General features: G+C 41.3%; 5 protein-coding genes, 2 non-coding genes and 1 pseudogene across 11 annotated transcripts in view; 5 read left to right on the forward strand and 3 right to left on the reverse strand.

Annotated features, from left to right (window-relative positions):
- The first annotated feature begins 28,420 nt into the window (after nt 1–28,420).
- Nucleotides 28,421–43,408, forward strand: PROK2 (prokineticin 2). The gene is made up of 3 exons (XM_053599947.1): nt 28,421–28,674; nt 32,037–32,162; nt 42,831–43,408. Exons 1-3 carry the CDS (start codon nt 28,579–28,581, stop codon nt 42,933–42,935), a joined length of 327 nt encoding a protein of 108 aa, XP_053455922.1. The 5' UTR covers nt 28,421–28,578; the 3' UTR covers nt 42,936–43,408.
- A 21,909-nt stretch (nt 43,409–65,317) lies between these two features.
- On the reverse strand, nt 65,318–68,084 carry GPR27 (G protein-coupled receptor 27). Its single transcript, XM_053600072.1, has one exon. The coding sequence runs from the start codon at nt 67,769–67,771 to the stop codon at nt 66,632–66,634; it is 1,140 nt and encodes a 379-aa protein (XP_053456047.1). The 5' UTR covers nt 67,772–68,084; the 3' UTR covers nt 65,318–66,631.
- EIF4E3 (eukaryotic translation initiation factor 4E family member 3) lies at nt 68,083–169,023 on the forward strand. Of its 2 annotated transcripts, none has more exons than XM_053600074.1 (7): nt 68,083–68,353; nt 140,241–140,313; nt 151,550–151,644; nt 152,822–152,882; nt 155,655–155,721; nt 159,002–159,157; nt 163,571–169,023. In XM_053600074.1, the coding sequence occupies exons 3-7, from the start codon at nt 151,619–151,621 to the stop codon at nt 163,615–163,617; spliced, it is 357 nt and encodes a 118-aa protein (XP_053456049.1). In that variant the 5' UTR covers nt 68,083–68,353; nt 140,241–140,313; nt 151,550–151,618; the 3' UTR covers nt 163,618–169,023. The 2 variants fall into 2 exon arrangements, with proteins under 2 accessions (XP_053456049.1, XP_053456048.1); XM_053600073.1 differs by lacking the exon at nt 68,083–68,353 and adding an exon at nt 124,455–124,668.
- A 3,756-nt stretch (nt 169,024–172,779) lies between these two features.
- LOC128592982 (U7 small nuclear RNA) lies at nt 172,780–172,841 on the reverse strand. Its single transcript, XR_008382178.1, has one exon. It is a non-coding gene; the product is annotated as a U7 small nuclear RNA (small nuclear RNA).
- Nucleotides 172,842–196,781: 23,940 nt separating this feature from the next.
- Nucleotides 196,782–196,922, forward strand: LOC128592779 (U4 spliceosomal RNA). Its single transcript, XR_008382001.1, has one exon. It is a non-coding gene; the product is annotated as a U4 spliceosomal RNA (small nuclear RNA).
- A 54,625-nt stretch (nt 196,923–251,547) lies between these two features.
- LOC128592721 (28S ribosomal protein S14, mitochondrial-like) lies at nt 251,548–252,067 on the reverse strand (annotated as a pseudogene).
- An 8,030-nt stretch (nt 252,068–260,097) lies between these two features.
- Nucleotides 260,098–288,319, forward strand: LOC128592719 (uncharacterized). 2 transcript variants are annotated; one of them, XM_053600819.1, is made up of 4 exons: nt 260,098–260,618; nt 261,705–261,935; nt 262,493–262,622; nt 285,734–288,319. In XM_053600819.1, the coding sequence occupies exons 1-4, from the start codon at nt 260,444–260,446 to the stop codon at nt 285,741–285,743; spliced, it is 546 nt and encodes a 181-aa protein (XP_053456794.1). In that variant the 5' UTR covers nt 260,098–260,443; the 3' UTR covers nt 285,744–288,319. The 2 variants fall into 2 exon arrangements, 1 of the variants encoding a protein (XP_053456794.1); XR_008381987.1 differs by lacking the exons at nt 261,705–261,935; nt 285,734–288,319 and having other exon boundaries at nt 260,493–260,618; nt 262,493–262,597.
- FOXP1 (forkhead box P1) overlaps nt 262,659–288,358 on the forward strand; it is a 616,360-nt gene continuing 590,660 nt past the window's right edge. The window contains exon 1 of one of the 3 annotated variants that reach the window (XM_053600815.1): nt 262,659–262,797. The gene's annotated coding sequence lies outside the window, so the exon portion shown is untranslated. The remainder of the gene's footprint in view (nt 262,798–288,358) is intronic. The other 2 variants (XM_053600814.1, XM_053600806.1) reach the window with 2 other exon arrangements.

Here is a 288,358-nt window from a genome sequence, read left to right on the forward strand (position 1 = left end):
GTGTCCTTAATTAGCTTCTCATCTTGACTGTTATTGGTGTACACAAAGGCTACTGACTTGTGGACATTGATTTTATATCCTGAAACATTACTGTATTTTTTGATGACTTCTAGGAGTCTTGTGGTTGAGTCTTTGGGGTTCTCTAAGTATAAGATCATGTCGTCAACAAAGAGGGAGAGTTTGACCTCCTCTGCTCCCATTTGGATTCCCTTTATGTCCTTGTCTTGCCTAATTGTATTGGCTAGAACTTCTAGCACTAGGTTGAATAGTATAGGTGACAGAGGACAAACTTGTCTGGTTCCAGTTATAAGAGGAAAAGCTTTCAGTTTTACTCAATTCAGTAAAATATTGGCTGTGGGTTTGTCATAGATAGCTTCAATCCGTTTTAGAAATGTGCCACCTATGCCTATACTCTTCAGTGTTCTAATAAGAAAAGGATGCTGGATTTTATCAAATGCTTTTTCTGCATCTATTGAGAGGATCATGTGATCTTTATTTTTGCCTCTGTTAATATGGTAGATAACATTTATAGACTTGCGTATGTTAAACCAGCCTTGCATCCCTGGGATGAAGCCTACTTGATCATGATGAATGACTTTTTTGATGATAAGCTGTAATCTACTGGCTAGGATTTTGTTCAGAATTTTTGCATCTATATTCATGAGTGAGATTGGTCTGAAATTCTCCTTTTTGTTTGGGTCTTTTCCTCATTTTGGTATCAGGGTGATGTTTGCTTCATAGAATGTGTTGGGGAACATTCCTTCTTCCTCAGTTTTTTGGAATAATTTCTGCAGTACAGGAATAAGCTCTTCCTTGAAGGTTTGATAGAATTCTGGAGTGAAGCCATCAGGACCAGGGCATTTTTTGGTTGGAAGATTTTTTATTGTTTCTTTGATCTCAGTGCTTGAAATTGGTCTGTTCAGGAGCTCTATTTCTTCCTGGCTGAGTCTAGGGAGAGGGTTTAATTCCAAATATTGATCCATTTCTTTCACATTGTCAAATTTCTGGGCATAGAGTTTCTGGTAGTATGCAGAGATGATCTCTTGTATCTCTGTGGGATCAGTTGTTATTTCCCCTTTATCATTTCTGATTGAGGTTACTAGAGATTTTACTTTTCTATTCCTCGTTAGTCTGGCCAATGGTTTATCTATTTTATTTATTTTTTCAAAAAACCAACTCCTTGTTTCATTAATTTTCTGAATGATTCTTTTGTTTTCAATTTCATTGATCTCTGATTTGATATTTTGGATATTTCTTTTCTTCTACTGAGTTTAGGCTTAGATTGTTCTTCTTTTTCCAATTCCATAAGATCTCTTGTGAGATTGTTGATGTGCTCTCTTTCTGTTTTTCGAATGTAGGCATCTAAAGCGATGAATTTTCCTCTCAACACTGCTTTTGCAGTATCCCACAGGTTTTGGTAGCTTGTGTCTTCATTTTTGTTATGCTCAAGGAAGTTAATGATTTCCTGTTTTATTTCTTCCTGCACCCATCTGTTATTCAACAGAAGATTGTTTAATTTCCATGCCTTTGGGTGGGGTCGAGCATTTTTGTAGAGTTGAGTTCCACCTTTCGTGCCTTATGGTCTGAGAAGATACAAGCTAACATTTCAATTCTTTTGATTCTGTTGATATTTGTTTTGTGTCCCAGGATATGATCAATTTTGGAGAATGTTCCATGGGTGATGAGAAGAATGTATATTCTTTATCTTTGGGATGGAGTGTTCTATATGCGTCTATCAAGCACAGTTGTTCTAGGATCTCATTTAAGTCCTTATATCCTTGTTTAATTTCTGTTTAGAGGATCTGTCCAGCTCTGTAAGAGGAGTGTTAAGGTCCCCTGTTGTTATGGTATTATCAGATATCATATTGCTCAGACTGAGTAAGGTCTGTTTCAAGAATCTGGGAGCATTTAAATTGGGTGCATAGATATTTAGAATCGAAATGTCTTCTTGTTGTAGTTTTCCCTTGACCAATATAAAGTGACCATCTTTGTCTTTTTTGACTTTAGTTGCTTTAAATCCACATGTATCTGAAAATAAGATTGCAACTCCTCTTTTCTTCTGAATTCCATTTGCCTGAAAAATTGTCTTCCAACCCTTGACTCGGAGCTTTAAATTGTCTTTTGAAGCCAGGTATGTTTCTTGCAGACAGCAAATGGATGGCTTGTGTTTTTTAAGCCAGTCAACCAATCTATGTCTCTTCAGTGGGGAATTCAAGCCATTAACATTTATTGAGATAATTGATAAGTGTGGTAGTATTCTATTCGTCTTATTTTGTGAGAGTCCATTGCTTAGTTTTATCTTTTGCATCAGTGTGGAGGTTAGGTTCTTTCCTTTAATTTCTGAGTTCTTACTTTGATGCTGATCCATTGTGGTGGTCAGTGTGCAGAACAGGTTGAAGTATTTCCTGTAGAGCTGGTCTTGTTGTGGCGAATTTCCTCAATGTTTGTATATCCGTAAATGATTTGATTTCTCTGTCAATTTTGAAGCTTAGCTTAGCAGGATACAAGATTCTGGGCTGGAAATTGTTCTGTTTAAGTAGATTAAAGGTAGATGACCATTGTCTTCTTGCTTGGAAAGTTTCATTAGAGAAGTCTGCGGTCACTCTGATGGATTTGCCCCTGTAGGTCAACTGGCGTTTACTCCTGGCAGCTTGCAGAATCTTTTCTTTTGTCTTGACTTTGGACAGGTTCATCACAATGTGTCTTGGAGAAGCTCGGTTAGAGTTGAGGCGACCTGGGGTCCGATAGCCCTCTGAAAGCAGTGTGTCAGAATCTTTGGTGATATTTGGGAAATTTTCTTTTATAATATTCTCTAGTATGGCTTCCATTCCTCTGGGGCATTCTTCTTCCCCTTCTGGAATTCCTATAACTCGTATGTTGGAACACTTCATAAAGTCCCATAATTCTGACAGTGAACGTTCTGCTTTCTCTCTCTTCTTTTCTGCCTCTTTTACTATCTGAGTTATCTCAAGAACTTTGTCTTCTACCTCTGAAATTCTTTCTTCTGCATGGTCTAACCTGTTGCTGATACTTTCCATTGCGTCTTTAAGTTCCCTGATTGACTGTTTCATTTCCTTCAGCTCTGCTATATCCTTTTTTCATTCTTCATATCGTTCATTTCTTATTTGATTCTGTTTTTGAATTTCCTTTTGGTTAATTTCCACTTTATTAGCAGTTTCCTTCATTGTTTCCATCATTTCTTTCATTGTTTTCAACATGTGTATTCTAAATTCCCTTTCTTTCATTCCTAACATTTCTGTATAGGTGGAATCCTCTGCAGTAGCTACCTCATGGTCCCTTGGCAGGGTTGTTCTGGACTGTTTCTTCATGTTGCCTGGAGTTTTCTGCTGATTCTTCCTCATGAGTGATTTCTTTTATCTGTTTCCTTGCCCTAATTTTCCTTTCACTTCCTCTTGCTCTTTAAGTTCTCATGCCTGTGGACTGGATGGAGTTGAAATACATTCTTCTTAGTGAAGTATCCCAAGAATGGAAAGATGAATATCCAATGTACTCCGTACTAAGGTGCATATTGTCAGGGATATGTATATAACAAGCCTCCTGGATGAGGGGCTCTTCTACAAATGGAACTTTACCTGTTGGTTGAAGTTCCCTGAATTTGCATTCCCATTTGTTGCACTTCTCCACTGTTTGTCCTCCTCCTGGGGTCCAGAAGTCTCTTGCTGTCTCTGGGCAGAGCCCACAAGCCAGAGATTCCTGGAGTCTTCTCTCCCAAATCTCACTACTCCCAGTTGCAAAGTAGCTGTTACTTGGCCGCCATCTTGCTCCACCCAGATTGTGGGCGCTAACAAGTGTGAAACCTTCAGGGCAGGCACTTCAGCTGGAAATTCTAAGAGTTGATGCTGCAGTTTTTGAAAGACATTCTTGACTGCATGCTTTCCTGTTCCATCCTTATCACTGAAGCCATAGGTTTGGAGATCAGGATGCACAACCGTCTAAACCGAATGCACATCTAGTATACTGAGTTACTGACAGAGCTGGTCTTGGCAAAATTATGAAATATTTCATTTAAAAATATATGATTAATCAACTTCTACTAAAACATGATGCCATGAAGAAGCTGTAAGCTGGAGATAAAACAAATTAGGCAAAGAGAAGCATTATTCTTGAGATTGTGAGTTCATGTTCACTTCCCCTGCTGGTGTAAATGCCATGCCGCACAAGTCAGCATTTTTAATGACCCAGGTCCCTTAAGCCTCTATAAGAATAGCAAGCCATTTTAAACTCACACTGGGTTCACTTTGTATGCTTGATGTAGGATATGTTTATTTCTAAATATTATCCTAGATCCCCTAAAAATGACTCGGTAGAAAGCATGCCAATTTTCATGCAATAAAACCAAACAGGTCTTTGGCATAGATGTTGCACATTATGATAGTGCCTTTAATAAAATGCAAGATTTTGAATATGGGAGCTTTGCAATTAGAGTAAAAGCTCTATGTCTCTCTCTTAGTTGATTAAAATCATGAAAAAGAAATATACTCACACACACTTATATCTATATAATTTTTTCTAAGTTGATTACTTTGCATTCTGGGATCTAATTGATAATAAAATCTCTTCGCAAAAGTCTATAGGATAGTTTTAGATTAGAAAAGCTTTCTGTGGCCAAGTGTGCTGGCTCACGCCTGTAATGCCAGCACTTTGGCAGGCCGATGCAGCCAGATCACCTGAGCTCACGAGTTCAAGACCAGCTTGAGCTATAGCGAGACCCCCATCTCTAAAAATAGCTGGGCATTGTGACAGGCACCTGTATTCCCAGCTACTTGGGAGGCTGAGGCAAGAGAATCACTTAAGCCTAAGAGTTTGAGGTTGCTGTAGGCTGTGATGCCAGGGCACTCCACTGGGGGTGAGAAAGTAAGACTGCCAAGAGAGAAAGAGAGAGAGGGAGGAAGGAAGGAAAGAAGGAAGGAAGGAAGGAAAAGAAAGAAAAGCTTTCTGAAATGCATCATAGTCTTTCAATATTATCAGTTCCCCCTTAAATTATAAGTCAGTCCAGGAAGCTGACCAGAGATGTCCTACCATCATCTTCACGACTGGCTTTTTTTTATTTGAACACTCATCTGTAAATACTTTTGAAAATGATCTGGACATACATGAATACAACTTAAGTTATTATTTCTTTTTTTTCTTTATTTTCATCAGATTATTTCTCTCATTTAGTCAACAAACATTTATTGAGAGGCCACTTTGTGCCAAGCACTGAGAATACAGGAATGAATGAGGCATAGTCCTTCCCCATACAGGGGAGACCAGAGACACTATCATTTCAAGTTGTCAAATACACTCTGCAGAAACAGAAAGCAGACTAAGGGGCTAAACCTACTGGAACACTCATTTGCTCTGTCACTTTCTTTACTTTAGCATCAGTCCTAATGCAGCGACTGCTTTGAATTATAGGTAATCCCTGCACAAAAGATCGATGGTTTTTCTACATTTTGCTTCTACCCACCCCGAATCCAACCACTCCATGGATGCCGCTCTTCCTGAGGACCCCGAAGGCCTCCTGGTCTCTGAATCCATTGAGCATTTCTCACTCTTTTCCTGAGTTAAGTCTTCTATAACACGTCACACTGTCACTCACTCCCCGGAGGGTGCTCCTGTCCTCTCTGGCACAGCACTCACCACCTTGGCTTGGCCGAGTCTGGGAGAGCTCGGTCCTCTACCCTCTCTCCTCTCTTCTTATACTTTCCCTGTTATATGATTGACCCACCCCTGCACCTGCCTCATTACCCACATACGCTCCAGCTGAGATATTGCTCCCAAACTCGGAACTAGTGTCTCGCCAACTGCCTTAGGACATTTAATTTGGATGTGCCTCTGGCTTCTGCCATTCAGTATATTCAAAACTGAGCTCACCATCCTGCTCCTCCTCAGTGCATCCCACTGTCCATCCTTCACTTCAGGAAGCTGCACCATCATCTGGTTCTCAGCCTGCCTGAGCCGGAAGGCACTGTGCCATCCCCCTCCCCTGCCCTCCTCATCTACCTGGGTACAGAGTACGATCGCAGCCACTCCCCGGTGTTGCTCAGGTCCATCCTCCGGCTTCATGTTCTCTCCCACTCCTAAAGCCCAGGCTGCAGGGTGACAGACGCACTCTTGGAACTGCTCATTTCAGCCCACCCTTGACACTGCAGCCAAGACAAACTTTCTAAGCTCTCAACTTGATTGCGGCTGTCCTAGGCTTGAGGCTCCTTATAGCTTCTCTCAGGAAAAAAGACCGAATTGGACAGAAACCTGAACTGTCACAGGTCTTTCAACTTTCTCCTTTCTGAAGAAACTTAGCTCAGCCTTTGATGAGCACCCCAGGCTGGCAGGGCCCAAGCTGGAGCTGTGAGCCTGCATGGCCTTCAAGCCTCACAACAACGTCTGTTTTGAGTCATTCCTCTACTTCCAGAATTGGTTGAAACACCACATGATGGAACACGAAATCTGACTTCCCGGGTAGCCCCCAAGTGCTGAATGCCACCACCCACAGTGCGGACAGGCCAACTCCCCAGGGATGCTCCTTGAATAGGGAGGTAGAATGGATCTGGGCAGATTAACTTCCCCTTCTCTCTACTTTCACAGACTACTGCAAGACAGTTTCCTCTTACAGCTGTTCAGAGAAGTTACCTGCTGAGTTAACTGCTGTGCCTCTTTTTTCTCTTGAAACATGATGACCACCCCAGAGATGTATTACAGTTTCCTCACAATGCATTGCTTCTTTATTTGTCCTACTTCAATTTTGTTCTTTTTTTTCTGAGACAGAGTCTTACTCTGACACCTGAGCTAGAGTGCAGTGGCATCATCATAGCTCACAGCAACTTCAAACTCCTGGGCTCAAGCGATCCTCCTACTTTGGCCTCCCACGTAGCTAGGACTATAGGAACACACCATACATCCTGCCAATTTTCTGTTTGTTTGTTTTTAGATAAGGTCTCATTCTTGCATAGGCTGGTCTTGAACTCCTGACCTCAAGCTTATCCTGCATCTGCCTCCCAAAGTGCTAGGGTTATAGACATGAGCACCTGGCCTGTCTTACTCTTCTTCCCAACTTACCCTTTAAACACTGGACTTGTGTCTCCCAATTGGTCAGCCCTTCCATTCTTATCTCAGGCTCCACTTTCTAGAGGACCTGGGCTTACACAAGAAGCACACTGGGCCACTGCCTGCCTCACTAGCCTCATCTCCCTTTCCACCTATCAGAACACCTTCCTAGCTGCCACCCTCTGCAGTGTGTAAACATGCGGTGTGTTCTTGCTTCCCTCCTTCTGGGCATGCCTCCTCTGGGCATGCCTTTCATCTCTCTCCTTAGGGAAGGAGAGTGCTCATTTAAGAAGCATCCTTTTCTGCAACTGTTGCACCAAACTGGTTCAGGCACCAAGATGAGGTGCTCCGTGGTGTACTGTGCTTTCCCTTGTGAAAGTGCTTATCTCTTAGCACGTTTTCTTACTTGTCTTTCCCACTAGGCAAGAGGTTGTTCAGTGCTGTACCTCTAGCACCTGGTTCAGTGCCTGATACACAGGGCCCAATAGATATTTAATGAACAAATGAATAAATGAATGCATGTTTTTAAAAGGAGACAATTCCTGGAAAAAGCATATACCAGCAAGAAAAGTATACTAGTGCTCAATTATTTTCTATGAAAGATTTAATATGTTTTTAAAAACACAAAGCATATTACATTCTGGATTTTTCTCATTATGAATCTTCATGGAATTGAATACTATATAGTTTAATGGTTAGGTTTAATGCCTAGGTATAAGTCCAGCTTCAAAACCAAACTGCCTGTGTGTGTAACCTTGAACTACACCTGGTTTCCTCATCTGAAAAATGAAGTAAACAATCTCATAGGGCTGTTGAGAAGAGTAAATGAGGAATGCAACTTGGCACACGGGTTGACACAGTGAAAAGTAAACAGTCGGTATCATCGCTGTCATTATTTAAGGAGGCACTTTTAGTGTCACCTCCTGAATAATTTTAAAGTCCACTAGGTAGGATATTTCTGGGTGCAAGGGACGGAAAAGCCCATCCCAAATGATGTAAAGAATGAGGATATGTATTATCTTATATAACCAGAAGAAATAAAACCATCAATTGCTCAAAGATGGCATCAGACACCTGGCTCTCACCATCTCTCTGCTCCATCCTTTTCATCAAGGTTTGAGCCTAATTCCAGAATGTCTCATGACTGCAAGATGGTTGTCAGTGGCAACAGAAGCTATGTGCTGCTTTGTTCTCAACTACCTGGTGAAAAAGGGAGAAAACACCCTCTTGGGCCTGACACCCAGCATAAGATCTTTCCTTGAGTCTGATTGGACCAACCTCAGTTAGAGGACCAAGGAGTCACTGGGGGGCGGGGAGGTGATTGGCTCAGTCTCCTTAGGATTTACTCCTAAAGCCCAATCTTGTGTCACATCCCCCTGAGTCATGGGACATGTGGCACGGTGAATATTTGACTAGAGTCTGAGTTCTGTTAGGAAGAAAAACAGGATGAGTGGAGACTGGGTAACCAATAATGTATACCACATGTACAACAGCTATCAGAAAATACAGGAAAAAACCAAAAGTGCTTCTATGCTGTGAATCTACAGGATAAATTCTAATGCATTGTGTTGTGGTTAGAAACCATGCTAGGAGATGTAAAAATGAAATTACATACTCATATGTATATTTTATATATTTATAGTTAATATTTATCAAGCAATTGCTTTATGCCAGACACTATGCTAAGTCCTTTACATCCATTATTTCCTTCAAACTTCACAAATACCCTCATTCATTTAACTGGCAAACGCTTATTAAGCACCTATCATAGTTCAGGCACTTTCTGGTCACTGGGAATACAGCAATGGCCAGAAAAAGACCCAGAGCCTTCGCCCTCATGGAAACTATATTCAACAGTTAGGAAGCTGTGGCTGAGGGAGAATGAGTGAGTTGTCCAAAATTACAGACCTTGAATGTGGCAGAGCTGAGATTTGAACTTGGGGAGTTTGACTCCAAAGCCAGCAGTGAGCTATGACAGGAAAATGTTCACTTGGCTCCTAGGAAATAACATGAATGTGAGGTAAGATAGTAACCGAAATTCAGTCACATACTCAGCCATTCACTGGCTTCCATCTTCCAAGCTTCTGCTTTTCAGGGGAGGGCTCTCTGTGGCCTGGCACCATGTAGTCACCTGCCATGTAGTCACCGCTTGAGAGCTCCAGCACAGTGAGCAAGCCAGGGGGAGCGTCCACTCACACCAGGGTGTGCTAAGCAAACTGCATGAACCCTGAGGCCCCTGCAGAGATTTGCACAGAAGATAGGAGCTCCCAGAACAAGTTAATCCTTCCTTCTTCCCATACCTCCAGCTATCACTTATAGGAACTTAAGTTAACATTACCTATGGCTTTGCTTCTGTGACACCACCCTGGCCAGCCTACTTAGCAAAAAGAAGGTTTTGCAGCATGTAGTAGGGTGACACTTTCACTTCTGAGAAGGAACCTAAGCTAATTAAAAAATGATACACCTTGAAAATGCCTAGTCTGTCTTCTATTGCAATAACTTCAAATAGATGTAAAGATTTATTACGCAACTTTGATCAGGTTATTCTGAATTTGAGTTCCAAGTTAGACTCAAACCTAAAATAAGAATTAGTTACTAATTGTACTAAATCATGTGAATTTGATTAAATCAAAGGTGTCTCTCCAATAGAACTGCTTGTTTGAGTTTAATATTATATATATTTTTAACCAATTTTAAAGAAGTTTTCAAGGACCTACTATGTGCCAGGCACTATGCTAGACACTGGGTGAATAAAAAACACCTAGTCTGAGGACTCTCCACGCTTCTTTCCAGAGAGGGTGACCTCTACACTGCAGTCCCACCAGCAGTGAAAGAACATTCCCTTCTCTCCACACCTACAGCAGGTTTGGGACCTTGTGATACAGGCCATTCTCAGCGGGGTACAGCCGTATCTCAGAGTGGTTTTGATTTGCATTTCCCTGATGATTAGGGACAATAAGCATTTTTTTCACGTGTTTGTTGGCCGTATGTCTGTCCTCATGAGAAAAGTTTTTGTTCATATCTCTTGCCCAGTTTTTAATGGGGGTGGTTTGCTCTTTCTTATTGATTTTCTTAAGTTCTTTATAGAATAAAGAACAAAGGGTTGTTAGTCCTTTATCAGATTCCTATCATGCAAATATATTTTCCCGTTCTGACAGTTGTCTCTTTGCTTTGCTGATTATGTCCTTAGTAGAGCAGCAACTCTTTAACTTGATTAGGTCCTATTGATTTATTTTAGTTGTTGCTGTGATTGCCAATGGGCTTTTCTTCATGAATTCTTTCCATAGGATGATAAAATCAGGAGTTTTCCCAACACTTTATTCTAGGGTTTTTATAGTTTCATTTCTTGGATTTAAAATTTTTTTTAATTTAAATTTTTTATCCATTGTGAGTTAATCTTTTTAAGTGATCAGAGTAGAATTCCCATTTGATCCTGCAATCCCATTACTAGGTATCTGCCCAAAACAAGAAAAGATAATTTACCACAAAGACATTTGCATTCTGATGTTTATAGCAGCACAATTCACAATAGCAAAGATGTAGAAACAACATAAGTACCCTTCAATACATGAATGGATTAATAAATTGTGGTCTATGTATACCAAGGAATACTATTCAGCTATTTAAAAAAATGGAGATTTTGTATCCTTTGTAACAACTGGGATAGCTTTGGAGAATATTCTTATCAGAAAAGTATCATAAGAATGGAAAAATAAGCATCACATGTACTCAGTTCCAATTTGAAACTAGAAGATTAACAAATATAATCTGTGAGAGAAAAACTAAATTAAATTCAAATGGAGAGATAGGTAAGTTCCTACACAATAGGTATATTGCATGGATATAGGACACAGCTGTGGGGAAGGACATGCCTACACTGTAGACTTTAACCTTATAATAACAGTTTATCTAATTGAATCACATGTTCCCTCATATTAACCTGAAAAAGAAAAAAAAAAGACATTATCTGGTACCCAGAAGCAGACTCTGAAACAAAGATTTTTGTGAAAATAATTTATTCAGGCAGCATTCCCACCAGACACAGCTAGGAAGGGGAGCTGTTGTGGGACAGGGCAGAGCAAGAGGAGGAATCCGGGGAGGTGGTCATCTCAGGCCACATACCAGACCCTGCTCAATCTTGCAAGGAGCTCCAGTGTGTAAACTACATCTTGGAGGTTGTCCTGGACTCAAGATAGGGGACGTGGGCTTTTGACACTGCTGTGTTAGCAGGTCATTGGCAATAGGCTGCTCTTAGGAGACTAAAGCACTCAGATGTTTTTGTCTGCCTGCCCAAGGACAGTGAGCCTCTACAGGAGCCGCAGAGCAGTTCACTTGCAGTTTCCACTGTCTGCAACAAAAGTGTACAGCAGCCAAGGAGGGGAGCACCGAAGTGAGAAGGATGAGAAGACATCTGAGTGTAACAAAAGTTCTTTACAAAGATGGCAATAGTGGGGGTGGACAGACACCGGAAAAGAGAGAAGAGATGAGTCAGAAAGTCAGAACCAATGGGGGAGAGAGAGAGACATATAGAAAGAGATTTATCATGAAGGATAGGTTTGTGTGATTATCAAGGCTGAGAAGTCCCTTGACCTGACATCTCCAAGCTGGAGATGTAGTTCTATCCCAAACCCACAGGCATGAGGACCACAGGAGCTAATAGTCCAGGAGTGCTGATGTCCAAGGGCAGGAGAAGATGAAGTCCCAACTGAAGCAAAGAGAGCAAACACTCTCTTCTGTCAAGGTATGCTGCTCATCCACAGTGAGGATGGTGATCTTTACTTACTCTACTGATTCAAATGCTGATCTTCCACAAACACCCACACCCACAACCACACAGTTACAAATAATGTATTGCTAGTGATCTGGGCAACTCTTAGCCCAATCAAGTTGATATATAAAATTAACCATCACACATGCCACTATCAAATGCAATAAATGCTGCATAGGAAATGAAAAAAAGTACAGTTTCAGAGACTAGCAGGTCAGTACCTAGTTGGGACAGTCACCAGAGGCAGACATTCTCACCTGCAGGTACCTTTGCCCTCTCCCTACCTCCCCAACTAGACAAAGGCCCAGTGCTGGTGATTGAACAGCCATCACACCACTGTAAAGGGACATAGAGGAGGAACAAGGTTCGCAGGAGGGGTGGATGGAAAGATGGAAGAAGCCCCGGTCTCTGACAGCATCATGGAGCCAGTGCAGCATCCCTGGAAAGCTGCCTCCAGAACTGATTTTATGTGAGGAAAACAAAACTCTTGTTTAAAATCCAGAGGAAGTTAGATGTTTCCGTTACATGAAGCAGAATTTAATCCTAACTGGCTCCCTAGTGTTAGAGGAAGGTTAGGCTTAGAGAGAAAACAGCACTCCTTCAATTTCACAAGAAGGAAGACGCACAGGGTAAATGTATAAGGGAGCAGTCTTGCCAAACTAGCTTCTTTATGGAGATGCAGATTATTATGGTGCTCTAGTAAAGAGGCACTCAACAGAGTAAATAAAAGACACAAGTTCATTACCTTTATTTACAGGAATCTTTACTTGCAGAAAGTCAGGTCCCTTTAACTCAGGGCTTCTCATCCTCGCCACTACTGACATTTAGGTCCGCTGACTTTGTCAGTGGGAGCTGAAGGGACTGTCCTGTGGGATATGAAATGTTCAGCAGCATTCTGGGCTCTATTCACTAAAGACCAATAGCACCGCAAGGCGATGTAGCTCACGCCTGTGATCCTAGCATTCTGGGAAGCCGAGGTGGGTGGATTGCTTGAGCTCACAAGTTGGAGACCAGCCTGAGCAAGAGGGAAATCCCATCTCTATTATAGAAAAACTTAGACAAGAGGATCACTTGAACCCAAGAGGCTGAGGTTGCTGTGAGCAATGATGCCACAGTACTCTACCCAGGGGGACAGCCTGAGACTCTGTCTCAAAACAAACAAACAAACAAGACTAATAGCACCTCCCCCAGCTGCCACAAGCAAAAATGTCTTTAGACATTGCCAAATGTCCCCTGGGCAGGGGGTGGGGTGGGGGTGCAACATCACACCCAGTTGTAAACCAACCACTGATTTAATCTTTGATCTTTTTCTCTCAAAAAACTCTTTGTAACCTACCAGGTTTTATGAGGAGGAGGACTTGGGGAGATGTTGGGCAAAGGATACAAATTTTCAATTAAATAGGAGAATTAAGCTCAAGAGATCTATTATATAACTTGGTGACTATAGTTGATAACAATGTATTGTATTCTTGAAAATTGCAGAGTAGATTTTATATGTTTTCACCACACACAAAAATTTAGTATGTGAGGTAATGCATATGTTAATTAGTTCAATTTAGCCATTTCACAATGTATACATATTTCAAAAAAATATGAAAAAAAAATACGTAGGGCGGCACCTGTGACTCAAAGGAGTAGGGCGCCAGCCCCATATGCCAGAGGTGGTGGGTTTAAACCTGGCCCAGGTCAAAAACTGCAAAAAAAAAAAAAAACAGAATATGTATATATATTTCGTGTTGTACATGATAAACATACACAAATTATTTTATTTGTCTGTTAATTTTTTAATTGACATGAAATGGACAGCAAGCTCTGTTGCTCCTGTATTTGTGGTTTAGTTATTTTTTTAAATACATTACATTGACTAACCAAGAAAAAAAATAAGTGTTATCTTAATTATTTACAAACTTAACAATTATTGATTCATTATATCTAAACTATAAGAAAGCTATGAAAAAATAATCTTTCTTTGGTCCTATAGGTCTTTAAGTAAACATTAAAAACAAAATTTGCAATTACAAAAAAAAGACTATTAATATCACACAAATCACAGAGCAAACTATCTGTAACAGCATCTTAGGTAAGACATTTCTAACTATACATCCACAGAGTTTCCACATCTGTAAATGAAGACATCTGTATAAAAGAGGTCAGAAGTTTCTCTCTCCTTTAAAATTAAAATTGTTTCATGATGCACTGTAAAATTTTTGAGTTATACTAGACCTTAAGTGGAGACTCAGTTCATAAAAATGTGACTTCCATGCAAATTTGAGGAGAAGAGGTCTGTAGAATGAGGCATATTATGTTTTGCCTTCCAGAAGTCTTGTTGAAGAATATGGTTTTTTTAAGATAGGCGAATTATGTATGTGTATAGATATGTATACATTCTACAATATGTGTGTGTGTGTGTATTCTACAAAGTAATTGTGCTAACTTTTTTAATTTCAAAATATTAAGGGGGTACAAATATTCTTGGTTACATGGATGGCTTTTGTAATGCTTGAGTGTTGGCCATAGGTGTGCCTTTCACTGTTCTTTGCACCCATTGGGTGGGTATCCTCTCCCTCAGCTGGATTTCCACTGAGTTTTATTTCTCTCTGTGCACAGGTGTGCTCACTGGTTCCAACTTCATAATGAGCACAATGTTACCTCTGAAAGCATTCATTACCAGGTCCTTTGCATTCCTTTACATTTGACATGACCCACAGTCAAAGAGAATATGCCAAGAAAAGGTCAGTAAATGCTGAGGTGAACAATTTGCATGAGAAATAAAAAAAGCGAGGGAGTTGTTTCCACAGCTTCTAATAGACACATAAAGAGAAATGTGAAAAATGAAAACTAGTTTGCAGAAGCAAACAAAATAAACTGATCTATAAATATTTCATAATTTCAGCCCCATAAAGTCTCCTTGTCTGGTGGTTATCTTTATTATGAGTAATCATGGGTTGCTTTTGTTTGTTTCGGGCTTTTCCTGCTCATCTCTGTACCATACATCTCTGAAATAACACCCACTAATTTCTTTTCCATTTACCTCTTTCTGGCATATAGAGAATATATGTAGTCATCAAGTAGGAAGTTAGAAACATAACTGTCCAATCTAAACATACAAAGTACATTTTTAGAGTCAAAGAGGATGGTATATAAAAGTGAAAACCCAACCCAAACATTAAGCCCTTGGTAATGTTTTCTTTGTGAAAGTGAATAGCTCTTGTTTAAGATACCATCTGCTTTTCTATGGGGTTGAGAAGTCCCTTCAGTGGGGAGGTAGGTTGTTTCTTGAGTCTTATGAGGATTTAAAGGGTTCATCAGTCACTGATAAGTGTATTCAGAGTACATCTGCTTGGCTCAGAAGTGGGGCACACAGCTCTTGCCTTTGTCTGCAGTGTCCATACCCCCTTCTTTCGTTAACAGCACCTTCATTTTCCTTAGGAGAACCACCCCACTCACCCCTAATTTGGGTGGTCTGAATGGGGCTACCCTTACATGCATAGCAGCATCACACACTTCCACATCACAAGCCTGCCCGGTCAGCATATTCCTTCCCTGTGGCCATAGTGACAGGTTCAGAGATGCACACCTAACCCAGAATGGTGCACAGGGACTCAATCCTGGGATTTCTGCTGAATTTATGGGTGAAGGGGAAAGGAGTTAGAGCCCCACTTCCACTCAATGAGAAAGAGAGAGGGCATCAGCCTGAGGCTGCTAACCCCTGGGGGGTGAGACTCCACAGAGCAGGAGACCAACCAAACACCTACATGATGGAAGACCTGTCCACACCCGCCACATTCGCTTTGGCTTCTAGGCTACATAAATTCCTTCCCTTTGCTTAAGCCAGTTTGAGTTAGGATTCATGATTTGCATGAAAGACTCATGAGGAAGTCAGAAAGTCAAATATGAGTTCTGCAGAACCGAGAGAAGAGTAAGGGCTCCGAGGTGCTTGCAATGGAGCCAAGAATCCATGTCTTCTCAGGAATCTGTACATAGCTGACCAAACTACAAGAAACAAGTTAGAAAATGGCTAAAACACACACACCCCTCAGGAAAGTGCTTAGCTCTGGGGTGAAGAGAGACACATGGGCTTCTGAAGATCTGTCAGGAGACAAATGCTAGAGCTGGGTGTGGGCCACAAGGCACTTACTCTGTTATTTTTTTTAATGTACAATTGACCCTTGAACAACATGGACTTGAACTGTGTGGGTCCACTTATATGAAGATTTTTTTCAACCATACTCATATGAAAAATACAGTGTGTGTGGGATATGAAATCCAAATACAAAGAAAGTTGATTTTTTTTTTTGTTTGTTTTGAGACAGAGTCTCACTGTGTGAGCCCTTGGTAGAGTGCTGTGGCATCACAGCTCACAGCAACCTCAAACTCTTGGGTTTAAGCGATTCTCTTGCCTCAGCCTCCCAAATTAGCTGGGACTACAGGTGCCTGCCACAACAGCCAGCTATTTTTTGTTGTTGTTGTCACTGTTGTTTGGCGGACCCGGGCTGGGTTTGAACCCGCCAGCCCCGGTTTGTGTGGCTGGCACCCTAGCCCCTGACCTACAGGCACCGCGCCAGGGCTGATTTTTCATATATGCTGGTTCCATAGGGCCGACTGTGGGACTTAAATATGTGTGGATTTAGGGATACTCTGAGGGTCCTGGAACTAATCCTGTAATCCCCTATGTATACTAAGGGATGGCTGTACATACACATTTTACATCTTACGCTTTTATGTACAGATGGTATATTTCCATTTTCTGAGATTAAGAAACTTGCATAAAATCACAGAGCTTATAAATGGTGCACTATGAGCACTTATCTCACCAGGTTGTGAGGATTAAATGAGGCAAAGCGTGTAAGGACTTTGCATCATGCCTGACACAGGGCCCAAGCTCCATAAATGGCTGATGTTGTTATAATAATAATTGTTTGGGGATGTCAAGAGGATTATATAAGATAATGCATATTAAACACTTAGTACAATTTCTGGCATCTCTGAAGTGCTTACTTTAATGTTTGCTATTATCACTTTTATCGGTACTGGTTCATATGTTTTCCGGGCCAACATATCATCTATGAAAGTAGGTTATCCACAGTATTTCTGAGTGAAGCTTTTTTCTGGCATACAGACTCTTTCACAGCCCTATGTTTCAAGCATCTTCACAGTGGTATTAGCAAATTTTTAATTTGTACTTGTACTGTACAATATAGTAATTTAAATTAATAAAGATTAAATTAAATTTAAAATTTCATTCCTCATTTGCACTAGCTACATTTCAGGTGCTCCCCAGCCACATGTGGCTAGTTGTCATATTATGGACCTCAGAAATGTAAAATATTTTCCTTGGCGTGAAAAGTTTTGTTGGACTACACCATGTTTCCCTTTCAACTCCTTATTTTGAAGTAATTTTAGACTCACAAGACATTGAAAAAAGAATACAGAGGGTTTCCAAGTAGCTTTCCCCCAACTTCTACCAACAGTAGCATCTTACAGAACCAAACTACATCTTCAAAACCAGGACATTGACATTGGCACAAAACCCTTTTCTTTCTATCATAGCCAATGTGCAACTGGATTCTCATTCTGTTAGGCACACTGTCATTTAATTCTCACAACAATCCTGTCCTGCAGGTCTAATTATTATTAGATCCGTTTTACCGATAAGCTGTGGGAAACAGAATATCTTTCCTAAAGCTAGAAAGGCCATAAATGGCAGGGCTGGGAATGGATTCCACCAAATCTGACTCCAGACTTTGAAGGCCACACCTAAAAGCCTTTCTGCCTGTTCACATTTGCATCTTATATCCCTGGGTGGATTCAGTGTGCGCTCAACTTGCACATGGCCTGGTAGGTGAAAAGGGAGTTGTTGACTATAATTCCCAAATTCTGACAACACATTGCTAAATCCCAAATTTGCTCAAATACAATAAAACACCTGTCAGCTAACCCCAAGGGATTGTAACAAATTGCTCAACCAGGGAGGGGACCAACATAAGGAACTCCCATGTGGTGCACGTCTGGTCTATGAAAATTAGGTCAAACGAAGGAGGTGGTCAACATAGGGAGGTGGTCAACTGTGGAGGTTCTCCTGCATTTAGTAAGTCGATCTTAATGTTTGACAAAGATAAATAATGGCATTCAAAATATCAAGGGTACTATAGGTAGTCATATATTTCATACTTCAAGAGCTCACTTGATGTCATGGCTCTTTAAAATTGGGGCAAACCTTTAATAATCCATACTTACAGAGACCTATAATATGAATACGTTTCAGAGGGATTGTAGAACTAATGAGATGAGCTGCCAGTTTAGAGAATCAGGTTAAGACTTTGAACATGGTAATGATGAAATTTTTGCTCTGAAAAGAATGACCGGTAGCAACATGCAGTGTCTGGTGGTTCTCAGGGCACCTGACAGCACAGTGCCGATAAGCACATACCAGTGACGCGATGTCTCTCTGGTGAATTAAATTGTCTGTGTTTCTCCTTTACATCGCTTCCTCTCTTCCCTGCACAGGAAAGAACCAGAAAAGAAAGCAAATCAGGAAAAGTTGTTCTGGATAGGACTCTTGTCAAAACTTGTACATTCCATCAAAAAACTAAAAATAAAAGGTTTGAAATCTACTGGTTTACCCACACTGGATGTACAAGTGATCGATTTACAAATCAGACTGGCAACTGATTAATTATAAAATAACTGAAATCAGTTGATGCTGAAATAGGATATGGGGGTTTCATCAGCTTTCAGAAAGACTGTGAGCCCTACAGTCAAGGCTGCATTCTGTAGCCCCACCACTCAGCAAGGGAAACAGCTCTGTGTGAAGCATCCCAGTAAAATCTCTCCTCACTTTCTCTCTGCTCCTCCATCTCCAGCTATTATGATGGGGGGTGGGGGGTGTTTATTAAACAGACAAACACGCAAGAAAGTGGAGGAGAGAGTGCTGCAGTAAGATCACAAAACCACAATTACTATGGATCATCGAATAGGGCTTGGAAATACTTTCATTATGGCGAATTGCATCTATCAGATTGAAAACATTTGGAAAGTAAACAAATGAGAAGAGTTAGTCATTTGCCATTCAGGATTCTCAAAGTGGGAGTTTAGATCACCAAAGGCAACTTTCCAGGGCCCTGCCACTCAAATCTACACTATTCTTTTTGATAATTCATGGGCCAAAAATTGATAATACTTATGCATACATTTAGCAAACCCAAACTCTGTTAAATTTTGTGAAAAACAAATGACGTCAGTGGACAGAGATCCAGGACGCTGTAACACTGCACAGCGTGAACAGCAGGACACTTGCTGTCATGATTTAATGTATGCGGCAGGCTCCTGTTTTTGGAAAACGTGGTTTTAACTGTTTTATAGATGGGTACTTATACCTCAAAGATGTGCCGGTATGATCAGAAAAACTTGAACTAGGAGGTGGGAGACCCATAGCCTATTCCCAATATGTCTCCTAGTCCTTAGGAGAGCAAATCTTTTGGTGTCTCAGTTTCTTTATCTGCAAACCAAGTTAGATGAATTAGATTATCTAAATTTTCTTTGTATTTCATTGAGGAGCTCATCTAAGACAATCTACATATTCAAAACATTTATTTAGTGGGGGTTTTGTTAAGGCTTGGATGTGGTCAAGATTAGGGATTGAGATTAGCCTACAACTTTTTTCTTCACACATGCAAAAAAGTGCTCTGTGACAAAATATTTTAGAAATGTTGGGTTGTACCAAGTTTGTCTGTTTCTTTTTGCAGGACTTCTCGGGGGCCTTTAATATGTTAATACCTTGTGGCTCCTAAGTGGTCTCTCTCTGATCATAAATTCAATATTTTTCCAAAGAGAAACACTCACTGGTAGATGCTGTGCAAAAGTCCTTAGCCTCCAGCATTAGGCTCACTCTACTGACCCTTTTGCCAAAGAAAGCAAGCAGAATGACTTTGATAGGGTGCGCCCCTTACGAGAGCAAAGGTGCCAAGCTCCCTTTAGAACTCTGACAAACGAAACTGCAGAGGAGAGGCATGGGTGGTCCACTTCCTTCCCCCTCAAAAGGGCTTCTGTATCTGCTGCTCAGAAGATCCCTCTGGGGGGAAGAATTCCCCCAAATAGCCATATGTACAAAATTGACCTCCCAGAATGCTAGGATTACAGGTGTGAGCCACTGCACCCAGCCTGCCATTTTGTTTTTAAGTTTTGATCTCTGAGTTGGAGAGAGAGAACAGAGAAAGAGAGAGACAGGTTTTAAGATAAGTGAATAAAATTCACATCTAGTTTCCTCCTTCTGGTTATTGGCTACCTAATTTTTTATGACAATATTTAAGTAGAACATATAGATTTAGGAAGAAATTGTAACAATTAAGTATTCTCCATAAGACCAACCTGAGTTGAAACCTAGCTCCACTACTTAGAAGTTACTATAATTTACTCTGAGAGGCCAAGGCAAGTAGATTGCCTGAGCACACAAGTTCAACACCAGCCTAAGCCAGAGCAAGATTCCATCTCTAAAAATAACCAGGCACAGGCTCCGCACCTGTAGCTCAAGTGGCTAGGGCACTAGCCACATAAACTGAGGCTGGGAGGTTCAAACCCAGCCCGGGCCAGCTAAAACAACACAGGGCAGGTATCTGTAGTCCCAGCTACTTGGGAGGCTGAGGCAAGAGAATCGTTTAAGCCCAATAGTTTGAGGTTGCTGTGAGTTGAGGTGCTGTGGGACACCACCACACTCTAGCCAGGGCGACAGCTTGAAACTCTGTCTCAAAAAACAAAAACAAACAAACAAAAAAAACCAGGCACTATGGCAGGCACCCATAGTCCCAGCTACTTGGGAGGCTGAGGCAAGACGATCACCCAGCCCAAGAGTTTGATGTTGCTGTGAGCTATGATGTCATCGCACTCTACCAAAGATAACAAAGTGAGACTCTATCTCAAAAAAAAAAAATTTACTATGATTTTGTATAACAGTTAATTTCTTTGAATCATACTTTCTTCATCTGTAGAACAGGAACTGTGATAGTAGCTACCACATAGGATAACTGGGGGTATTACTTAAGATATATTGAGTTTATTGAGTACTTAACTATGTGCAAAGCCCAAAAAGAGGCAGCCTTTACATTTACATTTGGAAATGAAGGTTTTGTAATTGGTTTGTGCCTATAAATTCCCATACCCGATGTCTTATTATTTCTTCCAAGTCCTTTCACTCAGTAAAAAAATAAGTATAGGCCAGGTGCCTGTAATCCTAGCACTCTGAGAGGCCGAGACGGGTGGATTGCTTGAGCTCACGGGTTTGAGACCAGCCTGAGCGAAAAGTGAGACCCTCATCTCTACTAAAAATAGAAAAAACTGAGGCAAGAGGATCACTTGAGCCCAAGAATTGGAGGTTGCTGTGAGCTATGATGCCATGGCTTCTATCCAGGGCAACAATGTGAAACTCTGTCTCAAAAAAAAAAAAAAAGTATAGTTCAAATTTAGGGGAGAAAAACAAACGTTAAATGAAATTTATTTGTATGGATTATTAGCTAATAAATGTTGACCTAAAATAATAAAAATGTAATTGCCTACCCCTGATTCTTATCTTAAGAATTTTTTTTTCTTTTCTATATGAGACTTTTCTCTCTGAAAAGTTACCAAATATGCTACAGATTTGCATAACAATCTCTTCCTTTTACTGAAGTTCATGATACATAAGCCATAGTCTTAAGGCCCATGTTCAATGCTAAAAATAAACATTAAATATAGTCAGCATTCTAATGAATAAAACCTAAATCTTTTAGAACTAAATGTTCATCCTGACCCATCATATTATTTCAAATGCACTTTATACTATTTTCTTAAAAACTCTTTTTCTTGAATTAATATTTCAACTATTTAAAAATAGGTAAACTTTATTGTACATTATCACTTGAATAGACTAATTTTTAGCACTTCATAGACAATTAGCTTTCAAATTGAATCTTGGTGATTTATTTTTAAATATAAAGAGAAAGCATCAGCATTGAAATAGATTAAAATAGATGTCTTATTTAGAATTATAAAAGCAATTCATCTTTCATATGTCACATTTAAAGTATGGTTATTATTTTAAAGAGATACTTCAGACTGATATTATAGGTTTGTTAACAAAAAAAGCCACTATGTAATAATACAGTGATAAAAGATTAAGGGTGGAAAAAAAAGGAGAATATTTTACTTTTTTTGAACCTGTCTAAATGAAAAATCATTTATACAAAGACAAATGGGACCCAGCTACGAAATTACTGGGCCCACCTATTATGCTAGAATAATTAGAAGCCCCGGAAGAAGACACATACAAAAGTAAATCTTAAACAAGCTGGCGTCACTTTTAAAACTAGAGCTTCATGTGAAAGAGTAACTAAAGTTCTCTCCCTTTATAGTTGAGAAAATGTTACAGGCTTTTGATTCAAGATGGCAGACCCAACACATATTTACTGACTTCCTCCTCAAATTCCACCAACAAATGTTTATTGAGCACCTAAATTAAAATGAAAGCGCACATAACAAGGTGAACGTGCAAAGGATCTATCAGCAAGCTGGAACTTCGGACAAATCCCCCAAATCCAGAAGCAGATGGATTACATTGGTAAACCAAAGACAGCCTCAAAGGGACAGCCCATGACAGTCCCAGGAAAAGGAAGTGGTAACAAATTGGCCCCAAGGAGCAGTAAAGAAACTTCAGGCTCCTGTTGATTACCTAAAGCAGGAGGTTTCTGACTTTCTGTTAAGGGCCAGATAGTAAACATCTTCAGCTTTGCAGGTCAACCGGCCTCTCTTACAAATACTCAACTCTTCTCTTTAGTGGGAAGGAAGCTGTGGACATTATATAAACAAGTATGACTGTGCTCTACTTAAGTTTGATTTACAAAAACAGGCAGTGGATCAGTTTGCCAGCCCCTGATCTAAATGTTTACCACTGTGGCTACATTACATGAGATGAGCAAATTAAAGAATTTTAAGGGAACTAGCCAGTTTTCTCTCTAGCCCAGTATCTTCTTTACCCCAGGTCTGCCTGCCTCTCCCCACACCCAGCAGCATCTGTACCGTCAATCAGTGATACAAGGTCAATCTTAACATTTCCTTCCCCATCCTTTAACTTAACCAGTGGTAAATTCCATGAGTTGTACTTCTTAAGTGAATCAGTTTCCTTCTCTGCCTCCTTACTGCCATCAAGGATAACAGCAGCCACCTGGACCACTGCAGGACCTCCCGTCAGGTCTGCTTTCAGCCACCCTTTAATCTCTTCTCTGTATTTTTTATGCAATTTGTTCAGTCAATATTTATTGAGTGCCTATTATGTGTCAGGCACTCTTCCAGGTATTGGAGATAAATCAGTGAACAGAACAAATAGTTTGAAAATCCCTGAGCTTAGACTCTGGTGTATATGTGGATAGGTGCAGCAAGGCAATAAACCACAAACATGTAATAGAAAATGCTAGAAGGTCTTCAGTGCATGGGAAAAAGCAAAATACAAAAGGAGTAGAATAAAGGGCATCTGAAGTCCTGGGGCCATTGCAAATTTAGTTAGGATGGTCAGGATAAGCCTCCTTGCAAAGGAGAGATTTAAACACTCAAACAGTCTGGCTGCAGCAGAGTGGGCAGCGAGAGAAAGGGTAATGGAGTAACAGATGAAGCCGAGGAGCTGAGAAACCACTGCAGAGCTTTGAGCAAAGAGTGTGACTTTTACTATAAAAAATCATTGCAGCAGCTGGGTTGATGATAGGATATAGAGGGCAAGGGTGAGCCTGGGGGCATGTCCCAAAGCACTGATGGTGACCATGATCCAGACTGGAGATGAAAGGGGCTCAGAGGAGGAAGAATGGCCATGACAGAAGGCAAAGTGGTCAGATATATTTTAGTATAATCTATTTTATTTTATTTTGTGTGTACTTACGTTTTATTATTATACACTATAGTATTACTATCGCTATTATAATAATATGTTATATTTTACGTATATCTTTTAAAGGTAAAGTCAACAAGATTTCCAGACACAGGGTTCTTAGGTGTGAAAGAAACAGAGGGTCAAGGATGACTCCAAGGTCATCCTCAGAAGGTTAGAGTTGCCTGCAACCAAAGAAACCTCTGGAAGGAGTTTGCATTTGGACTTGCGGCGTCACACTGCAGTGAGACTTCTTTGTCAAAGGTCTTCTTTGTGAAAGCTGCTCTTATCATACTTGCCAATTCATTTGTTTTCCTTGGAACTTCTCTGACTGACCGTGATAATGACCGAGATCTTTAGCATGGCCCCTCGAAGGCCCTGCATTGGGTCCCTGCCACTGCTGTCACTCTGGCGACAGGCCCCCTTTGGGCGCATTTCTTGGGCCCCATTGGCTGCCCTCCATCTTCTACCTGGAATTCCCACCATCCTCTGCTTGTTCATTCTTCATGTCAATTAAATCTTGAATAAGCTTCGACTCTCATCTCAGATCCACTACTTTAAGAAAACCTTCAGGGGCACCGGTCCCATATGCCGGAGGTGGCAGGTTCAAACCCAGCCCCGGCCAAAAACCACAAAAGAAAAAAGAAAACCTTCAGGATTGCTCATAGGCCCTCTTGTAGTACCCTAAATTTGTCTCCTATAATTATATAGTTGCATGATTATTTGGTTCATGTTCTTCCAAAAGACTGTAACCTCCTGTGTTGGGCATACACTAAGTGCTTACTTAATATGTATTGAAATGGATGATGGTTTATTACCCACCTAAAAGAGAACAACAGCTTAAAAATTGACTCTTTTTCAGAGTCTTTGTATAATTCTAGTATAAAGAATAGTGAACTAGAAAAAAAATACCAAGGAAAAATGTATCATCATTTATAATAACAATTACTAATATCATTCAAAGCTTATCAAGGAGTCCAAACCATGCATGATTCCTTTCCTGTAGAATATGACACTCCTCACCTGATTCCTGGTTCTCTTCAGAAACCATAGTGAATTGCAGACTTGCATTGTCCATCTTCTTGAAGAGGGGCTGTCATGTGACTTGTTTGGTCACTAAAATATCAGCAAAAGCATAAGATATCAATTCCAGGCAGCAGCATTTGGAAACTAGCATGCAACCCTCTGGCTCTAACCACCTGTATTAGTTTTCTGTGGCTTCCATCTGAAATTACCAAACTGAGTGGCTTAAAACAAAAGAAATATATTCTCTCATGATTCTGGAGGCTGGAAGTCCAAAACCAAGATGTCAACAAGGCTCTGCTTCCTGTGAAGGCTTAAGGGAAGAATTCTCCCTTGCTTCTTTCAGATTCTGATGGTTGCTGGCAATCTGTGATGGTCTTTGGCTTGTAGATCACCCTGGCTCCATCTTCATATGACATTCTCCTCTCTGTGTGTGTGTGTCCAAATCTCCCTCTCCTTTCTCTTATAAAGACACTTGCCATTGAATTGAAGCCACTCTAATCCAGTATGATCACCTCATCTTCAGTTGGTTATGTACAAAGACCCTGATTCCAAACAATGTCACATTTATGAGTATGAGGGGTTAAGACTTGAAAATAGACTGTTTATGGCAGCTCAATTTACCATTGCCAAAATGTGGAAACAGCCTAAATGCCCACCAACCCAGGAATGGATTAACAAGCTGTGGTATATGTATACCATGGAATACTATTCAGCTATTAAAAAAAATGGAGACTTTACATCCTTCGTATTAACCTGGATGGAAGTGGAAGACATTATTCTTAGTAAAGCATCACAAAAATGGAGAAGCATGAATCCTATGTACTCAATCTTGATATGAGGACAATTAATGACAATTAAGTTTATGGGGGGGGAAGCAGAAAGAGGGATGGAGGGAGGAGGGTGGGGCCTTAGTGTGTGTCACACTTTATGGGGGCAAGACATGATTGCAAGAGGGACTTTACCTAACAATTGCAATCAGTGTAACTGGCTTATTGTACCCTCAATGAATCCCCAACAATAAAAAAAAAAAAAAGATAAAAAAAAAAAAAAAAAGACTTGAAAATAGCTTTCTGGGGGATGCAGTTTAACCTGCTACATCATCCTACATGGGCAATATTGATCGTCAATTATTTACTAAGGGCCTGTCATTGTGCTGTACGCCAAGAAGAAGTACAGAAAATGAGACAGGATCCTAACCACAAGGAGTATACAATGTAATCTGGTGGGCCAGACCGAAAAGACCTATATTGTGTTGGCTGAAACTGTCAGGGAGACCAAATAGTAAGACCTAATAAGAGGTAACTCTACCAGTGCTAATAGTCTATTACAGTCACTGCACTGAGCACTTTGGAGGTATTACTCCCTTTAAATCTCAGGGAGGTTGTACCCCAAGAACTTGGTATTTTATATGCATTTTATAGGACAGGAAACAGAGAATTAAAAAGGTTGAGTAATTTGCCCAACAGTCACATGTTCAGTCTGACTCACAAACATGAGGTTCTGTGGACTCTACTGTATGGCACCTTCAAGTAACCTGAGCCTTGATAGTCTGCTAGAAGTACAGGAGTCTACACTCTGAAACACAAGATTTGGTTCATCTCATGCAGTTACACCTGGGCTGAACTGATCACAATGTGGCAATAGCAATTATCTATAAAATTGCATAAACTATACCATTTCTATTTCATTGCTGGTAGGTTGGCCTTCCTATCTAACTTATTCTTATGAACTAATCCAACCCCATTCTTTCATCTCTCCCTTTATAACAATTGAAGTCAGACTTTAATTTTCTAACTTGGCCCCAGATGCAAAGACGGCATATCAATAGTCTTCATTTCTGGTCTAAAGCATTAAAACAATTAAAGTTCCCAAAAGAAACAACATGAAACCAAACCAAACCCTATTTTCAAGTGCTTCCAACTTGTTTCAAAACAGACTTATGAGGACTGTTTTCCAAATAGCGGTGTGTGAAGCCAGCCACTTTTGAAATCTGACTTTTCCTATGTAGACATATCACATTTTCTGTGCTTGGATAAGCAGGGAATACCCAAGCTGGCATGCCATAGTAGTGAAAACGAAATAGACCATTAAAAAAAAAAAGAAGTCCTAGGAATGTTAGAATCCATGTTGACTGGTTTTTGCATTTACCCGGCAGCATTCCCGTGCTAGCGTTGGCATGGAGACTGGAAAAGGAAACTTTCCACAAGTCTGTCACTTGCTACTGTTTCCACTTATTCTACTGTGAGCCCAATTTTAACAAATTTTTAAAAGTTAAAAATGAGTCTGATTTCTTTTGTGTTTTCTTTCTCAGGACATTTCTCAAACATGAGAATACTTGTGAAAAGGGTTTAAGAAACTAGCCAAAGATTTGGGTTTCCAAATATTCAGCTGTTTAACATTCAGATAATTGGCTGGCTTTCTCCCCCATATTTTGTCTGAATGCTTTGGCATGGGGGAGCCCCACAGTCTGAGAGTAACTTGGTCTCAGCTCTCCTTACTGCATTTATTAAGGAGGCTGGAAGACACATCTGCTTTTCAACAGCTTGTGGTTCTTAAAGAACCAGGAAGCTAGAGGTTCAGGCTATTCAGGAAGAAATTTGGGCTTCCCAAAACATCAGTGCAAGCAAGTTTGATGTGGCCACATGTAGGTATTCTTGAAATCACTTCTGTAGAGGAAAACAAGCTAAGATTCTTGGAACCACACTAGGGTGAGGGATGGAGGGTAAATTTGTCCCTTGTCCTTTCGTGGGGTGCCTGGAACCCAGGAGACACCCAATTCGTGCTTACATCAATGAACAGATCACAGCTGCACTCTATTGCGTCTCTAAGACAGAATGGTGATTTTCTCTGGGCTGGAAAGTTACAGAGCGAGCTGTCCATGTAAGCTTCAGGGGACGCAGGCTGGCATACGCTGGCGTTCTCATTTCCCTCTGGCTTCGTCCTGGGCTGCTCTGCCTGAAGCTGGGATGCTGCTGACGAGGGGAGGAGATACATGTGAGGAAAATCAGAGGGAGAGGATCGGGAACAGACATGAGCTTACAGAGAAGGCATTGGAAAGGAAAGAAACAAACAGGACTCCCACAGCTGGGAGGACAGCACGCGCACGTCGTCAGGGGTGCGGATTAGGGATGATTTTGCCGTCCCTTTGTTCTTTTCCCCTGCCTTCCACGTTCCCAGTGTACATCTGATGTCTGTCTTTTCTGCTGAGTTATTCGACCATGAGAACAGAGCCTATGGCAGTACCTGGCACAGAGCGGGCGCTGGGTATACACTTGCGGAACCAACCAACCAACGCAGGGGCCCTGGCATGGCCCCCCTCGCCCCCTATTTGTCCGCGGCTCCGGGCACGTAGCAGGCGCCCCCTAAACATCTGTAGAGCAAATGATCAGGAAGTTTTCGGCGCCGAGCACGTGAAGCTCTGGAAACCAGGACAGCAAATGAGTGTCTCTGAGACCACAAAAGCGATTCAGGCGCGTGCGAGAGGCCGCGCCGGGCGACCGCGGGGGGAATGGCACCGAGAGGGGCGCCCCGCGGGGGAAGCTGCCCGCGTGGCTCGCGAGGCCGGGGCGCAGGGAGCCGCGCGCCGGCACGTGCTCGTCTCGGAGCCGGCCGGGCCGGGGCGGGCGCGCGTGTGCGCGTGGGGCGTGCGGTGTGAGCCCGCGCCCTGCCCCCCGCGCGTGCCGCCGGGCGGGCGCGGTGTGAGTCACGGCGGGGCTCGCCTTTATAACGGCCGCGAGGCTCGCGGGAGCTGCCGCGCCGCCCATCCGCCCGCCCGCTGCTCCGCGCTCCAGCGAGCGCTCCGGGTCCCCGCGCCCCCAGCCGGCCCCAACGGCCGCCCAGTCCCGCGGGCGCCATGAGGAGCCCGCGCCGCGCCCCGCTCCTGCTGCTGCTGCTGCTGCCACCGCTGCTGCTCGCGCCCCGCGCCGGCGAGGCCGCCGTGATCACGGGGGTAAGCTGCCCGAGCGCACCTGTCCGCCGGGGATGCGCGCCCGGGATGCGCCCGGGAGGCCTGGGGACCCGGACAGGGAAGGGGCGGAAAGGGGCACGGTAGGGTCGCCCTGGGCCAGGACACTTGCCTGGGTCGCCTTTGGCGCACTCGGGAAAGTGCCCTGCTCCACAAACAGCAGACACTGGGGACGTCCTGGAAGAAAAAGTGGCAAGAGTGTCACCTCGCCACCTTTATCACCATCTTCTCTCGCTTACTTTCTTCTCATCACTCCACAACCTCGCTTCTCCTGTTTACTCTGTTTTTCTGTTACACTTAGGGAAGTTTCAGAGTCTTCTCTAGTGCTTTTGGAGGCATGCCAGCCTCGAACCTTGACGTTTGATGGCCCCTTCCAGAAACGCACTGGAGCAAGGCGAATACCCTCCACGTCCTGCGGGGCTTAATCCTGCATTCAAGGAGTCCGCTCCCCAGGAGTCCTACGGAAACCCTTTGAAAAACTTGGTCGGGGCCAAGTGTGCTTTGAAAAGCAATTGGACACTTCCTTCTGGTTGGGACTTTTCCCCCCCTTAGCCTCCTGAGGTTCTCCTTGTAAAAGTTTTTAATTTCTGATCGCCGAATAAAGCACCTTCAGTGCTCTGCATAATTATGAAGTAGGTTGCCATGTAGATGGTGTTTAAACTTAGAGAAGACGTGTTCATCATTCTTGTAAGTAGGAGCTAGTTCATTTCTCTCCTACTCCCAAAAGGTTTCTTTGTGTGGATATGAAGAATGAGTTTACAATACAAAATTTAAAAATCTAGCGTAGTTTCCATCAACAATGCAAAACCACTACCATTTCCGAGTCATTCAACTACTTTACTCTTTTTTTATAGTGCAGAATTATTTTACACTTTATTACTTCAAATATCTAAGTCTGCAGTATAGGATTTAAATAAAATGCCTATATTTGAAATTATGATACATAGTGAAATTAAATTTAACTTTAAAGGAAATGTCATTCTCTTGAACAAATAAAGCTCTACTGTCTTTATACTAATTAATAGGTTTATAGCATTTTGGAAGTCCTTGTGCTATGGCGGCATTTGGTTACGTACAATAGATATTTAATTATAAACTTTATGGTATTTATTAGAGAGTATTTTTAAAAATTGCTTGCATGCTTTGTCAGTAGCTAGTCCTGAGTGGTTGGGGAAAAAGTTTTTACAGGTTTTTCTAGTGCAAGAGAATTGAAACATGATTGCATTTTTTCCCTTCTTCCCCTGCCGGTTCATTTTAGATTTCTCCTAATCCTCTCAGCCCAAGATTCTTTTGCAATATAAGTATCTTTTTGTTCCATTCACATGGCAACACTATTTGAATAGCTCTACAAAGGGCTAAAGATGAAAGCTATTAGGAAACAACTGTCTAATTAAAAATACATAAAGCTATACAATTCTTTGTAAATTTTCCAAGAACTGAAGCTTTTTGTTACAAAATGAAATTTTATCACATTATGTTTATCTGTTACAGAGGTTTAGACTGGGTTTATTATACATGTATAGTTATGTGTGCTACTTTCGTTGTGTTAACTCAGTGTTACAAAATGAGAATTTAAAAATGTCCTCTAAAGCAACACGTAATAAAACATAGCTACATCTCATGACAAGAACCACCTGAATTCAAATGCAAAACTTAGCAATGTATCTAGATATATTGTGTATACAATATTAAAAATCCAGGTGATTGAATTTTAAAAGATTTTGGCTGTATTTTTGATGTCTTATTAAAAGAGTTAGTAGGGCCTTAGAATTCAGGGTATTGATCATCTGTTGAAATAAAATACTGGCTAAAACTTCCACATTATATATGTAACATATGAAGATATTTTGAAATCGATTTATATATCCATATAGATTTGTTAAAACCATTAGAAAAGATCATAAACTAGAGATCTCATTTATGGAATATAATGGCCACATCATATACTTGATTTCTGGCATACCAGTAGAAATTGGAAAATGGAAATGTTTAGATATTATTCTATAAAATCCCCAAACCCCAAAGTAAAAATTATAATTTTTATCCAGATATTTATTTTAACTAGACTACAAAAACAAAACAAAACAAAACCTAGTGGAGGAAGTAGATGAAACTCTAAAGCAAGATAGTCAGTCATCTTTAATGAAAAATAATGATTAAAAATGTGCCATATATTTCTGCTTTGAAAGTTATGGCTGTTTCCCAAACTGAGAAATGAAAGACTGTTTTAATTGTTTCTAATAAGTGTACATTTAAATTTGTGCCTAAATGACAAACTTTTTAGCTTTTTACATACATATTATGGGATGTTTTTACCTTATCACTAGCAAAACATACTATGCATACTGTTAACAATGCATACTGTTAAAGCATTCTACTTTTTGTTGGTTCTAGGAAAGAGTAATTAATTCTTCAGACCTATTTGCGTGCAAATAAATTTAGACTTATTATTTATTTCCATTTAGTAGAGTGCAGAAATTCCTCCGTAGTTGATTCTTTGATTATATGCATTTACAAATTTTATATTGGAAGCAGGTACTTTGATAATTGCATCTGTCACATTTCTCAATCTGACAGATTTTACAGGAAAGTTCACTTGATTTTGTAATGTCCACATTTCTATATCCTAAGCCAATAATATCCTTTTGTGGGTTAGTTACCTGAAAAAAAGAGGAACATAAGGCAAAAGTCTTCATCCGTCCATTCTCAACCTGTAAGATTTCTTTTTGATTAAAAAAAAAGAAGAAGAAGAAGAAGAAGAAGAAAAGAAGAAAAAGAAAGGAAATGGTGAAAATCAAATCAGAGGTGTGAGAAACATCAAGTCTCATGAACCAAAATGCAAATATTAGAAAGGGAAAATGAATACTTCTAAAACTTACATCAGTGCCTTTATGGGTCTGGAGTGTTTCATGCCAGATTTAGAGACCATTTAAATATCTTTTTAAAATTGTGTCCAGTGTATTCTGCAGCTAATAGTCATAAAATCTTGTGATTCGATTTATGTAGTTCCTAATAGCTATGTATAAGACAAATATTCTTTATGTTCAAAGCCAATGCAACCACAAAGGACTAGAAAACAAGAGCTGATTTTTTTTAATCTTTTGTTTGAGATTTTCCTAATCCAAGGGATATTTATTATTTTGTTTGAAAAACTGGAAAAATCTGATCAGATTTTATTGTAGATTTGTGCAAACAATTGAAGAGTCTAATTCTTTTTTTGTATGTATGTGATTATTAAAGTCATAGTGTTTGGATATTTGAAGAGCATTTTCACTGCTAATTTTAGATTTCCTTAGCCTGAGTCTTTCCCTCTATCTATATTTATCTGTTTGTTTATTACATTGCAGGCCTGCGACAAGGACCCCCAGTGTGGTGGAGGCATGTGCTGTGCTGTTAGTATCTGGGTTAAGAGCATAAGAATTTGCACACCTATGGGCAAACTGGGAGACAGCTGCCATCCGCTGACTCGTAAAGTTAGTATATATATATATTTGTATTCATGGTGGTTCTCTCATGCTGCAATAATTTAACTCCAAGCAAGGTCTATATGACATGAAGGCCAGGGTAATGTGCTTGGAATTGAAAGTTGGAAGAAAAACAGTGGAGAAACTACCCCCTGCCTTCTTTTCCCTTCCATTTCAAAGAATCCTATTCTTTACAATCCTTATTCAAATGATAATTTTCATATCATTGTTCTCACAGCATTAGAAACATTATGGAAATAATTTCTTCTAACATACAAATTCACTTAAAAATTATTTAGGACAAAAATACGTGTTATGTTTGAGTATGCTCCCTTTTTGCAGAGAGTAGAGTATAGAAGTCTGTTTTTGTTTTGGGTGTTTTTTTTTTTAGCAGTTTTTGGCTGGGGCTGGGTTTGAACCTGCTGCCTCCGGTATATGGAGCCGGTGCCCTACTCCTTTCAGCCACAGACACCGCAAGAGTATAGAAGTTTTTGGAAAGACTTTTGATATTACATTTACGTAAGCTTTAGCTTTGTTTTTCACTTTTGTTTTACCTTTGTGTTTTTTCAGAAAATCATCTATAGCATAGTCACATTTGTATCTTAATTTGAAAGTTCTCTATTTTGACTCTATCCCTACAGAATACCTGGTTCACATTTTAGAAATTAATGATATTTAATTTTCCAATTTGCTTTATTACCTGGCAGCTCGATATCACAATGACCTGAAGAACACTTTTGAGAAGTTATTGACAATAAGTGGTGTCACAGGGTGGCAGGATTGGACAGGGCTTCGGAGGTTGTGTTTCCAAGGGTTGCAGACTGACCTGTCACAGGGATGAGGCAGGCTTATGTTTCATCAGGAAGGGGCTGCATGGGAGACAGAAGGGAGCAGAGAAGTGTGTGGAGCTGGAGAGTCTTTGCTCTTCAGACTGAAAACTTTTGGAAGGCAGCTATGCCGATCACTGTCCCACCAATGCATCTATCAGACTGAAAAGTTTTATTTTTTTATTTATTTTATTTATTTATTTTTTTTGCGGTTTTTGGCCAGGGCTGGGTTTGAACCCGCCACCTCCAACATATGGGGCCGGTGCCCTACTCCTTTATGCCACAGGCGCTGCCCAGACTAAAAACTTTTGAAACACAGGAGAGGCTCACAAAATCCCCTGGGAATGCATTGTCTTCCTCTAGCCCCACCTTTTCATTTCACCCGTGAGTAAGGTGTAGTCCAGAGGCATTGCGGCGCCTGTGGCTCAGTGAGTAGGGTGCTGGCCCCATATGCCGAGGGTGGCGGGTTCAAACCCAGCCCCAGCCAAACTGCAACAAAAAAATAGCCGGGCATTGTGGTGGGCACCTGTAGTCCCAGCTGCTCAGGAGGCTGAGGCAAGAGAATCACTTAAGCCCTAGAATTAGAGGTTGCTGTGAGCCGTGTGACGCCACGGCACTCTACCCGAGGGCGGTACAGTGAGACTCTGTCTCTACAAAAAAAAAAAAGAGAGACAAGTCCTAGCCCCGGTTGTCAGAGGCAGGTTCTATACGTTATATACTCTCATTTTAAAGTGGGTTGAAAATTTTCAAAGCACTCTGAATTCTATTTTCTACCTTATTCTTTCCCATGTGATTTTAGGTTTAAAACTGTAATAGAGCCAAACAGCTTTCCTATATTCCACAGTCCCAGATAACAGTCAATATTTTGACCTTCTCGGAGTGAACATAATAAAATAAATTATAGCCTGTTGGCTTAGGGTTAGCTCTGTGAGCTATAATATGGGGTCCAGTTGTTTGGGCCTCTCTAAAGACTGAATTTGCTTCTGGCTTTCCTGTGGTTACCTTGTGAAATACTTCCTGTTATGTTTAAACCATTCTTCCCCATTGTTTTACCACGCAAGACTATACTATATTTTTATTTTCTTTTGTTTTGTTTTATCTTATTTTGTTTTATTTTATTTTTTGAGATAGAGCCTCTATTGCAGCATCACAGCTCACTGCAACCTGAAACTCCCGGGCTCAAGTGAACCTCCTACCTCAGCCTCCCAAATAGCTGAGATTACAGACATGCACCTATATGTCCAGATCATTTTTTAAATTATTATTTTTTTGTAGAGACAGGGTCTTACTATGTTGCCCAAGCTGGTCTCAAACTCCTGGCCTCACACAAAGTGCTTCGGTCTTCCAAAGTGCTGGGATTACAGGTGTGAGTCACCACCCCAAGTCTTGTACTGTCATTTTAAAACATGATATGCACCATTTATTCGTCGACATTTTAAGACAAAAAAGGTCTTAAACTGTTAGTCATGTGTCTCAGTGCCAAACTTCCAGGAGGAAATGGCACTGGCTCAGCCACCTTTGTCATTGATCTCAGATTTATTATCGCCTTATTGAATTGTGAGTCATCCTTTGTACATTTAAGTCATTGTCTCTGAAAAGTTTACTTCTAACCTTGTCCTTTAAGAATGATGTTATTTGTATACTGTGTTAATATGACTCCACATACCCTAGAATCAATCATGTAGCCTGTTTGCTAAAACAGCAAAGGAAAAGTGACACATTCCGGGGGACTACTTTTGTGTTAGTGATAGTTGTCACTTGTTAAATGGCATTCTGCATTTAAATGTCGTGCATATATTTCTTATTTAATACTTATAACAAGCCTATGAGGTAGGTTTGTTTTGTCATTGAAGCAGTGCTAGTTGAAGCAGCACAGGCCTTAAGAGAGGAGACATTGAATTTCCCTTCCTTCTCATACCCCATTGTCTGTGTGCTCTTAATCACTACCCTTTTCTACCTTCATGAAAGCAGTCATTGTGCTTAATTTGACCCCCTCCCCATTTTTTTTAGTCCAATTAACCAAAACTGTTTCAAGTAGGTAACAGAGACAAACTGGTCACTGAGTGAGTAATAAGAGTTCACATTGGGAATTTGTGTCATACAATAATTTTAATGGGTTTTCTAAATTTGAGATGTTTAAAAGGGAACCAAATTCCATTTCCTCAGTTCCTAGATAATTTGAAGTTCAGGTTTAATGCAACATCGATTCTAAATGTAAGTAAACTCAATCTTCTCTCATAAATACAGATATGTCTCCATGATTTTATTTTTATCATGGGTCTAATAATGAGGTCTTTAAATAATCGATTATGGTTTTCAATGTAAAATTAAGTTATAAAATAGTAGAAGTATCTTTTTTATAAGGTTTTATGTCAAATTTTAGCTTTCTTCCATTTAGACGTCCACTTGAAATATATTTCTGGAACTTGATTTTGTAACTTTTCATATTGGCTGCTTTTCTGTCATAAAATAACGTTTTCAAAGATTATTTGATAACCTATTTTAAGAGTAGATCCCAGAGTTGTTACTTGTTTCAGATGAAATTAATGTATCCTGGAAAACATTTAGTTTCTTCTGGAATACCTCTCAGCTACTATATATTCTCTTCAAAACAACTCAAGAAAAAACCTTTCACAAATATATTCTTGTGAACATTATGGGCAGTATTCAGTTCTGCTTTTAAGTTTTAATAGCTCATTAGTAGATGGTAAAAATACAGACATTATGGAGAAAATTCTTTTTCCATTTTGTTTTGGCTTAGTCATTATTAGCCACCAAAATCTGTTTATGTGGGTAAAATAAACAGTCACTGTTGAAGGAAACTGAGAACTACAGATAGGAAGTGGTAGTGAGTTTGATTTAGTGTTTTATTTCAGATGCCTCGATTAAGTTGGAGAATTTATAGTCACTGGTGGGCTGTTGTTGTATAATTGTGTCATTTTTAACTTTATATTTGATAATTTTTTAATATAATGAAATATATAAGCTCAGCTAGCGAGAATAGGATGTACATTTTCTGAACACATTTTAAAGCAAATAATAGTTTTAACAGATATTCATTTTTAATAATTAATTTTTAACACTTAATGAAGAATGACTTACTGAATCATGTCTATAGGAAAAACTTTCTGCTTAAAAAGGCCAATATTTGGCAAGAGGGACTTTACCTAACAAATGCAATCAGTGTAACCTGGCTTATTGTACCCTCAATGAATCCCCAACAATAAAAAAAAAAAGAATTCCAAAAAAAAAAAAAAAGCCAATATTTTAATATCTACTGATACTTCTTAAAGTTTAAGTATTATAAGATTACCAATTTGCATCTCATTTCGATTAATGTTTGGCTTTGGAAGCTTATCCTCGTGCGATTAATACTTTAATGTTTGTTGCCTATTATTTTGTGAACCTTCTTTCTTTTCATGTTTTTTTGTATGTTTTGTTTTTTTCTGAAGGCGTGGTCTCCATCTGTTGCCCATGCTGGAGTGCAGAGTGCAGCATCATCATCATAGCTCACTGCAACCTTTAACTGCTGAACTCAAGCGATCCTCCTGCCTCAGCCTTCTAAGTAGCTGGAACAATAGGCACACGCCACCATGCCCAGCTAATTTTTCTATTTTTTTTAGAGATGGGGTTTTACTGTGTTGTCCAGGCCAGTCTCAAACTGCTAGTCTCAAGCAGTTCTCTTGCGGCAGCCTCCCAAAGTGCTAGGATTATAAGTATATGCCACCATGCCCAACTCTAAATGTTTTCCATTTAAACAACTGTGTTTCTTCCAAAAAAATCTTGTTTTTAAATTTTGCTGTACTTTTTATATAAATAATTTTAATACCGGTTTTCTTTTTTCTTTTTTTAACTTGATAACTTGACCAATACATTTTCCTTATCTGAAGGAAAAAACTTTAAATAAAGCCTGGGTCACAGCCGGGCATGGTGGCTCATGCTTATAATTTTAGCACTTTGGGAAGCCAAGGCAAGGGCATTTGAAGCCAGGAGTTTGAGACCAGCCTAGGCAACTCAGTGAGACCCTACTTCTACAAAAAAATAAAAAAATTAGGTGGGCATAGTGGTGTGCACCTGTAGTCCCAGCTGCTAAGGAGGTTGAAGCAGGAGGATAATTTAAGCCCAAGAGTTAAAGACTGTAATAAGCTATGATTGTGCCACTGTACTCCAGCCTGGGCAACAGACCTGCTCTCTTACAGAAAACCTGGGTCTGGTTTGGTTAATAAAAATTGAAGATTATCGGTGGTTCTGAGATTTTACAACAAACCTATGATAAAACATTTTAAAAATACAGCAGAGGCCCTGTAAGTTTACCACCAAGGGACTGTGACAAACTAGTCAACATAAGGAACTAGGCCAGCTGTACTAATACGTACATGTGGTGCATGCTCCATCTGTGAAAATTAGGGCACCTTAAGGAGGTAGTCAGGGTAGGGAAGTGGTCAACTATGGAGGCTCTACTATAATCATTATTTCAGATTATAAAATTATTAGAATTTTAACATAAAAGTTTTAAATGTTAAAAAGTTAATTTTTTAATTAAAAATATTTCTTGGTCAGGTGCAGTGGCTCACACCTGCAGTTCTGGCACTTTGAGAGGCCGAGGTAGGTGGATAGATCACCTGAGCTCAAGGTTTTGAGACCAGCCTGAGCAAGAGTGAGACTCCATCTCTACTAAAAATAGGACAGGAATTGTGGTGGGAGCCTATAATCCCAGCTACTTGGGAAGTTGAGGTAGGAAGATCTCTTGAGCCCAAGAGTTTGAGCTTGATGTGAGCTATGATGTCATGGCACTCTACCAGGGTGACAGAGTGAGATTCTGTTTCAGAAAAACAACCAAAAGAATTTTTTTTCTTTTTTTTTAAATTGTTGGGGATTCATTGAGGGTACAAGAAACCAGGTTGCACTGATTGCATTTGTTAGGTAAAGTCCCTCTTACAATGGTGTCTTGGCCCCAAAAGGTGTGACACACACCAAGACCCCACCTTCCTCCCTCCTTCCCTCTCTCTGCTCTTCCTTTCCCCACCCCTCCCTCCTTCTTTCTCTCTCTGCTCTCCCCTTCCCCCACCCCCACTGTGTCATTAATTGTCATTAATTGTCCTCATTTCAAAATTGAGTACATAGGATTCATGCTTCTCCATTCTTGTGATGCTTTACTAAGAATAATATCTTCCATTTCCATCCAAGTTAATACAAAAGATGTAAAGTCTCCATTTTTTTTAATGGCTGAATAGTATTCCATGGTGTACATTTACAACAGCTTGTTAATCCATTCCTGGGTTGTTGGGCATTTAGGCTGTTTCCACATTTTGGTGATTGTAAATTAAGCTGCAGTAAACAGTCTAGTGCAAGTATCCTTATGATAAAAGGGTTTTTTCCTTCTGGGTAGATGCCCAGTAATGGGATTGCAGGATCAAATGGGAGGTCTAGCTTGAGTTCTTTGAGGGTTCGCCATACTTCCCTCCAAAAAGGTTGTACTAGTTTGCAGTCCCACCAGCAGTGTAAAAGTGCTCCCTTCTCTCCACATTCACGCCAGCATCTGCAGTTTTGAGATTTTGTGATATAGGCTATTCTTACTGAGGTTAGATAGTATCTCAGGATAGTTTTAATTTGCATTTCTCTAATAATTAGGGATGATGATCATTTTTCATATGTTTGTTAGCCATTCGTCCGTCTTCTTTAGAGAAGGTTCTATTCATGTCTCTTGCCCATTGACCAAAAGAATTTCTTAAATAGTAAAATATGACTGGTATAACTAAAAAAATTAGTAAAAGAAGGATAAAAGAAAGCAAAGTATGCTAATTCCCTCATCTCTCCTATCACAATGTCAGGGGCCACTATCTACCTTGATTTCTTGGGATAGCACCATAGCTGTGGTTACAGGTTCAAATCAGCAAAGACACTCACAAAGCATAAACATGCTTTAGTCTAATGCAAGTTTTCTCAACTTTAGCACTGTATGTCCTTTACCGAGTTTTTCTCAATGATAACATCTTGCAAAACTATTGTACAATACTACAGCCAGCATGCCCACATCAATGCAGACAAGATACAAAACATTTCCATCATTATAACTGTCCTGCACATAGCCCTTTTATAAGAGCTATTTTATTTTTAAAAGCGACTACAAGTGAATAAGAGCTATGCTTTTTCAAAAGTGCTGGATATTCTGCCTTGGTAACATCTAGAATTTGCTGTTTGGAATTCTAGGCTATTAGAGACTTTGGATTGAGTGGTATTTGGTTGATTGAAGTTTGGACTAAATGGTTCCAGTCTGCATCTTCTGTGAGCACTTCCTTAGGAGTCAGTGGGCTAGTCAAGGAATTGGCAAGCATATACTGAGTGTATAGTATCAGAAATTGCAGTTCTCATTAGGTGCTCACAGGGGAGAAAGGGATATTCTCATAGAGCTTGGGGCATTTACAGTCTCTAGGGAGGGAGGGAGAAATCAACTGAGTTTGAATGAGAAAAAGGAAATCCAGGTATTAGGGGCCTGCAGTGCAGTCTGATCATCATGTAAAGTTGGTCGAGGCAGATCTAGATTGGTGCCTATACCATCTTGGTGCCTTTGATAAGAAAAGGAATACAAGGAGATCTTCGAAAAGTTTCACAAAAGTATCTAACCTTGGCAACACATTGCCAGGCCCCTCCTAGGTCCTAGAGGGGCCTGTGCAAGTGAGGGCCTTTGGCTTCTTTGGCTTCATGGTAGATCCATCTGTAATCCATCTCTGAGTTCGATGGTATGAATCACACTGGGCACCCTTCAGTGCCAGGCATGTATAGGGTGGTGAGGAGGCTGCAGGACCTGTGATGTTCATCCGGTCCTCCACTGGCCTTCAGGGACTTGTGGTCTATGCAAGAGTGAGGAGTGCAGGCAGGTGGTGGTAGGCATTTACCTAATATCTTTCTGAGCATCTTCTATGTGTTATAACAGCCTATGAGCCATGTTCTCATTAATAGAATAGATACAGGCCCCTTCAAAGAGCCTGGAGTCTGGGCATCGTGGTTTTTAAGAAGAAGCAAAATCTAGAAGAAATCAGGGCCAGTTTGACCACCAACACTAATTCTTTCTAGCTGAGTGACCTCACTTGGATGCATCACTTCTCTGTAAGAAGAAGGCACTCAGGGTAGGGTGCCATATACCGAGGGTGGCAGGTTCAAACCCGGCCCCAACCAAATCACAACAAAAGAAAATAGCCAGGCGTTGTGGCAGGTGGCAGGCACCTGTAGTCCCAGCTACTTGGGAGGCTGAGGCAGGAGAATTGCCTAAGCCCAGGAGTTGGAGGTTGCTGTGAGCTGTGACGCTACAGCACTCTACCGTGGGTGATAAAGTGAGGCTCTGTCTCTAAAAAATAAACAAATAAATAAACCTTAAAAAAAAGAAGAAGAAGAAGCCACTCAGCTTGTCTTGAAACAGGATGGACAATCTGGCAGGCAGAGTTGGGGTGACATCCACACGTGATACCCTCGGAGGCCCAATTCATGGCATCACTCTGGGTTCTTTTTCTCTCTTGCTGTTTTCAGGGTGCCAGCAGCCCCGGGTGACAAGCCAGAGAGTGATCACAGTGTCGTGATGCATAAAGCACAAAACCCCAGGCACTGTGAGGCGCTCGTGTGCAGCTGGCACTGTCTCACTGGGTATCTATCTGTCTTTCACTGCTGACGTGTAAGATCTGTGATGATGAGGGGCCTTTCCTGTTTTGTTCATTGCAGTGGAAATAGGTGGCACTTGACAGATAATCTATTGAATGAGTGAATGGAAGAAACATACTTGGTGGTTTCCATTTATAGCAGTTTGACATGTTTATTATAGGCACATATTATTTATTTTAGCGTCATTTTGGGGGGGTAATTGGTGCCTGTGACTGTTTTTCTTAACCTTAGCACTACTGGCATTTTGAGCTGGATAATTCTTTGTTATGAGGGGCTGTCCTTTACATTGTGGGGTGTTTAGCAACATGCTCAGCCTCAACCCGTTACATGGGACTAGACACCTCCTGCCCCAGTTTGACAAACAGAAACTGTCTCCAGACACTGCCAAATGCCCCCCAGGGGCAGGGTCACCCTGGGTGAGAGCCCACTAGCCTGTGCAAGTGGTTTTAGGCCTGGTGAAAGGAACCTCTCCAAACCTCTGGGTCAGCATGGATTATAAAGGTCGTTGATCATGACTTTTGATGCTATCCAGTTACAATTGTCTGAGCCCTTCTGGCAGCACCCATCTCCTCTGATGTGTTCTTGGTGGCAGCAGAGGAGCCAGCCCTTAGTGTTCTCCTCCAACTCACACAGTGACAGAACCATTCTGAGCACAGGTCTACGTTAAGCTAATGGCCAACAGGCCTGTGCATAGACACTGCCATCAGGACCCAGGAAGTGACAACGTGTCGAGGGCCAGAGGAGGGGGTGGCTCGGCTGTCCCTGGCGCTGCCTGTTCATCACATACATACCCTGCCCTCCTGTTGCTTCTCCTTCTTCCTTTTGTCCTTATTGATCTCGGTCATTTCCCTGGCCCTTCCAGAACCAATTTGGAAAGGGAAGGCAGGAAAGAAGAAAGAGGAAGAGAAGAAAAAGGAAAAAGGAGGTAAGAAGAATGTGAGCATGATACCACCGAAAGATACACCTGGGATAATTGGTCTTTACGTTGTTGGACTGTTGTAGAATTGGGTGTGTCTTACCAGTTCCACCCTAAAAATAGCGTTAGAATGGTTCTGCCACTGTCTACACACAGGCTTTTAAAAATATATACCTAGTGAAATCTATCTGAGGGCATCTGGAAGAGGACCCTCTGATTTTCTCATAAGGATAGGTCGTTGGTGTGGGGTGGCTTCTATCGGTACAGTCAAATAGGAAATGCACTAGAATGCTGTCAAATAAAGCATGTGAGTTTGGAAGCAGGAAGAAAGTATTTTCTGCCATGTATAAACCATAGAAGGATCTCTGAGGCATGAGTCTATAGCAGCTAGCCGGTCCCACAGGAGCCTGCACCATGGTCCTTTACCATCCCATTTCACTGGCTATAGTACATATGAGGGGTTAAACTTGCTCTGCATAGCTGGGAAGACAGGCAGATTCTCAAGAAGGCACCATTCCCAGGGGACGGAAAACAATTTTTTGCTTTCTTTGTTTTTTGTGTACTCCTCCTACGGCTGGCACAGAGAGCCACCACGCTAGCGGCTGGTCAACCCTCCTCAGCCCAGCTTCCTGGCGACGTGGGGTGGGTTCTTAGCGTGCCTCTGAGAATGAAGCAGACCTTTCGCTGCTGAGTCTACATAGGCCAGGGTCTGGTTTGTTCCATCTATGCAAATTGAGCTTGCCTCCGTCCCTAATTCCCCACTGCTCCTTTTTTAATTTTTTCCCAGCATTTTGACTCCTGACATCTGTGCAAATGTATGAATTGTTGTACATTGCTTATTGATTGCGAGTTGATATTTGCTCATTACATAGATGTGTTTGTGCCTGTGAGACCATGTTTTTAAGGAGCTTCAATAGCAAAACACTATAAAAAGAAATAAAATGAGAAAATGTAAAAGGTAGAATAGCTCAATGACTAAAAATGTGGTCCCTCTGGTCCAGCAGCGAGCCAGACCTCAAGCTTTAGATCCGTGACCTTGGGCACTTTGCTTCTCTCTGTGCCTCCTCTCATCTGTGAAACGAGTGCGAAGTATTTGCCACCTCTCCAAGGAGACTGTAAGGTTGGGAAAGGGTAATGTACAAAAAGTGCTGAGTGTATTGTCTAATGGGTCGTTAACTCTCAATAAACTTTAGTTATTGTTACTCAAAGATGTATGTCAAGAATGGTTTGGTTCAGTTTTCAAACATTTCCTGCTCTGACTCGGTTTTCTTTTTTATTTAGGTTCCGTTTTTCGGGCGGAGAATGCATCACACATGTCCATGCCTGCCAGGCTTGGCCTGTTTACGGACTTCATTTAACCGATATATTTGTTTAGCCCGAAAGTAATGACGTTAGGGTAGAAACTTTAAATGTGAATAGCCATATTGATGTCTGTAAAATCTCACTTGTGATTGTGCCAAACAAATATTTAATAATATGCCAGAAAGAAATGCTCTTGCTTTCTCAACTTTCTAAGTAACCTTTTTATCTTTGATTTTAAAATGATGGTTGGTTTGTTGTTTTCCTTTTTTTTTTTTCTTTCCTGAAAGGGAATTTTAATTTTGGATAGAAATATAAAGTATAAGCCATTATGGAACTGGTTCTCATTTCCCTGTTTGCGTTTTGGTTTGGTTTGGCTTTTTTTATGTTAACAACTTACCCATTTTCACAAAAATGAGGAACATAAGAATTTGATATTTTGTTACAGAAATATTTTTTCTCCCCCTCCCAACCCCACCCCTACCCGTGCTCTAAGACACATCCACACACATTTGGTCTCTTCCCTAATATTCCTCGAAGACTTACAAAGCTCTCACTTTATTCTTTCCATTTCCCTTCTCTCCTCTCTGGCATTTAAAAGCCGAGGGTTGCTGGCAGAATCACTGACAAGAATCCAGCTTTTCACCTGATCCTTAGACAGTGAACAGGGTGGAGAGTTGAACTAGGTATGCCAGGTTCCTCTCCAGGGGTGGAGACTGGGTGTACTTCTGGGACTTTCCTAAACTCGTCCACCCAGTGGACTCCTGCTCTGCCCTTTGGTGTGAGGACATAAGGAATGGAAAGCCAGATTAACTGAGTCCAGATTTCTAGATTGGGGTGGAGGGCTCTAAATAAAAGACTTTTTTCCCAATACAATATTTATTCCTTTTTTCTTTTTATAAAGTTTGTTTTTCAAAAAAACAAAAAAACCCCTCCTATTTGGAGATGTTCTAGGAAGTGTCACTTGAAGAGGAAGTATTGATTTTAATCTGGCATACCACTAGTTAACCATTTTTAAATCAGTATTAAATTGTAATTTATACTTTATCTGTAACCGAAAGGTCAACGATAATATAATGGAATGTCTGACATCCTGCCGTTTGTACTTGTATCAGTATTGCTGTGTAAAAATTCTGTATCAGAATAATGACAGTACTGTATATCATTTGATTTATTTTAATATTATATCCTTATTTTTGTCACGCTTGTTGTCATTTTTTTATTACAAGCAGATTTGTACATAGGCCACATCCTAACATGGATAAAGATTGCAAAGTTGGTAAAACAGCCCTAACAATATGTGCATTTTCATTTCACATACAGGAAAGTTCTGTTTGCATGGATTTTAAGGTTGTACCAGAAGTAAACAATTCCCCCCAGAGCATGACGGGAAATCATGACATATGAAACTGACTGTAATCAGGGATGAACTTGTGAGATTTCACTGTATTGAGTCAGCAAATGGTGAGGGAGTGTGTACCCTCCGTGAGAAAGCAGGGTGCTAGCCTGTTAGGTGCTAGCCCTACAGTGACGCCAATGTAGATTGGCCTTGAAAAACCTACCGATTGTTGTAAATGGATTCAATATCACAAATAAACAACTTAAGAAATGTGTTTAACTGACTAAACTTGTTGATGCCAACCCACCAACCATTTAAAAATAATAGTCCATTTTGTACTTATTTACCCAGACAGGGTTTATAATTGCACACTGTGTGTAATTTTACCTCTTGAGCTAACATGTCCCAAAAATGTATGAGATTTTGCTGTACTAATTACTGTACTTGGTTAGAGTTATTGTTTTTGGGTCAGTTTAGCTGAAACAGACCTCAATGAGTTTGTTGAAAAAAAATTAGACTTCAACAAGTGGAATTATGAGTAAAGAAGCAGACACTAGGAGATTTTGCTAAATTTGTTTGTTTGTTTGTTTTTGAGACAGAGTCTCAAGGTGTCACCCTGGGTAGGGTGCCATGGCTCACAGGTCACAGCAACCTCAAACTCTTGGGCTTAAGCAATTCTCTTGCCTCAGCTTCCCAAGTAGCTGGGACTACAGGCGCCTGCCACAATGCCCAGCTATTTTTTGTTGTTGTTGCAGTTGTCATTGTTGTTTTAGCTGGCCCAGATTGGATTCGAACTGCCAGCTTCAGTGTATGTGGCCAGCACCCTACCCACCAAGCTACAGGTGCTGCCCTAAATTTGTTTTTGTATGACATTCAAGACATTCTTTTCCATACGTGGTAAAAACTTAATTAGGTCAATCATTCATTTTCACCAATGTTAAAAAACATAACCAATTTTTATACAATTTTGCTTTTATATATACCAAACAAGTTTTTTAAAAATTGCTACCTAAAAAGGTGGACTACATGCACACAGCCAAGAAAACAAATAGGAAGTTTGTGTAATTAAGAACTGTACCCATTTGGCTGGCTGCTATCCAAAAAAAAAAGCGAACTTAGTTGTTTGCTACCTTTTCTCTTGTTTGTATTTTAGTATATAGTTCTATTTGGTGATTACTTTTTAACTTATTGCCAAGATTAACACCTTTTAAATAAATGTTTCAAAAAACTTGTAATCATGCTTTTTGGAGATTACTTAAAGCCATTTTGTGCAAAGCATACAAAGTCTTGCACTATAAAGGCCACAGCTGCTGTTTCTTCCAGCTCCTAGAATGGTCTCACACAAATGTTGAGACTTCATAGACCAAAATTTTTGCAAGGTGAAAGCAAGGTGGTAATTTACACAAGAAAAAATAAGTCAATAGTGTACGTTGATGAGTGACAGTATGATGAATGAATTCTGTGCATTCTAAGGTAGAAGTAGATCTTATGCCAAAAGATCATGGCCCACCCCACTAAAGTGGACTGTTGGACTTCTTTGCAAACATTGAGTTCCATGAAAAGTGTCATTTCTGACTTTGTTTATCCTTTATCAAAAGCAACATTATTTTTCGTTTTACCATAGAAAAATTTATGCCCAAACTACTTCCTTGCAAACCTTCCTGCCTCACTGAGGACCTTCATTCACCCTTCTCAACACAGTTCTTCTTCTGTTAAAGCCTTACAAAGCCAGCCGCCAATTCTCCTCGTTGGTTTTAATATCGGAAATCTCTTCCCACTCTTTCTAGATCACTTTTTAGAAAATTAAAGTTGGGGGCCGTTTTAATTTTAAAAAGAGAACCTTTTTGGTATTCAATGAGAGTCACTGCGAAATTCCTTGAGCACCTTTTGTGTGATCTTTGCCTTTGCATTGCTGTTAATTCTCAGTGCTCCCTTCTGCATTAAAGAGAACTGTATTTCTTTCAGTATTCTCAATTTTTAACTGACAAAAGTTGTGTATATTTATAGTATATAACATGATGTTCTGAAGGATGTATACCTTGTGGAATGGCTAAGTTGAGCTGATTAACATACATATTTCTCACATACTTAAAATTTTTTGTAGTAAGGATGCTTAAAACTCTCTTAGTGATTTTCAAGTACATAGTATTAACTATAGCCACCACATTGTAGGGTAGATCTCCAGAAATTTTCAATGGATTCTAAAGATGACAGTTTTTAACAATATGATCTTCAAATAAACTTCATGTATATATTATGTATCTATAGAGATAGATAGGTGGGGGAATAAAGATCCATACGGCAGGTATGTGTATGTGTATATGTGTGTATGTATATGTATGGCATATACATATTTCAGAGTACTTTCAGAGTACACCTAAAATTAGAGGTACAATTATTATGCTGTTCCATTTTTCTTCATTACCCATCAGAGGTTCTGATTTGATTTGTCTGGAACAAGGCCCAGGTATTCAGGTGTTGGGATTTATTTTTAAGCTCCCTGATTAATTCTGAGGTTCATCCATGATTGAGAGCCACTGAGACCACATGAAGGACTATACTTCTATGGAAACGTTACTGCTACACTGTGACACTATTTGAGGAGCATATTTCTAGTTGAATTAGAAGTGAGAAGATGACTATGCATCTTTGTCTTTTCTTGCTACCCTAAAAAGTTTCCATGGTCTGCAGCAGAAATGATTCCATTTCCTTTCATTCTAGAGGGAAACAGAAGTGTCCCAGTTGAGAATTTCTGACTGTTACATAGCCCATTTGAAGAAGTCATCCACTGTTTCCTGGAAGTAGGGCAGGAAGCAGGCCTGCTCCAGCCTCGCTGGCTCCACAGCTCCCCTGGTTTTAAGAGCTTTTGCATCCTCAAGTGCATCCTCCAGGTGACCTTGCTTTTGACCTCCCCAGCAGGTACTCCGTGCTCCCAGCCCCTTCCCTGTACAGTCTTAAGGTTTCATTCTATTTTATTGGATCCATAGATCATCATAATGCTTTAAAATGTTCAAGGTTGCACAATATTGTAGTTGAATAAATCAGACTAGTAATCATTTCAATAAAGCATTTCATTATATAATGTGACAAAAGATTAAAAGCAAGATAATGGGGAAAATGTGGGCAACATGATAACGTGATTACTGGCAACCAAATGCACAGGGTGATTATATCACATGCCCACCAGGAGATCCCCTTGTCATGGAGCCTGACCCACTCATGCAATTGTGGCAGCCTGGCAAAATAACAGCCTGCCCCATGGAGTGACAACTGTGGTGCATGGTTGCAGGCACTGTCCCATGTTAGTCCAGGGTTTCTCAACCTTGACACTAGTGACTTTCTGGGCCATATAATTTTTTGTTGTGGAGGGCGCCCCGTGCATTGTGGGCTATTTAGCAGCATCTTTTATTTAACAGACAGATACATCTATGTAGCACAGTGTTAATTACATACCAGTAACACTCTCTCATTGTGACAACCAAAAATGTTGCTAGACATTGCCAAACATCCTCTGGGGATTGCAGATGGGATAAAGTTTTTTGGTGTCTGACATTGTTTAACAAAATTTTATGGCAGTATCAAAAATTGAAAAGACAATATTTTAAAAATTACCCCCCCATGGGACTTTGCAAAATCAATATCCTAAAAAAAATATTGTATCCAAAGTACTAGAGAAGTAAATATTTGATACAGTTTATATATTCAGTCAAAGAAATACCAGTTACCTGTTTACTCTAGAGTTTACTATGTTTCAAGGAAGGGATGTTTAGTCACTCTTTAAATTTTAAGGCTCAGATAAAATGCATTTAATCACAGATAAATGATTTACCATCTGAAGAGTGTACCTCTAAGCACATTTCCACATTGCTTAAATCTAAATTTACCTTATCTTGAATAAAATGTGATATGATATATGAAAAACATTTTAATGCAGAAACTCAAAAGCTTTAGAAGCAAAATTGGGGAAAATTGTACTTTGTTAGGTTCAACAGTTGAAAAATTATTGACAAGTTTCACAAGTTCAGTTTCCCTAAAGACAAAATTGAGGGAGATGAAGGGGGCCTGATCTTCAGTCCTGGAAACAGCTGCCTCAGTTCTGCTGCTGGAAAGCGTCTCAGTCCTCGGGGAGACATGCTAAATACAACTTTGAGTGAGTGAAGCAGCTTTTCTTCAACCAGCAAGTGGCCGATGCAGTTTAAAAGCTGTCTGTGGGGAAGAGGTGGAGCATGATGGTGGATGGGAAGGAGGTTTAGCTCAGCTCTTCTGGAGCAACAGCCCATGGAACATCCTCCAAAATTGATCACACCAGGGAGGAGACAAGAAGGCTGACTGAAGCCAGCTTTCCACAGAGGCTCCCGTCCAGTAGGAGACTTAAAGGACAAAAATTCAGCAAGTAACCTGGTGCATTTGAGCTGCACTAAGAAAGAAGGTTGAAGAATGCACGTCAACCCCGCTGAGGTGAGCTGCGACCACAAGAATACAAACAAAAGATACAAAATCCATCACCAAGCAGACGGGAGTCCCCTCCCGCATGAGAACGGCTCAGAGTGCCCCACAAACAACCGGGCAGAGTTCAAAGGTCCTCCCACTACACTCCACGTGAGAGACCCTCTAAAAACTGGACCTACCTCCCCTACTAGGGTGCCACGGCGTCCTTCTGCCAGGCATAAAACTGTATAAACTGTATATAGTCTCTACCTGGAATTCTGAGCTCCCAGCGCTCCCCTTCACTCACACTGAGGTCTGGAGGCCAGTCCCGGTTGGCAGAGAGGGGACCGCACCAGAGTGGCAGTTCCCTGAGGCACAGTGTGACAGCCGTCTTTTGGTGACAATACGGCCAGGCATAAAACTCTGTAAAGCTGTGTGTGTTCTCTGCCCACAACCCTAGGCTCCCAGCGCTCCCCGTGCTCCCCTCTGCTCTCCCTCCAAAGTCTGGAGGCCTGTCCCCCAGGGGTCCAGACTCTTGGACAATTGCTTGAGGGGTGTAGACAGTGCTAGGCTGCAGCTGGTCGGTTCAGATGCTGGGGTATGGGAACGGAGAGAGGACAGTTGGCCTGAAGGGAGCTACACCGGAGCAGCAGTTGCCTGAGCCATAAAACAGCGGCCCTCTTTTGCTAGCAATACGGCTCACTACGAATATTCTGAAGCCACACCCCCGTCTCCCTGGGCAACCAGAGACTCTGAGTATAGGATTTGCCTGAGGCAACTCCAACTTGCAAACTGGGGGAACTCCCAGGGCGGGGCTGACCCAGAGGTCTGCTTAACTAAACCTAAGACGCACCTGGCCCTCAGGGGATCGTCAGCCTATAGACAATACAAGAGCAAAGACAAGCTGATTTGGAACTCAATTCAGCTTCTCTTCTGCAGGGGAACTGCAGAGTTGTTCTGTTCTGTTCTGTCAGTAACATTAATCAGGGGGCGAGACTGGAACTAAGTGAAAACCCCCCAACCTTCATCAAGCACCCGAGGTTGTCAGGCCTCACCTCCTCCTGCTAGAGAGAGGCAGAGCGCAGCGGCCTGGCAGACTTCCTTTTGATTCAGGCAGGTGCAAACTCCTGGAGTACCGATTCACTACAGGCAACTGGGTCAGCCAAATGCAGGACTATCAGTGACTGGGTGTGACAGTGGTGCAAGGTGGGGAAGGAGGCAGCAACCTTCCCAGACTGATCTATTGGCTGGGTGGCTCCTCCTGACTCCATGCAGCACTGGAGCAAGCCACACCAGAGTAGTCACCAAACCCCTGTGATCCAGTTCCCAGAGATCTCTTAAAATCTCTCACCCAAGACAGGTGCAGACTGAGACAATTGATTTGGACATTTTTGAACTGAACCAATCCCCTGAGGACAAATCAGGTGGTGCCCTGGGCGCACGGTGGTAGGAAGGTTTGATTTTTCTTTTCCAATTGTTTGCCGGTGGGGGGTGGGGTGACATAATTGCTGATATTTCTCCACAGCTGAGACTTCAATCTAGCGTATTTGTTTCACTAGGGTGGAACAGAAACCAGCTGAAAACAAGACAGAACCACTTAGCCCCACCACACCAGACAGGGCCCCAGTTTCTCAGGCCAGAACACTGTACGGGCCCTCGACAAAGCCCCAGGGGAAAAAATCAAAGGCAGTAAAACAAATATGGGGCGGAATCAGTGGAAAAACTCTGGTAACATGAATAACCAGAATAGATCGACTCCCCCAAGGAAAGATATGGCAGATGTAATTGAAGATCCTATTCATAAACAACTGGCTCAGATGTCAGAAATAGAATTCAGAATTTGCATTGCAGACAAGATTAACAAAGTGGAATTAGGAATTCGAGGAGAAATTCAAAAGTTGTCTCAAGAATTTAACGAATTTAAAGACAAAACCACCAAAGACTTAGACACACTGAAGCAAGAATTTGCAGCCCTCAAAGATATGAAAAATACAGTAGAATCCCTCAGCAACAGAATGGAGCAAGCAGAAGAAAGGATTTCTGACATTGAAGATAAAGCCTTTGAACACTCCCAAACACTCAAAGAGGAAGAGAAATGGAGAGCAAAAATGGATCATTCTGTCTGAAAGCTCTGGGATAATTCGAAGAAGACAAATATCCGAATCATAGGAGTTCCAGAAACAGATGAAGTGGCCTCGCTGGGCACAGAGGCCCTTCTGCATGAAATTATGAAAGAGAATTTTCCAGACATGCCTAGAGATTCTGAAATTCAGATAGCGGACAGCTTCAGAACCCCAGCACGACTCAACCCCAATAAAACATCCCCAAGGCATATCATAATTAACTTCACTAAAGTTAATATGAAGGAGAAAATCCTCAAAGCTGCCAGGAGAAAGAAAACCATTACCTTCAAAGGCAAGAATATTAGAATGACTGCAGATCTCTCTGCTGAAACTTTTCAAGCCAGAAGAGGGTGGTCACTGACTTTTAATCTCCTAAAGAAAAATAACTTTCAACCCCGGATCTTGTATCCAGCTAAACTGAGTTTCATTTATGATGGAGAAATTAAATACTTTAATGACATTCATATGTTGAAGAAATTTGCCATAACCAAACCAGCTCTTCAGGATATTCTCAGACCTATCCTCCATAATGACCAATCCAATCCTATACCACAAAAGTAAACTCACTCTGAAACTTCGGATCAAACTCCAATTTCCACACTGGCAAAAGGATTAAAAATGCCCACTGGACTTTTGAAAAACTCGATACCCAAAACTTCACCAGACGTATCGATATTTTCCATTAATGTGAACGGCTTCAACTGTCCTCTAAAGAGGCATAGGTTAGCTGACTGGATACAAAAACTCAGGCCAGATATTTGTTGCATACAAGAGTCACATCTTAACTTAAAAGACAAAGACAGATTCAGGGTGAAAGGATGGTCTTCCATATTTCAGGCAAATGGTAATCAGAAAAAAGCAGGTGTTGCAATTTTATTTGCAGATACAATAGGCTTTAAACCAACAAAAGTAAGGAAGGACAAGAATGGTCACTTCATATTTGTTAAGGGTAATACTCAATATGATGAGATCTCAATTATTAATATCTATGCACCCAACCAGAATGCACCTCAATTTATAAGAGAAAATCTAACAGACATGAGCAACTTGATTTCCTCCAGCTCCATAATAGTCAGAGAATTCAACACTCCTTTGGCAGTATTGGATTGATCCTCCAACAAGAAGCTGAGCAAAGAAATCTTAGATTTAAACCTAACCATCCAACATTTGGATTTAGCAGACATCTACAGAACATTTCATCCCAACAAAACTGAATACACCTACTTCTCATCAGCCCACGGAACTTACTCCAAAATTGATCACATCTTAGGTCACAAGTCTAACCTCAGTAAATTTAAAGGAATAGAAATTATTCCATGCATCTTCTCGGACCACCATGGAATAAAACTAGAGCTGAGTAACATCAGGAATCTGCATACTCATACAAAAACATGGAAGTTAAATAACCTTATGCTGAATGATAGCTGGGTCAGAGATGAGATTAAGAAAGAAATCACCAATTTTTTGGAACAAAACAACAATGAAGACACGAACTATCAGAACCTCTGGGACACTGCAAAGGCAGTTCTAAGAGGGAAATTTATAGCACTGCAAGCCTTCCTCAAGAGAACGGAAAGAGAGGAAGTTAACAACTTAATGGGACATCTCAAGCAACTGGAAAAGGAAGAACATTCCAAACCCAAACCCAGTAGAAGAAAAGAAATAACGAAAATTAGAGCAGAATTAAATAAAATTGAAAACAAAAGAATAATACAACAGATCAATAAATCAAAAAGCTGGTTTTTTGAAAAGGTCAATAAAATAGGTAAACCTTTGGCCAAACTAATCAGTAAAAAAAGAGTAAAATCTCTAATCTCATCAATCAGAGACAACAAAGATGAAATAACAACAGACTCCTCAGAAATCAAAAAAATCCTTAATGAATATTACAAGAAACTTTATTCTCAGAAATATGAAAATCTGAAGGAAATTGACCAATACTTGGAAGCACATCACCTTCCAAGACTTAGCCAGAATCAAGTTAAAATGTTGAACAGGCCCATATCAAGTTCGGAAATAGCATCAACCATACAAAACCTCCCTAAAAAGAAAAGCCCAGGCCCAGATGGTTTCACATCAGAATTCTACCAAACGTTTAAAGAGGAATTAGTACCTATATTACTCAACTCGTTCCAAACGGTAGAAAAAGAAGGAAGACTACCTAACACGTTCTATGAAGCAAACATCACCCTGATCCCCAAACCAGGAAAAGACCCAACAAGAAAAGAAAATTATAGACCGATATCACTAATGAATATAGATGCAAAAATATTCAACAAGATCCTAACAAACAGAATCCAGCAACACATCAAACAAATTATACATCATGACCAAGTCGGTTTTATCCCCGGGTCTCAAGGCTGGTTCAATATACGTAAATATATAAATGTAATCCAGCAGATAAACAAATTAAAAAACAAAGACCATATGATTCTCTCAATCGATGCAGAAAAAGCTTTTGATAATATCCAGCATCCCTTCATGACCAGAACACTTAAGAAAATCGGTATAGAAGGAACATTTCTTAAACTGATAGAGACCATCTACAGCAAACCCACAGCCAATATCATATTGAATGCAGTTAAATTGGAATCATTTCCACTCAGATCGGGAACCAGACAAGGCTGCCCATTGTCTCCATTGCTTTTTAACATTGTAATGGAAGTTTTAGCCACCGCAATTAGGGAAGAAAAGGCGATCAAGGGTATCCATATAGGGTCAGAAGAGATCAAACTTTCGCTCTTCGCAGATGATATGATAGTATATCTGGAAAACACTAGGGACTCTACTACAAAACTCTTAGAAGTGATCAAGGAATACAGCAGAGTCTCAGGTTACAAAATCAACAAAATTCATAAATCGGTAGCCTTTATATATACCAACAATAGTCAAGTTGAAAAAACAGTTAAGGACTCTATCCCATCCACAGTAGTGCCAAAGAAGATGAAATATTTGCGAATTTATCTAACAAAGGACGTGAAAGATCTCTATAAAGAGAACTATGAAAGTCTAAGAAAAGAAATAGCTGAAAATATTAACAAATGGAAAAACATACCATGCTCATGGCTGGGAAGAATCAACATTGTTAAAATGTCCATACTACCCAAAGCAATATATAATTTCAATGCAATCCCTATTAAAGCTCCACTGTTATACTTTAAAGATTTTGAAAAAACAATACTTCGTTTTATATGGAATCAGAAAAAACCTCGAATAGTCAAGACATTACTCAGAAATAAAAACAAAGCAGGAGGAATTACGCTACCAGACCTCAGACCATACTACAAATTGATAGTGATCAAAACAGCATGGTATTGGTACAAAAACAGAGAAGTAGATGTCTGGAACAGAATAGAGAACCAAGAGATGAATCCATCTACTTACCATTATTTAATCTTTGACAAGCCAATTAAAAACATTCAGTGGGGAAAAGATTCCCTATTTAACAAATGGTGCTGGGTGAACTGGCTGGCAACTTGTAGAAGACTGAAACTGGACCCACACTTTTCACCATTAACTAAGACAGACTCTCATTGGATCAAAGATTTAAACTTAAGACATGAAACTATAAAAATACTAGAGGAGAGTGCAGGGAAAACCCTTGAAGAAATTGGGATGGGCGAGTATTTTATGAGGAGGACCCACCCGGGCAATTGAAGCAGCTTCAAAAATACACTGCTGGGACCTGATCAAACTAAAAAGCTTCTGCACAGCCAAGAACACAGTAAGTAAAGCAAGCAAACAGCCCTCAGAATGGGAGAAGATATTTGCAGGTTATGTCTCCGACAAAGGTTTAATAACCAGAATCCACAGAGAACTCAAACACATTAGCAAGAATAGACAAGGGATCCCATCTCAGTCTGGGCATGGGATTTGAAGAGAAACTTCTCTGAAGAAGACAGGCGTGCGGCCTTCAGACATATGAAAAAATGCTCATCATCTTTAATCATCAGAGAAATGCAAATCAAAACTACTTTGAGATACTATCTAACTCCAGTGAGACTAGCCTATATCACAAAATCCCAAGACCAGAGATGTTGGCACAGATGTGGAGAAAAGGGAAAACTTGTACACTGCTGGTGGGAATGCAAATTAATACACTCCTTTTGGAAAGACGTTTGGAGAACACTTAGAGATCTAAAAATAGATCTGCCATTCAAACCTGTAATCCCTCTACTGGGCATATACCCAGAAGACCAAAAATCACATCATAACAAAGATATTTGTACCAGAATGTTTATTGCAGCCCAATTCATAATTGCTAAGTCATGGAAGAAGCCCAAGTGCCCATTGATTCACGAATGGATTAATAAATTGTGGTATATGTACACCGTGGAATACTATGCAGCCTTAAAGAAAGATGGAGACTTTACCTCTTTCATGTTTGCATAGATAGAGCTGGAACATATTCTTCTTGGTAAAGTATCTCAAGAATGGAAGAAAAAGTACCCAATGTACTCAGCCCTACTATGAAACTAATTTAGGGTTTTCACATGAAAGGTATAACCCAGTTACAACTTAAGAATAGGGGGAAGGGGGAAAGGGAGGGGAGGGAGGGGGGAGGCAGGTAGAGGGAAGGGGATTGGTGGGATTACACCAGCGGTGCATCTTACAAGGGTATATGTGAAACTTGGTAAACGGTCTGTGAAGCTAGTGAATGATGCCCCATGATTATATCAATGTACACAGCTATGATTTAATTAAAAAAAAAAAAAGTTGAAAAAAATTGAGGCTGGCCTGGGTATATTTAGCTCATTGTTAAACAAATCAGGCTGAGCTCAGTGGCTCATGCCCGTAATCCCAGCACTTGGGAGCTCAAGGTGGGTGGATTGCCTGAGCTTATGAGTTTAAGATCGGCCAAAGCCAGAGCGAGAATCTGTCTCTAAAAAATAGCCAGGCGTTGTGGGAAGCACCAAGCAACAGAATGGCCTAAGCCCAAGAGTTTGAGGTTGCTGTGAGCTGTGACACCATGGCATTCTACTGAGAGGGACAAAGTGAGACTCTGTTTCTCAAAAACTAAAAACCAAAAACCAAATCATCCAAAACTTTTCATTGTGAAAATTTTTAAACATGAAAGTAAAAAGAAATGCATGCATCATCCAGTACTTATCAACATTTACCATCTTAATGCCAACTTCCCCCACCTGCCTCCACCCCTTCTGTATTATTCTGAAGAAAATCAATTTGACCCCTTCTTGACAGAATCCTCTAGTCACTATTACATATGTGAGAGACAGTTACATTTTTTGTGTTATTGATAACATCAGTCCTTTTTTCTTAATGGTGGTGCTTAAGTTTCCAGACATGGCCAAGACCCTTTCACTGATTAGCATGTACTCCTAAATATTTACTCTTGAGACAATGTTTGAAATTCCAACTTGGAGTTTGAAATGGAGGAGCAAAATATTTCAGGCCCAGATCATGTGCGTATTTGCTCCTGTGTAAAATTTTTAAAGATAATATTTTGCTGCCCAAAGTATAAGAAGCTTATAGAAGAATATTGCTAATTATGGTGCTGGGCTTGGCTTACAGGGAATTGAATTATGTCTGAAATTATTATGCTATATTAATGTTTTTTTTAATTTGGTTGGGAAGGGGAAAGTCCCTGAATGGAAGATAAAGCCGGTAGATACTAGTTGTATTCCACAATCCATTCATGTTACTTCACTACTCACCTTTTCTCTCTTTCTCCTTTCCCACTCTTGGTCACTCTCTTTTAGCTGTGTACGTGGTCACCCATCTAGACCTCCAGAGACTACATTTACCAGCTGCTAAAGTGTGGCCATGTTACTTAAATTCTTAGGGATGGAATATGAACAGAAGTGATCTGCCTCGCTTAAAATTTTTCTTCATTTCCTCTCCGATGTCTACTTTGGACCCAGAGACTGAAGGCATTTGGGGAAGATGATAGATCTGACCTATCAGCCTGCATATGTGGGTGACCGCCCTTGAAGTCATCACCTTAAACCAGGGAGAAACAACTAAGCCACTCTTATTTTGTCTGTCATTATCGAAGCACCCCCACCTCTACCGTAGTCAATAAGAGGAATCATTCTTTTCAAAAGTGCATCATTCCTTATAATTTATGCTTCATTTAGTTTATCTTTAAAAAATTGTTTTTGCATTTTGTGTAGTGGTTGCTTGGCAGATGGTGGAATCAAAAGCCCACGACCCTCCCAAAATTGGCTGGAGTGTTGGGACTGATGACAGGAATATGTGACCAGATTTATTATTCACATAATGGAATTTTTTGGTGAAAGCAGAGAAGGCACGAGTTGACTCAGGTGGCAATAGTAAGTGAGTTTAATTTTAGCTTGTGTTGTAAGGTTCGTGTTAGGGTTGGCTAGAGAGAGTTAGATGGGGTTTGAGAGCTGTCAGTGTTCTGGTGTCACAAAGGGGTTTTCCTCTTTATTGTAGTCCTGATGTGATATCTTAATGAGAACCTGCTAATTCATACATGACTAAAATGTGAGAAGTAATGAATGAACATTAATTGAAGGAAGAATCTTTAAATTAGACATGGTTGAACTTACTCATATATTTTGGTCATAAGAGTATTCATATCCCAAACCCTAAGAAACATGTAAATCTATCTTCATGTAGCCAATGTTCCAAACTCTTGAAAGATGTCACCTACCCAGGGACTAAGAAATTTTAGGGAATGCTGGGCATGGTGGCTCACACCTGTGATCCTAGCACTTCGGGAGGCCAAGACCAGTGGATTGCCTGAGCTCAGGAGTTCAAGACGAGCCTGAGCAAGAGCAACACCCCATCTCTAAAATTAGCCAGGCATTGTGGTGGGCACTGGTAGTCCCAGCTACTCAGGAGGCTGAGTCAAAGCGGATTGCTTGAACTCAAGAGACTAAAGTTGCTGTGAGCTGTAATACCATAGCACTCTACCCAGGGTGACAAAGTGAGACTCTGTCCTTTGTAAGGACCAAAAAAATCACTGAGGCCCATCACAACTGAAAATTTTCTTACAATATAGTTAAACACATTTTAATCTTGCCCATAGGTGCTAGCAAAAAAAGAAAAGAAAAAAGAACAAACTTTAAATCATAGATTTTCAGTGAGCAAAGCAGTTTTTCAAAGTAGCAAAAGTAAAGTAATATGCAATTAGCAAAAGTCAAAATCATGTCTTTGTATAATTGTGTTCCTGTCAATAGAGACAAATTATTAAATATATATGTATATAAAGGTATTTAATATCTTTATAAAACTTACTAGGTAACTTAAAATTTTAAAAAATCCTTTGTTACACCACATGTCACCATACCCTACAAAGGATTAGAAAATTATGCAAATAAAATTCTAGAAATAGCTCTGGGTATCCCATAATTCCTCAAGACAGATATGCAAATTAAACTGATCGTGACTATGAGTTAAAAGAATTACACACTGTATAGTTACACTGTTCATATCACTTTGCAGAATCAATATCTGGGTGAGTTCTTTCCTATCTCTTCTCTGTCTTTTCTGCCTGGCACCTTGGTCAATATATTAGAAATGTGTAGGGAATTTAAAGGGAAAAAAGGAGGAAAATGAAAAAGACAAGGAAGAAAAATTTCATCTCCTTGTGCATTTTAAGTTTAATGATTCTATAGAATTTTTAAATAGGACATGGATTAGATTTGTATTGAAACATAAATAATTTTCCAAATCTCTCTGAAATTATAACACATATGTACCCTCAAGAAAATGAAACCATTTATTGCTGTCTGCAGGTTCCAACCAAAAAGCAATGTGTACTTATCAGATATCATTTCCTGGCTGAAAATAAGATATCCATCCTAGAGAGCTATGCAGACTGGCATAATTTGGGTAGTATAAATGTATCAGGAAATGTTTAACTATATACATGCTTTTCCAACAACTTTCATGTTCTCCTTCTAGACTAGGTTGGCCACTTAAAACTTAATTCATACATGACTAAATTATTTCTCCTGAAAGCTGAGTAGTAGTAGCTTTAAATTATCTGTCTCCTTAATGTTGCTGAGAATAGGAATGTTGCGTTTATGCCTTGACACTGCAACTTAAAATGTTTTTTGCATGATTTCTCTGTGTAATTTGAACTGACTTCAAACCTTCAGGCTTTGAGATACAAATTTCAAGCTGTTTATTTTATTTTATTTTTTTCGTGTGAGGGAACTGAAGTTTATTTATTTTGTTAATTTTTATTATTAAATCATAACTGTACATTAATGCATTTATGGGGTACAATGTGCTGATTTGACATACAATGTGGAAAGCTTACATCAAACTTGTTTGTTTATTTTAAATGCCCAAGACCACATACAGGATTGATTGGGTACTTGTTAACCTCCCACCCCTTTCTCTTAAACAAAAAGCACAAAATAACCTTGTGTGCAGTGTAAACCTGCTATTGCTCCTTTGCGTGTGTGTGGTGGTGGGGTCCTTCTGAGACCTGTCATGGTCTCTAACCATTCTGACATCACTCATCAACAGAACCTTTGCTGGCCTTCCTCACAGCAAAGCTTTGTGGAACAAGCTGCCTCCATTAAATTGACCACATTCTTTACTGGCTCTTGAACACTTTTGTAAAATTGGAACAGAAAACTTTGAAGAGAGAACCGTGTGGTTTTATTTCACTTAGAGAAATGCATCTTAAAAATGGATTCCAGAGTGAGAATAGTGAAGAAGGAGTTAGAAAGAAATAGTATGTTAAATAAGAAGCTGGCGGGAGGGGGAGGATGGAGACTGGACAATTTTTGTTCCAATATTCCTGTGTTTCCTTCTTTCCTCAACTGGGTAATCAGACATAACACCCAGGACCCTTTCTAGACAATCTGTTGTGATGCCTGGTCTCCTCAGTATCTCTGAACTCTTTATCTAGCTCCTTCTTTTGGCCATCTATTATGTTCTGCCTAGCTCTATATCTGCCAAGTTTCCCCAGTCAGCTTGCTAACCCATTAGCAAGGGAACTGTGCCTTCCTTATCCCTCTGTCTGTGCTGCCCAACACAGAAACTGTCTTCTAATTGCCTTCCAATATCTATTTGTTAGATGGACACATTGGGGTGGTTTTCTAGATTCAACTAATTAGTTCTATGATATTTAAAAAGTTTAGACATACACTGATCAAAAGGATACTAGTAAGTGCAATTAAACAGAACTTAAACAGAACTGCCCTAATAATACGTATCTTTTTAATCTTCTGGATTTATTTCAATACAAGAAGTTATTTCAAATATATATCGTTATTTTTCTAGAGCCAGGTTAATTTAATGGTAAGCAGCTGTAGAATAATTTGATAGTTGGAAAAAATGAATTTAATAAGTCTAATTTTTACAAATTTGTAGGGACACTTCCAGGATATCAAGCATACTTATTCAAGAAGTAGAAGGGTTAGAGTGGTTCTAGGTATTGTTGCAGTTACCTGTTGCTTCAATTAACAGACTTCTGCATATTAATGGCTGAAACAGTAGTAGTTTGTATTTCAAAACTGTAAGTCTAAAAGTATGAGTTTGCTTCTCTATTTAAACAGCTCGGTAATAGTAAAACAGGGGCCTGTACTTTTTTATCTTTCTTTTCTGATATCTTAACAGTGTTGACAGTGTCTCTCCTCATGGTTGCAAAATAGCTGTTGTGGCTCCAAACATCACATCCTCACCAAAATCATAAAAAGAATGAAAAGGGAGGGGAAGAGGGCTCCCTTTATGGGGTGAGTTAGGCTCAGAAGTCTTTTCCAAGTTGGAAGAAGAGCTTAGAGAACCTCTTGTTTACTTTTACTTCTGTTTATTCCTGAAGCAGGAGCTAAGAAGCAGTGCAAAGGATAGTGATATAGGATGAGGATGTGGGTGGTGGAGATGTTTCCCATTGCCTCCCTTGTCCCCTGGGAGAGGATACTGAAGCTCAGTAGTCTTGGCAGCCCACACAGAGTGAGACACCTGTCAGGTGACTAGAAAACTATATTTTGGATCAGCTGCATTTATAATCCCAACCACCTCAGTGTGCACAGACAACTTAAAATGCTGGTAAAACAGTAAGTCTGCTACCTAGCCAGCCATGGTACTTGGATCTAATGATTAAGTTTAGACCAGGCATCCTCAAACTGCGGCCTGCGGGCCACATGAAGTGGTGTGAATTGTATTTGTTCCCGTTTTGTTTTTTACTTCAAAATAAGATACGTGCAGTGTGCATCGGAATTTGTTCATAGTTTTTTTTCTTTTTTTAAAACTATAGTCCAGCCCTTCAACCGTCTGAGGGACAGTGAATTGGCCCCCTGTTTAAAAAGTTTGAAGACTCCTGGTTTAGAGCCTTGAAAATCTTGCGTCCTACACTGGGACAATTTCCCCTTCACTGTAGCAGCTAGGAGTTAACTGCACTGGGACCATACACCACTCCCTCGTTGTAGAGGCTAGGAGTTCACCCTCTATGTCAAGTTTACTCTTTATGTCCGGAAGCTTAGCAGGTACAGGAACTTGGGGAAGGGGAGGAAAGGGGGAACAAGGGTGCTGGACATAAGGAACAGTACAAAGCCATGAGGGTATGACACAGTGTGGTCTGTCTATTCAGGGCACTGCCAATGACTCAGAGTTACTGAAGCCACAAGGCCTAAGAGGTGGGAGGATATAAGATTGCAGAGGGAACCAGGAACCAGCAGTGTGGACCAGGTGCCCAAGTACAGACTTCATACCCTGGGGCCCCGGAGGAGGCATGACTGGACCAAGAATGGCTTGTAAAAAGCCTTGGGTCCAGCAAAGACTTGATGTTCAGCCAGAATCCCGGGAGGGAGTTGTATAGGTAAGTTATGCCCGTGCCATCCAGGTAGTTCAATACAGTAGAACCTCTTCCAGTTGACCATCCAAGGGACTGTAACACACTGGCCAACATACTTAGGTGGTCAACCTGAGGAGCAAGGCCTACTACTCTGATTCCCGCATGTGGGGCATGTCCAGTCTATGCAAATTAGGTCAGGGTAAGGAGATGGTGAGTGTAGGGCAGCGGCCAACAATAGAGGCTCTACTGTATTGGGACTATTACTTCAGCTCCGAGGGGTTGATGAAGACTTCCCAGGCAGAAATGGTGGATTGTGCTTTCTAGGAAACATGGAGAGCTGGTATGAAGGTAATCTGAGAAGGGAGAGGTGAGAATACAGGGGAGGATGATCTAAGGGTGGTGAAGAGACCAGAGAGTGAAAGGTCTTTTAAGGCAGACAAATCCTGTAGTCCTTAGGAAAATAGGGTGGACCCCATCCCACCAACCCAATGATACACCCGCAGAATTAAATGTCAGAACTAGGACCTGGGATCCCATCACCTCTTAGAAGGGTGGGGCATTCAAGAATGAAGAGGCCTGCTGGTGAGATCAGAGACTTGGCAGAAATATTTGGGTCATGTTTACTTCTTTAAAAAAAGAAGAGAGAGAAATAAAAGGAAAGGAGGGAGAGAAAGAGGAGGGAGGGATGGAGTAAGGAATGAAGCAAGGGAGGGAGGAGGGAGGAAGGGAGGCAGCAAGGAAGGCAGGAGGGAGGAAGGGAGGGAACAAGGAAGGGAGGAGGGAGGAAGGGAGGGAACAAGGGAGGGAGGAGGGAGGAAGGGAGGGAACAAGGGAGGGAGGGAGCAAGGGAGGGAGGAGGGAGGAAGGGAGGGAACAAGGGAGGGAGGGAGCAAGGGAGGGAGGAGGGAGGAAGGGAGGGAGCAAGGGAGGGAGGAGGGAGGAAGGGAGGGAACAAGGGAGGGAGGAGGGAGGAAGGGAGGGAACAAGGGAGGGAGGGAACAAGGGAGGGAGGAGGGAGGAAGGGAGGGAACAAGGGAGGGAGGGAGCAAGGGAGGGAAGAGGGAGGAAGGGAGGGAACAAGGGAGGGAGGAGGGAGGAAGGGAGGGAGCGAGGGAGGGAGGAGGGAGGAATGGAGGGAACGAGGGAGGGAGGAGGGGAGGGAACGAGGGAGGGAGGAGGGAGGAGGGGAGGGAGGGAGGGAGGGAGGAGGGAGGAGGGGAGGGAACGAGGGAGGGAGGAGGGAGGAGGGGAGGGAACGAGGGAGGGAGGAGGGGAGGGAACGAGGGAGGGAGGAGGGAGGAGGGGAGGGAACGAGGGAGGGAGGAGGGAGGAAGGGAGGGAACGAGGGAGGGAGGAGGCAGGAAGGGAGGGAGCGAGGGAGGGAGGAGGGAGGAAGGGAGGGAGCGAGGGAGGGAGGAGGGAGGAAGGGAGGGAGCAAGGGAGGGAGGAGGGAGGAAGGGAGAGAGCAAGGGAGGGAGGAGGGAGGGAGTAAGGGAGGGAGGAGGGAGGAAGGGAGGGAGCAAGGGAGGGAGGAGGGAGGAAGGGAGGGAGCAAGGGAGGGAGGAGGGAGGAAGGGAGGGAGCAAGGGAGGGAGGAGGGAGGAAGGGAGGGAACAAGGGAGGGAGGAGGAAGGAAGGGAGGGAACAAGGGAGGGAGGAGGAAGGAAGGGAGGGAGGAGGGAGGAAGGGAGGGAACAAGGGAGGGAGGAGGGAGGAAGGGAGGGAGGAGGGAGGAAGGTAGGGAGGAGGGAGGAATGGAGAGAACAAGGAAGGGAGGAGGGAGGAAGGGAGGGAACAAGGGAGGGAGGAGGGAGGAAGGGAGGGAACAAGGGAGGGAGGAGGGAGGAAGGGAGGGAACAACGGAGGGAGGAGGGAGGAAGGGAGGGAACAAGGGAGGGAGGAGGGAGGGAGGAGGGAGGAGGGAGGAAGGTAGGGAGGAGGGAGGGAGGAGGGAGGAAGGGAGGGAGCAAGGGAGGGAGAGGTGGAAAGAGAAAAGAAGGAAAAATAGAGAAAGAAAGTGGAAAGAAGAAAAGTAGAAACCAATGTGGCAATACTGGCAAGATTTGGCAGGGTTGAACAGTGGAAATTGATTATCATTACGGTTATTGATTTGTTATATGGCTTCCCACTTTGCATGAAATATTACATTTTTAAAATAATGAACATGTCAGGTATAAATTTAAATGTGTGTGTGATCTCTCTGCAAAGTTATTTAACACCCCAAAAGGCCTAAAAATGCTTGGTTTTAAAAACTCAATAATTTGATGCCAGAACATGCAAAGAAGAATGTAGAAAAAATCTATTTTCTATTGTTTCAAATAGTTCATTTCGTTGTGCTAAATTAATTTCCCAAATAAAATGAATGATGCTAATGAGCAATTTGGGCATAACTAATCTTTTCTTGATGGTTTTTGATTAATTAACAATGTACATGTTAATGGAGTCATTGATCTGTTGAGCTTGAAAAGGTTTTTTGCCCCTACACACTACTTCCTCCCAGACAGCTTGTATCTCTTTTTCCTTTGTGGTTGGCTGTTATTTCTTGCCACTCTCACTAGAAATCTTGCATCCTTCTATCTAATCAGAATTTAAAAACATAAATACAAAACATCCAGGAGTTTGTATTCCTTGCATCTGAAGTAAATTATGTCCAAAGGAAGGCCTGCAGGTATGCCTCCCATCATCTGAGAGCTTCTTAAAAATGCTTTTTCTCAGGTCTCATTCAACACATCCTAGTAAAACTCTCTGGACCACACAAGCATTTAAGGTAATTTTTATGAAATGTTTAAATTAAAGAACTTCTGGCTTATCACTTCTCCTATGAAAAACATTCCTGAATTCAAGGCTATGTAGGGCCAACAGGTAATCTCTGGTGCAGCCGAGCTGCGGTCTAAGGCTGGAATGGCTCACAAGTTGACCAGTGGCAAGTTCTGGAGCCATGCTAGGTGCACAATTCTTAAAAGCCCATGGACTTGGTGATGTCTGTGTTTTGAACTTGGATCTTTTGGAGGGTTAGATATTTACTTCCTGAGCCTCTGTGTCTTTGGATTGGCTGAGGTTTCTGAGGAGTAGTCCATAGAATATTGAAGTCTACTTGGATGTAAGACATGGGAAAGAATGGGGTAATTGTTAGTCATACTTTCCAAACATGTGACTGATTACCTTTCACAAACAAAATAATGCTTCCCATTTACAGAGATAAGTTGATTATACCTTATTATTACTTAGGCCTCTTGGACTGAACATTTAACAGTTTATAACTCACGGGTGTTCAACCCATGGCCGTCAGCCACATGCTGATTTTGTAAGGACTTTTTTGTGTGTGTATCTGTGATGTCGGATATCAGAAAAAGTATTCACACTTTTTTTTTTTTTTTTGGTAATCAACTGTTATTAGTGTTTGTGTGTTTCATGTATGGTCAAGATTACTCTCATTCTTCCCATGTGTGGCAGAAAAAAAAAAAAAAGGTTAGACACCCCTGGTTTGCATTATACTTAAATAAATCCAGTAGTTACTACACCACTTTTTACTTATTTTTATCAAAATGGTTACTTTGCTTATATTCATGTTTATATGTTTAAAAAAGTTTATGCCATTTAATATATAGAATTGCAACTCTGTCATACAAATAAAAAACAATTTTAGAGTGGTCTATCGCTTCTCTTTAAAGAGAAGATTTGCCAATTAAATTTTTAAAAATCCTCCAATGTCTTAGATATAATGATGGTCAAACTACAAAACCTGAAACTAAATAACATGCACTAAAATGTGAAAAGAACATGAGTTACATACTCAAACATGCATTGGTGTCAGTCGCAGCTTCAAACAACAATACGCCCACTCCAGAATGAAAATACGGGTATATTTGTGTAATGCAAAGAGAAATACAGATATAAATCCTCAAAACGGAAGGTACATTGATAAAAATGTAGCATTATAAGCAAAAAATATTATATAGTACTTGCAGAATTTAGTCTTTCAGTTTAGGATTACAATGTCTAACAAAGAAATATTATTTAGAGTTCTCATTAATTTAAAACAACCATCAGTAGAACAGCACAGTTTATCTTAGCAAACATTTTAAGGAAATGCTTTGTCTCCTAGAAGTAGGGTATAATTGTATTCCATTCATTAATACCCAAAACGACGGAACAATTTTCAAAGTGGAAATAAAGGTTCGTAAGACAGAATAAAATTGAGCTTCTCAAAGCACAAGCCGTTTCCATAAAATTGTTTTAATTGGCAAAAAGTACCTAAACAATTTTGATCGAGTTCTCTGCTTCTCAGAGACCTCCCAGTCCTCGAACCACAATCAGTACATACAAACACATGCAATACTGTAATTTCTCCACACCATTACTAACCAAAACACTTTTTACTCTTTTAAAGATTACAACTTTACAGAAATGTTTCCATTCAAGATTCATATAATACAGAGAGCAGCTGTCACTGTGTATTTTTTAGTAATATAAACTAGGAACCAAACCGTACGTGTTACTGCTTAAAAAGTGACTGCCTTACTACTGACTTCCATTTCTGCTCTTTAAAGTTCAATGTCAACACTGAAAGAAGTTCTCAACACACTTCCAAAGAACCAGCGCGGCACAGCTGACCTTGCAGCTTGCAATCCAGAGGGAATTGAAGACAACTCCTGTCCCCACCCTTCTTTCCCCTGCTTCCAACAGAAGACCCTCAAGAATCTAACATGTGAAGTCCCCTAGGTTCCTCTACTTCACTGCAAAATGTAATGCCACTTGAGGTTGTCAAAAATAGCTTCTGTAGAAAACTGGCCATGGTCTTTAGGAAACGCTGCATGAAGAAAATTAGTTTAACCTTTATAGAAAAAGAAAAAAGTAATCACACATGGAATAAAAGACGTTAGTACCAATACAAAAAGACAGCAGGGCCTATTGTCAGGAAAAAAGTGTATGTAGGAGGACCAATGTGCGGAGCAGGAGCTGGCTGCACCCCTACTCCTCCCTCCACCCTAGCCCCAAAGGAGTCTCTACATCCGAGTGTTCGTCCACGTGGAGAGTCATTTTGAAGGCAGCTTAGAAAACTTAACAGGGGACAGAAGGGAAAGAAACGACTCGCTGTCCAAGCCAAGGGAAAGGCTGGGTGTGGGGCTAGGGGCGGGGGGAGGCGAGGGAGTCCCTCATAGACCGATGCCTTTCAAGTCGCAGGGGTGGGTGGCCTGGGTGGTCCGAGGGCTCTGGCAGCAGGGAAACTGGGCCCTGAAGCAGTCCCTCAGCTCCCTGTTGAAGAGGAAGCACACCACGGGATTGATGCCGGCCTGAGCGAAGGTCAGCCACACGGAGGCCGTCAGGTAGGCCTGGGAGACGGCGCCGGGCCGCACCAAGACCCGCAGGTAACTGGCCACGACGTAGGGCCCCCAGAGAAGCAGGAAGAGCAGCGTGACGGCATAGAACATCTTGCACAGCCTTTTCTCCGTCTTGAACTCTTCCAGCACGAGGAGGCGGCGCGCGCCGCGGCCCGGCCCCGCCGGCCGGATGCCCACTAGCGCGGGCGGCGTGGGCCCGCGGCCGAAGCCCGCCGTCCAGTTGGCGGCCGCCTGGCCGGTGGCGCCGGGGCCGTGGAAGGTCCAGTCGTGGCTGACGGCGGGCACGAGGCGCGCGGGCCGCATCTTGCGGCGGTCGTGGATGAAGAAGAGCAAGCGGAGGTAGACGAGGTGCGTGGCGCCGACCACCACGGCCAGCAGCAGCAGGAAGCCTAGCGCGCCCGGGGCGCCGTCGGGCCGCTGCTCCAGGGCGCAGGGCGCATCCTCGTCGTCGCCGCCGCCGCCGTCCAGCACGGGCGGGAAGGCCGCGGCCAGCGCCAGAGCCCAGGCGGCGCACACCAGCATGGCGGCGCACGGCCAGCCGGCCAGGCGCTCGGCGTAGAAGCGGTGGTGAGCTATGGCCAGGTAGCGGGTGACGCCCACGCCGAGCAGCAGGAAGGCGGCGTGGAAGCAGAAGAGCGCGGCCAGGAAGGCGAGCAGCTTGCAGCCGAGCGCGCCCGGCGGCGCCCCCGCGGCGGCCGCGGCCCTCCGCGCGGCCAGCATGACGGCCGGGAGGCAGGCGAGCGCGCGCAGCCCGTCGGCCAGGCACAGGTCAAGCAGCAGGTAGTACGGGGCGCGGTGCAGGCTGCGCTCCCGCACGATCAGCAGCGCGAACAGCACGTTGCCCGCCAGGCTCACGCACAGCAGCAGGCTGAGCGTGGCCAGTTTGAGGCCCAGGGCGGCCGCCTCGCCGCCGCCGCCGCCGCCGCCGCCGCCCGGCTCGCTGACGTTCGCCATCGCGGCCTCCCCGGGCCGTGCGCTCCGCCCCGGGGCCCCGCCGCTCCCGCAAGCCGCCCGGCCCGCGCTCCGCAGCCGCGTGGACGCCGGGCGGGCTCCCAGGCTGGCCGGATTCAGCCCGCGCCCCGCCGGCCCTTTCTCGGTTCCCCGAGCCGCTGCCGCGCCATCGCCGCCGCCATCTCAGGAATGGTGCGCGCAGGAGGCGACGGCCACTCCCTGTGCCCTGGGTGCCGCGGGCTTCACTGCAGACAGGACCGCGCCGCCGCCCGCAGCCCCCCGCATCCTCCTCTTTCTCCTCTTCCTCCTCCGCTGCCGCCGCCGCGCCTCTTGGCTCTGCCCCCCGCCGGGCCCGCCGCCGCCGCCGCCGCCGCCTCTGCCTCCGCCGCCGCCGCCGCCGCGGAGCCCCCTCCCCTCCGCCGGAGCGCGCAGCGCGGCCGCCGCCGCAAGCCCCGCCGAGGCATCCCGCACCGACCGGGCCCGCCGGGCTGGGGGCGCCGCCGCGCCAGCTGCGGCTTCGGAGGCAACCGAGAGGGAGGCTGGGCCCCAGGACGCACGGTGGCGACAAGTCGCGTTTGGCCCCAGGTAACGGGGGTCCGGCGGTGGCGCCCGCTCTGAGGTCACGGTGGCGGGGCACAGGGGAGCTTGCCTGGGATGGCAGGGTCGGGAGGCCTCGGGGGGGGGGAGCAGGAATATCAGGGATGCGCCTTCTGCCGATAATAATTAATGGTAATAATTATCGTCGTCATAATAATAAAACCGCTAATACTCAGGTGAGCGCTGATGTGATGGCAGTGTGCTGGGGAGGTTTACAACATAATCTCCCTAACGGTAAGGTCAAAGTTGGTGCTGTTCTTAACCCTACTTTATACCTGAGGAAGTACAGGCTTGGAGGCCAAGGGAGTTGATTGAGAGCTGGCAAGTGTGGGAGCTGCGTTCGGATTTGCTTGGTCTGATTTCCAAGGCTGGATGGACAGCGACTCTGCAGCATGCCCTACTCTGTACCTCATCGGTGATCCCAGGGAGTCTTCAGGGACTGGAAGGTGTACCCTGTGCCACCTTCCTCCCTGAATATCTATTTTCTGGGAAGAGCTGCTCTTGTTCTGATTCTCAAACTCATTGAAGGGCCTTCTTTGCACCTGCTGGTCCGTCTGCTTGGACCAGCTCCCTATCCTTAGAGCATCCTTCCAGAGTAAGACCTGTCTCACTCTGGATGATACAGTCTTCTGTCTTACTCTGTGTCTCTGCTCTCTGTTCATTTCTTTCTCAGCACTTGTAATTTGTCATTAAATTTTCTAAATTTCTATTTAAAATCCTGTTGTTCTAATTGGTCACTAAGTTCTTTGAAAACAAGGTACCATGCTTGTTTTTTGGTACCACTGTACCCCCCAGTGTTTACAGTGGTAAAGTGGGAATTGAGGAAGGTTTTGTTTCTCAGGTAAGCTCATTTTGTGTGTGTGTGTTCAGAAAATTATTTATTGCCTACTTATTACTTTCAAGGCTGACACCTTGATGGACATTTCCAGGACATCACAAGATCACAGAAGGCCTTGATTGTCAGGGGAAAGAATCTAAACTTTGGTCTGCAGGCAATCAGGAGCCCTTGAAGAGTGGTATGATTAGCTGTGCTTCAGTAAGATTATTCTGACAGCAGTGTTGAAGAGGATGGCAGAGCAGAACCTGGAGGTCTAGTCCAAAGCCTCAAACATTGTTATGTACAGAAACCACTGTGAATCCGAGGAAAATGCAGGCTCTGATTTAGTAGGTCTGGAATAAGGCTGGAGACTATATGTTAATAACAAGCACATAGGTGATATTAATGCCGGCCTGTGGGCCACTGACCACACTTTCAGTAGGAAGGCCTTTGAGGACAGTTTGGACATTTTTGAAAAATCTAAGTGACTGCTAATAAGCACCTAACTTAGAAACCCTAACTGGCCAGGGGCAAAGTGGCTAACCAAGAATATCTGCAAATGTATGTTGATCGAAAAGTGCAATCAATTTTGAAGGGAATGCAGGTTAGGAATTGAATTTTGATGATAGTGTACATGAGTTTATTTTCCTTATGAAACAAGAAGCCCGTGGTCATTGATATAATTGCTGAGGGCCGAGTCTCTGGAAGTATTTTATCCCCTTCCCTCATGATCACGGTAGGCTGCTGACACCTCAGCCATTGCTTCTGCATTCCAGGAAAAAAGAAGGACAAGAAGGAAACAGCAAACATATTCCTGCCATTTCATCTAAGTAGGCTCCCCCACCAAGAGCTTTTTGGAGGCCCTACATTATGACAAACATTTAAATGTATCATTGGCTGTCACTGTCAGCAAGGGAGGGTAGAAATTTATTTTTAATTTCTTTGTTTAAAATCAGACTCATAACTATAGAGAATTCCATCCTGCCTTCATGTGGGATTTAGCAATTGGGCTGCATCTGCTTGGAGCAAAGAATGCCTTATAACCCACTTGAAGACACCAACTCTGGTTCCTTTATGGTAATACTAATGACGGCCTTTATTTACTGTGCACCTGCTATGTGCCAATCACTGTGTCAAATACTCGGCATATGTTATTTAGTGCAATCATTATGAAGGCCATATGTAGTGCATAGGTTCCAGTCTTCACCTTGCCGATGAGGCAGAGGGGCTAATTTGTTCAGGTTTTCACCAGGAGGGACTGCAAGAGCTGGAAGTTTTACTTTAGAACCCATATTTGTAACCACCACACACACCACTCTTCATTATAACTGCAAAGAAAGAGATTGAGTTTATAAAAACAACAAACTGACAAACTACCCATGCTCGTGTGCACAGAATTATGGCCCCTTCAGAGAGGGAAGGATCTTTCAAAACCGTCTAACCACAAGCAAAAAGGCTCATTAATGGCTGAGTAGGAGGTAGAATCCAAATCCCCCCCACTCCTAGGTCAGTACCTTCCCACTTACTAGAAATCTTAATGTTACTTGTTCTAATGAGCAAATGACATTCAACAAGTCACTTAACCTCTTGGAATCTTAAATGCTCCCATTTACAAGGGATTCTTAACTCTAAAATTAAGTTTGTATTTGAGAAAATGGAAGTTAAATGCTTATATACCTCAAATGAGGAGAGATTTATTCTTCACAAAAGCACGAGAAATAAGAGACGTCCGTCTCCTATAATTTAAATATCTATGTGTTTTCTGTTTCTATCTATGCTTCAATATGATTCTCTGTGGGACTTGAGATTTGGTTAAATCATTTGCTAAAGCTCAAATATCAGAAGCAGCAGTAGAAAATATATAAATCGTGCCTCTTTTATAGCATTTATGTGTGTACTTCTTTCATTTTCAACATTTGTTCAGTAGATTCATACTTAAAGAGAAACTATTAACATTTCATTGGCCACAACCAACTTATTTTCCTTTTACTGTTTCTAGGTAGCTTCAGGCAAGAATTTTAAATACTTTCTTAGGCACCAAATTGTGTGACTGAATCTCAAAGCAAAAGAGCTCTATGAGATTTTTCCCTATGAGAAACATTTTCATTTTACTTATAACCAAATTATTTCTTTTGCACATAGATAGACATGTTGGTATTTCCTGCCCACCTCCAATCAGTTATGTCATATATTTGATGCACAGACACACAGTGTGAGTGGTACTGGAAATTCCGACTATTTAGAGGAAATGGTTGGCACACCCTGACAGATGCAGTCAAAGCCCTGGGTCCCAGAAACTTGGGAGCCAATTTGGCCACTGTATCCTTTTCATCTTCAGGCTTCTACCAGCAGGTACATTAAATTAGTGAAAGCTGGTTTCACTTGATTCCATCCCAGATGTAAAAATGGGCCAAACTCTAAGCCCAGCATATATTATATTATCAAAGGACAGTACTCACATTGACCACTTCATGTGTGGGAGTCATAACTTTGGCAATGAAAATGGGCTTTGGAGTTAGGTATACTCTGGTTCATATCCAAGTCACAACAGATACTAGCTATACATCTCGTTGGGGGAAGTCTCTTGCCAACTCGGAACCTCTGAATATCAAAAGCCCATTATAAGGAAGAAGATACCATGAGAGAGGAGTCTCAACTAAATAAGAGACATTTGCAAAAAGTGTAGCACAAGGCATACACACAGGTGCATATTTGCTCTTACCTGGCTAGGTTCTCAGTATTTGTGTGGCCGGTATGAATGTCAGTCCCTAAAATCAAGGGTACAAGGAATGCAACTCTTTTCTAGAAACCTGCTGGTGGGAAGAAAATGTAATCTTGGTGCTTCTAGAGTTTCCTAATGGCTCCTGGCTCTTCAGGATCTGATGCAGTTCTAGGCATGTGCCCAGGTTGCACAGTACGTGGTGATTCAGGATAGGGTATGCACGTGTGTGTGTAGAGGGTGGGTAATCCTTTCAGATCTAAACCACTGTGCTTTAGAGACTCTATACTGCCTCCTGCCAGACTTGGGGTGTGAGAATCTGGTCTGAGAATGCATGTGATATCAGATACAGCCACAGCCATTCCTCTCAGCAGTACCTCAGACTCCCTATTTAATCTGAAAGAGGGTGAAAGCCGGTTTTCCCTTGTTCTTCTGGACAGTGTAATTAGTCAACTGCCTTGAGAATCTGTGGTCCTAGAATTTGGGTGTTTGGGAAAACAAAAGCCAGAGAACCACTTGGCTATGAATCTTTCCTAGACAAGGAAGCCCAGAGCCTGTACCTGCTTGAATGTTGAGAAGGAGAGGGGAAAATAGAGAAAGAAAAAATGATCACTTGGTGTCTCCAAACATTATTCTTGCCGCCTGTTTGTTGAATGAATGAATAACTTTATGTGTATGTGCATGGCATATTGTCACACTTCATTAAGCAAAATACAATTTAGTGAAAATTATTTAATATATCTTTAACATGTGGTTTTTTCCATGCAGAAGATGAAATTGGACCCCTTCCTCACACCATATATATATAGAGAGAAAATATTCAAAATGGATCATAGACCTAAAAATAAGGGCTAAAACTCTTACAAACTTTCCAAAGAAAATATAGGAGTAAATCTTTATGACTTCAGATTAGGATTCTTAGATATGATGCCAAAAGGACAGGTGACAAAAAAATACATAAATTAGATTTCATTAAAATTTTAAAAGTTTTGACTTCAATGAACACCATCAAAAAAATGAAAAGACCATGTACAGAACAGGAGAAAACTGTTTTTTGCATGTCTGGTGAGAGACTTGTATTCAGAATATATAAAGAACTCTTACAACTCAATAATAAAAAGAACGCTTTTTTGAAAAAAATGGTTAAAGGGTTTAAATAGGCATCTCTCCAAAAAAAGATACACAAGTGGAAAAGAAGCACATAGAAAAATGCTTTACATCATTAGTCAGTGAGGTAACGTAAATCAAATCCATCTGAGATACCATTTCATGTTTACTAGGGTGGCTATTATCAATAAGACAGACAATAACAAGTGTTGGTGATGATAGGGAGGAATTGGAGCCCTTGGATGCTGGTGGCAATGTAAAATGATACAGCTGCTTTGGAAAATAGTTTAGAAGCTCCTAAAAAAGTTGAGCATAGAGTTTACCTTATAACACTGAAGTTCCATTCCTAGGTATATACCCAAGAGAAATGAAACCATGCCCACATCAAAACCTGTGCACAAATGTTCACAGCTGCATTATTCATAATAACCAAAAGGAGGAAACAGTACAAACTTCTGTTAATCAATGAATGGATAAATAAAATACCATATCCAAACAGTGGAATATTATACATTCTCAAAAATGAGTATTGGTATGAGTACTAGCATGGACGAACCTTGAAAACACTATGCTAAAGGAAAGAAGCCAAACACAAAATGCCATGTATTATACATATAAACTTATATAAAGTGCCCCAGTAGGCAAATCTGCAGTTACTGAAAGTAGAATAGCAGTTGTTAGGGGTTGGAGAAGGGACTGGAGAATGACTGCTAATGGGGATATGGATTTTTGCGGGGGCTTATTAAAATTCAGCTAGTGCTGGCTTGGTGCCTGTACCTCAGCAGCTAGGGCGCCAGCCACATATATTGGAGCTGGCGGGTTCGAATCCAGTCCAGGCCTGCCAAATAACAATGACAACTACAACCAAAAAATAACCAAGCTTTGTGGTAGGCACCTGTAGTCCCAGCTACTTGGGAGGCTGAGGCAAGAGAATCACTTAAGCCCAAGAGTTTGAGGTTGCTGTGAGCTGTGACAACACAGCACTCCACCCAGGGTGACATAGTGAGACTCTGTCTCAAAAAGAAAACAAAAACTCAGCTACTGCTGACAGTTACAGAACTCCGGAGATATCCTGGGAAATCAGAATTAAAAAAAAAAAAGAAAATTCATATTGAAGTGAGGTCCCCTCTGTGACATCTGGAAATATATTAAGAGGTAGAGAGGAGCCTGAAAGATACCTGGACTCATGGTTATCATTTTCTGAGTAAATGCAGCTCCTTGAACTTTGGCTTCTTGTGCCCTTTTCTGGGGCTGGTTGCAGAAATAAGTCATTCCTTGCCATATGGTCATGTGCACAAGGGGTGCCTCTGTTATGGGCTTCAGCATTTCCCTGCTTTAGGACTTTGATGCTGAGATGAATATGGGAAGAGGGATTCAGAAGTTCTTATTCAGTCAGAAGTTATCATATTTTCTCAATGCACTGAGATTTAAAAAAATGTTTTTTATTAAATCCATAGCTGTGTACATTAATGCAATCATGGGGCACCATACACTGGTTTTATAGACCGTTTGACACATTTTCATCACACTGGTTAACATAACCTTCCTGGCATTTTCTTTTCCTTGTTTTTTTTTCTTTCTTTTTTTTTTTTTTTTTTTTTTGTGGTTTTTTGGCCAGGGCTGGGTTTGAACCCGCCACCTCCAGCATATGGGACCGGCGCCCTACTCCTTGAGCCACAGGCGCCGCCCCTTCCTGGCATTTTCTTAGATATTGTGTTAAGACATTTACATTCTACATTTACTAAGTTTCACATGTACCCTTGTAAGATGCACCACAGGTGCAATCCCACCAGTCATCCTCCCTCCACCCACCTCCCCCTCCCTCTCCTCCCTTTTCCCCTTTCCCCTATTCTTAGGTTATAACTGGGTTATAGCTTTCATGTGAAAGCCATAAATTAGTTTCATAGTAGGGCTGAGTACATTGGATACTTCTTCTTCCATTCTTGAGATACTTCACTAAGCAGAATATGTTCCAGCTCCATCCATGTAAACATGAAAGAGGTAAATTCTCCATCTTTCTTTAAGGCTGCATAATATTCCATGGTGTACATATATCACAATTTATTAATCCATTCGCGGCTCGATGGGCACTTGGGCTTTTTCCATGACTTACCAATTATGAATTGGGCTGCAATAAACATTCTGGTACAAATATCTTTGTGATAGTGTGATTTTTAGTCTTTTGGGTATATACCTTGTAGAGGAATTATAGGATTGAATGGTAGATCTATTTTTAGATCTCTAAGTGTTCTCCAAACATCTTTCCAAATGGAATGTATTAATTTGCATTCCCACCAGCTGTGTAGAAGTGTTCCCTTTTCTCCACATCCACGCCAACATCTCTGGTCTTTGGATTTTGTGATATGGTCTAATCTTACTGGAGTTAGATGATATCTCAGAGTAGTTTTGATTTGCATTTCTCTGATGATTAAGGATGATGAGCATTTTTTCATATGTCTGTAGGCCGTGCACCTGTCTTCTTCAGAGAAGTTTCTCTTCAAATCCCTTGCCCAGCCTGCGATGGGATCACTTGTTCTTTTCTTGCTGTACATTTGAGTTCTCTGTGGATTCTGGTTATTAAACCTTTGTCGGAGACATAACCTGCAAATATCTTCTCCCATTCTGAGGGCTGTCTGCTTGCTTTAATTACTGTGTTCTTGGCTGTGCAAAAGCTTTAGTTTGATCAAGTCCCAGTAGTGTATTTTTAAAGCTGCTTCAATTGCCTGCGGGGTCCTCCTCATAAAATACTCGCCCAGACTGATTTCTTAAAGGATTTTCCCTGCACTCTCTTCTAGTATTTTTATAGTTTCATGTCTTAAGTTTAAATCTTTAATCCAGTGAGAGTCTATCTTAGTTAATGGTGAAAGGTGTAGGTCCAGTTTCAGTCTTATACAGGTTGCCAGCCAGTTCACCCAGCACCATTTGTTAAATAGGGAATCTTCCCCCACTGAATGTTTTTAATTGGTTTGTCAAAGATCAAATAACGGTAAGTAGCTGGGCTCATGGCCTGGTTCTCTATTCTGTTCCATACATCTTTCTCTCTCTTTTTGTGCCAGTACCATGCTGTTTTGATCACTATCGATTTATAGGATAGTCTGAGGTCTGGTAGCATGATTCCTCCTGCTTTGTTTTTATTTAGTCAAGACATTACTCTTGACTATTCAAGGTTTTTTCTGATTCCATATAAAACGAAGTATTATTTTTTCAAGACCTTGAAAGTATGACAGTGGAGCTTTAATAGGGATTGCATTAAAATTTTATATTGTTTGGATAGTATGGACATTTTAACAATGTTGATTCTTCCCAGCCATGAGCATGGTGTGTTTTTCCATTTGTTAATATTTTCAGCTATTTATTTTCTTAGAGTTTCATAGTTCTCTTTATAGAGATCTTTCACATCCTTTGTTAGATAAACTCCCAAATATTTCATCTTCTTTGGCACCACTGTGAATGGAATAGAGTCCTTAACTGTTTTTTCAGCTTGACTATTGTTGGTATATATAAAGGCTACCAATTTATGAATGTTGATTTTGTAATCTGAGACGCTGCTGTATTCCTTGATCACTTCTAAGAGTTTTGTAGTAGAATCCCTGGTGTTTTCCAGATACACAATCATATCATCCGCGAAGAGCGAAGGTTTGATCTCTTCTGACCCTATATGGATACCCTTGATCGCCTTTTCTTCCGTAATTGCAATGGCTCATACTTCCATTACAATGTTAAAGAGCAGTGGAGACGATGGGCAGCCTTGTCTAGTTCCTGATCTGAGTGGAAATGATTTCAATTTAACTCCATTCAATACGATATTAGCTGTGGGTTTGCTGTAGATGGCCTCTATCAGTTTATGAAATGTCCCTTCTATACCAATTTTCTTAAGTGTTCTGATCATGAAGGGATGCTGGATATTATCAAAAGTTTTTTCTGCATCAATTGAGAGAATCATATGGTCTTTGTTTTTTAATTGGCTTATGTGCTGAATTATAATTATAGATTTACATATATTGAACCAACCTTGAGACCCTGGGATAAAACCGACTTGGTCATGATGTATAATTTGTTTGATGTGTTGCTGGATTCTGTTTGTTAGGATCTTGTTGAATATTTTTGCATCTATATTCATTAGTGATATTGGTCTATAATTTTCTTTTCTTGTTGGGTCTTTTCCTGGTTTGGGGATCAAGGTGATGTTTGCTTCATAGAACATATTGGGTAGTCTTCATTCTTTTTCTTTATTTTGGAACAGGATGAGTAATATAGGTACTAGTTCCTCTTTAAAGGTTTGGTAGAATTCTGACATGAAGCCATCTGGTCCCGGACTTTTCTTTTTAGGGATCCCGGTTTTGTATGGTTGATGCTATTTCAGAACTTGATATTGGCCTGTTCAACATTCCCACTTAATTCTGGCTAACTCTTGGAAGGTGACGTGCTTCCAAGTATTGGTCAATTTCCTTCAGATTTTCATATTTCTGAGAATAAAGTTTTTTGTAATATTCATTAAGGATTTTTTGAATTTCTGAGGAGTCTGTCGTTATTTCGTCTTTGTCGTTTCTGATTGATGAAATTAGAGATTTTACTCTTTTTTTCTGGTTAAGTTAACCAAAGGGTTATCTATTTTATTGACCTTTTAAAAAAACCAACTTTTTGATTTATTGATCTGTTGTATAATTCTTTTGTTTTCAATTTCATTTAATTCTGCTCTAATTTTGGTTATTTCTTTACTTCTACTGGTTTTGGGGTTGGAATTTTCTTCCTTTTTCCCGTTGCTTGAGATGTCCCATTAAGTTGTTAACTTCCTCTCTTTCCGTTCTCTTGAAGAAGGCTTGCAGTGCTATAAGTTTCCGTCTTAGGACTGCCTTTGTGGTATCTCAGAGATTCGGATAATTTGTGTCTTCATTGTCGTTTTGTTCCAAAAATTTGGCAATTTCCTTCTTAATCTAATCTCTGACGCAGCTATCATTCAGCATAAGGTTATTTAACTTCCACGTTTTTGTATGAGTATGCAGATTCCTGTTGTTACTGAGTTCACCTTTTATTCCATGGTGGTCCGAGAAGATGCAAGGAATAATTTCTTTTTTTTTTTTTTTTTTTTGCCATTACAACTTCTTGATAGGTTTTGGAAATGCCTGATGTTTCTTTTTATTGGCAATGGTTCATACCCAGTGTCAACAGCAAGTGCAAGGAATAATTTCTATTCCTTTCAATTTTCTGAGGTTAGACTTGTGACCTAAGAGGTGATTGATTTTGGAGTATGTTCCATGGGCTGATGAGAAGTATGTGTATTCACTTTTGTTGGGATGAAATGTTCAGTAGATGTCCACTAAATCCAAATGTTGGATGGTTAGGTTTAAATCTAAAATTTCTTTGTTCAGCTTTTTATTGGAGGATCTATCCAACACTGCCAAAGGAGTGTTGAAATCTCTGACTATTATGGAGCTGGAGGAAATCAAGTTGCTCATGTCTGTTAGAGTTTCTCTTATAAATTGAGGCGTATTCTGGTTGGGTACATAAATATTAATAATTGAAATCTCATCATATTGAGTATTACCCTTAACAAATATGAAGTGACCATTCTTTATTTTGTTGTTGTTAAATCATAGCTGTGTACATTGATATGATCATGGGGCATCATTCACTAGCTTCACAGACCGTTTACCAAGTTTCACATATACCCTTGTAAGATGCACCGCTGGTGTAATCCCACCAATCCCCTTCACTCTACCCACCTCCCCTCTCCCTCTCCTCCCTTTCCCCCTTCCCCCTATTCTTAGGTTGTAACTGGGTTATAGCTTTCATGTGAAAACCCTAAATTAGTCTCATAGTAGGGCTCAGTACATTGGGTACTTTCTCTTCTATTCTTGAGATACTTTACTAAGAAGAATATCTTCCAGCTCCATCCATGTAAACATGAAAGAGGTAAAGTCTCCATCTTTCTTTAAGGCTGCATGATATTCCATGGTGTACATATACCACAATTTATTAATCCATTCGTGGATTGATGGGCACCTGGGCTTCTTCCATGACTTAGCAATTATGAATTGGGCTGCAATAAACATTCTGGTACAAATATCTTTGTTATGACGTGACTTTTGGTCTTCTGGGTGTATGCCCAGTAGAGGAATTACAGGATTGACTGGCAGATCTATTTTTAGATCTCTAAGTGTTCTCCATATCTCTTTCCAAAAGGAATGTATTAATTTGTATTCCCACCAGCAGTGCAAAAGTGTTCCCTTTTCTCCACATCCGTGCCAACATCTCTGGTCTTGGGATTTTGTGATATAGGCTAGTCTCACTGGAGTTAGATGGTATCTCAGAGTAGTTTTGATTTGCATTTCTCTGATGATTAAGGATGATGAGCATTTTTTCATATGTCTGAAGGCCGCACGCCTGTCTTCTTCAGAGAAGTTCCTCTTCAAATCCCTTGCCCAGCCTGTGATGGGATCCCTTGTTCTATTCTTGCTAATGTGTTTGAGTTCTCTGTGGATTCTGGTTATTAAACCTTTGTCAGAGACATAACCTGCAGATATCTTCTCCCATTCTGAGGGTCGTTTGCTTGCTTTACTTACTGTGTTCTTGGCTGTGCAGAAGCTTTTTAGTTTGATCAAGTCCCAGTAGTGTATTTTTGAAGCTGCTTCAATTGCCCGGGGGGTCCTCCTCATAAAATACTCGCCCATCCCGATTTCTTCAAGGGTTTTCCCTGCACTCTCCTCTAGTATTTTTATAGTTTCATGTCTTAAGTTTAAATCTTTGATCCAGTGAGAGTCTATCTTAGTTAATGGTGAAAGGTGTGGGTCCACTTTCAGTCTTTTACAGGCTGCCAGCCAGTTCACCCAGCACCATTTGTTAAATAGGGAATCTTTTCCCCACTGAATGTTTTTAATTGGCTTGTCAAAGATTAAATAATGGTAAGTAGCTGGATTCATCTCTTGATTCTCTATTCTATTCCAGACATCTACCTCTCTGTTTTTGTGCCAATACCATGCTGCTTTGATCACTATTGATTTGTAGTATAGTCTGAGGTCTGGTAGCGTAATTCCTCCTGCTTTGTTTTTATTTCTGAGTAATGTGTTGGCTATTCGACGTTTTTTCTGATTCCATATAAAACGAAGTATTGTTTTTTCCAGATCTTTAAAGTATGACAGTGGAGCTTTAATAGGGATTGCATTGAAATTATATATTGCTTTGGGTAGTATAGACATTTTAACAATGTTGATTCTTCCCAGCCATGAGCATGGTATGTTTTTCCATTTGTTAATATTTTCAGCTATTTCTTTTCTTAGAGTTTCATAGTTCTCTTTATAGAGATCTTTCACGTCCTTGGTTAGATAAATTCACAAATATTTCATCTTCTTTGGCACTACTGTGAATGGGATAGAGTCCTTAACTGTTTTTTCAACTTGACTGTTGTTGGTATATATAAAGGCTACCGATTTATGAATGTTGATTTTGTAATCTGAGATGGTGCTGTATTCCTTGATCACTTCTAAGAGTTTTGTGGTAGAGTCCCTAGTGTTTTCCAGATATACTATCATATCTTCCACGAAGAGTGAAAGTTTGATCTCTTCTGACCCTATATGGATACCCTTGATCACCTTTTCTTCCCTAATTGCAGTGGCTAAAACTTCCATTACAATGTTAAAAAGCAATGGAGACAATGGGCAGCCTTGTCTGGTTCCTGATCTGAGTGGAAATGATTCCAATTTAACTCCATTCAATATGATATTGGCTGTGGATTTGCTGTAGATGGTCTCTATCAGTTTAAGAAATGTCCCTTCTATACCGATTTTCTTAAGTGTTCTGATCATGAAGGGATGCTGGATATTATCAAAAGCTTTTTCTGCATCGATTAAGAGAATCATATGGTCTTTGTTTTTTAATTTGTTTATCTGCTGGATTACATTTATAGATTTACGTATATTGAACCAGCCTTGAGATCCTGGGATAAAACCAACTTGGTCATGATGTATAATTTGTTTGATGTGTTGCTGGATTCTGTTTGTTAGGATCTTGTTGAATATTTTTGCATCTATATTCATTAGTGATATCGGTCTATAATTTTCTTTTCTTGTTGGGTCTTTCCCTGGTTTGGGGATCAGGGTGAAGTTTGCTTCATGGAAGGTGTTGGGTAGTCTTCCTTCTTTTTCTACCTTTTGGAACAGGTTAAGTAATATAGGTACTAATTCCTCTTTAAAGGTTTGGTAGAATTCAGACGTGAAACCATCTGGGCCTGGGCTTTTCTTTTTAGAAAGAAAAGGGAGGTTTAGGGAGGTTTTGTATGGTTGACGCTATTTCCGAACTTGATATGGGCCTGTTCAACATTTCCACTTGATTCTGGCTAAGTCTTGGAAGGTGACGTGCTTCCCAGCATTGGTCAATTTCCTTCAGATTTTCATATTTCTGAGAATAAAGTTTCTTGTAATATTCATTAAGGATTTTTTGGATTTCTGAGGAGTCTGTTGTTATTTCGTCTTTGTTGTTTCTGATTGATGAGATTAGAGATTTTACTCTTTTTTTCCTGATTAGGTTGGCCAAAAGTTTATATATTTTATTGACCTTTTCGAAAAACCAGCTTTTTGATTTATTGATCTGTTGTATTATTCTTTTGTTTTCAATTTCATTTAATTCTGCTCTAATTTTCGTTATTTCTTTTCTTCTACTGGGTTTGGGGTTGGAATGTTCTTCCTTTTCCAGTTGCTTGAGATGTCCCATTAAGTTGTTAACTTCCTCTCTTTCCGTTCTCTTGAGGAAGGCTTGCAGTGCTATAAATTTCCCTCTTAGAACTGCCTTTGCGGTGTCCCAGAGGTTCTGATAGTTCGTGTCTTCATTGTTGTTTTGTTCCAAAAAATTGGTGATTTCTTTCTTAATCTCATCTCTGACCCAGCTATCATTCAGCATAAGGTTATTTAACTTCCATGTTTTTGTATGAGTATGCAGATTCCTGTTGTTACTCAGCTCAAGTTATTCCATGGTGGTCCGAGAAGATGCATGGAATAATTTCTATTCCTTTAAATTTACTGAGGTTAGACTTATGACCTAAGATGTGATCGATTTTGGAGTAAGTTCCGTGGGCTGATGAGAAGTATGTGTATTCAGTTTTGTTGGGATGAAATGTTCTGTAGATGTCTGCTAAATCCAAATGTTGGATGGTTAGGTTTAAATCTAAGATTTCTTTGCTCAGCTTCTTGTTGGAGGATCCATCCAACACTGGCAAAGGAGTGTTGAAATCTCCGACGATTATGGAGCTGCAGGAAATCAAGTTGCTCATGTCTGTTAGAGTTTCTCTTATAAATTGAGGTGCATTCTGGTTGGGTGCATAGATATTAATAATTGAGATCTCATCATATTGAGTATTACCCTTAACAAATATGAAGTGACCATTCTTGTCCTTCCTTCCTTTTGTTGGTTTAAAGCCTATTGTATCTGCAAATAAAATTGCAACACCTGTTTTTTTCTGATTACCATTTGCCTGAAATATGGATGACCATCCTTTCACCCTGAGTCTGTATTTGTCTTTTAGGGTAAGATGTGACTCTTGTATGCAACAGATATCTGGCCTTAGTTTTTGTATCCAGTCAGCTAACCTATGACTCTTTAGAGGACAGTTTAAGCCATTCACATTAATGGAGAATATCGATAAGTCTGGTGAAGTTTTGGGTATCGAGTTTTTCAAAAGTCCAGTGGGCATTTTTAATCCTTTTGCCAGTGTGGAAATTGGAGTTTGATTCGAAGTTTCTGAGTGAGTTTACTTTTGTGGTATAGGATTGGATTGGTCATTATGGAGGATAGTTCTGAGAATATCCTGAAGAGCTGGTTTGGTTATGGCAAATTTCTTCAACATATGAATGTCATTAAAGTATTTAATTTCTAAATCATAAATGAGACTCAGTTTAGCTGGATACAAGATCCGGGGTTGAAAGTTATTTTTCTTTAGGAGATTAAAAGTCAGTGACCACCCTCTTCTGGCTTGAAAAGTTTCAGCAGAGAGATCTGCAGTCATTCTAATATTCTTCCCTTTGAAGGTAATGGTTTTCTTTCTCCTGGCAGCTTTGAGGATTTTCTCCTTCATATTAACTTTAGTGAAGTTAATTATGCTATGCCTTGGGGATGTTTTATTGGGGTTGAGTCGTGCTGGGGTTCTGAAGCTGTCCGCTATCTGAATTTCAGAATCTCTAGGCATGTCTGGAAAATTCTCTTTCATAATTTCATGCAGAAGGGCCTCTGTGCCCAGCGAGGCTACTTCATCTGTTTCTGGAACTCCTATGATTCGGATATTCGCCTTCTTCGAATTATCCCAGAGCTCTGAGTGAGTGATCCGTTTTTGCTCTCCATTTCTCTTCCTCTTTGAGAGTTTGGGAGCGTTCAAAGGCTTTATCTTTGATGTCAGAAATCCTTTCTTCTGCTTGCTCCATTCTGTTACTGAGGGATTCTACTGTATTTTTCATATCTTTGAGGGCTGCAAATTCTTGCTTCAGTGTGTCTAAGTCTTTGGTGGTTTTGTCTTTAAATTCGTTAAATTCTTGACACAACTTTTGAATTTCTCCTCGAATTCCTAATTCCACTTTGTTAATCTTGTCTGCAATCCAAATTCTGAATTCGATTTCTGACATCTCAGCCAGTTGTTTATGAATGGGATCTTCAATTGCATCAGCCATATCTTTCCTTGGGGGGGTCGATCTATTCTGGTTATTCATGTTACCAGAGTTTTTCCACTGATTCCGCCCCATGGTTGTTTTACTCCCTCTGATTTTTTCCACTGGGGCTTTGTTGAGGGCCCGTACAGTGTTGTGGCCTGAGAAACTGGGGCCCTGTCTGGTATGGTGGGGCTAAATGGTTCTGCCTTGTTTTCAGCTGGTTTCTGTTCCATCCTAGTGAAACAGACACTTTGGATTGAAGTCTCAGCTGTGGAGTAATATCAGCAATTAAGTCACCCCGCCCCCCACCGGCAAACAATTGGAAAAGAAAAATCAAACCTTCCTACCACCATGCACCTAGGGCACCACCTGATTTGTCCTCAGGTGATTGGTTCAGTTCAAAAATGTCCAAATCAATTCTTTCAGTCTGCACCTGTCTCGGGTGAGAGAGTTTAAGAGGTCTCAGGGAACTGGATCACAGGGGTCTGGTGACTACTCTGGCGTGGCTTGCTCCAGTGCTGCGTGGAGTCAGGAGAAGCCACCCAGCCTATAAATCAGTCTGGGAAGTTTGCTGCCTCCTTCCCCACCTTGCACCACTTCACACCCAGTCACTGATAGCCCTGCAGTTGGCGGACCCAGTTGCCTGTAGTGAATCGGTACTCCAGGAGTTTGCACCTGCCTGAATCACAAGGAAGTCTGCCAGGCCGCTGCGCTCTGCCTCTCTCCAGCAGGAGGAGGTGAGGCCCGACAACCTCGGGCACTAGATGAAGGTTGGGGGGTTTTCACTCAGGTCCAGTCTCACCCCTGATTAATGTTACTGACAGAACAGAGCAGAACAACTCTGTGTTTCCCCTGCAGAAGAGAAGCTGAATTGAGTTCCAAATCAGCTTGTCTTTGCTCTTGTATTGTCTATAGGCTGACGATCCCCTGAGGGCCAGGTGCGTCTTAGGTTTAGTAAAGTGGACCTCTGGGTCAGCCCTGCCCTGGGAGTTTCCCTGGTTTGCAAGTTTATGTTGCCTCAGGCAAACTCAGAGTCTCTGGTTGCCCAGGGAGACAGGGGGTGTGGCTTCAGAATATTCTGTAGTGAGCCATATTGGTAGCAAAAGAGGGCTGCTGCCTTATGGCTCAGGCAACCATTGCTCCAGTGTAGCTCCCCTCCGGCCAATCATCCTCTCTCCGCTCCGTACCCCAGAGTCTGCACCAACAGCTTGCAGCCCAGCACTGTCTACACCCCTCGAGCAATCGCCCAAGAGTCTGGACCCATGGGGGACAGGCCTCCAGACCTTGGAGCGAGAACAGAGGGGAGTGTGGGGAGTGCTGGAAGCCTGGGGTTGCAGGCAGAGAACACACACAGCTTTACAGTTTTATGCCTGGCCGTATTATCACCAAAAGACGGCTGTCGCACTGTGCCTCAGGGAACGGCCACTCTGGTGCAGTCTCCTCTCCGCCGACCGACCAGGACTGGCCTCCAGACCCCAGTGTGAGCTAAGGAGAGTGGTGGGAGCTCAGAATTCCAGGTAGAGACCATATACAGTTTATACAGTTTTATGCCTGGCAGGAGGATGCCGTAGCACCCCAGTAGGGGAGGTAGGTCCAGTTTTTAGAGGGTCTCTCACGTGCAGTGTAGTGGGAGGACCTTTGAACTCTGCCCGGTTGTTTGTGGGGCACTCTGAGCCATTCTCATGCGGGAGGGGACTCCCGTCCGCTTGGTGATGGATTTTGTACCTTTTGTTTGTATCCTTGTGGTCGCAGCTCGCCTCAGCGGGGTTGACGTGCGTTCTACAACCTTATCTCTTAGAGCAGCTCAAATCCACCAGGTTACTTGCTGAATTTTTGTCCTTTAAGTCTCCTACTGGACGGGAGCCTCTGTGGAAAGCTGGCTTCAGTCAGCCTTCTTGTCCCCTCTCCCTGAAGTGACCATTCTTATCTTTCCTTACTTTTGTTGGATTAAAGCCTATTGTGTCTGCAAATAGAATTGCAACACCTGCTTTTTTCTGATTACCATTTGCCTGAAATATGGATGACCATTCTTTCACCCTGAGTCTATATTTATCTTTTAATGTAAGATCTGATTCTCGTATGCAGCAAATATCTGGTCTGAGCTTTTGTATCCAGTCAGCCAACCTGTGCCTCTTTAGAGGACAGTTTAAGCCATTCACATTCATGGAGAATATTGATAAGTCTGGTAAAATTTTGGGTATCAAGTTTTTCGAAAGTCCATTGAACATTTTTAATCCTTTCGCCACTGTGGAAGATGGAGTTTGAGCAAAAGTTTCTGAGTAAGTTTACTTTTGTGGTAGAAGATTGGGCTGGTCGTTATGGAGGATAGGTCTGAGAATATCCTGAAGATCTGGTTTGGTTATGACAAATTTCTTCAACATATGAGTGTCATTAAAGTATTTAATTTCTCCATGATAAATGAAACTCAGTTTAGCTGGTCCAGAATTGAAAGTTATTTTGTTTTAGGAGATTAAAAGTCCATGACCACCCTCTTCTGGCTTAAAAAGTTTCAGCAGAGAGATCTGCAGTCATTCTAATATTCTTCCCTTTTTAGATAATGGATTTCTTACATCTGGCTTCTTTCAGAATATTCTCCTTCATATTAACTTTAGTGAAATTAGTTATGACATGCCTGGGGGATGTCTTATTTGGGTTGAGTCATGCTTGGGTTCTGAAACTATCTGCTATCTGAATTTCAGAATCTCTTGGCATGTCTGGAAAATTCTCTTTCATAATTTCATGGAGAAGGGTCTCTGTGCCTTGTGAAGCCACTGCATCACTTTCAGGGATTCCAATAGGTGGATATTAGTCTTCTTCAAATTATCCCAGAACTCTCTGAGAGAATGATCCACTCTTGCTTTCCATTTCTCTTCCTCTTTGAGAGTTTGTGAGCGTTGAAAAGCTTTGTCTTCAATGTCAGAAATCCTATCTTCTGCTTGCTCCACTCTGTTACTGAGGGATTCTACTGTATTTTTCAGATCTTCAAGGGCTACAAATTCTTGCTTCAGTGAGTCAAAATCTTTGGTGGTTTTGTCTTTAAATTCGTTAAATTCTTGAGACAACTTTTGAGTTTCTCCTCAAATTTCTAATTCTGACTTTTGAATTGCTCCTCGAATTTCTAATTCGAAATCTTCCTCCATTCTATTAATCTTGTTTGCAATCCAAATTCTGAATTTGATTTCTGGCATCTCGGCCAGCTGTTTATGAATGGGATCTTCAGTTACATCTGCCATATCTTTCCTTGGGGGGGGGTTGATCTTTTTTCATTGTTCATGTTACCAGATTTTTTCGGCTGATTCCGCCGCATTATTATTTTACACCATTTAACTTTTCCCCTGGAGCTTTGTTGAGGACCCGCACAGTGCTACAGCCTGAGAAACTGGGACCTGTTTGGTGTGGTGGGGCTAAGTGGTTCTGTCTTGTTTTCAGCTGGTCTCTGTCCAACCCTAGTGAAATAGTTACTGTGGGTTGAAGTCTCAGCTGTGGAGAAATACCAGCAAATAAGTCACCCCCCCCCAGACAACAATTCGAAAAGGAAAATCAAACCTTCCTACAACCACACACCAATGGCATCACTTGGATAGTCCTCGGGCGATTGGCTCAGTTCAAAAGGTCTAAATCAATTGTCTCAGTCAGCACCTGTCTCAGCTGGGAGAGTTTAAATGGTCTCTGGCAACTGGATCACAGGGGTCTGGTGACAACTCAAATATGACTTGTTCCATGAAGTCAGGAGGACCCACCCAGCAAATAGATTAGTCTGGGAAGGTTGATGCCTCCTTCCCCACCTTGTACTTCTGTCACACCCAGTCACTGATAGCCCTGCAGGGCTGTGACCCTGTTGCCTCCAGTGTACAGATACTCCAGGGGTTAGACCTGCCTGAATCACAAGGAAATCTATATGTGCTCAGCCATGCTGCTGCTCTCCGCCTCTATCCAGCAGGGGAAGGTGAGACCTGACAACCTCAGGTGCTTGATGGAGGCTCAGTTCCAGCCCCACCCCTGATTGATGTTATTGACAGGACAGAACAAGTTTGCAGGAATTTGTTTCTGTCCCTACTAAATTCTCCTGCAGAAGAGATGCTGTTTTGAGTTCCCAGAATCTGTGCCTCAGGCCCTGTCTTTGCTCCTGCAGGTTTGTATTTGCAGCATGTTTAGCTGTCAGTTATAGCCTCCTGCCTTCCTTTGTCTATAGGCTGATGATCCCTTGAGGGCCGGGTGCATCTTAAGCTCAGTAAAGCTGTCCTCTGGGTCAGCCCTGCCCTAGGAATCTCCCGGCTCTGTGCGTACATTTTCTAGTTCCCGTACTCCACCCAGGCTGGTACCGCCTCAGGCAAACCCTTTACTCATGGGGCCTGCGTTTCCATCCCAGATCTGTTCCACAGTGGTTGCCACCTGAGAAGATGCCCAGCCTCCTCTCGTTGCCCAGAGAGACAGGGGGTGTGACTGCAGAATATCCAGGAGTGAGCCCTATTGTTGCCAAAAACGGCTGCTGCCCTGCGCCTCAGGACACCACCACTCCGGCGTGGTTCCCTCTCAGCCAACCGTCCTCTCCTCACTCCCATGCTGCAGAATCAGCACTGACCAGCTGCAGTCCAGGCCCTGTCCACACCCCTCGAGAAATCATCCAAGAATCTGGAAGCCTGGGGGACAGGCCTCGAAACTTCAGAGTGAGAGTGGAGGGGAGTGCTGGGAGCTCAGAATTGCAGGTAGAGAATATATACAGTTTTATACAGTTTTATGCCTGGCAGGAGAACGCCATGGCACCCTAGTAGGGGAGGTAGGTCCAGTTTTTAGAGGGTCTCTCCCATGGAGTGCAGTGGGAGGACCTTTGAACTCTGCTCGTTTGTTTGTGGGGCACTCCGAGCCATTCTCACGGGGGATGGGGACTCCCATCTGCTTGGTGATGGATTTTGTACCTTTTGTTTGTATCCTTGGGGTCGCAGCTCGCCTCAGACGGGTTGATGTGCGTTTTTCAACCTTCTCTCTTGGTGCAGCTCTAATCCACCAGGTTACTTGCTAAATTTCTGTCCTTTAACTCTCCTTCTGGACGGGAGCCTCTGTAGAAAGCTGGCTTCAGTCAGCCATCTTGTCTCCGCCCTCGAGATTTTTTTTAAATTTTAATTATTTAAAATTTTTTTTTCTATTCAGTAGTTTTACATTGCAGTTTTCCACTAAAAGCCATCATATTTTAGATCTAGCAATGCACTGATGTATTCTTCAACTTTAATTTTATTTATTATTTCTATTATTATTATTTTATAGAGGGGATCTCACCCCGACCAAAGTACAGTGACTTGCTCCTAGCTCACTGCAGCTCAAATTCCTGGCATCCAGAAATCCTCCCATCTCACCCTCCTGAGTAGCTAAAACTTACAGGCATGTGCCACCATGCTCAGCTATTTTTTAAGAAATTTTTTGTAGAGACAGGGTCTTGTTATGTTGCTCAAGCTGGTCACAAACTCCTGGCATCAAGCAATCCTCCTGCCTCAGCCTCCCAAAATGTTGGGATTACAGGTGTGAGCCACTGCAACTGGCTGCACTGAGGTGTTTTCCGTACATTATCTAATTTACTCCTTCAAAATCCTATACCCCAATTATAGAGATGAGAAGCTTCAAGTCTTAAAGCAGTCTACTTTTACATGGCATGAAATGGTAGAGCAAAGTAAAAATCTAATCTGTCTGTATTAAAAGCATGAATTTTTTTTTTCTGCAGTTTTTGGCCAGGGCTGGGTTTGAACCTGCCACCTCTGTTATATGGGGCCAGCGCCCTACTCCTTTGAGCCACAGGCACCTAATAAATACATCTAGAGGGCTGTGTCAACAAATAATTGAGGTGAAGTCTAACTAGTATGATATAAATATTAAATTGGGGTTGGATCTGATAATACAGAACTGAGAAACAACATCATGCCATAGGCAGCATTTTAATCACCCTAAAATGAACACTTCCAGTTTTAAAAAGAAACAGAGAATCTACACTTACATGCTATCACTATTTAAAATACCATTGTTGACATTTTTGTAATTTTAAAAATTTTTTTATCTTCAGTTAACTTTATTTTTATTTTTAATTGTTTTTTATTAAATCATAACTTTGTACATTGATGCATTTATGGGGTTCAGGGCACTGCTTCAATATACAATGTGAAGTGCTTACGTAGAATTAAATAACACATCCATCACAATTATACTCGTTTCTTAATAGTTTTGAAATGTACCATTTTATAATAATTTTTTAAACAAGTTATAGCCATGACTCCACGTAAGAGAAAAAGCCCCCTTTTATGTTGCCCCTCTTTTCCATTATATTTATAGCTGTTTAAACTCCCTCTAGTGGTTAAGTCATGTTGAGAACTTAAATTTTCCTTTATAAAGATTCAGTAGAGCCAGAGGACAGGTGTGCAGATTACAGGGTCAAGCCTGTTCTTTAGCCATTCTTTTCATGTGCATGGAATAATGGTAGGGATATTGTATATCAAAGCTGCCACTGCCATAATCCTCACCTTCATCTCTTTTCTTATTTAATAAAAAATCAAATGCTGTAATTGATTATTGTTACTTTCTATTCTAGAGAATTACAGAAAGTATACTTGCTAAAGTGGAGATTTGGGGTAACATATCCTTACCCAATGTTCCAAACTATGGAATGGAGACATCTTTAAGGATGTATTTACTATTTCTTGATTTCCTAGTTTACCCACCATGCAATGATTTTCTTGTAATAAAAAATGAAAGTGTAGCACTTATAAATACTCAACTTCTACATACATACACCTCCCCCAATATAAATTCTTCATATCCCCGTACCATCAAGCTTTGCCCTGGGTTTTTATTTAGATGGCATAGAGACTCCATTATTGGCCAGAATTATAGCAGCTGCTAAGGAGAACATCTATAAAAACTTTTAAATGCAGTTTTATCTTAGAGATAAGGCACATAAAAGGTATAGTGTGGTCTCATTTCTCCTTGGACTTCTGTGTGATCTTGTAGAGGTCTGGTTTCCATGTCACAGGCATTTTGGTTGAACAGCTATATTTCTCAGAAAACCTGCTGCCACTGAAGCTCCTTTCATTCCCCTACTTCAATCTGGTCTGGACAGCTCCCTGCACAGCTGGTGCCCTGGCCCTTCCTTGTAAAGCACACTCTTCAGTCCTTCTGTCAGAGCTCCCATTCCTGGCACCCTCATTTTCTTCTTTCTTGTTCAATTATTTCATTTCATTTTTAGGTGGTATACATACATCAGTAGCTTCTTGAGAAAGTTATTTTCAGGGAAAACATTTTAAGATTTTACCCATCTGCTTCTCTCTCTCTTTGTCAACTCTTCTCCCCACTCTGTTCCCTTTCTCTAATATAAAATAAACTATACTTTGATATTCCCTCCCCCCAAATTTTTACCATCTGAAAAATACTCTTATTTTGACCTTCATAATTGATTGATAGTTTAGCTGGGAATAGAATTCTGTTATGATGGAAATAATGACCAATGAAGTTAAACATTTTTTTCATGTGCTTTTTTGTTATCTTCTTTGCTAATGTATTTGTTCAAACTTTCACTCACATTTTTAATTAGGTCATTTGTTTTCTAATTATTTTTTTTTCTAATCATTGACTTTTGAGAATTCTCCATATATGGAAGAATTTTCCATATATGGAAAAATGGAAACAGGTTCTTTTTTGGATATTGGATTTGTAAATATTTTCTCCTATTTTGTGACTTGTCTTTTTGTTCTTTTAATAGTGTCTTTTGAAGTGCAGTGTCTTTTAATTCTATTCATCTGGATTGTTTTATGAATTGCACTTTTAATGTCATTGCTAAAACATTCTTGCCTAAACTATGCTCACAAAGGTTTTGTCCTGTTTTCTTCTAGAAGTTTTATTGTTTTAGGTTTTACATTTAGTTTTGTCTTCCATATTCAGTTAATTCTTTTTTTTTTTTTTTTTTTTTTTTAGAGACAGAGTCTCACTTTATGGCCCTTGGTAGAGTGTGTCACAGCTCACAGCAACCTTCAACTCCTAGGCTTAGGCGATTCTTTTGCCTCAGCCTCCTGAGTAGCTGGGACTACAGGTGCCCGCCACAATGCCCAGCTATTTTTTTTGTTGCAGTTTGGCCGGGGTCGGCTTTGAACCCACCACCCTCGGTATATGGGGCTGGCACCCTACCCACTAGGCCAAAGGCACTGCCCTCTCACTTAATTCTTATAAATGATGTGAGATATGGATCGAAAGCCCTGAATTTTTTGCACATGTGTATCTATTATTCCCAGTACCTTTTGTTGAAAAACTTACTGTTTACTCAATTGCCTTTGTATATTTGTCATATCTGTAAAATCAATTGTAAATCAATTGTCCATATATGTATGGATGTATTTTTGGACTCTCAATTCTGTTAAATTTCTCTATTTATCTGTCTTGATGCCACATTGTATTGATTATTATGGTTTTATAATAAGCCTTAAAATTATGGAGAATATACATTCAAACTTGTTCTTTTTTTTTTTTTTAATTGTTTTGGCTGTTCTAAGTCTTTAGCATTTATATGCATGTTTCAGAGTCATGTTGACAAATTCTATAAAAAAACTTGCTTGGAATTTAATTGAAGTTGTATATCAATCAATTTGAGGAGATTTGACATCTTAACAATACTGCATCTTCCTATATATAAATGAGATAAAGCTCTCCACAGATCTTTTGTTATTTCTCTCAGCAATCTTTTATACTTATCAGTGTACAGTTCTTATACATCTTCTGTCAGATTTCCTTATAAACATTTCTCACTTTTAATACTGTTGTAAATGATACTTTAAGAATTTTAATTTCTGGCGGCGCCTGTGGCTCAGTAAGTAGGGTGCCGACCCCATATGCCGAGGGTGGCAGGTTCAAACCCAGCCCTGGCCAAACTGTAACAAAAAATAGCCGGGCGTTGTGGCAGGCTCCTGTATACAGTCCCAGCTACTGGGGAGGCTGAGGCAAGAGAATCGCCTAAGCCCAGGAGCCACAACGCTCTACCAAGGGTGATAAAGTGAGACTCTGTCTCTACAAAAAAAAAAAAAAAAAAAAAAGAATTTTAATTTCCAATTGTTCATTGCTACTCTTTAAAAATATACTTGATTTTTGTACATTGACCTTGTCTTTTGAAATTTTGCTAACCTAAATTCCATCAGATTTTCTATGTAGATGAATATGTTGCCTGTGAATAAAGACAGTTTTGCTTCTTTTCCAATCTGCATGCTTTTTAATTTCTTTTTCTTGCCTTATCACATTGGCTGAAACCACCAATACAATGTTAAATACAAGTGATAAGAGCAGACTTCATTGGTCTTTTATATTAAAAGGAAAACATTCAGTCTTTCATCATTAAGTATGATGTTAGCTTTTGGGTTTTATAGATGTCTGTAGATAAGAAAGGTTTCTTCTAATACTATTTAGCTATGAGGGTTTTTTCCTCTTAAATCAGGATTGAATGTTGGATTTTGACAATGCTTTTCTCTGTTATCTGTTGAGATAATCACATGGATTTGCTTTTTTAATTTGTAAAATAGTGAATTATATTGATTGATTTTCACATGTTAAACCAACCTTACATTCCTGATAAATCCCACTGGGTCATTAAGTATTATCCCTGTTGTATCTTCTCATATTCTACTAGCTAAAATTTTGTTTTGAATTTTTGCTTCTTTATTCATGTGGGTTATTGATTTCTGATTTTTTTCTTATACTTACTTTGTCTTGTTATTGTTTCAGGATGGGGTTGATCTAATAGAATGACTTGGAAAATATTTTCTCCTTTTCAATTTTTTTAAGAGTTCATGTAAAATTATTTTCTTTCTTTCTTAAATGTTTGGTATCAATAGAATTCACTGATAAAGCCATTTGCACCTGAGGTTTTCTTAGGGGAAAGTTTTTAACTATACTACATATATTCCATTTCTTTTATAACTGTATGGATATTCAGGTTATCTGTTTCTTCTTCAGTAACATTTGGTAGTTTGTCTTTCAAGGAGTTTCTTTTATAGCTATATGGCTATTCAAATTATCTATTTCTTTTATAGCTATATGGTTATACAAGTTATTATTTCTTCTTCATTAAAGTTTGGTAGTTTATGTCTTTCAAGCAGTTTTCCATCTCATCTATATTATCAATTCATTTGTAAAAGTTGTAACATTCCCTTGTGATTTTCTATAGGGCTGTGAGATCTGTATTGATGTCACCTATCTCATTGGTAATTTGTGTCTTTTCAATTTTTCCCTGAATGGTTTAGCTAGAAGTTTATCACCTTTTTTATCTTAAAAAAAATCATTGGGCGGCGCCTGTGGCTCAGTGAGTAGTGCGCCGGCCCCATATGCTGAGGGTAGCGGGTTCGGACCCAGCCCCGGCCAAGCTGCAACAGAAAAATAGCCAGGCATTGTGGCGGGTGCCTGTAGTCCCAGCTGCTCGGGAGGCTGAGGCAAGAGAATCGCGTAAGCCCAAGAGTTAGAGGTTGCTGTGAGCCATGTGATGCCACGGCACTCTACCCGAGGGCCGTACAGTGAGACTCTGTCTCTCCAAAAAAAAAAAAAAAAAAATCGTATTTCAATTTTATTGATTTTCTCTACCATTTTTCTATTTTCTGTTTTCATTGATTTCAGCTCTAATGTTTATTATTTCCTTTCTTCTACTTAATTTGAGCCATTTTGCTTTTGTTCTGTAGTTTCTTAATGTGGACACTGAGTTCATTAATTTGAGATCTTTATTCAGGCATTTATGTTATAAATTTTCCCTTACATACTGTTTTATCATCATACCATAAATTTGATATGTGTGTTTTTGTATTCATTCATTTCATAATATTTTCTAATTTCCCTTTTGAATTATTTTTTTTGATCCAGAGGTTATATAGAAGTGTATTATTTAGTTTATAAGTACTAGGGGATTCCCAGAGATTGTACTGTTATTAATCTCTTATTTAATTCTGTTGTATCAGAAATCATACCTATATGAATTGAATTCTATTAAATTTATTGAGACTTATTTTATGGCCCAGAATATGGTCTGTCTTAGTAAACATCCTATGCATACTTGAAAAGGCTGTGTATTGTGTGATTGTTGGGTGGAATGTTCTATAAATAAATGTTGATTAGGTCAAGTTGTTTGGTAGCATTGTTCAAACCTTTTATATTTTTATTGATTTTCTCTCTAATGTTTTTGTTTTGTTTTGTTTTGTCTTTGAGACAGTCTTACTTCGTAGCCCTGGCTAGAGTGCTGTGGCATCACAGCTTATAGCAATCTCAAACTCCTGGTTTCAAGCAATTCTCCTGCCTTAGCCACTCAAGTAGGTGGGACTACAGGTGCCTACCATAACACTTGTCTGATTTTTCTATTTTTAGTAGACAGGGGCCTTGCTCTTGCTCAGGCTGCTCTCAAATCTGGATGCTTTTTAATTTATTTTTCCTGAGCTCAAGCAATCCACCCATTGCTAGCTCTATATGACAAAAGGAATGAAGAAAGTCAATTCATAGCATAAGAGTCTAGTCACCAAGAAAACATAACAATGCTAAACATTTTTGTTTCTCAGTCTCAAACTCCTGGGCTCAGGAGTTTGAGAAATAGGTTTAAAGTAAAGGCCAGAGTACTAGGATTACAGGTGTGAGCCACCACACCCAGCCTACTAGTTTTATTAATTATTGAGAGAGGAATGTTGGAATCTCTGACTATAATTCCAGATTTGTATATTTGTTCTTGCACTTCTAACAACTTTTTTTGTCATGTATTTTGAAGCTAGTATTAGGAGCAAAAATGTTTAGCATTATTATGTTTTCTTGCTGAATTGACTCTTTTATTAGTTGACCTTCTTCATTCCTAGTAATATTCCTTGCTCTGAAATTTAGTGTAATATTAATATAGCCTCTCCAGCTTTCTTTTGATTAGAATTATCACAGTGTATCTTTTATTTTAACAAAGAACATTTAAAGCATCTTTATTTCTAATAGCAGAAAACTGGCAGTAACCCAGTTTAACAACAGGTGAATGTCTATGTATTTCACTCAGCAACAGGTGAATGTATAAACAAACTATAATATATCCATACAATGAAATACCAGCCAACATCAAAAACACACTGCGCTATAAATGAATCTCAGTAACAACATGCTGTGTGAAAGAAGCTAAACAAATAAGAATATATACTACAAGCTGTATCATTCAATTTATATAGATTTCTAGAAGATTCAAACATTTTTGTCATGTAGTAATATAAAGGAAATCAATGTTTGCCTAGGGATGAGAAAGTGAGATGGTGCGTGACATATGAGTGTATATATATACTTATGAAACCATCACAACAATCAAGATCAACTAGCATATCCATCACCCCCCAAAAGTGTATTTATTTAAAAAACTATTTTATTATAGGATAAGCTCATAAAATCAAGCAAAGGATCAATGTAACTTATAATTTTGATTACAACCAAATACTGGGATTCCAGGATATGTTGTAGGAAGATGCTACTTGTGCATGTGCAGTTTTTAATGAGTTCTCACAATTCTTTTGTTCATTGAACAGATTTTCCCATATGTTCCTGACTAATACTAGGTGCTCAGTAAATATTTGTTAAATTGAAAATTTTTATGTACTTCATGCAGAAAGAAAACTAGACACTCTGGCCTTTACTTTTAACCTATTTCTGTTTTTATAATTAAAGTGCATTTTTTTTATCAGCAGCATTATTATTGGGTCTTGCTTTTTATTAAAACAAGGTCTCTGGGCTAGAGTACAGTGGTGTTATTGTATCTCACTGTAGCCTCAGACTCCTGGACTCAAGCAATCCTCGCACCTAAGACTTCTGAGTACCCGCGGTCATAGGCATGCGCCACTATGCCACGCTAATATTTTTGCCCAGGCTGGTCTCAAACTACTGGGCCTCAAAGAGTCCTCCCACCTTGGCCTCCTAAAATGTTTATATTACAGATGTGAGCTACCACACCCAGCTACATCTTGCTTTTTTTATCCAATCTAACAATCTATAACATTCTATTTGGGTATTTAGTCTGTTTACATTTAACGCAACCATTAATATGTACAATTTCAATCTCTCATCTTGCTGCTTGTTTTCCATTGTATTTCCTGATTTTTGTTTCCTTTTTCCTATTTTTAAGCTTTCTTTTAGATTAAGCTGATATTACTTGTGATTTTTTTATGTCCTTTGTTGAGTTACTAGCTATAATTCTTTGCTTTGTTATTTTAGTGCTTTATTTAGGATTAGAGTGTACATCTTTACATATCACAGTTAAAGTTATATTATGCCTCTTCGGTCATGACAGTTTACAATAGAAAAATCTCATTTCTACCTCCCAACCTTTATGCTGTGGTTTTCATATATTTTTCTTTTATTATGTTATAAAACCCACACTGCATTGTTATTATTTTGTTTAAATAGTCCACTATCCTTTAAAGATTTTTTTTCCTTTCTTTTTTTTTTTTTTTTGAGACAGTCTCACCCTGTGCCCTGGGTAGAGTGTGCTGGTGTCATACGTCATAGCCACCTCAAATTCTTAAGCTCAAGCAATTCCTTTGCCTTAGTCTCCCAAGTAGCTGGGACAAAGGTGCCTGCCACAATGCCTGGCTAGCTTTTCTCTGTTTTTTAGTAGAGACAAGTCTCACTTTTCTTCTGCCTGATCTTAAACTCTTAAGCTCAAGTAGTACACTCACCGTGGCTTGCAGAGTGTGAGTATTACAGGCATGAGCCACCATGCCTGGCCTAAGAACATTATTATTATTTTTTTTATTGTTGAGGATTCATTGAGGGTACAAGAAACCAGGTTATGCTGATTGCATTTGCTAAGTAAAGTCCCTCTTATAATCGTGTCTTGCCCCCGAAAGGTGTGGCACACACCAAGGCCCCACCCCACTCCCTCCTTCCCTCTCTGCTCTTCCTTTACCCACTCCTCCCTCCTTCTTTCTCTCTCTGTTCTCCCCTTCCCCCACCCCCACTGTGTTCTTAATTGTCCACATATCAAAATAGAGTACATAGGATTCATGCTTCTCCATTCTTGTGATGATTTACTAACAATAATGACTTCCACTTCCATCCAGGTTAATACAAAGGCTGTAAAGTCTCTCCTTCTTAATGGCTGAATAGTATTCCATGATGCACATATACCACAGCTTGTTAATCCATTCCTGGGTTGGTGGGCATTTTGGCAATTGTAAATTGAGCTGCAATAAACAGTCTAGTGCAAGTGTCCTTATGATAAAAGGACTTTTTTCCCTCTGAGTAGGTGCCCAGTAATGGGACTGCAGGATCAAATTGGAGGACTAGCTTGAGTTCTTTGAGGATTCTCCATACTTCCTTCCAAAAAGGTTGTACTAGTTTGCAGTCCAACCAGCAGTATAAAAGTGTTCCCTTCTCTCCACATCCACACCAGCATCTGCAGTTTTGAGATTTTGTAATGTGGACCATTCTTGCTGGGGTTAGATGGTATCTAAGGGTGCTTTTGATTTGCATTTCTCTAATAATTAGGGATGATAAGCATTTTTTTATATGTTAGCCATTCGTCTGTCTTATTTAGAGAAGATTCTATTCGTGTCTCTTGCCCATTGATATATGGGATTGTTGGCTTTTTTCCTGTGGATTAATTTGAGTTCTCTATAGATCCTAGTTATCAAGCTTTTGTCTGATTCAAAATATGCAAATATTCTTTCTCCTTGGGTAGATTGTCTATTTGCTTTGCTTGCGGTCTCTTTAGCTGTACAGAAGCTATTCAGTTTAATGAAGTCCCATTTGTTTATTTTTGTTGTGGTTGCAATTGCCATGGCAGTCTTCTTCATGAAGTCTTTCCCCAGGCCAATATCTTCCAGTGTTTTTCCTATGCTTTCTTTGAGAATTTTTATTGTTTCATGCCTTAAATTTAAGTCCTTTATCCATCTTGAATCAATTTTTGTGAATGGAAAAAGGTGTGGGTCCAGTTTCAGTCTTTTGCATGTTGATATCCAGTTCTCCCAGCACCATTTATTGAATAGGGAGTCTTTCCCCCAGTGTATGTTCTTGTTTGGTTTATCGAAGATTAGGTAGTTGTAAGATGTTAGTTTCATTTCCTGGCTTTCTATTTCATTCCAAGTGTCTATGTCTCTATTTTTGTGCCAGTACCATGCTGCCCTGACCACTATGGCTTTGTAGTACAGACTAAAATCTGTTATGATGATGCCCCCAGCTTTATTTTTATTGCTAAGACCTGCCTTAGCTATACAGGTTTTTTTCTGGTTCCATACAAAACGCAGAATCATTTTTTCCAAATCTTGAAAGTACAATGTTGGTATTTTAATAGGAATGGCATTGAATAGGTAGATTGCTTTGGGAAGTGTAGACATTTTAACAATGTTGTTTCTTCCCAGCCACAATCATGGTATGTTCTTCCATTTGTTAGTATCCACTGCTATTTCCTTTCTGAGGATTTCATAATTTTCTTTATAGAGGTCCTTCACCTCCTTCGTTAGGTATATTCCTAGGTATTTCATTTTCTTTGAAACTATGGTGAAGGGAGTTGTGTCCTTAATTAGCTTCTCATCTTGACTGTTATTGGTGTATACAAAGGCTACTGACTTGTGGACATTGATTTTATATCCTGAAACATTACTGTATTTTTTTTTTTTTTTTTTTGTAGAGACAGAGTCTCACTGTACCGCCCTCGGGTAGAGTGCCGTGGCGTCACACAGCTCACAGCAACCTCTAACTCTTGCGCTTACGCGATTCTCTTGCCTCAGCCTCCCGAGCAGCTGGGACTACAGGCGCCCGCCACAACGCCCGGCTATTTTTTTGTTGCAGTTTGGCCGGGGCTGGGTTTGAACCCGCCACCCTCGGCATATGGGGCCGGCGCCCTACTCACTGAGCCATAGGCGCCGCCCACATTACTGTATTTTTTGATGACTTCCATGAGTCTTGTGGTTGAGTCTTTGGGGTTCTCTAAGTATAAGATCATGTCGTCAGCAAAGAGGGAGAGTTTGACCTCCTTTGCTCCCATTTGGATTCCCTTTATTTCCTTGTCTTGCCTAATTATATTGGCTAGAAATTCCAGCACTATGTTGAAAAGTAATAGTGACAGAGGACATCCTTGTCTGGTTCCAGTTCTAAGAGGAAAAGCATTCAGTTTTACTCCATTCAGTAAAATATTAGCTGTGGGTTTGTCATAGATAGCTTCAATTAGTTTCAGAAATGTGCCACCTATGCCTATACTCTTCAGTGTTCTAGAAAATGATGCTAGATTTTATGGAATGCTTTTTCTGCATCTATTGAGAGGATCATATGGTCTTTATTTTTACTTCTGTTGATATGATGGATAATGTTTATGGACTTGCGTATGTAAACCAGCCTTGCATCCCTGGGATGAAACCTACTTGATTATGACTTTTTGATGATAAGCTGTAATCTATTGGCTAGGATTTTGTTGAGAATTTTTGCATCTATATTCATTAATGAAATTGGTCTCAAATTCTCCTTTTCAGTTGGGTCTTTTCCTGGTTTTGGTATCAGGGTGCTGTTTGCTTCATAGAAAGTGTTGGGGAAGAGTCCTTCTTCCTCAGTTTTTTGGAATAATTTCTGAAGTATGTGAATAAGCTCTTCCTTAAAGGTTTGCTAGAATTCTGGTGTGAAACCACCTGGACCAGAGCATTTTTTTTGTTGGAAGCTTTTTTATTGTTTTTTTAATCTCAGTGCATGAAATTGGTCTGTTCAGAAGCTCTATTTCTTCCTGGCTAAGTCTAGGGAGAGGGTGTGATTCCAAATATTGATCCATTTCCTTCACATTGTCAAATTTCTGGGCATAGAGTTTCTGGTAGTATTCAGAGATGATCTTTTGTATATCTGTGGCATCAGTTATTATTTCCCCTTTATCATTTCTGATTGAGTTTGTGAGAGATTTTACTTTTTTATTTCTGGTTTTTCTGGACAATGGTTTATCTATTTTTTTTATTTTTTCAGAAAATCAACTCCTTGTTTTATTAATTTTCTGAATGATCCTTTTGTTTACAATTTCATTGATCTGTGATTTAATTTTTGGTATTTCTTTTCTTCTGCTGGGTTTAGGCTTAGATTGTTCTTCTTTTTCCAATTCCATAAGGTGGCTTGTAAGTTTGTTGATGAGCTCTCTTTCTGGTTTTTGAGTGTAGGCATCTAAAGCAATAAATTTTCTTCTCAAAACTGATTTTGCAGTATCCCACAGGTTTTGGTAGCTTGTATCATAATTGTTATGCTCAAGGAAGTTAGTGATTTCCTGTTTTATTTCTTCCTTCACCCATTCTAGTCATTCGTCAAAAGGTTGTTTAATTTCCATGCCTTTGTGTGGGGTTGAACGTTTTTGTTGGATTTGATTTCCACCTTTAGTGCCTTGTGGTCTGAGAAGATACAAGGTAGAATTTCAATTCTTTTGATTCTGTTGAGGTTTGTTTTGTGTCCTAGGATATGATCAATTTTGGAGAATGTTCCATGAGGTGATGAGAAGAATATATATTCTTTGTCTTTGGGATCGAGTGTTCTATATGCATCTGTCAAGCACAGTTGTTCTAGGGTCTCATTTAAGTCCCTTATATCTTTGTTTAATTTCTGTTTAGAGGATCTGTTCAGCTCTGTAAGAGGAGTGTTAAAGTCCCCTGTTATTATGGTAACATCGGATATCATATTGTTCAGACTGAGTAAGGTCTGTTTCAAGATTCTGGGAGTATTTAACTTGGATGCATAAATATTTAGAATTGAAACATCTTCTTGTATTTTTCCCTTGACCGATATAAAGCAACCATCTTTGTCTTTTTTGACTTTAGTTGCTTTAAATCTACATGTATCTGAAAATAAGATTGCAACTCCTCTTTTCTTCTGAATTCCGTTTGCCTGAAAAATTGTCCTCCAACCCTTGACTCAAAGTTTTAATTTGTCTTTTGAAGCTAGGTGTGTTTCCTTGAAGACAGTAAATGGATGGCTTGTGTTTTTTAATCCTGTCAGCCAATCTATGCCTCTTCAGTGGGAAGTTCAAGTCATTAACCTTTATTGAGAAAATTGATAAGTGTGGTAGTGTTCTATTCCTCTTATTTTGTGAGAGTCCATTGCTGAGTTTTATCTTTTGCATCAGTGTGGAAGTTAGGTTCTGTCCTTTAATTGCCAAGTTTTTAACTTTGCTGTTGATCCATTGTGATGGTCAGTGTGTAAAACAGGTTGAAGTATTTCCTGTAGAGCTGGTCTTGTTGTGGCGAATTTCCTGTGCGTTTGTATATCGGTAAATTATTTGATTTCTCCGTCAATTTTAAAGCTTAGCTTAGCAGGATATAGAATTCTGGACTGAAAATTTTTCTGTTATAATTAGATTAAAGGTATATGACCATTGTCTTCTTGCATGGAAAGTTTCATTAGAGAAGTCTGCAGTCACCCTGATGGATTTGCCCCTGTAGGTCAACTGGTGCTTATTCTTGGCAGCTTGCAGAATCTTTTCTTTCATCTTGACTTTGGACAGATTCAACACCATGTGTCTTGGAGAAGCTCGGTTAGAGTTGAGGTGACTTGGGGTCCGATATCCCTCTAAAAGGAGCGTGTCAGACAGAATTTTTGGTGATATTTGGGAAATTTTCATTTATAATATTCTCTAGTATGGCTTCCATTCCCCTGGGGCATTCTTCTTCCCCTTCTGGGATACCTGTAACTTGTATGTTTGAACACTTCATATAGTCCCATAATTCTGTCAGTGAACGTTCTGCTTTCTCTCTGTTCTTTTCTCCCTTTTGAACTATCTGAGTTATCTCAAGAGCTTTGTCCTCTAACTCTGAGATTCTTTCTTCTGCATGGTCTAATCTGTTGTTGATACTTTCTATTGCATCTTTAAGTTCCCTAATTGACTGCTTCAGTTCCTTCAGCTCTGCTATATCTTTCTATATTCTTCATATCATTCATCTCTTATTTGATTCTGTTTTTGGATTTCCTTTTGGTCATTTTTCACTTTATCAGCAGTTTCCTTCATTGTTTTCATCATGTGTATTATAAATTCCATTTCTGTCATTTCTAACATTTCTTTATAGGTGGAATCCTCTGCAGTAGCTACCTCATGGTCCCTTGGGTGGGCAGGGGTTACTCTGGACTGGTTTTTCATGTTGCCAGGATTTTTATGTTGATTCTTTCTCATGATTGATTTCTTTTATCTTTTTCCTTGCCCTAATTTTCCTTTCACTTTTTCTTGCTCTTCAAGTTGCCATGCCTCTGGACCAGAGTTCTGATGAGTCCTGTTGGTACAGGACCAGAAGGATGAGAAGGTTAAAGAGCAAGAAGGGAAAAAAGAAAGAAACAAAAAAGAGAGAGAGAAGAAAAAAGAGAAGGGAAAATACCAGGAAAGCTATGTTAATCAGTGTGATGAAAATGTGTCAAACGGTCTATAAAACCAGTGTATGGTGCCCCACGATCGCATTAATGTACACAGCTATGATTTAATTAAAAAAGAGAGGGGGGGGACAGGGGGTGGGTAAAATGGAGTATTGAGGGGCAGAGAAAGAGGGAGACAGAGCAATATAGGTGTACAGTAGGGTACTTTGACCCCAACCCTAAAAATCCCCAACCTCTGGGGGTGCCGGGTTGAGTGGTTCCCTTGAGGTCAGCAGCTCTTTGCTAGCCTGTTCAGACACAGTACCCCCCTATCCACCAAGTTAGAGAGGAAAGACAAAAATGTTATAAATCAAACCAAAACAAGCAAACAGAAAACTTTATGGGATAAAATTGGGGGGGGCACAAAATAATAGGGGTGGAAACACTGACAAAAATAAAGTTCTAATTGAAAAAGGCAACAATGGGAAATTATATTTAAACTAGAAAAATGAAGACAGAAAAGAAAAGAAAAATCTATAGGGAAAATGTTGAAATTAAAACACAAAACAAGAACAACAATGAAAACCGAAAAGAAAAAAAAAAAAACCCCAAACCAAAGCAGTATATATGTCTTGCTGAATATTGTCTGGGCAACAGGTGATCTTCTGGGGTATGAGATGTTAATCACAATGCTGATACACCTGTATTTGATGGACACTAGAGGCCTCTGCTGATTTCTCAAACCTCACAGGGTGGAGAGCTTAAAGTAGAGAGTCTAAATCTCTCCTCAGCCCACATAAAAGGCACTTTGAACTGCTAACCTTGGCTAAGTAGAAGGTTTCCCAGGAAAGTGCTTGTCACTGGGATCACTCCTGAAGTGGCTATCCACTTAACCAGTGTGCCAAAACCAGTCTCACTTCTGCCCCTGAGGGCTAAGGCTGCAAGGCGTCTCAGTCCCTGCCTTTAGGCTGCTCAGTCAGTAGATAACTAGCTCCAGCCTGATCTTTATTCTGTGACCCTGAGGGTGGAGCTTGCCGAGGCAGTTCTCCCACAATGGCTCCATGTAGCCCACAGCTGAACACTCTTAGCTCTCTCTGCCTCAGCAGCTCAGTCTGGGGCCCTAGACAATGCTTAAAGTCCTCCGCACTCTTGCCCAAGTACTCTCAAGGTAGTTCAACTGAGTGCCAAGTCCAAAAAAACCAAAGCAGCTCACAGGTAAGGCCTTTCCAGGTTGCAATCTCACTGCTGCTGTACTTACAGCTGCCAGCAGGATTAGACCTTAAGTACACACACAACCACTTGCCAGTTTTCCACTGCTTTTGTCCTTCTCCTGGGGTCCAGAAGTCTCTTGCTGACTCCCTGTATCCTCAAAGGGATGTGTATGGGCAGACCCCACCAGCTAGAGATGTCTGGAGTATTGTCTCCCCAGACTTACCGTGCCCAGTTGCAAGACAGCTGTTACTCAGCTGCCATCTTGCTGAGTCTGTCGAGAAGATTTTTTTAAATGATGAAATTCTCTTATATTTACCCATGTAGTTACCATTTCTAGCACCCTGAATTTCCTTCTGTATCTACCTTGGCTTCTGGTATCATATTTCTTCTTCTTAAAGGACTTCTCATGTCCTTTTATATAATGTTAATCTCTAAGGGATGGGTACTTTCAGCTCTTGCATATTTGAAAGCATCTCTTTCTCCTCTTTTTTTTTTTTGTTTTGTTTCACTGATTTTCTGTATTTTTCTATTTTTGATTTTATTGGTCTCTGTTCTTATCTTTATTTTTCTCTTCCTTCTGCTTGCTTTGAGTTTACTTTGCTCTTCTGTTCCTAGTTTCTTAATGTAGAAATTTAGATTGGTGATTTGACACCTTTCCTCTTTTCTAATGTATGCATTAGTACTATAAATTTCCCTCTCAGTAGTATTTTAACAGTATCTGACATGTTTTAATACTTTGTTTTCATTTATATTTATATTTAATTTTTCTTTGAGACTTCCTCTTCAACCATATGTCAATTGTTTAATTTTTAAGCTTTTGTAAATTTTCTTATTGTCTATTTATTATTAACTTTTAAAAACTTTGTAAGGTTTTTTTTTGTTTGTTTTAAGGTCCACGATATAATGCATTTTAGTGATTGCTCCATGTGGTGTTGAAAAAAAAGTGCCATAGATGTTGTTTTTATCCTGTTTCTTCTTCTGTACCCTTGCTGACCTTCTGTGTAGTAGTGTTATCCATTTCAGAGGTAGGATGTTGAAGTTCCCAGCTGTAATTTTAGATCATCTGTCTCTTGTCAGGTCTATCAGGTTTTGCCTATGTATTTTGAGGCTCTGTTGTTTGGTGCACATATGTAGGATCATTATGTCTTTCTGGTGGGTTGATCCTTTTGTAATTATGTAATGTCCTTTGTCTCTAGTAAACTTTGCTCTGAAGTCTACTTTATCTGATTTTAATATAGCTACTCTTACTTTTGGTGGGGGTTATTGTTACATGATATTTCTTTTTCCATTTTTTCTGTTCAGTTTACCCACATTGTTGTATTTGGAGTGAGTTTTTTGTAGATAGTATTTTGTTGGATCTTGGGTTTTTATTGTTCGTTGGTTGTTTGTTTAGTCTACTCTACCTGATGAAGGTAGAGTCAAACTTAGCCTTGCTGACTAGGGTAAGGATGGGATCACAGTTTTTTGTTGGATCTGGCTGGTGTAGTTTTGTCTAAAAGGATTATTTTTGTTGTTGTTGTTGTTTGTTTGTTTTTGAGACAGAGTCTCGCTCTGTCACCCTTTTACCCTTGGTAGAGTACTGTGGCTTCACAGCTCACAGCAACCTCAAACTCTTGAGCTTAAGTGATTCTCTTGCCTCAGCCTCCCAAGTAGCTGGGGAAGGCTGAGCTACCTCACCCAGATTGAAAGTTTTTTGTCTTATAAGGCTGCTCCTTTTCTGCTCTTTTGGCTAGAGAAAAAGGACTTTCCTTATCTATACTCATTGGCATTTCCAGGTTGCCAGCTTCTTCAGATCCAGACCTGGGAGGTATGAGGCAAAAAGAAAACCCAGGGAACTTACCACCTATTATTCCTGGTGGTATGCCACCTTCTTGCCACCTTTCAGAGTCATCTTATGTTTGTTTTATATAATGTTCAGGGGTTTTTACTGTACTCAGAATAATGGGGGAAACATACTATTCCATTTTTTGGTAGAGAATTCTTCACTGTTTGGAACAGATATTTCACTGAGTATGGAATTCTAGGTTGACAGGTTTTTTTCTTTCAGTACTTTTTTTTTTTTTTTTTGAGGCGGAGTCTTGCTCTGTCACCCTGGCTGGAGTGTGGTGGTATAAACAGCAGCCTCAAACTGCTGGGCTTAAGTGATCTCATGCCTCAGCCTCCCAAGTAGCTGGGATTACAGGCAGCCACCACATCTGGTAAATTTTTCTATTTTCAATAGAGATATTGCTCAGGATTGTCTCAAAATCCTGAGCTTAAGTGATCTTCTGGCCTCCCAGAGTGCTAGGATTACAGGCATGAACCATTAGGCTCAGCCTTTTTTCAGTACTTCAAAGAGATTGTTCTGGTATCCTCTTGCTTGTTTTATTTTCTATGAAATTTTTTCTCTAATACTTATTTTTGCTCTTCTGTATATTACATGTCCTTTTTTGTCTGCATTGCTCAGTTTGATTATGCTCTGCCTGGGTATGATTTTCTTCCTTTTTGCGGGGGTGGGAGGGATGTTCATTCAGATTCTTGAACCCAAGGGTTTACAGCATTTAAACAGACCCTTCCCAAAAGCAGATGACTCAACCAAGTTTGTGGGAAATACTAGACTATTGTTAATTTGTAATTAAACTCTGATATTTTCCACATCTTAAATTGTCTATTTAATAGGTGTCCATGTGCCTTGCACACCAGATGTCCAAGCACTTTCCTCTACAGTGCACTGTTTTAAACATTTAGGGACATAATTTGAATGACTTTCAAAACCAAAGGCCTCCCTCATTTTTCAGATGATACAGAGATGCCTTCAGGGAGGTGAATCTGATCCTCAGGAGAGCTTTGCAACTGCTAAGAGGACAGACCGACTTGGGTTTGGACTCTGTATGTCCTGCTGTGTGGTGATGGGAATGTTATTTAACCATTTTGAGCCTCTAATATATAAAGTAAGAATGACAGTCTTACCCATCTCATAAGATTGATAGGTAGATTGCATGAGATAAGTAGGGATAAATAGAGTTAAGCACTCACAGAATGATAGCTATTGTTGTTGTTATTTTCTCTAATGGACTTTTTAAAAGCAGTTTCAGGTTCACAGCAAAATTGAGCGGAATATATAAGAATTTTCCATATGTGCTGCTTTCACATACTCATAGCCGCTATCAGCGTCCCACACCAGAGTGGTACCTTTGTTATAACTGAGGAACCTACACTGATAGATCATTATCAACTGAAGTCTGTAGCTTACAGTGGATTGCATGCTTAGTTTTGTACATCGTGTAGATTGTGACAAGTATCTAATGACATGTATCCACCATTATAGTATCACACAGAATGGTGTCTGTCATTGCCCTAAAAGTCATCTGTGCTCTGCCTATTCATCCCTTTCTCCCCTGCCCCACAAGTCCAAAATGTAATATATTTGAAATTGTGCAATATGTAGCCTTTTCGGATTGGCTTCTTTCACTTAGTAATATACATTTAAAGTTCCATATGTTAACTCATGACCTAACTCATTGCTTCTTAGCACTGAATAACATCCCATTATCTGGACATTACCACAGTTTACTTATCCACTTACCTGCTAAAGTGCATTTTGCTTTCTTCAAAGTCATGTTATTTATGAATATTGCTGCCATAAACACCTTGTTGTGAATTTTTGTATGTTTGTAAGTTTTTATCTAATTTGGGTAAATACCAAAGAGTGTGATTGCTAGACCATATGGTAAGAGTATGTTTACCTTTGTAAGAAACTGCCAAACTGTCTTTCAAAGTAGCCATTAGCATTTTCCATTCTTATCAGTAAAGAATGAGAGCTCTCATTGTTCCACACCTCACCAGCATTTAGTGGTGAGAACACGTTGTGCTCTAGAGACATTCTAACAAGTGAGTAGTGGTATCTCATTGTTCTTTTAATTTCTAGTTCCTCAGTGACAAATGATATTGAATCTCTTTTCATATGCTTATTTATCAGTACATTTTTGGTAAGATATCTATTGGTTCAGGTCTTTTGAATACATTTTAAATCAGGTTGTTTGTTTTCTTATTGTTGAGTTTAAAGAATTCTTTGCATGTGTTGGAGTTATTGTATTTTTATTTCAATTATTATGGTGAGTGCTTGAGTAAAGGCTTTATTGAAATGTCAGCATTTTAGGCTGCAAAACATGAAAAATCTTTCTTCTGTTTTTTTTTTTTTTATTGTTGGGGATTCATTGAGGGTACAATAAGCCAGGTTACACTGATTGCAATTGTTAGGTAAAGTCCCTCTTGCAATCATGTCTTGCCCCCATAAAGTGTGACACACACCAAGGCCCACCACCCTCCCTCCATCCCTCTTTCTGCTTTTCCTCCCCCCATAACCTTAATTGTCATTAATTGTCCTCATATCAAAATTGAGTACATAGGATTCATGCTTCTCCATTCTTGTGATGCTTTACTAAGAATGATGTCTTCCACTTCCATCCAGGTTAATTCAAAGGATGTAAAGTCTCCATTTTTTTTAATAGCTGAATAGTATTCCATGGTATACATATACCACAGCTTGTTAATCCGTTCCTGGGTTGGTGGGCATTTAGGCTGTTTCCACATTTTGGCGATTGTAAATTGAGCTGCAGTAAACAGTCTAGTACAAGTGTCCTTATGATGAAAGGATTTTTTTCCTTCTGGGTAGATGCCCAGTAATGGGATTGCAGGATCAAATGGGAGGTCTAGCTTGAGTGCCTTGAGGTTTCTCCATACTTCCTTCCAGAAAGGTTGTACTAGTTTGCAGTCTCACCAGCAGTGTAAAAATGTTCCCTTCTCTCCACATCCACGCCAGCATCTGCAGTTTTGAGATTTTTGTGATGTGGGCCATTCTCACTGGGGTTAGATGAAATCTCAGGGTTGTTTTGATTTGCATTTCTCTAATATATAGAGATGATGAACATTTTTTCATGTGTTTGTTAGCCATTCGTCTGTCATCTTTAGAGAAGGTTCTATTCATGTCTCTTGCCCATTGATATATGGGATTGTTGGCTTTTTTCATGTGGATTAATTTGAGTTCTCTATAGATCCTGGTTATCAAGCTTTTGTCTGATTGAAAATATGCAAATATCCTTTCCCATTGTGTAGGTTGTCTCTTTGCTTTGGTTATTGTCTCCTTAGCTGTACAGAAGCTTTTGAGTTTAATGAAGTCCCATTTGTTCATTTTTGTTGTTGCAATTGCCATGGCAGTCTTCTTCATGAAGTCTTTCCCCAGGCCAATATCTTCCAGTGTTTTTCCTATGCTTTCTTTGAAGATTTTTATTGTTTCATGCCTTAAATTCAAGTCCTTTATCCATCTTGAATCAATTTTTGTGAGTGGGGAAAGGTGTGGGTCCAGTTTCAGTCTTTTACATGTAGACATCCAGTTCTCCCAACACCATTTATTGAATAGGGAGTTTTTCCACCAAGGTATGTTCTTGTTTGGTTTATCAAAGATTAGGTGGTTGTAAGATGTTAGTTTCATTTCTTGGTTTTCCATTCGATTCCAAGTGTCTATGTCTCTGTTTTTGTGCCAGTACCATGCTGTCTTGAGCACTATGGCTTTGTAGTACAGACTAAAATCTGGTATGCTGATGCCCCCAGCTTTATTTTTATTACTAAGAACTGCCTTAGCTATACGGGGTTTTTTCCAGTTCCATACAAAACGCAGAATCATTTTTCCAAATCTTGAAAGTACGATGTTGGTATTTTGATAGGAATGGCATTGAATAGGTAGATTGCCTTGGGAAGTATAGACATTTTAACAATGTTGATTCTTCCCATCCATGAGCATGGTATGTTCTTCCATTTGTTAATATCCTCTGCTATTTCCTTTCTGAGGATTTCATAATTTTCTTTATAGAGGTCCTTCACCTCCTTCGTTAGGTATATTCCTAAGTATTTCATTTTCTTTGAAACTATGGTGAAGGGAGTTGTGTCCTTAATTAGCTTCTCATCTTGACTGATATTGGTGTATACAAAGGCTACTGACTTGTGGACATTGATTTTATATCCTGAAACATTACTGTATTTTTTGATGACTTCTAGGAGTCTTGTGGTTGAGTCTTTGAGGTTCTAAGTATAAGATCATGTCGTCAGCAAAGACGGAGAGTTTGACCTCCTCTGCTCCCATTTGGATTCCTTTCTTTCCTTGTCTTGCCTAATTGTATTGGTATGTTGAATAGTAAAGGTGACAGAGGACAACCTTGTCTGGTTCCAGTTCTAAGAGGAAAAGCTTTCAGTTTTACTCCATTCAGTAAAATATTAGCTGTTGGTTTGTCATAGATAGCTTCAATCAGTTTTATAAATGTGCCACCTATGCCTATACTCTTCAGTGTTCTAATTAGAAAAGGATGCTGGATTTTATCAAATGCTTTTTCTGCATCTAGTAAGAGGATCATATGATCTTTATTTTGCCTCTGTTAATATGATGGATAACGTTTATGGATTTGCGTATGTTAAACCAGCCTTGCATCCCTGGGATGAAGCCTACTTGATCATGATGAATGACTTTTTTGATGATAAGCTGTAATCTGTTGGCTAGGATTTTGTTGAGAATTTTTGCATCTATATTCATGAGTGAGATTGGTCTGAAATTCTCCTTTTTGTTTGGGTCTTTTCCTGGTTTTGGTTTCAGGGTGATGTTTGCTTCATAGAATGTGTTGGGGAAGATTCCTTCTTCTTCATCTTTTTGGTATAATTTCTGCAGTACAGGAATAAGCTCTTCCTTGAAGGTTTAATAGAATTCTGGAGTGAAGCCATCTGGACCAGGGCATTTTTTGGTTGGAAGATTTTTTATTGTTTCTTTGATCTCAGTGCTTGAAATTGGTCTGTTCAGGAGCTCTATTTCTTCCTGGCAGAGTCTAGGGAGAGGGTGTGATTCCAAATATTTATCCATTTCCTTCACATTGTCAAATTTCTTGGCATAGAGTTTCTGGTAGTATTGTATCTCCGTGGGATCGGTTGTTATTTCCCCTTTATCATTTCTTATTGAGGTTACTAGAGATTTTACTTTTCTATTCCTCGTTAGTCTGGCCAATGGTTTATCTATTTTATTAATTTTTTTCAAAAAACCAACTCCTTGTTTCATTAATTTTCTGAATGATTATTTTGTTTTCAACTTCATTGATCTCTGATTTGATTTTGGATATTTCTTTTCTTCTACTGAGTTTAGGCTTAAATTGTTCTTCTTTTTTCAATTCCATAAGATGGCTTGTGAGATTGTTGATGTGCTCTCTTTCTGTTTTTCGAATATAGTCATCTAAAGCAATGAATTTTCCTCTCAAAACTCCTTTTGCAGTATCCCACAGCTTTTGGTAGCTTGTGTCTTCATTGTTGTTATGCTCAAGGAAGTTAATGATTTCCAGTTTTATTTCTTCCTGCACCCATCTGTTATTCAACAGAAGGTTGTTTAATTTCCATGCCTTTGTGTGGGGTCGAGCGTTTTTGTTAGAGTTGAGTTCCACCTTTAGTGCCTTATGGTCTGAGAAGATACAAGGTAAAATTTCAATTCTTTTGATTCTGTTGATATTTGTTTTGTGTCCCAGGATATGATCAATTTTGGAGAATGTTCCATGGGGTGATGAGAAGAATTTATATTCTTTATCTTTGGGATGGAGTGTTCTATATGCGTCTATCAAGCACAGTTGTTCTAGGGTCTCATTTAAATCTCTGATATCTTTGTATAATTTCTGTTTAGAGGATCTGTCCAGCTCTATAAGAGGAGTGTTAAAGTCCCCTGTTATTATGGTATTATCAGATATCATATTGCTCAGACTGAGTAAGGTCTGTTTCAAGAATCTGGGAGCATTTAAATTGGCTGCATAAATATTTAGAATTGAAACGTCTTCTTGTTGTATTTTTCCCTTGACCAATATAAAGTGACCATCTTTGTCTTTTTTGACTTTTAGTTGCTTTAAATCCACATGTATCTGAAAATAAGATCGCAACTCCTCTTTTCTTCTGAATTCCATTTGCCTGAAAAATTGTCTTCCAACCCTTGACTCGGAGTTTTAATTTGTCTTTTGAAGCCAGGTGTGTTTCTTGCAGACAGCAAATGGATGGCTTGTGTTTTTTAATCCAGTCAGCCAATCTGTGTCTCTTCAGTGGGGAATTCAAGCCATTAACATTTATTGAGATAATTGATAAGTGTGGTAGTATTCTATTCATCTTATTTTGTGAGAGTCCATGGCTTAGTTTTATCTTTTGCATCAGTGTGGAGGTTAGGTTCTGTCCTTTAATTTCTGAGTTCTTACTTTGCTGCTGATCCATTGTGGTGGTCAGTGTGCAGAACAGGTTGAACTATTTCCTGTAGAGCTGGTCTTGTGGCGAATTTCCTCAATGTTTGTATATCTGTAAATGATTTGATTTCTCCGTCAATTTTTAAGCTTAGCTTAGCAGGATACAGAATTCTGGGCTGGAAATTGTTCTGTTTAAGTAGATTAAAGGTAGATGACCATTGTCTTCTTGCTTGGAAAGTTTCATTAGAGACGTCTGCGGTCACTCTGATGGATTTGCCCCTGTAGGTCAACTAGCGCTTACTCCTGGCAGCTTCCAGAATCTTTTCTTTTGTCTTGACTTTGGAAAGGTTCATCACAGTATGTCTTGGAGAAGCTCGGTTAGAGTTGAGGTGACCTGGGGTCCGCTATCCCTCTGAAAGCAGTGTGTCAGAATCTTTGGTGATATTTGGGAAATTTTCTTTTATAGTATTCTCTATTATGGCTTCCATTCCTCTGGGGCATTCTTCCAGAAAGGGAATTTAGAATACACTTGTTGAAAACAATGAAAGAAATGATGGAAACAATTAAGGAAACTGCTAATAAAGTGGAAAATAACCAAAAGGAAATCCAAAAACAGAATCAAATAAGAGATGAATGATATGAAGAATATAAAAAGGATATAGCAGAGCTGAAGGAACTGAAACAGTCAATTAGGGAACTTTAAAATGCAATGGAAAGTATCAGCAACAGGTTAGACCATGCAGAACAAGGAATTTCAGAGTTAGAAGACAAAGTTCTTGAGATAACTCAGATAGTAAAAGAGGCAGAAAAGAAGAGAGAGAAAGCAGAACGTTCACTGTCAGAATTAGGGGACTTTATGAAGCGTTCCAACATACGAGTTATTTTTTTTTTTTTTTGATGGATGTGGAGAAATGATCTTCGCCTGAAAAATAAATAAAAAGATGTTGCCCTAGGTTACTTTTGATCCAGAAAAAAACTTCAGGCTGTTGTTTGTTTGTTTTGACACAGAGTCTCATTTTGTTGCCCTGGGTAGAGCACCATGGCATCATCATAGCTTACAGCAACTTCAAACTCAGGCTCAAGAGATCCTCATGCCTCAGCCTCTCAAGTAGCTAGGACTACAGAAACCTGCCACAATGCCTAACTAGTTTTTCTATTTCTTTTTTTCTATTTTTAGTAAAGAGAGCGTCTTACTCTTGCTCAGGATAGTCTCAAACACCTGAGCTCAAGGAGTGCAATCCTAGCACTCTGGGATCCACCTGCCTCCACCTCCCAGAGTGCTAGGATTGCAGGTGTGAGCCACCGTACTTGGCTTCAGGCTGCTTCTAAATAGAGCTGTGACTTCATGGGCACCCCATGTTATATACTCTCCCCATGAAATGAGCTTGTGCCACATATTCCTCAACGATTGCCTTATTAAGGATGGGAAATGCCTGTTCATCACAGCATTACCTTTCTTTTGCATCTGTAGATTAATAAGGGCTCTGCTGTTGTCAGTGATTTTGACGGTCCACCTGCTAGCAAGTCTCCTCGACTTCTGGAGAATTGTTCTGGCCTGGATCATTCTGTCAAAAATAGTAGCTAATGCTATTGAAGGAAAATATGTCCCACTGTAGGTGAAGGAGGTATTATATTATCTGATTTCCATTATTCCACCCTTCACTATGCATCAGTAGATTTATATCATGGGATTCATTTTTATTTTATGTCTTTTTATTTACACACCAATTCTTTTTCAAGTAATTTTAATTCTTCGTTTTATGAGAGTGAGGCTCTGTGTCTGTATATTCCTATAGAAAATAAAGGAAATGATTGTTTTTAATGCAGATGTGAAAGATATATAATGGATTTTAGCTACAACAATTTCTCCTCATTTACAGGAGATGAGCACCTAGTTAGATGAAGAACGTCATTCCTCATGTCATTTGAATACATCCTGTCTCCATGACAACTTGTACTTACCAGCTTCCCTGGCAAAAGTGTTTCAATTCTTTCTTTGATAAAAGATCTTCACCAAACACGGGGAGCCCGCTTTTTTAATTCTGATCATTTTAATTCCAGTTTGGGGCTGTTTTTCTTTTAACATGGGATGCTTTTGAGGATTAGAAACCTAAAGATCATTTTAGAGGTAAATTCACCTTCAGAATAAAACAAGAGGACTCACAGGCCATATGCTAATGAGCCTAGGAAATGAAGGTACTTTTGCAGGTCATAATCATTTTATGATATCTTCCAGTTAAATTAAATCAACAGAGATGATGCAACAACTTATTAAGATGCTATTTGATTTGACAAGAAATGATTGAGTTATTCATTTCCATCTGGATATTATAATCAGTAGGCTTGTTCCTTAATCGCTAATTTATATTTGGCCTTTATGGGTGGTTTGTGCCCTTTTACTGCTGAATTTCAATTCTTGCAAGGAATATGGTTTTATTAATGATTTTCCCTCAGAATGAAAAATAGGAAATTATTTGCATCATTAACTGTGTTTTTTTGCAAAATATGAAAAATAGGGTCCTGTATGTTATTGACAAGATATTTAATGTAATATGAAATACTTTAGTCCAGTAAGGCAAGAAAACATGACCTATGGGTTTTTTAGGAATGGTCAGAGTGTAGTTTGAGGGATCTGGTAGATTTTGAAAAAAGAAAAGTGATTCATAGCTATCTTCAAGATATGTCACTGACAGCAAGTATTTGTTATGTGAAATACTCAATACCAAGTCATCTGAGAGGTACTTATTTTTTATCATAATGCCCTTTAGATTGCACATTTTATAATAGACCTAGAATTATCAATATGTACACGTTTTTAGCCTCTGAGAATAAGATACTATCTTACCACAAACAGAATCTTTTAAAGAAATGCCATAAGTGCAACTTAATATTGTTAGATAATGTGTAACAAATAAAAATGAACAGGAAAGGAATATTGATGGTGTGTTTCAGTATTGGGAATATGAAATTCCCGCTGATGGTAAAGTAATCAAAGAGGTTTCTTTGGCCTAAAGACAATTGGAAAGCATCTTCCTGATTCCTAATGCAGCAATTTTGCACAGTAGTTATAGTTCTACAAACTTTATGTGATTACAATTTTTTTAGAACACAAATAATGGGACTTCATTTCAAAAATTGCTTTATTTTTCTTTACTAATTGCTCATCTGTTTATAATGGCTTCTCAAATTTTAGTGTACTCAGATCTTAAGAAATAAATGACTTATAAAATATTTTGATCTATTTAATGAATGCTTTTTTAATCATAGAAGAAACCATTATTCATATATTTACTGAGTATCCACAACATTAATAATACTCCATAATTTTTGGAGGACTACAAAAGTGAGCTCCCCATCTCCAAGGAGCTTGGGCTAAATATATCATAGTACAGGTGGTCATTTTATGACATGACTCATCACCTCCTAATATTTTGCCAAGTTTGTATTTTTGGTGTCAGGATTTCTTATGTCATAATATGATTATTTCAGCTTAAAAATAAAGCTTTGGAAAGCACAATGCACTTCCTGAGAGAACTGGCTTGCAGAATATTCCCTTAAATGATCTCTGAGCCATAACTGAAAGCCCCAAACAAAATCTTATCCCTTAAGCAGCTTCTTAGTTGTAAAGTAGTGACTTGCTTGCAACTGACTTATCCCACTCTGCAAGCAGTTGTCAGCTTGCAGGGGGGGGGATTAGAGCCTCTAGGATGGATGCTGAAAATCTAGTGCAACAGGCAGCACTTTACAGAACTGCTTCTTGCTGACCAGCCATTCGTGTCTGCCCAGGACTGACAAGCTTTCTAAGACTTGGGACTTCCAGTGCTCAAATTGGGACAATTGTTCACTCTACATTTCTCTAAATCCCCCAAAGAGTGCAAAAGAGGACACCCACGTTCAAAGAGCAGAGATGTAGAGCTATGCCCTCCAGGAACTGCAATAAGAAAACAACCACCAGCACTCCTGTGACATTTCCTGGCTTATGTAGGGCCTTGCTGAATGTCCTTGATTGGATTATTTAGACAGCAGGAATTATTTAGCACACTCACTTTTCAATTGAGGATAAAGGAGACTCAAAGAGGTTTATTGGTTTGTCCCAAACCACATGGCTGTTAAACATGGGCTTAAACACACATTTCTGGACTTTCTTCTGATCACGTTGCCTTTTACTGTTCATCTTTTACTCTTTTTTTTTAATTTCAGGTTAATGTGAGGGTATAAATAACCAGGTCACAATAGTTGAATTTGTTAGGTAGAGTCCATCTTGTAGTTTTGTTCTGCCCCCCAAAGGTCTGTCATATACCCCTACACTGTGCCTATTAAGTGAGAGCACACCAATTCCCCTTCCCCCTTCCTCCTTCCCCCCCCACCCCATTCCCTCCCAACTTGAATTGAATTGAGTTTTTCTCTTGTGTGGGTATGTATTAGATCATCTACTGGCTTCGTATTAGTATTGAGTACATTGGATACTTTCTTTTCCATTTTTATGATACTTTACTAGGAAGAATGTGTTTCAACTCCATGCAAGGTTAATACAAAAATGTAAAGTCTCCATCTTTTTTTTATTACTGAATAGCCTAATCATCTTGTCCTCTTTTTAAAAAATTGCTAAGGACCAAGTTGAGGTGTATCTGCCTTCCCCTTCAGTCCAATTTCTGATTGATTGGCTGGCCAAAGAACATTAGTAGCTACTGTTTGATAAGAAGGCAGTGACTGGCAGAGTATAGGTGTAGCAGGGTTGCACATGATGGACACAGCCACTGATGACAATCAAAAATCTCAACAGTGGGAATTGGTTATGTGAAGCATTGCACCTCTGATCAGCGCAATATTATGTGGACACAACAAAGGTCCTTCAATCAGAGTTTTTAGATTGGCCACAATTTCTGAAATCATCAGGACCTATTTTTAACTGGGGAAAAGCTTAGTTACTATCCGGTTTTCCTTTTGCCAGGGTAAGGGGTTTTGGGGGAAAAGTAGTTTGGGCTCTGCCTAGCTATCATCCCAAGATTCACTGGATATCTGGTCCCTTTCTGGAGTATGTTCAGTGGCCGATGTACTGTGATTGAACTTCCCTGGCCCTTGAAGGATGGCTAGGGAATTTCGATGATGAGAGAAGAAAGGTTTCAGGCACATGTGTAAAGACAGGAGCACACACAGTGCATTTACCAAGTGGGGAGTAGATCAATCATTGATTCACCAAAGCTGAATATCCTATGTTGTGCCAGACCCTGTACTAGGGCTGAATTTGTGTGGAATACACAGTATATATTTCCATTTACAGGTACATTCCTAAATATATATAGTTATATATTTTGAAGTATATGTAAATACATATACATGCACATACATATATATAGCCAAATATAGTTGGAAATACACTTGCAGGTGCATTGCAAATGTGGGAGGATTTCAAATGCTAGACAGGAAACTTCAGACCTCAGCCTGATAGGTAGCCATTTAGGGCTTTTGAACGTAAGAAGTTAATATGACAAAAGTGCTTTTTAAGAAGACCAACATGCCATCCGTACAAAAGATAAGTTGGCCCAAGAGAAAGACTAGAAATTGGGAGACAAAGTCAGACTCTTCCTTTAATTGGTATCAGCTGAGCTGTGTACCAGCCCATTAACAAATGTTGGTGGTTAGCAGTCCATGCACTGCACTGGGAATACCAGAGAGGATGAGAGGCCCAGCCCTACCCTGCCCACTTGCACTGGATATTGCTGGTGTGGGAGATGAGTGGTCGATCCATGCAGCTTGTGACACATGCCCTAAAGGAAATAACAAGGGAAGAGAGAAGACCTGCATTAGAGTGGGGGCCCAAGAGGGAAAAGGAGTCGGCCATGCTAGAGACTGCCAGTTCAGGAGAAGGAACAGCATATGTAAATACCTCATGTCCACGGAGAAACTTTGAGGAATAGGGAGACCTCAGCTGTGATTCTGGAAAGGCAGGAAGTATCTAGAAGATGCTGCGTCCTCTTGGCCACCAGAAAGAACTTGAGCTTTATTCTGTGAGCAGTTAGAAGCAAATCAGTGTTTGGGGACTGTTGCTCAGGCCACTCACTGTTTGGCGGCAGGTTGGAGAAGCAGGTGTTTGGGAGTGAGGAAATTAGGTAGAAGGGTGTTGCATCCTCCATGCCGTGCTTGGCTGGAACTCAGGAGGTAAGGACTGGGAGGGCTGGCACCAGTGGGAACTGGGCAGGAAAAGGAGGTGGACAGAACACAATAGGGCTATGTGGCTCATAGGCAGGTAGATGTAGTGGATGGGACAACCAAACCTAAGGTCATGCTTTCTAGGCTTCAGATGTCAGAAGAGACATCAGTCTCTTCATCACAAATGCTTAACAACTGCTATTTTCTTTACCCCTTCCCTTCATTTGCATTTCTGAGACAGACCTTCAGGGGTCTTTCAGAATCTGGTAAATAATACTGGTAGAGCTTTTTCTATGGGCAGCTTGCAAGGTTCTTTAGACAATGTTTTCTTATGCCTCATAGCATCCCTCTTGAGGGAGCTTTTGTTACCATCTTCGTGTCCCAGAGTACAGCAAGTTTAATAACTTCCCAGGGGTCACCTATCTTACCCAAGGCAGGATCTTGTTAAAGCAGGACTCAGTCTCACTCCAAAGGAATCACTCTTTAAACCACAGTGCAGCCTCTCCTGACACCTCACAGTGTCCCAGAATAATTTCAAGTCTCCCTCACCTTTCCAAGCCATTGCCCCTAGGACTGACCAGCTGTAATACTTGACTTTGCTGGAAGCTTCAGTCAGGGCCTGTGCCCCAGATCTGTGCCTTCTGTGCCTTTGTCTACGGGGACTGCAGTCTGCCATCTAGTGGCCACTGCCTTCAGTTTTTCTTTTGAGCTTTTAAAAGAAAGGAAAACGAAGTTCCCACACAGACGACACGCCTGTGTATTTATAGCATCACACCCTGTAAACAGGAAACTTCTCAGTCTTAGGGAAGGAGCCCAGCAACATAAACAGCATATTGCCAATGATTTCTTCCACCCATTCAACAAACACTTAAATAAATAGATATATAAATATAAATATGTAAACACGCACACATATATTCTTCTGTATTAAGATCCCTAAGACAGGAATTTTTCTTTCTTTTCTCTTTCTCTCTTTCTTTCTCTTTCTTTTCTTTTCTTTTCTTTTCTTTCTCTTTCTCTCTCTCTCTCAGCAGAGTCTTACACTATCATCCAGGTTGTGGTGCAGTAGTACAAACATAGCTCATTGCAGCCTTGAACTCTTGGGCTCAAGCGATCCTCCTGCTTTGGCCTCCTGCATAGCTAGGACTACAGGCATGTACCACCAGGCCAAGCTAATTTTTTAATTTTTTGTAGAGGCATAATTTCTCTGTGTTGTCCAGGCTGGTCTCCTGGCCTCAAATGATCCTGTCACCTCTACCTCCCAAAGTGCTGGGATTACACCATCCTTGGCCCAAGAATTTCTTTTGTCTGTATTTTGTTTTGCTCCCTAAAAAATTCCAGGAACCTAGGACAGCATAGCAGACATGCAAAAAATGTTTATTGAATGTAGAATAAATGAATGTTTAATATTTACTGCATCTTTACAGGCATTTTTACATATACATTTTCTCATTTAATCCTAATGATGACTCAAGAGTCAGAGATAGTCAGGATGCCCATTCCTTGGATGTGGAGACTGAGGCAGAGAGGATAGAAAACTTGTGAGATTAAAGGAGAATTGGCTTTTGACTCACGTTTTCTAGACTTTGGAGAGCCTGTGTGTAATTACTACGCATAGCACAGCACCTCCTGTGTGTATCTAATGTGTACAAAATTTTGTGAGTGGCATTTGCCATCATTTAGACACATGACAGAAGTATCTCCTTTCAAGGGAACCATTTTCCAGGCTTGTTCTGACTTTACCAAAGGGAAAGCTCCCTTTCTGCTGTGCTGTGTCAAAGGCTATCAATGGAAGGAATGTCAATAGCTAGCTCTGTGGCTGTGTGACTTGCAGTGTCTCTGAACCTCAGGTTCCTTGTTGGTCAAAGGAGTAGACTGAGTTAGGAGCCCTGCTTTCCCTTCCAACTCCAACATTCTGCTGCTTCTTTGACTCCCAGGGAGCTGGATGTGAGTGGAAGAGAGAAGACCACTTGTTACTAGGCAACCAGCACCCACCTCACCCATGTTGCCATGGTGATCATGAAAGTTGGGCTGATGGGATTACCAGCTCCTGCTAATTACATATGAGAGCTCAAGGTCTCTGTCTCTTTCTTGCCTGCTTGTTCGCTCTGACTTTCTCATTCTTGTAGGAATGGTGGAGAGCTCTCCCCCCTCTCCTCCATCTTCAGCCTCCCCGAGGCAGCCCTGATGTAATGAAAAGCAACTGAGAATGGAGCCTGGCTATGCCTCTGAGTAGCTGTGTGACCTTGGGCAGATTACCCAGATTCTCTGGGCCTCAATTTTCTCAGTTGGAAAATGAAGGTGTTGGGATACTGATCCCTGTCTAAGGTTCTTTCCAGCTCTCAAATCCTTTGATGCCTAGGGAGCATGTCAGGGGAACAGACCATACTGTTACTAGGCAACCATCAGGCACCCTGCCCAAGTTGCCTTGGTGACTGGATGCTGGAGGGGAGGGGAGAAGCTGCTGCAGCTAATTGCTTAATTATTTATGAGTGCTTCAAAGTCTTTTTTGCTGTTTTCATTGCTAGGGGCTGTGGGGTCACCTTCTCTTCCTCTCTCCTTCCACCCCAAATCTTCTGCATTGGGTGTGACACAGTGGGAGAGCACGTTGGCCTGGACCTCAAGCTACCCACGTTCTAGTCCTGCCTCTGTCATTTCCTAGAGCTGTGGCCTCGGGTAAGTCACCTCACCTCTCTGGGCCTCAGTTTCCTCATTTGTAAAGTGATGGGTTTGCTTAGATGAACTCTCAAGTTCTCTTTCTACCTTGAAATTCCAATTCCTGCCATCCAGTTTCCAGAAGAGAGGAAATTTTCCTAATTGGTTGTCTTCTAAGAATGATTGTGAAGAGCAGTAAGAATAATTGTCTCCTACTCATTTCAAAAAGGAAGGGAATATTCCCTCCTTGCCTCTCAGCTTAGCCATTTTGCCTAACCTCTTTTATTAATTCTAAGGTCATTTAAATTTGATTTATTCATATACCACCTATTTCCAAAGTAGATTTGAGGTGTTCACAATATGTATACTATTAGGTCATTAAAGTAGAAACAGGAATATACATGTATATGGTATATATAGTACGTATACTATATATGCATATAAATATGGATTATAATGATGCTTCTGTATTGGTTAGTATCAATGTTGTGATTTAGCACCAAATGTAATATCGAGCATCCTGGAAGCCAAAGCAAAAAGAAAGAGAGGATTATAATTGCTATTCAGTAAAGAAAAACCACCAGACTATTCCTAGTTCTAACTTAAGAAAGGAATTTTTTACATAATACATATTCTCTTTTACAGAAACTTTAGAGAAAAATTTTAAAATAGCCTTTTCTTGCTAAGGATATTGTTAAAGGACGTAAGAAGGAGGTAAATGTGATAGTTTGACTTGTTCTAAGCATTAGAAAGCAAAACTTCCTCTCTACCAATATTTTAGAATTTTATACAGATAAATGTCACTTAGTAAATATAAATTTACATAAAATCAACCATTATTTATAAATAAGTTATATATGAATTCATGTAACTGCTTTGCACAGCAACTTTGCAATATATATCAGATGTTAAATGCAGCCAATAGTTCTTCTTTTCCAGACTTAGGCTTGTGTAGATGAGGAAAGACAAATATAAAAATGCTTATGATAGCATTATTTATGTAAGAAAATGTCCAGAAATCACATAAATGTTGAGGGCTAGTGAATTAAATTGTACTACTACTTTACAATGAATTACTTTGCAGTCCACCAGATGAAGTAGATTTATATGTTTTGATGTAGAAAAATCTTCAAAGATATGTTAAGTGAAATAAGAAGGTGCATTATTGCATCTGTTTCTATTTCTGTTAAAAGATACACAGACACACACAGTTTATAAGTCTAGATGTATGCCTGTATATGCATACTTGCAGTTTTCTGGAAGGCAACTCTTACTGATGGCTTCCTTTTGGCAGGAATATGAACAGTATTGGGAGAGAGAGAGATCTACTGTTTATGGTTTATCTTTATTATGTGGACCAGTTAATTTTACATTTAGAAAGGCAGTAGAATGTGGCAGTTGAAAGCCTCTGCTCTGAATATCTGTGTTCAAATCCCAGCTTTACCATTTACTAGCTGTGGGACTTTGGAGTTGACTTACTTTCTTTGTTCCTCATCTGTGAAATGGGTTAGTAGTACCTTCCTTGTTGGCTTGTTGTAAAGGTTAAATGAGTTAATAAGAGTAAAGTACCCACGACAGCCTAAATAATGCCTAAATGTTCAGAATCAACCATTATTTGTCTCAGTTACATATAAAGTCATGTTACATATAAAGTTATGCTACCACATTGCTACCACATATGAATATTTTTAAATGCAACCAACAATTCTTCTTCTCTAAACTCAAGCTGATGCTTAAGTGAAAACATAAAAGGAGAAATTAAGCAACCTAACAAATGCATCTAACCACAGGACCCTTCCCACCCCCAGCATCTTAATGCTGGATGTACTTCATAAAATATGTCATTGCTTCCAGAAACATACGTTGTGTAGAAGTTATGTTTGAAGCAGGTATCACAAAGCAGTGGTTGTTTTCTTTGTTGCCATTTTATCGGACCTGACCTGGGTTACCTTTTCAGGAGAGCATATGGCCTGGGTTTCATGATAGCCTTTTGTGATGCTGTGAAGCCCCGTCCTGTTCATAGCTCCTCTTCTAGTCAGTCCCAGTGACTGCTCAAGTCAAGAGCAGAATATGAGCTAAGCCAGGGAGGAAATTTATGGAGAGATGGAACTCTGCTCATCCTTAGTTATAAAAGGCCAGAGAGGAACTATACAGAAATTGTTTTACAGAGGCGTCCATGCCCATGCTGGTTGTGACATGTGGTGTCCACATGCCTCATAACTTTGCTTTCCTTTTGAAAAACAAAACAAAACAAAACAAAACATTGCAGGAGAGACCTGGGGAGGACCTCTGCTAGGGAGGTCCCTCTTACTTTAAGCTCAGGAATCTCATGGTGGTAGGGACTTGCTTGGTGTTTAAAAATGCAGGAAGCAGAGGGCTCTGTGTTCAAAAGTGCCCTCTTTCCTTTGCCTTCCTTATCTGTGCTCTGGGGTAGGCATGGAGAACTTAGGCTCGCTTTAGGAAACCTCTTTGAAGTTGGCTACACTTTGGGCCAGGCTTCAGCCCCTCGCTCTGGGTACATGTGGCTCCCAAGAGGGTGAAATGGACTATGGGCCTTTGGAATCAGCTGAGTTAGGAAGCATGGTCTTACCAAGGGGAATGCAAAGCTGAGTTACTACAACCTCATGCCCCAAGTCCGTGGTTCCCTGTTCTTCCTTCTTTTTGTCCGGCCCTTTGCTTTTGCACTCTTAGGCATTGGAGTCTCCTTACCCATTTGGGCACTGGTTCCCCTCAGCATCTCTCTGTCACGTCCAGCTGTGCTTCCATCTGCCCTCCATCCGTCCATCTCCTCCCTCCTCCGACCATCTGCCAGCTTTCCCGGCCATCCTTCAGCTTGCTGGTCTGGCTGTGCACCCCTCCATCCTTCGTACCGTGAGTCTGAGACTCCACCCGCTGGTCCAGCCATCCCTGCCTCTGTCCCCGCATGCCTGTCCATTCTCCGCCGACTTCTTGCCTGGCTGCAGAGCTAGCCCCCAGACCCTTCCCCTGTGCCTCTCATCCCCATGGCCCGCTAGTCTGTCCCCGACCGCCACTCCCAGTCTGTCCGTCGGTCCTCCGTACGCGGGGGCCGTATCTGCGCCTAATCGGCCCCTGACCCGGCTGTGCGCCGCCTGTCTTTGTTCGTGGCTGTGGCCCGGCCGTGCCCCGGGCGGCTTCGCGGCGCGGATCGCAGGCCCGGCGGGCGGCCGGCGGCCCGGGGCGGGGCGCGCGGGGCGGGGCGGGGCGGGGCGGGGCGGGGGCCCAGGGTGACTCAGCCCGGCTCGCCCCGCGGTCCGCGCGTCCGCCGGCCTGGCAGGCGGGGCGGAGAAAATGGCGCTGCCCCCGGCCGCCGCGCCCCCCGCCGGGGCCCGGGAGCCGCCGGGACCCCGCGCCGCCGCCGCCGCCGCCGCCGCGGAGCCGCCGCTCGCCCTGCAGCAGCTGTCGTCGCTGCAGCCGGAGCCGGGCGGGGTCCCGCTGCACTCGCCCTGGACCTTCTGGCTCGACAGGTGAGGGAGCGCGGGGCCCGCCGCGTCCGGCCCCGGCCCCGGCCCCGGCCCGGGCGCCACCGCTTTGTCCCCGCCCGGCCCCGCGTCCTGCGCCGCAGACCCCGGGCCGGCTCAGCCGTGGCGCGCGCTCCGGGACCCGCGCGGAGCCAGGTCGGAAGCCCAGGTTTGGGCCGCGCGGGGTGGCTGCGGGAGGCCTCTCCGCCCGGGCCGGGAGAGGAGAGCGCAGCCCCAAAAGTTTCGGCAACACTTTCCTCTTTTATTTCCTTCAGAAGCGAATGCCGGGACGGGGGAGATGGTGGGCGAGTCGAGGACAGCGATGGCTGTCCGGGCCACCCCACAGGGCTCTCGGGGAGCTCGGGGCGCGACCTGAGCGGAGACAGCCCTCGCGAAAGTTGACGAGCCCTTGGGAGCTGTGCGGTGCACCGCGCGCGCCTCCACCCGGTGCCTGGCCCAGGCGCCGTGGGCGCCTCTTCAAATTCTTTCTGGACAACTGGGCAGGCATTTTTTGGGCACCTGCGGTGGAGCCACACACCTGCTGTGCTCTGGGGATTCGGTGTGAGCGTTTGATCACCTCAGCAGTAAAGGGGGACAATTACAGCGTTCTCAGGTGTCACCTCCTGAGAAAGGCCTCTCTGACTACTGAATCTCAAGTAGGAACCCTCCTCCATCATTTTTCATTCTCCTACCCGCTTTCTTTCTCTTTATAAAGTCTAAATACTGTCACATTCTGTTATCTATGAATTTGTTTATTTTCAATCCTTGCGTATTTTCAAGCCTCTGTTGAGGAATCAAAGAGCAGAGACTTTTTGTTGTTGTTGTTGTTGACACTTGCTAAATCCCGTTACTTAGAAGTGTGCCTGGTGCATAGAAGGAACACAAAAGTGTTTGAGAAATGAGTGGGTGGAAGAAAGCACAGGCGGGTCTTAGGATCTGTCCTGCACTGGGTGCCCACTGATGACGCCCAACGTTGTTCCCAGACCTTTTGCAAATTTTGATGAAACCAGTGCCTACCATGGTTATTGTTAGGAGGAAATGTGTGCGAGAATTTCACTTGGTAGAAATTTACTTAGTAGAAATTCACAAATCTGGTTTTAAAGTGCCTTGCACAAAATGTCTGCAAGATTTTTCAAAAGTGATATTCATCTTTTTCAGTGAAGATAAACTGGTTTATTTTTCTCCTGTTGGAATTAGCACCGATCTATGAGAATTTTCACTTGGACCCGTTTTCTGTTCTGGGGAACCAAAGAAGTTCGGGGTGGGGGAAATGGAGTGAGTCGTTTTTTCAAAACATTTTCACTTTCGTTATGGGATGTTAAGAGAGCGTTTTATTGTCATAACATGAGTGGTTTTGGCAAACGGAATGAAATCACATGTCTTTGTTGTCAAAGGTGTGCTATAACTACACCGTTGTTACCTGGTATGTGCTGTTAAACCTGGACCTGGGCCAGTTGTCTAAATTGTGGGTACTGCTTATCTGGTGGAAACATTATCAAGAGAGCTTCTTTTTAGAAAGGTCAAAAATTAGTCTACCCACAGAAAAAATACTTTTTAGTAATGACCTAACATGTCAATACTACAAACAACTCAACCTTTTAGGAAAACCTTTTAAGATAAGAACATAGTAACTTCAGTGAAGACACAAACCATATCTTCCTATTGATCTGCATGATTTTGTTCTCTGAAAGTCAATAATCACCTGAAATACATCATTGCCACAGTGTCCCAATCTTTAATAGATATGGCCATATTAATTTAAAAATTATAATTTGTTCTAATATTGTATGTACGAATTCATTTCTCCTGATCAGTCATCTCATAATTTGTATTGAACTTTTGCTACTTTCCTGGGAATCCATTACTTTATATATAGGCTCTCCCCACCCTTGAGGTTATGAACACATTGTGTTCTAGAAGTTCATTTGTTAACTTTTTTCCCCAGAGACACAACATCCTAGACTAGAGACTAAGGCTCTCAGGAGAGCCCTCCAAGGCAACCTTCCCTGCAGCAGAACCAGGGTTTGATACTAATGACATTCGTTTTCAGTTCACAGCATCAAAAGGCCTCCTGAAACTTACACGTCCCTTTGACACCTATGTCTTGGCCTGTCCTTTTTTCCAGCCTACTGTGTGGTAATGAGCAAGCAACATAGCTTCCCCAAGTCTCACTTTCATTGTTTATAAAACGGGTATAATGATAGGGTAAAGCTTTTAGGGCTGTTTTGAAGATTAACTGAGAGTCATAGATGTGTAACACCTAACAGGTGCTTGGTATCAAGTGCTTAATAAATGTTAATGGTTAACTTTGTTATTACCATGTCCCCAAATTACCAGCCCCTCCCCACACTCACACTTCCCATCTCTGGAGCAATTTGTCTAGATTCAGTATTACGAAGCCAGCAACTTAAATTCTTTCCTTCACCGGGTGAATTGGAGAATTGTTTACTCTTGAGAATTGTCTACTATTTACTGTAGTAGAGTTGTTTTCATTTTTATTAATCAACACCAATAAATCTCTATTTGGTGAAAAAAAAATTAAGCATGGGCAGCACCCATGGCTCAAAGGAGTAGGGCGCTGGCCCCACATACTGGAGGTGGCGGGTACAAACCTGACCCTAGCCAAAAACTGCAAAAAAAAAAAATAATAATAATAAATTAAGTATTAGAGGGGGTAATTTTAGATTGAAGGGTATAGAATGAAAATTTTTCCTTCCCTTTTCTGGATATTTAAAACCCTGTCCTGTTGGGGTGTGGGAGGCCCCTGTTGGTTACGTCTCTGATTACTTCATTTTCATCTCATAGTAACCTCTGTCCCTCTACGTCTTCCCACAGTTTTGAGTCCTCAGGCCTCGTCTCTGTTCTTCCTATATACCAGGGGTGTCATCCAGTCACAGGGCTTTCAGTTCTGTCTGAAACTGGTATTCCCAGAACTTTACCCTTGTGCGTCCAGCCCCTCCTCTCTATCTCCACATAGATGTGTGATAGAACATACAAACCCAGCTTGTTCTGAAACACCTCCCCCACTGTCCTCCTAGACTTGCCTCCTTCATCTGTCTAAGATAAGAGCAGTTAACAGCACCTCCACCCTACTTGTTGCCAGACCCCAAATCTTGCGATCATCAGTAACCTCCCCCTCCCAGGATCTGCCCCAGTAAAAACCAAAGTGCTTTCGGTAACCCAGGGGACTCTGCCGCTCTTCCTGCCCTGCCTCAGACCCCTCCTTCCCTGTCACTCTTCCTCTCACCACACCCTTCAGTTCATCAGTCCCCTTGCTCTTTCTCCATGAACCCAAGCATGGGCCTTTGCCACTGAAATCCCTACAGCCTAGAGTACCCCTCTTTCCAGGAGTTGCTTAGCCTGCTCTGTCCTGTCCTTCCAGGTCTCACAGGTCACCTTAGCAGTGACCTTCCCTGACCACTAACATAAAATGGCACAAACATTGTGACACACACTGCAGGCCCTAGGCCCTGTTTTATCTTCTCCATAGCATTCCCACCATTTTCTTGCCTTCTGTCACTAGAATGTCCCTTCTTGGGGACAGGGTTCTTTTCACCATTGCACTGTCCTCAGCTTCTAGATCAGAGGTTACCATAAGTCAGTCTGCACTAAATATTTGAAGTGGGGTTTTCTACCCAGCACACACTACCTTCTCCTGTGCTGGCTCCCATTACTCAGATTATCATTTGCAAATCTCCATCTCTAGCCCTCAGCTCTTTTCTGAGTTCAGGACAAATACTTCTGAGCGCCTTACCTGCATCCTTACTTATCATTCAGTAACAGAGTTGATTTCTCGCCACTCTCTTCCTTTTCTGCCTATCATGTATTGGTCAACCATCCCACCATATTACCAGTTTTTTAAAGTTGGAATTGCCATGTGGTCCTTGAATCTTCTTCTACCCCAAGTACCCTACTCCATCCAATGCTGTACTTCACCCCATTTAACACCTTGGAAAAACTGCTGAATTCTAAGCCATTCCCTCATCTCATCCTCTCTGTCTCTGCTGGCCTGGGTCACCTTGAGTCCTAGTTACACACCAGCCTGCTTAGCTACCTGCCTGCTCCCAAGCTCTTCCCTTCCCCAGGCGTCCCCACTGGGCTGGCATGGTTAGCCCTCTAAACACACACCTGAACTTGTCATTCCAAAACTCCCTCAGCACTCTCCTCTGCCACAGCAGCACATTTTTACTTTGTGTCTCTCACCACCTAAGGCTCCCTCTGTCATGGGGTTGTGTGATCCACAAGAGGGCATTCTGGATCTCCACCTCTGCCTCTACCAGAGCATCTCTGAGTGGTGGTTTGTTTTTAGAAATGAGCCTCTTTAATTTGAAGAAAGGATTTTCTAGTGCTTCCCCCTCTCCCTTCTTTTTAGAAGGAAAGCCCTGGATTTACAGATTATGGTACAAATTTACATATTACCATTTTTTAAAATGAAGCCCACCTCCTTTTTAGCCTTATTACCTACCACTCCTCAGATCCAAAATACAACTCCACCTGTCCATTCTTCCCAGTAACATCAGAGCACTATCCCTTTCTTTTCTCGGATAAGACGGGACTTGCCAGCTTGTGAAATTTGTTTCCTCGTCTAAATTTGTTCACTTCTGTTTGGGATGCCTTCGTTCCCTTTGTCTACCTGGAAAATAGTCTTGCATGCTTCATGGTCCTAGTGGAGTGCCAGTTCTGTGTAATGTCCTTAAACAGCCTGTGGTCCAGGCAGGATTAAGCCCACCCCCCCCTTGTGTTCCCACAGCATTTTCTACAGGCCAGCATTGGTATTAAGGGTAATTGCTTTGTCCTCTGTCCCTCCCTCTTGCCTGTGAGCCCCTAACTGCCTCATGTCTGTAACTCCAGGGAGTGCTATTATAGGGTCTGACACATAGTAGGTGCTTAGTAAATATTTGCACACTTTTGTTCATGATCACAAAGGTGAGCCATCACATGCATCTGTCAGCAGTCCCACCAGCAGGGTTTATCTCCACCAAAGTGTTTCTGTGTTTCTCAAAGTGTAGTTCCCCATGCACTCATCAGAATCACCTGGCGGTGTTTGTAAAAGTACAAGCTCCCCACCTTGCCCCAGAACTGCTCAAGCTGACCTCTGGGTGTGGAAGGTGGATTTGTATTAATAACAAATGCCTTAGGTATCCAAACTTGAGAATTAATCATATTAGTTGAGCATATTAGTTACTAGTCACTGTGGTAGGTTATAATAAGATAGCAAAGACGTCCTCAGAGGAGGGATGTCTCACATGCCATATGCTTCAATAGTGTCAGTGAAGACTTCAGAGGTGTTGTGTTCCATATAGTCTCACTCACCTTACAGGGTGTGATGTCTCCAAAGACATTCCCATAGCATAGTCCATAATAACAAATCTGATATGGGGAGGTGGGGTGAGATTGACCAGGGACATCCTAGGGGAGCAGACTGTGTGGAAGGGAGAGGTGGCTGACATCTCAATTTTTCCTATTTTCCCCCCAAGTCCCACCCTTCTGACCCTACAGATTCTGAATGACCCACGATTTTATTTTTTGTAAGGGGTGAAGGTCTTCTGGGTAGATCTGGCAGGGCAAGGCCCTCACCTACAAAACTCAGCCTTTCCACCTATGGGTTAGTGGTTACTTCTCACAGAAAGGTCTGAGGGCCCTGAACATCCTCATTCAGAAAAGTTACTAGTCCTTACCTGGGACTAGCTGCTCAAAAAATATTTTTCCTGCTTTTAATATTACAGATGTTGTTTATTTACTTCTAAAGCTAAGACAACTGGCAAGATTTTAGTGATCTGTCATGGGGACAATTCAGAACTTGGCCTTGCTTCGTTCTGTCGTAAACTCTTAACACTTCTGGTCCTTCCATCCTTCAAGTACTAAAGGGTTAAGTACATACTTAAGTATCAGGATGGAGCCTCAGTTGCTAAGTACCCCATGCCAGCCCAGTGGGGACGCCTGAGGAAGGGAAGAGCTTGGGAGCAGGCAGGTAGCTAAGCAGGCTGGTGTGTAACTAGGACTCAAGGTGACCCAGGCCAGCAGAGACGGAGAGGATGAGATGAGGGAATGGCTTAGAATTCAGCAGTTTTTCCAAGGTGTTAAGTATCAGTATGGGTTAAGTATCAGGATGGAGCCTCAGTTGCTACTGTCAAGGAGTTGTGTAATGAACTAGGAGGGCTCAGAGAGAAGCAGAGAGAAATAAATATCAAATGAACATGCAGAAATAAAACATTTAGATTATGTAAATACTGTCTTTCTTTCTTTCTTTTTTTTTTTTTTTTTTTTTTTTGGCAGTCTTGTTTGTCAGTAAAGTTCCCTGGCATCACAGTTCACAGCAACCTCAAACTCTTGGGCTCAAGCGATTCTCTTGCCTCAGCCTCCTGAGTAGCTGGGACTACAGGTGCCCGCCACAATGCCTGGCTATTTTTAGAGACAGGGTCTTGCTTTTGTTCAGGCTGGTCTCGCGTCCGTCCGTGAGCTCAGGCAATCTACCCACTTCAGTTTCCAGAGTGCTAGGATTACAGGCGTGAGCCACCACACCCAGCCCAGATAGTTTCTTTCTTTTTTTTTTTTTTTTTTAGAGACAGAGTATCACTTTATTCCCCTTGGTAGAGTGCCGTGGCATCACACAGCTCACAGCAACCTCCAGCTCCTGGGCTTAGGCGATTCTCTTATCTCAGCCTCCCTAGTAGCTGGGACTACAGGCACCTGCCTCAACACCCAGCTATTTTTTTGTTGCAGTTTGGCTGGGGTCAGGTTTGAACCCACCACCCTTGGTATATGGGGCCGGTGCCCTACCCACTGCGCCAGCCCCAGCCCAGATATTTTCAATAGATGCATTATTAAATGTAAATAATAGAGCTTGGGCCATTTTTGTCTGTGACTCTCAAACAGGAAGCAGGGGTAGCCGCAGGCCACAGATCTATCTAAAAGGTAATTAAAATGAAATCATCTTTAGTGGAGTGAAAGACAGGCAAGGGGCATACTTAATCATGTAACTGGCTCTGTGCAGATTTTCCCTCTGACAGCCAAGCCTCATGTTGATGTAAATTCAATAGGAGGACTGGCTTTTAGGAGACACGTCTCTACCTTTATAAAGTCTTCTTCCTTAAGGTTGGCACTTCTCTGGTGAAATGAAGTTCTCTCACATAAGGTGGGCTATCGTCGCCATTTATTTTTTTGCCAAGCCTTTATTGTGTGCATTTGTATTGGGCATGAATATCAGGTAATTGGATCTGCTGTACTATGTACCATGTAAAGTTTTAAGAGTCTTTTTCCATTTTTTAACCTGTTGATATGAACTATGTTTTACTCCTTTGTATTAAACACTTCACCACATGCTTCACATAATTGTCCACAAAGTTCTCAAAATATTGAAGCGGGATAAATCAGCAACATTTTACAGAGTAACTTGCTTGAGGGCATACAGCAATATAGAACAGAAGCTGGAATTGAATTGGGACAGTACGACTCCCAGCACTGTTGTCCCTAACCTCGCTGCTTTCCTATGAATATGAACAATGGATGGGACATACTTCTCTCAAATCTCATATTCCCAAATGTAGGAGCTGGACAGGATGTAAGAAGTGCTCTGGGCCTACCACTTACCTTCACAAATAAGGAAACTGAGCCCTGCTCGTAGGAAATAATTAAGCCAAGAACCCCTGGGTTCAAAATTTCCAGAGAAAGGAAGAAGCCCTACCTGAAAACCCATATTTAAGCACCTTTACAGAATTATCCTTCACATTTAATGATGACCCTGTCTTGATAACGTCCTTGGGTGATGACAAATCCGTCTGTGAGAATAATGATTTTTTACATTTTTCTTGTGATGCTGCAGGTCATTAGATTTTACTTTTCAAATTGTTAGCATTTCTTGTGGTAACTTGATGACACAAGTCAGCATACCTCCAACTTTAATGTATGTACAAATCACCTGGGATTTAGCAGGTCTCAAGCGGGGCCTGGAGACTGCATCTCTAACAAGCTCCCAGGTGCTGCTGCCCATCAACTAGTGGCACTTTGAGTGGCAAAGATACAAGCAAGGTTGGAGGAAACTTTCCATTTTGGTGCCTTTGCTTTGTAAGAAGCATGGCCAGTATGCAGGAGGCTGGTAAGTGGCACTATGGCCTGATAGGGGACACCCACCTAATGCTTAAGATCATTTCCTTAGCTGTTTACAAAGGTCTCTGTCTCCATAAACTTTCTCAATGAGCTCAGACCTTAGCAATTCTAATGTTTAAAAGTGGGTTTTACTGGGAAGGCACATTTGGAAAGTCTTGAATTGAGAAATATAAGCTGCAGGACAGTTGGGACGATGTTTAGTGGAGAGTGCGTTCATGGTGCCAAGCAAAGTGTCAGTCCCCCAGGGACTGTCCAGCGTAGGCTAGTGACTCGGCACTAGGTGTCAGGCAACCCTTGGTTCAAGTGCCAGCGCTGCTGCTCACCAACTGTGTACTTGGGCAGGTTACCACACATTCAGACTTAGTTGGCCTATTTTGGTGGGCTTTTGTTTACCACAGAATGTTTTTATGAGAATGAAACAGGATCATGCATGCACCCAGAACATAATATGCTATCTTTTCGATTATTGGGGCTCAGTGCTTCTTGAATAAAAGAGAGGATAAAATGCTTCCAAGCATTTTGGTCTTAATTAAGCTAAAAGTGTTTTGTGAATTCTTAGTGACCTGCTTTAAAGAGTAGATAAGCATGATTTGCAAATAAGATATTAAATTTTTGCATGTAAATAGTGCATAGGTGCCTGGAAACCAGTTAAGTAGAATGTCTGGTCCAGCCTCATTGGACTTCATGCTTTCTCCTAACTCTCCAAATGGAAAGGAATTCTCACCAGTTTCATGTAGACAATCTTGAGATTGATTTCTTGTTACTCCATTATTAAATTGGAGACACACAGGAGTAATGTAAGACTGGAGTTGGGAGTTTTAGTCCGAAGTAAACAGCCCCCACCCTTCTTTGCATTCATTGTCTACTTGGCAGACTTCTGAAGAGTCCCTTTTCAGGCTTGGCGCCCATAGCACAGTGGGACGGCGCCAGCCACATACACCGAGGCTGGCGTGTTCCAACCCTGCCCAGCTAAACAACAACGACAACTCCAACAAAAAATAGCTGTGCATTGTGGCGGGCACCTGTAGTCCCAGCTACTTGGGAGGCTGAGGCAGGAGAATCCCTTAAGCCCAGGAGTTTGAGGTTGCTGTGAGCTGTGACACTATGGCACTCTACCAAGGGTGACATAGTGAGACTCTATAAAAAAAAAGAGTCCCTTTTCACTTCTGTCTTAACCATCACACTTTCTCAATTAGCCATATCTAGGTGGAAACAGCCTTCACCATAGCTCACCGGGAGCTGGATACCTAGTGGGCTTTCTTTTCTGAAAGTGAACATAGGAGGTTCTCAGCTATAATGTGTGTCTCTCTTACGTTCAGATCCACAGGTTAGAAAATGTACTTGATGTCTCTTAATTCTGATGACTTTCTCGTCTGTATCCTGTTCTTGTGTCCCTCTCAATGATGGTGACGAAGTTGCAACAATTGCTTATTTGATGCAATTATATGTACCATGTAAACGCTTTATCTACATCAGCTCGTGTAGTCTAAGTAGCAAAGCCATGGAGTAGAGACCACATTTCTAGAGAGAAAGGTGAGGGTCAGAGAGTTGAAGCAGAGGGTCCGAAAGGGTCAGGCCTGTCACACAGCTGCCAGATGGCAGAGCTGGGACTTGAACTGAGATCACTCATTCCAAAGACCTTCCTTCTAACCCCTGTGCTTTCCTGCCTTTTGCCGCATCCTGTCTGGTGTATCATCTTACCCCCATGTCCAACCCTCCCCCAGATGATGACCTGTAGATAGATGTGCTATACCTGAATTTGTTATTTGTATCACATTTGGGGATGTCTTAATTGCCATCTCCTGCATGTCCGCGTCTGCCAATAACATGGCTAGGTGCGTTGTGATGGAGGAAGGGATGACAGGTGGGAGCAGGGGTGAGCCCAAGGAGAGCATGGACGATCTAAGAGAGAGAAGGTGGAAGAGGGACTTAACAAATGATGGGACCGGGCGGTGCCTGTGGCTCAGTCGGTAGGGCGCCAGCCCCATATGCCGAGGGTGGCGGGTTCGAGCCCAGCCCCGGCCAAACTGCAACCAAAAAATAGCCGGGCATTGTGGCGGGTGCCTGTGGTCCCAGCTGCTCAGGAGGCTGAGGCAAGAGAATCGCCTAAGCCCAGGAGTTGGAGGTTGCTGTGAGCTGTGTGAGGCCACGGCACTCTACCGAGGGCCATAGGGTGAGACTCTGTCTCTACAAATAAATAAATAAATAAATAAATAAATAAGTAAGTAAATGATGGGACCAGCCATGCTGACAATGACTGCTCAGTGTTTACTGGGAGGCAACCTAGTTTAAGGGGGAAGACCTTGGCCATCAGAGCCAGACAGACCAGAAGGAGAACACAGATCTGCTGCCTAAAAACGTTTGTTAAGCCTCAGTTTTCTAATCTGTAAAGGATGCCAACCCAGCAGAAATGCAGTAAGGATTAGACATAATATGCTCGTATATATGCTAAACCTTTTTATATAATACTCAGTAAAAGGAAACCTTTATTACATCAATTCATCTATTAAATAGAAGGGGAGCTTCTGGTGGAGCATTTAAAATTCTTTAACCCGATCCATCCAGAGAGCATTTATTGTTCCATTGCTGTATTCTTGTCTCTAGTCGTATACTCTGGGAGGGTGGCATAGAATTCAGAGAATGTGGAAATAGGTCGTGTTTCTTAGGGTCTGTGATTTTCACAGCTCTGGCTCTACCTTCTTCTAAGAATGGTCATAATCCTCTCTTAGCTTTTTTACCTACCTCCTCCCTTCCAGGCAAATAGAAAAGGGTCTGACCATTGTTTCTTTGCCTTCAGAGGCCTGGGAAATTCAGGGGACAGGGGTGTGTTGGTTCTATAACTCATAGATTCCAAGGGGACAGGGTTTTGTCTAGAATGATCACTGCTGTACCTCTAGCAGCTAAAAGTGATACACAACAAATTCTTGTTGATTAAATTTAAAATCATCTAAAACTGTTTAGTCCAGCGGTTCTCAACCTGTGGGTGACGACCCATAGGAATTGTATTAAAGGACCGTGGCATTAGGAAGGTTGAGAACCAATGGTTTAGTCCATATCTACAACAGGGTTTCTTCGCCCTGGCATGATTGGCATCTGGGGCTAGATAGGTCTCTGCTCTGGGAGAGAGATTGGCATTCGGTGCTACATAGGTCTCTGCTGCCCTGTGCATTGCAGAGTGTTCAGCCACATCCTTGGCTTCTACCCCTTAGATGCAAGTGGTATCCCCTCACTGTGACAACCAAAGTGTCTCCAGATGCTGCCATATGTACCCTGGGGGCAACACCCTTGCGGATGAGCATCCTCGGTCTGCAGAAAGACGGTTTTGGTTAGGGTTCTGCTGGGAGGTTAGGGTTCATAACATGAAAGAAATAAAAAAGATTTCTTAAGGATAAACAAATACGCTATATATGTGATACCAGTAAAAAATGTTTCTTTCTTTGAAATCACTTACAAACACTTACCTTCCGGTTGCTACAGTGTGTGTCAGAGCGACAGAAAGAGAGGTGTGCTGCCTGCTACCAAGGCTACAGCTTTACTGAACAGCCTGTACTGCTGCTTTAGAAATAGTAACAGTGCACGGTGAAGCTTCTGCTTCAACTTGGAATCAGCAAGTGTGGGACAGACTGACCTGTGCACAGGGCAGATCATTGACAAATCTTGGCTTGTTTGCCCTTTTAAAATTGGTTCTGTGGCTATAGCCCAGTTTTACTTGTTAAAGAAGTCAGAGGTTCAGTCATGGTATTTAGGCATACTGGTATTTTTCAGTGATGGTCAGAATCAGATGTGGCACAGAGAAGAATGCATGCCTTCTGCTGGCCCAGACACACCAACCATTTACTACCATTAATACTTCTGACATCATCACTTTGTCATTGTGAAGCCTAGGTAATTCATAAAACATGAAGAAGTTAGGAAACCGAATGTCCATGGAACTTATGTGTTTCCTTTGAAATCCCAACACATCAGTATCATCAAGTGTTAATCTGTGAAAATAGAACTGTCACTAGGATCAATAGACTGTGATCCTCTTGGGTTTTGTGAGAAACTCCCTAGCCCTGCTCCATTGTGAAGACTATTTTAATAATGTTTTCTCTAAGAATATTATATAGGTACAGTCGTGTATTAAAGATGAAATTCAGGCCCATAGCACAGTGGTTACAGTGGCTCGGTGTTACATACACTGGGGCTGGCGGGTTTGAACCCGGCCAGGGCATGCTCAACAACAATGACAACTGCAATGAGAACAACAAGAAAAAAAATAGCCAGGTGTTGTGGTAGGCACTTGCAGTCCCAGCTACTTGGGAGGCTAAGTCAAGAGAATCGCTTAAGCCCAAGAGTTTGAGGTTGCTGCGAGCTGTAATGCCACGGCACTCTACCGAGGGCGACATAGTAAGACTCTGCCTCAAAAAAAAGAAAAAGATGGAATTCAGCAAAAATAGTGGCTTTAATGAGAACACACCGAGAGTCAGCTGCAAAATCCCATTATACCAACTGCACTCTAGCCTTGGGCAACAGAGTGAGACTCTGTCTCCAAAATATATATGTGTGTATGTGAATATGTAGCTTGATCAGGCAGAATCAGCAGTGAGGAGTGAAGAACAGGAAATTGCAGACAGGTCACCTATGTTCAAATCAGATTTTTGTGCCTGGGTAAGTTGCCAAACCTCCATAAGCCCCAGCTTACTCACCTGCAGAATGGTGATAAATAATATTGGCAGCTATGTAAGTGGAGTTGCAAGTGGTGGAGGTCAAATGCTCAGCACGTTAGCAAAAATTCAACACCTGCACATTAACTGTTAACAAGTTTGTCTGTCTTACACTAATAAGCACTACCAAGTTGTTTTGTTCTAGAGCCCTTTTGGGGGCTTTGGAAACTCAATTTCTCTAAAAAAAAATTAAAAAATAAATAAAATTAAAAAATTAAAAACCTGAATAGTGAAACAGAGTACCTAACTGACTTTCTATAGTTACCTCCTGCACAAGATCAGACTATGAAGGCAGGCATTTTAAAAGGCATATAAAGCAAATGTTCAGCAGTAGTTTTTTCTCCCCCTAGGTTATCCTTACATTATGTTTTTGCTTAAATAGATATAATACTGTCTGAGGTGAACATTCAAGTTACACTCATTCTACCAGGGATGTCCAGCCTGTTTTTTTCCTGCTGCACTTTGGAAGAAGAGTTGTCTTGGGCCACACATTAAATCTACAAACACTAACAAAAGCCGATGAGCAAAATATAGGTCCTGCATAATTTTTTCAATATCCAACACCACAGATAAGCAAAACAGGCCTCAAATAATCTGCATGTAGGCCCATGGGTCGCAGTTTGGACACCTCTATAACCATCCTAAATTTAGAAGTGTAACTCTAAAAAGTAGCCAAAAAATATATTGAAATATGTAGTTTTTAAAATGAAAAAATACAAAGTACATTTTCTTCCTTTGGATTCTACCACCCCGTCCCCCACAGCACACACACACTTAGGAGCCGGCTGTGCTTTGGGGCATCCTGGAATGTATTTGCTGGGTGTATCTGGTGCAGCAGTCAGCTAAACTTTTTAGGAAGAAAAATCAGTTCTGGAATAAATGCCAGTAGATTTTAATATAAAAGTAATAGATCTGTCCATGTTAATGTTTGTACAGAAAAATGCTGAGGTTTGAAAAGTTTTTATCCCTGCTTTTTTATGAGTAAGCTGAAAAAGGCCTAAGAACCTGTGTTAAATAGCAAATTAATATTTATCTAAGTTGATTCTAACTGATGCATTTCATCAGGGCCCCAAGTCATTGATGACGTGTTGATTGAACCCTCTGGCTCTCACCACACCATCCATGTAGTTATTTTAGGTTTCGGGGCTGGCAACAAAATGCAATCATGGTGGTTATTGTGGATTTGACTTTTTATTTTATTTATTATATTTTATTTTACTTTTTGAGACACAGTCCCTCCTCTCTTGCCCTAGCTAGAGTGTGATGGCATCGTCATTGCACAGTGCAAGCTCAAACTCGGGGGTTAAGCGTGTATTTGCTTTTTAAAAAAACCGTACCCATCAAATTTATTTATTTGCTGGACAAAGTAGACAAACTACTTGTGTTAGTATAGAGTTCTTTATCAGACTTGCCAGTGGTAGTCCTTTGTTTGCTCTCAGACTAGTTCATAACTGAGCTTCCTCAGTGACCTTGGGATGAGGGGACTCTGTCTAGAAATGCATCTTTGATATCAGGTTCCACACTTAGCGAGCATTCAGTGCTTCATAGTCTGAGGAGTTGCAGGCGGAGAGCCCTGCTGTGCTTATTACCCTTACCCAAGCATGGACCTCAGCCATCACCTCTCCCTGTGAGCTGGTGTGAATTTTGTGCACATCTCTAGTGTGCAATGGTTCAGCAACTGTCCAGAAAAGACAACATGATGAGAGTCCCTAGGGGATATAGCTGGTAAAGAGCTTTGATAGGCTGTAGATCCTAGTGGGTCAGTTGTGATTGGGGTATTTTATCTTCTCAACAAGCCTCTTATTTCTCCCTAGTCACCAAACATGGGACTTTTGAGCATTATTTGTATGATGAAATCTCTTTTGAGACAGTCTTGCGATGTTGCCTAGGCTGGTCTCAAATCTGGGGTTCAAGCAGTCCTCCTGCCTCAGACTCCTAGGACCTGGAGTAAGCGTATGCCGCCACAAAACTGGGCTGAAATAATCATCTTAGTCCTGGCGTAACTGGACCTCAACACTCTTGAGTGTGAACTGCTAATTCATTATATATATAGAAAAGGTGGCAGGAATTAAAGAGTCTTAATTCCTAAAGTTTAATAAGACCCTGTCATTTTACTCCATAGGAAATGGTGCTTGGTAAAGCCAGTTAAATTGATTTCTGGTGAATAAACCTGTAGTATGTTGCCATCTAGTGGAACATATAGCAAACTAAAGATTAATGCATTCTGACCATGAAGTTTAACAGAGCTAATTAAACAGAGCCTTAGAAAATAACAAAGTATTTTCTAAAGGCAAGGGTTTAGGAAGCTCATGCAAATTGATATAGAATCAGAACTGACTTTTAGTAATGTTTTCTTAAATTAGGCAAATGGTCACTTTGTTTAAGAGTGCATGTCTACCACCAGTAACTGCCATCTGTACAATAGGCACTTTCTTACCTCAAGTCTGAGAGAAAATGCTTGGCTATTACTATGGTATTTTAATATTTTTTTTTAAATGTGATTGTAAGATTTCAAATGCTTTTCTTACATACTTTACTTTTTTTCTATTAAATTTTCACAGAAGAGTATGCTAATTTTTAGGGAAAGCAAACACATGACTTCATAAAATAGGAATTTCACATTTTAAATTCTAACTAGCATCACAGAAATGTCTAACTCTGTGTTTTGAGACCTGATCTTTATTAAGACTCGTAGCATTATATTGTAGAATATTTCATGAACACTGACTGCTTGTTTGGTTTGTCTTTTTTTTCCTGCTTATTCAGATCTCTCCCTGGTGCCACAGCTGCTGAGTGTGCATCAAATCTGAAGAAAATTTACACAGTACAGACAGTACAGGTAAGCTCAAGTCAGGGATGAATTGGATTAGCATAGTACACATCGAATATTTAAACATCCATCTTAAAAACAGCTGCTGTGCTGGTAACCCCCGACCAGAGGGTCTGCTCTGGAGTTAACTCTCCAGGTCCATTTTGATGCAGCTGCCTTTGACCAAGTCCACCCCAAAGACTGACCGAGCACATGCTCCACTGGCTTGCTCTAATCTTGGCAAGCTGCTAAAACTTTATTTACTACCTAAACCTTCCGTAGGAGCCAGGCACAGTGGCTCATGCCTGTAATCTTAGCACTCTGGAAGGCCAAAGCAGGTGGATTGCTTGAGCTCAGGTGTTTGAGACCAGCCTGAGCAAGAGCAAGACCCCATCTCTACTAAAAATAGAAAAACCAGGGCCAGGCACTATGGCTTACACCTGTAATCCTAGCACTCTGGGAGGCTGAGGTAGACAGATTGTCTGAGCTCAGGAGTTTGAGACCAGCCTGAGCAAGAGCAAGACCTCATCTCTAAAAATAGCCAGGCATTGTGCCGAGCCCCTATAGTCCCAGCTACCTGGGAGGCTGAGGCAAGAGGATCTCTTGAGCCCAAGAGTTTGAGGTTGCTGTGAGCTATGGTGCCATGGCACTCTACCCAGGGCAACAGAGTGAGACTCTGTCTCAAAAGTAAATAAACAAAAAAGAAATCTTGCATAGACCCACATGAGGAACAAACCATTAAGAGTGAAGGTTTTTAAGACATTCTATCTGGGTTCCTGTTCTAACTCCAGGCCCGCTACTCCCGCTCTGTGGTTCTGTTCCCATCTATGAGAGGCAGCGGCACTCCCATCTCTGAGAGTTATTAAGGGTTAAGAGGTCAGCTGTCCTACTGAGAATTAAAATGGACGGTCTTACCCTGTTTTTCTAACTTACCTTCCAATTCCTCCTAAATTAGGCACATATCAACTTCTTTAATTTCCATAAAATTGATAGTATGATAGCACCTACTTCCATAGGTTACTGTGAGGATAAGATAATGTTTATGTCATGCTTAGTAGAGTAACTGATACACAGACAGTAGCAGGTTCTCAACAAACAAAAGCTGTTAGTTCCATTGGTTCCTTCTCTGTCCAGCTCTAAGGATGAACAATCAAAAGAAAAACTGAGGGCAGGGCGAGGTGGCTCATGCCTATAATTCTAGCTCTCTGAGAGGCCAGGGTTCAAGGTTCAAGACCAGCCCAAACAAGAGTGAGATCCTGTCTCTACTAAAAACAGAAAAACCAGGTTGGGTTCAGCCACTCATGCCTGTGATCCTAGCACTCTGGGAGGCCCAGGTGGGTTGGATGCCAGAGCTCAGGAGTTCAAGACCAGCCTGAGCAAGAGCAAGAGTCTGTCTCTACTGAAATAGAAAAATTGAGGCAAGAGGATTGCTTCAGCCCAGGAGTTTGAGGTCTCAAAATAACTCAAAAATAATTAAGTAAATAAAATAAAATAGAAACAGAAAAATTAGCCAGGCATTGTGGCAGGTGCCTGTAGTCCTAGCTACTCGGGAGGCTGAAGCAAGAGGATAGCTAAGAGCCCAGGAATTTGAGGTTGCTTTGAGCTGTGTCATTGTAGCATTCTACCAAGGGTGACCAAGTGAGACTCTGTCTAAAAAAAAAGAAAGAGGAAGGAAGGGGAGGGAGGACAAAACAAAAGAAAAGAAAAAAGAAAAACTGATTGCTTTGGTTGATCACTTTTCTATTCTCTTCAAAAGCAAAATCTATCAAGTCTCTCCCCTCTTCAAATATAATACACTGTTAGTATAAGACTTATGGCTACTTAGGGTTGCATTGACTATATGTCCATGAATTTTTTAGAAGGGACAGTTTTTAAATAGTTTTCCCGTTGTGCCCCTAAATCTTTTAACTTCTTAGAAATTCCAATAGATTGGCACCCAGATAGTGTTTTGCTTAGGCAGCCTCTCACATTGAAGAAGTAGCACAAAGATCCCTGTTTTCAAACCCTGCTCCCAACATCTGGTTCAAAAATTTTGGCATTCATACTTAGTCCCGGGAATCATGGCCACAGAGAGTAGTAACTGATGTAAAGACACAGCCCCAACCATGGTCCATTCTGATGTGGGAAGCATAGTAACAGTGCCCCGTTAATAATCATTCGGTGCCAAGTACGGGCAGTGTCACAAGCCAGCACCTGGGCCACCGTCCAGAGAAATAAATGCTCTCAGAGTCTGAGAGGCTTCCCTTCCGTTCTTCCCTATTGTGAATTTGTGGACTTTTGTTACCTCTTCCCAGCAGCCATTTTATAATCCTCAGAGCACTTGATTTTAAGGACTGTCTGTATGTGAAAGCTTTCAGATCCCCAATAAACATTTTCCACTCTGTTAAGACATTGGATCATCAGAACTGCCCATGGATTCCAGGATAGACATTGAAGGGATTGGCTTGGTTTTCCTGACCCAATAGGGTAACTTTTGAGCGTTTGGTTGAGGCTTTGGATCCAGCAGCATGTTAGGGCGGCAGGAACTAATTTAAAGCCCTGGGGCAGCCACATACTGGGAAATATGTGTACTCTGTTTAAAACCACATTTTATTGCCTTAGGTGGATGCTATTTGCCTGAGACTGTCATCATTGTGAATTGAGTCCAAATACATACAATGAGTAAAAAGAAACAATTTTTATAATAGAAAAAAGTGAATATAATAAAAAATTCTAACCGTAAAAAAAACAAAACTATGCTTTATTGGAATATAATTTATATACACTAAATGCGGACTTCTTAAGTGTAAACCTTGACAAAGGTATGGACACATGTAACCATCATCCAGATTACAACAAAAAACTTCCCCTTACACAAGAAAATTTTCTTTCTTCTTTTTCTTTTTGAGACCGTCTTACTCTATTGCCCAGACTAGAGTGCCATGTGTCAGCCCAGTTCACAGCAACCTCAAACTCCTGAGTTCACGGGATGCTCCTGCCTCAGCCTCCTGAGTACCTGGGACTACAGGCGCCCATCACAATGTTTGGCTAATTTTTCTATTTTTAGTAGAGATGGCATCTTGCTCTTGAGCTCAGGCTGGTCTGGACCTCCTGACCTCCCACTGTGCTAGGATCACAGGTGTGAGCCACCTCGCCCTGCCTCTGAAAGTTTCTTCATGCCCCCTTCCAGTCAACCTCACACCTACCCCCAGAGCAACCACTACTCTTAGCTTTATCACCATAGATATTTTTCTCTATTATTGAACTTCATATTAATGGAATCACACAAGACTGTACTCTGCTATGTTGAGTCTCTTTCACTCAGTCATTTGAAGGTTTGAATGAATAAGTGAGAAATGAGGCTCAGCGCCCGTAGCTCCATGGTTAGGGTGCCAGCCACATAGACCAGGGCTGGCGGGTTCCAGCCTGGCCCTGGCCTGCTAAACAATGACAATTACAACAGCAACAACAACAACAAAAATAGCTCGGTATTGTGGCAGGCGCCTGTAATCCCAGCTACTTGGGAGGTTGAGGCAGGAGAATCACTTAAGCCTAAGAGTTTGAGGTTGCTGTGAGCTGTTATGCCAGGGTACTCTACCGAGGGCAACATAGTGAGACTCTGTCTCAAATAAATAAACAAACAAATGAAGCACTTTCCTGGGTCATTGTGGATTCATTAAGCTATTGGCTTAATTGGCTCCACATTCTCAATGAGGCCAAAAATTGATTCTTGCAAAGGGGTTGATGAACAACTCTTGAGCTCTTTTTATGTACAAAGCATAGATAGATATCCATGCAGCCCATAAACAGGCACACGGTCTGTCTGTGGTATTAAAGCATCACTGTGGTGTGATTCGGGAAAAGGGCTCCTTCAGGGTGGGGGAGGGGGAAGAACAAATATGAGTTTGAGAAACACTGCTCTGAGTGGTCGGGAAGGTCCTTCCTGTTCTGTTGTCTCTGTTCTCCTCAGTTTCCTCATCTCTAAAACTGAGGCTACAACAGCGCTGCTCCCTAAGGTGGAGTGAGGGTTAAATAAGATTGACATACATAGTTCTTAGTAGTGCCTGATAGTAAGCTCTCAGATGTTGCCAGCTTAGACTAAAGTATTGCTGGATTCTACCCCTCAGCTCCATCAGTTGACTGGCGAGAGTGTAGGGGAGCCATATTGCCTGGGTTTATATTCCATGTCTGATACTTACTAGCTCAAATTACTTAACCTCTAGATCTTGGTGTATCTACCTATATAGAAGGAGAATAATTGTGATGGTGATATTCTCATGCTGTGGTGAGAATGAAATAGTACAGTCAAGTAAAATGTGCCCAGGAGGTGTCCAATAATAATCATAGCTCATCCTCCATCACTTGCCATTCCCTCAGTCATATTTTATATTAGAAAACTGTATGACTGTGTTTCTAGATTCTTTATTTGAAGCACTTTTACCCTGAATTACACCATTGCTAACACCTCTGCTTATGAAAACATATTCAACCTACTGATAACTTTTGAAATGTTAGCCTGTGAGTGTCCTTAACATCTCTTGGATAGTCCTTAGCATTTAGGAACTAGCTGCAGTGCTGGCATTAAAGTCATTTGAGGACATGCTTTTGTCCCACTATCTTTTTATTCTGATTTTTTGATCAGTTAACTCTCACTTTGTTAGCACTGAAACTGCCTCGCTAATCTATGTTTTTCTTTCATATATGTTTGGATGGAAAGTATGAATTGTGTGTTATTAATGATTGCCTCATATAAAGACATAATGTGGGCTCAGGGCCCAGAGCTCAGTGGTTAGGGCACTAGCCACATACACTGAGGCTGGTGGGTTTGAACCTAGCCCAGGCCTGCTAAACAACAATGACAACTGTAACAAAAAAATAGCCGGGCATTGTGGCCAGTGCCTGTAGTCCCAGCTACTTGGGAGGCTGAGGCAAGAGAATCGCTTAAGTCCAAGAGTTGGAGGTTGCTGTGAGCTATGATACCACGGTACTCTACTGAGGGTGACATAGTGAGACTGTACCCCCCTCCAAAAAAAAAAAATATATATATATAATGTGTCTTTTCATACTTTGAGGCTCTTTAGCAAATTGAAGTTGGTGGACATGGGGGAGGAACCATCATTCCCATTTATTTAGGTACAGAGACTGAAGCTGAGAGGTAAGTACCAATCATATCGCGCCTCTGGGAATAGAACTTCCTCCCTTGGAGTTCAATCCTCTCTCTTATACCCCGCAACCCTGACTGAGGAGCGGAGGAGACACAGCCTCCAAAATACCTAGTGACCTCTGCTGAGGACACTTTCATCACAGCCAAGAATAATTCTCTCTGCCTGGAATTTATTTCCTATCTTCCTGCCTTCATTGGAAAATTCTGTTTTCCATCTAGGTGTGCTTTCCTGATGCTTATTGTTTCCTTTTACTCTTTTGTGAACATGCTCAAATTTTCCACATTTCTCTTGTGTTTCTGCATCCTCTGTGGTTGCAGCACAGAATAGAACATGGCTTTTGAACAAGGCCCATGTTACCTGTTGGAGAGTGAAGAACTACCTGTCAGATGTGGTTTGCTAGGCAGGCCTGCCTGCTCCCCAGTGTCCTTTATCCTTACCTACTATAAGGCTAAAAACTGCATCCCTAAAAACTCTTTCCCGTACAGCACTCTGTCCCAAACCTGAGTAATTTGATTTAACACCTTCAAGATTTTGCCACACTGGTCCAAATATGTTCTACCAGGTATTTCCCATCACTTGACTTTTTGCTTAAATTTACATAAAACAGAAACATATTTCTTCTGTAAATGGAAATTCAGCATTATTTATCATAAACAGAAGGTCTTCTTAAACAATATATGATCAGTTATAGTGAAGAGAGTGTTGCTCCGATGTGTGCCAAACTCATTTATGAGCTGTCACTAATATCAAGACTTTATCTCTTATCAGGTCAAGCCACCTGACCATGGAGTTGTTGGCCCTTATAGGTCATTAATTTAGGACAACAGATTGCTTTCCAAGCCTTTGGGAAAAGAGGGCTGTTCTGCAGAAGGAGAAGTTTATAGGAGAAGTTTATTGGATGGAGGATGATGGAAAGATTAATCCAAAGTACTCACCACCCTGGGCCCAGCAGGGCGATCCACGGTGGGTGGTGTCCTGCCATGGAATGACCTGGAGGGAACCACTCAGGTGAAGGGAGTGGCCTGAGGTAAGAGAGGGAGAACACTGAAAACAAAGGCAGAAGAGCAGCTGAAGCCAGGTCTGCTTCTTAGCTCTGTCTAGCACTGACAATATCAAGTATAACAAGATTCTTTAAGCATCATTTGATTTATTTTTTATATGAATAATGGGATCAGGATCAGCATCTATAGTCACAACACAGTTATGCAGAATCATAACTGGAGTCAAATTGCTTGTGAGTCTCCATGTTTGCTCACGGCAGTGGAGGCCATTGTGTATGTGTGTGTGTGTGTTGGGGTGGGAGGAAGAGAGATTTATTCTTATCAATTAAAGCTTAGTCTCTTCCAGTTTAAGTGTCTCTTGGGGAAAATTCCCTCTTCCCCTTCTCTGCATGAACTGGCATATGCAGAAATACACTTGATCCCATCTTATCTTTGGGCTGTGCCCAGCGCCTTTGGCCCTGACCCCTGTAATGCATACCCACATCGTCTACTCCCCATGCTTTACTGTCCATAGGATTTCAGGCAATTTCATCCTCCAAATTGTGGATTTAGAAATGTTGGCCGGCTTCCCTGTGCCCCACCAGAACAAGGGGAACTTTGTCAGGCTGTGGTAAGCCTGTCCAGCAAGAATAACTCTTCCATCTCTCTAGCTGTTCTCAGATGAGGCTGTGTGTGCTCAGCACTGCGGGAATGAGAGCCTTCTGTAGGAGTCTTGCAGCCTCATGGGCTCTATCCAGGAAGCAGGCTACGTGCTGCACTAGGTGTCCCCAGACTTTTTGTGGGGCTCTCTCTTATCCTCTCAAGGTTTGGACCCCACTCCTCTTTCCTCTCCAAGCCTTTTAACTTAGAGTTAAAAGGATTTTAACTTTAGAGTTTGGATTTTATTAACATCCTATGTGATGGGAAATTGCCCTCACATACTAACCACCATTTCATATACTTTAGGATCAGAACTGCAAACTTTAGTTCTTTCTTCAAGTCAAGTCTTTTCAGAATTCAAAGCAAACCCCATTTTTTCCCCAAGTATCTGGCTTTCATAAATCAGAAAGCACTTTGCTTTCCGCTTTTCTGTCTACTGTGAGTTAAAAACATCCATTAAGGGCGGCGCCTGTGGCTCAGCGGGTAGGGCGCCGGTCCCATATGCCGGAGGTGGCGGGTTCAAACCCAGCCCCGGCCAAAAAAAAAAAAAACATCCATTAAGCTCTTCAGTTGCCTACTCTATACTGACAGCTATCTGTCCTGCCCATAAATGTCCTGGATTCAGGTGGTGGAAAGCCCCAAACAACTAGAAATATATAATGAGCGAAAATACAGAAGAACCTCTGTAAGTTGACCACCCAATGGACTGTAACTGGTCAACATAGGGAACTAGGCCTGCTGCACTAATACACATGTGGTGCGTGCCTGGTCTATGAAAATCAGGTCAACTTAGGTGGTCAGTGTAGGGAGGTGTTCAACTGTGGAGGTTCTACTGTATCTATTTAATATTTCAAAAATACTCTTCTATTACATGTGCTACAACCCTTGGAAGAAATCTTTGATTGTTTTTTGTTTTGGAGGTATATCTGCTGAGTGGTTTTGTTTTTGATTTGTTTTACAAAACAAACGTTATCACATTGCTATCTGTCAACACATGGCATGTTTTTGTCCCAAGAATTTTCAAGTGTGTTGTATTTTTTTCCGTCAGTGTATTCCAGTAGGAAATTGAGGAGGAAATTTGCCAGTTTTCCAGGTGAAGAATGATTATTCGGCAGAAGGCAGTCAGGTGGGGTATAATTGCTCTAGTTAGAAACAGATTTATTGATCACCGTTGTTAACAGGCGTGGCCACACTTGGACTTCTTGCTTCAAGCTTCTTCCACTTGGCATTTAATTGTTAAATTTCCAAATAAAATAGCTGTATTGTACTCCTTCTACAGAAGAGGCAGTTTGGACTTCAAGAGCTACTTGGTTTGTGAAGATTATCCCATGAACCTAGGTTTCAAATCTGGGTAATAGACTCCATTGGACAAGGGTCTGCCTTGCCTTAGTTCTTCAAGGAGAGGGTTCATATTGATGCTTGAGAACTTACCCACCAAGGAGTGGGTTCCTGTGGTCAAAGGCTGACCATCCCACATCCAGCTGAGTTCCCAAAGACTTGTCACAGTTTCTACTGCACCCCGTGGTCACAAATGTTGAGTGAATGAATGATGCCCAACTTTTATACCTCCCCTTGTCATTGTAGTGTGATCCGTAGGGTTCTGAAAAGAGCACTTTACCATCATTAATAAACACTGTACTTGTTTTACTGCAGTCCCCTATTCACAGCCCACATTGAATTAAATATAGGCCTAATAGCGTTTCAGACCTGTTTGCAAGGTTTTATCTATAGTAAAATTTAGGTGTTTCAGTGAAAAAAGAAAGTTAGGGTATATTCACGAATTATCAAGCTTCCACTGTAACAGCTCTTTCACTTCTATAGGAGAGGAGAAGGGAATGGGGAGCTGAGTAATGCCAGATCCCTTTCACCAGCTATTTTGTGAGCGGATATATTTAACAAATATACTAAGTATTGGGTAAGGTTTGCAATAAGAAGACCAGTTTAATTCCCCATACTTTTTTAATGGGGCTCTTTTCAATGATGTCACTGGATATTTTGCAGCCATTTTGAGATCAAAGTGTGCAAATATATGCTTTAATTAATAATGTTAAGTCAGAGTTAAGTCTGTCATAGTATCTTCTTGGGCTATTGTAGACTCTTTCTGTTAGATTTGCCAAGACAAACAAAATCAGTTTTCTGTTTTTGCTTGGAAGAGAAGCTCCTATATCTACAATCCTGAGAGTGTTTTTCTTCTCTTGGGAATGTAAGAAACATTTTGTTGTATATATTCAAGGCACTGAGAATACTAGGTAAAAAGTCAGGATTTGGAAACTTTAGCAAAGGCATGGGGGCAGGAACTTTAGTTCAGGATGCCTTTTAGGAGACTGGAAGTTTGCCAGAATCAAAGTCCTCTTTAGTCAGGGGGTTTCATTTTGTCCATAATTTCTGCAGAGGTTATTGTCACTTCATAGCAGGGATCTCGTGCTGGAGTTAAGAGAATCACCGGACTCAGTGGCACTCAGAGCATCTTACTGGTAGGAAAACATTTTCAACATGTTTGCATGGCTCCACGACTTGGCTTGTGTCTTCCAAGATTGGAAGAAGATATGCCTAAAACATGTAGTAATAGCTCCAAAGAAAATAGATGAGTGATTAAGAACAGTGATCTTGGAATCTGTTTGTCTAGATTCAAATTCCAGCTCTATGTATTCATATTCACGCCATGACAGAAACTAAAATTTGTTGTAATCTTACCATTTGTACATTGAGCAAAGCCTCCATATCTGTTTGAGGAGCTACTGTTATTACAAATCTACTTTCAGCTGCTACCTACACTTGTACCATTTTAGTAAAAGGGGAGGCAAGGTGGATTCTCACTTAATAAACCTACCATCAGGGAGTTTTTTTGCCTTCAGTTTTATCTTAACAGTTCATCATTGCCATGTTTGAAATCAATTCAGGTTTTTTTTTTTTTTATATACAATACAGTTTTGAACAGCCCCTCAGGAATACTATTAATATAGATAAAATTTCATTCTACCCATGCAACTCAATTCATGAGACCCTAGGAGTCATTTTCTAATTGCTCGGTTACTTTTATTGTTTGCCTCAAACCCACTAAGAGAACCCAGATAATCATCTTTACTTACTTCACCACACAGAATGATATTTCTTGTTTGCACAATAATTCTAAGCATAGAATTCACAGCTTGGTAATTTTACCACCCATTCCAAACAAACCAGGATATGTTTTCTTCTGCATAGCCTGAATCTGCCTCCTGATCCTAATGGTCATGTCAAACAGTAGTGCTTGGGCAGGTTGATGCCTGGCTTGGTGCCCTTATCCATAAAACAACAAGGATAGTAATCATTTCTTCTCATAAGGCTGTTACTAGGACAAATTACAAAACCTTGTAAAAATTCATAGAACAGAGCCTAAGAAACATCACTTGATGTTACTCTTACTCTTTTTATTACAATTACTTTGTTAATTTTATATAATCTAGTTCTGTTTACCAATAACCCTGTGTCTTAATCTAGGCTACTATAGGAGAATACCATAAACTGAGCAGCTTATGCTGATAAAATAGCCCTTTGTTTCTCACAGTTCTAGGGACTAGAAATCTAAGACCAGCGAGGCAACATAACAGGTTCTGGTGAGGGCTCTCTTCCTGGTTTACAGACGGCCGCCTTCTCCTTGTAGCCTCAGGTAGTAAAGAGAGGGTTGGCTCTCTCCCTGTGAGGACACTAATCCCATCATCATGGCTCTGCCTTCATGACCTAATTAACTCCAAAAAAGGCCTCACCTGTTCATACTATTGGAGTAGAGGTTAGGATTTCAACAAAGGAATTTTAGGAGGATGCAAACATGCAAATACACCCTGTATGGTGGGCCACTTGTTGCTTCAGCAGCCAAGCTATTCCCTGATCCTTCCAGGAGGGAAAAGGAAGGCGGACAGAGTGCCTAAGGTGGTTCCTCTTTGCCTCCTCCTTCACCTCCCCCGCCCCCCTGCCCAACCCACACCATCACAGCCTCATTCTAGGCTTAGAGAGAAGACTGAGTCTGTTATAAGAATTTAGTACTTAAGGCTTTATTAGATTCCATCTACCTGTCAGAAAAATCATTAGCAAAATCCTTTCCAGCTTTATATGTAGACACGTTGCATAAGAATGTTTGCTTAATAACCATAGCTTCCTGAGACAACAGGAAGGAACAGGTCTCACTGCATTGCCCTGACTGAAGTGCAGTGGCTATTTACAGGTGCAGCCATTGTGCAGTACAACTCCTGGGCTGAAGCAATTCTCCTGCCTCAGTCACTTGAGTAGCCGGGACTATAGGCGCATACCCAGCTCAGCAAGGAATATTCTTTAATGTTATATTACATATTTTAGCAGAAATAAAGTGTTGCTTAGAAAAATCTATTTTGAATGGCTGAAACTTAATGAGAATCCATTTTTTTCTTTAATGCATTAATTTTATAATCTAGCAAAATAGTAAATCAATACTGTTTATACTAAACAAAACGTTTTTTCTTTTGTAAGATATTCTGGAGTGTGTACAATAATATCCCTCCTGTGACTAGCCTGCCTTTGAGATGTAGTTATCATTTAATGAGAGGAGAGAGGCGACCGCTTTGGTAAGTGTCTAAAGTGTAATTCGAGGTCAAGGTGGGAGGGAAATTGTTCTGAACCTTGTGGAGATTATATCCCCTGAGCTGTGTCTGTCACATGGACCCGTGGAACGTCTATGACAGTGATCACGTTTCAGGGTTCTCCTTCTGTAACAATTTGTAGTAGTCTGCCCAGGTTGGAGTCCCAATCAGTTATAAATCCTTATGTCATGTCATTCAACCTTTTTGAGTTATTTACTCATTAATAAAATGGGAATGTATCTCAGCTTATTTAGTAGCAAATGGCAGTAAACCACTTTGAGCAAAAACTGGATTTTTTTTCTTATTCTGTAACAGAGAAGTTCACCGGAATTTCCAGTAGATCTGGGTGCTCAAAAGTTGTCAGGAGTCAGGTGTTCTCCATCAGATTTGTTTTGCTTCCTTTTGCATAGGTTTAATTTTTAGGCCTCATTTTAGGTTTAATTCCAAGTTTAGTTTTCTCCTTTTGGGGGTAGCAAATTGGCCTTCATAAGCTCTGGCCTTGCCCCTTGCAAGTTTGCCAGTGTCAGAATTCACTAGTCCTGACCGGTGTCCCCTTTCCATCCCTGGCTAGTCATTGAGAAAAGGATTCAAAGAGGCAGGCCTGGGTTATATGCTCATCTCCACAGCTAGAAGATGGAATCAACCCTATCTGAGTGGGTCTGACATAAGAGTAGGGGACAGGTGGCTCCTCAAGAGGGACGTTAGGGTGCTTGTACCAGAGAAGGATAGATATTAAAGAGGGAAACACAGCAGATGTCCACTACAGAACACCTATTAGGCCTGTGACGCAAGGTTGCCATGAGAATCAGACGAGACCTTGCCATGAATGTGATACTGAAATGTAAAGGCCTTTGCACATGTGAAGCAGTTATATCAATTGTCCATCCCTAGAGAGCTGAGGGAGCCTCTCCATCCACCTCTTTGAGGATGAGAACCTTGGGCCCCATCTCCCACTGTGCCCCAGTAGCGGCTGGATTCCACCTTCCCTCCCAGCCCTAGCACTTTCCTTTTTCTTCCTTCTGCTTCTGTTTCTAATAAAAGGACTAGGGGAGAGTTTATTGAAAAATGCCCATTTTTGTTTTTGTGTTGAAATACTTCACCTCAATGAAGGTAGAAGGACTTAATCCTTGAGTATAACTTTCGATGTTGGTCTTTGCTCCAGGGAAGAGGAGAGTAATGCAAAGGGTGGTGTATGGAAGATGAAAGTTCCCAAGGACAGCACGGTATGTGTTTTCTGACCCTTTTCTAGAACTGGCTAAGTTTGGGATGACTGTAGACTGCCTATGATGAGCATTTGTGCTTTTCATACAGCCTGCCTACCTGGCAGTCTCCAAAAATAGGCCTCAGAGTGAAAGATTCTGTTCTGACCTTGGTGATTTTCTGCCCTGTGCTGTCACCTTGAAAACATGTAATTGTGCTTCCCTAATAGAAATGGTGTAATCATTTGATGGTATCACATAGTCTGCAAGAATCAATGCTGAAAACTTTACAGAAAAGCAGATCAGTTATTTTTATGGTAGTCCTTTCCTTGCCAGCCACGGCTAACACATAGAAGTGGGTTTCATGTAATAGAAAGAAGCTCAGCCCTCCTGCACTGGGGAGCAGAGAATGACCTTGGCATGGAGAATGGGGAAGCTTGCATCTCCACCATTTGTTAGCTCAGCCTCCCTCTGGAGTTGATGAGAACCTAGCTGGTGTGATGACCTGGTGGGGTGCTAGTTTGCAGTGGCCAACCCATAGAAATACAGATTTTCTTGAAGTGGGCTTTAATTTTATCATGTTGATTAGAAAGAAACATGAACATTAAAATCATTTAAGCCCCAGAAACTAAAAAGCTTCTTTGAAAATGGAGAAGGGGGAAAAAGATTCCCCAGTCTTACCTCTTCATGGTTGCTTTTATGTGGATAAGCTCAAAGAAATGACATGTCTCCAGGGACCCACTGTTTAAGCTGGAGTCATTTCCCTAAAAGCACATACCTAAAGCTATGGCCAGATTTAGGTGCAGACTATTAGTCAAGATGCGTAGCTTGAAGATTCAACTATTATTTGGCTTACATAATGAAAAATACCAGGGGAGCAAATAACAGACCAGGCAAAGCATATGAAGTCCCTCCACTCACCCCTTCTAAAAGAGAGCAATGAATTTCAGAGAGTAAGGGAATGTAAGGATTTTTTTTTCTTTTCACTAAGAGTGCTTTTTTGCCTTTTCATGTTCTCTGTTTACTCACACTAGACTTTGAACTTTAGTACAGGTAGTCATGATGTCAATGTTCATTGAAAAGTGGCTGAAAGGCAGTTTTATCCTTTGTTTCCTTGTTAGCTCACTTGGCCCCCTTTGGTCACAAATAGTAATGCTTTCAAGTCCATACAAGGGCCCTCAGCCCAGGCAGCTAACCCTGCTCTTAATCATCAACCAGGGGGAGACTTGTGGGTCAGCATTGTGTGAATTCAGAGCCAGAGAGTTAGTTCTTTTCCCTAACTTCTCTCCCCACTCTCAACTTCATCATTAACAGCATCAAGGACTTAAGTTGGACAAAGAGAAAATGGGAGTGATGATTTCTACAGGGTGTCCCAAATGTTGTCCCTAAAGTCACCATGCATAGGGAGAATGGGAAATTGTAGCTAAATGTACTTTTGTTTACAAAACGTTCATTACAAAACTTTACAAAGAGGTGGCTTTGTAGAGAATGTTTGTTAGTATTTTGTAAAATTTGGGAACGCCGATTTTGTAAGTAAATGTACGTTTAGCTACAATTCTCATCTGCTTAAGTATAGTGACTTTAGGGGCGACTTTTGGGATGTTCTGTGGATGGAAGACTAGTAGACCAGAAGTCCAGAAGGAGAGTCTGGCAAAGGGAGAAGGGAAACCTCCCTGAGGGTGGAAGGTCACCTTTCAGTTTGCTATTTAACTGCCCTAGCCTCGGTTTTAAAATTTAGCTAGTCTGCTAGTGAGGACACAACAATAAACACTGTTATTATACTTAATGTGTTTAAAGCACCTGACATATAGCAAACACACAGCTATTTATGGGGTGGATCTTAAATGGTAAGATTGCAATCATGGTCTTCAGCACTTTGAATTCATCCATATAGTCACAACAACCCTACGAGGTCAGCCCTATTATTATTTCTTGTTCATCCAAAGTACCTAATGCTCAGAGAGGCTGATAATATACTCGAGTCACAGATAGTAAGCAGCCTTTCAGGGTTTACCCAGTTCTGAGAGACTTTAGAGCCTGTGAACCAGGGCAAGGAGGATAAATGGGACCAAGAACTTTTCCAAGGGAATGACTAGAAGAACTTTTAGGCCTCCAGTAACCTGAATGGATTCTGGCTGTCTGTCCAGATGGCATTAGTAATTCTTGAGTAGAAGGAACGCCAGTGTTTCTACGAGGTAGACCAGAACAGGCACTAATTCTTCCAAGGAAATTCCATGCATTCATACATAAAGTTCTCTCACCCAACATAAGTATCTGCTTCAGGTGACTGGAATTTTCCAAGTCTCTAGTATTAAGTAAATAAGGAATTTCCTGAAGTGTTCTTTACTTGTGCAACCCTTAAAGTACTTTATAAACTCTAAAAAGAAAAAAAAAACAAGAAGGGTTTTGAGGAGAAGAATTATGTTACTAGCATTCAAATGTAATTCACTTATACATTTTGAATCAGTGAGAGGCAAAAAAACATTAAAAAATTTTAAGATATTTTAATGTATTTTCTTCTGTTCTTCTGAATTTCACCACAAGTTTTACTAAAGCTTAGCTTTCATAAGACTTTGGATCACTTGTATCTGTGTAAGGTTATTTGTAAACCAGTACAATATATGCCACTGTTGTAACTCTTCGCACCTATGATTTGGAGATGGCTGCGAGCTCCAGATGTGGGCGCAGAAAGTGCAGGTGAAGGTGAAGAAGATTTAACTTGTTTAGCTTCTGAAGATAATTGTCTAAAATACATATATGTGTTTTGTTTTTGTTTTTATTCTTTTCCCACATTAGTCCACAGTTTGGAAAGAGTTGTTGTTAGCAACTATCGGGGAACAGTTCACAGACTGTGCCGCAGCAGGTAAAGAAGCCCCAGGGGGGTCGTGCGTGCTGCCTCGTGCTTGTTTCTTGTGGAAGTTTGTTTACTTTGTAACCATGAAGCCACTCAGATTGTTTTTAATGTGGTTATGGTGTTTGGTGTTAGATACATGTGTCTATGTACATGGGTATATTTACATGTGTATCTATTGCATTTTTATTTGTATGTTTGTATGCATATATCTTTTTTTCCCTTTATAGCTCAACTTAATAGTATCTACAGCCATCTGTCTGTCCAAAATAGGCAGAAAGAAAAGAAAATTTTGACATCACTTGGGCTCTTGACACAATTTGTAGTAGGTTTCCTTTATCTGTTTAAGTACTTCCAAAAGGGGAGAATGCCTTTGGTGACTCTGCTTGTAGGTAGCAGGCACAGTCCCTTCTGTCCCTCTCAGTCCCTTCCCCTCCCTCTTTGGTCCCCTGCTCAGGAGGGGTGTAGCAGATAGTCAGGGCTGGCTCAGCATTATTACCCAGGGTGCCATAGTGGACAGTAGAACATAAGGTCTTCGGAGCTTCCCTTTGGAGGCCATTGTCAAATGCTGAGTGAATTTCTAAGAGCCTTGGTGAGTACTTCTTGTTTGGCTATGTGCTTATCACAGAGCCACTGAAAGAGAATTTAATTGCTTATTTAAAGTTCTGTTTCCTTCTTAGGTATTTCCTTCTGAATGCTTCTAACGTAGTATTAGGATAATATTTTTCCTCTTCAGCTTTCAGTTAAGTTTTGTGGGGGGTGGGGGGAGGTTGTTTAGTTTTGTTTTGTTTTTAAGCCAATGATCTTGATCAGTTGGCCTTCAGACTTCTCAAATGGTGCTGTTTTGGAGAGTCCCATGGCTGCCTTGCCATCTCATGGCAAGTTCTAAATTCATCTCACTAGCAGTTTCAATAATCGTACTTTTATTTTCTTACTTCTTAAGCCATGTTCTAGTCATTTAAGACAAAGCCTGTGTTAAAATAAATTTGTCTTAAAAATAACGTTACTTCTATTTTAATAGGGAGTAGTTAACAACTTGATAATGTACAGACAAAAGTGCACTTTGTGTAAAATACATAAATCCCTGGGAGAGGAAATTTTCTGTATGAATTATTCCTGTTTCCAGAACCAGGGGAAATAGTCTAAGTAATAATAGATAGCCAGTACTGAGTAAAGAAGACCAGTTGCTCCATGGTTGATTCAGAGACCAAGAGCACTGTTAACCATTAACCACAGCTCTTCCGTTAACCAGCTCTGCCATTTTAAGTGAGTCCACTAATGTCTCTGGGCCTCACTTCTATCATCTTTAGACAGTGGTTCCTTCTAGGTCCCATGTCTTATGTTGCCAGTAACCTAATCAAGATTTTGCTGGGTGATTCTACTTATGAATATTACATAGTCACTGATGCATTTGCCTTTGCATGGAGTTGCAAGCTTTTACTGTGCCATTCATGAAAGTGCTGCACTAGTAACTATGCCTTAGTTGCCAAAAGCCAAGCCAAACTAAAATATTGACAGTTTAGCATCCGTCAATGACATCACCCCCTGACTAGTAGTATAGAAATAGGTGATACCAAAAGACTGGGAAATGCGAATATTTCCCCCAAAAGACTGATCTAGTGATTTCATGGCCATTCTTGAAAGTGATAAATTGCAAAGCTTCCCTCTTTATTTGATGATTTTATTGTCACATGAAATAAAACATTGACCTCTAGCAAGACTATTCTTATAGTGCAAATTTAAAAATAAGAAACTTATGCCTAAAAAAATCTTTTCTTAATGGGATAATGAGTTTCTAGGGATAGCCATAATTGGGTACTTTTATGTATTTATTTATTTATTTATTTATTTATTTATGTATTTATTTGGGGGAACTTTTTGTCTGAATTTGACATACTTACAGAAAAGGATGCATTTTGAGAAATACTCACGAGTAAGCATATTCTTGTAACTAGCATCCCAATAGGACATTACCAGCCCCTTGGGATCCCCCTATCTTCCCTTCCTTCAAAGGTGGCTAACTTTTAACATTATAGGCTAATGTCACCTGTTTCTGAACATTTATATATTTTGTCGGATCATACACATTTAGCCAAGAATCAAATCTTCTTAAAAAGAAAAGGAAGAGAGAAAAGGGGAAAGGAAGAATAGAATAAAGAAAGAAATCATTTTACTGAAAGGTGACTTCTTCCAGTAAATTGTATGTGTTCTCTTTTAAGTGGTATCCTAACACTAACCTCCAGAAGACAATTGGAAAAACTCACGGTGTGCATATTTGGACTTACAGAGGCTAGCAGATTAACTAAAGCAGAATTTCCTGATTTTGATAATGTTTATCTTTTGCATACGACTTGTTAATGAGCTGACCCTGTTTCATGACTGTGTCAGGAACACAGAAAACCAACAGTGTATGCTCCTATCATTTGGCTGCAAATTGGCATAAATAATGCGGCTGTGAGGGAGTATATAACAGTAGCCATACTCCAGCCACCATGCTCTCCTTTCTGTTATACAAAGGCAGCCTCAAATCTGCAATTCCATGTTTTTCTTTTAAAGTCCTACATTAATCAATATAAACGAATGAATGTCCATTTACTGAAGGATAGTACTTATTATCACAGAGACATACTCAGACACACTGTGTACAGTGCCAACAGACAGTCACTGGTTCCCTAGCCCTCAGAACCAGAGGGCCTAGAGGGAAGCCTCGCTGAGCAGGAAGAATTCGCAGGAAAGGAGCAGACAGACAAACCACAGCAAGCAGATGAGCAATGAAGAATGCACAGGCTGGGTCCAGTTAGTGTTGGGGCAGATAGCGCGAACCACCTCAAGGTCTCTGCAGCTTGGCAGGAAGTCAGGAGAAATTCTTGCTCATCTTAACAAAGACAGCAAGGCATCAAGGGAAAGTTCATTTGAGCTCACTTGGCTTTCAGAGGGCAGGGAATTACACAACCCATCTTAGAAAACGTCTCATCAAAACAGTAAGAAATAGTCAAAAAGTTTTGGTAACCTTAAAAAGGGTAAATTACTTATCTGGAAAGTGCATTTGGCTGGAACACTTTGTTTATCTAAGTCCCTGGATAAATGTGATATGACTGCTACAGCTTTTGTACTCTAATTTGCTTTTTTCCACTCATTCCCCTAGAAATAATTATTTCTTACAAATTCTCTTATGCTACCGGCCTTTTCCCATCTTATCTATAACTTTCAGATAAAATGATTAGGTTCTTAGGAACAATCAGACCGAGGTGAAAGTTATCACTCATTTCTTTTTTTTCCATCTTCCCCTCAGATGACGAGGTAATAGGAGTTAGTGTCAGTGTTCGGGACCGAGAAGATGTCGTCCAAGTCTGGAATGTAAATGCCTCTTTAGTCGGTGAAGCGACTGTTTTAGAAAAGATCTATGAACTTCTACCCCACATAACTTTTAAAGCAGTATTTTATAAACGTAAGTGCTTCATTTCCAGTTATTACTTTTCTAGCTTATTCCATGATACTTTTAAAGATAGAAACTGTGTTGCAAATGAGGTGAAGGCAGAATCACTTGAAATTTGATAATTCAGAAAAGAATTCAATAAAATACATTTCAGTGTTTTAAAAAAAAACAAGCTTAATCTCAGAAATTAAAATGAGATGTTATTCCTGCCTAACTGCAGGGATCAGAAAAGGAAATACACATTGTATTTGTTATTTCAAAAATTTAAACCTGAACTTGAATTCATAATTCTCTGAAAAAAAATTACTTTCTATTGGAAAGAACAATAACAAAAAAATGTCATTATATGAGCCGGCAGGTAGATATTCAATCATCCCTTCATAAATAGGAATTTATAATGTGTAACATCTGTATTTGTAGTAGAAATGCATTCTGAGCACAGGCATGATTGAATGTTCTACTGAAATGCTAATATTTCCTCATTACGGATGATGGGGACACAGAACTGAAAGAATTCACGCACAGTGGCAAAATGTTAACAGTATGAATAGGTGTGTGGACCCATTGTTTCCATCATGATTCATGTTCATTGCTTTTGTGTGCTCTTTTGAAAAAGCCATCTTTTTCATAATGAAAACATCTTAGTGCTATTAAACCAATATTTGGTAGATCAAACTCTAGGTTAGACTTTAACAGCAAGTTAGAGGAAAGAATTGACAGCCCTACACATATTTGATAAGTTTCCTGTGTCCCAAACTGTGCTCCTAGAGTGAATAGCCCATTTTTAAAACTACTGTAGTTCACTGAATCTAAGGTGCCCTTGATAATAATGTACCCCATTAGTTTAGTATTACCAAGAAAAAAATAAAAGACTCCCAATTAAACTATGACACATTATTGATACCAGAGGACTTGGAATCCATGGGTGGTGGTTGTGAGAAGTGCATCTTAGAACTGCTGAATATCATTTCATTATTATTTCATTTTTTCCAACTCCTTGCCAAAACAAATTTCTAAAAAATCATATTCTGTTTTGGGGTTGTCCTCGTATGACAGAAAATATTAAAATGATATCCTCCCTGTAAGGAATCATACAATTACAGACAAAATGATTCTATGTTTTAAGCAGTGATCTGGCACTGCAGATCTTCAGGACGTGCGGACATTCTGATTTTAAAGGAAAGTTTAAATAAAAGATGGGAAGAAGGCACTGCAGAAGTTGCTTATTGGTTACGCAGTGTGCAAACTGTGTATTTTTGATGCTGTTTTTATTCTTTAGGAATACGTTAATTGTATTTTCACCTCAGATATTTAATTGAAAGGTTACTGAGGGTTTTCTCTTTATTTCTACTTATTTCATAAGACTAACTCACAGAAACACTACAGAAAGCAATGAGTTTCACTGCCATGTTCATGTGGGGCTAAAACATTCTGACCACTTTTAAACTGGCTCCACACTTGACGCCCGAGAGAAGAAAAGCAATTTGGAATCATTCAGTCAGGCACTTTGGATTTTTGTCCCACTTCAAGAGTGTGACCTTGAGCAAGTCACATCTTCTCATCCTTTCATTTTTCCAACTGAATATCGAGGAGGTTGGTTTTAGATGATCTCCAAGGTTCCTTCTACTTCAAAATTCTATGATTAGATTTCCACATGCCCTAATCTAAGATAATGAGGCCACAGAGTGGTCAGGCTAGTTCTTAGGCCATGGTGATGATCAGGTAAGACTGACAAAGGGAGGATGATCGGCCACTTAGCCGTTGTGACAGCTGGGGAAGGACACAGCCAAACTAGGGGAAAGGAGGGTTGGAACTCGGCCAGTAGAATCAAGCTGAACAGACACCCTGAGGGTAGAGGCCATTGTGAAGTTTGTGAGTAATACAAACTGGCTATGCGTCTCAGCCAAAAATCCTGTTACAGCATAAATTAACAGTTAGAAACTCAAAGATTATTCAAATAAAAATCTGAATTTGACAAAAACAGGCAATTCTCTTTACTTTGTATAAGGCAGGCAGTCCTTTACTCAGCAAGGTTATATACCACCTGCTGCAAAAATGATTTGAAAAAATAAGGTTTGGGCAGAAATCTGATACCCAGCATGGTGAACAGGCTTAGATGAGCCAAGTTAGAAATGGCCAATTCCTGCTCTCGCTCTGTTCACGTAGAATGAACCCAAGCACATTCAGTTACGGCCGCCAGCAGGTTGACGAGGTTTAGACTGTGGATTGGTCACTTGATTGAGAAACTCACCATGTGCAGAGACACCCTGCCACACACCCTCCCCTCCCCTACGTCCTATAAAGTTTTTCAGAGCAGCTGAATGATGGGGGTCTTTGCTGATGCGTGGATTGTTTAGAGCAAGGGTTGGCAAACTGAAACCTGGGGGCGAATCAGCTCTGTCCTTGCCCCCACACCCCCACCCCACCCACACCTCTGAGAATGGTTTTTCCACTTTTCAATGGTTGGGGAAAAAGCAAAAGAATTGTATTTTGTGACACATGAGGATTATGTGAATATCTAATTTCAGTATCCACAAATAAAGTTTTATTGGCATATAGTGATACTCATTTGTGTCCACAGTGTCAATAGCTGCTTTAGTGCTAAAGTGGCAGAGGTTGAGATGGGACAGAGACCATTAGGCCCACAAAGACTAAGATATTTGTTCTCTTCCTCATTCAAAAAACAGGTTGCCAACTCCTGGCTTAGAGCAGTCGACTATTCCCTTTCTGCTGAGGCCAACTATCCTACAGCTGACAGAATGCCTTCTTTTGCCTACGCACTCCTGGCCTTGAGCGTTCGGTTTTGCTGTCTCCCTAACCCACCATCATGGCAGTGTTTCAACAATGACTTCCCCTCACACCTAGAAGTAGTACAAATCTTTGGGTGGTCCATATTTCTGGGTTTATGACTTGGAGACCAGCATCACAGTGGCTTTGCAGCTCCTCCAGTTGACCCTGAAGTAATTGTGTATTTCATTGCAGACAAAAAGCATATTTTCTTCAGGGTCTGCCCTAGACATCTAAAAGAAAACACACAGACACTGTACACACACACATCCCAAAACAAATGTGCAAAATTGTAACTGTGAGAAATGTTCCATTAACTGAGTTCAGATTTCCAGCCACATTTACGAATTTGGCCAACCAAAAGTAGCCCTGGGAGCTGTAGAGTGCATCTCACCCACATTCAATGCAGGCCATGCATAGGTTGGGATGAACGTCCAAGATGATCTTGAAGGGAAAATAGTCCTGTCCCATCTTGACCCGTCAGTAATAGTCTGAAGAATTTGGTCCACATTAAAAACAAAATTGAGAGAGGCTTGAAAGGTGAAATGGGCCAGCCCATCTGTGCCTTCCTAGGACATCTTTCTCTGCCTGGGTGGGTAGGGTGCAGGGTGACGAAGCACCCAGGAGACCGCATCACCCCTGGCTGTGTCACACTTGCTTCATGATGATGGTGAACCAAGTTCAGCAAGTGGATTCTCAACCTTGGTCTTGCCTTGGAGGAAATGCTATGTATTTCAGAGGTCTCCCATGTCCACTTCCCATTTTACACAATTTTAAGTCTTCAAAAGTATTTTTGGGCCGGGTGCGGTGGCTCATGCCTGTAATCCTACCACTCTGGGAGGCCAAGGCAGGTGGATAGTCTGAGCTCTCAAGTTCAAGACCAGCCTGGGCAAAAAGTGAGACCCCATCTCTACTGAAAATAGAAAAACTGAGGCAAGAGAACCTCTTGAGCCCGAGTTGGAGGTTGCAGTGAGCTGTGACACCATGACACTCTACCCATGGCAACAGCTTGACACTCTGTCTCATAAATAAAAAGAAAATAAAGTATTTTTGGCAGCATAATTTTTTGAGCCAGTCAGTAGGGCTGAAAATCCAGTGGGGTAGAGGGAAGGAAATTACGACTGGGAAAAATAAAAGACCCATCCATTTTATGAAACTTCATTTTCCATAGAGAGTATTGAGAGCGGGGGTGGGGGTGTGGGGAGGGGATGTAATTGCTGTCACCCTGATTTGGTTCTTTGTTTTGTTTTATTTTTAAAGATAGGCACACAAGTGGTTCTGTCTTCGGTAATGTCAGGTGTACCCTTCCCATGCATTTTGTGGGGCACATTTTCCCCTGCAGCGCTTGCTTGCAGCCTGACATACTCTCTTCATCAGCTCCTTGGGATGACTCATCCCCTCAGGCACAGCAAGAAGAAACAGGCAGCATGCCCATTGCTTGTTTATTCCTTGTTTTAATTTTCATTATTATGTTTCTCAGGAAATGCACGCCTTAGCTAACAGTTACTGGCAAAAAAGGTATTTGAGTTCTTGCCAACATTTGGGGAAGCTGAATGAGATGCCTAGAGGAGGGTTGGCCCATCCTTTGCTTAAAGTTTTCTTTCCTTTTTTCTTTTTTGTTTTTTTTCTGTCCTTTAGCCCATGAAGAGCATCATGCTTTTGAAGGTGGACGTGGAAAACACTAATTGCACTCTGTAAAGAATTCTTTGTCCTTTGCTGATTGGTTTTGGAAACGGTCTTAACAGGAGGGAGAGTGAAGAGAAGACACGCCGAAGCCGGTGCTGGTCACTTTAGAGTGGTTTCTGTCCTTGCAGATGGGCAATTAGGACTCAAAGTGTCAGGTGGGGTGGGGGGAGATGGTGTGGGTTTCTACCGTCACATTATTTGCTTTAAAAAAAAAACCTTTTTTTTTATTTTGGGCTTTCTAAGTTTTCTATTCTTTTCACTCTAATTTTTTTTTTTTTTTTGCCCTTTAAAATTCCTTATTCAGTCTAATTATTGTTTTCTACACTCCCCTTTCATTGAGGCCCAAGAAATTGGTTTCCCTTTAAATGGCTGTGCTGTACCTAGTTAATGAGAATGTGAATAATCATGACAATACTGCTTTTGAAAACCACACTGTAAAGGAGGAATACTAGCTTGGTGAAACCTGTCTTCTGATGGTTTGTTGTGACACATTTGTACCTACCATGACCTGGGCATTGTTTTTTTTTCTGTCCCAAGGAAAAGGAAAACTATACTTAATCTGATTTTGCACTGACAGCACACACATCTTTTATTTTTCTTTTTTAAATTTTTTTTTTGTTGTTGTTAGTGATACAGGGACAATAACAGTGGGGTTGCCTAACATGAAAACTGTAATCACAGTTCCATATCAGGATATAAATAAATCAAACTCTAGGTCTTTGGACCCTCTGTGGAAGTATTTCTAACCAGAATTTCAATTTGGCCTTTTCCATGAAAGGCTTAGCGTGGTAGCAAGGGATTCCTCCCTATAGAAAACCTGAGATCTCTGATTGAAAGAGGAGGTGGTATTTTAATTGTTCGAATTAAGCTTCATCAGAAGTTTTGAGTGTGTTTACCCACTTAGGACTTTCCAAATCAATTCTAACACGTTTTGTTAAATGATCCTCCTTTTCCTGCTCACATGGTGTGTCATCGTGATAATCAATAGTCCTCCAACCTGGGCAGCTCTCTCTGCCTCTGTTCGTTTAGGAGCAGGAGGTCACATCTCATTTCCAGGATGGATAAGAACATTCACAAAGTCGAATGTCGAGTGTATTCTGTACATATTAATTATTGGAATTATTGATATATATTGTATTATACTGCCAAAGAAATCGCGATTTTAGCAAAAGGACAGGCCACCCTCTGGAACACTGAGACCGCACAGAATGTCTGACTTCCTTCTCTCAACTCTGTCGAGCCTCTGGCTGCTTTTGTCTGATAAAGGGCAGGGCCTTTGGAAGAGGCCTCCTCGGGCTGGCCTGTTTTGGAGCTAGTACATGCTCATGCATTTTTTAAAAGGGCGGTGCACTCAGAACTTTCATTGCACCCAGGATTTCTAATTCCTTGCAGTGTTGAACTGGGAGAAGATGGTTGGGGCTACTTTCAGCTTCCAACGTGTGTTTGTAAATAAAATTCTCCATTGAAACCTTTTAACAAACTTACCACGATATCTTTTTATAAAAACTCACACCCTTCATTTGCATTGCTAACCACATCAATCATAATAATCATCATCATAGTTTAAAACGTTTTTTTCTAAACTTGACTTTCTTCAGTGATTTCAAAATAAAGTATAAGGATATGAGACCCTTTTAGCAAAAGCCTGGGACTTGTTTCTCTAAATGTTATAGTAAGTAACATTCAACTTATTTTAAAATATTCCTGAAGGATTTTTTTAATTATGAATGTGAATTAAAATTCTTTTTTATAATATAAGTATTTTCTGATAGATTAGGAAAAAGGGTATAATCGAATTTACTATAATTGTTTTATGTATATTTCCATAAGTAAATGGATTTGAGGTATTTTTATTTTTTGAATTTTATTTAAACCATTTGTGATGATGTGTTCAACTTTTGCGTGTGTGTAGCCTTTGAAGTTAAAATAAAATAAATAGGAATATTAGGCTCACATTCATGGTTTCTAGTTTCTATTGTTAATAGAAATTGTCTAACCACACAAAGTAGATTTTTTGTTTTTTGCAGTTTTTGGCCAGGACTGGGTTTGAACCCACCACCTCCGGCATATGGGGCCAGCGCCCTACTCCTTTGAGCCACAGGCACCACCCCACACAAAAGTAGAATTTTTGTCCCAGTGAATTTCTGCAACTATTTCTGACCCTTTGGAAAATACCAACTGTGAGAAGGATTTAATTTGCCTAATGTTAAAGACCTATCATCAAAATTGCTTTAAGAGAGGATTTTGTCAGATTTTTGCTTTGGAAATTGTTTTAATTGAATATTTAGTCATGATAGACTTTGTATGAACTAAGCTGATTTAATCAGTTTAAAAACCTCTCATTACCTTCTTACATTACAGAAGCTAATACTCTTTTGAGATAGAAGGAAATATTTTGCAAGACATGTGACTTTTGTGTTAGGGCATTTTACCCATCTTGACCTCTACTGGGGAAAGTGCAAGCTTCCAGCAGAATCCTGCTTCTTTTCAGCTAAGTCCTTGCAGCTGCAGCCTTGCACTCTCCACAAAAAGCCACACTGAAACCAAAGGGCCCACTTTCTTGCCTTTGTAGTTCCTCAGGGTCTGTGATACAGAGCCAGGAAATCTGATTGAAACTAATATACTTTTTCTTCTCCCATTATTGCTGAGATTATCATATCACAGGCACTTGCTCACATTGGGAAATTTACACCCATTAAATAAGGATAATACCCACTTAAAGCAACGTGTCTATATTTCAGTTGTCCTCTGTAAGCCCTTTCTGAAGTGCCAACTTACTCAAAAGATTTCCTCTCCCCCCCCAACTTTTCCATATTTCTAACACAAAAGTATCATTTACAGCAAATACGCATATTTAATATAATGTTGCTTGTGGATACATGGTACACTGGATGCAGAAAAAACATGAAAAGGAAAACACGATTTTGGTAACCTTTGAAGATGGAGTTGACTCTAACCGTCACATCCCTCTTCTTGAATTTAAGTCTTGTTTACACCATATACAGTCACAAGACGTTATAGCTGATAGAAACTTTAGATATATTTGGATCTAGTAAACATGACATACAATTCACCGACTGAGCCTTGATCAAACTCCCATTTTGGCCACTAATACGACTATATAATCAGACATCCTTTTTTAAAGAGTTGTTCTTTCTCTCCCTCTCACTCTGAGTGACTGAAATGGCATTAGGTTTTGGAGTTTAAAAATGACCTTACTGTATGACAGGTGGTGGCTCTTTGCTGTTGAGTGCTTAACTCCTAGAGCAGCAGTTCTCAACCTGTGGGTCGCGACCCACAGGAACTGTATTAAAGGGTCATGGCATTAGGAAGGTTGAGAACCACTGTCCTAGAGGATCCCAACTTTTGTACTGATACAGAATTGGGAGCCTTTGGAATGATCGCATGGTGGCGCTGCCTTCCAGCCTACAGCTCTGGCTCAGCTACAGAATTTACCCAGCTATGTTTATGGAATTATTTTCAGAGCCTACTGCTCCTTAAGCTTTCATCACAGTCTGACTAGACAATGTAAAAATGATACTTAGTGATTTGACATTTAGTTTCATGTACCTAATAAAAATGTGTCAAAGATAGAATTTTCCAGATGTGCTTAAAAAAAAAAAGACATCTTAGGGCTATAAACATTTATAAAGAGGAAGAATAAAATAACTAACACACAGGAAAAATGGGAAATATTTCATCAAATATTGCACTCAGAGAAAAAATTAGGATTTGATTTTTTTTCTGAATATGAAACTCTCCTATGAAAATGTTAAGTCTCCCATTCCCTTTTTTTATATTGTATGTTTCTGTAAGATTTCACCAATTACAAATGAAAGTAGAGGACTGCCTGTATATCATTTAGTTTTTAAAAGATATGTAGAGATCAATTAAAATTACTTAAGAGTTTGAAAGCGTGGATAATTGTTTCAACAGCTGGGAGGAGTCAGAGGGTGAAGAGGAAAAAGATAGGGACTGAGGCGCCATGACAAGTCCATTTGAACCTGCGCTCCTGTACAGCCGTTAGATTCCCCTCTACTTCTCTCAAGAAGGAACAAATCTAAAAGAGATTCCTACACATCTGACTCTACTGTTCTGGTTTTGTTTTCTATCATTATTACATATGCATCAAAAGATATTAATAGTTAATTATTAATTAATAGTTATTAAACAATTAGGTTAACCCATTGAGGCCGAACATCACCACCTTGTGTTCTAGAAACATGACTCAAGTTTGGAAAGAAAACTCAGAGACTATTAGAATTTTAGAGTGAAAGGGACCTTTGAGATCATCTACCAGTGCTTCTCACCCCTTAGCACGCAGGAGGGTCGCTCAGTTGTTACTTACTGTGTAGTTTTCTCAACCCCAGCCCCAGAGGTCTGGGACGACTAGTCATCTGCATTTTTAGCGAGGGCTGCAGTGATTCTAATGCTGATGGTCCTCAGACCTCACCTTGAGAACCCCTGATTTTATCCAGTCCCACATACAACAAAGGAGAAAAGCCCCATCCCTAAACTCTCTCAGGTGACCTGATTTGAATGTCTAACACCAACAGTCTTCTGAAGGATACTTTGAGAAAGCCATTATTACTAAGACTTGAGCAAATGATGCTTGTAAATAAGAACTTTATGACTGGGACCACCGCAGTTATAGGAGCCCATCTCTGGAAGTTCATAATATAAAGCCTTTAATACAGAGTGGTAGCTTTTCTCTTTTCTAAATACAATTTCAGCCTGTTAAGAGAAAAGAAATTAATGTTCAGAAAAAGTAGTTACTCCATATGGGCAGTAACTACTTTTCTATAATGTCTTATGGCATCAGGGGTTCAGCATCATTGAACAAGATTAAATGAATGTTATAGAGCTATAAAATTGCATGTAAAATAACGCAAAACCGTTCAAATGACTATCAAAGTAGACTAGGAATGAATTTCCACTAAAATTAATTGTCACTTTCTAAGCGTAGCTTAGGAAAGCTGTTACTAAACTGCAAGGATTCTTTAATACTAGAAGTGTCAAAAAAAAAAATGAATAAGTATTCCCCAAACCATGTCAATGATAAGAAAAGTCATTGTGAAGTCAATAATTGTTTGTTCATCATTGCTACTGAAATGTAGAGTCCCATTGTATATGTGTGTGTTGAATGTACCTTGTTAGAATATCCAATAAAATAGCCTTTGGATATTCTGTGCTCTTGTGTCCTTTAGCAATCATGAAGTTGAACGCATCGGTGTTAAATGTTTTTGTTTGGGTTGCTGCCTGAGAAAAGTTACCGACTCATTTAGTGAAGTTCAAGATTTCTTTATGAAAATTACAGCTTCAAATATTGAAGTCAGAGAGTTTTTCTTGAACTTTGATTTTGGAACAAGTGTTTGGGGTTTATTAAACTGTCGCCTTTGCATTATGGAAGTCAGCACGAAGTAAATATGAGTGTTTCTGTGGAAAATTAATGGTACTTCTTGTCTTTTTACATCACATACAAAGGAACAACTTTTAATGAAGGCTTGAGGATGGGAAAATTTTAGTTTTAGCACTTTACATGATTAATGGAAAATTTTAAAGGACTTTGAACATTTTAATAAACTTATAGGGTTTCTGTTTTTAAATAGAGCTATTAATTTTGTAGATATACACTAAATTCTCCCCAACTTCTCAGAGAATTAATTGTGGCTTACAATCATTGTAATTTTTTTTTTAAGTTTTAACCCTATCTTCTTAGTATTTGTTTGATAACAAGTTACCATTACTTTGAATGTATCTTCATGGAGCATTTAATTGTATTTAAATTACTACACAGAACAATTTTTAAATTTTAACTGGTGAGCACACTCTAGTTTGAGACATGTAGGGCTATTTGTCCCAAATTTAAAATCTTATCAGTTGCATTAAAAGTTATTCATTTTTTCAGAACAGTCTTACCTGTGAAAGTTGAACTAGGTTTATTTGCCTTATGTTTTGGATCTATTTATGCCCCACCCCACCCCCCATTTTATACCATCTGTGCCCTGTGCAGCTGGGGACCCTTTCACATCTGGCTACAAGCTGGTGTAATGCCCTTCCTTTTGATCTGGCTTCATCTAGTGATTTGCTCAGTATTTTTAAGGTCAGACTGAAAACTTTTCTGTTCTGGTTATTTTTGATTTTATATTGTGTGTTGTGTTTGATGTTCAGATACATGTGAAAGTTGCTTGTATAAGTCCATAATTTCTATTCCAGCCTTTTGCAGCAGTAAGGTAAGACTAGACCGTAATTTTCTTACTTGAAAATGCAGTGATGTTTGTGTTCAGTGCAAATGTTTGTTCTATTCACATAAAAGTTCTTGCAGTTTTCTGATTTGGGATTATATGGCTATGAATTCGTGCTTCTTCCTTTTTCAAGTTATAAATTCACAAGGTTTGTTTATGTGTTATTAGTTTGTAGGACTTTATTTTGAGATCTTTTCTAATCTGTTGCCACTAATTCTCACTCTGCATTTGGGTTTTTATAGTATAGAAAAGTCATTTTTGTCTCCCAGGGTTTAAAATTTTACACAGTTTCATCAACGACAGTGCTTAATGTTAATTAGGTTCTGGGTGTGTGTGTGTGTTTGTGTGGTGTGTGTGTGTGTGTTTGTGTGGTGTATGTGGTGTGTGTGTGTGTGTGTGTGTGTGTGGTATGTGTGTGTGTTTGTATGTGTGTTTGTGTGTGTGTGTGTTGATTAACCCAACCCTGTTCATTCCACCATGTACTGAAAATTTCTGTCCAACAGCACAAACGTGTCTGAAGTCCCCAACACGGTGCCATGGTACTTGATGGGAAGCAACTATTTCTATTTTTACACTTTTCCTATTGAACACATTTGGTAATGGGGCTCATCTAGGTATCTTAGAAAATACATCTTGCTTATTTTAATTCTTTTTCTTTATCCTCCACTCAGAATGATTTAGCTTTGTTCATCTTGTGTACTGGTTGTTTGCCCCTCAGATTGAGTTGTCCCCCATTTAGTTGAGTAAAGTGAATTTACTCTTTCTTTCTGGCCATTATATCCCTTTAAAAACAAACAAAAAAATACCAACAGCCTCTTCTTTCTTCTATTCATTTGCATACTTTCCGATCTCTCACTGTAGGAGCAAGCACTTCAACATTACGTGTCTGATGCCCAATTAATTTAACACAGCGAGTTTAATGAAATCTTTGAGGGGACAGGGCAACAACATTCAGAAGCCTTTAAAATTTCATAATGTCTCCCTCTCATATTTGAGTCTGATTACTGCCACCATGAATTCTGTGTATCTTGTATCATCTAGTAGTTAACTGATGTACTTTCTGGGATGTGACCGTGGTTGTCTATTAGCACAGGTTCCTCTGCCTTCTCACCTAACACACAGTTTTTTTGGAGGCCAAGACCATACATGCCTTTACTTTCCCGGTGATTCTTTGAGTGCAATAACTGCCATTAAACTTTTAACTGCTTTTCATTAATGAATGCATTAAAAATCTCTGGAATCCTACAGTGGGATAGGTCTTTTGTTATAGGAAGAAAAGAAAACAGTAGCATTTACAAGGCTCAGCAAGTTAAAATATATATCATTGAAATATGTTTCTATTTCCCATCATCTGGCTAGGCTGTGGTGCTGACTAGCTTATTTCTTGCCAGAGAAAATAAGTTTAAATCATAAGCATATTTAACTAGCAAGCATAAATCATAAGTCTTTATAATCATAAGCGCGTTGAACTCTGGTACCATTTGTACAGATGGCAGGGCTGAATGTATGTGCTCCTCTCAGCATTAAAGATGTAGACAAGCTCTTACTCCCCAATTTCCTCCTTAACTCAGGAAACTTAAATCATTTGGTTTTTGCACATGTAAGATTCTGTGAAGCATGGGGCTAGAGGAAGGTTTCAGGTCTTTGGAAACATTTGGATTTTGTGATTCACTCTTACTGGAGAAGAATAATGGAAATGAAGGTTAAACACGAAAGCCATGTTCCTTTTTAAGGCAAAATAATTGGTGTTTCATGAAGATAGTCCAGTTGTAAAGCACAAGACTTTGGTTTTCAGAATATAAAACCAAACATCATGGTATCAAATAAAATTTTAACAGAGGTCCATCAGTTTTCAAAGAACATTCTCTAGGAGGTTAGTTCTACAGAAATATTTTCAGATATAACAAAGTTCTTATGGTAAAATATATTTTTGAAAGTGTTTTGAAAAGTGTAATGAAACAACATACCCACACCGACATGCACTACATGGCAAAAAGTTAACATTTCAGCAGCCAGTAAACATACTTTATATACTCAGATTTTGTTGTGTGAAACATCACTTTCTTTAAAACTTTTTTTATTTGTCAAATAAAAGAAAGGTACAGAAAAAATGTGTAACTTAGTGAGTTGTTATAATGAGAACACTTTGGGGTTTTTGGGGGGGGGGGTTTGTTTGTTTGTTTTTCGTTTTTTGAGACAGAGTCTCACTCTGTTGCCCCAGGCTAGAGTACTATGGTGCCAGCCCAGTTCACAGCAACCTCAAACTCCTGGGCTCAAGCGATCCTCCTGCCTCAGCTTCCCAGGTAGCTGGGACGACAGATGCCCACCACAAGGCCCAGTGAAGTTTTCTATTTTTAGTAGAGATAGGGTTTCACTATTACTCAGGCTTGTCTCAAACTCCTGAGCTCAAGCAATCCTCCCATGTTGGCCTCCCAGAGTGCTGGGATTATAGGCCATGAGCCACCTGGCCCAGCCTAATGAGACCACTCTTACAGTAGGTCAAAAAATGGAAGTTTTTCAGGCAGCCTAGAATTCTCCTGTTGTGTTTCCTCCCTCTCCACTAAAATAACCATTACCTTGACCTACAGGAGCCACTGCTTGGCATTTCTCTGTGGTTTTATCACAAGTGATAAACATTTTACATAAAGCATCTCTACTTAGGAAAGTTGGTTCAGAAAAGTTATTTCTTTAAATGGTAAGTGCAAAATGATGTTAGTGATTAGGCAGAGTTTGACATGCTTTTGCTGTATTGTGTGGCTCTAATCATGGCTATAATAGCAAGAATAATAATAGCTAACATGTTTGGAATTTCATGCCATCTAAGCATTAGATTAACTCGTTTACTTCTCCCCAACACCCTATGAGGTAGATAGGCAGATTGTCCCAATTCCCCACTGCCCCCACCACCACCAATGGGAGTTCTTGATGAAAACCAAAAAAAGTTTTGCTGGACAAATTCTAAAAGAGCTGTAACACTTTTTTCCATTTTCTATATGTGAATGTTCAGAGAGATGAAATAACTTGCCCAAGATCACACAATTAGTTGCAGAGCCAAAATACATCAAAGGTACTGTGGCTCCAGCCTGTTCTATGGCTAGGCTGCCTTGGTGGAAGTTGAAGATTCCAATGCACAAGAATTTCGAGATTCCTTATGGAAGTTCATTTATAAAGAAAAAGATGGGAAACTTGTTAGCCTAGTTGAAACTTTTCGTTGTGTAATTGAAGAAATGACCCAGAAAGTGTAAAGAAGTCATTTAAGGTCACAAAGGCTATTGGTGACAAAGTTGCAGCCACATCCCCAAATCTCCTGGCTGTTTGATGTCAACAATCTTTCCTTCATTCCATACCTTATGTGGAAAAGATACGTATTTTTCTAACCTGCCTCTTTGCATTAGCCCCACATGAGCAGATTTATCTTAAAACCAGTCTACAGCTAGTACTCACCATCCACTTGCCTCTTTTCTGAAGGTTTTAACTGGGAACTAAAAAGTTTATATTTGAAGCTTGCTTTTCTGTCTCACTTATTGAGTGCCCAATCTGCAGACACACATGACTAACACTCTTCTCCAAAGAATGTACAAGAATAACACATTCAAGTGGTGTGGATGGCAGGTGAAAAAGAATTACTAGTGTAGTGTGTAGGCCCTTCAACGTATTCACGGCCAATTCCGGATTATCCCAGCACAGATGGATCATGCAAAATCCCTCCTCTACTTCTTAGTGTGACCTTTCACTATTTGTGTTTGCAAATGCTTCTACCAGAGATTGGAAAAGAGAAGAGCAGAGAAGATGGAATTTGGTTTCTTGACCAGAGTATGTTACATGTCCTGGTAAAAGTTTTCGTGGTTTTGCCATTTAAGGCTGTAGGGACACTGTGGCATTCTCTCTGGATTGGATCTAACTGGGATGCCCAGCTTCTGATTGTTCTGAATGTAAACAATCAGAAAGAAAGCAAACTGGCATAATGTAAGGAGCTTAGTTTGCTTTATTAGTTGAAATCCTATTAGCTTGTGCCTTGAGGAAGTTTTCGACTTCTCTGAGGCTCAGTTTCCTTCTCTTAGAAAGGAGAAGGTAGAACTTCAAAGCAAATAAGCTGTGAAGTTCCCAACTCAGAACTTTGCACATGGTGGAGAGTTAGTAAACGGTACCTCCATTGGTTGGCTGTATCCATTCCCCAGGCAGTAATGAACAGATCCACCAAAACGTTCTCACGTTATTCTGCAGGACTTGGTGCATCTTAACTTGTTTGAGGTCTTTGGTGGCAACAATCTGGCCAACTACACTGGCCTCCTAACTGCTTGTTTGTGATTTTCCTTCTTTACCATCCCATACCGGGATAAACAAATCTACTCCCATTTACTTGAGTTCTGTGTACTTGAATTCTGAGTCAGCTTGCCATGAATTAACTTCCAACCTGAATGAATTTTCCAAGTAATTATTTTCTAAGAACATTCTTGCTATCCTTGCCCAGGAATAGAAAAAGGAAGTTTGGTTGATGAAAATGTTTTCCAGGCTACACAAATGCTTGTTGAAGTATATGTCTCATGTTGTCCATCGTGTGGGTTACAGACCCTCCACTCGCCACTGTGGGACAATTGTGAGAAGCTGCCAGGAGTTCTCTGTTATTATATGCATATTACTTAATCCCGGATACCTTAAAGGAAAGTTGATAGGTGTTAGTAGAGCTAATATATTTAGACCATATGCAACGTTGACTCATTTACTCAGCACATATTTATTGAACTATAATGTGCTAGACAGTATCAGATACCAAACCAAGACACCATCTCTACTTCAGGGAGCTGACAATTTAGCGGATTGATAAATATCATTAAAACTGAACTGCTAGGCCCTAAGAAAGGCAGGAAGTGTAAACTAATCATCTTTGAGGTGCACATACTTGGCACATGGTATGAATTCAATGCATGTTTGAAGGAAGGAATGTTTGGATGTTGTCAGGAGCAGGGTTTTGTTTTTGTTTTTTTTTTTAAAGTCAAAACATCCTTAAATTTCTAAGGTGAGAAATCTCATTGTTTTAAAATTCTCTAATAATACTTTAAACTCTGAATTCAGTAACCACAGAGGCTGTTTATAATTTGTTGGTACATTTTGAACATCTTTGAAAGCCGAACAAGCCCTTGACTTTTGCTCAATAATTCACTGTGTCTTTAGGTATATACCTGAGGGGTAACAATCATAAAAAGGCCCGCTCACCAGCAGGTTAAATATGGGGATTTTTACACTGTGGAATGTATAAAGATTGCTTACTCTGTAATTTTTAAAAGCTCTGTAGCTCCTTATAAAGCATATATAGCATTTAAACAAGAAATATGACACTAAGTCTAGGATTAAATAATATATTGGGGCCGCTACCTTATGCATTTTCAGCAGTTTAGGAACTCCACTAAGTGCAGGTTAACAAGACCAGAGCATCATAAATGAGCATCTGTCCCATGACCCAGCTGGAGACCCCTTCCGATTATTCATTCCAGAAGCACGTGCTGACACCAAGTTCAGCCCTCTTGGCTCTCCCACTCACAGCCGTGTTTTAAGATTGGCCAGAGGTCAAATCCTCCCCCTCCCCAGGCCTTGTGGAGTGGCTAAATGTTTTCTGGGTCTCGCTTGCTTTGTGGCCCTGATAACTCTATTTTAAAAATTAAAGTAAACAAAAGGGGGCCCTAGATGGGGAGCCATCCAATCCAACTCGTGTGGGAAAGGTTTTGTTTTTTTTTAAGTGTTTTAAATGGGAACAGGCCACACTGCAGAGAGCTTGTTCGATTTGGGCACCGCTGCTGCTTCACCTGCTGACCTGGGCTTTGCAGCCCAAGTTCATCCCTCACTTCAAAGGCCTGGCTCTGAGCGGATCACACATTTTCCTTGATGACAAATTAATCAAACTTGATTTCTTGGATGAGATGGACACAAAAGAACTACAACTCCCCAAGGCCCGAAAGTCAATACAGCCCTTCTGGCTCTGATTAGGGTAACAAAAGGCTATCTGAGAGCCATCTTCCTCTTTGCTCAGGGCTGTGGGATGGAGCTAAAAGTGAGCAGGGCTTGTAAAGGAGAAAGGCCTTATTAAAACGCATTTCAGCTGCAACCAAGTGCACAGCGAGCCCTCCTGACAGAGAAAATTACTTTTTAGTAGATGCTCACCTTTTCTCAAGAAAGAGCAAAGTTTCCACTCAGCTTAGAAGAATCCAGAGGAAGTAGTATTTTATGAATCTGAAATGTTTATAGATCTCCCCTTTTATGTCTCCGTTGTGAAGATGAGGTTAAAAAAAGAAAAGAAATCGGCCTGTGATCTGGCAAATGTTAGAGATAGCCCGCATTTGGATAAGTAAATTTACTCGGTTAAAAATGAAATTCCCCGAGTCCAGGGAATGCATGTACTCGTTACAGCAGGCCTAGGACAAGGTGAGGTAACGGGCTCAGCTTGCAACTGCTGTGGGTCCGCTCCCGCAACCCACTCATGTGAGCGAGCGAAATAAGCCTTCTGCTAAATCGGGGAGCGCAGGATTTCAATGCAAAGCTCTAGCAGCTTTGTCATCCGCCTGTTCTGTAGAGCATCCAAGGACATCGCTTGCATCCTTCTTGTGATTGCTCTGTGTTCTATATTTAGAAGAATTGCTGCTGCACAAAATATGGTCCCTTGACTGTTCTGGGGGTGCTTTATGCCCGTCCCAGAAAGACTTCCAAAAAAAAAAAAATGGAGGGTTTGTACCTGATGGGTGTTTCCTTTCGTATGTAGGCAGAAGGCACAAATCTATATACTGTGGGTTCCTATTTTGTAAGTTTGTAGGATCTGCTTCCACGCAGCAGCCACCCCACTGCCACCCGGTGAGCAGGGAATGCAGAGAGGGGTGGTTGAGAAGCCTGTGAAGTCCGGTCACCCGGCTCATCTCTCATTTCTGACAGTTGGTGTCAAGATCCTTCCTGCAAGTATCTTTCTGATCCTGATAGGCAGTTTTCAAAATGTTGGTGGCATTCCAATAAGCTTAATAATTTAAAGGTGTGTTTCAGATTCCAGAGATGAACAACATGCACCGAGAGTTATACCTCCCCCTGGGAGCTGGCTCCAGCACTGTCTCCTACCCTCCTCTGACACATGTGCTCCAAGCCAGGGCTCACCCCTTAGGATGCTCTGAGGGTGAGCAACGTCCCCTTCCTCCAGAAAGCCTGTTCTGAGCTCTCCAGCAGACGGGAGCCCTCCTTTCTTGTAATACAGGAGGTGTGGCACTACATTGAGATTTCTAGGCCTTTTCCCACCCCCACGGGGAATAGAGTGACATTTTCACAAGCTTATCAGAAATCCCATCCTAAGAAAGCCTTCCTCCCCTCATGGAGGATTGCTCTTTGTGGTTTGAAAGAACATGGCCTTCTGAGTGAGAAGGCGAGCTTCCTCCCCCTTTACAGCCCAACTTACTAGTTTGCTGACCTTAAGGGGACAGTTGACTTTTCTGAGCCTCAGTTTGCTCATGTGGGGAACAGTGATAATGAATGTCCCCATCCTTGAGCATAAAAATTAAATGAGAAAACTCCCAGGAAGGCCTTTTACAAGCTGCTTGGTGCTGTTCGTGGCTAGGTGGTGATATTGATGTTTCATGGTACAGCAGTGGTCTTGTCAAGGTGGGCCTGCTTAGATATGTGGCCCGGTGTTTCAAAATCAGATTCCAAACTAGAGTCCGGGGACCCTTTTATTTTCATGAAAATCATTTTTTTAGGGTAAAAGTAATAACATGCTCATTTTAACAAAAGCAAACAATAGCAATAGCTAATTCCCCCTGCCCCAAAAACACTTCTTAAAATTTTTCTAAATGATACTTGGGGAAAATAAAGAATAGAAGAAAGTTGGGCTGCTCATGGCCAGGGTCTGGGCCATGAGAGTGCAACAAAGGAGATTTAGAAGGAAGGACTGCTAAACAGGGAAAAAAGGCAAAATATGGTGAACCTTGTGAAGGGGGGTGCCCACCTTACCTCAGGTAGTCCTACAGAAATAACTTATTTGCAACACCTGTCTCTCCCCCACGTGTAGGAAACTCTTTAAAGGAAATGTAGCCATTATGTTTTCCATTTGTGTGGGTGTCTCCAACGCCTGTAGGCCTCTCCTAGCTCTGTACTTGAATGTGGGGCTTGATGACAGACAAAATCTGCAGGAATTCCCTGAGGCTTCAGAGTTTAGAAACCTCCCTATTGATAATGAAGTCACCACTCCCCTTGATCAACAAATCTTCCTTACATTCACGCCAAGAGGCAGAAATGTTATTTCCCTGAAGAAACTTCAGTGATGTAATTTTAAATCCAGTTATTCTTCATATCAGTGTTGTGTCTTGGGCTCAAGGATGGTTTATGCCTCTGATGTTTGTGTAGCAGAATCACAGTCATCAGGATAAGAGTTGTGTATTGACAGTAGTTTCTAAGGGACTACAGTTTGCTAGAATTTGAGTATTGTAGAAAGAGTATAAAAACAGGAGTTAATTACTTTGCTCTTCCCCTTTTTTGTTCTGCTAAATAGTCTGTGTCTTTTTGCCCCATGGAGCTTTAAGACTGAGCAACTCTGGAATGTCATTCAGAATGAATTGCAAAGGCTCAAATCCCGTTAGGATTTTCCCAGGACTTGGAGAAAGTGAGAGTGTTCGCTTGTGTTCCTGGAAGTTGGGGAGTCCATTTCTGGACTTCTGCCTGTGGAAAGATATCAGTGACTTCTGATTATAACATGCCCACATTCTAACAAGGCTCAATAGCCGTTTCATGTATTCATTTGCCTATTTCATTTTGAACACAATTTAAAATCTCACATGTTGCAGATAACGCATAATTAGTTCAAAGATTGAACTGTTGGAAAACAATACGGGTTTCAAAAGCAGATCCTGTTAAAAGTCTGTTACAGTGACAGACTTCAGATCTCCGATTTGTATACTCTCTTCGTTACAAGAATTTGAAAAATAGGTGAAACATGTCTATTTTTTAAAGTTGTAGAAATTCTCAGGTTAGTTTTTGGCAGAATCAGTAAATAAAGCATTCAGCCCATTAGATCTCGTTAAAGTCACTACCCATGTGTAACCTGTCAGTGTCAGCATTTGTAAACTAACCAGTGTGCTTTTCACGGGATCTTTGTGGGCTGCCTTCCAGCTCACTGGCTGGAGTTATCAGGAGAAAACCAAGACCAGCTGGGCTTTGGGAGCTCATACTGAGGGTTTGCTGGAGAGAGGTTCTGTGATGTTTAAGAGCCCACCTGGGGAATATCCTCCCTCTCCATCGACTAGGTGGTGGAGTGTTGCCTCTTAAGCATAGTAGGGGTCAAGTGAGGCTGGAGAGCTCCCAGTACCTCTCTGACAGCCCCTCCCAGAGCTGCCATGGAGACTTCCAAGATCCGGTACACGTTGAGGTTACTCTGGAGTTTGTCAGTTGCATAATCCCACATTCTGGGTGGGGCACAAGCCCAGTGATGAGCATTTCTCAGCAGTACTTGCCTGTTAGCTGGTGTGGACTATCCAGAAGGAAGTTAAACTGCTGTTTACCTTTGGATATGAAAGGGCTTTATAATCTGCATTAGCCAATTTATTTTTATTTTTATTTTTTTGAGACAGAGTCTCACTCTATTGCCCTGGGTAGAGTGCCATGGCATCATCATAGCTCACAGCAACCTCAAACTCTTGGGCTCAAGAGATACTCTTGCCTCAGCCTCCTGAGTAGCTGGGACTACAGGCACCTGCCACAATACCCTGCTAGTTTTTCTATTTTTAGTAGAGACAGGGTCTCACTCTTGCTCAGGCTCATTCCAACCCCCAAGCTCAGGCTGTTCTCCCACCTCAGCCTCTCAGAGTGCTAGGATTACAGATGCGAGCCACCGCACCCAGCCAGTGTTAGCCAACTTTTATTTAAAAGCAGCCTAGAGAGAAGTGGTGGATCCTAAGTCAGGGCTTGGCTAATGACTCTGTTATTTTATAGTGAAGGGTACCACGGCTCAGAGAGGAAAGGTGCTTTGTTCGAGGGCACAGAGCTAGTAAGCCCCAGAGCAGAAGCTGCACCTCTTTCTGTTCACCCCACAGCCAGTTTCCTTTTTCCTACACAGCTATAATTTTACCGTTGTTTTGTGTTCTGTACTCCTTTTATCTTAAGTGCTCAATTTGTTCTGTGATTGAAATTATCACTGAGATAACTTTTTAATGTAAGAATATAGCAAAATAAGTCCATTTCAGTAGCTCATATTGTTAGGGGTAAAGTGGAGAGGGTCACCATGAGCACCATTACCCTAGGGCTAACGCATTAGGTGTAAGTGGCAGAAAACCAACTATGGTAAGGGAAAAAAATAGCAATGACATAACTGGAAAGTCATGGAGCAGTGGCTTCAGGCACAGTGTTGATCCAGGAGAACTAATCTATGGCTCTTCTCTTTTGCATTGTCTTTATTCTCTAGTAAAATCTATGTCCTCCCACTGTAAGTCCAAAGGAGTCCGTGGGCCTCTGTCAGCGTCCCAGGAGTTCCCAAGGTTGTGTACTGTTAGTTCTAATGGACTCTTGGGATTCACATACGTATTACCAAGCTAATAGCCGTGGCCAGAGGGTGGAACACTGTGACTAGGCCAGGATTCTACCCCCAGCTGGGGTGAAATCATGAAGATGATTCCAAAAATAGGAGGCACTGACTTAGAGTGGCAAACCCCAAAAGATCCCTTCTGGCATCAAGTCCCAGTAGCTGGGTGACATTTATGGCATGTTACCTAACTCCAAAACCTTGTTTTTTTCAACTGTGGAATGAAGAAGATCATGGCATTGTCTTCATGTTATAGTATGGTAAGCTTTGGATATAGTCAGGTTCAATAAATTTCAGCAATTAGCAGAAGCTAAGAAACCAGTGGGCTGGGTCTCATGATGCCCTGTGGATAAAGTCCTGACTCCTTATTATACTACAAGGAGCTAAGTCTCCAGCCTTTTCTCAGTCCACAAGCCTTGCACTTCCCCGGGGGTCAGTGGCCAACCCAGGGTGCTGTTGCCCAGGCTGCCCACCTCCCACCCTGCTGTCCCACCTCCTGCTCCCCACCACTTACCTGCCTTCAATGGGTTCCCTCCTCTGTTGTCACTGAGAGCCCTGCACCTCTTCCCGTGTGGCGTGTAGCATACTGCTGGTCCCTCCCAGAAGGCTGTATGAAGGCAGAGACCATGTTATGCACTGAGATGGCCACTCTGCCTGGCTCACAGCAAGTGTCCCAAAGAAGTTTGATGCATAAAAGGAGTTGAACTGAAAGCAGACAGGCAGGGCATCTGGTAGGTAAAGGCCTGGTTGGCCCTGAGGGTTCAGTGACCTAGTGGATGAAGAATCTTCACTCTGTCCTGTAACAGGGGTCATCAACCCAAAGTCGAGGCTGCTGCCTTGCAAAGCATCCTGACATCGAGGGAGAGAGACCTGGTGGTATGGAGAAGCCTCCCCAGGATCCACCCTCACTACTGGAAACCCCCAAAGGCCTTCCCTGCCTTCAGAGCATGGGGACATTTGTTTTGCTGACTGCATGGACCCTCAATGCTCCTTGTGTATAGTTTTGTAGACAATGTTGTAGTCTCATAATAAATTCTTACTTTGAAAGGATGAGCTGGTTCTTGATTTAAGAAAGCAGATTTTAATCCACAAATGGAACTTTGCTTAAACTACATATTTACTATCTGTTAGAGCTTTAGAGAAGTTCAAGGTAAAAATTTCCCTAACTTCACATCTAAGAAAATTTGCTTTGGGAGGAGAAAGAAAAATGTAAAAGAAACACAAATTTGGAAATAATATAATAGGAACTGGACCCATCTTTTTCCCTGTGCTCCAACCCTCACTCCTTCCCCTAAAGAGGAGCAGGCAGGCTCCTCTTCCTCCCTCCTGATGGGGCAGCAGCCTGCAGGGAGGGTCTTGGCACTGGTGAAGTATTTAATATAATTCTTTCTAGTCAAGTTCAGTTTTGACTATTCATGGGCTAGAACCCAAGAAATGCTTCCTTGCTGTAAATGCTTTAGGTGAGCTGAAGAATTGGACCCCAGCTGCACATGTGTACCAGGCATCTGAGAAATGAAGATCAGGCTACCAGGCTCATCAGGCTCAGCTTACAAACCACCTTCCCTCTATTTCTGCCCCCGAATCTTCTTTCATGGAGCTGGTTACTCTCTTATTGGAGTATTTCCCACGTGTTTGCTAAAGGGAAATCACCACCAAGACATCTGCAAATTCTCTGTGCTTTGAAGTATTCACAGGAAACTCAGCAAAGAGAAATCCAGAGTTACTTTGAGTTACTTTGGGTGGGTGGATATATTGTTTGTTTGGTTTGGTTTTATAGCAGCTGGTGGTGAATTTCAAACCCCATGTGCTGGCACCACCGGAAATTAAAATGCCTTCCTTCTTCTCCTCTTACCTGAGACAAGAGCTTTTAAAATTTTATTTTATAATTCAAAGGCAAAAAAGATAGCAACACACATAGAAGAAAGTGTGTGTTTTTCCTTGTTCAAATGAAAATTCAGATCTGTGTATGCTTTTAAAGTATAACTGTGTTTCTAAATTTATAATGCTTTCAATATATGTAGAATTTAAGAGTTTACAAAGTGTGTTTGTGTGCGTAAGCTCACGTCATCTTTCTTTCCTTCTTTCTTTTTTTGAAAAGAGTCTCACTATGTCTCCTCGGTAGAGTGCTGTGGCATCACAGCTCACAGCAACCTCTAATTCTTGGGCTTAAGTGATTCTCTTGCCTCAGCCTCCCAAGTAGCTGGGACTACAGACGCCTGCCACAACGCCCGGCTATTTTTTGTTGAGGTTGTCATCCTTGTGTAGCTGCCCCAGGCCAGGTCCGAACCCTCCAGACTTGGTGTATGTGGCTGGTGCCATAACCACTGTGCTACGGGTGCTGAGCCTCATGTCATCATTCTAACAAATCAAAGCAGTTAGCTGGTTAGCACTGCCTTGCAAGTAAGTTGCCTGACAGAAAGGAGAAGGGCCTGCCCAGCATCACTCACTGCCACTTGGGAGGGGCAGGCCACAGGCCTATCTGTTTCCAGAGGGAATGCTTTCCAGCTCATAGATATTCCTTTCAATTTACTGTGGGAAGTGGCCCTATATTTACTGTGGAGCCATTTCCCCCTCTACACTTGCCCTTACATTGTAGACTGATCTTCCTTTCTTGCAGGTGGAGGCCAGTGTTTATGGCTCTACAAGACAAAATAGAAACAAGAAATTAAGCAATAATTATAATATAATTGATGACACTTATCAAGCATGGACCCTGTGCCAGACTGTAAGCTACATGCACTAACTTGCTTAATCCTCATAGGAACCTTCCTTATCCTGTGAGGTGAAATGACTTGTCCAAGATGACTTAGCAAGAAAGCAGAGAGCTCAGGATTCAAATACAGACAGTCTGACCCCAGGCTCTTCCTCTTTACCACTTTCTGTATACTTGTTGAGTATCTACTCAATGCCACATCCTTTTTATGTGCTATCTGACTGAACCATCACTATCTCAGTTTTACATATGAGGAAACAGAGGCTCAGAGTGCATAACTGATCTGTCCAAAGGCACAGGGTGTAGAAGTGTTAGAGCCAAAATCTGAACCAGGTTGTCTGTTCCCCAGCTCTATTCTTGGATCCTCTTGCTCCATGTCATACCAAAATGTGCCATTTACACTGCAATATATAAAACTCGCAAAAGAGCCCATTAGAGGTTGGATTCCAGAGACCATGGGAACCAGTAGCAGGGGGCTTGGGAAAGAGAGTCCGAGCAACTACTTAGAATCCTGCCCTGAAGCCAGGCACATTGGCTTACACCTATAATCCTAGCACTCTGGGAGGCCCAGACAGGTGGATTGCTTGAGCTCAGGAGTTCAATCCAGACCAGCTGGAGCAAGGGTGAGACTCCATCTGTACTAAAAAATAGGAAAATTGGCTAGGCATTATGGTAGGCTCCTGTAGTCCCAGCTACTCAGGAGGCTGAGGCAAGAGAATCTCTTGGCAGAAAAGTTTCAGGTTGCTGTGAGCTTTAATCAAACCCCAGCACTCAACACCAGGCAACACAGTGAGACTGTCTCAAAAAAACAAAAACAAAAACAAAAACAAATCCCTACCCTGAGCAGCCAGGGCACACCTACTCTATTCCACACCTCACTGCAGTATCTTCTGCATGTGATAGATGGGGACACTGAAGCTCAGGGAGGCTAAATGACTTAAACAAAGCAGTGTGTCTCCCTGAAAGATGACACCAAGATCTGAAGACCAGTGCTTCCCGCTTAGGGTCGTGGGCTAAGCAGTCATGTACTTTGGATCATGACATACTTGGAGATTGAGGGAACAGGGTCCTCAGTTTCCATTTCTGGGCCACCCTGTTTTACTACAGTCTTTTAAACCTCACTGGTTTCCTCTCTCTCCTCCAGAAACTTAGAGAAACTGCCACCCACCTTCTTCACAGGAATTTTGCAAAGATTAATTGGATAATTTCAGAATAGTTCTTTGAGCTGCTTGAAGAAAAAGTGCCATCTAGAAGAACAAAGTAAAAGAACAATAATAATTATTATATTTAAATGTATTTATGAGAATCTCTGTGGGGGCAATTAAGTGGAGACCAGCTTGTACTTGTGGAGAATTCAGAAGGTGATGAAATGCCCGTATCCCTGCCATCCCCCTGGGTTCCACTGAATTGCTGGTGGAGTGACGGCACTGGGACACTGGAGCTGAAGCCCAGGCATGAGAAGTGCACACTTCAGAGCTGGAGCCTCCCTTCTTCTCTACGAAAATAACCCATCTGCCCTGTGTCAGGCCTGCAGGAGACGCACCTGTTATGGCCCCAAATTGGTTACCGTGAAGTGCTCACACAGCTCTTTCCAAAAAGTACATCTCCTTGCCATATGCAAGAGACAACTTACTTCTTGGGCATCCATGTCTATCCTATAATTAATTACTGCCCATTTACCACAGGGACAGAAAATTCCCAGCACCTCCGCTGGGTGCCTGGAAGGACTTCTTTCACATCTGCTGATAGAACCTGTGTTTGTATTTAGTGGTGGGCCTGGCAGATAATGAGGTTTTGATGCCACAGAGCTATTTAGGCGAGTTTATTCTGGGCTCTAAGGATCCCTCAGCTACTAACATCTGGTCTATTCAGATGTGGCCCTCTCTCCATTCAGAGGGCCCGGGTTTGGTGGGCAAGATGTTTTCTCTTACAATTGACTTGCCTTTGATCTTTAAGACGGGCTTTCCCGCTTAAACACCTGGCTGCGCTTAGCCTCTGTGGCAATTCCACACTCCTGCACACCGTTTCTTTTCTTTGCCTGCTTGCTTTTTTTTCCAGCTTCACTTTTTATACACAGATGGCCATCATGCTGTGTGCAACTGCACCCGCAGCCTGCTCATCATCTGAGAACAGATATCCCCTCCCTCCAGCCGATTCCAACAGGATAACCTCTTAGGCAAACACTCGGGTACCTTCCCATCTCTTACAACTTCATTTTCTGCTCACACCACCCTCACCAACTGCTGCCCACTGAGGTAAGCAGAGGCTGGGCCACCTGGAGCAGAGCTTTTCAAAAATTGCCTGGGTGTCTGGTTAAAATAAAGACCCTGATCCTTAGGACCACAGTGGGACTTAGATTATAATTTCTTTTTTATTTATTTTTTTGAGAGAGAATCTCACTTTGTCACCCTTGATAGAGTGCCGTGGTGTCGTAGCTCATAGCAACCTTAAACTCTTGGGCTCAAGCAATCCTCTTGCCTTAGCCTCCATAATAGCTGGGACTACAGGCACCCATCACAATGCCTGGCTAGCTTTTCTATTTTTATTAGAGATGGGGTCTTGCTCTTGCTCAGGCTGGTCTCCAACTCCCGAGCTCAAGCAATCCACCTACCTCAGCCTCTCAGAGTGCTGGGATTACAGGCATGAGCCACTGTGCCTGGCCAAGATTATGACTTCTCATAGGCTCCCAGGCTATGCCAAAGCTGTTGGTCTGTGAACCACGTGGCAAGTAGCGAAGTCCTAGATTACTTTTGGAATAGCCTCCCCCCCATAATGCTCCTTCCTCTTCCCCATTCCATTAAGAAAACTTAACTGCCTATGTTCTATTTTCGTAGATGCATCCTCCTGCCCAACAGGGACCACTTCAGACTCAGGTACTAGCAGCTGGTAGAGAAGCAGGATATGGGATCAGAAGACTGTGTCTCAGGAAGAAGGGCATAGGATCTATGTTGTGACCACATAGACCACAGGAGAATCACATGTCTAATTAGTGAAGCTTTATTGTTTTTAATATATCTTGGCAGTATTCTACCTTGATACAAGTTTTTAAGCATACAATGTTGTTGGCAATATGAAATTAGGTATTACGTCTTTTCACACCTTTTCTTCCCTACCCCCACTCTGAGTTCAGAGGTACCACTCACTGCTCATTCAGAGTACCCAAACATAAGAATGGCATCATGTCAACTTACAGTCAAAAAGAATAGCTGGGTCCCTGTCAAACTCAACTCCACCGCTGAGTCTATTCCATTCAGACTCAAGAAAAGCAATTTCCATGTAATAAGTCTGATGATATAATTAAAACATTCAACTGGATCCATGCTTGCCTTTTAACAGATCCTTAAAGGTCACATTCAAGAGGAGCATGAACGTCTGAAATTTGTTTGATGCAGTGGCTCTCTCTAGAAGTGCCATCGTTAAATAGGTGCTTATGACTCTCCATTGATACATCAGGGTCACCAGACATGCACTTGTGAGTCCAGCTCTCCTATTAACCATGTTGTTTAACCTGGTCTAAAACCTGCCTTTCCCCATATATGTCAGGGGAAAACTACGATGATCACTCATGTGATAGACTTTGTAGACTGAACCTCTGCGCCTACGACAGCCCCGTGAAGCTAGCTAGTATAGCAGCTGATACGACATGGGTACCAGTCAATGAGACCACATCAGCCCTTGCCACCGGACAGGCCCTAGATAGTGTTTTTCAACCTTTTATATCTCATGGCACACTTGAATCTATAGTTAAACTTCTATGTTGATTTTTTTAAAAAGTAAAAAAAGAATATACTTGCTGTGCTTTGAACATGTTTTGAAAATAATTTAATAAATGATCTTTAAAATTGTTCACTGCACGGCTCAGATTCTCTCATGGCATACCAGAGTGCCATCACACACCAGGTGAAAATCACTGATCTAGTGATTTCTCGGTACTCGAGTCTTCTTCAAGCTCCTGGATTGTGGGGTGGCTTCCAGGGAGGGGCTGGTTCAGCCAGGACTAAGGGAGGATGTGTGCCCCCAGGACACAACTCCTACCCTCCTGATATGAAAGGATTTTAATACTTTAACTGGTCCATTTCCACCTGGCTGATGAAAATACTGAGACTTAGATTAAGCAAGTTGTCCAAGACTGTGCAATTGGTGAGTGGTGGGGCTTGGGCGAGTCTTTCTCTGAGCAGCCCTACTCAACACCACACCAGCAAATGCTGTGTAAGTGCGTAACACAGTATGGGGTGTGTATCCTCAGTAAACCTCAGACTTCTTCATCCTTCCTCTACACTTGATTCCTGCATGTGTCTCCCCTAAGTTCAGTGCTGCCTGCATCTTGGGGGCTGGGGCAGGATGGATAAAGCTTAAACAGTTGACCTCCTCTTTACCCAGCAGGGTCTTGCTGGTACTGTGACTCACGATTTCCACTTCTCCCAGCTGCACCGTCGTACATGAGAGTTTTCTAGCTACAGGTTGGTGAAGTGTTCCAGGGCAGGATGTTTACATCCCCTAGAGGAACGGGTGAGGAATCAAGCCAGCTCTTGCTTGGCAACCCCTGGCTGTTCTTTCCAACTCAAGGCGGCCGGCCAAACCAACTCAGGAGAGGAAAACATAACAAGTGCTGATGTGCTTCCATTTTACACAGAACATAATAAAAGTTTTCAGGATGATTTATTTTCCTAAACAAGAAAATACAATGGACCCCATCCATTATTCAACATGCTAATGATAACCTTTACTCTCTTGTCAAGGATGATCTAAGGTGGCGTTCAATTGAAGTACAAAGGATGAGCAGAGAGCACACACACACACACACACACACTCATGATCCCACAACACTCCGTGCCATGACAATGGGAAAATAAATTGTGGTGCAAGGGGATTTAAAACTCAGAGGAAAGATATGTTTACACATTTTCAGTGTTCTAGACATCATAAAAACAGGGGCTTTTAAATTTTAGGTGATTGACTTGACAATGACCCCATAGAAAGTGAATACTGATAACTCAATGCATGCTTTACTGTCATTTTTAGAAAATTTATTCCTTTCAGCTGACATTATTCAAACCACATGGAGCAGAGGGTCTAGAATTGTATCAATTCCTAAGATCTTGGTACCTGGCTCACTTAGCACCTTATGCTTATAGGGAGTTAGATCCCTGGAATACCAATGTTCCTGAGAATTATACTTAACCAGGAAAATGTAAAAGTTTGTTTTGATTCCAAGCAAGTTTGATAGCAGGGCAAAATATTCACTTTCTGATGAGTGAAGCTTTTTTCCCAAGGGGAGAGTAAATGCTAATTAAAGTTATTAATTTCCCCCATGTTTGGGGATGTTATACATGTTCAATTGAATATCAGTAAAACTTAAATCCATATAAATAGCCTATTTTAGAAGCAGCACCATAACTCGGGAATGTTACAAGTTCATTTCTAAATTTTCCTTTTGAGCCTTTTTGGGTAGCTTGAGGACAAAATGAATGAGTGTGTTAACAGTCTACAGAGAGCAGTTCAGAGCTAGGCAGCCGTCCCCTGTCCATGCCTCCAGGAGACTGTATGTTAAAGAAATTTTTAAAAATATTTAAAAGCAAAGGATTTTTCTTACTCCTTTAAATTGTTTTTTTTTTTTTGTCTATGAAAATGTAAATATCCCTAAAAAATTGTAATGGCCTTAGCCATTCTCAAAAATTTTCCTTTATCTTAAATTTTCAAATTATGATTATAACAGCACTTAGCATTTCTCAATCATGAATCAGAACACAAAAAACTGTACTTGGGAGCAGTTGGAATTAGAAGGGCTAGGTGACCCCGGGACCTCTTTCAACCAGGTTATTATTCCACAGTAAACTGGGAAAAGGTATCTAGTTGTTGAAGCAACCCAGGTGTAAAGTACTTGGTACACTAGCTAGCACAAAGGGATCCTTCAATAAATGTTGCCACCCCATCCCCAGAAAAAAAACAAAAAGTCTAAAATATATGTCAAAGTTAAAAAAACAAAAAGGGGAACCTGAGGAAACTTCTTCAAACAATACTTAAGTTATATAACTTAGTACTAATAAAAGAGGGTCTGTTTTTATTCTTTCATCCTTTCAGTAAATATTGAGTGCCCATCATTTGCAAGACACTGAGAACAATTTCCTTCTCCTGCAAAGCAGGGGACACCTAGCTCTGCAAGCAGCCATCTCAACTCTCAAAGGTTTTTTCAGCAGGAAAAAATGTCAGGGAGTAAATGCTATTAAAATCAACACGATATAAAATTGTCCCCAACGGTCTCATTGTAGAGAATTCCAAAAGATCGTTCTAAGACTCTGCCCTTCTTTTTGAAGGGGCTTCTAAAATTCTTTAGGCTTCACTCCACCATTCCCTATTTGCAAAACCATGTTCAGGATTATTCTAAATGATTCCGAGACGTTCCACAACTATGTCTATTTCAAGTCTGTTCTCGGAAGATGGAACTCCACAGAAGGCGGTTCACATGATTTTTAGTCCGAATCTATAAATAATTGGTGGATCCATTTTAGCCCCCAAAACTCCCATCTGGTTCTCTGTTCACACAAGACACTAGGCCGAAAGCTTGGAAGGATAGTAATCCTGCTATGCAGGAACATCGTAGGTTAATTGTGATTATAGTAGGTGCTCTTTGCTTCTGGTTTTTTGAGGACTGTAACTTGGGCTTTCCCAAGGTGATTTGCACCAGATCAGTGGGCTGGATGAGGTGGGGGGGGGTCACTCCTAAGTGGGCAATTATTTCCTCTTCCCCATTCAGTTACCCTTCTTGTTTCCAGGCATTAAAATGCTCACGGTTCGGGACCAAGAAGGTCTGACCTCCTTCCTGCTCCTCTTGCAGACTTTTTATAATCCCTGCATGTGAAAGGAACAGAAGAACACAGTTTGTTTGGGGATCCCAGATGGAGTCTGCAGGATGGATATTAGAAAAATCATCTCTTTTGACTGGGAGACTGAGAAATTTAAATTGGAATAGCAATGAAAAAGCATACACATGTATGTGTGTGGAGGGGGGAGAGGCTACCCTGGATGTCAGTTTTGCATCTGCAAAGAGTCGTTTTGTGGAGCCGATCTGCACTTTAAGAATGCCTAATGGGTACAGTCAGTTCAGACACAGCTGAATGTGTTCTTCTAATTCAAGGGGGGAAAACAATAACAGACACACAAACACACACACTGCACAAAAAGATGGGGGGAATGTGGGCACCGAGCACGCCCCTGCAGATTTGGGGCTGACAGTTGAAGAGAGAAGAACATTTTAAGTGCAGGGACTGAAGCAAGAACAGCCAGCCCCCAAACGGGAGAGAAGAGAAAGGTCAGCAAAGGTGAGTTTCTGAGCAAAGCAGAGGTAGGGGAAGGGAGGAAAGGGGACGGACGAGAGGAAAGAATGAAGAAAGCAGAAACCAAGTAAACAAAACCTGCCTTGACTTATTAAGACTGTTAATTTGAGATTGTGATCCATACCATTATGGAAAATGGAGCAGTTAAAAAGGAAAGCATTTCAATTATGACAGGGCAGGAAGAACTTAAGAAATATTTGACATTCAAAATGCCTTTTTTTAAACCGCTTTTGTTCCAAAGTTCTCATTTTGCATCTAGTTAAATGCATATTAATTTCCTTCCCTTCGTAATGAAGCGCTGTGTGTTCTGTGTCTGTATGAAGAGGTAAGGCGAGTCCATACATGGAAGGCTGAAGGATGCCCTCCCTCCCTTGCTCCATCAGCTCAAACTTTTCATTCTGATCCTATGGGAATGATGAGGCAATCTGGGAAGGGGATAGATGTGAACAAAAGACTTCTTGAACGTGGGAGTTAGCAGTCGATCCCTCCGCTAGCTGTTGGACTGTTTTGTCAGGAAAGAGGATAGGGCATTCACTTTAATAAAACCCTCACTAATACCCAGATCTTCCCAGATCCCCGTCTCATGAACTCATTTCATTTACCCAGAACTCTCCCCGCCTCCCCTCAACAAACCTGGAATTGAAATCATCTTTTTCCTGTGCATTCCTGAGAGTGACTGGCGATGCAGCCACAGAACTGGCAAGTCCTGATGAAGGAATTAAATTCAGGCCCATTCACGATGCACGTTAACTTTGTGGGTGGAAAGAAACCTGGAGGAGAGAGAGGAAACAAGCCTTAAAGCCTCCAGAAATTGGCAGGCAGACTTCCGGAATGAGGCTTCTCCAAGGAATCTTCTCCTAGAATTAAACCTGGGACTGAAATACATTTGCAAATGATGGGGCTTCAAAGTGGGTTTTGGGTTTCCTTGTGTCACGCTGATATGGGTCCTTCGAGTTTTGTGGGAGATTTTTTTGAGATGTGGAGAAATGCACGATGAGAAGGCAGAGCTGGAAATTCTGGGCCACAAACCATTTACTTAGAACAGACTTTCCCTCTGATATTCTTCCCAAATATGTCATGGCATTCACAAAGAGCGCTGCTTCTAAAATGTCGGATTATGCAGTAATAGTTGCTGAATGAGAACATAAAATGTCTTTAAAAAAATTAATCAGTTGTCTTCAAGGTCTGTGTGGCTGCTCAGATACCCTCTGTGGTGTCTGACCTTTAGCAGGCCAATTGAAACAGCTTTCTTATTTACAGACCTCCATTTCTCCACGTTTATCTGGTGTGATTAATGACAGATGATTTTTTAAATCTATATGTTTCTTTAAAAGGCAGAAGAGACAGCCTGGAGTTTTTAAAATGGTGGTCATAATCTACCATAAGATGGCACTGTAACATAAATTATGGGAGAGTCAGCTGTCTGGTATAGGGACTGAAAGGATTAACAGTATGTCACCAGGTTTGCAGGTGAGCACACAGGAATTATTCTCGCGGAGAAACATTAACAGGAAACGTGTTAAGAGCATGTTATATGCGAACCAGACTTTAATCAGGGAGAAGCTATCCAGGAATTCAATGCAGACAGGCCTTTTTGCATTTCAGAGAAAATATGCCAATATAACCTGAAAGAAAAGGTTTTTACAAAATAATAAAAAGAGAAAATCAGCCCCAGCCAGCAAGCGCAGAAATGGAAAGGTGTTTTCCACGCTTGGTTCTGTTTCAGGCATATAATAACTGAGGATAGAATGAAAACCTGGTTGAACCCTTTTCCCATTCTTCCTTGCTTTCCCGTCATCACAGAAGGGTAATGTAGGTATTCTCAGTAACGTGGCCAGCTCTGCAGGGCCTGGCTGTGGAGTCTGAATGCGAGCACATTTATCCTCTTGTTTGTCACAAAACGAGCGTTGCCTTTCACAGATGGGCACTGGGGAATAAAAAGTACATGGGGTTACTGATGCAGCGGGACTTTTTTTTTTTTTCCATGCTGTCTTTGAGAAGGGCTCAGTTGGAGTTGCCTCTGCCAACGTGGCCCCAGTGTAGTGGCAATTCCTTAGAGATTAAAGAGGAAAAAGAAAGAAAAACCTCATCCAAATTACTCTGTAGGGGGGCTCCATAGCTTCAGGTGCAGTTGAAAACAACAGACTCACCAGTGTGCTTTCTGGCTTCATAGAAAAGCTTTTTTTAAAAATCGGTTTCTTGGAGATCTCAGCCTATTGTGATACCAAGTGGATCCTCTGTTTGGCTTGGCACAGAATCAGGTACATGCTTTTCATGTATGCTGGTATCAGGCGCTGTTCAGTACTGTGTGCTCAGGGGAGAGGTACAGGCTGCTGTCGGAACATCCAGGAGATGGCTTTCTGAAATGTTTAGCATCACTGCAAACAGTGGGACTGCACTTGGCTAAGAGGAGGCCACTGGGGAGCCTGCCTTTCTGTGGTAATGTCAGGCTCCTTTCCTTACTGATTTTTCCCCCCACTGCCCTAGTAGAGAAAATAGATGGACCATCAGGTAACAGAAAATACAGGGCAAAGTCCAATCAGAAATCCAGCCAGGGGATGTTGTTGTCTAGAAGGCGTGTGCATGGTAATGTATTCTTGGAAGCACTCAGAGCCTGACGTCTAGCTGACACGAAAACCCGTGGGTTATGTCTTGAATGGGTTAAGCCTCCATTTAGGGGAATATAGTCTAGGCTAGTGTCTTGGGCCAGCCACACACCGAGAGTCTGGAGCGGAAATGGAGTAATGACCCATCTTCCTCCAGGGAAGTGGACAGGAGGATGATTGCAGCTTCTCACCTCCTCTTGTGAGCAGAGGGATAAAGATGTGGTTTCTCAGTGCCTAACGAACATTAAAGGTTTGTCCGGGGATGAGGAAAAGAGAAATGATTTGCTTCTTAATAAACTTGTGTCCTCTGCTTTCTGTTGGCAAAAATACTGTTGTGAAATCACTCACAGGCTTTGTTCCTCCAACTATTTGCTTAGTTGAGAATACTAAGAACCCGCCTCGACTGGAGCTTATTGTCTTCATAAATGTTATTTTGAAAATACTGTTTTAGGCACGGTGGCTCACCTTGTGATTCCAGCATTCTGGAGGCCGAGGCAGGTGGATTGCCTGAGCTCAGGAGTTTGAGACCAGCCTGAACAAAAGCAAGACCCTATATCTACTAAAAATTGAAAACTAGCCATGCATGGTAGTGGGTGCCTGTAGTTCCAGCTACATGGAAGTCTGAGGCAGGAGGATCTCTTGAATCTAAGATACCGAGGTTGCTGTGAGCTAGGCTGATGCTACCATGGACAACTGAGTAAGAATCTGTCAAAAAAAAAAAAAAAAAAAAGAAGAAGACAGAAAGGAAGGAAAGAAAGAAAAATACTATTTCAGACCTTTCCCCAAAAGGGTACATTTTTTTTTCTTACTTGGAGAAAGTTATATCCTAGTTCATAAATGCATGAAAGTTGATATTGACAGATCCTAATTCCTTACCTGAAATCCTCGGTGCCAGAAATTTAAAATGTGGGGGATTATGGTATATAGACCATGTATTATGTACTCCATACCTGATACATTAATAATATTTCTGCCGTGCAATAGGGGAATATTCACACTAAGAGGATTAAGTAAACTATATGAAAAGTCCTATATCAGCTTAGGTCTTCCCAACATTGAGTTAATTTAAAAACATAAAAGTTTGTGCCTTTGAATTTCAGAATTGTGAATATGGAACATGAGAGAATGTGAACCTGTATTTATATTGTATATCTACATTTATATTTTAAAAGAAATAATAGTGTAGACATTATATTTAAAATCTATGGATTATTAAAACTAAGGTAGCCTTTTAGATCTGGCTGTGAAGTTGCCTCTAATCCTGATGACTTACCTGCTCCCTGTATTCTACTTTATCTTTCTCACTGACTAATTAGAAACTCCAGCCTAGGAGTTGCAAACTCATGTGCTTAAAGGGCTGAGGAGATAATATAACATGAATGGAGTTGGGGTAGACAACAGGGAATGGTGAGGACCAGGGCACAGGACAGTGTTTGTGCCATTAAAGGGGAGGCACCACCATCAGGGAGCTCCTGAGATTGCTGCCAAGAGGGAAAGTGCCTCAGGCAACCTCATTTATCAAGATAAATCACCAAGCAAGTTTTTTTTTTTTTTTTTTTTTTGGTTTTGGCCAGGGCTAGGTTTGAACCCTCCACCTCTGGCATATGGGACTGGCGCCCTACTCCTTGAGCCACAGACACCGCCCCAAGCAAGTTTTTAATATGTAGTACTCTCAATTATTTTTTTCTTTTTTGAGACAAAGTCTCACTCTGTCACCCTGGATAGAGTGCTGTGGCGTCAGAGCTCACTTCAAACCCTTGAGCTCAAGCAATCCCCTTGCCTGAGCCTCCGGAGTGGCTGGGACTACAGGCACCAGCCACAACCAGCTAGTTTTTAGAGATGGGGTCTCACTGTTACTCAGGCTGGTCTCTAACCGCCTCGGCTTCCTAGAGTGCTGGTATTATAACGTGAGCCACTGTGCCACTGCGCCCGGCTCTGTCCTTCTTTCTTACGTACTTTTAATCTGACCCAATACAAATAAGCCAAGACCCCCCCATTAACAAATCCTAATGGGATTTTTCTGGGTTCTTCTTCACGAAATAACTTGACCATTTGCAACTTTCAAAACGCTCCCCTCCCTGGTATCAGGGCAAGTACACACTCTGGGGAGCCTACTGCCTTTTGTTATCCCTTCTCTCACCACATTTGCTTTTCCTCGTCCTGGGTTCTCACCTCCGCTTTCTTCTTCTCTCCACTCCACTCCTCTGCTGTTTCCCAGAGCCTAAACCTCACTCCATCATAGCTAAACCTGCATGAGCTTCCTTTCGGATATTCCACAGGCTCCTCAAATTCAAGCCCTCTCAAACAGAACCCCCACATTCCTCTTTAAAGGAGGAGGCTCCTCCTGGCCTCCTTTCTCCTGTCTGTGACCCAGCCCTCTTCTCATGCCAACTGTCACGGAGGCCAGCAGGGTTCATCTCCCTCACAGTTTCTTTCTCGTACCCCCAGACAATGCCTCCATCACCTTACTGCTGCCCCCACTCTCAGGCTCACATCCTTCAGCCTGAGTGTAGTTTATCAACAGCAATTGTGGTGTTTGCCAAATTGTCCAATGACTCCGCAAGGCCTTCCAAATGAAATCCATCCCCTTTACCAAGCTTTGAGTCAATTAATAACCCTAACTTTTGGCCAGGCACAGTGGCTCACACCTGTAATCCTAGCACTCTGGGAGTCCAAAGGTGGGAGGATTGCTTGACTTCAGGAGTTTGAGACCAGCCTGAGCAAGAATGAGACCCTGTCTCTACTAAAAATAGAAAAATTGGGTGGCGCCTGTGGCTCAGTGAGTAGGGCGCCAGCCCCATATACCGAGGGTAGTGGGTTCAAACCCGGCCTTGGCCAAACTGCAACCAAAAAATAGCCAGGCGTTGTGGCGGGCACCTATAGTCGCAGCTGCTCCAGAGGCAGCAGAGAGAGAATCACATAAGCCCAAAAGCTTGGAGGTTGCTGTGAGCCGTGTGACATCATGGCACTCTACCGAGGGTGGTAAAGTGAGACTCTGTCTCTACAAAAAAAAAAAAAAAAGAAAAGAAAAATTAACTGAGCCTTGTTGTCGGTACCTGTAGAACCAGCTACTTGGGAGGCTGAGGCAAGAGGATCGCTTGAGCCCAAGAGTTTGAGGTTGCTGTGAGCTATGATGATACCACAGCATTCTACTCAGGGTGACAGAGTGAGACTCTGTCTCAAGAAAAAATATAAGAAAGAATAATTAGCCAGGCATAATGATGGGTGCCTGTAAGTTCCAGCTACTTGGGAGGCTGAAGCAGAATGATTGCCTGAGCCCAGGAGTTCAAGGTTGCAGTGAGCTATGATGAGGCCACAGCATACCAGCTTGGATGATAGAGTGAGATCCTGTCTCCAAAACAAACAAAACCTAACCCTTATCCTATTATATTTTCAGCCTTATCAACCAAGATTTCCATCCTGCATCCTATAGGTTTGATAAACTTAGACAACTGATTGAAACCACCTCATATCTTCTAAAAGGAAATATGTTCTTCCTTCTTCATCTAAATTGAAGGCTTGCTTGAAGGCGCAGAGGCTAAGATGCAGTTGCTATAGTTTGACCAATATATGGGTAATATCAAGCAATGTAGATTTTTCCCTATCATCTTCATTTGGACTGCTAGAATGTACTGTGTCTTACGTGCATATTCCCAATGATAAAATAGAAGAAGAAGAGCACCTGGCCTGTAAATATATTTAAAACCGGGTGGACGCAATTACCTTTCAGCTTTGTGCAGTGGCAGTATCGTAGCCAATGAGGTTTATCCAAGGTGCAATTATTGCTAATTGAAAACTTTTCCCAATACTCCACCATGACAACTTGAAATATAGTCAGCATTGGCAATTTTTGACCGTCTCTATGGAGACTGAAAAAAGAAAAATATATAATATTTTAAACCTTTTTACTGCATTAATTGTTTCATGAGCAAATCTAGAAAGCTGTGTGTTTGACTAAATAAACTTGTGTGGCTGAGAGTCTCCATTTGATAATATGACATACACCAACCCACGGTAGCAGGAAAAGTCAAGTTTACATTTTTTTGCTAATAGTGAACATCAGCATTGTTTAATAGGGCAACGATAACTTTAAAAGAATTTTAAAATGGGACACATAATTAAAAATGTTTTTACATCAAATAATATGGTTCATTCAAAAACCCTGGGGCAATTGAAATGAGTCTGTCTTTTGGAAAACATTTCTGCCTTTCAGATTTGCAGTGAAATTTGTTACGAAATGCTTTTGGTATATCATCTGTGACATGTTAGTTTTCTTCACTGGCTATCATTTGTAATACAAATCCCTGTGTTTGCCAACATTCAGAAACAGGAATTTTAGCATTTATTTTGGTCCGTTAAGTCTTTTCATGATACAATAGCATCTATCATTACTGAAGACAGGTAGAGACTCATGTACTCCAAGGAAATTTATATCTGGAGGTGGGTAGTGACTCAACATAGCACTAGGTTAAGAAAGTATTTTGTGGAATCCATCCTAAATGTATTTTTCCACTGTTAAAAAAAAAGAGAGAGAGAATATGGAGAAATGATAGTCTCTTACCTTCCTCTTCTGACTTCATTAGAAAGTTCCGAACCCAATGATGATATTTAGGGGAGAAGGTAAATTAAATTTTTCCTGTACATTTTGAGTTGGATTACCAGCCTTTCGAACTGACGAGGTTTTCTTTTTTTTCAGAGTAGGCAAATGTATCTTTGCTTTCAAAGTTCAAATTCCAACTCAAGTAATTGAAAATTCTCTCTTGCCTTCCAGAAAATGTTTGGTCTCTAGACCTATGACTAATGCCCAGTTCAGAAACTTTAGCACCGTGGGCACAGCCACGGTGAGCTAGGAAGGTGAGAAGACTCAGAGAAGCACTAATGATTTTAATGGGAACCGATTTTACTTCTCAAGGAAACCCCGAAACTGGAGTATTTAAAGACGTACCTGTCTGCACCTCTCTACTCTGAGGTTTGCAGATTCTACTTAGGCTGAAGAGGCCATTTCAGTTGAACTTCAAGGCAGTAGCATGGTTCTAGTGGATTAATAACCTCTGGTTAATTGCAGATGTAATGGAAAGCAAATGCTAAGAGGATGTATTACTACGCCCACAGCTCAGGCTTCTGGAATCTTCCCATGTCAAGTACATATCCCCAAATTACTTGTGTCTGCATGGCTAAAGGAGCTGATTCCAGTGTCATCACCCAAAGATCAGTTCCACCCCCATCTCCCATGTCCTGACCATGCATTGTCCACATAGGTAAGGCACAGGCTTGCTGCCCAAGTAGGACCATCTTGAATTGGTCAAGATGTGGCACTTGAAGATCATTCTGTGTAGAAAACATTCATCAGCTGAAGAGAAATCCCTCTCAGAACCTCATCTTGGTAGCCATACTTTTACCTCCTTGAATGACAACATTTCTCTTCAAATGCCACCCAAGTAATTTGAATAGAGGCTGGCAATTTTGAAACACTTTGAATTCCTTCCTTCCTTCCTTCCTTCCTTCCTTCCTTCCTTTCTTCCTTCCTTCCTTCCTTCCTTCCTTCCTTCCTTCCTTCCTTCCTTCCTTCCTTCTTTCCTTCCTCCCTCCCTTCCTCCCCGTTTAACTGTTGCCCTGGGTAGAGTGCTGTTGCATCGTAGCTCACACCAACCTCAAACTCTTGGGCTCAAGTGATCTCCTTTGCCTCAGCCTGCCCAGTAGCTGGGACTACAGGCGCCCACCACAATGCCCAGCTAGTCCTCCATTTTTAGTAGAGATAGGGTCTTGCCCTTGCTCAGGCTGGTGTCAAACTCCTGAGCACAATTAATCCACCCACTAGTGGGTGCCCGGATTATAGGTGTGAGCCACTGTGCCCAGTGGAATGCCTGGTTTTAGACAGAACCTCTTCACCTGTTTTCTGAGCTGATCTGGGGGCATCACACCTGTCCTATTTAAATAACAGGGTGGTATCAAGTGGCACTGGATTTTGGCAGAATCATTAGCCAAAGAGATCATGAATCAAACATTATTTCTAAAAAGTGCAAAGGAAGTGCCTATGTATTTTAGAATTGGTTCAGACATTTTCCCCCTAAGAAAGAGAGCTATTTATTATAAAGGCTTGTACTCCTTAAACGTCTTATTTAATGAATGGCTGTCCCTTCCAGCTAGAGAGCAGAAAGGTTCATTACTCAACTGAATGAATGTTTATCGAGGCATTACTGTGTGCCATGCACTGTGTCTGGGCTGCACAGCATGAGAGTCATGTATTCAGTTTCATCAATGGGAATGGTACGAATACTGTGCCACATGCTGGTAACTTTCAAATTATGTCTCTAGTTCTCATGTCTCCCTCCAACTCTAGAACTCATATACCTACCTGCCTTTTGGTTTCTACACTTGGATGTCCAGTAGCCATCTTAAACTTACGATAGAAACAGAAGGTGAAATAGAGGTTACCAGGGGCTGCAGGGAGGAAGGGGAGGGGGAATTAGTATTTAATTGGGACAGGATTTCTGTTTGGGATGATGAAGAAGTTCTAGAAATAGATGGTAGTGATGGTGAAAACATCATTAATGCAACTGGATTGTACACTTCCAGATGGTTAAAATGGTAAATCTTATGTTATATACATTTTGCCATGACAAGAGAAAAGTACAAAGTACACATCAAAATCAAATTCTCAATTTCTGCCTGAAATCGGTTCCTCCTCCCTGGCTCCTTATCTCACTAATTGGGGCCTCCATTCATTTTGAGGCACGTGTTGAAAAACTTGGAGTCATCCTCTTTGACCCTTTTCTTTTTCTCACATCCCACATCGCAGCCACCCAGGTGGCTCTATTTCAAAAGACATTTGGAACCCTGCAACTTCTCATCACCTACCCCTCAACCTCTTGGGCAGAGTCTCCTCTGCCCTTGATCACACAGAGACCCCTCGCTGGTCTCTCTGCTTCCGCTCTTGCCCTTCCTCAGTTTAGTCCCCACACAGTACTAGAGTGACCCTTTTGTCATATAAGCACTTGCCATTTTTTGCCCCACGCCCACCAACACTTTCCCATCACAGCAAAATCAAACTCAAAGTCCTCCCAGGCCCAGAAAGCCCCAGATGATCTGGCCTCTGCCTACTGTTCTGACCTTACTGTTCTCTGCACTCACTCTGTTCCAGCTGTGCTGGCCTCCTCTGTGCCGAGTACACGCCTGCCTCAGCCTCTAAACAGCTATTCTCTTTGCTTAAGATGCTCTTCCCCAGCAGGCATCAGTGTTGGCTCAAAGATCACCTTCTCTGTGAGTGTCCTGGCTATCTTTGTAAAATAGTATCACCTTTTGCTCCATTTTCTCTCACTTTGCCCTGCTTTGCTTATTTATATGTCTGGTTATTGTCTGTTCCTCAACTAGGACGTAAGTTCCATGAGAGCAGGAATTACTCTCCTGGCTTTGCTCGCTGCCTTATCTCCAGCTGCCTGGAGCTTAGAGGGTTTTCCATAAATATTACATCGTGTGCAAGACACGTAACTTTTTTTTCTAAATATCATCCTTCACACATTAGTTGAGCCTATTACAGAGAATTGACTTATCTAATAAATTCCCATTTGGGAATGAATTGTTTTTCTCTTTCTTATGTTAAAACATTTAACTTCCAGGCAAATGAATTTTAATGCATGAAGTAAAAAAAGTAAGATTAATAAATTGATAAATCTGGCTGGGTACAGTGGCTTATGCCTGTAATCCTAGGACTCTGGGAGGCCAAGGCGGATGGATTGCTTGAGCTCAGGAGTTAGAGATCAGCCAGAGCAAGAGTGAGACCCTGTCTCCACTAAAAATAGAAAAAAATAATCGGGCATTGTGGTGGGTGCCTTTAATCCCAGCTATTCAGGAGGCTGAGGCAAAGACAATTGCTTGAGCCCAAGAGATTGCTGTGAGCTATGGTGATACCGTGCATTGTACCCAGTGTGTCAGGGTGAGACTGTCTCAGAAAAAAATTGTTAAATCTTAGGCAACTTGATTAAGATTTCAGAAAGCCTAGGAATGATTCAGGGTTGGGAAATGTAATTCCATAATACATCATTGAGTTAATGGCATTACTATGGGCTCTTTTGATTAGGAAGGAGATTCAGAGACCCAACTGAACTTGCTTAAGAACAAAAGAGAAGTTCTGGCTTTCTTGTAACTACAAAGTCCAAGGTGTGGACTTCAGGTATGGCTGCACTCAGGCACTGGAATGATGTGATGAGTTTTTATTCTCATCTCCCCTTCTCAGCAACTCTGCCCCCTCCGTTGTTAAATTTTATTCTCAGGCAGTTATAGAATTGTATCTTTGTTACAGCTGCTAATCTAAGGGAAAAGAGCTTCTTTTTATCCTGCAAAATTGCCAGGACTGAGTCACTTGAGACCATTAGGTGCATGAACCAAATATTATTGCTAGGGTGACAGAAGGCATTTTTTTGGCAGACCTGAATCATATGTCCATCCTGTACCTAAGGAAAGAGGAGGAATTAAGATCAGCCCACATGGGCCAAGTACCAGGAGGGGTTTATTCAAAGAGAAACAAAAAGAAGGTGAAATGGATGCTGTAAGGGTAATAGCATCCACTATTCGCTATTTCAAGGAAAGAAAAGCAATCCTATTTGGCTATGTGACGTCATGTACTGCTTTTTAATGGTCTTAATAGTTGAAGTGAGGTTTTAAGTTGATTTGCAAAGAGGTTCTTGTGGGATATAGAACATGATGAAACTGTCCTTGGGACCAAAACAGGTTTCATATGCACGTTGGACTATGATGACAGGAGATCTGGGGTATTTGCAGCACAAAGCTGAGGGAGATTAGGAAGAGTCAGCAAATTTCTAGCACCTTTATTTACTTAGACAAGATTTCTCTTTAAATGTAGCAATATTCTATTTAATTGAAAAAGTTATTGAATAGTACAATGTATAATGACTTACTTTGTCTAGCTGAACTAGTTTAATCTACATTGAACTCAGCCTCCATTCACTTCTTCTCTGTAGTTTTGTCCAAGACAAAGTAACTGGATTGCTCAGCCCTGCCAGTGAGCCTAGTTCCCAGGCCCAGGAAGACTATGTGGCGCTTAATCTGATCTCAGAAAGACATGATTTTTAGTCTTGACTATGCTACTTGTCAGGTTTGTGTTCTTGGGCAAGTCACTTAACCTCATAGAGTCTTAGTTTCCTCATCTGCAAAGTGGGCACAGTAATATCTATTGCATTGTATTTTGATGATTGGAAAGAAGCAGCTAGGGAAAAGATCTAGTCCAATTCTAGGCCCATGGAGGTATGCAGTAAAGGATGTTTGCTGACTAAATGAATATTCCATGCCAGTGGCTGTATCTAATTTTAGGTCCTAGGTCTTTAGTGCTGCACTATACCCCTGTATTTAAATTTTGGGGGTCCAGCCATGTCATGAGTGGTAATAATATTCCAGTCAGATTGTGGGGTAAATTGGTGGCAGGTAACAGAAACTAGCTCTAGCTCTATTAAGCAAAAAGGGGATTTATGTGTGAGATAAGAGGTAACTCAGAGATCTGAGGGAAAAGCTTAACATCTGGGACCGGATGGTACAGGAATCCAGGTCAGGTCCAGCATAAAGGCAACAGCCCCTCAAGGGTAAACCAGCTCCAATGTGTTCCTCCATTTACATTCCCAGGATAATTCCTGATTGGTCAAAGGTAAACACATGACTCAGTCTCAACCAATCAGAACACCTCCTAAACACACAGCCATTGTAGACAACATCAGACCGATATATTATAACTGGTGTGCTATGTGCATTTGTTTGTCTGCAGTATTTATTAAGCACCTAAATTGTGTCCTATGTTGAGGTCTGGAGTGAGAAAGACCGGTGCCTGCCCTTGTGTGGTTCACAGCCCAACAATGACTGAATTAGATAGGACCTCTGGTCCTAGAGTATCAGTTGGGACCTTTGTCCCACTAAACAAGTATGCAGAGGGGGAAGGATAGTTCTCCAAAGGAAAACTAAGCCACTATTAACAGAAGAGGAGGAATGGCTGCTGGCAGGAAAAGGCAACAACTGTTCTGCTACACCTAAATTAGTAATCCATCTTTCCAAGCCTTAGTTTCCTCATCTGTAAAATGGGGAGAATGACACCTTCATGATAGAGTTGCTTTGAAGATTAACGGAGTCAACACATGAAAGGCACAGAGAATAGTGCTGAAAACAAAGAATGTGCTGTGTAGACATTGGCTGTCATCGTCATCATCACAGCAAGCTCCTGATCTGTTCTCCTTCTTACATACTGTTGTCATAATGTATACTCCGGGCCATGCCCCAACTCCCCAAGCAATAGGACTTTTTGAGTTGCAATAAAAACGGAGAGGGAGAAATGTAGCAACTTCCCCTTCTACAATAGCTAGTGCCTTCTCAGGTTTCTCCCTTGACTGGGGTCTGCAGCCTGTGCGTGTTAATTTAAAGTGATCTCTCCAAATGGCAACTTGTGCCGGCGCCCCAGGCTGTGCAGAGCCCTTCTCTGCAGAAGGTTCCAGGCCGATGGCTTCAATCCAGCCTTAACCCTGCAAATACTCATAACAGAAAACTGACTGAAAATGATTGAAATGTAAGTTTTTGTTGAGCTGAGATGCTAAATTCAGGACTGGGAGCATATGGATCACTCCATATTTGTTTTCTGCGTTTCTGATGTTAGCAGTTTCGAACATCACTGGGACGCTCCCTGGAGAATTTCAGTTCTGTAAATGAAACAATTATTTTGGCAGTTTGGGAAAGATATATTCATAACTTTCATGGTATTTAAAGGGGAAATACACCTTCCCCAAGTCCCCTTTTCCCTTGCCAGATATGAAGAATGAAATGAGAGTGCCTAGAGGACAGACAGCATAAATAGAAAAATCAACAGTCATGTGTCGCATTCACGATTGGATTTCTAGGATTGACAGTGCAATGGGGAAAAAAAGCGTTTCTCTAAATCTGGGTACAGAGAAGTTGTAGAGACCTGGGCATCACCTTCACTCATTCAGTCTCCAGTTACCTAACAGACAATTCTGATGTGCTCTTGCTAAGGTCTGAAGTGAGAAGGACTGGGTCTGTGCTCAGTAACTGTTGACAGTTCTTAAAACTGTATAGTTAGGGGCGCTGGCCCCATATACCGAGGGTGGCGGGTTTGAACCCAGCCCTGGCCAAACTGCAACAAAAAAACAGCCGGGCATTGTGGCGGGCACCTGCAGTTCCAGCTACTCGGGAGGCTGAGGCAAAAGAATTGCCGCAGTCCAAGAGCTGGAGGTTGCTGTGAGCTGTGACGCCACAGCACTCTACCCAGGGCAACAAAATGAGACTCTGTCTTTAAATAATAATAATAAAAAAAAACTGTATAGTTAGGCCACTGTGGTTGCAAGTAACAGAAAGCAATTTACAACAAGCTTAAGTGAAAAAGCAAAAATTATTAGAATGATCAAGTGGTGTCCATGGAGCCCAAGTGTCAGAAATCTGCAATCTGGACTCAGGAATTAAATGCTCTGAGACTATTAAGCAGCCCCACTGTGTTGCTCATCTTGCATAGCTTTACAAGTTTTCTGTTCTTTCCGCTTTCCTGTTTTCTTAATCCACATAGCAGAAAATAGCCACCCCACAGCTTCTGAGTTTTTATATTTCTCTACTTTTGAGAGACCGTCCCAGCTGGAAAAGAACCTGTTTGACCCAATTCTAAATTCTGGAAGGGATGTGGATTGTCTCAGTTGTCAGGTGCTGGCTCTAAGTCCCGTCTCATGTGGCCAGGGTGTGGAATTATATACAACCTGTCACTCAGAGGAGTCTCTGGACCAGTGGCAGTGGCCCCATGTGGAAGCTTGTTAGAAATACCTACTCTCTTGGCTCAGTGCCTGTAGCTCAGTGGCTAGGGCACCAGACACATACACCAGAGCTGGTGAGTTTGAATCCAGCCCGGGCCTGCCAAACAACAACAACATAATAGCTGGGTATTGTGGTGGGTGCCTGGAGTTCCAGCTATTTGGGAGGCTGAGGCAAGAGAATCGCTTAAGCCTAAGAGTTGGAGGTTGCTGTGAGCTGTGATGCCAAAGCACTCTACTGTGGGTGGCATAGTGAGACTCTGTCTTAAAAAAAAGAAGGAAAGAAAGAAAAGAAAGAAATACCTACTCTCGGGCCACCCCAGACCTGCTGAATCAGAATCTCCATTTTCACAGGATCGCATACAGTCATCATTGTGCATACTGGTGCAGCAGAAGCAGTGTGGCTGCCTGGCCGTCACTCTGTGTGTGACATGGGCAGGGGGAGGTGGGCAGAGCTTAGCAGAGAGCTCAGGACATTTCTGTTACAATAGCATGCATGCGCTCAGCAATGGAGACTGCTTCCTGAGAGAAGCATTAGCTCTTAAGAATATCTGTGGAGGAGAGTAACCTGGAAGTTTAGCACAACGTAAAGGAAATGTTTCACATCTCTCATGCTTCCTCAACAGTTCCTGGATTCTCTCTTCCCTCCTATGTGGTGTATAGCAGGCTTCTAAGGGGGCCTCTCTGATCTCTCAGTAAGTCTTAGAGAGTGAGTCTAGAGCAGCCCAGTCTATAGAATTGATTGATGGACCTGCCCAGGACAAGAAAGCCCAAATGTGAGAATCCCAGGGCACAATCCAAGGCTGTATAACTACTTCTGAGCATGGTCTTTTTGGAAGTGTCCTTGGATTTGGACTCTTTTCACAGATTACTTTGAATCTTAGAGTGCTAACACAAGAGAAGACCAGTCCTGCCTTCATGAGAGTCTTTTCTTTCTCTTGTGACATTTGTACTCTAGATGGAATCCTGGACCAGGAATCTTGTCACCAGGCTTTCAGTATTTGCTGCTCACAGCATCATTCAGCTGTTGTTCAGGGAACTCATCTTGTATTTTTTTCCCCACCCCTGGGCCACATAGCAGGTGCTTACTTCCTGCTTGAGGGTGCTCAGAGTATCACAGTTTGAATGAAAAATGGAGAAAGCCAAGGGACTTTGCCATGACTTTGCAAAGTCTATTTAAGTTCAACTAGGGCTCACCATCTTCTTTCTCTGGAGGCCTGAGACAAGCTTCAGGGGCTAAGCATCCTGAGCCCAGAACACTGGAGGACGACCAAGGAAATAGGTCTAACTTCACTCACCATGCCCCTCACAGAATGTTTACATGACTTAAAATACAAAATATGTTAGGACACTAGGACGTGTACGCATACAAGTGTACACACCTGGGGATTATATGTTCAGACTGTCTTTTCTGAAAAGGATGTGAGGTCAAAAGAGTTTGGAGATTTCTAATGTGGAGCTATCGTTATAAATCTTTTTAAAAGGCAGCAGAGAACTTTTACTTAAGAAACCCTTCCATAGTGCTTGCCACATGCCAGGCACTGTCCTAAGTGCACCATGAATATTAATGTAGTTAGTCTTCATAACTACCCCATTGCACTAGGCTATGACAGTATGTCATTTGTAGAAACTGTAGCACAGAGAGGTTAGGTAACTTGTCTGAGGTCACTCAGCTAGAAAGTGGAAGCTGGGATACACACCCAGGCAGTGTGGCTCTAGCCTTCAGACTTTTAGACATTAGTTAGGCTGCCCTTCAAACAGAATCTTACATAAAGCCAAATGTACCAAACAACAGAAACCAGCAGACCAATTCTTGTTTATATGGAGTAAGAAACATCTTGGCCTTCCTCTCAACCCTTCCCTCCTCAACACTATTTCCCTTTGCTGTGAAGAACAAAGTACCCCAGGGAACATAGTTTGCAATCATCAACCCAATCTAATCTTATCATTTCAGAAAGTTCATTTTACCTTCTGGAGGTGAGGAGGTGATGTGTTTTACCCTAGGGCACTCGGTTTCTGCATGGCAGAGCTGGAAGATGTCACTTGCAATTCAGGGGTCTTTCTGCAACCCCAAAGAAGATGCTGAGAATGAGTTAAATCAGCCTCCCTCCAGAGTCTGTCCCTTTAGGAAAGCATGCCCTCTCCCCATTTTTAAAGCACATTTAAAATGTAAGGAGATTATTCCCCTGGATTATAATCTTCCATACTTTTTCCTTGTTGAGTTTTGCATGATTTACCTTCTAGTTCCTTCCTTTTGTTCAGTTAATTGATTTCTCCAAGTTTCCAACTTGAGATAATTTCAGGCAGCTAAATTTTGAAGAAGGAGACACAGTTGTGATGCTAAACACCCACACAGGCTGAAGTGGCCTTTTACAGTTACCTGTACTGAAATGACGGACGCTATTACTGCAATAGCTCAGACCTGGTCCCAATTGGGAGTGGGCCTGGCCCGTGTGGGAGTGCAGGGGACAGCCTAGGACCTGTTGGAGCTGCCTTCACACACTGTGACAGTGCACTTACAAAAATTATTTGTGATTTGCACTCTGCTATCAATCGAGATTGAGAGTATTGATTGCGACTGATTGCTGAAGACCAAAATAAAGTGAAAGGGTAATTGACTGCTGTGTCCTCATCGATTGCACGCCACAGTTCATCGCCACTGAAATTATTTTCAAGTACTTTGGTTTATCATTCCTAATAAATATAGAAATTGAGTAATCAAAATGACTTACATTCACATTGAACCAAAAGCTTTTAAGGAAGTGTCTATGTTTAAGTGAGTCCATATTCTACACTGGTTTTCCAATCAAGCCCCCAGGGTCCATTCTTCCAGCCCTAGGAGGAAGCCTGGTTTTTTAAAAAATAAAGCATCGTGGTCTGTGAAGCAGGAATCCCAGGTTTCTGTACTTCCCTGGTGATGTCATGGTAATTGTGACCCCTGGAGTTTGAAGGGAGAGCCCTCCTAAATAGTCAGGCTATTCATCTTACCCATAAACCAAACATTTTCCTCAAAGCAGCAAGATGGATTTCACTTCCCCCAGCATCATTCATAAATGCATTAACAGTCATTTTCAGGTTTATAGCAATGTTAGCTGTAACATTATTAAATCAAAAGAATCATTAGCCATATAAATATAGATTATAAAGTGTGTGGCCCTACAGATCCTTAGAAATACAGCTTAAAAAAACATTTTAAAGGAAGATCTGTCTATTCTATTAAGCAGGGGGTTGTAGAGCAATAGCAAGATGCCAGAATTTGGTTGAGAACTGAGGCTGTATAACACTGAACTTTCCAATAGAAATACAACCATAGGTGTTTCTATAAAATACCATGATATGCAAAATCTACAGTACAAAGTATGGAGCTTATGAGGAAAGTGGAGGTAAGTCCACAATATTCAAAAACTTTGTTAGTGACACAGAATAAAAAGGTAGAAACTTGGCCTGGTATCGTGGTTATGCCTATAATTCTAGCACTCTGGGAGGCCGAGGAGGAAGGATTGCTTGAGCTCAGGAGTTCGAGACCAGCCTGAGAAAGAGTGAGACCTGTGTCTACAAAAAAATAGAAAAATTAGCTAGGTGTAGTGGTACATGCCTCTAGTCCCAGCTTCTTGGGAGGCTGAGGGAGGAGGATTGATTGAGCCTGGGAGTTTGAGGTTGTGGTGAGTTAGCTGATGTGACAAAGTGAGACTGTCTCAACAAAAATATAGGAACCTGGTAAACATGGTAGCCCAGTTTTATAAATGTTAAATGGTTAAGAAATATATAACTACTGCAATAAATACAGCAGTTTACCTTGGGAAAGACCAGGCGATTGCTTCTGGAAGTGGCCTCAGAAGGGCTGCAGCTTGTGAGTGGTTGTGAAGTGGTGGGAGCAGGGTTAGGTGACACTGGATGGGAAGTTGTAGCACCAGCCATGGGTGGATATGGTAGATATGTACAGTAAACTGAGGTAGCTGTGGCTGTGAGGTGTGTGCATCTGTGAGCATGTTGTGTCTTTCTACACAACAAGGTGTAGGTGGGTGCAGCGTTCTGAGTTCACCTAGTGTTTCTTGCAGATGTAAGCAAGCACAGTATTTGTGTTATGCTCAGATCATTCCTCAATGTATCAGTTGTGTTGGAATAAATCTGCATTTTCAAAATAAGCATTATAGTAGAACTGACTGTATCATAACAGCCACACATGGGACCCCCACATGTAATTTTACACTTTCTAATAGTCATATTTTAAAAAGTAATGGATGAAATTAATTTTAATAATGTATTTTATTTAACCCAATACTTTCAACATGTAACTGTAAAAAAATATTATTAATGAGATAGCCTATGTTCTTTTTATGTTAAGTTTTTGAAGTCGTGTGTATTTTATTCTTATAGCATATTAGTCAAACTTTAAGGGCCTCTGTAACCACATATGGCTTGGCTACCATGTTGGACAGCAAAAGGAGAGTAGGAACATTTGAGGGGGAGGTTGTAGAGAATACGAGAAATCTGAAGTGGGAAGGGGCAATCCCTCCTTCTGTTAACCAAAGGTACCCGTAGGTCCAACCTGCAGGTCTTGTTGTGTCTGTGTGTGTCTATATGAGAGAGAGAGACCGAGACTAAATCCACCACATTTATACCTCACTTTTGATAATGGTGTCAAAGCACAGTCTTGGATAATCATGCAGATGTCACCGGACTTTGTGAATTTCTCTAGGACAAGAGCTGTGCCTATAGATATCTTCGTCCGCAGTGCTTAATTAGCACATGCTTGCTTTATAGTGGTTCTCAATAAAGGGACCCAAGTCCCATCATGCAGCCAAAAAAAGAAAAAGATGACATCTAAAGTTGACACCTAGCCCAGATACCAGGCTAGACTTATAAAATGCCCTTTTCTCATTTAAAATTAATTTATCCAGTCCTTACATTTACTTCATTATTGCTATAGTTGTCATAATTTTCAAAATTCTTTGTATTTGATCTCACAAATACAAATTTCTTTATATATATTTTTTAAATGCGCTTGTTTTAATTTAATTTTTTTTTTTTGAGATAGTGTCTCATTTTGTTGCCCTCAGTGGAGTTCTGTGGCATCATATTTCACAGCAACCTCCAACTCTTGGGCTCAAGCAATCTTCCTGCCTCAATTTTTTCCTATTTTTAGTAGAGATGGGGTCTCACTCTCGCTGAGGCTAGACTCAAACTCCTGAGCTCAAGCAATCTACCTGCTCGGCCTCCCAGAGTGCTAGGGTTACAGGTGTGAGCCACCATGCCCAGCCAAATGTCTTTATATTTTATGTCACAATAGTAATTGTAAATGTTTCCTGAGCTGATTTAACTCATGTGTTAGGTTGTCATCTGCCATATAGTTTTAAGTTCTTAAACACCAATAGTAAAGGACCAGAAAAATTAGACTAGACTGCCCTTCTTTTAGCTTGTATGTCTCTCTGGTTGTTTATTCATAAATAATTAAGCATTAATTGGCTACTAAAACTCCATCACTCAGTATCTGCCTTCTGATCTTTTATGCTTTGGCCAGACCTGGTGTTTCAGTTCCCCAAAGACATCACCCTCTTTCCCCTTAGGCCTTTGCACATGAATTTTTCTATCCAGCTCATTGGCCGTCCTCCCTCAGGTCTCAGTTCCAACGCTTGCCCCGACGCTCCCTGGGTCTCTCCCTCTCCTCTCTGGGCTGGATCACCCTCCATCCTCAGTGCTCCGTTTCATACAGCCTGGTTACTTGCTGTGTCTAGCATTTGTTTCAAGCTTGTTAAGGGCACAGACTATGTTTCTTGTGCCTGCAGCTCGCATACCTCCAAAGGCAGAGCGGGGGACCCTCATGTGCTGGTGAGACATGAAGAAAGTTAGAACCGACACTGAGTGGACAGTGGGCTGAATGATGAGAACCTCCCGGCTTCCACTCTTGCAGCCTCCAAAATAGTCTTCATGCCATAACAGAGTGATTTTTAAAAATCCATAGCACAGGATGTCACACCCTATTTAATACTTTCAGTGACTCCTCATTGTTTTTAGAATAAAATCCAAACACCTAATTGTCACCCAGGTGGCCTTTCAGGGCCTGGCCCTTGTCTGCCTCTCTCCTTTATCCCACACCACCTTCCCATTGTCCCCTACACACCACATCCTCTGATCGCCTTCCCATCCTTGGACATAGAAGCTCTTTCCTACTTCCAGGCCTTTACCTGTGCTGTTCCCTCTGCCTGGGACACTCTTCCTCCACCCCAAGATCTTCATATGTTTGGCTCATTCTCCAGGCTCCAGTTCAGATGTCACCTCCTCCAGGAGTCCTTCCCTGACCGCTTTCCCTACAGTGCCCCTTCCCTATTTCTCTATCTCATCACCGTGTTTTATTTCACTTGTGAAACTATCTCTACAGGTAATGATATTGTTTATGCATTTGCCTCCTTTTTGTCTTTCATGCCCTTTAAAGTGTAAGCTCCTAGAGCTTGTTTGCAGCCGCATCCATACCCATAGGTTGTTGGTGATATTGCTGAGTAGATGAATAACGAATGTGTGTGTATGAGAGAAAGTGAGATCAGTTAGATGTGGGTGGTAAAAGAGAGGCGGTCAGAGCTTTCTAGCTTGACTTTGTCTTGGTTTGAGTTCCCACATAAGATGGCCCTGACAGAGGGATTCCTGCACAAGTGGTTTATTTGGGAGGTGATTCCAGGAGATACCGGTAGGGTAGTGTAAACGTGACTCAGGCTAGGGAGTTAGATGGTTGTCAAGCCCCCTACCTTGTGGATAGCAAGAGAGACCGCTGGGGATAATACCTCGCCCTCCTCATTCTTCTGCCCCCAGAGTGGTCGGGGCATCCGGTGCATGTCCACCAAATCTTCTTTAGTCATTGGTTGAGGGCTGTGCCTTAGGGGGAGTTAATTCTCTTGCTCTTCTGGCCCATGGGGTAGGGTGGGCTTCAAGCCTGTGGGTAGCTAGAAGTCTGCAGAGTGCTTCAGCAGTAAGGCCCAAGGAAGTATGAATAAGACACCACCAGCATCTACTGTCCATGTATCAAACAAAGGCACAGAGAAGGGGGAACTCCCGATGTCAGATACTGAAACAGGCTTGAGGAATTTGAATTACCTGCAGGATATCTGCGTGAAGATGTCCAAGGGGCAGCTGCAAACATGGGTGCAGAGCTTAGGAGAGAGGTGGTAGCTGCAAAGGTATATTTGCCAGACATTTGCAGATGGCGGTGTGCTACACGGGGCTGGATGAGATGGCCCTTGTTTGCTGAGCCACATGGCAGTGTTCACCACAGTTGGCCATTTTGTATTTCTCAAAGCAGTATTTTCATGTGTTCTTCATGACTCTGCTACCTTCTACCTTTCCTCCTGTTTTTCTAGCACCTGACACATGTTTTTGGAATGATTGGGAAGACAGAGGCAGAAGGGTAGGGGCAAGAGCCTGCTCTAGAGCCTGAGGAGAGGGGATCAGGGATGTGATTGGAGTGGCAAATGCCAGAGGGAAATGATGCATCAAAGTCCTGGGGGGAATCAAGAATTTGGGTTTCTTCTCAGCCAGTAAACAAATTGCTTTCTGTTGCATTTAAAATGCTTTAAACACTCTGATACACAGAGGAATGTATCTTCCTTTAAGACAGGAGCAAAGGAAAGCAGATGGGTTAGTCCAAAATAAGTTGTGTCATTAGCTAGTACTACATGACAACAAGTAACAACATTTCAGAGGCATTTTTTTAAAAGCATCTACTCAGCTCTTACATTTGCAGGTCAGTGGGCTAGGTGTTAGAGGACTGAGGCTGGGACTAGGTGGAGTGGTTTGGCGGGATTACTCTGTTGTACTTGTCTCTCTTCCTCCTCCTGGGACCAGGGGGTTCGCCTGGGCACCTTTTTCTCAGAGCAGTGCCAAAAGCACAAGGGAGCATGCCCAATTCCACAAATGCTTTTTGAGCCTTTGGGCACACCATAACTGCTAACATCCCGTTGACCAAAGCAAGTCACATAACCAAGTCCAATGTGAAGAGGTAGGTAGCAAAGTATACTCTATCTATGGAAGTGATCGGAGTAGGAAGTGAATATTTCTGAATAATAATCTAATCTACCACGTAAGGATCAGGGGTCAGAAAGAAAATAAATTGAGGGAGATCTTGTCTAATTTATTTCCTAAGTTACTCAGAATTAATGTTTTCTTATTCTTGAATTTTCCAAGCCCTAGCAAGGATGCTGTTGTCGGGCCACTGGGGTGATTAGATTAGACAGAATTGATGACAGTGCCTGAAGAATCCAGATAGGGACTTCAGGAGTCGCCAAGGGACCCACCTCCCAGAGGACGTTCACTTTGAGCACTCAGCCTACTCATGCTTGAGGAGGCCTTGCAACACTGCCCATCACCCCAGCGTGGCTGAAGAGTTGAGAGAGAAGATAAGGGAAGGTAGAGAAATACAGCAAATCAATGACTTTGAACAGTTGTATCTTCCCTTTTATCACTAAGGTCCACAATTTTGTATCTTCTGAATCTTAAGTTTGTTAATCAGCATGAGACAAAAAGATAAAAACACACTGCTGCAATGGGGGGAGGGGGAGGCAGTCATTATCATTGAAGAGCACAATTGAAAACACATTTTATTTAAATATTTATCTTAGTGAACTGCAGTTTGAGAATTTACAGTGCTTCTAGCGAGCGCAGCGGTTTGGGAGTCAGTGACCTCTCATTTCTGGCTCTTTTGATGACTGTAGGAGCCTGCAAGTTTTCTTCCCAGGCTCCATCTTCCCCAGTGGTGCCAGTCGCATGGTAATGACTCCATACATTTTTATGAAATGAATAAACTGTAAAATTGGAACAGAACAGCCCATGGAGAGATGAAGGATATGAATGAAATGACATTTAAAAGAAACTTGAGTCTTAAAGGTAGGACAGCCTGGATCCACCTCACTTTGAATGGAGCATAAATTCAAGAGTATGTGATTTTGTGCAGCATAGGGATTGTAAATATCCCCAAATTACATAAATATACTCTTTTTTCCTTTCCAGCATCAGATACAGAATTTTATGTGCTCTTCAAAGTATAGGATGCTCTATGCACAAAAGGGGTTTGTTCTTTGGATTATCTTTTATTTGTTGACAGCTGGAGTAATGCAGAGCAGAGTCCTGTGTTAAGAGAGAGTCAGTTACTTAGCTAATTGTATTTATCACCCAGGATTCTTTGTTTATAGCAATGGCATGTTTTGGAGGTTTTGTGTGTTACGTGTATATTTCCCTAGCTACAGTGAATATGGTTTTTATATTTATGTGAAACTGCTAATGTGTTGCTTGCTAGATCATGAGCAATGGGCTTCTGACAGCTCTGTTCATTAGTCAGCGTGGGGAAAAAAATAAAAGAAAACACAGTGATACAGAAACAGAGTGTGAGCCAGCAATTATCATAAGAGAGCACAATTGAAGCCACATTTTATTTAAATATTTATCTTGTGAATTGATTCATACAAAACAAGAAGCTGCTTTTTATTTATGAATGACTTTGCCGCCAAAATATGAAGAACAAGATCGCTGTTTGAGTTGGTTTGATGCAGTCTGCAGCTCAGAGTAAGGAGAGTTAAATAACATCAAATTATTCATTGTGATGTATCATTAAGATTGTTATGTGTGAATGTGTAGAAGGATGATAACACCATGCAGCTGTTCACTTCAGAATCCCAACTTTGCATAATAAATAGAAGGAAAAAAGGTAATAGGTAACTTTTGGTACCAATCGTAACAATAGCAAATGTTTACAGTTGCTAACCAAGGGTCACTGCTGTTCTAAGCACATTATATGTGTTAACCCTATGAAGGAAGTGCTACTCTTACCTCCACTTGACACAATGAAGTTGAAAGAACTTATCAAAGTTCACACTGGGGTGAGTTTATGCCTTAGTAGGACAGAATTTCTGGGGAGATGAGCCAGAAGACCTACCTGACGCTTTACCAGTTCAGCTGCTGTTCAGCACTGCTTGATGGTAATCGGCTTCTAAGACATCAGTGTTAATGGAGACAATTCTGGGTCCTATGTCTTGTCCAGGGATGGCAATTTCAGCAATGTTCCAATTAGTTGGTGTCTATTTTATTAGCCCATCTAGGAAGATGAGGTCAAGAGTGTTCGGATGATGGGGGACCCACCATCCATCTCCCTCCTTCCCAAGACAGGATTGTTAGATGTTTTGCTACTTAACCTTGCCCTTCCTGCTCCCCACACTCTCACCCCAGCTCACCTTTGTTTGACAGCTGGATTGTGGACAGGCACTCAATCACTGATTTTATTATATAGGAATTTGCATTATTACAGATGCTTACTGTACTGTAATTCTTTTTACTGATCCTCTATTTTTGGACCCTGGGGTTGTTTGCCACTTGCCAACACTATGAGCATGGCAGGCGTCCTTCACTGGACAGCTGTGCCCGGTCTTCTCGTTGTTTTAGACCAAACTCCCGGAGGTGCCGTTGTGGGGTTGAGGCTCTTCATACATGTCGTGTTTGCTCTTCAAATAGTTTGAAGCTGTTTTTATTCCAACCATCAGGGAATGTGAGTGCTTCTCCTTAGGTTGTTTATCTAATGAATGCAGAGATAGAGGGACACAGTGCATGAGTTCAGGTGTAAACACTGAGGTAAGCGTGCTGGTCAGACTGTGTTGCCAATCGCAGGAATGTACTTGGCAAAACAGAGAGCTTTAGGAAGAAGCAGTTTCGGTTCAGCCAGTTGTATATATAAAGAAATGCGATGGAGCAGCGGATATGGGGGCTCAAAGCAACATTTTGTGTGAGTACTTGGGAGTAGTGGCAGAAACCTGAAGCAAAACCTTACAATGAAATGTGGGCCTATGGAAGGGACCATGAAAAAGGAACACTGACTGTAGACATGTTTTTTTTGTAGAGACAGTCTCACTTTGTCACCCTTGGTAGAGTGCTGTGGCATCACAGCTCACAGCAACCTCCAACTCCTGAGTTTAGGCGATTCTCCTGCCTCAGCCTCCCAAGTAGCTGGGACTACAGGCGCCCACCACAAGGCCCGGCTATTTTTTTGTTGCAGTTTGGCCGGGGCTGGGTTTGAACCCATCACCCTCGGCATATGGGGCCAGCGCCCTACTCACTGAGCCACAGGTGCTGCCAGGAACACTGACTATAGATATTTTATATGTCATGAGAGATAGAGAAAAAGGAAAAAAGAGATAAGCCTAATGTGAACAAATGAAGGTAAAATAAGAGAAGGAAAGGAAAGGTGCTTTCTGTAGCTTATGTTGCAAGGAAATCTCCAGACCAGCTGATATTTAAAGAAGCCCGGCCTGGAAACAGTGAGGTGTGGGGTATGGCATCCTTCTATTTTTTTTTCCTTTTTTTTTTTTTTTATTAAATCATAGCTGTGTACATTGATATGATCATGGGGCATCATTCACTAGCTTTACAGACCGTTTACCAAGTTTCACATATACCCTTGTAAGATGCACCACTGGTGTAATCCCACCAATCCCCCTCCCTCTACCCCCTACCCCCTCCCTCCCCTCCCTTTCCCTCTTCCCCCTATTCTTAGGTTGTAACTGGGTTATAGCTTTCATTTGCAAACCCTAAATTAGTTTCATAGTAGGTCTGAGTACATTGGGTACTTTTTCTTCCATTCTTGAGATACTTTACTAAGAAGAATATGTTCCAGCTCCATCCATGTAAACATGAAAGAGGTAAAGTCTCCATCTTTCTTCAAGGCTGCATAATATTCCATGGTGTACATGTACCACAATTTATTAATCCATTCATGGATCAATGGGCACTTGGGCTTCTTCCATGACTTGGCAATTATGAATTGAGCTGCAATAAACATTCTGGTACAAATATCTTTGTTATGATGTGCTTTTTGGTCTTCTGGGTATATGCCCAGTAGAGGGATTACAGGATTGAATGGCAGATCTATTTTTAGATCTCTAAGTGTTCTCCATATCTCTTGGCATCCTTCTAGAGCAATGGTTCTCAACCTTCCTAATGCTGCAAACATTTAATACAGTACAAAGGGGTTGTGACTCACAGGTTGAGAACTGCTGTTCTAGAGGCTGATTTGGATATTCAGTTTGCTAAGTATACTCAGAGGTATTATAACTAAACCTGGGCACTGACTCATAGGAACAAAACTCACAAGAGTCTGATGTATAAAGTCCGATCTAAGTTTATTTATATGCTTTCTATATTTTCAAAGTACCATAATGTCATGCTCATTACAGCTCTATACACTGTACTATCTCCCTATGGACAGATCTTCATGGGATGATACGTTATGATTAGAAGTTGCTTCACAAGCATGGTCACAGGGAAGAAATTACTCTGCTGACCTTAAAAATATGCTTTAATAAAATTCTTAGGAATTGTTTTAAGCAATTCAGGTCTTGCAATAACTGTGGGTTTTACAATAATGTTACTCCACAAATGGGAAAATAAATTCTTTAAAAGTGAATGTTGGGATACCATGCTTTAGTGTTACCTTTTTCTACTTAAGTTTGTTTCCTGAAAATATCAGCATTTATTCATCTTAAAAATTGGACCGGGTAGTTTTCAAGTTGTTAAAAATTTCATAGAAAAATACCCTAAAGAAACATATTCTGATGATTTGTTCAGTTACATTCTTTGTCTTACTTGCGGATGCATAACACTAACCTCCCAAATGGTATTATAAAAAAGGCCATTCTCTTACTGGCTTGTCTGATTTACTTGAGACTCTCTCAGAGATAAATGATCAGAAATCAAACTTAAATTGACTTACAGAAAAGAAATTATTAGCCGGGCGTTGTGGTGGGTGCCTGTAGTCCCAGCTACTTGGGAGGCTGAGGCAAGAGAATTGCTTAAGCCCAAGAGTTTGAGGTTGCTGTGAGCTGTGATGCCACAGCAATCTACTGACTCTGTCTCAAAAAAAAAAAAAAAAGAAATTATTTGCTCATGTGGCTGGGACGTCAGAGGGTTCTGGCACAGGTGGATCCAGAGTTCAAACACTATCATCGAGATTCCACTCCTCTGCCACTGAGTCCATTGTAAGGATGGACACTCTCTGCTGGTAGGGAGCATGTCTCTTAGAGCCACTTGTCCCTAAGCCAGTGTTCAATGAGGATTTGCTGAATATTCAGAAAACCAGTTTTTAAGCCAAGACACTTTCCCTACTCAGTGCTAGAAAGTAACTGCTAAGCATTGCCCCCCTAACGAAACAACCAGAGAGATTCCCAAACCTTTCTGAGCACGAGAATCACTTTAGAATGTCAATTCGCAGCCTTCTTTCCTGGACACAGCAGGTTTGATGGTACTTCCCAGCCTGCATTTTTAACCAAATCTGCAGACATTCTATGTTGGGGGTGGGGAGACACTGAGGTAGACTGGCGCTTCTCAAACTTTAATGTGCATGTGAGTCACTTGGGGATCTTGTTAAAATGCAGGCTGTGATTCAGTGGTCTGTGGTAGGGAACAGATTCTGTATTTCTAACAAGCTCCTAGGTGATATTGATGCTGCAGGTTGGGAAAATACATTAGGAACCACTGATCTGCTCAACTGGACTCAGTTTCGCCCTTCTTGGGGACATCTGGCAATGTCTGGACCCTTGCTTACGTTCACGGCTGAAGAAGAGGCTTCCCTGGCACCCAGCGTGTAGAGGCCCACGATGCCGCTCGTACTGCCCTACAACGTAAACTGCCCAGCCCAATGTCAGCACTGAGAAATCCTGCTGGAGACTGTCTCGTCATGTAGCCCCTAGACTGGGGCTACATGACGAGATTAGGTGCAAGTTCCTTAGCAGCCACCCCAGTCGAGTCCAGTGTTCCCAGAGTCTCACTCATGCCTCTGTGTTTGGGTTTGGACCATTGTTGAAGCACTTTCATTTCCTACTTGCAGTAAAGACAATAGCCAGTGCTGTGCCGGGCCCTGTCCTGAGCTCACAGAGACTATCATTCTACAATTACACCTGTTTCTGCACAATGAGGCCTCCTAGAGGTTAAGCAACTCTTCTTGAGTCATTTCTGAAACTGTAAAAAAAAAAAAAAGACAATAATTGTTAGATCGTTTTTCAAATAGATAACATGTGAATTAATACAAAAGTCAAAAATACAGAGGAGTATGCAGTGAAAAGTAAATGTGTTTTCTTCTCCTTGCTCTAGCCAAGCTCTCTTCTTTCCCAGAGGCCAGGCTTGTTCTCAGTTTCTTGGGTTTTCTTTCAGAAAGGGTCTCTGTATTAAAAGGTTAGATAGATAGTTCCGCAAAAAAATAATAGGCTATCCTAGGTCTGCCATAAGAGATTATTCCAAACTGAGTGGCTTACAGCCGCAGAAATTTATTCTTCTATCATTTGGTAGGCTAGCTGGCCAAATCCAGTTGTTGGCAGAGTTGGCTTCTGGAATTTCTGAGGAAAAATCTGTTCCCTGCCTCTTCCCTCGCTTCTGGTGGTTGCCAGCAGTCCTTGGAGTTCCTTGGCGTGTAGACACATCGCTCTAATCTCTGCCTCTGTCTTCACACAGCCTTCTCCCTGTGTGTCTGTGTCCAACTCTCCCTCATCCGACAAGGACACCAGTCATTGGATAAGGGCCCACCCTAAACCAGTAGGACCTCCTCCTAACTTAATTATGATACTTCTGCAAAGACCCTAATTCCAAATATGGTCACATTCAAAGGTGCCAGGGGTAACACAGTTCAACCCACAACAGCCACAAAACATTGCTTTGTATCTGTTAGTAGTCCACATCTGTACATACAGAAGTCCCCTTTCAGTGCTATACTGAAATGTACTATAATTATTTAGTTAGTCCTCTTTGTTATGGATATTTAGCTTTCACCAACCTTCTGTTATTTCATAGTTATTTCAGTTGTTCCCTTTTCTTCATTTTTAGAGATAAGTAACTAACATGGGAAAATAAACTACTCCCCATATATTCATATGACTAGATTCCTAAGAATCAGCATCTATGAGCACCTTTTCTACATAATTCAAAAATCTCTTGTTTCCCATCATGGATGACTCCAGTCTCACAAACACTGAGTGATGTCTGTAGTTGTTCTAAGCCCTTGCTGTGTGAAGAACTGCTTTAAAAAATGTAGATTTGTGTGGCCTCACCCTAGATCATCTCTCGAGGAGGTGTGGCCTCAGCAGGTGTATTTTTAAGAAAGTTCCTGGAAGTTTGATTACATAACAAAGATTGCATGCCATCACACTGCGTGCCTTATGCAGTGTTTAGGGAAATAGGAACAGTGTCTAATCCTTGCCATCCAGGAGCCCATGGTCTTTTGGGGGAAAAAAACAGAGCCTGAAGAGATTGTTGAAATGTACACTTGATCTTAGCTGAAAGGGTGAGAAGTGATAGATTCTTGCAATGTAAATGAACACAAGGAACTGTCCACACAGCCCAGGAGTAGGTATTCCGTAAGATGCAAGAGAAGATGATACCACCTCATTTGAAAGTTACAAGGTGAGTAGCAATTAGCTGAGCCACCAAGTAGGAGCAGGGCATCTAGGCCGAAGACACAGCATAAGCAAAGGCCCTGTGGCAGAACAATGTGTGAAGTGTGTGGGAAAACCTCCAGTCTCGGGTGTTGTTGAAATACAATGATGGAGGTAGGAAAAGGGGAAGGGACTCTAGGGAAAGCCAATGTTACATCACAGTGAGCTTTGGTATCCTTCCCTGTCCTAATAACTAAAATTTCAAACTGATAAGTGCTTTGTCCCCAAGATCCCCTTAGGCAAACTTCTCATCGAGCAAAGCAAACCTAAATGTCTGAAGAGGCCGGTGAAGGGTCTCTCAACCTTACTCTAGGCAACCTGAGACTAGGGTGGTGACACAGGAGAAGCCCCATGGACCCAGAGCCAATAAATGTTAGCACAGAAGCAACTCACTTACCACTGAGAAGAGGAAAGTAACAAACGTGGGAACAGCATCCCTTACAATCCCATCCTTGTATTTTAAGAAAACTGATGATGCAAAACTTGGGAAGAAGCTGGGGGAAGGTGAGAAGAAATCTGAACCATGTCTATATGGAGGCTGGCCATCTGGAGCCGAATCTGCCTCATCAAACAATCCCTAATTGTTTTTAATAAGGTGCATAAGTTATGTTTGGCTTCTCCACTCCATGCAGTCTCCCTGGTCAGACTGTTTTTTATTTTCTTATGAGACAATAAGGCCAATATAATTAAAAAGCAGAGAACATATTCAGCTCCTAGAGAATGGGGTAGGTAATTAAGAGCGCCTTCTTGGAGGAAGAGTTATTGTTTTTCTTTCTTTCTTTTTTATGTTGCAATTTTAATAAAGGAGGAGACAGCAAGGTAGGAAGAGCAGTAGTTAAGTTCCAGTCTCCACTGTGCCTTCCACTTGCAGAAAATGAACTGTTGCACGTGCGTGCGCGCAGACACTGAGGAGCATGCTCCGCCACGTTCCCCCATGCCCAGCAGGGTCCCTGATACTTAGAGTACACTGGATAAATATTTGTCTACTGACAGACAGCAGGAGAGGGAAGGACAGATCTTCTTGGATTACCAAGTTGGCACCAGGCACTAAGGAAGGGTTATCACAAATATTGTCCTATTGAATTTTCTCCAAAATCCTGTAGAGCTGAGTATATGTTTTTAACTGACCAAGGTTAGTCAAGTAACAAAAAAGTGGGAAGTAACAAAAAAAAGAAGGGTTGGGTATCCCAGGAGAGTACATTCAGGGCGAGCCTTTTGGGATGGAGGGAGTAAAGGGATGGTGGAGAAAATTTTTAGGTATTAATTTTCAGAGAGAAACAGGGTAGTATAGCTTACCTGTGATGGAAAACTGTAATTTCAGGATCTAGGAAGACAAGAAAAACAAATAAGCACCTGGCAATATAATCCTCAAGACGAGGAGGGTAGAGAGAGTGGGATGGGCAGGGAGGAACCATCTGGGGCAGACGACGGGGTCTCAGTTCTCCTTTGCTGCTGCTTCCGTGATACATGTTCTGTGTCAGATAATGAGTGGAATGCTTTGCACATGTTAGATTTTTTTTTTTTTGAGTCTCACTATGTATCTACCATAGAGTGCTATGGCATCACAGCTCACAGCAACCTCAAACTCTTGGGCTTAAGCAATTCTCTTGCTTCAGCCTCCCAAGTAGCTGGGACCACAGGCACCTGCCACAATGCCCGGCTATTTTTTTGTTGCAGTTGTCGTCGTCAGGCCCAGGCCAGGTTCAAACCCACCAGCCCTGGTGCATGGGGCTGGCACCTTAACCACTGAGCTATGGGCGTAAGCCAAACATGCTAGAATATTATACCTCCTGTGCACCCCGTGAGCTGTGTTCCTGTTTCCAATCAGGAAACAAAGATTTGGGAGGCTGAGAAACTGGCGCAAGATCAGTGCAACAGCAGCAAAGCTAGGATCTGAACCTAAGCCAGGTCATCTTCAAAGCCGTGCCCCAGTCTCCACACGGCATTTGCATCTCACTTCATTGCAGGTACAAGTAAGATGGCTCCTCCTTCTTGTGACTTTCCCAGTGGCAACAACAAAACAGATCCTATTTTTAATAAAGGGATGTCAAAATCTCCACATAGGAACTTATCGTTCAATAATACATCTTTTTAGTATGATAAGGGAAATAAGGATGAATGGGACATGAGCCCTGAAGAGATTTAGTGGCTGGACTAAGCAGATGGAGATAGGCCAAAAGGGCCAAGTCACGCGTCACTGCGTGGTAATCACAGGTGTGCCTCCCTGCTCCATCATGCTTTCCTACACACAGAGGTCTCTAGGCAACAAGATATAGGAGTTCAGATGAGGGGACCGTGGCTTTTAGCCAGTGGCATCACAGAAGCCTGGACAGAAAGGATGAGGTTTGAGCCAAGACTGGAAAGCTGGTGAAGCACGAGGGTGGAATAGTGGACAGACAAGGCCATGATGGGGTAGGCATTTGTAGGCAAGACTATGATACCAGAGGGAGGGGTTAGGGGAAAGTCGGGCCAAGGTGACTTAGGTCAAGTTGCAGCAAGCTTGAAATGTCAGGCTAAGGAGACTGGACAAAGTAGGTGATAGGAAGCTATGGAAATCTGTCACCATCTTTTTAGGAATCAAAAGGAAATGTTTGGGAATGTGCGGCGAATCTATGGAACAGCAATTGCTTGATTATCACAGGAAGTCCCACATCTCCTGTTTTGTCAGGACTGCTCCAATTACCAGAGACAGGCGCTTACCCCAAACTGGATTAAGTGCAAAGGAATTAGCTGGTTATAGTAAACCAAAAGTTCAGAGTAGGAGGGGACATGGGGGCAAGATGAGATCAGTCTGGATCTTGAAGCTCAAGCCAGGCTTTTTCCATCCCTGGACCCCTCTTTCCTTCTGCAGGCCTCTTCTTCAGGTGTCCCCTGTCCCCAGTCTGAGTGCCATTCTCTCGGCAACATCCATGGTAGGAGTCTCTCTCTTTCAACAAAAGCGCCAGCCCTCCCAGAACCCAGCTTTGTGAACCCCGATTTGCTCATATGCACATCTTTGAACCCATCACCATGGCCAGAAGGGTGCAGGGCCCTGCTGACCAGGCCTGAGCACCAATTCCACACCTGGGCTTGGGAGTAGAGCCCCACCTGGCTTTGAGGACAGAGTGGGAGCAGTGATTCCTTAGGGAAGATAACAAAACTCCCAAGCTAGGGTGTTATAGGAGGAATATGAGCCTGCTGGACAAAAACAACAGATGTTCACTACAACACCTTTGAAAAACAAACAGAAGGACAACTGGGATGCCTGGAGATGGTGGTACTTTCTCTCTGACTCAAGGATCAGAGGCGTCCTCTGGGGCCTCAAATGTCTGTTTTCTATATGCAAGTGGCAGTGCCCACAGTGGGTGTTGTGGTTGCTAAGACAAGTCTTCAGAAAGAGGGGATGTAGGTCTCTGAGTGGGCTGGGGAGGTGCAGAGCACATTGCATGGAGGAGTGCTGGTTCCTCCCAGGGTTAGGAGCTGAGCACCAGAGGAAACAGCTGATGGATTCATTTCTGCAGCATTAGGCCTGCAGTTGCCAAATCAGGGTTAAATTTGAATGCCCAGTTTTCCATGCAGAATGTTGTTCTCATGCAAATAGAGTTGCTGCAAACACACAACTGCCTAGGATGGGAATAAATCCTGTATTTTCTCCAGTCTGCTGCTTTTAGGTGCTAAGGAACTGTAGGGAGTGTGAGTGAGGGAAGGATCCAGCTTCTGTGTGTGAGCCAAGCAATCCCTGAGAGCCAGAGACCTGGTCTGTGATAATGACCTTCTCTTTTACCTTTGTGGTTGATGCTGTGGCCACCTCAGTCCAGAAGGATCCCAGGGGATCCAACCTGCTTGAAGGTTGATGTCTGTAGACCTTCTCTTTTACCTTTGTGGTTGATGCTGTGGCCACCTTAGTCCAGAAGGATCCCAGGGGATCCAACCTGCTTGAAGGCTGATGTCTGTAAGTCACCCACAGGGGCTTGGACCCACCAGCAACTGTTCAGAGGGCTCTGGGATGGAGCAGGTCTTCCCCTAGATCCATCTCTAACCCAACCCTAGGTGCATCTGGGGAGTTTTTGTTTTGTTATTGTTTTTTAAAATACCAAAGCATACTGGGCCTCTCCAGAGATTCGGATTCAGTTAGTTTTAGGAGGAGCTCAGTCTTGATCTTTATTTTCTTTTTAAAAGCTTCTCAGAGGCCAGATGCTATGGCTCGCACCTGTAATTCTAGTACTCTGGGAGGCCAAGGCCAATGGATTGCTCAAGCTCAGGAGTTTGAGATCAGCCTGAGCAAGAGTGAGACCCTGTCTCTACTAAAAATAGAAAAACTAGCCAGGCATTGTGGCAGGCAGCTGTAATATCAGCTACTCAGGAGGCTGAGGCAAGAGGATTGCTTGAGCCTAAGAGTTTGAGGTTGCTGTGAGCTATGATGCCACAACACTCTACCCAAGACAAAAGAGTGAGATTCTTCTAAAAAAAAAAAAAATTAAAAGTTTCTTGGGTGGGGCAGAGTGGCTCATGCCTGAAATCACAGCACTCTGGGAAGCCAAGATGGGTAGATTGCTTGAGCTCAGGAGTTTGAGACCAGCCTAAGGAAGAGTGAGACAACCTCTCTAAAAACAGCCAGGCATTGTGGCAAGCACATGTAGTCCCAGCCACTTAGGAGGCTGAAGCAAGAGGATCACTTGAGCCCAGCAGATTGAGGTTGCTGTGAACTATGATGACATGGCACTCTACCAAGGGTGAAAGTGAAAATCTATGGCCAGAAAAAAACAAACAAATGAGAGAGCCCACATAATGAACAAAAACAAAATAAAAACAAAAGCTTCTCAAGTGATTCAAGTGTGGCTAGGCTTGAGAAGGACTGCTGCTTGATTAGAACTCACAGTTTGTGTGCTTTCTCCCTGAACCATATCTCAACGGTTCTGCACAACCACGCCTTCACTCAGTGACTTGTTCCTTTACTCCTGTCCTGGCCTTTTTGTCCCTTTCCCTCACACATCACCCTTTTTTCTGTTGTCAATAAATCAAGTATTCTGGGTTGGCAGTCCCTGAACTGTTTTGGACCTTGATTTCCTGATCTATAAACTTGATGGGCCCAGGCTACATAATTCCTCTCAGTCCTCTCTTGATCGTGAAATTTCTGAACTGTAGCCAGCCCATCTGCAGGATCCCAAGAAACCTGATTGGTTGAACTACTGGAACCATCACTTGAGCATTGTATATATAAGCCAAACTCATGGGTTTAGGTCACTAGTTCTCATTTGGGGTGATTTTGCCACCTGGCAACGCCTGACAGTGTCTGGAGACTTTTCTGGTTATCACAAATTCTCTTCAATGGGTACCTAATGGTTAGAGGACAGGACCACTGCTAAACATCTTACAATGCAGGGTGCAACCCCTTAACCAAGAATTACCCTGCTCCAAATGCCAATAGTGCCAACCCTGAAAAACCTTGCCTTTGGGTGTTCAAGTTTGATCTCCCCTGTCAAAACTTCAATTGAATTGACATGTTATTGTCAAGCCAATCAACTAAAGCTCGCATCCTGAAAAACCTTACTTTGGGTGTTCAACTTTGATCTCCACTGTCAAAACCCCAATCAGATTGACATGTTATCATCAATCCAATCATCTAAAGCTCACACCTACTTAGTTCAGCTGGAAATCTACTAGAAGTGGTTTTCCCAGATGTCCATGAGCTGCTATCTGTATATTTTCTGGTTTCTTCATTTTGACTTTCCCTTAATGTATGAACCACTTTCTATACTGTGACACATGGTTACTAACGCTCCCCACCCCCCCTTCTTCTCTCTTGTGTTCCCTCACGCCACACCATTTTGAAGTGGGGGCGAGAGGGACATCTGTTTGGGCCTGAGCCTCTGGAGGAGGCCCTAAAAATGTCTCAGGAGGAACTGAGTTGGAGACCAAAGAGGCGGCTGTGTGTGAAGGCCCTGGGCAGCCCTCTCAGCTCCAGAACGATGATGCTAAAAGAAGCGCTAAGTGCTCCCATCTTGTGTTTATACACGTACTATTCCTATTTCATAAAGGGAGGAAAATCAAGAGGTGCTGAGCAGCATTTGAGAGCTGGAGATTTAAATGTAATTTTTCAGAGCCAGTTGGCCAACTAGAGGGTTGTGCCATTTATAAGATGAACACAATGTACACGTGGAATGGGGTTGCTTGAATTACCAAACTCTTCGTTTGTTTGAAGTTCTTCCCAGAGGATGAAATGTTCATGCATCACTTATCTGGGGATTTGTTTGACAAGGTCTGTATGCTACTGTAGAAGGAAGGAAGGAGAAAACCAATCATGGGATGATACAGAAGGCTGGATCTACAAATGCCCCATTTGTCAGCCTGTGATTTTAGAGAATTATATCTGTAAAAGAGATGATGTTGCAACTTTGGTTTAAATGTGCTTTGGAGAGAGTATGTAAAGTAAAGAAGTTTTCTCTGTTGGACAAACAGAAACATGTTGGAATTTCTGTGACTATTCAAAATAAATTTTAAAGCTTTTCTAACAAGAGGTAGTAAGCTAAATCAAGTTCTCTCTATGGAGAGCTTCTTAGATAAAATAACTGTAAAAATTTGAAGAATTCTGGAAGAAGTATAATTGCTATAAATTATTTTGTAATCAAGATATACAAGTGAGAATTAGGTTTTAGATTAGATTTTAGGGCAGAGTACAATTTCTGAAGATGTATCAAAAGGCATCTTAGTATAGCTTTGCTTTATCTTCATGGAGGAGAGAAAGAAGGAGTTTGGCTAGAAACACCAAAGCCCCTGGGTGCCATCATTGTTCATGATGTGTGAGTAGGGATCCTAATTTATTTATTAATATAGTGCTGGTGAGATTATTCTAGATTATCTGTTTGGACCCAATCTAGTCACGTGGGTCTGGAAGGGCCAAAGAGCTTTTCCAGCTGTGGTCAGAGAGAGGTGAAGACAGAGAAAAGGATATGGAGACAGTGGTTCAAAGATGTTAGCTCTGGAGATGAAGGGAGATGGCCATGAGCCGGGCAATGCAGACAGAATCAAGGAAAAGGGTTCTCCCATGAGCCTCCTGGTGCCAAGGGCATGATTTTAGCCCAGTAAAGCCTGGGTTAGATTTTTTTTTTTTTAGTTAGAGTCATGCTGTGTTGCCCAGGCTGGATTGCAGTGGCATCATCATAGCTCACTGCAAACTTGAATGGGAGGCAGGAGGATCTCGTAAGTCCAGGAGTTTGGGGTTGCTGTGAGCTATAACCATGCTGCTGCACTCTAGCCTGGGCAAGAGAGCAAGACTCTATCTCAAAAAAAAAAAAAGCAAAAAAACTTTCTTATACAATGTGATTGCAAAAATGGTTAGAGCATATAACTCTGTTGCCCAAAACCCTGGAGAAGTTCCATTTCACTCAGAGAGAAGCCCAAGGCCTCCAGTGCCCCAGAGGGCCTTGCTTTTCCTGCATCATCTGGCCCTGTTGCCTTTCTGTCACTGGGTGCTACCCTTTCTCTTCTCCCTTCTGCCATAGCCCCACCCCCCCTCCTGGCTGTACCTCCAGCAGGGCCCATGACTTGCTGTCCTGTCTACCTAGAACACTCTTGGTCCAAGTATTTTCATGGTTTACTTCCTCGACTATTTCAATGAGGGCTGGCCACCCCCAGTCAAATACATTCTATTTCATCCCACTGATATAATTTCTCTGTATCATTTTGTATAATAATATAGATTTTATTTATTTGTCTTTCCCACCACAAAATAAGCTCCATTAGTGCAGGGAATATATATTTTTTATAACTTACCACTCTATTTCTAGCATTTAGAATAGTGTCTAATACATAAAGGGAAGCCATAAATATTTTTAGAATGTATGAATGATTTCTAATGAGGATATTTCTCACTGATTACTATGAACTTGTTTTTAGTTGCAAGCAGCAGTAACCGAATTCACACCAATTTTAAGCACAAGTAGGAACAACATGGCTTTAACCAAGCCGTGATAAAGGCTCATTTGCCTTGCATTTTCTCCTGCTCTGGATGGGCATTCTCTATGAAGCATAGAATATATTTAACTACTGCTCTCATTTATACCCTAACAGTCTTTATCTAAAGGGCACAAAAAGCTCATCTCTCCAGTTAAAAATCAATGGTCTTCTTTAGAGAAGGTTCTTGCAGCTCAATTTACAATCACCAAAATGTGGAAACAGCCTAAATGCCCACCAACCCAGGAATGGATTAACAAGCTGTGGTATGTGTATACCATGGAATACTATTCAGCCATTAAAAAAAATGGAGACCTTAAAGCCTTTGTATTAACCTGGTTGGAAGTGGAACACATTATTCTTAGTAAAGCATCACAAGAATGGAGAAGCGTGAATCTTATGTACTCAATTTTGATATGAGTAATTAATGACAATTAATGACATGGTGGGGGAAGGGGAGAGCAGAGAGAGAAAGAAGGAGGGAGGGGTGGGGAAATGAAGAGCAGAGAGAGGGAAGGAGGGAAGAGGGTGAGGTCTTAGTGTGTGCCACACCTTCTGGGGGCAAGACACCATTGTAAGAGGGAATTTGCCTAACAAATGCAATCAGTGTAACCTGGTTTCTTGTATCCTCAATGAATCCCTAACAAGAAAAAAAGGGCAGCGCCTGTGGCTCAGTGGAGTAGGCCGCCAGTCCCACATGCTGGAGGTGGTGGGTTCAAACCCAGTCCTGGCCAAAAAACAAACAAACAAACAAACAAAAAATCAGCTTGGCCAGGCCCACATGTACCTTTGGACCAACCCCTGTGGCCAGGGAAGGTCGAGGGATGGTGATAAGCCCATTCTGGAGGTTAGCCCTGAATAACAGGAGTACAAGGACTCTTTCTCAAAAAAATAAAAAAAAATTTCATATACTATGTGATTGCAAAAATGGTTAGAGCATATATCCCTGTTGCTCACAAGGAGTGGTATTGGTGTGGTCAATGAGGAGTGTAAGTTGGGTCTCCCTTCCTGTTCTTGTTGACCGTAGTCACGCTCTTCTCACTCATTCTCACTTGTCTGCCTCCCTCCTAAAACAACCTAACAAAGCTTTCCAGAAGTGGGCTGAAGGGAACACTCTCTATATGTATGGTCTCCAAAGTGTGGTGTACACACCCTTGGGACATACAGTATGATCCATTGGTGTGTAGAAGGAAAATATCAGGACTTCTTTTTAACATTTATATTTAATCTCATTCTTTAAAATTTAATTTTAAATGCATGCTTTTTAATGCTCATATCAGCAGAGTTGTATGTAAACATATTAGTACATTAGTATAGCTGTATATGTATACATATATAACTTATAAATAAGTAAAACTAAAGATATTTGTGCAGGCTCCAAATATTTTAGTGTTAGGTGTATGTGATCACAAAACTGTAGGCCACTGTTCAATATGATACATTTTAAAAATGGAACCCAAGATCATAGTATCTTTCTTAAAAATGATAATTTATTACTGCCTTTATAAATGAAAGCTCCGTCTTTTTAAAAACATGATCAGGCAATTTTATCTCCAAATAGATTTTCAATGTTGCCCATCCCTGCAGTGATGTGTTGTTCAAACACCTGACAGTGGGTATAGACACCCTAAAGTTGATTCTATCCTGTAGGCTTTCAGGGATATCACCCTTTAAAAAGATTTTTTTCTGAAAGCTTGAATGACAACATTAAAAACAAAGTCTTCCCAGATTCAACCATGTATCTCATACTTGAAATCCAAAAACATTTTTAAAGAAGACAGAAATAATTATGTATCAAAAGAAAAATTGTGGGTGAGGAGAAGAACTGATTAAAAAGAAGACAACTGATGAAGGCCCAAAGCAGAGAGCAAGAAATTATTCTCGAAGGACAGTAAATGTGGTTAGAGGACTAACCCATATTCAAGTCAGGAATATATTCCGAATTATTGAAATCGGAATGACTCTCATGTTCTATTAAAGAGGAAAAATGGTATTAGAATAAATATTAAAAGGAGTCAGGATTTGGGGACATTAATCTTGCGTGAATATTATTAGCTTCCTTCAGTGTATACATCTGTCCTTTTCCCGTAAACTCTTCAGTACCCCACTCCCTTGGTGCTCTGCATAGAGAAGAAAAGATTTAACAGATTGGTTAAAAAAAAAAAAATACTAATGACTGAAGCTGTTTTTTCAGGACATCAGGACCACGGAGTGAAAAGTACCAAGTCCAGCTGATATTTTATTACATTGATGTCAATTATTCTAATCCCATTTCAACAAATGTGATCTGAGCACCACTCACTTCCAGGCACTGTGTTTGCCACTGAAATAGCTGAGACCCCCATCTCTGTCCTCAGGCAGCTGAACATTTTGCGGGGAAGTGGCCTGGCACAGGTCAATCCCCAAACATGCTTAGTTTCCCCCTAGAAGGATGGGAGAAGTGTCAGAGGAATTTGGGAAATGGACAAATCTGCCTGGGACTATTTGAATGAGGCCTTAGAGGATATAAAGGGATGTTTTCAGATGAAAAAGGAGGAGGAAGCAGCTTAAGAAAAGGCAGAGAAGTAAGAAAGGGCAGAGTTAATTTGAGGAGGTATGAAAAGACCAGTGTAGAAGAAAAGGAAGGCTATGTTCAGACTTTGTCTTGGAGATGATATAAATCTCAAAGACAGGCACAGATCTGGTGAAAATTCAGAGGAAAAATGGAAAATGGGGTCAGAGAAATCATTTAGGACTTTATGAAAATAATCCAGGCCAGAACTCTTAAAGTACAGAACTGTAGAAGTCATATTGGAAGTACCAAAGAAAGAATCAACTCGGAAATCAACAGAACTTGATGTCCTTGAGCTAAGATGGCTGGAAAGAACAAGGACTCAGAGCTGAACATCAATTTGGGATCTGTTAATCATTACAGAATGCAGGGACAGATGAATAGGTTGTCTTTGGTTTTTGTTTGTCTGTTTGGTGGTAGGGAAGGCTATTGTTCAAAAGATGGTGGGTTTGGTTTATTTATATTTTATTACTGTTAAATTTGACTTTTTTTTTTTGGTGTAAAGTTCTCTGAGTTTTGTTATATACACACAGAATGATGTCACAGTCAGGACACACAACAGTTCCATCACCCTAAAAACTCCCTTGTGCTGCTTCTTTGTGGTCAAAATATCCCCCACTCCTGGTGACTAATGAACTATTCTCAAACACTATCCTTTTGCCATCTTCAAAATGTCACGTAAATAAAACCATATATTATGGAATTTTTTGAGATTGACTTCCTTCAGTCAGCATAATGGCTTTAAGAGTCATCTCAATCGGGCGGCGCCTGTGGCTCAGTCGGTAAGGCGCCGGCCCCATATACCGAGGGTGGCGGGTTCAAGTCCAGCCCCGGCTGAACTGCAACCAAAAAAAAAAAAAAAAAAAAAAATAGCTGGGCGTTGTGGCGGGCGCCTGTAGTCCCAGCTACTCGGGAGGCTGAGGCAAGAGAATGGCTTAAGCCCAGGAGTTGGAGGTTGCTGTGAGCTGTGTGATGCCACGGCACTCTACCAAGGGCCATAAAGTGAGACTCTGTCTCTACGAAAAAAAAAAAAAAGATTCATCTCAATTAAGAAAACAAAAATAAAAATTAAAACCCCCAAAAACAAAATAAAGAAAATGAAAAAAGAAGAAAAAGATTCATGTCACTTGTGTGTCTTTTTTTTTTTTTTTGAGACAGAGTCTCAAGCTGTCGCCCTGGGTAGGGTGCAGTGGCGTCATAGCTCACAGGAATCTCCAAATCGGGCTCAAGCTATTCTCTAGCCTTGGTTTTCCTATTTTTATTTATTTATTTATATATTTTTTAGAGACAGAGTCTCACTTTGTCGCCCTTGGTAGAGTGCTGTGGCGTCACAGCTCACAGCAAACTCAGCTCAAACTCTTGGGCTTAAGTGATTCTCTTGCCTCAGCCTCCCAAGCAGCTGGGACTACAGGCACCTGCCACAATGCCTGGCTATTTTTTTGTTGCAGTTATCATTGTTGTTTAGTTGGCCGGGTTCGGACCTGCCACCCTCAGTGTATGTGGCTGGTGCCATAACCACTGTGCTATGGGCACTGAGCCAGTTTTTCTATTTTTAGTAGTGACAGGGTCTTGCTTTTGCTCAGGCTGGTCTCCAACTCCTGAGCTCAAGCAATCTACCCACCTCAGCCTCCCAGAGTGCTAGGGTTACAGGAGCGAGCCGTCGCACCTGGCCTCAGTTGTGTGTCTTCATAACTTATTTTTTATTGCTGAGTAGTGTTCCATGGTACGGATATGTCACAGATGGTGTATCTGTTCACAACTAAAGGACATTTGGGTTGTCTTCAGTTTTGAGTGATTATGAATAGAGTTGTTCTAAACTTTTTTTGGTCTTTCAGAAAGTACAGATGTGTTTTATTAAAGTAAAATATAATTTACCAATTTTAAAGTGTAAAGTTCAATTGCATAACATTATAAACATTTTGTACAAGTTTTTATGTGCGCTTAAGTTTTCCTTTATCTAGAGTAAATACATAGGAGTTCTGAGTCATTTGGGTCATGTATGTTTAAATTTATGAGAAATTGTTAAACGTTTTCCTAGAGTGGCGGTATATTTTGCATTCCCACCATGAATATATGGAATTGCTGTTGCTCCATGTCCTTGCCAACACTTGCTATTAACAGTTTTTTCCACCCCCCATTTTAATAGGTGTGTATGGTATCTTATGTGGTTTTTAAATTTATTTCCTGTAGTTGCCAATGATGTTGAACAAGTTTTATTGTTCTTTTTTTGTTCTTTTTTACCAATCATATACCTTCTTTGTGAAGTGTCTTTTCAAATCTGTTACTCATTTTGAAATTGGATTATTTTCTTGTTGTTGAGTTTTCACAGTTATTTATATATTTTGGATCTAAGTCCATCATTGGGTATGTGATTTCCAAGTATTTTCTTCTAGTTTGTAGCTTGCCTTTTTGTGTCTTTTGCATAACAGAAGTTTTAAATTTCAATGAAATCCAATTTATCAAATTTTCATATATAGATTAGTCGACTGGTATCATAGATAAAAAACTCTTAGCTTAACACAAGGCTGCAATATTTTCTTCTATTTTTCTGAAAGTTGCATAATTTTACATTTTATAATATCTATGATCCATTTTGAATTCATTTTTATATAAGAGGTGAAGTTTAGGTAGAGGTTCATTTAAAGAAAAGCAGAGAGAGGGAAGGAGGGGGGGCGGGGCCTTGGTGTGTGCCACGCCTTCTGGGGGCAAGACATGATTGCAAGAAGGACTTTACCTAACAAGTGCAATCAGTGTAACCTGGCTTATTGTACCCTCAATGAATCCCCAGCAATAAAAAAAAAAAAAAAATCAGAAAAAAAATACGCATGTCCATTTTTTCCAACATAAATTATTGAAAGACTATTCTTTCTGTATTGAATTGCTTTTGTACCTTTGTCAAAAATTAATCCACCATATCTATTTCTGGACTCCCTATTCTGTTCCATTATCTATGTGTCTGTCCCTCAGATATTACAATATTGTCTTAAATACTGCAGCATTGTACTGTAATAAGTTTTAAAATAAGTAGTGTGCATCCTCCAACTTTATTCATCTTTTTCAAATTTGCCTTTGCTATTGTCTCTCCATATAAATTTTATACTTGATCTTAGCAAAAAAAAAAATAAACTGAGAAATGAGTTGATAGAAATTTTAGAATCATTTTGCCTTTACCTACAGAAAACTCTGTTGGGATTTTGATTGGAGTCCCACTAAATTTATGGATTGATTTGCAGAGAATTGACACCTTAACTAATTTGAGTGTTTCAACCCATAAACTTAATTTAGTAAGGTTTTCTGTGATTACTTTCATCAGCACTTTATGATTTTCACCCTATATCTTCTGTATATGTTTGGTTAAATTTATACCTAAGTATTGTTTCTTTCTCTTTTTAAAAAGTTACTATAGGGTGGCGCCTGTGGCTCAAGGAGTAGGGCGCCGGTCCCATATGCCGGAGGGGGCGGGTTCAAACCCAGCCCTGGCCTAAAAAAAAAAAGTTACTATAAATTAGATTTAAAAAATTTTTGAGTTCCAAATTTTATTACTGGTTTATAAAAATATAATAGATTTTTGTATGCTGAGCTTGAATCCTATGATTATACTAAATTCACCTGTTAGTGCTAAGAGCTTTTGTGTGTGTGTGTGTGTGTGTAGATTTCTTGGGATTTTCTACATCCACAATCATGTCATCTATGAATAGAAACAGTTTGATTTCTTCCTTTCTGATTTGATGTCTTTTATTATTAACTTCTTGCTTTATCACACTGTCTAGACTTCCAGTATAATGTCAATATGAGCTACATAGAGAGGCCATAAAGTTTGTGTGCAGTTTAAAATAATGTGCAATTTAAATTACACATGAACTTTATGGCTACCCTGTATCAGTGGACATCCTTGCATTAGGAAAGCATTCAGCATGATACTCTTTATCAGGTTAATGAAATTCTCTTCTTTTCTTAGTTTGCTGAATTTTTTACGTGATCATTAATGAATATTGAAGTTTATGAAATTTTTTTGCATCAGTGATATCATCATGTGATATTTCTTTTCTAGTCCTTTGACATGGTGATTACATTAATTAATGGTTGTGTATTAAATAGCCAGGCATTACTGGGTTAAACTCCACTTGGTTGTGATATATTCTTTTCACATATTGCTGGATTTGATTTAGTAATATTTTGTTGAGGATTTTTGCAGCTATATTGGGCTGTACTTTTTTGTATTGTCTTTGGCCTTGGCATCAGGTTAATAGTGGCCTTATAAAATGAGTTGGGAAGTGTTCTCACCTCTTCTGTTTTCTGGAAAAGATTGTTCAGAATTGGTTTTGTTTCATCTTTAAATGTTTGGTAGAATTTTCCAGTAAAATCATCTGAGACTGGAAGAATTTTTGTATGCTTGGCTTTTTTTTTGGGCAGTGGGGAAAACATTTTTAACTATGAATTTGATTTCAAAAAAATAAATGTAAGGGCTGGGTGCTGTGGCTCACACCTATAATTCTAGCACTCTTGGAGGCCAAGGCAGGTGGATTGCTTAAGCTCCAGAGTTCCAGACTGGCCTGAGCAAGAGCAAGATTCTGTCTCTACTAAAAATTGGACTTTATCCAGCAAATGCCATCATCATTCTACCATCGATGATTCCCCAACAATAAAAAGAAAAAAAACATTGAGGAAACAGAATTGTAACTGCTTTGAATAAAGGGGGGAAATGGTCAAAAAATAAAATATATAATAATAAAAATAAAAATAGAAAAACTAGCCAGGTGTTGTGGTGGGCATCTGTAGTCCCAGCTACTTGGAAAGCTGAGGCATGAGGGTCACTTAAACCCCAGAGTTTGAAGTAGCTGGGAGCCGTGGTGCCACGGCACTCCACCAGGGCAACAAAGTGAGACTCTGTCTCAACGGAAAAAAAAAAAAGGAGGAATATTTAGGTTATTCTTTCTTGGGCAAATTTTGATAGTTGTTGCCTTTAACAAATTGGTCCATTACTTCTAAGTTTTTGAATTTATGTGTAACAAATTGTTTATATTATCATTGTTTTATTATCATTTCAATATCTATAAAGTCTATAGTGACATCCCCTTTTATTCCTGATGTTGGTAATTTATGTCTTTTCTCTGTTTTTTCTTTGTCAGTCTGGCTAGTGGTTTATTAATTTTGTTGATCTTTTCAAAGAACCAGCTTTTGTTTTATTGATTTTTTTCTATTATGTTTCTTTTCTCAATTTCATTAATTATTATATTTATTTGATTTTTTTCTTCTGCTTGTTTTAGGATTACTTGCTCTTATTTTTGTTGTTTCTTGTGTTGGAGGTTAAATTGTACGTTTGAGACCTTTTTTTCTAATCAGCATTTAATATTATAAATTTCCACCTAAGCATTGCTATAGGTGTACCCCACACATTTTGATGTGTTATATTTTAATTTTATCCAACTCAAAATATTTTGTAATTTCTCTCGGACATAGTTAAAATATCTTTTAATGTTTTGATCTGATAATTCTAACATCTATGTCAGTTCATGGTTGCTATTAATTGATTTTTCTCCTCATTATAGATTTTATTTTTCTACTTCTTTACATGGTTGGTAATTTTTCTTTTTTTATTTTTGAGACAGAGTCTCACTATGTTACAGCTCACAGCAACCTCAAACTCTTGGGCTTAAGAGATTCTCTTGCCTCAGCCTCCCAAGTAGCTGGGACTACAGGTGCCTGCCACAATGCCTGGCTATTTTTTGTTGCATTTGTTGTTTTTGCTTAGCTGGCCCAGGCCATATTCAAACCCACCAGCCTCATAGTATGTGGCTGGCACTGTAACTGCTGTAATACGGGCACCAGGCCCATGCTTGGTAATTTTTGACAGGATGCCAGACATTGTGAATTTTACCTTGGTGGGTGCTGGATTATTTTCTATTTCTACAAACATTCTTGTGCTTTGTTCTGGGACAAGGTCAAATTACTTTGAAACAGTTTGTTCCTTGTGGGGCTTCCTTTTAAGCTTTATTGGGTGGGACCAGATCAACTTTTGGTCTAGGGCTAATATTCCCTACTCTTAAAGCAAGACCCTTCTGACTACTCTACCTAATGCCCTGTGAATCCCTAGCTATAGGGATTACTACTTCTGGTCTAGGCATTGTTCCTTCTAATCTTTTGAGGTATTTTTCCCCCTTGGTAGTTGTCTCACATGCATGATTAATCAGCACCCTGCTGAATAATCAAGGGTACTCTTTGCAAAGCTCTGGAGTATGTTCTTATTTTTTTCTTTTTATTGTTGGGGAATCATTGAGGGTACAATAAACCAGATTACATTGATTGCATTTGTTAGGCAAAGTCCCTCTTGCAATCCTGTCTTGCCCCCCAAAGGTGAGGCACATACCAAGGCCCAACCCACCTCCCTCCTTCCCTCTCTCTGCTCTTCCTTTCTCCACGCCCCCCTCCTTGCTCTCTCTGCTCTCCCCTTCCCCCACCCCCACCATGACCTTAATTGTCATTAATTGTCCTAATATAAAAATTGAGTACATAGGATTCATGCTTCTCCATTCTTGTGATGCTTTACTAAGAATAATGTCTTCCACGTCCATCCAGGTTAATACGAAGGATGTAAAGTCTCCATTTTTTTAATGGCTGAATAGTACTCCATGGTATACATATACCACAGCTTGTTAATCCATTCCTGGGTTGGTGGGCATTTAGGCTGTTTCCACATTTTGGCGATTGTAAATTGAGCTGCAATAAACAGTCTAGTGCAAGTGTCCTTATGATAAAAGGGTTTTTTTCCTTCTGGGTAGATGCCTAGTAATGGGATTGCAGGAGGTCCAGCTTGAGTTCTTTGAGGGTTCTCCATACTTCCCTCCAAAAAGGTTGTATTAGTTTGCAGTCCCACCAACAGTGTAAAAGTGTTCCCTTCTCTCCACATCCACGCCAGCATCTGCAGTTTTGAGATTTTGTTATGTGGACCATTCTCGCTGGGGTTAGATGGTATCTCAGGGTGGTTTTGATTTGCATTTCTCTCATAGGTAGGGATGATGAACATTTTTTCATGTGTTTGTTAGCCATTTGTCTGTCTTCTTTAGAGAAGATTCTATTCATGTCCCTTGCCCATTGATATATGGGATTGTTGGCTTTTTCATGTGGATTAATTTGAGTCCTCTATAGATCCTAGTTATCAAGGTTTTGTCTGATTCAAAATATGCAAATATCCTTTCCCATTGTGTAGGTTGTCTATTTGCTTTGGTTGTCTCCTTAGCTGTACAGAAGCTTTTCAGTTTAATTAAATCCCATTTGTTTGTTTTTGTTGTTGTTGTAATTGCCATGGCAGTCTTCTTCATGAAGTCTTTCCCCAGGCCAATATCTTCCAGTGTTTTTCCTATGCTTTCTTTGAGGATTTTTATTGTTTCATGTCATAAATTTAAGTCCTTTATCCATCTTCAATCAATTTTTGTGAGTGGGGAAAGGTGTGGGTCCAGTTTCAGTCTTTTACATGTGGATATCCAGTTCTCCCAACACCATTTATTGAATAGGGAGTCTTTCCCCCAAGGTATGTTCTTGTTTGGTTTATCAAAGATTAGGTGGTTGTAAGATGTTAGTTTCATTTTCTGGTTTTCTGTTCGATTCCAAGTGTCTATGTCTCTATTTTTGTGCCAGTACCATGCTGTCTTGACCACTATGGCTTTGTAGTACAGCCTAAAATCTGGTATGCTGATGCCCCCAGCTTTATTTTTATTACTAAGAACTGCCTTAGCTATACAGGGTTTTTTTCTGGTTCCATACAAAACGCAGAATCATTTTTTCCAAATCTTGAAAGTATGGAGTATGTTCTTTATGTAACTTTCTCCTTTCATGCTCTGCTCTGCTAGCTTCAGTCACCTTTGCTTTCCTGGACTCCCACTTCTGTGTCTTCAGTGCAGAGAATCTGCCAGGCTCTAGCTCAGTCCCTTCTATGTTAGTAGCCTGGAATGTTTCCCCAGACTGGGATGACTTCATCCAGGCTGGGAATATTTCATCCAGCAGGGACAATTTTGATTGTTTGGGTGATGATAAAATATAGGTTATTGCCAAGTAGGTATTTGCTGAAGTGTTTGGAAGAGAAGGTCAACTGAATACTGGAGAACAGGATACACCAGAGTAGCTCATTAACAAGGATTTTACAGCCTCAGAGCATGATGGCAGGACATCTGTGGATAAAAACTGTGAGTCAGATTCCAAGAACTTTAGTAAAATAGAGAGAATGATGTCACTATTGTTGTCATTACATCATCACTATCACTGTCATCACTGCTATTTTATGGAGCCCTTACTCTGAGATGGGGCTGGGAGCTTCATGTGTACTATTGCATTTAATCTGGGTGGTGGCCACGAAGAAGCTTTTCCAGATTTCCTACTGCAGGAAGCAGAAATTGACCAGTGGTCCCACCTGCTTACTGAATTCATCATTATGTGTGCATCAGGGACACACTTTGCACAGCCTTCTCCTAACCAATCACTTAAGTATTGCAGGGATACTAACATGGGCCCATTACCATGTGACACAAGTGATTTGGCTCCAGGACTCTTCATAGACCTTGTTCAAACTTTCTAAGAACTGCATCATAATCTAACACTTTCTTTGCTCACACACCCATCTATCCCTTTCTCCCCCACTGACATCAGACCAGCTTCATGGTCCGACAGCTCTTTCAGCCTTCTTCACTTCCCCTGTTTTCCTTCACAGGCATTTTCCCCAATAAATCTGTCACACATGTAATCCCTTCTTGGGGTCTGCTTCTCATAGATCTTGAACTAGTACAATCCTCCAGTAACTCTATAAGGTAGGAATACTATTATTACATTCAGTCTACAGATGTAAATTGGAGAGATTGGAAGGTTGAGAAGAGACTAACCTTCCTAAGGTCACACAGATCATAAATGGCTGAACAAGGATTAGATCCTAGGATTGTGCGACTTTTTAGTTTGTCATATCATGCTGTCCTGTCACTCTCTGGGCTGTGGTGACAAGGTAATCTCATTGTGGGTGAGGATTCTAAATGAAGATTGATTATTGAAGGAAGGCTTGGAGAGAGATTGACAGGCATTTGGGGAACTCTCATTTTGCCTTGGTGAAGAGGATATTGAGAAAGTAGCAGCCTTTACTTGGAAGAGAAGCCATTTCTATAGGTTATATTAGGAGGAACGTTTGGAGGGGAAGAAAAGGGTGTGGATACCCAGGTGAATTTTCTTCCTCCAACTCTTAGAATTATCACAGCAGAGTCATAGACTTTGACTCAATGAAAAAGGTATTTTTTAATTAAGAAAATTCCCAGAGGCAAGAATTTGGTTCTCTCAAGAGTGGTAGTAAGCTGTCAACCTATGAGGCTGGGAATAGCCCAACTGGTAGCAAATGTGGCTTTGTGAAAGCCTCCCCAAAGTGAGCGAGGAGCTCAAGAGGGCTAGAGGAGTGTGAAGTGACAGAAATGGTGGGAAACACCCTCTTAGCAAACTCTCAAAGACATTTAGAGAGAGAGAGAGAGCAAATAGTGATGAAATTCCAGCTGTTGGTGACTAGACATAACATCTGGGCAATTACTGACTTTTACTTTTCATCACAATGTTTTGGTGCCTTGTAGACACAGCTAAGATGTCATGAATGTAAATAATTGACTACAGTTGTCATTTCTTGCTGTGTTGCTTTAAGCTTGACATTAGGAAAATCTATCTTACTTAAATATTAAGTTTTCAATACTTATTTGCTTTTGTGATCCACAGAGATGGATTATTTTGCTTTAAGATGATTTGATAAAAATAGCTTATATTATAATAAGAAATTATAGATTATATGTTGCTTTATCTCCATATGTCTTGGAATCTTTTAGGCAGCTAGAAATGTGAGCCCTGGAATCGGTTTTCTACTCTTTTAATAAAAGCTACACCAGTCTGTCCATCAGTGATAGAGGTGGTTTAGGAAGAAATTACATTAGTTTTACTAACCAAGTCCCACATGTTTTATTTAAATCTCTAACTTCCTGGAAAACTTGATGTAGGTGGTTTTGTGTGTATGTGTTGTTGTTGTTGTTAGTAAACAGGATGTTCTTGGAATTATACACTACAAGGGTATAAATCCAGATTTTCTTGTAGTTTTTTCTTTGTGGTTGAGTTTTATTTTATTATTTTTTGCCCCCTTCATCACAGAGTTCTATATTAACTACCAGCTATTTTTTGGAAGATTTTTTCTGAAGTAGTATCTCATAGACATAATACTGTGACAGTGGAATTTCAGTTTTTTTAGTTGACTGCTTGCAAAGAGGTTTTATTTGGAAAGGAATGCAGGAGATTGGCCTTTGAAACATAGAGTATAGCTTTTTTTTTTTCTTAAGAAAATTGCTTATGGGAAAATAGTTCAGAGGATCTTATTAATGATTTTCCTCTTGGATTTTTGTTTATTTTCCACCCCTCCCCCCATCCCTCAGATCTTTGTAACTAAATCAAGCTTCAGTTCCTCATCTTGGTTATAGTTGTTTAAATGTTTGTTGGTATGTGACTTTGTTTAGTAAAGTTTGTGTGATTCCTTTTCTTTCTTTATTTTTTTTTCTCCAGTGATCTCAGTTTGCTAAACATTGCATAATTTTACAAAAATGTAGTAGATTATTTTTTGGCCTCGCTAAAGTTTGCAGTCATTGCTGTTTTCCACTTCAGTCAGTCACTAAGATTATTTTATGAAATCAATCCAACCCCCAAACTTGTTTGTTCTTGGCTTTGACTCTGGGTGGAGGTGTGCTGTGATTTTCACGAACTTTGATGTTTTCTGTCTTATGTAGGCGAGGACCTGAGAGTTTTCAGCAGTTTCCCTGCAACCAGGGAAAACTGTGTATTGAATAAAACCCTTGCAGTAGACTGCACAGGCCTCGGGTTCTCTTTGATGTACACATACTCTGCAAGCGGCTCTTGGCCCAGCATTGAGGCCATTCGTGGTAGAAAAAATAGGAACATAGGTTGTTGGCTCCTGGAAAGATCTTTAAATAAAGATCATCTGGTCACAAAACAGCATGTGGCACAAATACCACTACTGTCCCCTCCCATGCCCATACCAGACATCAGTAATCAATCATAGCTTTCTTTTCGTTGATCCATCTGTGGTTAAACAATCTTCTTTGACATGATATCCCAGTCTTCTGCTAAAATGCCAATGGAGTTGGCATGTGAGATGGAATCTCTACTATTATTGATCATAATATATCTCCATAAACATCTAGAGGCATAAAGAGGCTCAGAGCAAGGCAGAAGGGTGTTAGGGTTGAAAACATAGGCTCAAGAAAGAAACGATGTGAGTTCGAACTAGAGCTCTGTTGCTTGTTGGCTGTGTGACTGAAAGACAAGTTCTTAATCCTCCTGGGCCTGTTTCCTCACTGATAAAGTGTGGATGATAATAGAGGCTACATCGTAACAGGGCTGTTGAGAAAGCTGAAGCAGAATAATCTCTATGAGGCATGTAGCATAGCCCTTAACATTGGGGCTTGGTAAATGTGAGCTGCCATGATCATCACCGTCATTTTTAGAGAAAGTGATTCAATTTTGATCACAAAGCCAGTTAGGATTAGACCACATTTCTTACCTTCAGCACTGCCAACATTTTAAATGGCCTGGTAACTCTGGGGCTGTGCTATGTGCTGTAGGAAGTTCAACAGCATCCCTGGGTGCCGGTGCAGCACCCCTCTCCCCCTAGTTGCAACAGTGTCTCCAGACATTGCAAATGTCCCTTGCAGACAAAGTTGATAGATTTTTTTAGAAATGTTGGTATATTTGTGCCTGAACCCACCGTCAGGGATGCTAATTCCATTAGTTTGGAGGTCTAAGTTCTAAGTTCAAGGGAATATAGCTTGGCTTGTTTGTTTGAATACTTATTGGTAGCTTTGGTATCACTGTTTTCATATCAGGCTATATATCTTTTCTCTTTCTTTCTTTTTTTCTTTCTTTCTCTCTTTCTCACTGTCTATGTATCTCTCCTTTCTTTCTCTCCTTCTTACTTCCCTTCCCTTCCCTTCCCTTCCCTTCTTTCCTTTCTTCCCACTTTGCCACACTCAGTAGAGTGCCCTGGTGTCAGAGCTCAAGCAACCTCAAACTCTTGGGCCCGAGTAATTCTCTTGCCTCAGCTTCCCAAGTAGTTGGGCCTACAGGTACCCACCACAATGCCCAGATAGTTTTAGAGACGGGGGTCTCGATCTTGCTCAGGATGGTCTGGAACTTCTGAGCTCAGACAATCCACTTGCCTCGTCATCACAGAGTATTAGGATTACAGCCATGAGCCACCTCGCCCAACCTTTCAACTTTTTCTATTTAACAATTTGTAGCCAGTTCTGACTAACAGAATAATAGCCCCAAGTTTTAATTATGCTCTTATAATAGGATTTAAAACAATGTCAAGCAAAATGCTCAGAATATAATTTTCAGAGAAAACCAGCTACCTTTGTAATTGTATAATAGGAACAATACCATTGATATAATTATTTGGGATACTTACTATATGTCAGACACTGGGCTATCAGCTTTATGCTCTGGATGTCATTTAATTGTTACAGCAATGCAGGAGGTGAGCATTCTTATTCCCACTTAACAGATTATGGAGCAGAGGTACAGAGTACCTTGCCATAGTTCCCACAGCCAGGAGTAAGTGGCTGGAAAGACCACCCAAGGCCATGTGCAGTGGCTCGCACCTATAATCCTAGCACTCTGGGGGGTCAAGGTGGGTGGATTGCCTGAGCTCAAGAGTTCGAGATCAGCCTGAACAAGAGTGAGACCTCCATCTCTAAAAAAGGGAGGAGTTGTGGCAGGTGCCTGTAGTTCCAGGAACTGGGTAGGCTGAGGCAAGAGAATCACTTGAGCCCAGGAGTTGGAGGTTGCTGTGAACTATGATGCCACAGCACTCTACTGAGGGTGAGAAAGTAAGACTCTGTCTCAAAAAAATCAATCAATCAAAGGAAAGAAAAGAAAAGAAAGACTGCCCTTCCCAAACCTTTTGTCTACAGTGCATACATGCACACACACACATATGCACGCAGGTGTGTGCCAGAAAAAGATTTGGAGGATATCCCAGATGTTTACTATGATTATTTATAGGTGATGGAATTACAGATATTTATTATTTATACTCACTGTTTTCTAATTTTTCTTTCTTTTTTATTATTTATTTTATTATTAAATCATAGCTGTGTACATTAATGCGATCATGGGGCACCATACACTGGTTTTATAGACTGTTCGACACATTTTCATCACATTGGTTAACATAGCCTTCCTGGCATTTTCTTAGTTATTGCGTTAAGACATTTATATTCTACATTTACTAAGTTTCACATGTACCCTTGTAAGATGCACCGCAGGTGTAATCCCACCAATCACCCTCCCTCTGCCCATCCTCCCCCCTCCCGCCCCTCCCTCTCCCCTTCCCCATATTCTTAGGTTATAATTGGGTTATAGCTTTCATATGAAAGCCATAAATTAGTTTCATAGTAGGGATGAGTACATTGGATACTTTTTCTTCCATTCTTGAGATATTTTACTAAGAAGAATATGTTCCAGCTCCATCCATGTAAACATGAAAGAGGTAAAGTCTCCATCTTTCTTTAAGGCTGCATAATATTCCATGGTGTACATATACTACAATTTATTAATCCATTCGTGGATTGATGGGCACTTGGGCTTTTTCCATCACTTAGCAATTATGAATTGGGCTGCAATAAACATTCTGGTACAAATATCTTTGTTATAATGTGATTTTTTTGTCTTCTGGGTATATACCTAGTAGAGGAATTATAGGATTGAATGGCAGATCTATTTTTAGATCTTCAAGTGTTCTCCAAACATCTTTCCAAAAGGAATGTATTAATTTGCATTCCCACCAGCAGTGTAGAAGTGTTCCCTTTTCTTTACATTTGGAAGTTTATCTAACAAAGGACGTGAAAGATCTCTATGAAGAGAACTATGAAACTCTAATTAAAGAAATAGCTGAAAATGTTAACAAATGGAAAAACATACCATGCTCATGGCTGGGAAGAATCAACATTGTTAAAATGTCCATACTACCCAAACAATATACAATTTTAATGCAATCCCTATTAAAGCTCCACTGTCATACTTCAAAGATCTTGAAAAAATAATACTTCATTTTATATGAAATGAGAAAAAAACCTCGAATAGCCAAGACATTACTCAGAAATAAAAACATAACAGGAGGAATCACGCTACCAGACCTCAGTCTATACTATAAATCGATAGTGATCAAAACAGCATGGTACTGGCACAAAAACAGAGAGGTAGATGTCTGGAACAGAATAGAGAACCAAGAGATGAACCCAGCTACTTACCGTTATTTGATCTTTGACAAGCCAATTAAAAACATTCAGTGGGGAAAAGATTCCCTATTTAACAAATGGTGCTGGGTGAACTGGCTGGCAACCTGTAGAAGACTGAAACTGGATCCACACCTTTCACCATTAACTAAGATAGACTCTCACTGGATTAAAGATTTGAGCTTAAGACATGAAACTATAAAAATACTAAAAGAGAGTGCAGGGAAAACTCTTGAAGAAATTGGTCTGGGCGAGTATTTTATGAGGAGGACGCCCCGGGCAATTGGAGCAGCTTCAAAAATACACTACCGGGACCTGATCAAACTAAAAAGCTTCTGCACAGCCAAGAACACAGTAAGTGAAGCAAGCAGACAGCCCTCAGAATGGGAGAAGATATTTGCAGGTTATGTCTCCGACAAAGGTTTAATAACCAGAATCCACAGAGAACTCAAACATATAAGCAAGAAAAGAACAAGTGACCCCATCGCAGGCTGGGCAAGGGACTTGAAGAGAAACTTCTCTGAAGAAGACAGGTGCACCGCTTAGAGATGAAAAAATGCTCATCATCCTTAATCATCAGAGAAATGCAAATCAAAACTACTTTGAGATAACATCTAACTCTAGTAAGATTAGCCCGTATCTAAATTTTCTTTTTGAGCATTACTTTTCATAAGTATGTTTACTATGCCCAGATGTTTACTATGATTATTTATAGGTGATGGATTACAGATATTTATTATTTATTCTCACTGTTTTTTTTTTGTTTGTTTGTTTTTGGCAGGGGCTAGGTTTGAACCTGCCACCTCTGGCATATGGGACCGGCGCCCTACTCCTTGAGCCACAGGCGCCACCCTTCTCACTGTTTTCTAAATTTTCTTTTTGAGCATTACTTTTCATAAGTATTAAAAATCAAAATTATAATTATGCAGTCTTGTAACTTTAGAAAAAAAACAAGTGATTGTGTTTATAATAGTCTACCTCTTATTCATTTGATCTTGCTTAAGAGTGATTGAAAAGCAACAGGAATTATATTTTAATTTCTCATGTTAGTTACCAGAATGGAAAAATATAGTTCCTTAATGTAACACATAGTGACTTGGCCGTGCAGGCTGTTCACATTTACAAGCCACTTTTACCATATAAGCTTCTTCTGTAAGTAATCATATTGGATTTTAAAACAAACATATTACATGTTATAGACCTCAAGAATGTTGTCCTTCAAGATTTCCTACCTTAGAAAATTAAAACTTTGTTTCAATGATGCTACCAATGAAACATCTTTTGATTTTCACTTCCAATCATTGCCTTTAAAACTATTTTCTGAACCAGATAAGAAAACCAGCTTAATTATTTCAGAAAAATACCAGGAATTACTCACTTGATTGTCCCACATGACATGCTCTGAATTTCTATTTGGTCATTTTCAAAAAATCAAGCAGAACCACATGGATGAAATTTACTTTAAGAAGCAAAGTTTTAACCAGTATCTTAATTTTCTCGTGGAAATTCTAAAAAGGGAGATGATATAGTTTAATGAATAGAATCATTGTTGGGTAGTTTGATGAATAGAATCATTGTTGGATGATTGCAAAGACCCTCAAGGTGACTACTTTCAAATGTATAACACTCATTTGGAAGCATAAATTCTGGTGTGTGTGTGTGTATGTGTGTGTGTGTTCATTTGCATCAAGTGTTTCAATTTGAATATTATTGTATTTGCTTTGCTTTATTCTCTATGACATATGTTTCCAGTTTTAAGGAACTCTAAAAGATCTTGTGTATCTGGCTCCCATAATTAAAAGGTCTTGGTGATTTTGGGATCCAGGTGAAACTTTAAGTCTAAAAGAACACATGTAAATACACACATTGAACCAGGAGACATGGAATTCACCAAAGGCTCAAGCCTCTCTTTATCCATTCTTCAGGATTTGCCTTTAGACCCTGTCGTGTAGGACCTGGCACTGGTACAGTCCCCCCTGCAGGCAGCCTGGATTCCTCAGGATTCCTCCCATATCTCTGGTGGCATCTGGGAACCCTTACACAGCATGTTCATACTCTCATCATGGGAGTCCCAGCCAAGGGAAACTTCATTTCCATTTTAATCTCTTATTTCTGAGTTGGGTGCCATTATCATTATTTCATTGAAAGGAGGAAAGAAACTGCAAGAGAAACTGGGTTCTCCTGTCAGCACGGTGACCTGGTCACTCGATAGTTCACTGTCTGTTCATTCATTTGCTTCAGTATTTAAGCACCCATAATCTACCACTAGGAAATTTGAAGCGAGCAAAACAGATAGGTCTACTGGTCTCCTGGAGTTTATTTCTAGGGAGAGAGAGACACAATAAATCAATAAGTAAATCAGAAACAAGTCAGAATTTTAGATATTAATTTAGGAGGAAGATGGGAAGTTAGGGAAGATCTTTTCAAGGATATGACATTTAAGCTGAAAGGTGAAGGGTAAGGAAGATCTAGCCAAGCAGGCCAGGCATGGTGGCTCATGCCTGTAATCCTAGCACTCTGTGAGTCTGAGGTGAGTGGATTACTTGAGCTTTAGGAGTTCAAGACCAGCCTGAGCAAGAGTGAGACCCTGAGTCTCACTGAAAAATAGCTGGGCATTGTGGTGGGAGCCTGTAGTCCCAGCTACTTGGGAGGCTGAGGCAGGAAGATCACTTGAGCCCAAGAGTTTGAGGTTGCTGTGAGCTCTGATACCAGGGCATTCTACAGAGGGTGACAAAGGGACAGTCTGTCTCAAAAAAAAAAAAAAAAAAAAAGATCTAGCCAAGTGTATTCCAGGTCTAGGTAACAGCAAGTTTAAGGCCCTGGTGCTCTTCACACAGCTCACAAGGCATAGAATAATTGCATCGCAGATACATAAAATAGGCATAAAATAATATTATCCTGATTGGGGCAATCCCAACAGGCAAATTTTAGAGAGAGGAATTTGGAGTATATTTTCTTTTGTTATGAACCAGAAAAGCCAAATTTAACATTGCCACATAACCAATGAGTTACTGTAATTTAAAAGAAAAAAACATATTATTCAATGCTCAGCACGAGATGAGCTGTGAGAAAAGCTAAGGTCTTCTTCTTTAAGCTTCTCCTTGCCCTAGAAAAATCTGGCTTTATTGCATACAGAGCGCAGCATTTTTGAGAGCGTGTGTGTGTTTGCTCTGCTCACATTACTTCGTTTCCCCAGAAGGAGACCAAACTGTTTATAGGAAGATAGAAACAAACAAACAACTGGATAATATGCTTCCAAACATCCAGACACATGTGACCTTCCAGCCAGCGCAAAGCTCCATGAGGCACACAGTGGGCCAGCCAAGCTTGATTCTTTTGGAGCATAGATGCTGCTGCTTCCTTGTGGATGACAATATAAATTATACAGACCATTATCATCTCTGCTTCAGAATTCTAACTTTTGAATTCTGACCCCCCAAATACACAGTTTTTTCCCCTTCAGCATAAGATTCATGCTGCCCCAGCACCTGCTAGAATGACCAAAGAAGATTCATTGGCCCCTGATACCTTCTGCTGTTCTGTGTCCTAAGACAAGCATCCAGAAGAGGCTATTTTCTGTTGCCTGGAGGAGAGGCTGGTTTTATTGTGCCAATTGGAGTCTTGTAGAGATGCCAGTAGCATAATCTTCCTCCTCCCATCTCTTAGTGGGCCTAGAACTCTTTCCGATGGAATGCCACAGCTAACCTGCCACGCAGAGAAGTGTGTACTCTCCCCCCTCTCTTTCCCACCCCCTCAATCGTGGCATCATCTGTTTTCTAATCTCTCCCACCAGTGAACTATCCAGTCAATTCTGGTGCCTCCTGCAACCAAGAAGCAAATGCCCTGGACATTCAGAAGAAGGGGAATTTTAATCAAAACCTCCTGATGAAGTCCCTGCCCAATTTAAATCGCACGCATCATTATGAGATGCAGTCAGTATCCTAAAGTTACAATTCTGTTTGTCACCACTTTCCTTTATTGCGTTTTGTTTTTCGGCTGAGAGTGGTGAGGCTGACCACATGTCAGACACTGTTATTGGAGTCATGCACTCTAATGAAAGTCAGCTTATTCATGATGCAACAAGCTTTGCTGGCAAGAGCTTGGTCAGCACAGAAAATGGGTTGGTAGCTGCTGACCACTCTGTGGAGTCCACCTGCAGGCTCTGTTCAGGTTATATCAGTTACATCTTAAGTCATTGTGATTTGAAGAGGAAATCATTGGTTACAAACAAAACCAGTTCTCAAGTACAGATAGAGGTGAGACTCATTGCTGCTCTTCTTTCTGTGGGAAGTTATCAGATAAATACCAGGAGCTGGAGAGGAAGGTAGGTAGCCCAGAGAGAAGATGCTGGCTGCCTGGCCTCGGGGAATCTAGAGCAGTGCTTCCTACCTGAGGGTAATTTTGGCCCCCAGTGGACATTTGGCAAGGTCCGGAGACATTTTTTTGATTGTACCCCCTGGGGAATAGGTTCCACACCTACAGTGCTTAACATCCTACAGTACCCAGGACAGCCCCTCAAAGCCAGTAATCAGAGGTTGGGAGACTGATCTGAAAGACCCTGCTCAGCTTCTTGAGAATGTACCTCACTGGGATGGTGACTCTTTAAAAAAGTATCTCCATCTTATTCTTGTATGGAGAATTGGTGAACAGGAGGCAGACCTGGTTCCAGAAGTAGACTGGGCAGGGAGCCTAGGTGGATTAATTTCAAAGGCACTGAGATAATCCAGACATGACATTCCTCTACATCTGAGCTCCAAGGACTAGAGAATTCTTATGGTTAAGACATGGAGAAACATGGAGAAACCCTTACCTGGGAGTCAGGATTCCCGGGTTTTGAGTAAGCTCTGCTGATTCTGAACACACTAAGATTTAGTGAGTGCTCACTCTGCTCAGCCCTGGGGCCAAGCACACATTTGCATCCTCAAACTCCATCCTTCAGCAGCCCTTCGAGATGTGTCCAGTTAAAGAGGCTTGGAAGAGTTCAGAAATTTGACCAGAGTGACATGCTGGGTGAGTGAGGTGCTGAGATTCTCAACGGGGTATGTCTGAGGCCCAAGACTTTGCCAGTAGACAAGACCTGTACCCTGGTCTAGCTCTGAGGCATTTCAAACTAGTTCTGTTTGTAACCAAACTTTTTGTGACTCTGTTTCTACCAGTGGAAAACAAGGAAGTTAAATTCCCTGACGCCCAGGAACCTTTTACAATGCTTCAAGGTCCCCGTATGTTCCTTTGTTTTAAGTCTTGCCCTTTGTAAAGCTTCTCGTTTAAAATGGAGACAGTCTCAGGGTAAGTAGCAATTGGAAATCCCCATGAAAGGATTCCAGACCTCAATGTATATCATAGCCAACTGGTAAGCCTCTAAAAATACCTATTTCCCCATCTCCTCACCAATACTGATTTGGCAGGTTTGAAATGAGCTCCTGGGATACTGATTTTTATTTATTTTATTTAATTAATTTATTTATTTTTTCCTCAGTTTTTAGCCGGGGCTGGGTTTGAACTTGCCACCTCCAGCATATGGGGCTGGCGCCTTACTCCTCTGAGCCACAGGCACTGCCCATCCTGGTTTTTATTTTTTAATGAATTAATTTTCCTATCTGGAATCCTGATATTACCAGTACCCTCCATTCAGGAGATTCTGATGCATAGGGTCTGAAGATCTTATTATTTTAGCCCCTTTTGGGGAACTATTTTAATTGATTGGTTCTTTGCAGGAAAGGCTGCTGACCCCTGCGGAGGGACAGAGTGTTTGGGTTTACTTAAGGTCCCTAGATCCCTCACACTGGCAGAGCTCCCTGTGCACTGCTATCCTCGGGTTCACCTAGGCGGGGGTTCCCAAATTTTGCCACACATAAGAATTACCCAGGAAGCTTCTAAAAGTCCTATGTCAATTAAATGACACTGTCTGGGCCTGGGACCTGACCTTTTGTAAAGATCTCCGATGGGATAATTCTGCCATGTAGCTATCTGGGAACCACCATCCTGGGCATTGCAGGTTCCGTATTGTTGCCGTAGCCACATTTTTCACTTGTAAGGCTCTTCTGTGTCCTGGAACCTTATCTGTCTTGCTCCATTTTCTTTCCAGATGACTCTTTCCCACCACGCTCCCTCCTTTGCTTGCCATGCTTCCTGTAGGGTCTTCATCTATCTTCAGCCAGCTGGACTGCAAGTTTCTTGAAAGTAGGGGCTCTAATACCTGTGGCTCTGTACTGATTTGAGCAGAACAAATAGGGGGAGGGTGGATGCACAAGAGATGAGACCAAGACTGACTCAAGTCCCTTCCGTGACTTTTTTTTATTTTCATAAAAAATAATTTTTATTATTCAACTCTTTGCACTGTGTATGGGAACAGTATGTTTAATCTATTAAATCCAACAGAAAAGATAATTCACGGACAGAATGAAACATCCAGATTTCTTATTTAAAATTTAAAAGTAATTTAAATATATACAACTTCAGGTAGACTGAACAACTACACTGGGCCCCCAAAGAGACTAGGAATTTGTTTAGAAAAGTCTCTTCTTGCCAGAACTGGCTTCCCTTGCAAGCTCAGCAGATTCTGGAGCTGATTTACCACATGGCATCTGGACCCCAGAAGCTGCCCATGGTCAGCTAAATGATGGAAGACGATTCGACTAAGCCTCCAGCGCCGCTTTGCACCACGTGGACGGGACATCATGACACGTGGATTTCTGATTCTAACAGGACAGCTATCCTGGGGAAGGGCGGCAATTTCTTCATGGGCCACTTCCTGAAGATCTTTTGGCAAGATTGTGTTCTTCCTGAGTGAATTGATAGGAAGCCTCTCGTCTGCATATTCGTCTCTTCACATGTCGCAACTTTCTCCGGTCTGTATAGTAACCTTGAACTTGGCCTGAAGCTGATGAAGGACCCATCTGCCGCACCGTCCGCAGCAGTGAGCCCAGCATGAAGACCTCCATCTTATCTCCCTTCCATGACTTTCTTATGACAGCCCAGATGGAGTGTAATAAGAGTGGCTATGGGAGGTCACCAAGGCACTGGGCCCCCTTGAATAAAATATCCCAGTAATACTTTTTAAAACATTAATTAATTAATTTACATATTTATTTATTTGAGACAGAGTTTCATTTTGGTACCCTGGGTAGAGTGCCATGGCATCATAGCTCACAGCAATCTCAAACTCTTGGGCTTAAGTGATCCTCTTGCCTCAGTCTGCTGACTACCTGGGACTACAGGCACCTACCACAACACCTGGCTAGTTTTTAGAGACAGGGTCTCTCTCTTGCTCAGGATGGTCTACCATCTCCTAAGCTCAAGCCATCCAACCCACCTGGGCATCCCGGAGTTCATAGGCATGAACCACTGAGCCCACCCCCAGTTAAACTCTTGAACTCTCTCTTCTGGGGTGGATTAAAGAATCCGTCTAAGTAAGAGCACCTTTTAAACAATCTAAATAATGATGTTTTGACCATTTGGTATTTTGAAAAATGAGAGCCTTTGTAAACATGATTCAGAACATAGATCAGCCTTGTTCACCAAGATATTTGGGGTGACTTATTAATGCTTGGGAAGGAATTTAAGAATAGTTTAAGCACTTTCCAAGTTTTCCTTCTCTTTCATTTTCAGCCTGCTCACTTAAGGAACAAACACTATTATCCTAAACTGACATGGTCACTTAGTTTCTCCCCAAATAGGTGACAAATGGGCAGCCTGTGGCCTTGATACACACTGTGGCTCTGTTTTAATTGGCCCATCTAGAATTCTATGGCTTCCCTTCAAAGTGCAAAAGTTCTTCCTGCCCTGGGGTTGCTTTCTTGGTGACAACAATCAGAATCTGACACCCATCCCCTCCCTACTACATTACAACCCACCAGTAACTTCAGCTACCTGATTTTCTGTAGGCTGTAGAATCAGCATCAGCTGTTAAAACTTGTTAAAACACAGGTTGCTGGGCCCCATCCATCTTCTATAAGGAAGAGGTGTCACTTCTCTATTTATGTAGATAGATAGATATACATGTGTATGTGCGTATATATTTTTTAGTATGGATTCATATATATTTTTAATTCTGTGGGTTATAATCCAATACATTATTTCCTTTTTTGCTCAAGATGTCTCAACTTTGGGCATCTGGGAACTCTTTCAGGTTGGCTCCTATGTCCTTTCAGTAAGTCTCCATACCTGCCCACCTTGATTTTTTTTTTTTTTTAGCACTTACGTTAGCACTTTTTGCTACCACAAAATGCTCCAGGTTTATCTTGTATTTTCCTGACTCTACCCCTGGAATTAATTAGTTCTCCAAGGAGCCCTGGTATCTTTTATTGGAGGAAGGCAAATTAGAAACCAAGGTCTGGGTGCTAGGTGTGCTCATAGCTATGGGGTTGTCACTGCTTCTAGCCTCTCTCAGTGGACAGAGCTATGAAGTGTCTGTATGTACACTCATTCATGCATACATACATACACAGATTTATTTAAGCATTGTTTATCATATATGTACTTTTAAAAAAATGATCCATATGGATATCTTCAACTCTAGAAGATGAGTCCACCACAGGACTCATCCAGCCAGGGTAAAATCAAAATTCTAATCTTTGCATAGTTTTTCAATTTTAACAATAGCTCAAGAACACCTAAGGGGGGAAATAAGGCTTCTTTTGATAGCTATTTTATGATATTACTAAAAACAACAACAACAAATTTCAACCTTATGCTAAGATGTCTCCTGAACAAAACTGTTGGCACATCCCCATGCCACATCCTTCAGTCCTTCCTAAAATCTTCCACGATTTGGAACACACAGCCTCACTGTTTCTGAAGGTGGGTAGACCTGCCTCATTTCCCTTCCCTTACACAGTCTGTCTCCAGTTCCACTGAACAATGCCTATTGTAGTGCTGAACTGGCACTTGTGCATTCTAAATATAAGCCAAGACACTTCTCAGAGATTACCATCAGAACTTTGCTTTACATGTGAAATTTTTATTTTGAATTCAGGTATACAATTACTCACTCAGAGTTAATTATACTGCCTTAGGATAGTATTAAAACAATGGTTTTAATTATTTTTCGAGGGGTTACATAAGTAACCTGTTGTCTTGTTAGGAAGGTGAAGTGACTGACTACAGTTTGTATCTGAGAACTTCACAGATACAAATTAACCTTCAGCTGTGAGGGTTACCTGTGGTTCCTTCATGTTTATTCAGGAAACAGTTATAGTTGGATGGGATTCTCCTTTCTCTCGTTATACTTAATGTAAATGTAGTAGTGCTTGGATGTGTCTTGATAAACTGTTTAGAGAACTGGAATGAAAATCTAGCCAGGATGGCTCACGGGCTGCTGGAGGTGTGGCCCCTCAGTGGTTTGGAAAACATTCTGGGTTTTGAACAGCAACACCTATAATTATGGAGGCGTCATCCCTTCCATAAAGAAGAAAACAAAACAAAGAAAGCAAAGCCCTTCTACTAACAAGGTATAGTCATAGCATGTGTTCAGCCTTCTCAAAACCTGTCTGGCATTTTTTTTTTCCTGGCCTGCTGGGGAATATCTTCATCTTTCTTTAGCTCTCATAAAACAATACAAAGGTAAACAATTGGAGGGCAATTAGCCGTCTCTTTGGGGTAACAGGAGAGAGAAGTCACCCTGCTATTAATGTCAAGGAATTAATCATGGTTTACATAGGTGATTTGGCAGCTTAACTTTGCAAGTGGTTGAAAAACAAGGAACCAACAAAGTTTACAAAAGGTGCCAGTGTGGAGAGTCCAGTAAAGGAGACACTTTTCAGGACTATTTGTTAAGTGTTTAAGGCTGTAGAGATTGACATGTGCCCTATTGTGTAATGGGCTATGTGTACTATAGACCCTGTACTATGGATCACCTTTCTCAAACTTAAGTGTGTGTGAGAGTCAGCTGGATGGTTTTGTTAAAAAATACAGATTTTGATTGAGTACGTCTGGGGTAGGGCTCTGTATTTTCTACTGGCCTCAGGTAGTTCCCATATCACCGGTCAGCATAATTCAATTTGCATGGCAGGGCTGTATTGTTCTAATGCTAGAAGCAGGTGGGGTTGAACCTCATACTCACTTCACTGTCTCCAAGTTAGCACCATGTTGCATTGCAAATGCTCAGGGCTTAGGGGACTAGAACAGTGTTTTGGAGCATAGGTACTTGGCCAAACACCTTATTGTGTATTGTCATTTATAGGGATTACAATCCACTGGGACTCATGTACTCCGTATACACAGTACAGTTACCCACAATCTCCTTTCACAAGGACAAATATTTTTATGTTTTTAGAAAAACAAAAATATTTGCAGACCCTATTTGTTTATGTTTAAAGAACTGTGTCCTTAAAAGAAAAAAGCAGCAGGAAATTTGGTCTCAGTAACTAAGGTCCCACTCTCTTGTTAAAACAACAGAAAATGTGCATTATTGTCTCTAGATGTAATGCTGAGCCTAACTTTTATTGTTTGTAAAAACAGTTTTGGAACTGGGGTTGTTCACCATTCCCTGATTAGCTTTCTTTTTTTTTGGCCGGGGGCTGGGTTTGAATCTGCCACCTGCATATGGGACCAGCAGCCAGTGCCCTACACCTTTGAGCCACAGGCATTAGTTTTTCAAGCCACTCAGCTATCAAATCTGGATTTGTCTTAAAGTGCCTGTTAATATTGTATACTTTACAATTATATTTACAATATAATATTGCATACTTTAAATAAGAGACTCCCTGCTTGTTTCCGGTGCGGACATACAGGCACATCAGAAGATGGGCTTCTCTTACCACTTAACTGTGAAGCACATGATTTTCATTAGCCATTTTTATCTTCTTGGAAGGAAACTGAGGAGCTTAAGCTTGAGAATGGTCTGCCCACGCTTGCTAACCTCCTTTCTGTGAATCCACTTTTCTCCTCTGACTCTTCCCTCCCCTTTTCTGTGTTGATCCCTTCCTAGATGTCTGCCACCTCTAGGGGAAAAAGGGAGAGGGTTAAGAGGTTGACCTTGACCCTCTGTGCCACAGCTTCTCCCCCATCTGTAAAGGAATATGTAGGTTGGCTCTTTCTAGGAGGCTAGGTAAGATGCATAATGCCTGAGGACTGGTCATTTATACGAAAGGGAAAGAGTGAAATGGAAATACACAAAGTCATGACACCTGGATTCTAGTCCTTGTCCGACCACTAACAAATTTTATTTTACCTTGGAAGGCAACTTAAATTCCCAGGCCTCAGCTTCCTCATCTATCATCTAATATACTTAGTTTTGCTCACATTCTCAAAATGCAAGAGTTGTGGCTCCAGCATGGGATTAGGTGACACCGAATTACATATTCTGTATTCTGTATTCCCTTCCAGTCACTTTCAGCCCTTTTGGTTTAAAAAAAAAAAAAAAGAAAGAAAGAAAGAAAAGGAAAATTAAAAAGAAAAGAAAGAGAAAACAAAGATTACAATTGATGTCTTTGTCACTGACCCTTCTTAACACTTGCACCTCTCTTTTTTTTTAAATCATTTTTTATTTTAGTTTTGCCATTCTGTAACAAAGAGAATCCAGTGAGTTTGTTTATAATTTATGGAGGGAGATACCAATTTCCCATTTCTAGTAGTAAAAGAAAAATAGATAAAAAGAAGATTGGTGGGCGGTACCCATAGCTCAGTGAGTAGGGTGCTGGCCATATACGCTGAGGGTGGTGGGTTGGAACCGGCCCCGGCCAAACTGCAACAACAATGACAAGAACAAGAACAACAACAAATAGCTGGGCGTTGTGGCAGGTGCCTATAGTCCCAGCCTTGGGAGGCTGACACAAGAGACTCACTTAAGCCCAAGAGTTTGAGGTTGCTGTGAGCTGTGATGCCACTGCACTCTATCGAGGGTGACAACTTGAGACTGTCTCAAAAAAAAAAAATGGACTTAAATGAAAATATTTACTACAAAACCATAATAACTGTACTCCAATGAGTATAGTATATTATTATTCATAAATCATTATTTTACAGATACAGCAAAAATCTAAAAAGTGGTAACTGTTGTTTAGGAAACACTGGATTAGGTGATTTTAGTTTCTGTTCAACTCCTAAATTAACAAGAGCACTCAGATATCTCATTAAGTGGCAAATGGCCACTTTGGTTTCTGTTCCCCCAAATGTCCATAGATTCATTGACATAGTATTTGGCAAATGAAGTTCATGTTTAATGTATAGTTAATAGTATGTCACAGGGCACTAACATATTCTGATATCTTTGGGGAAATTTTGGCTGTCGTTAACTATAATTTGCTAATTTTGCATTTACATTAGTTTTCTTCCCTATTACTTAAAATATAATGAAATAGGGACAAGCACCTTTGTCTTGGTATAATTAAAAATAAAATTATGTCGGGAACATCTGTTTTAAAAAGAGATTTCTATTTATTTTGTCACCAAAAGGTGGCGTCCTACCCCTGTGCCCTTTATTTAAAAACCTTGCTTTAATTTAACAAAAAGAAACTTCAAGTTGATTACTGATAAAGAAATTAAAATCTGCTCCCTCTGAATGTGAATGTAACGTGACAGTGTTGAAAATGAACAGTATGTTAAGCTGCAGTTACGTTTCCTTCTAATGTAAACCAAATGGACATGGAGTTCTTTAATAAGGCAGTACATTAGACAGCATCATATACAAAATTGAGTACAATGTATCATGGGATTTACAACCAGGATTTCCTTTTGTCTGCAAAACTTGTTGCTAACCTAACTTTGGCCCCACTTGCAGATGAGTGTAGAATTTAAGGCAGTTAAAATGCAGAATAAAATCAGTAGCAATCTTAAGATGTTTTTAGTATGGCAATAATAGTATTTTTCTTTTAAACACACTGTTAACCTGTAAAACAAGATTAGAGTATGAATTTTTCTTCAGAGACTATGGACAGAATTGTCACATTAAAATAAATCATTACTCCCCTGAGTTATAATTCTACAACCAGGCATATACCTATAAGCATACTGTATTTAGAAATTAAAAACAACTTTTTAGTAGACTGGCTACTATAGGAGTAGGCTGTCTACTTTTTAAATGTCTTTTTAATTCCATGTGAATTCAGCATATGGAACTTCCAGTGATGTCAAAGGATTCTTGGCATACAAGAATTAAGGAAGGTGACATACAACTTTCAGATCAGTGCCTAGGCCATAGTAAGCATTCATTAAATGTTGGATGTTCTGTGGACAGTGAGCTCCTCAAGGACAGGAGCTTTATTTATTTTTGCATCCCTTAATGTCCACTACCTGGTCTAGGCATAGTAGTCACATCAGTATGTATTAATGTCTTGATGAAGACAACATGAACCCTGGCCTCTAAGAAGCTAGGACATTCTACACAAGCTAAAATACATTTATGTAGATTCTAGTCTAAAAGATTCAGTGAATAGTCTTCTCTGGATAGCATGGAAACTTGGGTAGCATGCATGCAACATGAATTCTACCACACTGAAATTACCTTAGCCGTCTTCCTTTTTATAGCTCTACTCTGTAACATTAGTGAATGGTTTCGTTATTATTTTTTTCTTGTGAAACAGATATGACTTTAAAGTGGTAGCCTTATAGCTACCCTGGAAATTGAGATTTAAATTCTCCTATAAATGAATGTTTAGCAATAATCATAAAAGTACATTACCCAAAAGAATTTATAATAACCTTTTCAAGGTATTTATTATCTACTACTGTGCTGGTCTCAAGACCAAAGGTCCAGTATGCCTCTCTTCTCCCCCCAAAGGGAAGCACTTTGTAAGAATCCACAGGGGTGACCCTTAATATACTCTCATAAAGAACTGGCCTGGTATACCAGCCAGCCAGTCGCTGGACATGCTAGTTTGAGAGTTTGGCAGTTTCTGAGGCTATGGGGCTTCAAAAAAAATTTTTTTTTTAATTTCTGTTAACAACAATAAAAGGCATAGCGGTCTAAATCACACTTTGAAAACAAAAAATCTGCTTCATTATCAATTTGTGTTGATGAAAATGAGAGAAATACTAGTTTCTTTTTTTTTATATATGTATATGTATTTTTCAAAACATTTCATTTCAGGGTCCTAAATTCAACTAAACTTCAAAACAACAAAAAGAAAAAAAAACTCACCTTCTCAAAGAATTGGACAAAGGATTTTGCTTGTGACTGATCTGTGCGAGAGCAGGTAATTTGTGTTAAACAACTGAGTGACATCCTAGCCCCCGGCGCTTTTCTAAGAGGAACCATGGCAGGAACACAGTTCCTGATGCAGCCACTTTCCACCCAAAGTGGACCTAACTGCACATTCCTGAAGTGACTCTAACAAGATAGAGAGGGGGAAGCTCGTCCCAGAATGTAGTCGCTCCTGATTCTCCATACAGGGGGTAAAAAAACCTCCGCTAGCTGGCGGGGTTTCTGTTTCCTTGCAAACAGGGGTTTGTCCTTCTGCTGAACTTTCACCTCCCGAACTCGCCTTCTTTCATTGGACAAAGTGCAGAAAGAAAGGAGAGACCGAGGGAGGACGGGAGAGAAGGAGAAAAGGGGGTTGAAAACGCCACCTCCCACCTCCTTCTCCTTCAACTGTCACTGATGGCAAAACACTTTCACTTTTAACTGGAGGAAACTCACATCCTTGCCTATCCTCTCCCCTCCCTTCTCTGTATTTTTAGCTCAGAAACCAAGCAAATAGCCATCGCATTCCCATCTTCGTCCTTAGTTGTTAACACTCTCCCTCTCATTTTTCTTCTGTGTCTGAATGGTTCCTCTTTTCCCATCTTCTGAGGAATCTCCCCTCCGCCCACATGCTCCTTATTTTCCAGGTCTTTCCTGCCCGATCCCTCTCTTAGCAGGGGCTGCTCTGGCGTTCCTTTCCTCTCTCTGGTCTGCGGGGCTCTGCCTCCCTCTCCTCTTCCCAATCCACCCTGGACACCCCTCACTCCCTCCTCCCTGGTTCCTCCTCCCCCCAACTCACACCTCCCCCCTCGCTTTGCCAATAGCGATTTTTTTTTCCTTCCAGCCCTGTTGTTTACCCAGCAGGTGGATGTGACGTCAGGGACGCACAACAGCAAAAAATAACAACATCTCCCTCCGCGACGTGTTGGCCTCTCGCGCGCGCCTTATTTATTTATTTGTTCCGGGATGTCGTAGGGGGGGAAGGGGTGGGCGCCGGTGCCCCAGTAGCCACAGCAGGGGGCAGCTCGCTCTCTGGGGGTACTGGGGACTTTCCGGATGCGTGAGGCAGAGACAGGAGCCTGGCAGAAGCCTGCGGGCCGGGCTGGGGGAAGCCCCCGGCCCGACGCTGTCCGCGCCTCTGCCGCTGCCGCCACTGGCGCTGGCTGGGCTCCGGGAAGCTAGTCCGGAGCGGAGGAATCTATTGTTATTTATTGTGTGGCGGCTGCATGCTGTACTCGCGGCGGCCCGGCCCTCGCCCGGGAGTGCGTGTCTGCGCGCGTGTGCGCGAGTGTGTGTGCGCGAGTGAGTGTGTGCGCGGGGTGCGCGCGCGGGCGGGAGTGGGCGCGCGCGGGGAAAGGCCCGAAAACACCTTAGTTTGCACCGAGAGACCATTTGCAGCGGGTGAGTTTGTATTTTTCCATTTCTGCTCCACTTTTTCCCAAGCCGCCTCCTGCCTTGTTTCCGCCACTTTAAACAACAACAACAACCAGCACAAAAAAAAAAAAAAAGGAAAGAAAAAAGAAAAAATGGAAAAAAAAAAACTACTTTCCACCTTCAGGCTCCACGTGCATCTCCCCCAGCCCTCCCCTTCTTTCCTCTCCCCCCAGGTTCTGGGCCCAGGCTCTGGCATGGGTGGGGGCTGCAGGCCGGCGCGCGGGTGCTGGAAGCTCCGGCGGCGCCCGCACCCTTTGGGTTTATTTGCATAAGTCAAATGCGGGGGTGGGGGGCGGTGGCGGCTGCGAGAGGCTAAATTGCCTCCCCTTAAGCCCCTTCATGCCTCTGTTTCCTTTCTACATTATCGCCCCGGAGAGAGAAATCAATAAGCCCAGGCCTCCTGTCGCAACTTTCGGTGCCCGGTGTTGGCGTCGGGTGGCTGCCGGGGTCGGGGCGGGTGCGGGGCCCCGAGGTCCGGGCCGCGGTGGGAGGGGGCGCGAGCTGGGCGCCTTCTGGGCCCAAAGTTTGGACTTGAAGTAAACTTTTTCCCTTCCTCCTCCGCGGGTGTCTGCCCCCTCGGTGTCCTTGGGCTATCTCGTAGGCCCCAGCAGACTGACTGGGGACGCGTGGCCCTGGGCCCCGCACCGAGAACTTCCCCGGTGCCACGCGCGCTTTGCCCCAAAGCCAGTGGCGAGGAAGCTGTCTTGCCGCCCCCTCAGAGTCCAGAAAACTCATAACGCACACCTGCGCACACCCCGCCAGACACACACCCCACGCGCGCTGGGTCCCCATGGCCCTAATCCCCCAACACGCGCGGGTAATAGCTTTGGCCAGATCCACGGGTGGGCGTGGGACCAGGGTGTGCTGCTAGGAGTTGCCGCGCTATTATCCCTCTCTCACCATCATCCATTTTCTAATTTTACTCCCCTCGTAAGACTAGGGAACGGGGTAATTTCCCAAGTCCGGATCTGTCCTGCGACGCGCGCGTTTCCCCGCGTTCCTCCGGCCCTGTCCTGGCTGCTGATGGGTTCTCTGTCCCTCGTCTGCGCGCAGCCTTTCTTCCGAGCTCCCGGCGCTCTATTCCTGTCCGGCAGACACGACTCCTCGGAGCCAGCGAGCCAAGGCGGCGTGCGCTTCGGGTGGGGACCGCGGCGGCGGCGGCGGCGCCGGCAGTCAAGAGTTTTCCAGTTGCCGCGGGGTCGCGGTCATTTGCTGCCTCCGCCTCCCCTCGCCCCCGCCTCCCGCCTCCCTCCTACTCTGACATCGTCGCGCTCGGAAACTTAGGTTCCTTCTCCTTTTTGGCCCTCGACAATCCCCCCCACCCCCACCTGTTGTGAGCTCCGCCTCGGTCCCGGGAGACAGGCGGTGACACACTTGGGCACCGGGGAGCTCCGAGCTCAGAAACAAAGTCGCATGTCCCCTTCCCAAGAGTTTGCTTCGAAATCGCTTCCTGCACCCCCTATTCCCGCGCAGCGCCCGCCCCCTGTGAGAATAAGGACTAAATAAACAGTTGTAACTCCAAACCTTGCGCCCGCGACCGTATCCCTATCCCACCCCCTTCCTCTGTTCCTCCCCTCTCCTTTCTGTTGTTGCAACTTTGTAAGATCCTGGGGAAGGTGCTGAGACTTTGACTCGGGCCAATTTCCCGATCTCGGGAGCCTTGCGGGGATGCCCTGAGCCGCATCCTCTCTTTCCTCCACGGGCACTAGTGTGTCCTCCGAGCCCGCTGCTCTGTGTGTCTTGGCCCCTCGGCCTACTCACCCGTCCCATCCCCTGCATTTCCCCACAACCTGCACGGGGAAGACTTGCTGAGGATCGCCCCGGTTTCTTGTCGACTGCAGAACCCGAAAGTTTGCACGAAGAAAAGAGAGCGGGCAAGGGGCAGCGGCTGCGGCGCCGGGGACCATGGTGCTGCCGGCGCCTCCTCCGCGGGCGTGAAGGCGGCGCTCCCACTCCCCCCACACTCCGCGGGTAAGTCGAGGCGGTTTCGGGCGCTGGGGCGAGGACGCGGGCGGGGGTAAGGGGGCAAGAGAGAACCGAGAGCCCCAGATTGCGCCAGGGACTCTCCGTCTGCCAGGAGACAGGCTGGGCGATGAGACATAGCGTTAAGGTGCCGGGAGCAAGGAATGCGCCCATTCTCAAGCCGGTAGGTGCTTTGGAATACTGGACTTTTTCCTTCTTTTTTTCCCCCTCTTTCTTTCCTAAATCAAAAAATCCGGAAATCAAAGTTTAGCATAGAATGTAAAGTGCTCCGATAAAATATGGTGACATCTCTCGCCCCCTCTTCTCAGACCTCTCCCCCCTTATAACTATTAATTATTTCCAAGTCATTGTGCCCAAATACCTTTGCTGGCTGATTACAAGAGTATTGATTTAGTCTGGGCTCATCCTACGCTTTCGTCTTAATTCATTTTCTTTTTCTCGACCAGAAGACCCAAAATGAAACTTATTCTCCCTCTGCCCTTCTTCCCCGCCACCAAGCCATCATCTGTTAGGGTTGGGCAGAATGATGGAATTAATATAAACATTTCATTTGATCGCATTTGAGCTTCTCCAGTCCACTTCTGAGGGGCTGGGTTGCTCTTGTGTCTGGTCACAGGTATTTCCTAAGTGAGGATTTTTTCTTCTTTTCTTTCTTTCTTCTTCTTTTTCTTTTTTTTTTTGCTACTGCTCTTTAAACAAGAATGCTATATGAGCATTCTGGATTCCCTTTGAAACGAGCCTGTATATTCAATCCCTCTACACTTCACCATTGGTTGACGGAGACTTGAAGGTTTAGGACCTGCACAATAGCTGAATTGCGAAAACCTCAAGGATATTTAAGGAATTTTTCTACTACTGAAATATCTACAAAATTTTTACATTCTCCCCCACTCTGGTTTTTCCACACCGAGAATCAATTTGGAAAGAGATGTTTAAACTAGAATTTGAAAAGAAATACTAAAAGACTTAAGGTGTTTTCTGCCCAGGGATAGCCGGCATAATGAGACTGAGGAGTTTTGGCTATATTTTCTCTTCCAGAGAGAAATATGTCTTTTTTTTTTTTTTTTTTAAAGAATTCCATTGGAGTTTTGATTCTCAAAGTGGAAATACCCACCTCTTTGAGTCCAGGAAAAGAAAACTGGGCTCACAGTTTTAGAAGTTTTTAATGGTTTTTTCCTTCTCTCTATTTGAAATGTCTCATAATTAAAGAGCATGAAAAATATAAAAAGGAACTGAACTAGTTACCATTCAAAAGGTGTCAGCTAAAATCTCACTGCAAAGGAGGAAAAAAAGGTTTAACATCTTGCCACTGGCTACATCCCCCCTCCCCCCTTAGACTTTGGATTAGTCATTGTATGAGACAGAGAAAAAAAAAATCACTATTTTTTTTTTTGAAAAAGTAAAGTAAACAATCCCCAACTGCTGAACCTTGACAACCCAAATTAAGGAAGCAGGAGAGATCAAACAGAACTGCTGCTGTGGTGTTGTCAGGAGCTGCTACACCGAGAACCCTGGACTGTTCCATCAAGCAGCAAGGCTGTACGTTCACTTATGCAGAAATGGACCATTGCAAATGCTGATCTTTGTTGTGCAAGCGTAGGCTCACTTGGAGGGAAATACTCAGTTCCTCTCTGAGCAACATTTAAGATCCTTATGGATGCCGAGTTGCTATACAAGGTATTTATTTTTTAGTGCATCCTTCTTTATGAAGAGAATGCATCCAAAAAGGTATTGAAAGAATATTAAGACATCCAGAGGCTGTCTTGCTACCCAGCACTGTGCAGTGGAATTCTTTTTACCAACGTTAGACTCCTACACTAGAGTTAGATAACATTTTCTCACATCGAGTTTAGAAGATCTGCCTTGTCAGGGAAGCCAAGGTTTTGTATGTGAGGGTTTAAATCTGATGTGAAGCTCAAAAAAAAAAAAAAAATCCCTGGTGATGAAGTTTTGTGTCAGCCCACTCTTGGAATTTAAAAAGGCAAGAGAGAGCAGACTCCAGATTAGACATAACCTTTTTTAGATTGACATTCAGCATGACCACGTTGCTACTTTTAGTCAAGTTCTCTGTAACTTGTCCTTGCTTGTTGTCTAGGAAAATTTAACTGCTTTACATTTTTAAAGGGAGTAGTAACAGTAATTACTTTAGCATTTTGTTTTCACAGGTTTATCAAAGTGTAATGAAAGAAACATCAGCTATTCAAATTAACTGTCTCAAATTAAGGGGTTTATATTGCTAGAGATGTCTCTAAGATTTTGTGTTTATATTTAAATCCTGGAATATAAACTGTGTAACACTTTTTTTTCCCTGCTATAAACCATCCCCAAATTAAATGTCATTTTTAATTAAGTAGAACAAAGTAGGAAGTAGGATAAGTAAATACATACAGAAAAATAAAAATAATTGTCATTTAAGGATGTCATTTTAATTAACGACTGTGGGTCACATAGTAAGCACTTTATATTTTTTTATAAGCCAGTTTCATAACCATGGTACACAACAATGTTTCAAAGTCTGTAGGTTTCTTTGGATGTATCTATTGTATAATTAAGCAATGTGAGTTAAACATACACATGGATGCTATTAGGCAATTTTCTGTAATATGTAATGGTTTTAAAAAGCTATAAATATTTTGTAGTTAAGTCATTTGTACTAACAATAGCAGAAGTTAACTGAGTTAATAGTGAGCCTAGATATGGTTTTCTGTTACTGAGTTTCTTCGCTTTCTTTGGGACTATATCCCTGGCCTTGGAAATTTGCATTTTAGGCTCTGTCTAAGGGTATGTCTGTTTTCAGCAGTTGTTTAAATTAACAGAAGAATTGTGATATTTCCCAAATATATTTATATCACAGCACATCCAATGCCAAAATTAAGAAAGGGAAGGGAGAATATAGCAGATGTGACAACTTCTTTTGAACCCAGCTTCCTCTTTGCAGCCAGTCTAATTGTGCATATTTATTTGGTTTTCATGTTTAACTTAAGACTTAAAACCCAATTTTGAAACATTATTTTGTAAGATTCTGGATCACAAAAAGGTGTGTATTTAGACAAGGTTAGGTGGTATGGTTCTGATCACATTTCAGTGTGAATGCCAAGACTATAGGGTATAGCAAGAGTTTGGTCTTTTAAAAATAATTTCAGGTACCCATTAATAAAGCCCAAATAGATTTCAGGCTGTCAGAAAAAAAATAAATTTTGTTTATGATTCAGTTACTTCAAGGTACTTACATTAAAGAAACTCATTTAACCCCTGACTGAAAAGCATTAAGTGGGGAGGGAAATCCTCCAAAGAACTCCCACTGCCCTTTGCTCTCCTGATAATTTAAATTACTACAATTTAATTGCAACTTCAAGGTACTGAGAATGAGCTGTTTCTCTGTAACTGAGAAAGGCTAGATTCTGGCCAAAACGTGGCTAGATTTACACAGGTGGTATTTTTGTTCATCCAAAGGAAAAAAAATTTTAATTTTTGCTAAGGGCATTTTCCTTTCCTTTTTATCCTGTTAGACGTCACACTCCTTTTGTAGATTTCAGTCATAGTAAATGTCATTTTTGCTAAGCCAGCAATATTGGCCTTTTTTTTTAATGTATTTTTTTAAAACCTAGAATGTATTAAGCTCTCAAGTAGGTAGGAAATTTGCTTTTTAAGGAAAAAAACAAAAAAACAAAAGAAGCATCTGCTGAATAGGTAGGTAAACTTTATAGGTGGGCCAACATATATGTCTAGTCTTTGCAGGGGATTTTTTTTTTAAGTGATGGTAGTTGGTCACCTATCAGATGATCAAACACTGAGTTTGTGTGATAAGCCAGCAAGCCAAGTAAGTTTGCACTTGGGCCCATATATTTTCTAAATGATCTTTCTTGTGATTTGTTACTCTGGTCCCCAGGCCACTTTGCTATACATGTGCTATCCAAGGAGCCATCTTAAACTGATTTTAAACATAATTTCTATTCTGCAGCACTTGGATGAATTAAGGTTAAAGGTGCCAAAAGCTGAAACAGCAGCAGGCCATAAGATGAGGCAAGTTCCTGAAACGGGTACTTCTGGCCAAATTTGGGGTATCTTGTGCATGACAGTTTCTTTCTTTCTTTTTTTTTTTTCTGGGATGTTTAGAGTTTATTTCAATGTGCATGTGACCATGTGCTTAATGGAAATTAAGCAGATTTGGCACGTGTTGCCAACCCTAAAAATAAATATTATAAGAAATGCTTGATTTCAAGGAGTGCTTTGGTTTTGTGTGCCATAGATAATGTTCTTGCAATTAGGGCTCCGCGGCTGGTATTCTGCAAAGAGGAAGTACAGTGGGGAAAGTGTATGGCAGTCGGGAAAGACAATTAGACAGTGTTCTTTGTTACTTTAATAAATTATTCTTATTAATTACAGCCAGTTTGTGTGAAGGCATTTTTCAATGCCTTGTTTAGAAGTCAGATCCCATTCATGAGAAGGTCGTGCCAGAAGCTCTGTCCTTTTTTTTTTGCACTGCTGTTTTACCTAGTTGTGAAATACGTTGACCAGATTGGCTTGTGGATGTCTCTGCAAAACTTGTTTTTCTTTTTGTGATCGCCTGATGCCAGTGTTTAATACATGCCCTGCCTTGTACACAACAGGTGTTTGCTCAGGAGTTATTTTATGGGACTTCAAGTGAGAAAAACTGTTTTCTACCTAGCCAGCCACTGAGAGAACCAGCTACCTAAAAGGAAGAACCCAGTACCTGAACAGGTGTAAATGGGATTTTCCTCACGCCTCTCTAAGCTATTTTGTTCAAAAAAGAGGGTGGGGGGGGGTGTCTTAGTTTAGTGCCATGAAATTTACAATTAAATTGTAAGAATTTCAGATTATTGGGAGAGTGCAGAGGGCAGTAGGAGCTTTTTAGGGCTTTGGTCTTCATGCTGAAGGCTGCTCAGTGGTAGAGTTAAATTAGTTCCTTCAGTCTGAGTACTTAAAGTAACTAAATCGTAAACAAAATTTATATTAGATCCTGACAACTAATAATCTATTTAAATTACATTAAAGTAGCTGGGCAAAAATTTAATTAAAGGCAGAAGTACTGTCAAGCCCTGTAAATATCTTGACAGTTCTACTCAAATGGAACTGATATCACGAGGTATTTACATATGTCTGGTGTGCTCGGGGCATCTCAGTAGTGCCTGTGCAAAGCTAATTGTACTTTCTTTTCAAATAACATTTTAAATAAAATAGTGTTTTTTGTAAAAAAGGAATATGAATACATACAAAATTGTGTTCCAGTGTTCTATTTATTGTTTACTTCTCTGTTCTCAGGATCATGTTGTGATAGTTTATTTTCTCAAACTGCTGCTAATGCAGATAAACAGCTGAAGTGGAGGGATTGTTGAATAGCAAGCTTATGTCATTCTGTTTGATTTCAATAGTTTGAAGATAATCAGAGGCTAGCATGTTAGGGGACAATTTCCTGAAGGGGAAAATGCATTCGAAGTTGGTATTATTGGGCCCCACTTTATATTAAACAGAATGGATTTGCTTAAGTAGGAACAAAGATTTTCTCCTAAATTTTGTATTTTGATACATATCTATTTATTACTAGTGAGTCAGGTGGACATCTCCATTTTGCCAGATTAACAGATTTTAGCTAATTTTGTGATCTACTTTGTTTATTAGGACACCGAATAATATTTCTCGTATCTTTTTCTCCCTTCCACCTGTGATCTTCTCTGCTCCAGGTTGCTTACCTGTGAATTTTAGGGCTAATACTAATATCTTAAGGAATGTTCTTTGAGCATAGTTATCCACTTATACAGGACTTTCTTATTTTATCTTTTAAGATGTTGGCGCTCTTGGGACAGTGACCACATCCTTTGCAGCAGAGTGTGTAGTGTGAGTTTTGAGTTTCTCCTGCCTTAGTGCCTGTTTGGCCCGTCAGTGGGTCATGCCTGACCAGTGGTGCTGATGGCTTCGCCTCCTGGGAATAGGTGAGCACAGAGATGGAGGTGGATGCTGCTCTGAAGTGCAAAACAGTTGCAGTTGGTTCTAATTCAGCCAGTTTTAAAGTTTCTTGCTCACCTGCATCCAGATGAGCGTGTGTGTGTGTGTGTGTGTGTGTGGTGTGTGTGTGTGTAGTGGTTACTAAAATACAGATTATTGAATTAAGATTTTTGCTGACTGACGTGGAGATACACACTGATAAGAAACTTCCCCTGCTAATTCTGATACTCACTAAACAGACCCATGGATCAAGTGATTTATTCTGCTAGATATTCTAGAACTGAAATCTCTATATTCACTAGGATTTCACTGATAACCTGTTTCTGTTTTGTTCTGTTTTGTTTGCTTTACCTTGAGGCCCATCCTGTGTTACATTTAATGTATTTGGATTTTCATTACGAATGAATGCTGATGGTTTTTAACCATGCTTAAGTATTGGAATCACAGCAGAGCTGTTCTTCCAAATAGACACAGCTAAGCACTGCTCCTGGGTGTGCCGTAATTGGGATGGGGATATCGTTTGTGTTTTAAACAGCACCCCACATGACTCTGATTCCCATTAAAGTGGGAAAAGTGGACTCCTCCATGATCAGAGTTGGAGGAATGCCTACAACCCTTTGGAACGGGGTAATTGAACTCCTTGTGAAACCTAAGAGAGGAATATGGGCTCCCTTTTCATAGTCAAGCACAAAAAGAAACATTGGATACTTAGAGAAACAGAGGCAGAACAAGAGCCATGTATTTCAAGGAAGTGATAGGAACAACCTGAAACATTGGTAGTTTTTGCCAAATATCAGATATTTACTTTCAAATTATGCCTTGCTTGCATCTGTATTTCCCAATGGACATCGTCACGTTGTAGCTACCAATTAGTGTCAAATGGCCTTCTGGCCTTTTTTTTTTTTTTTCTCTGAGTATTCTATCTTAATTTTAAAATTTTAACTGTTTGCTCATTAGATTAACCCTGCTGGCACAAGTGTTTTGATTTCCCTGAGCATCTTGGGAAATTCTCTATTGTTGAATGTGATGAGGCATGTACAGATGTTTGTGGAAATAGCCTAGCCGAGGATGCCACACAAATAAAGAAAGCAGAATCCTAAGAAAGCGTCCTACAAAGATTATGAAATAAAGGAAGATAAAGTGGTAAGGAGGCTTGTTTAAATTATTCAGGGCTTCAGCTAAAGATCTAACCAGTAAGATCAAAAGTTATTTAAATAAAAGTTATACAGACATTTTTCATCTGTATTAGTAATGTGCTTTTTGAAATTACCCAGTAATAAAATGTCCTAAGTGCCCTCACCTAATTTTTAATTTCCATTTTGACTTTGGGCGTGGCTTTATTTTAATAGCTGCCAAAACACTGGCAGTTGTTTTTATGTTTAGAGCTTCACAGTTGCTTTGGCTCAACTAGGTTCGGGTGGCATTTGAGATAGTCCTGTGATACAAAGTTCTTTTATTTCTATTCATAACCCGAAGCACTTAAAAAAAAAATCTCTGGTGGACGAAGTTTCAAAATGCATTGTCTCTACCACAGAATAAAGAAATTCTATAGAAGATGAAAAACAGAACTGATTGAAAAAATAGAAGGTGGAATGGCAGAGGACATGAAGTCTTCCTGCTGTCACTGGTGATCCTCAGCCTGATGTTAAATCATTCTGCCTTGTTTGTAGAAAGGATGTTAATTGTATCATTAAGAAAAGTTAAGTAATTAACTGATATTTCATTAGGGAATCAGTGACAGACCCTTTTTTAGTGATGTGTTACAGAAATTTTCTAATAGAAAGTTTTTTTCTTTTTTGGAAGAAACCTAGTTGAGCCTTGGACATCTTCAGAAAACATTGTTGTCCATGGGCAACTTTAAATAATTTGGGGGGGGGCATAGTCTATTAAAATAGAAATTCGTTCAGTCTCAGCTTTTTTTTGTGGGATGCCCCAGGCATGTTGTTGCAGATCTGCTGCTGTCTTGCACGCCTTCTCTGGGTTTAAGCAGGGTTCAGCCGCTTAACTGTGTTCCTCTTATTTTCTAAATAATGGCTCTTGCAGCAGTGTGGTGCATGTTGACAGTAAACGCACAGCTGTGACTTTGGTAAGCTTACAACAAATTCTTATACTTGTAGAAGCAAGTCATCCTTTTTGCTGCTGACTTGGGGTGCTTCTTGCTTTTGTCTCGCTGTCCTTATGGCAACTGCAGCACAAAGTTTAAATATTCTGGCATGGGGTGGGGTGGGAGCCGAGGGACTCTCTACCTGGCAAAAGTTCTCCTTTCTCTGATAGCCCTTTGTTCTGAAATCACACACAAGGTATGCTTCTAGCTTGTTCTTCCTCGTGCATGTGTTCATATCAGGTCAAAATTAAGAAGATCCTTAAAGAGAGATCTCATTCTTTTTGCTTGTTTTTGTTTTGTTTTGCCTAGGAAGCAGGGCAGTCACTTTTGCTGAATATAGACGGTATGTCTGTGTTAGAGACGACTTTCCCATAGCAGAGTACTGAGGTTAGTGAATTCTTTAAATATAAGGTAACAATATGCACTTTTGAAAGCAGCAGAAAATGGACTTTAAATTATTGGGATGCAGGGTTTCAGTATTTGTTACCAGTGTTGAATAAAATGGGATGGCTTGGCCTCAAGCAGTTTGATCTTTGAGTTGAAAACAAGTCTACTTTCTTTCCATTTGTTTATCTTAAAACTGTGTGCTTATTATTTTTCAGTCTTTATTGTGAAATATGTAAGACATACAAAAGGAACAAAGGATAATTCAGTGAGCACCTGTGTACAGGTAGCCTAGCTCGAGAAAGAACACATTGCCGGTCCAGTTGAAGAGTCTCCTGAGAGATCCCCCACGTCACTTCTGTCCTTCCCTCCCGCTGTTCTTAGCTGGCTGGTTTTCATCCCATGTGGTTTTTTATATTTTTAATACATTTGTGTGTACAGTATTCCCCCAAATATAGGAGTTTGTTTTGTATGGTCAAGTTTACACTGATATCCTACCGTTATGCATTCTTTAGTACTTGGCTTTTTTTTTTTACACAGAGTTAGTAAAATTCATCCCTGTGGGTACATGTAGCTGCAGCTTATTCATTTTTTCCCTACGAATGAACCTTTTAAAGGTTCTTTAATTCAAGACAAATTCTTTAAAATTGAACCTAAAATCAAGCAGCATTCTGCAGAACTATACATTGAAAATTTAGGGTACATATGAAATCATCAGTCCTGACTTGAATCTCATAATTTGTTCATTTGTTAGTGTTTTTAGGGGGAAAAAAAGAACTTCAAAAATCTCAACCATGTATCAAGGAATTTAATTTTTAAAAAATAATCTATCAAGTGGCTGATCTCTTACATTAAGGAAAAAAAAAGAAAAACAGGCAAAGCATTCATTTGAAGGAGCCTAGCCATTTTCTCATTCTTATTTAAAGACTTGGCTTAGAACTTAACATTACATATGCAGGGTAGCGAGTTAAAAAGCGATGTTTAATTAACAGGCGCTTTATACTTCTGTATCCTTGTTATGATATAGCACCTTGTTCTTCAGTGTGGAAAGTGATTTCTGCATATTTTAAAGGACTGGCATCTTTATGGTAAGAAAGCCATATAAATAAAGATATACTTAGATGAAAATCGGAACATGTTTTTAAAATAGTGTGTGTCTACTTTCATCTCTGTTATCAAACTTGCTGCATAAGCCAGAGTTGATGCTCTGTGATTATGCTAATGACCAGGAGAACCGATGATGCGAGGCTGGATGAAATCAGTGCTATAATCGGAGAAAGTTATCGGTTTTTTTGTCATTAAGTATTAGTGATAAATAATACACTGTTCATTTTGAGTAGATAGAACATATTTAATTCTGATGTACAGAGTTTCAATTTAGTCAGGCTCATTGCTGAATAAAATGATAATCTTTTGTAATTTAAGGGGAAAGAGAAAAGGCGTTTGTGTTGGCCTGGCTAACTCAGACAGTCTAGAAATGTTTACCTTGACCAGCCAGGGAAGAACGGAAAAACTTTATTTCTTTATTTTTTCCTCCTAAACAACTTGGTTATTTGTACTGATGTTTTATTAGGAATATCCGATATTCAGTAAATCACATAAATGACCAGAGATGTTAAACAAAATGACTCTCAAGGTAGATAGTGTTTCCCTAAAGAATGGGGAAAAACATAAAAAAGGGGGAATGTTTGGACAATGTTCTTTTTAAATTTATTTTATTCAGTGTTCTTTTTAAATGACTGGTCTGTGTTAAACAGAGACTATTAGAGTCAGTATTGCCCATTAAACAGCAGTTTTAATTTTTAAAAAATGAGTTTTTCATATCAAGTAAGGTTATACTTAGTAATGATTTATTTAAAGAGAAGTAATCTTTGTAACTTCCTGCATCTTTTTCTAGTTCCTAAAACCTTGTGGAAGAAATACTGACCCTACCATCTTTATGGCGAAGTACTCCTAATATAATTCTCCATAACAGACATTTGTCCTTTTAGAGGGTTCAGCAGTTGTTTTTACTACTGTTCAACAGTCCCAAGTGATAAGAGAGAAAATAAAAGGAGAATTAGCTATTTTATAAGACGTAAAGAAAGAGTCACTGAAGTCTGCAAAAGAAGAAAATCAGATAGACAGCTGCTCCAATGTTATTTTTTGAAACTGTGTTACTTGTAAAAGTAAAGCCGTCCACCCTGGCTTGGGCCAGCTGTGCTCTGCCGTGTCCCTGCCGCTGCCCTGTCGGCCCATGTTGGCTCTTACCAGCAGTACCATCTGCTGCGCCAGCAGTGGCCTTCTCTGTGGTAAGGCAGGCCAATTGGGTCAAATTTTGTGATCTGGCAGATGTCCACTGGGAGCTAAGATCAGGCCAGGCTCATTTTTATGTGTGTCCAAAGCCAAGATTTTAACTTGGTGAAAGGCTGTGGAATTTATTTCCCAAAGTGTTGCCCAAACTCTGTTCTTCTTTTCTTCAACTGCCTCGTTGGCCTGAGATGATTGCTTAATGCTCTTAATTATACTGGATCTGTCTGTATTTTCGAACACCTGTGCGTAATTCAGATCATGGGTGGTCATAGAGCCTGGCTTGCCAAATGGCTTCTTTTTCAGAATGAGAAAATCCCAAGGAACCTGACCATGCCCTGTGTGTGAGGGAGGAACTCGGTGAAGGCTGAAAGAGGATGGAGCGTTTTCTTTGAACTTGGCATTGTTCCATGCCACACTCTCTTTAGCCCTTGATTTAGGGAAAGTCTTCCCAGGGAATAACTCAGAAAAAAAGTTTTAGAAATATTACCAGGTTGAAAGATATCTATAACCTTTATCCATATCTGTGTTTTTTCCCCTTTACCCAGGGCAAGTGAGTATTCAAGCTTCCTATCAGAATGAAGAGGCCAGTGAGGGCCGATTTGCTTTTCAGACTTGGGATGTTAATGGAGGAACTTCTTGGCCCGTCCTGATCCCCCAAATGATGACCTGTCAGAGGTCCAGAGGACCTGAGTGAGGGCCCTAACCCAAGCCACACCATCAGGAAAGTGTGGTTCAAAGAAGGGACATGATTTTCACTGAGACACATAGCCATTGGGATCACAAGAAACATCCGTATCTCTATCTGTGTTTATATACACATGTGAACGTAGGTATTGGAATGTATTTATGAGTGTACATATCTAAGTATGTGTGTGTATATAAATGGGTATTCTACTTAAAAAATATACAAATCAGTGGTTAATGCAATGGCCCTGTGCACCAGGGGCACTGGGTTCCAGCCTCGCCCAAAGAGAGACACCGATCATGTTCCATATACTATATTTTTTAACATGCTTTTATTCCACTTGGTATCAAGAATATTTTCCTACGTCATAAAACGATTTTTGTATGATTGTTAGCAATTGCTTGTTCTTCCAGTATAAGCATTGATATTTAGTTTTCTTCCTCCATTTGAGGGCACCCCTATAAGGACGTCTGTGATCTTAGTGATATATGGAACGAGGGCTATAACAGGCCTGTAGAGCTGCACGTGTGTTCTGTGGGTATGTGTATTTTCTGTCTTGGTGCGTTCACATGGGTGTACACATATGCATGTGCAAACTTGGCCGGTATGTGTTTGTGGATTCAGTAGGGTAAGTTTGACTATCTGGAACAGATTTTTTTGTGAATAGTTCAAGCTCTTAACAGCCCCTGGAAGTTAAAAATGCACCCTATGCCATCATGCCCCCATTTAACCCATCAGTGACATCTGTCTTGCTTTTCCTTGGGCTCTGACAATTATATGGAGCACATTTTGGTTTGTAGGTTGGAGCATGTGGTAGGGATAAGGTGAAAATATCTGCATTAAATATCAATTTGTTTTTCTTTTCTCTCTTTCTCTCTTTATTTATTTATTTTTTTTTGAGACAGATTCTTACTCTATTGCCCTGGGTAGCATGCCATGGCGTCATAGCTCATGGCAACCTCAAACTCTTGAGCTTGAGCAATCCTTTGGCTTCAGCCTCCCAAGTAGTTGGGACTATAGGTGCCCACGCCAGTGCCTGGCTAATTTTTTTTTCTTTTTTTAGTAGAGATTGTATCCCATTCTCGCTCAGGCTGGTCTCGAACTCCTGAGCTCAAGCAGTCCACCTGTCTTGGCCTCTGAAAATACTAAGATTACAGGCATGAGCCACCACAATATTTTTGATATTTCAAAAAATATCAATGTTTTTGAAAATTTAGGAAAGCCAGATCTTCCAGAACATAAACAGCCCATGTTGTGAAAATGTAAAAGAAAAATCTACGTCTTATAAGGCATTTGAAAATTCAAAGAACAAACAAAAGTGGGAGAAGACCAGCTATATAATATGCTGTCCAGGCACAAAATTAAAACCGAAGTCCCTAACTAAAAACTATTAGGAATTTCAAGATGTGGTGACGATGGGCATTAAGCTGTGGGTAGAGTCCTTCTGAGCTTGTGGCTTTTCTAAGCACCGGGCCCTGTGGGACTGCACAGGTCACGTGCCCATGAAATCAGCTCTGCCTGGAATTCATTCAATCAGCTCTACCCTGTCTTTAAGGGCTTTGCTTCTGTGCGCTTAGGTTTCCTGCCCTGCAGAACAGGAGGACTGGGTTGTGATAGGTGTGGCAGGCTGAGGCCCTCCTGTGCTGCTTGCGCTCACTGATCATAGCCTTGTCTGTTACTGAATCCAGATTGGGCTGCAGACTTGCCATGAAGCACATAGCTCCTCTGGGCTGCAGGACATGTACCGAGGGCAACACCTTGGTCATCTCCTGAACTGGTATTGGCTGCATGCCTTCTGCAGGGACCTGTGGGAAGCAAATCCTGCTCAGGCCTGCTGGCTCTTCCTTCATTATTTCCTTCTGCAGCCCCTCTCCCAGGACTACTTTGACTCTACCTTCCATCCTTGTCACCTTCATTGCCCTTCTTCATTGTCACTTGCTCTTGGTTTCATTCTGAAAGGCCTGTTGGGCTTAAAGTCTGAAGGCAGCCCCAGAAAAGGTATACCAAAGTTAATAGGCAGATTCTTTCTGGAAGGCACTGTTTGTTTCACTGCCTTGATAAATTGCAGGCTAACCAAGCCTCTTGTCATGGTGATGTGGTTGGCCCAAGCCATACAAAATGTAAGTCATTTTCTAAACATGTTGTGCCACTGAGCTGGACCATTGGGCACTCACAGTGACCACTCGCCAGTGAAGCTAAAATGCTCTTTCCTGCGGAGGTTCATGTCCAACTGGGTTTGAAGCAACTGAATTTTAACCTCATTGGGTCACTCTATAATTTACCTCTGGTTTCACCTTGGACTGGTAGTTTTTGTTCTTTTCTGCTGTACGCACCCATTCTGTGAGTCTCAGCAGCTTTGGCTTCCTGAGCAGTGGCTGAGTTTGTGTCAGTTTGTTTCAGTGGCAGCCGTAGTGCCTGGTGTTGGGTTGGCCAGCGGCATAATTGGGCACAGAGTGTGGGCCCCTCATAGACACTTGATTCTTGCTAGCTGGTTATTAATAGGATTTATTTTCTGTTACCACGTATAGTTAGTTCACACCCTCCTTTTCCTGAAGAATGTTAGAAGGTGGCAGTTGGGCAGGGTATATACCTTGTCTTCCGAGCTTTCTTGCGTCTATCCGACTTCACCCACGTTAGTCTTCCCACTAGCCTCTTCCCTCCTGTACAGTAGCTTTGTGGGACTCAATGGTGTGCGGCACTTGTGAGGGGACTGTGAGTGCTGGGGTGGGCTGCTTTCTGGGGTGAGAGCCCAGGGAGAAGGTGTGTGTGTCTGTTTTTCTGAGGAGGGGATGTGATGAGTTTAGTAGGAGCACCCAGGGGCCAAGCTGGGAGAGACCCAGAGGAGGCTCTCTCAGAAGCAGTTGAGGCACACAGGGTACATTTTCTACAGAGAACAGCGTTGGCTTCCCCTCCCACTGGCTGTACGTAATGAGGTAAGGAAGGAAAAATGAATGAACCCCTGTTGGGCTCCTTTCCTTCAGACGGTCGTGGGTTTTGAACATCGGTGCTCCTCTAGCTATTTCCCAGATTGCCCGTTGAATTGCCTTTTCACAACAACCTTAATTTTTACGCTACAGGGACGGGAAATGATACTTCAGTTGGGTCAAACATTAGATTACACAAGAGTTTTATAGTCAGGTTTGGGATTTCAACGTGTTTATGTAGTCTGTCTATATTGTTTTTTCCCTGGCAAGTTGTCTGATGTTTAGTTCCTAGGGGAACGAGGGAGCTGCTCGGGACAGCTCACCATTTGCAAACCAGTTATTAACTCGTAATCCACTTGCAGTTTTCAATGTCTCTATTTCCACACCTCTGTCAGGGCATTTGGAGAATAAACTGGCTGTGCTGCTTAGCAGGTGGGGAAAAGGGACCTCGCATTTGCCAACTGTCACTTCCCACAGTGATCATAGCCCATGTTAGGCGAGTGCATGTGGAGCGGCTTGGTTGGAATATTTAACTCTTGTCGTGTGGTCAGGGAGACGTGTTAATGCTCACCTACCTGTCTACTGTTGTAGTGATCATAGAGTACAGAGTGGAGAACTAAATTGTCTGATTGGAAGTGACACATGTATGTATTCATTCATTCAAATTATTGTATGCTTCATTTCTTCACCTCTTTTCTCATTTAGTCATTTACTGACCCTAAATTACTAGTAGGACAGAAAGCGTTTGCTAACAACCCTGCCCCTGCACCTTCTTTTTAGACCTTCTCAGTCAGGTGTTTTAATATAATACCAACACCCTTTAGATATCCAAACCCAACATCCTCCTTCAGCGAGATCTTTGTCAACAAGCTTATGAGAGGCATCTGCCTCAGCCTTTCATTTACTAAATATTATGTGGCTGCTCAGAATCAAATGCATCATCTTTATGTATAGTTAACCATTTCTGTAACAAATACGGCTTTTAGTTACATTTTGACTACCTAAAACATCTTAGGTACTAAGTATAAGCAGCTGCTTTTTCTTTCTAGCCTGAACACTTAATTAAGACCTGCCAGATTGATTTTTCCATTAGGCCAGACGGCAGGTGTCGTCTTGAGTAAGTCTTGATTTGAATTTCTTATTAAGAGTCTGTTTAGTTCCCCCTACCACCACCAAATATGTGTATTTAGTACTGATTCTCTGTTACACAATGAATTTTGCACAATGAATTCTTAAGAACCCAAACAAAATTTCTTAACCATAAGTTCGTGTAAAAAAGGTACTGATAGGGAATTGTTCTCATGTCTGCTGTGTCCCTGGCATCTCCGTGGAAAATCTGTCTATTGAATAACATGGACTAGCAGCTTGAAGTCTGTGAAGCCATCATTTTTTATCCCCTAACACCTCATAATGGACAGAGTGACAGAAGTCAATGATGTCTATAGCCCCTAACACTTTGGTGGATGATTTGATGTCTTTTCTTTTTTGTTTTCAATTTTCATCCTCTAAAAATGGTATTGTAAGTATTTTCCCAAAAGGACTGAATAGGAAGGAATGAAATATACATTCTTACTTAGAAATAATTTTCAAAGACTGGTCGTGGTTGCTCATGCCTGTAATCCTAGCACTCCGGGACACCAGGGTGAGTGGATCACATGAGTTCAGGAGTTCAAGACCAGCCTGAACAAGAGTGAGACTCGCCTCTACTAAAAATAGAAAGATTAGTTGGGCATTGTGGTTGGCACCTGTAGTCTTAGCTACTTGGGAGGTTGAGAAAAGAGGATTACTTCAGGCCAAGAGTTTGAAGTTGGTGTAAAGTATGATACCACAGCACTCTACCCAGGGTTACAAAGTAAGACACAGTCTCAAAAAAAAAAAAAAACCATTTAAAAAAATCCTTGATAAAAGCCATTTAACTCCAGTGATAAAGAGTTTTGTTAATGTTAAGGACACTGTGTTAAGCTGATGCTGCTGGTTAAGGGTATAACCAAGTCCTCATCCAGTATGGTCGGGTATGTTGGTCATACTGGGACATGGTAGTTTAAAGCAAGAACTCAAGGTTGGCTGACTTTGTTTAAAGAGGCTTTAGGCACTTGTTGGGTGACGTAAAGCCTATTGATTTTAATAATTTACCTTGATCTTCCATGAACGTGTGTGTATATAAAATTTTGTAATACTTGAACTTACCTCATCATTTTGTCCCATGGATTAAATGAGATAGTTCATGTAGAATGTGACGTAGGGCACCTGGCAAATACAGGGGCTTTATATACATTAGCTTTTCTGACTGTTATTATTCTGCCCATATTGGTTAAAAGTCACAATAAACAGTGAAAGGAGATAAAGGATGAGGAGCTTTTAAAAAACTGAAGGAGTTATCCTTCATACATGTGGCGTGTGATTTGGAACCTCAGGTTATAATTACCTTGTTGTTTGGGGTTTTTTGTGTTGATGTGCTTTGTTTTTTGTCTGCTTGCTTTTGAATAAAGTTGTAAAATATGGTTTTGTTGGTTTTTTTATTTGCTTCTGAAATTAGTGCAGGTGCAGATAACAGGAAGTGAAACTTTAGGCGGCCAAGGGAGCCTCATTCAAATGGTGCCAAGCAGGTATAATATACAAGTGTTATCACCTTACTGGTAATCTGGCATACTGTAGATATTTGCACGTGCCATGCAGATTATAGAAGGTGAAGTCATACCGCAGTTGGCATCAACTCACCCAGCTCTTTAGGAAGGGTGAGAGAGAAAGGAAAACCCTCATTTTTGGAGATGGTGTTAAAACACAGCTTTACTTGTCATGAGGCCCAATTTTGTAGTTGCCACTTGATCCATTGGCATTTCACATTGCTTTCAAGCCTCTACTTCTAGGTGCAAGGAAGGTGTCTTGAATAAATTCATACCATGTTTCTAGAGTGAAAAAGTCTACTCTGGGTTTGAGAATATGTCGTATATTTCTTCATATTCTGAAACGTAGAGAAATTTAAAAACGAAGGATCATGGCTAAAATACCATGTTTTTATAGCTAGAATACAAAGTCTTCCCAATGTTCAAATATTTGTATAGCTCCATCAATATATCTAAATAAAGCGTCATCTTTAAGATTCTCTTGACTTCTTTGTTGTGAGGGTTTATGGAGAGACCATGATTGCCTAGTCTTTGTGGTAGCGAGGTCTCCGTTCTTGGCCAAATGCTGGACTTTGCATGCAGTGAGCCTGGAGATGTGCTATGAATTTAATAAAATTTGTCTGGCTTGGCCTGCCATCCTAGAGAGCCTCCACGTGCACTTATTTATTGAACTTGGAAGGGGGCCATATATATAAGATGTTAATCTATTTCTTTTTTTCCCTTTCTTTCTTTCTTTCTTTTTTTTTGAGACACAGTCTCAGTTTGTTGCCCTTGGTACAGTGCAGTGAGCATCATAGCTCACAGTAACCTCAAACTCTTGGGCTCAAGTGATTGTCCTGTTTCAGCCTCCCAAGTAGCTGGGACAACAGGTGGCTGCCACAATGCCTGGCTATTTCTAGAGATGGGGTCTGTCTTTGGCTCAGGCTGGTCTCAAACTTGTGAGCCTTAGGCAATTCACCCACCTTGGCCTCCCAGAATGCTAGGATTACAGGCATAAGCCACCGTGCCCGGTCCTCATTAATCCATTTATTGCTTTTGGTAAGAGAGCATCTCCCAACAGCCTGCCTTACTCCACAGAGGAGCCAGAGTTTTTACATTTCTCCCTTTGGGGCTTTACGCGGCCACAGTAAGGTCTCTCTCTCTCTCTCTCTCATGCACCCTCTCTGAGGTTTGTTCTAGTTTGCCCCACATGGTCAGCCTGGTTCCTTCATTCATCTCCCCAATTCATTCACTAGGCTCATATCCATATTTTCCAGAAAAGCCACATTCTAGGAGCATATCTGTTCTCTTCCCATTGCTCTTGAAGAAAGGGATGGGGTTAGGGAGAGGTTGCCTAGGAGGGAGGGGATGTCATATAAAATGAAGATGAAGGGTTAGGTCCCAGGAGGTTCAGATCACATATCTGTGAGGCCCATAAGTCCTTGCTAAATTTCTTTCTTTTCTTTCTTTCTTTTTTTTTTTTTTTGCTTTAAGAACCAGATAACTTTATTGGAAACAATGGTAAATGTAAAGGAAAATCTTAAGTGAATGCTCTGAAAGGACGATGTGCAGCCCTGGCCTGGTGACCTGCCCTAGGGAGGACCTGCAGCAGGACCCATGGCTGTGGGGACAGTCCCACTCAGTTCTCCTGGTTGCTGCCTCCTAGGGTGAGCTTGTCAGAGGCACTCAGCCAGGCGGCGTCTGGCGCTCCAGCCTGCGCATGTGGGTGAGGTAGCCACCCAGCTGTCCTCCTGCATAGTGGCTCTCCAGGAAGCCTCAAAGCTGTGGGTCATCCTTGTTGCTGGCCAGCTGTCACAGGTCCAGGAGGCTCTGGTTGACACTCCTCTCCTGGTGGAAGGCGCACTCCATGGCCTGCAGGCTGCCCTCCTAGTCGTCAGGTCCAGCCCCCTGATGTTGCAAAGGCAGATGCCCCGCACTGGTTCTGCAGCGCCATCAGCCCCACAGTAGTGGCGTGCCTCTCTATTCATGCTACTGGCGCAAGAAGGTGCCTCAGAGCCACATCATCATTGCTGCGGTTGAAGTGAAAGGCTGTAGAGAGGTATGCGCAGGAGATGGGCAGCTCCAGGTTGATCTGGCGGGTGACGCTGGCCTCTCAGTCGGGTGGTAGCCTTGGCACACCTGGGAGGGCTCAGTGGCCATGGCAGGCACAGTGAGCAGGAAGAACAAGAAGGCACTGCAGAGTGCCGGTGGTGGTGACCTGGGGGCTCCAAGGTTGGGGAAGAGCAGCTGCTGGTTGAGGGTGCCCCCCTCCCTGTTGTCAGGTAGATGGCAGTGGGTCCCTTGCTAAATTTCCTATTTGCGTAAGGCCCAAGAGAGTCCAATTCCACCAATCGAAAAACCACATTATTCTATAACTGATTCCTATGGCCTCTGAACCAGACAGAACAGGACCAAGTCTTAGTGTGGTCACATTGTTTGGGTGACCTCCGGGAGATATCTTAGCCTTGTTTGCTTTTCTAGAAAATGGATTCGTTATTGATGATATGAACCTACTAGGGATGTCCTGAGGTTAATTCACATAATGCTCAGTGTTTGGCACATCTTAAGCCTTTAATAGAAGGCAGGCACATTAGCCCCGTATGACTCTAATGGCTAAAGGCAGCAAGCAGTTAATTGTGCCTAGTCACAATCCAACCCAATGCATAGAGCAGCAGATAGCAAGCCAGAGAATGTGGTTCAGATCCCTGGCCTTGCTGCTTACAAGCCACATGACCTTAAACAACTTATTAACATTTCTGTGCTTCAGTTTTCCTACCCACAAAATGGTATGATTGCACCTGCTGCGTAAGGCTGGTGGTGAGGATTAGATAAGTTAGTGCATATAACTCAGAGTAGGGCAGAGGGCCTAGAACTCAGGGAGCTCTCCATAAATCATAGGCACTGCTGTGGTTGCCTAGATTATGCCCACAGTCATCATCACTACGCCCTATCCCAGCAGAGTCAGGCAGTGAGAGGACTCACGTAGAACTCTTTCATATGCGTCCATTTCTTGTCAGCTTGAGAGGCAGAACCCCAAGACTGAGACTTGTTTGGACAGTCTTTGTTTTAAACCCAAACTTCCATCATCAGCCTTGCATGCTTGGCCCTTTTTCCTCTCTGCCTAGGATGGAGACACATGGAAGTAGTTTGGAGCAGTCCTGTATCAGACCTTGGCTTTTCAAGAAGATGAGGAATATTTACTTGCTATATTCCCTGACTTAATTGCATTTTCTTTCACCCCTACCTCCTCATTCCTTAGGAGATAGAAAAAGAGAACTTAAAAGTGGGAATGTATCTTTGTAATTTCCTAAATTAGCAGGATAGTCAGTGAAAAGACTGGACAAAGGAATGTATATACTGGTGCTTAATAGTGATGACTTGCTTGGAGTAGAATTTGATTTGCATAATTTTATCTGGGATCATGTATAAGGGACTAGTCAGCAATTCCAGCTTGATGGTAACCACAGCGTTTGGAATTCTTAGTGATACAGGCACTGCGGTCACATTTTATATGTATAATTCATTCTGTCCTCACAGCCACCTTACCAGGACAATACTTTCATCTCCATTTTACAAGTGAGAAAACCGAGTTCTAGAGAGGTTAAGAGCACCCAGAGTCGCATAGCTAGATCTTTTCCTGTTTCGTCTGAAATACTTTATAGGATAGAGTAGCAGCAAGTCATGGTAGCAAGGGACCTTGGAAATGATCTGGTTTAACTGGCTTTGAGTTTTCATACCAAATTATATCTTCATTAAGATGTAATTTATACACTTAAATTCACCAACTTAAAGTGCATAATTCAACTGTGGTTTTTAGTAAATTCACATAGCTGTGTAACCATCACCAGAGTCAATTTTAGAATATTGTTATCTCCTACGAAAGAAATGCTATCCCCTTTAGCAGTTACCCCCTCTTTCCATTTTCTCCCAACTCCCTCAGTGCTAGATTAGAACCACTAATCTACTTCTCACTTCCATATTCTTGCCTATTTTGGAAATTTCAGATGATTAGAATGAAATAAAAAGTGTTTTTTTTTTGGTGTCTGTCTTCTTCACACAGTAGGATGTTTTCAAGGTTCATCCAGGGGGTAGCATGAATTAGCACTTCATTCTTTTTTCTGGATGAATAATATTCCACTTTACAGATACACCATGTTTTGTTTATCCATTCATCTGTGGATGGGCACTTGGTTCATTTCTACTTTTGGTATTATTATTAAGGCTACTGTGAACTATACAAGTTTTTGTGTTGACATACATTTTCATTTCTCTTGGAAGTGGAATTCTGGGCCATATGGTACCCTCTGTGTTTACCCTTTTGAGGTACTGTCAGACTTTTCCAAAGGGGGTGAACTATTTTATATTCCTACCAGCAATGCATGAATGTTCCAGTTTCTCCACCCTCACTACTCTTATTAGTATCTGTCTTTGTGATTAACCATCTTGTTTTTGGAAATTAGGAAACTGAGCCTGCGAAGGTTTTAATGACTTGCTTCAAGTACCTTTGTCTGGTTTTAGAACCCCTTCTTTTCTAGGCATGGAGGGTGGAAGGTAGAAAAGCAAGGTCTTAATTGCTGGGGCTCACCATCTATAGGGATGTCAGGCAGTAGTGCACAATGATGATGGCTATAATGATGACAGGGTAAATTGGGAGCACCAGTAGCAGAAACCTGTCTTAAACTTGAAGAAACAGAAGATGATTTAGTGGGTCTCAAAACTGAAAAGAATGGTGGCTAATAGCTTCAGATATGGATGGATCCAGGTGCTAAAATGATGTCCCAGGGCTTGGCTTGCTTTGTCACTGTCTTCTTCATTCTTAGCCATCTCATTTCCTTTTGAGGGAAAATGGCTGCCAGCAGGTCTGGGTTTATATTCTGCCACATAAGCATCTCCAGCAGAGTAGCTTTTCTTTCCCTGTGGTTCTAGCAAGTTTTCGTAGGTCTGTCATTGGCCCCGTAGGTTACTATAAGAGCCTTTCGATCAATTAGAGCCAGTGTTCTGATGGTCCCTGCCTACCTTGGTGTTTGGGTGGCGGGAGGTGTTTGATCCTACCTAGACTGCAGGAACCGTGAGTAGGTGAGAGATGATTCCCAAAGAGAAAGCGAAGCCTGTGTTTGTAGAAGAGTAAGAAGTTACTTTTGTCTGGTAAAAACAGCAGTTGTCCATTCTAACCATTTTTGTTCCCATGTTACAGATATCCTTGCTCCAACTGGCTTAAGCAGGAAGAGAATACATTAGTTGATTTCACTGGAAGTTCAGAGGAGGGTGGCTTTTAGACACAGCTGAATCTTGTGATGGAGTTCTCAGTGACTCCTGCCATCTCTTCAGGGTGAGAAACTTCCTTTGCAGCAACTTCCCAGAAAACTTCCTTTTAGCCTGAATTGCTCATTCCTGTGAGTAGATAGAAGTTACTCCCTGATTAGCTTTGCCTGGGTTTCTGAACCAATTGCGATGGCCAGTCAGGCCCACCTCTGGGAGTGGGGTAGGGCCAGCTTTCCTTGAAGTTGGTGGCCTCCCTGGAAAAAGGATTATGTCTCATTCTGACGGAGGTTCCCTTCAGGAGGAGGCAGAGAGCAGTGAAGGGCGGGAATGTGGTTGAAAGTGCCCACATAAGAGGGCATGGTGGCTCACGCCTGTAATCCTAGCTCACCCTGGGAGGCCAAGGCGGGTAGATAACTTGAGCTCATGAGTTTGAGACCAGCCTCATCTACAGCGAGACCCTGTCTCTAAAAATAACCAGTCGTTGTGGTGGGTGTCTATAGTCCCAGCTACTTGGGAGGCTGAGGCAGGAGGATCTCTTGAGCCTAAAAGTTTAAAGTTGGCTGTGAGCTATGACGCTACAGCACTCTACTGGGGTGACAAAGTGAGACTCTTTCTCAAAAAAAAAAAAAGGAGGGGGGAAGGATGGTAGGAGATGCCTGTATATGGAGAAAGGTATTAGGAGGCTAAGACCAGTTGTGGGAATAAAGGAAGGCTCTCTGAGCAGGCTATCCTTTGGTTGCCTTAAAGAAATAGAGATTTCCAAGGAGACGTTGTGCACGTGGGAAATACACCTCTCCATCTAGTGAATAGCATGGGCAAAGCCTTTCTTTCCCAGCATGACATGTAAAAGGGAAGGTGCCTTGGTTGTCCTTGTCTTTCAGGTACGAATAAAGAACTTGAAGAGCAGAAAGTCAGAGGCAAGACAGGCCCTGGGACTCTCCAGCTAGCTGTCCCCATCTTCTGTGCAGGGGGAAGACTGACGAAGGTGACTGCTTCTACTGTGTGTCTCACTGCAGGAGAAGCCATGCACAGCTTCTTTCGTTTTCCATAGTTGTTCTTTTTTTTTTTTTTTTTTTTAAATTTTGAAACAAGAGTCTCACTTCGTTGCCCTCCATAGAGTGCTGTAGCGTCATAGCTCATAGCAACCTCAAACTCTTGAGCTCAAAAGTGATTCTGTTTCCTCAGTCTCCCAAGGAGCTGGGACAACAGGTACCTGCCATAATGCCCGGCTATTTTTTAGAGATGCGGGTCTTGCTCTTGCTCAGGCTGGACTTGAACTCCCGAGCTCAGAAGATCCACTTGCCTCGGCTTCCCAAAGTGCTGGGATTATAAGTGTGTGCCACTGCGCTTGTTTTTCATAGTTCTTGACTTGAGGGGACTGAGAAGGAAACTTTCTCATGCTGGTCAGTGTTGTGTGCTGGGTACCATAATTTAGGGACACCTCATACTTGTTTATTTTTTTGTTGTTGTTGCAGTTTTCTTTTTTTTGGCCGGGGCTGGGTTTGAACCTGCCACCTCCAGCATATGGGGCCGGCGCCCTACTCCTTTGAGCCACAGGCACTGCCCTTGTTTACTTTTTTTAATAAGCAGATATTTTTTCAGGGAAAGTTTGAAAATGTGAAAGATAATATTGAGGTACACCAACATGTAATCATTTTCTTCAAACATACATCTTAGTAATTCCAGTAACTTTTCATTTCTCATCTAATGTAGTAAGCCAGTAATTTCCCAGTTACCTGTTCAGAAAGTTATCTTTGTGATGTGCTCCTCACTTTGTATCTTTAAATCTAATTTTCTAAAACCTATTCTTATGAACCAATATATGCAAATGATATTAAACAGTTTTGTTTTCTGCTTATTGTCATATATTTTATTGTGAACACTTTTTTGTTTCATGAAATACTCTGTTAAGATGATTTTTAATGAATGCTACAGTTCCAGTTGACCCTGTGCCTTGATTGATTTTACCATCCTCTGTTTGTTGGATGTTTACATTGTTTCTAGTTTTTTGCTAACGTAAATAGTGCTGTGAAGAACATCTAGGGTGTACATTTTATTTGCATCTACAATAATTTCCTCAGAATAAATTCTGCGAGTGGCTCAAAACATGGTGCACATGGACATTCTCTTGACTGTGGCACCCGTTTGTTTTCCTTAAAAGGCCACGGCAGTTTCTACCTCATTGGAGTTTGGCCAACATTGAGTAAACTAATCCTTCCTCCTTTTTATTTTCAACAGTTTTCTAGGTGAACCATGTTACAGAATTCTAGAAATACGCTTTTATTTTCTAACTTATGAAATAGTCCTTTTCACACTGGTTTCTGGCCATTTGTATTACTTTTGTAACTTATTTCTATTTTTATTATGGACAGAATTTAAAAATACAGTGTGTTGTTATTACTGCTTTATAAGAGATGTTTTATATTATGGGCTTTAGCATTTTTTCAAATAGTATATGTTCACATAAAATGTGTTTGGAGATAACTACTCCTGTTTTATGTTTTAATTCTTGTCATTTATACCTTTTATTATTTTCTAAGACAAAATGATTTTTCTATCAGGCACATTTATTTTCTTATAATTGCCTTATGTTTTTTCATTTTCTTCCTTTTGTTCTTTTATTCCTTCTGTTTTCTTTCTCTTTTTAGAAGTATTTAACTCTCAATCCATTTTATTTCAGTGTGTATGTGAGACTAGGGTTTGATTGTAAAAAATATTGCCTAAGGGCAGGAATTAAAGATGAGTCTGGGCTACTCACTGAGATACTATTTCTATAAAAAAATTAAAAATTAGCTGGAAGTGGTAGGTAGTATGCACCTGTGGTCCTTGGAGTTCCAGGTTACAGTGAGCTGTGATTGTGCCATTACATTCTAGCCTGGGCAACAGAGTGCGACCCTGTCTCTAAAAAAACAAACCAAACAAAATAAAAGGACTTGGCCATACATGTATTGTGGCTCACACCTGCAACCCCAGCAATTTAGAAAGCTGAGCTGGAAGGATCACTTGAGGCTAGGAATTCGAAATTTGCCTGGGCAACACAGTAAGACCCTGTCTGTACAAAACAGAAACAACAAGAAAAGGCTAGGTGGTGACACATCTATAATCCCAGCTTCTCAGGAGGGTGAAGTGAGAGGATCAATTTTGATGGCAAACATACTGTGGTAAAAACGATTTTTACTAGATTAAGAAACTCCTGGAACTAATTTGTATTTGGAAGTGATTATAGTGACCATATATTTTGTAGTTGCATGCACACTGCAATATATAGCACTTGAGTAGAAACTATAGCTAACTACCAGTATTTATAAATAATTTTATATATACATAGATAAACTAGACATTTCTTATGTTGAGACTAATGTTGAATACAATACTTGAGCTTTAATAAGTATTAGAAATGTTTGAGATGTTGAGAAACTGCTTTGTAAATTCATACAAGTATTCCATGATGCTATTAAACTTTTATAAATGAGTACTCTAAATGTTGGTTGTATTTTGTTAAAAAT

The sequence above is a fragment of the Nycticebus coucang genome, chromosome 8 (genome assembly GCF_027406575.1).
Source record: "Nycticebus coucang isolate mNycCou1 chromosome 8, mNycCou1.pri, whole genome shotgun sequence".
Lineage (NCBI taxonomy): Eukaryota > Metazoa > Chordata > Mammalia > Primates > Lorisidae > Nycticebus > Nycticebus coucang.

Coding starts and splice junctions, on each gene's coding strand:
- GPR27 (XM_053600072.1), bottom strand. CDS start 67,771: ATGGCGAACGTCAGCGAGCCGGGCGGCGGCGGCGGCGGCGGCGGCGGC.
- EIF4E3 (XM_053600073.1), top strand. CDS start 124,493: ATGGCGCTGCCCCCGGCCGCCGCGCCCCCCGCCGGGGCCCGGGAGCCG. Junction 124,669..140,240: donor TGGACCTTCTGGCTCGACAG/GTGAGGGAGCGC, acceptor CTGCTTATTCAG/ATCTCTCCCTGGTGCCACAG. Junction 151,645..152,821: donor GGAGAGAGGCGACCGCTTTG/GTAAGTGTCTAA, acceptor TCTTTGCTCCAG/GGAAGAGGAGAGTAATGCAA.
- PROK2 (XM_053599947.1), top strand. CDS start 28,579: ATGAGGAGCCCGCGCCGCGCCCCGCTCCTGCTGCTGCTGCTGCTGCCA. Junction 28,675..32,036: donor AGGCCGCCGTGATCACGGGG/GTAAGCTGCCCG, acceptor ATTACATTGCAG/GCCTGCGACAAGGACCCCCA. Junction 32,163..42,830: donor GCCATCCGCTGACTCGTAAA/GTTAGTATATAT, acceptor TTTTTTATTTAG/GTTCCGTTTTTCGGGCGGAG.
- LOC128592719 (XM_053600819.1), top strand. CDS start 260,444: ATGCTGTACTCGCGGCGGCCCGGCCCTCGCCCGGGAGTGCGTGTCTGC. Junction 260,619..261,704: donor CGAGAGACCATTTGCAGCGG/GTGAGTTTGTAT, acceptor GTCTGCGCGCAG/CCTTTCTTCCGAGCTCCCGG. Junction 261,936..262,492: donor CGTCGCGCTCGGAAACTTAG/GTTCCTTCTCCT, acceptor TGTCGACTGCAG/AACCCGAAAGTTTGCACGAA.